Source organism: Sus scrofa, chromosome 6 (assembly GCF_054392235.1).
Source record: "Sus scrofa isolate SSC_HxYL_T2T_F1_AM1 chromosome 6, Sscrofa_HxYL_maternal_Yorkshire_Landrace_v2.0, whole genome shotgun sequence".
NCBI lineage: Eukaryota > Metazoa > Chordata > Mammalia > Artiodactyla > Suidae > Sus > Sus scrofa.
The window spans coordinates 82,438,839-82,691,697 of NC_139388.1; the positions used below are offsets into that span (position 1 = coordinate 82,438,839).

General features: G+C 48.3%; 5 protein-coding genes and 1 pseudogene across 17 annotated transcripts; 4 read left to right on the forward strand and 2 right to left on the reverse strand.

The window, feature by feature from the left end:
• The first annotated feature begins 24,410 nt into the window (after window positions 1–24,410).
• Window positions 24,411–58,746, forward strand: MICOS10 (mitochondrial contact site and cristae organizing system subunit 10). The gene is made up of 4 exons (XM_005656034.3): window positions 24,411–24,500; window positions 54,990–55,037; window positions 56,046–56,155; window positions 58,503–58,746. The coding sequence occupies exons 1-4, from the start codon at window positions 24,437–24,439 to the stop codon at window positions 58,509–58,511; spliced, it is 231 nt and encodes a 76-aa protein (XP_005656091.2). The 5' UTR covers window positions 24,411–24,436; the 3' UTR covers window positions 58,512–58,746.
• Window positions 58,705–84,475, forward strand: NBL1 (NBL1, DAN family BMP antagonist). Of its 5 annotated transcripts, none has more exons than XM_021095465.2 (5): window positions 58,705–59,108; window positions 62,499–62,571; window positions 81,224–81,418; window positions 81,544–81,655; window positions 82,970–84,475. In XM_021095465.2, the coding sequence occupies exons 2-5, from the start codon at window positions 62,564–62,566 to the stop codon at window positions 83,216–83,218; spliced, it is 564 nt and encodes a 187-aa protein (XP_020951124.1). In that variant the 5' UTR covers window positions 58,705–59,108; window positions 62,499–62,563; the 3' UTR covers window positions 83,219–84,475. The 5 variants fall into 5 exon arrangements, with proteins under 5 accessions (XP_020951124.1, XP_020951125.1, XP_084819246.1 ...); XM_084963120.1 differs by lacking the exons at window positions 58,705–59,108; window positions 62,499–62,571 and adding exons at window positions 72,319–72,480; window positions 78,333–78,339; XM_021095466.2 differs by lacking the exon at window positions 62,499–62,571.
• Window positions 70,711–73,315, forward strand: LOC146402591 (uncharacterized; annotated as a pseudogene).
• Window positions 84,476–90,485: 6,010 nt separating the features above from the next.
• Window positions 90,486–106,668, forward strand: HTR6 (5-hydroxytryptamine receptor 6). The gene is made up of 3 exons (XM_003356173.5): window positions 90,486–91,428; window positions 103,753–103,911; window positions 104,047–106,668. Exons 1-3 carry the CDS (start codon window positions 90,715–90,717, stop codon window positions 104,494–104,496), a joined length of 1,323 nt encoding a protein of 440 aa, XP_003356221.3. The 5' UTR covers window positions 90,486–90,714; the 3' UTR covers window positions 104,497–106,668.
• On the reverse strand, window positions 106,624–192,257 carry TMCO4 (transmembrane and coiled-coil domains 4). 9 transcript variants are annotated; one of them, XM_084963124.1, is made up of 16 exons: window positions 192,215–192,257; window positions 186,279–186,383; window positions 184,369–184,463; window positions 178,156–178,330; window positions 171,345–171,519; window positions 169,737–169,764; window positions 161,084–161,216; window positions 151,459–151,556; window positions 151,060–151,203; window positions 150,101–150,220; window positions 146,088–146,252; window positions 145,196–145,332; window positions 143,979–144,063; window positions 117,714–117,831; window positions 115,154–115,268; window positions 106,624–107,751 (listed from the first exon to the last, which is right to left on the reverse strand). In XM_084963124.1, exons 4-16 carry the CDS (start codon window positions 178,320–178,322, stop codon window positions 107,344–107,346), a joined length of 1,893 nt encoding a protein of 630 aa, XP_084819250.1. In that variant the 5' UTR covers window positions 178,323–178,330; window positions 184,369–184,463; window positions 186,279–186,383; window positions 192,215–192,257; the 3' UTR covers window positions 106,624–107,343. The 9 variants fall into 9 exon arrangements, with proteins under 9 accessions (XP_084819250.1, XP_084819248.1, XP_084819249.1 ...); XM_084963122.1 differs by having other exon boundaries at window positions 184,369–184,517; XM_084963123.1 differs by having other exon boundaries at window positions 186,279–186,388.
• Window positions 192,258–208,083: 15,826 nt separating this feature from the next.
• RNF186 (ring finger protein 186) lies at window positions 208,084–212,284 on the reverse strand. The gene is made up of 2 exons (XM_084965745.1): window positions 211,353–212,284; window positions 208,084–210,407 (listed from the first exon to the last, which is right to left on the reverse strand). Exon 1 carries the CDS (start codon window positions 212,101–212,103, stop codon window positions 211,423–211,425), a length of 681 nt encoding a protein of 226 aa, XP_084821871.1. The 5' UTR covers window positions 212,104–212,284; the 3' UTR covers window positions 208,084–210,407; window positions 211,353–211,422.
• Window positions 212,285–252,859: the final 40,575 nt, after the last annotated feature.

Sequence of the window (252,859 nt, forward strand, 5' to 3'; positions counted from 1 at the left end):
GGTGGTGCAGCAGAAAGGAATCTGACTAGGAACCATGAGGTTGCAGGTTCGATCCCTGGCCTCGCTCAGTGGGGTAAGGATCTGGCGTTGCTGTGAGCTGTGGTGTAGGTTGCAGATGCAGCTCAGATCCTGCGTTGTGGTGGCTGTGCCGGCAGCTGTGGCTCCGATTAGACCCCGGGCCCAGGAACTTTCTTAGTAAAAAAAAAAAAAAAAAAAAAATTATTTTTGGATGATGGTATTTAATTATATATAGTTTCCGTCATAATCCTATGCATTTTATTGTTTGTATCTAAATTCATTCTGAGAAAGGCTTCATCAGCTTCCCGAGACTGCTAAAGGGGTCTGTGGCATAAGAGTCAAGACCCCTGATCTAAGTTAAATATCCTGGACAAGATAGGAGCGAATATAAATAAATGGCTAAAATTTTCTTTTTCTTTCTTTCTTTCTTTCTTTCTTTCTTTCTTTCTTTCTTTCTTTCTTTCTTTCCTTTCTTTTCTTTTCTTTTTTTTTTTTCCTTTCTAGGGCCATGCTGCAGCATATGAAGGTCCCCAGGCTAGGGGTCAAAGAGCTACAGCTGCCAGCCACACCAACAACACAACACCAGATCTGAGCCTTGTCTGTGACTTACACAACAGCTCACCCACAGAGTGGGATCCTTAACCCTCTGGGTGAGGTCAGGTACCCGCATCCTCATGGGTATTAGTCGGACTCATCACTTCTGAACCACAACGGGAACTCCTCCAGTGGGCTGATCTTAACCCTACTTCATCCCATACTCCAGGACTGATCTCATGACTAATCCTAGCCAATCAGAGCATTTCATTTTCCTAGCCCTAATGATTGGTTCAGGAATGGGCATGACTCAAGCCTGACCAATGAGATGCAAACCTGGGACTTTTTGTTTCAACTAGTTTAAATTGGCTTTCCGTCCCTTACTATCAAGAGTCCCCTCGGAGTTCCTGTCGTGGCTCAGTGGTTAACGAATCCGACTAGGAACCATGAGATTGTGGGTTCGATCTCTGGCCTTGCTCAGTGGGTTGGGGATCCGGCATTGCCGTGAGCTGTGGTGTAGGTCACAGACACGGCTTGGATCCCGTGTTGCTGTGGCTCTGGCCTAGGCCCTAGGCTGACGACTACAGCTCCAATTAGACCCCTAGCTAATCCCCATCTGCCTCGGGAGCAGCCCTAGAAAATGCAAAAAGACGAAAAAAAAAAAAAAAAAAAAGAGTCCCCTCTAGGACTAGCAATCCCTAACAATCCCTATGTGGATTGTTTTCTGATTTCTCTGTTACCTTCTTTCTCCCTAGACTATGAAATAATCCAGGGTAAAATAGTTTCTTTTTTCTTTTCTTTTTTTTTTTTTTTTTGTTGTTGTGTTGTTGTTGTTGTTGCTATTTCTTGGGCCGCTCCCGCGGCATATGGAGGTTCCCAGGCTAGGGGTCGAATCGGAGCTGTAGCCACCGGCCTACGCCAGAGCCACAGCAACGTGGGATCCGAGCCGCGTCTGCAACCTACACCACAGCTCACGGCAACGCCGGATCCTTAACCCACTGAGCAAGGGCAGGGACCGAACCCGCAACCTCATGGTTCCTAGTCGGATTCGTTAACCACTGCGCCACGACGGGAACTCCTTTTTTTTTTTTTGTCTTTTGTCTTTTTTGTTGTTGTTGTTGTTGTTATTGTTGCTATTTCTTGGGCCGCTCCCTCGGCATATGGAGGTTCCCAGGCTAGGGATTGAATCGGAGCTGTAGCCACCGGCCTACGTCAGAGCCACAGCAACGCTGGATCCGAGCCGCATCTGCAACCTACACCACAGCTCACGGCAATGCCGGATCGTTAACCCACTGAGCAAGGGCAGGGATCGAACCCGCAACCTCATGGTTCCTAGTCGGATTCGTTAACCACTGCGCCACGACGGGAACTCCTTCTTTTCTTTTTCTTTCTTTCTTTCTTTCTTTCTTTCTTTCTTTCTTTCTTTCTTTCTTTCTTTCTTTCTTTCTTTCTTTCTTTCTTTCTTTCTTCCTTCCTTCCTTCCTTCCTTCCTTCCTTCCTTCCTTTCTCTCTCTCTCTCTCTCTCTCTCTCTCTCTCTCTTTCTTTCTTTCTTTCTTTCTTTCCTCTTTGTCTTTATAGGGCCAAACCCATGGCATATGGAGGTTCCCAGGCTAGGGGCCTAATCAGATATAGCTGCGAGCCTACACCACAACCACAGCAACTCGGGATCTGAGCCTGGACTGTGACCTATACCATAGCTCATGGCAATGCCAGTGGATCCTTGACCCACTGAGGGATTGAACCCACAACCTCTTGGCTCCTAGTCAGATTCATTTCTGCTGTGCCACAACGGGAACTCCCAAAATAGATTCTTATTCATGCGATGATCTGGGTCCAGGTCCCTTCAGACAAAAACAGATGTCATTGTCCCAGAACAAGACTGTAAATAGATACTCTTGTCTGTCCCCTGTGAGTGTGAACTGCCTCTGGCCCTTCCAAGAGGAATGGAAAGGAGTGCATTCGCAGATCAGTGACCCCATGGGCTGGAAGCTGTGTTATTCTGCTAGGGCTAAAATACCACATCTGGATTAGCAGCCGCAACGGGTGGTGCTATTGGTGGAGTTTACAGTAGTCCTTAGTCATCTTCCAGGATCTGTCTGGGTTTTATAGGGAACACACTGGCGATTTCACCCTTTATTGGTCATTAATCACTCTCCCCCTTTTTGGTGACTTTCTCCAGTGCATTGGTAATTTCCAGAAATAGCTATCCCATTCGTTTTGTTTTGTTTTGTTTGTTTTTGTTTTTGTTTTGTTTTGCCTTTTCTAGGGCCGCTCCCATGGCATATGAGGTTCCCAGGCCAGGGGTCTAACCAGAGCTGTAGCCACCAGCCAACACCACAGCCACAGCAACATAGGATCCAAGCTGTGTCTGTGACCTACACCACAGCTCCTGGCAACGCCAGATCCTTAACCCACTGAGCAAGGGCAGGGATTGAACCCGCAACCTCATGGTTCCTCGTCGGATTTGTTAACCACTGCGCCACGACGGGAACTCCAAATAGCTATGTCATTCTAAATCCCCTTTTTTAATATAGTGAAGTATAGTTGATTTACAATGTTGTGTCAGTTTCAGGTGTGCAGCACAGTGACTTGTCATACACACACACACGCATATATTTTTCAGATTCCTTTCCCTTCTAAGTTACTACAAAATATCGAGTATATTTCCCTGTGCTAGACAGTAAGTCCTTGCTGGTTATCTATTTTATTTATTTATTTATTTTTATTTTTTATTTTTTTGTCTTTTTGCTATTTCTTGGGCCGCTCCCTCGGCATATGGAGGTTCCCAGGCTAAGGGTCCAATCGGAGCTATAGCCACCGGCCTACGCCAGAGCCATAGCAACTCGGGATCCAGCCGCGTCTGCAACCTACACCACAGCTCACGGCAACGCTGGATCGTTAACCCACTGAGCAAGGGCAGGGATTGAACCCGAAACCTCATGGTTCCTAGTCGGATTCGTTAACCACTGCGCCACGACGGGAACTCCGAGGTTATCTATTTTATATAAAGTAGTATGTATCTGTTAATCCCGAGCTCCAAATGTATTCCTCCCTCCTTCCTCTTTGGTAACCATACGTTTGTTTTCTGTGTCTGTGAGTCTATTTCTGTTTTGTAAATAAGTTCATTTGAATCATTTTGTTTTTAGATTCCATATATAAGTGATAACATAATATTTGTCTTTCTCTGGCTTACTTCACTTAGTATGATAATCTCTAGGTCCGTCCATGTTGATGCCAACTGGCATATATATACAATTGCAAAGCCTCTCATTTCATTCTCTTCCTTTTAAATTCCATTCCAGTTCACAAGCAGTGAAAAATTGAAAACTGCACCATGGGAATTCCCTGGTGGCCTAGTGTTTAAGGATCTGGTGTTGTCACTGCCATGGCTGGGGTTCAATCCATGCTGTGGGCATGGCCAAAAAAAAAAAAAAAATAGAATATGAGTTCCTGTTATGGCACAACAGAAGGGAATCCGACTAGTAATCATGAGGATGCAGGTTTGATCCTTGGCCTCACTCAATGGGTTAAGGATCCGGCGTTGCCATGAGCTGTGGTGTAGGTCAAAGATGTGGCTTGGATCCCGCGTTGCTGTGGCTGTGACGTAGGCCAGCAGCTGTAGCTCCAGCTGAACTCCTATCCTGGGAATTTCCATATGCCTCGGGTGCGGCCCTTAAAAGCAAAAAAAAAAAAAAAAAAAAAGAATTAAGTGCAAAAATGGGTAAAAAGGCTCAGCCCAGATGGCTAATAGGAAAATAAAAGAAACGACACATGGCAAGTGCCTTGTGCTCACAGGTGCTAAACAGAACTGTGAGTTCCCTTTCTGCCTTCCTCCTCGCAGCCCTCTCCTGCATTTGGCTTTGAGCAGGAGTAACTGAGCTCTCAGGTTAAATGGTCCCTGTTAAGAACATCCTGTTTCTAAAAGGAAAAGTCAGACTGAAAGTCTTGTGAGTCTACAAGCACCCCCATGCATTTGTAGAGTAGGTTGAGAAAACGTCAATTGTCTCCTCTTAAGTTAAGAATTTGAAATATCAAATGCCATCCTGAGAGCATCAAATGATCACCTTACAGTTGACCAACAGCTCAGACTCTCGTGAGGGGAGCATATGGTTCAGTATTCAGATGGGCAGTGAAAGAGAAAACGTCTTTCATATGGTCCATCCACTAGGAGCTCATAAACGACCTGGGCAGCACATTCGAGCTGCTGCAGGGATAAGATTTAAAGTCACCACAAGCATCCCCAGCTTGTCTCTGGTATCCATCCAGACCACCTCCTTTTTTTCCACCGTACTCCTCCTTGTTCATAAACGCTCTCTGTTTTGGCTCCAAGCTATGGTTCCCATCCTCCACTCATCTCTTTGCTAGAGGGACTCTGGGCTTGACTCACTCTTCAGGCTCTCAGCAACCACACGGATCCAAGGCATTGCTTTTGGTCTTGGTTCTTCCATCTCCCACACTGCTCCTGTGAATAAGCAGCAGCCTGTCTGTGGGGTCCTCTGGATGCACTCCACCCCTCATCAGGACCGTAAGAGTCATGGTTGCCAGTCAGTTTCAAGATGGCAAAACATTGGAGTTCCAGTTGTGGCACAGTGGAAACGAATCTGATTAGGAACCATGAGGTTACAGGTTCGATTTCTGGCCTTGCTCAGTGGGTTAAGGATCTGGTGTTGCCATGAGCTGTGGTGTATGTCACAGACACAGTTTGGATCTGGTGTGGCTGTGGCTGTGGTTGTGGCCAGCAGCTGTAGCTCTGATTTGATCCCTAGCTTGGAAACCTCTATACGCCGTGGCTGCGGTCCTAAAAAGGAAAAAAGATGGCAGAATAAAGGCATTTCTGCACCATTCATCCCTACTCCCACCATCTTTAAAAATCCTCCAATAAGGGGCGCAAAAGGATCAGTGGCATCTCTGGAGCGCTGGGGTACAAGTTTGATCCCTGGCCTGGCATAGTGGGCACAGTGGGTTAAGGATCGGGCCCTGCCACAGCTGCAGTGTAGGTTGCAATTGCGGCTCAAATCTGATCCCTGGCCCGGGAATTCAATATGCCGCGGGTGGCCAAAAAAGAAAAAAAAAAAGAAATGAAACATAAATATTGTTTATGGGAATTCTTGTGTAGCTCAGGGAATTAACAGTCCGGCTTTGTCACTGCAGTGGCTCAGGTCGCTGCTATGGCTCAGGTTCGATCCCTGGCCCGGAACTCCCAAATGCTGTGGGAGCAGCTCAAGGAAAAGTATTGTTTATGAACCCAGGAGACAATAGCAGCCCCTCATCACACTAGGTGAAGTAGAGAGAAGGGCAACCCCCCCACCCCCCACAGTGGTCCTGATAACAGCAGCCATCAGGGCCTCCTCTGAGAAACACCAGGCTAGATCTTGACCACAGAGGGTTCATCCTCTGCATTCATTTACTCCCAGAGCTTAGCGTTGGATTGGCCAAAGCAAGTCCTCATGAAACACTTGTCAAATGAATTACATCATTTTCTATATATCATATAACAGTTATGAAAGCGTATTTTGCTCTAAAAAGAACTGTTAGAAACGTCGACTACCTTGCAGAGTGGAGCTGCCATTGATTCTATTCGCAGGAGGGCCTTTCGAAACCCGCACGTGGAGGACGAGACCTCCAAGTGATCCCCTTGCTCTGATGCTCGGCCTTTCCTTGCTTCAGATATTTTTAAAAATTCACAAAAATCTGCTCTTTCATCAGCTCAGTTTTAGCTTTTCATTATTTTAACATGAACTTGGTTCCTATGGAGGTCAGGACTTGATAATTACATCCAGTCCTTTGCAATTATTAGTTAGGAACCAGGTAACAGCCCTGACATTTAATATTTAATTGTTTTTGATCAGCATTAATTAGTCACAGATGCACACCAGATTCCCATTTAATGAAATACTCTTGGGAACATATTGTGGGCTCAGGGATTCTAACCACATCAAAAAGTGAATGTTCAAGTTTAAAAGTTGGGCCCTAGAGACCCAGGCATCCATGGAAAGGAAATTCCAGATGTCTAGCAATCTCCCTCTTTCCTCAGAAACAAACCTCCTCCTTCCAGCCCCCTGGAATCTAAACTCTCAGCATTTCTGCTGAGAACGTCCAGGCTGCAGCCATCTCCAGGCTTGCCTCTCTTGGACCATCAGTGTCACCCACTCTCCTAAAGCCTTTGCATCTACACACAGACATGAGTAATTTCCCCCATCCCCCCCAAAAATCCCCTGTCAACTCCAACCCTTCTCAAACTATTTCCTCTCTCCTTTGTCCCTCCTTGGAGAAATATTCCTTGAAAAGATTGTCTAGGAGTTCCCTGGTGGCCTAGCAATTAAGGATCCTGTATTGCTGCTGCTGTGACTCAGGTTCGATTCCTGGCGAGGCAACTTTTTCATGCTGTGGGCCCAGCCAAAAAAAAAAAAAAAATTGCGTATACTTGCTGTCTCCAATCTTTCTCCTTCGGGTCTCTCTCAAGCCCACTGGCTTCAAACTTTGGCTCTGACCCCTCCAAGGAAACTGGCTTTGTCCTTGTAACCAAAACAACCTCCTTGATGCTAAATCCAACAGCCAACTCTTCAACTTCATTCAGTTAATTTCATTCAGTTAATCATGAAACATCTTCATTTGGCTTCCAGAAAACCATTCTTTGTGGTTTTCCTCCCACCCATAGTCCTTCTTTCTCATTCTTTGCTGATTCATCCTGAACTCCCCACCCTCTAAATGGAAGAGTGCCACAAAGCTCTATTCTTGGTTTTCCTGTCTTCTGCAATACTCCTTTTTGTTTGTTTGTTTGTTTGTTTTTTGTTTTTTCTAGGGTCGAACCCATGGCATATGGAAGTTCCCAGGCTAGGGGTCAAATTGGAGCTGCAGCTGTTGGCCTACCCCACAGCTCATGGCAACGCCAGATCCTTAACCCACTGAGTAAGGCCAAGGATCGAACCCGCACCCTCATGGATACTAGTCAGGTTCCTTAACCACTGAGCCTTGACTGGAACTCCTCCAATACTCCTTCTTTAGGTGAACTTAGTGAAGCCTATACATGCATTGAACTCTCCATTTTTTTTTTTTTTCCTTTTTACAGCCACACCTGTGGCATATGGAAGTTCCTAGGACAGGGGTTGAATTAGAGCTGCATCTGCAGACCAACAGCACAGCCACAGCAATGCCAGATCTGGGCCGCATCTGCAACATATGCCGCAGCTTGTGGCAACGCTGGATCCTTAACCCACTGAGCGAGGCCAGGGATCGAACCTACATCCTCATGGACACTATGTCATGTTCTTAACTTGTTATGCCACAGTGGGAATTCCTGAATGCTCCATTTTCATCTCCGGTGCTGACCTGTCCCCAGCCCACTCTGCATTTCCACTTGAATGTTGACTTAGCCAAGGTGTCTTAGAAATTCCAGCCTGATGGAATTCCCGTCGTGGCGCAGTGGTTAACGAATCTGACTAGGAACCATGAGGTTGCGGGTTCAATCCCTGGCCTTGCTCAGTGGGTTAAGGATCCGGAGGTTGCCGTGAGCTGTGGTGCAGGTTGCAGATGCAGCTCGCATCCTGAGTTGCTGCGGCTCTGGCATAGGCTGGTGGCTACAACTCCGATTAGACCCCTAGCCTGGGAATCTCTATATGCCACAAGTGCAGCCCTAAAAAAGACAAAAAGCCCGGAAAAAAAAAAAAAATTCCAGCCTGAGGCAAAGCTCACCCAGGCGCATGCTCTATTGGAAAAGTGCAATCCCAGGGCAGAGAGGGAGGGAAAGTGAAAATGAGGCAGGGAAGGAGGGTAAGCCCACACCAGGGAGTACATTGGAGTTCCCCTTGTGGCTCAGCGGTAACAAATCCAACGAATCCATGAGGACGTGGGTTCGATTCCCTGGCCTCCCTCGATAGGTTAAGGATCCGGCGTTGCTGTGAGCTGTGGTGTAGGTCACAGAGGCAGCTTGGATCCTGAGTTGCTGGGGCTGTGGTGTAGACTGGCAGCTGTAGCTCTGATTTGACCCCTAGCCTGGGAGCCTCCATATGCCAAAGGTGCAGCTCTAAAACGCAAAAAAAGAACAAAGAAAAGAAAACACAGCTAGTGGCGTATCACATGGGAGCATCGCCAGAGAGGCCAAGGGTGGGAAATTGGGGTGGAGATTGGAAGACAATACAGCACTTGGTGCTGTCTCTTGAGAAGACAAAGTTTTCTTTCTTTTCTTTTTCTTTCTTTCTTTCCTTTTTTTTGGTCATTTTAGGGCCACACCTGCAGCATATGGAGGCTCCCAGGCTAGGAGTTGAATTGGAGCTACAGCTGCCGGCCTACACCACAGCCATGGCAACTCGGGATCAAGCCACATCTGTGACCTACACCACAGCTCACGACAACGCTGGATCCTTAACCCACTGAGCATGGCCAGGGATCGAACCTGAGTCCTCATGGATACTAGTTGGGTTGGCTAACCACTGAGCCACAAGGGGAACTCTGTCAAAGATTTATTTCTAGCCGAATGAATTCTATTTAGAATTCGTCTGTAGACTCTTCATCTCGGCTCTCAATGATAATAGTTTATCCCTGCACCTCCTGGTTATAGTCCCTGTTCTTTGGGGGCTCCTTAGATGCCTGTTCCCCCAGCCCGGGTTTAGAACTTACTCTTGGACTTGGAAGTGTTGGGAGGAACCATAGCCACTGTGGTCTGGTCATTTGGGTCTGATGCCTGGAGCTTTTGCAGCTCCTGTTGTAATAGCCGTGGTGGAGGTGACCCTGGGAGACACCGAGACAGCCAGTGGTCTTAGCAGGAGACCCTTAGTTGTGGTGGCCAAGGCTCTTCTTTGAGTAAACAGTCAAGGGGGCCTGGGGAGGAGAGGGAGTTGAGAAAACACAGGGTAGCACATAAACTGGGTCTGCTAGGCAGCTGCAAGCTTCATGGAGCCAAAACTGAAGGCCTGATGCTGCTCCTCCATGCAAGGTTTTTTTCCTCCTAGTTTTTCCCATCCTGGTATCTTTCCATTTGCTCACACCAAAAAATCTTAGAACTATTTTAACTCCTCTCTTTCCCTCAAACCCCACATCCCAGCTACTAGCACATCCCAATAGCTCTACCATTAAAAAGATATCCAGATGCCCATCTCTTCTGACTGCCTCCTTCTCCGCCAATTTTGGATGATTGCCAAGTCTTCTCTCTGGTTCTGTGCTCTTGCCCTCACCTCCAACATTCTATTCTCACCATGATGGTCAGAGTGGTCTTTGTCAAACACAAGTGAGATGGTGTCACTCCTCTCCAAACGCTTTAATGTCTTCTCAGCTCACTTGGAGTAAGACCAAAGTTTTTGCCATGGCCCTCAAGGTTCTGCACCATCTGCTTCCACCACCCCTCTGAACTCAATGCCTGTTTGCCTACGCTGTTCCAGCCATATTGTGCTTCGAAGGGGTCAGAAGGCTCGAACCCCAGGGTCTTGGTACTTGCTCCTCTTTTTGCGTGCCAGCCTGTCTTCCCAATGCCCTTCGTGGTTTGTTTCCTCAGTCTTCCAGAGCCCTTAGCGACTCTGTGTTCCACTGCTTCTCAGCCAGAGAAGGCTCCATGGAGGAAGAAGGGGCTAAAGAATCAGAGAAATTGGGACCATGGGAAAGAAGGGGTGACTTCTTCAAGAGTTTTTGGAAATGCCTAAGCAACTGCAAGAATAATCTGACCAAGAAGGAGAGCTTTTGGAGTTCCCGTGGCTCAGCCAGTTAAGACCTGATGTTGTCTCTGTGAGGATGTGGGTTTGATTTCTGGCCTTGCTCAGTGGGTTAAGGATCCAGCGATGCCACAAGCTGGGGTGTAGGTAGCAGATGCAGCTCAGATCTGGTGCTGTTGTGGCTGTGGCATAGGCCTCAGCTGCAGTTCTGATTCGACCCCTGGCTTGGGAACTTCCATATGCTGCAGGTGAGGCCATAAGAAAAAAAAAGAAAAAAAGGAGAACTTTTGTGGAGACCTTGTTATGGAACTCAGATTTGGCTGCTTGCTGCTCAAAAGCTGATATTCAAGAGACAAGTGTTGTTTGGAAAGGAAAGTTTGCTTTATTCAGGAGGCCGGCAACCTGGGGAGAGGGTGGACTCATGTCCAAAAACCAACACTGAAGGTTCTGCTTCACCATGAGAGTTTTTTCTTTCTTTCTTTCTTTCTTTCTTTCTTTCTTTCTTTCTTTCTTTCTTTCTTTCTTTCTTTCTTTCTTTCTTTCTTTCTTTCTTTCTTTCTTTCTTTCTTTCTTTCTTTTTCTTTCTTTCTTTCTTCCTTCCTTCCTTCCTTCCTTCCTTCCTTCCTTCCTTCCTTCCTTCCTTCCTTTCTTTCTTTCTTTCTTTCTTTCTTTCTTTCTTTCTTTCTTTCTTTCTTTCTTTCTTTCTCTCTTTCTCTCTTTCTCTCTTTCTTTCTTTCTTTTTCTTTCTTTCACTGCACCTACAGCATGTAGAAGTTCCTCGGCCAGGGATCAAACTTGGACCACAGTAACAACTGGAGCCACAGCAGTGACAATATCTGACCCTTAACTCACTGAGCCATCAGGGAACTCTGGAATTCATTTTTTTTTTCTCTACCATGAAAGTTTTTAAAGGAGAATCATTTGGGGGGACAGTCAGAGTCTTCCTTACCATCCACTCTATGCAGACTTTCTTCTAATTGGTTAGTGGTGATATAACAGGGCAATATTCCAGGGATCTTGAGTTCAGCCTGAAGTACCATCTTCCAGCTGGGTAGGGAACTTAGTTCTTACAGAAGAACTCAAAGGTATCATTTAGGTATATTCCTTGAGGAGGAACCAGCACCCTGCCCCTGGCTACACCATTGTTCCTTGATGGCTCTTCCTTTGTTTCTGCATCCCTCTCTACCCTGATTAACAACTGAATCTGCCCTTTGGAACTCAGGAAAGGTCAAGGAGGCTGAATGAAGCCTATTTCCTACAAACAAATAATGGGGTGTGGGGACACTGAAAGGATTTGTACCTAGGAAGGCCCCACAGGATCCTGCTCAAATTTCAACCTCATGTGGGAGAGTTGAAGGGGGAGTGAAACCATTCTTAAAAGACTTACGTAAATCAACTTTAATAAAAAAATTCTTTTTAAAGAATTTGAATGCTAAATTAAGGAGCTAGGCATTTATTCTATAGGCAAAGGTGTCTAGGAAATAATCAAAACTCATTGACGTTTCCATTGAAAAGTGTCTTCCAAGCAGGACCTCTGAATCAGTATTTGTTCAAGTTGTCAAAACATGTCCATGAAGGAAGCAAGAGAAACCAGCATTGACAAAGGAGCAAAAAAGCTTAGAAAATCATGTATCCTTGAGAAGAATCTTCCAGACCCTTTTAGGAAGTTGATGGGAATAGGTGGGCTCCCCTAGAGTCACTGCTTGAGAGCTTGTGTATCCCATGATATGGCACCTGGGGGTTGGAAATGGGATTTCAAAACCAACCGGACAGGAAGAGCAAGGAGAGGTTGCAGTTCTCTCTTGTGCCCTCGGGTCAGCCCTGCCTGGCTCAACCTCATCCGTCTTTTGACAACCAATATTGGGAGGTCAAGAAGGTCAGTGAATATGGGAGCCACTGCCCTCTGCTGGAGGGACGGGCCTCATCCCCAACCCTGTATTTGACTCTGGGTCAATAGTTCTTCACCTTCTTTGAGAATCAGAAGAAAGCTAAAGACTCAAAGAAAAAGATATGCACTCATATATAAGGATCCTCTGAGACCCATCCATCAACCTCCAGGTAAAGTTGTGACTGTAGAAGCAGACAGCCCTACGTGCCAATTCAGGGCTGAAATACCCATTTCTTTTCTTTTCTTATTTTTGGCTTTTTAGGGTCTCACCTAAGGCATATGGAGGTTCCCAGCTTAGGCGTCTAATTGGAGGTACAGCTGCCAGCCCACACCACAGCCCCAGATCTGAGCTGTGTCTGCAACCTACACCACAGCTCACGGCAACGCCAGATCCCTAACCTATTGAGCTAGGTCAGGGATCGAATCTGCATCCTCATGGTTCCTAGTCGGATTCCTTTCCGCTGCACCACAACAGGAACTCCTGAAATACCCATTTCTCTGGCTGTGAGACAGAAGGGAAATTAAGAAGAGGCTAGTCAGCCTATTTTCCTGCCAAGAATGTTGTTTGGTCAGGCCACTCAAGATGGCTATTCTTTCTTTTTTTTCTTTTTCTTTTTGGGGCCGCAACCACAGCACATGGAAGTCCCAGGTGAGAGGCTGAACTGGAGCTGCAACTGCAGGCCTACACCACAGCCACAGCAACACCAGATCCAAGACGCATCTGCAACCTACACCACAGCTTGTAACAACGCCAGCTCCCTAACCCACTGAATGAGGCCAGGGACTGAACCTGCATCCTCATGGATACTCGTCAGGTTCTTAACCCACTGAGCCACAATGGAAACTCCAATATGGCTATTCTCTTGCCCTGTGTACATCCCTTGCTTGACCAGTACCTGCTTCACCTACATGCAACTCACATGACTAACCTTCCTACATCCTTGCCCCAAGCCCCAGCTTTAGACGTGTAAGCTCCCCAAACCAGTGATGTCTCCATCATTGACTCTGGGTGCTTTCTTTGGTCTTGAAGCTGGACAAGCAAAGGGAAGGCCTGTGAGATAGGCCCACCAAATGCCCTTTTCTCTCCTTGGTCCCACATTTAGAAATATTTTCTCTACCAGAGAGATCGCATGGACTAAGAAATCATTTATGCATTTCCTAATGTTTTATTAACCCACAGAGCAGATGAGTGATACCCAGTTACCCCATAATGGCTGAGTTAATATAATTCAGGTCAGAATCAAAGACAACTTGACATTAAGTTAGTCAGGAGTGGCATCCCCCCTCTGGTGCAGTAGGTTACTGATCTGGCTTGTCTCTGTGGCATTGCCAGTTCGATCCCAGGCCCTGCGTAGTGGGTTAAGGATCCAGTGTTGCCGCAGCTGTGGCATAGGTTGCAGAAGTGGCTCAGATTCAGTCTCTGGCCTAGAAACTTCCCTATACTGCAGATGGGGCTAAAAAAAATGAAAAGAAAAAGAAAGAAAAGAAGTCAGGGGAGCTCTGTTGTGGAAAAATGTCTGTATGATCTTACTTAAGCTATGACGATTACAGTTGTACCATCACTCACTCAGTTCACATGCATAAATCCAGACTAATTCAGTGATGCTATTTGTCTCAAACCACACATTCATGTCAAATGCAGGTGATGGCAAAAAATACACCTTCAATTATAACTTTTCAACAGTTCCCTCAGACTCTAAGGGTCAATTTAAACATATAGTTAGGAGTTCCCGTCGTGGCTCAATGGTTAACGAATCCGACTAGGAACCATGAGGTTTCGGGTTCAATCTCTGGCCTTGCTCAGTGGGTTAAGGACCCGGCGTTGCCGTGAGCTGTGGTGTAGGTTGCAGACGTGGCTCGGATCCTGCGTTGCTGTGGCTCTGGTGTAGGCCGGCAGCTACAGCTCCAATTAGACCCCTAGCCTGGGAACCTCCATATGCCGAGAGAGTGGCCCTAGAAGTGGCAAAAAGACAAAAAAATAAAAAATAAACATATAGTTAAAAAAAAAAAACAGTGACCTTAAAACTACGCTTACAACTACTTGTTACTCTTTTTTTTTTTTTTTTTTTTTTTTTTTGGTCTTTTTGCTATTTCTTGCTCTTGGGCCACTTCCACGGCATATGGAGATTCCCAGGCTAGGGGTCCAATCGGAGCTGTAGCCACCGGCCTACACCAGAGCCACAGCAACGCGGGATCTGAGCTGCGTCTGCAACCTACACCACAGCTCACGGCAACGCCGGATCCTTAACCCACTGAGCAAGGGCAGGGACCGAACCCGCAACCTCGTGGTTCCTAGTCGGATTCGTTAACCACTGTGCCACGACGGGAACTCCTGTTACTCTTTTTTAATTGAAGTATAGTTGATTTACAATGTTGTGTTAGTGTCTGGTGAATAGCAAAGTGATTCAGTTTTACAAATATACTTTATTTTTTCATATTCATGATTCAAGTAATTCATATTACTTATACTTTATATATATGTGTGTGTACATAAATGTACATATATTTTTTTAATATTCCTCTCCAATATGGTTTACTACAGGATATTGCATATAGTTCCCTGTGCTACACAATAGGACTTTGTTGTTTATCTATTTTATATATAGTAGTTTGTATTTGCTAATCCCAATCTTTCCCCTTTGGTAACCCTAAGTCTGTTGTCTATGTCTGTGACTCTATTTCTGTTTTGTAGATAAGTATATTTGTGTGATGTACATATTTTTTAATACAAATTTTTTTGTTCGTTCTTGTTTTTTAGGGCCGCCCCTTGGCATGTGGAGGTTCCTAGGCTGGAACTATAGCTGCACCTATAGCTGTAGGCCTACACTACAGCCACAGCTACAGCCACAGGAACAGGGTATCCAAGCATGTCTGTGACCTACACCACAGCTCACGGCAAGCCAGAGTGCCAACCCACTGATCGAGGCCAGGAATTGAACCTGCGTCCTCATGGATACTAGTTGGGTTTGTTAACTACTGAGCCATGACGGGAACTGCCCCCCACTCATTACTCTTGAGGTTGTTCCTCACCCTGGCCTCTGGCCTTAAAGGTAGGTCATGTGAGAACATGGAATATCAGTTGAGCACCACTGAGTACCCGGCATGGATAGTGTCAGAGAGGAAAAAATGAAAAAGACATCATTCCTGCTCCTCCTTCCTGCCTTCATTCAAGATGTATTCTTATGAGTTTCTGTTGTGGCTCATCCAGTTAAGGATCCGATGTTGTCTCTGTGAGAATGTGAGTTTGATCCCTGGCCTCGCTCAGTGGGTTAAGGATCCAGCATTGCAGGTAAGCTGTGGCGTGCTCTGCAGATGCAGCTCAGATCCAGCATTGCTGTGGCTGTAACGTAGGCCTCAGCAGTAGCTCTGATTTGACTCCTAGCCTGGGAATTTCCATATGCTGAAGGTTGGCCATAAAAAGAAAAAAGAAAAAAAAAAAGAAATATTCATTAAATGCAATCAATGTACTTGATACTGTGAGGCACTAGGTTTATAGCGATAATGAGACAAAAAAGTCCCTACTTTTATGGAACTTGCTGTCTGGTAGGAGACATAGGGTTGGGTAAGAGAGGGGGAGAGGAGTAAATAAATAGATAATTGCAAATTTTGATAGGCTCTTGGAAGGAAACTAAGGGGGGTGGGGCAGTGTAGGGAATGGAGGAGGGGCAAAGACCTCTCATAGATTTAGGGTCAGGGTCCTGGCAGGAAGTGCGTGGGCCACTCAAACTGGGAGATGGGAGTTTATAAATTTTCGATTTACAAAACAAGAGGAATGGTGTAATACTTTGGAATCAGTAACAGCAGGAGCCGTTACCGGCATTGGTCCCAATGGTACAAGGGGAAACAAATAGAAGAACCTGAAGAGAGGGAGGCCCCTCTGATGGGAGCTGCTGCACGTACAAGACGGCCAGTGAGTGGCAGGAGTGGCCTGGGGTCCGGCTCTCAGGGTTTCCAACCTAGTGTATACCCCACTAGCTTAGTTTGCTAGGACTGCTGTGACAAAGTACTGCAGATTGGGTGGCTCAAGGCATCAGGACATCTTTTTCTGGCCATGCCTGTGGCATGTGGAAAATCCCTTGCCAGGGATCCAACTCCATTTACAGCAGTGACCAGAGCCACAACAGTGACAATATCAAATCCTTAACCCACTAGGCCACTAGGGAAGTCCATGATGAGAGGAATTTATTCTCCCTCAGTGCTCAAGTCTTGAAGTCCAAAATCATAGTGTCAGCAGGGTTGGTTTCTTCTTGGTGGCTCAGAGGGAGACTGTTCCGTGCCACTCTCTTAGCTTCTGGTGATTCTGGCCAACCTTGACATTCCTTGACTCACAGCCACAGAGCTCTAATCTCTGCCTCCGTCATCACACAATCTTCCTCCTGTGTCTGCCCGTCTCTTTCTATCTCTTCCTCGTCTTACAAGGACTCTAGTCATTTTGGATTTGGGGTTCCTCTTAATCCATTATGATCTTATCTTTTTAAAAAATTAATTTTTTTTATGGCCGCACTTGCAGCAAATGGAAGTTCCCAGGCTAGGGATGGAATCCAAGCCATAGCTGCGACCTACACCACAGCTACAGCAATGCTAGATCCTTAACCACTATGCAAAGGCGGGAACTCCCATTATGATCTGATCTTAACTAATACCCTCTGCAATGATCCTATAAATGTCGTCACATTCTGAAGTTCTGGAAAGGACACGAATTTGGTGGGGGACACTATTCAACCCAGTACACCAACTTCAAGATAGTAAAATATTACAGAGCAAAATATCTCTGTCTTCTTCTCTTTTAGGGACCCTTTCATTCAACTTGAATCCCCCATTCCTGCTATTGTATGTTCAGAACACATAACCTAGCAGCTTAGTCTCTTGAAAGACCAAGGATTATCCCAATGAGATGCCACTATACACCTACCAGATTGACAATAATTTCAGGGTAGGATTTAAAAAAATTTCTACTCTTGGTGAGGATGTGGAGTCATAGGTATGATCATACTCGGCTGTTGATCAGACCCTTTGGGCTAAAGTTGGAAGTGTCAAATAAAGCTGAATCTAAGCATACCCCACTGCTCTCCCCAGTTATATATCATATAAAATGTATGCCAGTGTGCACCAGGATACGTGTATGAGAAGGAGGAGCCTTACTGCTAATAGCACCGAATTGGAAATAACCCAAGCACCCATGGAGAGTAGAATATATAAACAAATTATGAGCCAAGACATGGAAGGAACAAAAATGTTCATTGACAGATGAATGAATAAAGAAGAGGTTTTCTTTTGTTTTTATTTTTGTTGTTTTTTTTTTTTTTTTTAGGAATAAAGAAAAAAGGGGGGAGTTCCCTTCATGGCCCAGTTGTTAATGAACCAGACTGGGATCCATGAGGACACAGGTTCGATCCCTGGCTTCACTCAGTGGGTTAAGGATCTGATGTTGCTCTGAGCTGTGGTGTAGATTGCAGAAACAGCTCGGATTCTGTGTTGCTGTGGCTGTGGTGTGGGCCTGAAGCTGTAGTTCCAATTCGATCCCTATCCAGGGAACTTCCATATGCCGCAGGTGCAGCCCTTAAAAAAAAAAAAAAAAAAAAAAAGCAAAAAGGGGAGTTCATTTGTGGCACAGCGGGTTAAGGATCTGGCATTGTCGCTACAGGAGCTAGGTTTCTCCTGTGGCTCAGGTTCGATCCCTGGCATGGGAACCTCTACAGTCACAGGTAAAAAAAGAGAAGAAAAAAAAAAAAAAGAAAAGATGTGATACACACACACACACACACACACACACACACACACACACACACACGCTGGAATATTACTCAGCCATAAAAAGAATGAAATAATGCCACTGGCAGCAACATGGATGGACCTAGAGATTATCATACAAAGTGAAGTAAGTCAGACAAAGACAAATATTATATGCTATCACTTCTATGTGGAATCTAAAAACAATGATACAGGAGTTCCTATTGTGGCTCAGTGGCTTAAGGACCCAACCTTGCCTCTGTGACGATGTGGGTTCTATCCCTGGCCTCGATCTGGTATTGCTACAGGCTGTGGTGTAGGTCACAGAAGAGGCTCAGATCTGGTGCTGCTGTGGCTGTGGCCTAGGCCTCAGCTGCAGCTCTGATTCGACCCCTGGTCTGGGAATTTCCATGTGCCCCAGATGCGGCCATAAAAAGAACAAAACTAAAAATTAAAAAATTAAGAAAGAGGAGTTCCTGTCGTGGCTCAGAAGTTAACAAATCCAACTAGTATCCACGAGGACTCGGGTTCAATTCCTGGCCTTACTCAGTGGGTTAAGGATGCAACGTTGGTGTGGACCCCTAGTCTGGGAACCTCCACATGCCGTGGGTGCAGCCCCAAAAAGACAGAAAAAAAAATTTAAAAATTAAAAAAGATACAAATGAACTTATTTACAAAGCAGAAATAGACTCACAGGTATAGAAAACAAACTCATGTTTACCAAAGTTTGAAGTGGAAGGAGGGATACATTAGGAATTTGGGATTAACAGTTACACATTACTACATATAAAACAGATTAACAAGGATCTACTGTATAGCATAGGGAACTATATTCGGTATCTTGTAATAACCTATAATGGAAAAGTATCTGAAAAAGAACGTGTGTGTGTGTGTGTGTGTGTGTGTGTGTGTGTGTGTATATATATATATATATATATATATATATATACACACACTGAATCACTTTTGCTATACACCTGAATCATTGTAAATCAATGATACCTCAATAAAAAACAAATACAAATTAGGGAGAGAATACAATGGAATACTATAGAGTAAAGAATCAAGAATGGAGTTCCTGTGGTGGCTCAGTGGTTAACAAATCTGACTAGGAACCATGAGGTTGAGGGTTTGATCCCTGGCCTAGCTCAGTGGGTTAAGGCTCCGGCTGTAGGTCGCAGACATGGCTTGGATCCTGCGTTGCTGTGGCTGTGGAGTAGGCCGGCGGCTACAGCTCCGATTGGACCCCTAGCCTGGGGAACATCCATATGCCTCAGGTACAGCTCTAGAAAAAGACAAAAAAAAAAAAAAAAGAATCAAGAATGGACTATACACACAGAAACGTGGATGAATCGTGAAGCATTATAATAAGCAAAATATGTCAAATAATTTAGGCTACAGATTGTACAATCCCATTCAAAACCAGATAAAATTAAACCCCATTGTTTAATGATGCATAATCAGGCAACAACACTGAAAGAAAAGCAAGGATTTGAATAACATAAAACCAGAATAGTGGTTATGTTGGCAGAAGGCAAGGTATATGATCTGGCAAAGGACACACCAGGGAGTGGGCTTCTGAGGTGCTAGTAGTGTTTGTTTTTTAATAATTTGTTATTTTGCATTTACGTTTTTAGCACTTTTCCTGTATGTTTGTTATAATTCTGCCCCCTACACACACACACACACACACACACACACACACACACACACACACACACACACACACACAAAGAATAAAAAACAGATAATTCTCTGATTGCATGTCGGGTTGAGGCTCCTATGTTCGCACCACAGTGACTCTTGTTGCTCCTGTGTGGCATAGGTTTGATCCCTGGCCCAGGAATTCCCACATACTGCTTGTGTGGCAAAAAAGAAAAAAAAATCAAAAACCCCCACAAAAAAATAACAATTGGACAGCCACCGGGGCTTTGGAACCAAACAAGGAAGCTTCTTAAGTAGCTGTTTGATTCGGCACACATTACTGAAGGGCCAAAACAATGTAAGACCCCCATAGTGAAAGAAGATAGGAAACAAAAAATGTGAATCTCCACTTAAGAATTAGTTTTTAATTGAAGGGAAACTGAAAAAAATTACTGGAATCTAAAAGAGCTTTATTTATGCAGGTGCTGTGCTATAAAATACTCTAATCTGTGCTGTTAATGAAGCTGGATTTACAACCTAGTAAACTAAACAAAGAGCTTATGTTTAGCTGATTAACTAGTTGAGGCTAAAATCCATTCTCTTTGAGTTTTTGTTTTTTCATTTTTCTTCCATCCAGTGTAAAAAGATGCTGGCTCTCTTACCGTGAAATTGCTTTATTACAACTCTGTCTTTACTCACTGGAAATGCAACGTTCTTTGTGAAATTTGCTCCATAGAATTGGGAGAAGTCGTAATGATGATAATAACAACTCAGGCAAAGGTTCCAATTAAGAAACAAGCAATTCTGGTCCCCATGCTGTACAGCGGAAAAAATTTAAAAAATAAAAAAAGAGAAACAAGCAATTCTTTAGACAGTTTGTAGTTAGTGAAACATTTTGATGTGACATTATCATCCTTTGAAGACCTCTTTTTTTTTTTTCTTTTTAGGGCCATACCTGCGACATATGTAAGTTCCCAGGCTAGGGGTCGAATTGGAGCTGCAGTTGCTGGCCTACACCACAGCCAAAGCCCAGAACCCAGCCGCATCTGTGACCAACGCCAGAGCTTGTGGCAACGCTGGATCCTTAACCCACTGAGTGAGGCCAGGGATCAGACCTGTACCCTCATGGATACCAGTTGTGTTCCTAACCTGCTGAGCCACAAAGGGAACTCCCTTTCTTTGTGATATAAGAAGATATTCCAGGGATGGCTCAGCAGGTTAAGGATTTGGGTCTGTCATTGTTGTGGCTCCAGTCACCATTGTGCAGAGGCTTTGACGTCTGCCCAGGGAACTTCTACGTGCCATGGGTACAGCAAAGAAAAAGAAGAAGATGAGGATATTCCAGGATCATCTTGAATTTTCCCTGCTCGAGCCCCCAAGTCTTGGTCTTTTTTCTAGGGAGCCCTGAGTCCTTTTAGAAAAGAATGGTATTTAGAAAACAAGATCGGAGTTCCTGTTGTGGTGCAGTGGAAAGGAATCCAACTAGGAACCATGAGTTTGCAGGTTCAATCCATGGCCTCTCTCAGTGGGTTAAGAATCTGGCATTGTCATGAGCAGTGGTGTAGGTCGGAGACATGGCTTGGATCCTGCATTGCTGTGGCTGAGATGTAGGCCGGCTGCTGCAGCTCCAATTAGACCCCTTGCCTGGGAACCTCCATATGCCTCGGGTGCAGCGCTAAAAAGAAAAAGAAAAAGAAGACGACAAGATCTAGGCTCTAATTGCTACTAGTGTGTCATTGTTTCTAGGCCCTCTCAATAGATAGGATTGGGACACACACACACACACACACACACACACACTATAATGTCTATCTCTATTACATTATATACCGTGAGTTCATACTCAAGGAGTTTGTAACTTCATTCTCCAACACTGAGAAATCTATTTTTAATGATTTTGAATGTAACTAAGTTTACAAAGAGTACACTGCTGGTTTTGTTAGGTTTTTTTTTTTTTTTTTTTGTATTGCTGTTATTTATTTATTTATTTATTTGTTGGTCTTTTTACCTTTTCCGGGGCCACTCCCGCGGCATATGGAGGTTTCCAGGCTGGGGGTCCAATTGGAGCTGTAGCTGTCAGCCTATGCCAGAGCCACAGCAACTCAGGATCCGAGCCGCATCTGTGACCTACACCACAGCTCACGGCAATGCCAGATCCTTAACCCACTAAGCAAGGGCAGGGATGGAACCCGCAACCTCATGATTCCTAGTCGGATTCGTTAATCACTGAGCCATGACGGGAACTCCTATTTATTTACCTGTTTATTTATTTTTTGTTTTTTAAAAAAATATTCTTCAAGAAAATATTTTTCTTGGAGTTCCCTTGTGGCACAGTAGGTTAAGGATCTGGCATTGTCACTGCAGTTGCCCAGGTTATTGCTATGGCACAGGTTTGATCCCTGGCCCAGGAACTTCCACATGCTGAGGGCATGGCCAAAAAAAATTTTTTTCTTGCTTGTATTGGTCTTTGTTCTTCAAGAACTATACAAACTTCAGAGTTTTCATTTATTTTACTCATTCAGCCAAGATATATTTATCAAACACTATGTGTCAGATAATGTTCTACGGCTGCGGAATACAGCAATGAACAAAGCATTGTATTGGGAAAGGAACCATGGAAAGAGAGAATAATAGATACAAACTGTGAAAAAGCTGGGATCTGAACCCAGACAGCCTGGCTCCAGAATGCATGCTATACCATCTGCCTCTGATTGCTTTCATAATGTACTCTCTGCCTTCTATAAAAGTTTACAACTCTCTTGAATCCAATAAAAATGCCTCTGTCAGTTTCTGAATCTATACAATGCAAAGCCTTGTGCATCTTCCATATGACTTAACGTGTGTGAGACTTAGTTTCCAACTCTGAAAATGAAGATACTAATCTCAACCTGCTATGAGGATAAAATTATATGAGATGCCTGGTGGTATTTGTGACACACCACAGATATTTAGTGAAGTTAATTTCCCTTCTCTTTTTCAACACAAATACTACACTATAAACTTCTTCCAGAAAAGAGCCTTTTCCCCTCTAATTCAATTAATCGGTTGGTTAATCATTTATCTATTCATTCTTACATCCATTCAAAAAGCAGTTATCGGGAGTTTCCATTGTGGTGCAGCAGAAACAAATACGACTAGCATTCATGAGGATGAGGGTTCGATCCCTGGACTTGCTTAGTGGGTGGGGGATTTGGGATTGCCCTGAGCTTTGGTGAGGTCTCAGATGCAGCTCAGATGCTACATTGCTGTGGCTGTCTGTAGTGTAGGGCTCTGATTCGAGCCCTAGCCTGGGAACTTCCATGTGCCAATGGTGCAGCCCTAAAAAGGAAAAGAAAAAAGGCAGTTATTGAGGAGTTCCCTGGTGGCCTAGTGGTTAAGGATCTGGCATTGTCACTGCTGTGGCTCAGGTTTGATCCCTGGCCTGGGAATTTCCTTATGCTGTGGGCGTAGCCAAAAAAAAAAAAAAAAAAAAAAAAAGCTGTTATTGAATTGAGAGTCCAATATATACTAGGCTCTATGCTAGTCATCAGGGATATAGAAATGACATAGCCTCCATTCTCAAGGAGATCACAGTCACATCCAAGAGACACACAAACAACTGCAATACAATCTGATTTATAGCTCAGCTAGGAGTTGGATGAAGGGGGGTGGGGTAAGGGACAAAGTCTTCCTGAAAGAAGAGGCTCTAACACAGCAAGGATTAGTATAGCAGCTCTGCTGTTTAAGATGTCAGGAATAAATGAGTAAGTAAATGAATTCAATTCAGTTTAACAAATATTTCACAGAAGATCCTACTGTCCAAGGCACTGTGCTCTGAACTGGGTATGTGCAGATGAAGAAGGGGCAGCTCAGGCCTTTAGTGACCTCCTCGTTTTACAGGCAGATACAAATATCCATAAAAAGATGTCTCAATACAACATAGAAAATCCTATGGGGTAGTTGAGCACCTCTGACAGTAAGAAGATGGAGGTGAGCTCCCAGCTCTATTAGTGGATGAAGGAGAGGCTCTATGTTCTATTAGTACAGGCTTCCTAGAATGAACTCACTGAAGCTTGGATATAACCAGTAGATGAATGGGAGTCACTGACAGCTTCAAATCAGAGGCGTAATATGGTCAAATTTGCATTTGTTGATATGCGGGAGAATGCAAACGGGAAGAGAAAACTACAGTCAAAGATACTAGCAAACAGGCTGCATTATGAATAGGAAGATTTAGGTAGATGCGTGATCTGGAAATAGAATTTGACAATGTTTGCAGTTACTCAGGGAGAGTAATTATAGAGGATTGATGGAACCCAGAGAACTGACACACTCATCAGCTGGCAGAGAAAAAGCAGCCCTGGAAGGACCTCTAAAAAGGCGAGAAGTCAGAGGAGAATTAGCAAAGACTGGTATTCTGGGGGGTCAAAAGAATAAAGAGAAGTCGAAGACAAGCCAGGATGAAGCACGCAAGAACAGCTGTGTCCAAGGCTGTACAGAGGTCAAAACGCGTCCATGTGATTTGGCAATAGATGACATTTGCCAGAGCAATACCTGTGTTAGTGGGGAAGGCGGGAGTTCCACTGCAATAAGTGAGTAAATGACGGCGTAGAAAAAGTCAAGATGAGTAAGTAAATGAATGAATCCAACGCTGTGCCCTCACTTGCCCTGGGAACGTCCAAGGCCAACAATGGGAGCTGGTGTGTTGGAAGGGCCTTCCAGACAAGGGTCTGGATGTCGCCTAGGCAACCTGCTTCGCAACCCTTAGGTAGGCGCGGCCCCAAGGTCAGGGTCACCTCAGGCCTCCCAGCAACCCGTCACCTTGACTACCAACTGAAAAAAAAGCCGGAAAGTACGGAAGCAGTCAGAGCATCTCGCGATATCTGGCCCGCCGGCATCCGCCTTCCGGGCCTGGAAACGGCGGCCGGCTCTCGCGAGATTTGCCTTGGGTCTGAGCGCGGGGCCCGACCGTCCGGAAAGCTGGAGCTGCGGGTGGGGAACATGTCGGATTCAGAGCTCGGCAGGAAGTGGGACCGGTGCTTGGCGGATGCGGTCGTGAAGATAGGTAAGGGGTTCCTCGTCTCCGGTAGCCAAGCAGCCGGCCAAAGGCTCCGCTGACCCGGAGGGTGGAGGGGAAACCCCAAGAGAGGTCAGGCCGTCCGGCCTATTCTAGCCCCTCAGGTCAGGGCGAGCTGCCCAAGCCCGGGCGGGAGGTCACTCGGGCGGCGGGGGACGCGAGCCCGAGGAGCCTGGGCCGCCGCCCGAAGCGGGAGGGTTGGGGTTGCAGTCCCGAGGGAGTGGGGGTCAGATTGGCAGGTGGCAGGAGAATTGCGGAGCTCTGCGAGTTAAGACGGTATGTGGGACACAACCTTGAGCCAGTGGCTGGAAATTCTCCTCCCTGGTGTCACATCTCTCGCACCGGGCGTGCAGCCTGGTCAGGAGGCCACATTCCGGCCCAACTGAATCAAAAGTCGGAAGCATTTTAGAGATACTGCCAAGCCCTAACGTGAGTTGCTGTCATTTCCGATTTATAACCTGATTTATTGGCATCAGAGTAGTTTGGGGCCTGAAATCGGAGACTTAGTGACGGTGATCTGAAATGAGAATTACCTTGAAAGTAAGAGATTGGTCACTTTCCAGTCCTTAGTATGACTCGGGTAGCCTTTTAACACGTGCTCAGTGACGACACAAATTATGAAGTCATTGCATGGAGGGCAGGAGGAAAGAAGGAAAGAAACTCATTTGCTAAGTGCCAGACTGTGCTGGGTGTGCAGCTTAACTCATTATACAGGTCGTGAAAGTGAGAGTCAGCTGAAGGGCTTTGCCCAGGGACTAATCAATGGCAAAGTTGGGAATTTAACCCAGGCTTCCTGGCTTCAAATTCCATGCTCTTTCTTAGATACTGATTTTTATTATTTAAATTTGATATTCTTGTATGGAAATCCTAAGAGTATTTAAGAGAATTTGGAGTTCCTGTCGTGGCTCAGTGGTTAACGAACCTGACTAGTATTTATGAGGACCCCTGTTCGATCCCTGGCCTTGCTCAGTGGGTTAAGGATTCGGCATTGCCTGAGCTGTGATGTAGGTCACAGAGGCTGCTCGGTTCCTGCGTTGCTGTGGCTGTGGTGTAGGCTCGCAGCTACAGCTCCAATTGGACCCCTAGCCTGAGAACTTCCATATGCTACAGGTGTGGGTCTAAAAAGACAAAAAGGGGGGGGTATTTAAGAGAATTTAGGACTGTGCCCTTGAATGAAGAAGGTATTGGAAAAGAAATAAAATGGTAAGGTCCTTGAGAGCAGGGATGTTTGCTGGTTTATTCACTGCTGTATCCCCAGCCCCCCACCCCCCACCGCAAGAGTGCTTGATGAAAATTGTTGAGAATGAGTCAATAAATAAAGTAATTTATCACAGCTACCTCTTCATCCTCTTTACCAGCTGTGTGATTTGGGACAAATTATTTAACCTCTCTGAGCCTGTTTTTTTCATTTATAAATTGGCAATAATAATATTACCATCTTGGAGTTCCTGCTGTGGCACAGTGAGTTAGGAATCTGACTCTAGCATCTTGGGTCACTGCGGAGGGCCAGCTTGATCCCTGGCCCAGTGCAGTGGGTTAAAGGATCCTGCAGTTGCAGTATAGGTCGCTGGCCTGTGAAGAGTGAAGGACAGAAATATATACAAAATATACCATGCCTGGCACTTATATGTATTCAGTAAATGGTGGTAGTGATAATTTATTAATATTGTGCCACTGATGATCACTTGAGGCGGTGAGTAGTGTCACTGTCATTCGTGAGTGGGGCATCGCTGGGGGGGTGTATACAGGTCGAATAATTAAATGAAGATGCTGATCCAGAAGTATAGATAAAAATCAAAATGAATGATTCAGACTGTTTTTGCTGTAGAGCTATTATTATAAATCAGGTAAGTGGTGTTGTGGTTTGAGGTCATCCAGTAAGAGTTTGTGAGGTAAATGGGCCTTCGTCTGGGCTTTGGGTAATGACTTGGATGGTCAGGGAGGGTGGAAGAACCTGAGCATAGGCTGATTGAACCTGTATGGAGGAGGAAATTGAAGCTTGGAGAGGTTAAGTGGCTAGAAGTGGAGGAGCTGGGGTTAGAATCCAGACATTCTAATTTCAGTGCCCCCTACTCCCTAAAGAAGACTGGTTTGGGTGGAGTCACAATTGTGAAATATCTCAGAGAGATTCTACTTTATCTTGAAAGCTTTAGAGTTGTCTTTCTTTGGCTTTTTCACAGGCGGGCTGCATATTCAACAACTCTTTCTGCTCCCAGAGCTCATTAAGTCCAGGCTGGTGGGGAATCATGAGATGGTTTTAAGCAATAAATATGTATTGAGGTCTGGGCAAATAGAGACGCAGGAGGCCTTTCACTGCCCTCAACAGGGAACTGATGTGATGTCAATGGAATTTCGGTGTGATTGTTCTGGCAGTGTTTACAAACAAGGAGGCTAACAGCACTGTGAATGGGAGGTGCTGTCTGAGCTGTTAGACCGGAAGGGAATGGGTATGTTTGAGAAACTTCAGACATTTTCCCCCCCTTTATACAAGGGCGGTAGTAATACCCACCTCCTAGGCCAGCGCAGGCCAAGTACGTCCTAGGAACTCCGTAAATGCTGTTTTCTTGATCTCTCCAACTGGTTAGCTTTGCCTCATTTCATCTCTTTAAAGATGACTCCGAGGTTAGAACTTAGTTAAGGGGTGAGGTCATTGATCAGAATTTGGAAGTAAAGCAGGAGGGGTGTGCGTGTACCTCATTTACACTAAATTACACCTAATCATGCCAGGTGGGAGGAGCAAGACTGTAGTGAGGAAAAAGCTCATAATTTTGGTCGCTTTTCTGCTTACGTGGTTGCATTTGTTTGACAGTGATAATGAAGTTGAGAAGAGGGAGAAGCTGAGTTCAGGTTTTGAGGGTTTGACCCTTACGCAGTGGGCTTAGAGAAAGTGTATGAGAATGAAGTGTGTAAGGGTAGTTTGGGGAGGTTTCCATCTAAGAGGTATTTGAGAGGTATTTGAATGCTCTTTAGTGAGTGTGTCAGTTTTTATTCCTATGGTCAGCGAGCTTCTACACCTCCTTAAACCTCTCTGGCAGCTCGCTTTTCTGGTACTTCAGGATGGAGATGGGGACTCCGGCAATGGCAGCCTGCCATGAGGCAGGTGGAGGTTTTGTAGAAGATGCAGTCAGGGAGGAAGAGCCACCATGGGCCTCCAGCTGCAGGTCGACAGTCTCATATCCTCTGGCCTGAGGGAGACTGAAGGGAGGTCAAGGTGAATGCCTAGCTCCCTTTGTGAGCACTTTTCTGTTTCGTTGCCTTATTCTTAGTGTTTTCATTCTTTTCCCCTTGGTTTGCTGAAAAATGACTATTTTAATTGTTCTGCTTTAGCCTAGATACTGTACAGCTGAGTTAAAGAGGTCTCACAAGTATGTACTTTAGGCAGTAGTTCTTTAAACTATTCTTCAAGAATCTCTTACTCTGAAGCTTGAGTAATGTCTTAATAGAAAGTTTTCATGTGCTTTTGTTCGTAGGAAGAGCTGCATTTATCTGTAAATACCGCTCCTCCTCCCTTTGTTATCATTAAGAAGAGCTGTTTTTATTCCCCCTCAATTATGGTTTTAAAATATCCCTTTATTTGTGTGTGATATTGGGGTAGGTAGGTTCTAATGTGGTTTGACTTGATGGATTGAGCCCTTGAATCAACAAAACAAAACACTTGTCTCCCTGTAGTGGGCACAGTAGGCTGGTGTTCATTATACATCTCTCTCTTCTTTCAGTTCTTATTCTTTTCTTTTCCTTCTCCATTTTTTTACCCTTCTCTTTGGCCTCTATTTTCATTCCCGCCACTGCCTCCCTTTTGCATTGCTTAGTTCATTCCATAAGGTTTGAGTTTAGTGTCTTTTTTCGAAAATAACTCTTGGCATGTAAGAAGTTTTGAGGTGTCTTGGAGTTCCCGTCGTGGCTCAGCAGCAACGAATCTTACCAGTACCCACAAGGAAGCAGGTTCGATCCCTGCAATGGGTTAAGGATCTGGCATTGTTGTGATCTGTGGTATAGGTTGCAGACATGGCTCAGATCCTGCGTTGCTGTGGCTGTGGTGTAGGCCAGCGGCGACAGCTCCAATTGGACCCCTAGCCTGGGAACCTCCATATGCTGCAGATGTGGCCCTAAAAAGACAAAAAAAAAAAAAAAAGTTTTTAGTTGTCCTGTTTATTCCCTATCCCATCACTAGTTTTTCTTAATAGTTCCTATCATCACTTGGAATTTGTAGTTTCTTTCTCTCTCTTTCTCCCTTTCTTTTTTTCTTTCCTTCCTCTCTTCCTCCCTCCCTCCCTTCCTTCCTCTCTCTCTCCTTCTCCCTCCCTCCCTTCCATCCCATGATGTGCAGTGGCTTGATGTGGAATCTCAGTTCCTAGACCAGGGATTGAATCCAGGGCACAGCTGTAAAAGTGCCAGGTCCTAACCAGTAGACCACCAGGGAACTCCCCTGCAATTTATTTACTTCCTTTGTCCTTCCTCCGTAGAATATAATCTTGAGAACCAGAGGCTGTTTTGTTTACTGTTGACCTCCAGCCTCCAGCATAGAGGAGGCATTAATAATTACTGTTAAATGAATGACAGGTATTGCTGAGACTCTCATAGACTCTATTCTCTGCCCATGTTTGCTACTAACTGAGTGAATTAGCATTTAAGTTTGAAAAGTCCAAGTAAGGCAGATTTCATGTGAATTTGATCATATGTCCTTTACTCTTGGAACTTTTACCAACTTTTTATTTCATCTCAGCTTTTAAATTATTTTCAATAATCTTTTTGTTTGTTTGTTTTTTTAGAGCCACAGCATATAGAAGTTCCCAGGCTAGGGGTCAAACTGGAGCTGCAGTCACTGGCCTAAGCCACAGCAACAACACCAGATCTGAGCCACATCTTCGACCTACACCACAGCTCATGGCAACACCAAATCCTTAACCCTCTGAGTGAGACCAGGGATCGAACCTGCTTCCTCATGGATACTAGTTGGGTCTGTGACCACTGAGCTGTGATGGGAACTCCTCAATAATCTTAAAAATAAAGCAGTGTTAGAAATGTTTGGGGGTTGTCAACAAAGAAACATAAACCAGAGAGCACTTTTTTATTTAAACAAGTAGAAGGTGATGTTGGTTTAAGTGGTGGTGCCAAAGCCTTGTTGCAGGAAATTTAAAAGGAGTGAAGAACATTATATTTTATGAAGAGCATGTTCTGTTAGTTTTATGTGAATGCATCATTAATGGTTTTTGCTAATTTTGTGAATTTATTTTTAAGTTTTATCAGATATATCCATTGCTCTGGTTTTCTTTCCCACCCAGTTCAAGGGCTGTGCCATTTATTTTCCTTGTACATACTGAGTAGTTAGTTTTGTGTGTACCTGCATGAATAAGACACATGCTCTTTTCTCATTTTTTTTGGCTCACGCTTGTGGCATGTGGAAGTTCCCAGGCCAGGGATCACACCCGAGCCACAGCAGTGACAATGCTGAGACAGAGCGGGTGCCCTCACCTTGTGTTTGTCTGGACTGGATTGGAGGTTCTATCTATTTTCTGTTTCCCAGGGAAAATAAGATTTTAGGAGATGAGAAAATCACTGAGTTATGAGAATTTTGGAGGTCCTTCCCTGCACCTTGAGAATTTCTATGCCCCACAAGAGTGGGTCATGGAAGCATTGTCATTGCCCTCAGAGTCCTGAATGTAGAAAACCGGTGCTGGCAGGCTGTGACCTAATGGCCAATTTAATGTCTGTGTGGCAGAGGCCAGGGCCCCATATTTGCAGATTTTCTGGAGGAAGCTTCGAGGAAAATCTCATTCCAGTAGTTTGTGGATGTATTTGGAGGCCTTGGGAATCCTTAATGCGACTTGAAAACCTGTAAAGTTGGCTATGCCCCTTTTTTCCCCACATTCCATTCCCACTGCAAGACCAGAGTAAGGAATATCTAGTCTTTTTTTTTTTTTTTTTTTTTTTTGGCTTTTTAGGGCCACATTCTTGGCATATGGAAGTTCCCAGGCTAGGGGATGGATGAATCAGAGCTACAACTGCTGGCCTACGCCACAGCCACAGCCACGCAGGATCCAAGCCGCTTCTGTGACCTACACCACAGCTCACAGCAACTCTGGATCCCTGACCCACTGAGAGAGGCCAGGGATTGAACCCGCGTCGTCATGGATACTAGTTAGATTTATTTCCACAATGGAAACTCCAGGAATATTTGGTCGTAATCCATCTTTTGGCCAGGAAACCTAAAAGAGGGCAAGGAGTTGTTCCCACCATGGTGCAGCAGGTTATGACCCGGCGTTGCCGCCTTTGCCTCAGCTGTGGCGTAGTGACTGTGGCTTGAATTCGATCCCTGGCCCAGGAACTTCCCTAAGCTGTGGGTGCAGTCAAAAAAATAAAAGAGGGGAAGGAGAAATCATGGTTGAGGGGAGGGGTTGCCCAAGGCTGTGATACTTTCCTGAAAAAGGCTGTCCTTGCAAGCCACATGTGTTAAGCACAAGGGAAAATGCAAGCTATGGACATTTGTAAGCAGCCCCTAGAATGTATTCTGCTCAGTGGACTGTGGAAGCATTCACATGCCTTTTCTTTTGACTAATTTTTTGCATTAAAAATAAATGTACCAGGGAGTTCCCGTCGTGGCTCAGTGGTTAACGAATCCGACGAGGAACCATAAGGTGGCGGGTTTGATCCCTGGCCTCGCTCAGTGGGTTAATGATCCAGCATTGCCGTGAGCTGTGGTGTAGGTCACAGATGCAGCTCGGATCCTGCATTACTGTGGCTGTGGCATAGACTGGCAGCTACAGCTCCAATTAGACCCCTAGCCTGGGAACTCCATATGCCGCAGGTGTGGCCCTAGAAAAGGCAAAAAAGACAAAAACAAACAAATAAATAAATGTACTAATAAGTACTTCTCTGTGCCTCAGTTTCCTCAACTATAAAATGGTAGTTGTTAAAAGTAAGGATAGAATGAGATAATCTCTGTAGAGCAGTTAGTACATTACCTGTACTTGATAAATACCGGCCACAGGCATGCGAATGTAGGATGGCAATCATAAGTTAAAATAATTAACACGTTTGTTCTGATTAGGGCCGTCGTGGGGGGTGGAAGTCCAGTTTGCATCTGTAATAGTTGTCCTTACTGTGTGCTTCCCCAAGCAGTTTAACAGCAGGCCTTGTGAAAAAGCCTGGAGAGTGCACAGACGAATGGGGACTGACCCCACCCTTGAGGGGCTTACCTTCTTGAGGAATGTCAAAAGGAGGTGGCGACATTGAAGTTCCATTTTACAGAATATGTAGGTGTTTTAATAGGTGGAAGTCTGCACTTCGGGCCTCAGAAATTGTCAAGGCAGTGTCCTAGAAGAGAGAGACTTGACTTTCTCTGATGGGGAATGATGGTAGTGACTGCTGTTTATTGCGCACTCACCAGGTGCGGGACACTGCTAAGCACGGTACATTATCTCTTTTAATTCTCATAGTCTTGGGGGTATTTTCCCCTCGTTTTTAAAAATTGTTTTAAAATACATATAACAATGGACTTCCTGCTGTGGCACAGTGGGTTAAGGATCCAGTTGTCTCTGCAGTGGCTTGGGTCACTACTGAAATGTGGGTTTGATTCCTGGCCTGGCACAGTGGATTAAGGAACCAACGTTGCTGCAGCTGTGGCATAGGCCACAGTTGCATCTTGGATTCCGTCCCTGACCCAGGAACTTCCATATGCTGTGGGTGTGGCAAATAAATAAATAAATTACATACGGCAAAATTTGCCATCTTGGTTGAGGGGGATAGTTTGGGATTAACATATACACATTACTGTCTATAAAGTAGATTAACAGGGAGCTACTGTATAGCACAGGAATATCTCCTAATAGCCTGTACTGGAAAAGAGTCTGAAACAGAATAAATGTATGTGTGTGTGTAACTGAATCACTTTGCTGTACACCTGAAACTAACACAATGTTGTAAATCAACTGTACATCAATAAAAATTTTTTCGTAAAATTTAAATTTTACCATCTTAACTACCTTTTTAAGTGTACTGTTAAGTGATATTAAATATGTTCATATTGTTTTGCAGTCATTATGAGTCATATCTCCATAACTCATCTTTTAAAACTGAAATTCTGTACCCAGTTAACAGTAGCTCTCCATTCCCTCCCCTCTCCCAGCCCCTGGCAACCACCATTTTACTTTTTGTCTGTGATTTTGACTGCTCTGAAGTACGTCATATAAGTGGAATCATACAGTATTTGTCTTTTTGAGATTGGCTTATCTCACTTTGCATTATGTCTTCAGGGTTTATTCTTGTTGTAGTATATGTCAGAATTTCCTTCCTTTTTGTGGGGTGGGGGGGCTGCACCTGCAACATGAGGAAATTCCCAGGCCAGGGATCAAACCTGTGCCACAGCTGTAACCAGAGCTACATCAGTAACAGTGCTGGATCCTTAACCTGCTGAGCCCCGAGGGAACTCCAGAATTTCCTCCCTTTTTAAAGCTGAATATTCCATAATGTATTTATACATTGAGCAATGTACATAATGTAATTTGTACATTCACCTGTTGATGGACAGTTGGGTTGCTTCTGCATTTTAACTATTGCGAATAATGCTGCGGTGAACATGGTTATACAGCTATCTCTTGGAGACCCTGCTTTCAGTTTTTGGATATACACCTAGAAGTAGTTTTGTTACATAATATGGCAGTTCTATTTTGAACTTTTTTCTTTTTCTTTTTAGGGCTGCGCCTGCAGCGTAGGGAGGTTCCCAGGCTAGGGGTCAAATCACAGCTACAGCTGCCGGCCCACACCACAGCTGCAGCAACATGGAATCCAAGCTGTGTCTTCGACCTACACCACAGCTCACGGCAATGCCAGATCCCTGACACACTGAGCGAGGCCAGGGATCGAACACGCATCCTGCTTATGGATCCTAGTCAGGTTCAGTAACTGCTGGGAAGCCACGATAGGAACTCCCTATTTTGAACTTTTTGAGAATCTGTCATTCTCTTTTCCACAGCGGCCAGACCATTTAACATTCCTAACAATACTGCACAAGAGTCCCAGTTTCTTTATATTTTCACCAACACTTGTTTTCTTTTCTTTTTTTTTAATTTATAGTGGCCATCCTGATCGGTGTAAGGTAGTATCTAGCTGTAGCTTTGATTTCCATTTCTCTAATCATCAGCAATATTGAGCATTTCTTCAAATGCCTATCGGCCATTGATATCTCTTCTTTGGAGAAATGTCTGTTCAAGTCCTTTGTCCACCTTTGAATTGCTTCTGTTGTTGCATTTTAGGATTCTCTATATATTCTTGTTAGTAATCCCTTATAGGTCTATGATTTGCAAGTATTTTCTTTCATGTATGTGGCATGCTTTTTTACCCTGCTGATATTATCTCTTTGGGGGTGGGGTGCCCATGGCATGTGGAAGTTCTCAGGCCTGAGATGGAACCCATGCCAGAGCAGTGACCCAAGCTGATTTAGTGAAAATGCTGGACCCTTAACCCACTGGCACCACAAGAAAATTCCCAATATTTTGATACTTAGAATTTTAAAATTTTCACCAAGTCCAGTTTGTCAAATTTTTGTTTTTGTTGACTATGCCTTTGGTGTCTGAGCTGTGAAAAAACTCCCTGTTTTCTCCTCTCCTCTCATACTCACAGTACTTCTGACATCAGATGTATGGGTTTTCTACCCCAAGCTATTCTCTGAAGCCAGCTAGGTGTTCCATAACTCAGTTCAGTTCCGACACTAACTGGAGATGGCTCAGTCCCCATGGGTTAAGGGCTCAGACCCGTTAGACTCCCACTCCAGATGCCAGTCACAAGTCCAGATAGTTAGTTGTGCTTCTGACTGACTGGCTGTGAATCAGACGTTCCCATGACTTCCTCCCAGGGTTCAATAATTTGTTAGAGTGGCTCACAGAACTCTGGAAAACAGTTTACTTACTAGATTACCAGTTTATTATCAAGGATGCTAAAAAATATGGATGAACAGCCAGGTGAAGAGATATATTTAACAAGGTCCCAAAGGGTTCCAAGTGCAGGAGCTTCCTTTTCTGTGGATTTGGGGTGAACCTCCCTCCCAGCATGGAGGCTCTCAGAACCCCGTACTTTGGGGATTTTTATGAAGCTTCATTACACGGGCATGATTAATCGTTCACTCAATTTCCAGTCCCTCTCCTCTTCTTGGAGGATGGGGAGATGGGGGTGAAAATTCCAAGCATGGTTTGGTCTTTATGGTGACCAGTGCTCCCCCTGAAGCTTTCCAGGAGCCCATCAAGAGTTGCCTCATTAGAGCAAAAGACATGCCTGTCACCCAGGAAATTCTAAGGGACCTAGGAGCTCTGTGCCAGACCTGGAGGCAGAGACCGATGTTTATATTTTTCCTGTGAGTTCATGTGCAAGAGATCATTGGCAAATTCAGTGTTCTGATACTTTTGCCCTGTATTTTCTTTAAGAGTTTTTTTTTTGCCTTTTGTCTTTTGTCCTTTTAGGGCTGCATCCACATGGAGGTTCCCAGGCCAGGGGTCTAATCAGAGCTACAGCTGCTGGCCTGTGCCACAGCCACAGCAACGCCAGATCTGAGCCGTGTCTTTGACCTACACCACAGCTCATGGCAGTGCCAGATCCTTAACCCACTGAGCAAGGCCAGAGATCGAACCCACAACCTCATGGTTCCTAGTCAGATTCGTTTCCGCTGTGCCCCAACAGGAAATACTTCTTTAAGAGTCTTATAGGTTTTTGATTCACATCAAGTTAATTTTTGTATATAGTATCAGATAAGTGCTCAATTTCATTTTTTTTTTGCATGTGGATATCCAATTTTCCTAGGACCATTTGTTGAAAAGATAGGCCTTTCCCCACTGAATGGTCTTGGCACCCTTGTAAAAAACCATTTGACTGTAAATGCAAGGGTTTATTTCTGGGCTCTCTCTTCTATTGATCTATATATCTGTCTTTATGCCAGTACTATACTGTTTTGATAATTGTAGCTTTGTAGTAAGTTTTGAAATCAGGAACTGTGTCTCCACATTTGTTCTTTTTTCAAGATTATTTTTTATGGCTGCACCCATAGCATATGGAAATTCTTGGGCCAGAGATTGAATCTGAGCCGCAGCTGTGGCAACTCTGGATCCTTTAACCCCCTGTGCTGGGCTGGGGATCAAACCTGCGCTTCTGCAGTGACCTGTGCTGTTGCAGTAGGATTCTTAACCCATTGTGCCGCAGCAGGAACTCCTTTTTCAAGATTCTTTTGGCTTTTCAGGGTCTCTTGAGATTCCATATGAATTTTAGAATGGATTTTCTATATCTGCAGAAAACCGTAGGATTTTGATAGGGATTGCATTGAATCTGTAGATTGCTTTGGGTGGTATCTGCTGGTAAATAATATTCTGTGGTATGGATGTACCACATTTTGTTTATCCATTTATCAGTTGATGGACATTTAGGTTGTTTATACCCTTGGGCTATGATGAATAGTGGTGCTGTGACCAAGGATACAAGTTTTCATGTGGACATGTTTTCATTTCTCTTGGATATGTACCTAGAATGACGTGGTTGAAAGATCACTAAAGTAGCATGAATTGGAAAAGGCTGAGGATAGGTTAGTATATTTTGCAAAGTCATGCCAAAGGTGAAATGATCAGCTTAGAGGAAACCAGAACTAAGATGGCAGAGTGAGTGGAGATGGATGGAATGGTGATAGTGCAGTAGTTACATTTACAGAACTTGAAATGCAGGGGTTGTTAGGGTGTTGTCAAGCCTGTGTGATGGAGAGCGGAGTTGGGGTTGACAGGAGAGGCAGGAGGGGGCCCAGGTCACATGATGCAGTTTATTAATTTCTGGTGTGTCCTGAGGTTTGTCACTGGTTATATGCAGTTTCGTCAGCAGAGAGGAAAGTTATTTCTTTACCATACTAGGTTCATCATTATGAAAAGAAAGGGTTTGGCCATGTTCCTTCTTTGTTAAGAAAGTAGGACAGTAAAAAATTTAGCAGCTGACCTACCTTAGAATTAACCAGCAGGTTTTGTGTGTTCATTTGATAATCAAGTGCAGTTAAATTGATTAAGACCATTTTAATGTTTAAAAAAATACTGAAAGAGGCCATTGAATAGTCATGGAAAGGAAAGCAAATTATTGTTTCCCTTTAAGTATCAGTTCATCTGATAAATGTGGGTTACCACAAAGCATTGGTGGCTCACCAAAAATTGCCTTTCGTAGCCTGTGTTTGCAAACTGATACCTCTCCATTTCATGGAGTGATATCAATTAGGCTAAACTAAAATACTTCAAAGGCTTTTGGTTGTTTATAGGTTTGGATTTCAAATTAGTACATGTTAATTGTTGAATTACCAGCCATATTTTGTTTGTTATATGTATTTCTAAACAATGTTTGGGAGCAGAAATACTTTTTCCATTTGCAGCAGCAGTATGAATAATGGAACATTGCGATCTTGCTAGAGGAGCGTTTTCTGTTAGTGTTGTAGAATAATGTAATGAGGCACTCTCTGGAACTTGAAAACATATTTAAATTTTTGTGCTGGCTGTGGTTTTATGCTTTCCTAAAATGTGGCCTGAAACAGTTTATTAGTAAATATGCTGAATTGCTTTTTCTGGCAAGTGTATTTCAGATTTGAATCCAAGTAAAAATACAAATATTTACTTTAAAAAGTTGTTTGGTGTGGTAATATTTTTACCACGGCCATTGACCCACTAGTGAAATGTTAGGGCATTGCTAGATTGAATCCTGTTTATTTAAAGGTCTAAAGAGGGAAAGAGAGAGGAAGCTAACATTACTGAATGTGTGTTATGTGCCACCGTATTTGGCACACTAATACATTATCCCCATTTTTCTCTCCTAGCAATTCAGTGAGGAAGTTTATATTGTCACTGTTTTTCCAGCAAGAAAAATAATGCTCAAAGATACTTGTAGAAATTAAGAAATTAATTAAAAAATCTATATGAAAGTGTAAACAATCCAGAACAGATAGAATTTTTTAAAAGAAAAACTAAGTTGGAAGACTGACATTACCTGATTTCAAGACTTATTGTGAGGCTGCAGTAAACAAGACACTGTGGTGTTGGAAAAGGGAAACACATGTAAATTGGTGAGATTGGCTAGTGTCTAGAAGTAGACCCATAAATATATGGTCAATTCATTTTTGACAGAGATGCCAAGGGAGTTTAATGGAAAAAGGAAAATCTTTTCAACAAATTGTGCTAAAATAACTGGGATCCATATATAGAAAAAAACCTCATTATGACACATAAAAATTAAATTGAAAGGATCACAGACCTACATGTGAAAGCTAAAACTATAGAATATGTAAAAGAAAATGTAGGAGAAAAAAATCTTTGTAACTTTGAGTTCAGAAAGATTTCTTAGGTCACAAAAAAGCAAAATCACAAAGGAAAAAATTGATACACTGGATTTGATGAAAATTTAAAAGTTGCTTTTTGAAAGACACCATTAAGAGAACAAAAAGACAAGCCCCAGAATGGGAGAGAATATTTGCAATTCATATATCTGATAAAGGGCTTGTTTCCAGAATAAAGAGTTCTTAAATTCCATCACAAGAAGATAGTCCATATAAGAAAATTGGTAAAATGTTTGAAAATATTCTTTACAAAAGAAGGTGTACTGATGGCAAATAGGAGCATGAAAAGATGTTCAACATCAATGGATATTGGGGAAGTTAAAATTAAAATCATAACGAGATACCCCTACACACCCATTACACTTATTGAAAAGACTGATGCCACTGAGGTTGACTAGGATGTGGAACAGCTGGAATTCTTATACACTGTTAATAGGAATGTGTAATGGCACATTCATTTCGTAGAACTGTTTGGTAGTTTCTTACAAAGTTAAACATACCATCTACTCATTCTACTCCTAGTTATTTATTTGCCCAAGAGAAATGAAAAAATGTTCACAAAAAGTCTTTATATGAATGTTCATAGCAGCTTTATTCATAAGGCCCCATACTGGGGAAAACCCAGATGTCCGTTAACAGGTGAATGGTAAACAGATGTGTACTATTATCCATAGAAGGGAACAGTCAGTAATAAAAAGTAACAAGTGGAGTTCCTGTGGTGGCCCAGTGGGTAGAGAACCCAACTAGTATCCATGAGGTTTTGGGTTCGATCTTTGGCCTTGCTCAGTAGTTTAATGATCCAGTATTGCCATGATCTGTGGTGTAAGTTGCAGATGCGGCTTGATCTGGTGTGGCTGTGGCATAGGCCGGCAGCTGCAGCTTTGATTTGATCCCAGGAAGTTCCTAGCCTAGGAACTTCCATATGCCACAGTGTGGCCCTGAAAAGCAAAAAAAAAAAACAACATATATATATATATTTCAAAATCATTCTGTTGAAAGAAGCTAGACACAAGAGTACATTCTGTATGATCCCATTTATATATAAATTATAGAAAATGCAAACCAATCTGTAATGACAAAGTAGATAAGTGGTTGCCTGTGGCAAAGAGTGGAGAGAAGGATGGATTGCAGAAGGACATAAGGAAACCTTAGGAAGGTGATAGCCATACTCTTTCTTGATTGTGTGCTGGTAGTTTCCCAGGAGTATACATCTTCCAAACTCATTGAATTATACACTTCAACAGGGTACGGTTTATTCTGCACAAGTTATATCTCAAAAAGTTATTTAAGGAATTCTCATCATGGCACAGCAGGAACGAATCCTAATAGGAACCATGAGGTTGCTGGTTTGATCCCTGGCCTTGCTCACTGGGTTAAGGATCTGGCGTTGTTGTGAGCTGTGGCTTAGGCCGGCAGCTGTAGCTCCAATTCGACCCCTAGCCTGGGAATCTCCTTGTGCTGCAGGTGCAGCCCTAAAAAGCAAAAAAAAAAAAAAAAAGTTATTTAAGGGAGTTCCCTTGTGGTGCAGCAGGTTAAGGATCTGGTATTGTCACTGTGGTTGCTCGGGTAATTGCTCTGGTGTGGCTTTAATCCCTGGCCCAGGAACTTCCACACGCTATGGATATGGCAAAAAAAAAAAAAAAAAAAAAAAAAAGGCTATTTAAATACAAGAAGATGAAACATGAAATGAAAAAAATATGAAATATACCAGTATTGGTGAGGATATAAGCAACCAGAACCCTCAGACTCAATTGAGGGAGCATGAATCAATGTCACCACTTTGGAAAACTAGTAGTATCTACTAACTTTAGGTATACCTTGTGACAAAGCAATTCCATGCCTAGATATATACCCAGCAGACATGCATATGTGTGTTCACCAAATTACTGACACTTGAATGTTGACAGAACCCTATTTATATAGCATTGATTGGAAAGTACCCAATGCCCATCAACAGAATGGATAAGTAGGAGTTTCCATCGTGGAGCAGTGGAAGTGAATCCGATTAGGAACCATGAGGTTGCGGGCTCAATCCCTGGCCTCCCTCAGTGGGTTAAGGATCCAGCATTGTTGTGAGCCATGGTATAGGTCGCAGACACGTCTCGGATCCCGCATTGCTGTGACTGTGGCCTAGGCTGGCAGCTGTAGCTCTGATTTGACCCCTCGCCTGGAAACCTCCATATGCTGTGGGTGCAGCCCTAAAATTAAAAAAAAAAAAAATGAATGATTAAGTAAATAGTAGTGTATTAATGCAGTTGAATACTATACAGCAATGATAATGAACAAACGACAGCTATTCACAACAGTGTTGAGCCAGGGTATATACTGTGTGACTCCATTTATGTAAGTTTAAAAACGGTCAAAACTATGCTATGCTATGAGAAGTCAGAATCCAGTTATCCTTGGATGGCTAATTTTGATTCAGGGAGCACAAAGCAGGCTTCTGGGGATGCTGGTTATCTTTTGTTTCTTGCTCTGGTTGCTGGTAACATGGGTATGTTTAGTCTGTGAAAATTCATTGAGTGGTACACTTAATTGTGCAGCTTTCTGTTTGTATGTTAAGTTCATAAAAAGTTTTAAATAGACATACTGTCACAGAAAGTGTCCATGATAATCATAAAGTCTTGAGAAAAGCAAATTTTAGAACATCGTGTATGATAAATGATCCTATTTTATAAATGTAATGATAAACAATAAACTGGAGTTCCTGTTGATGCTCAGGGGAAATGAATCTGACTGGCATCTCTGAGGACGCAGATTCGATCCCTGGCCTCACTCAGTGGGCTAAAGGATCTGACATTGCTGCAAGCTGTGGGTTGCAGATGTGGCTCGGGTCCAGTGTGGCTGTGGCTGTGGCTGGCAGCTGCAGCTCCATTTGAACCCCTAAACCAGGAACTTCCATATGCTGTAGGTGTGGCCCTTTTAAAAAAAAAAAGGCAAAAAACCAGAATCATAACTTTATGTGTTACAGCAGACAGGGGAGTTCATTATCACCAGTTTACAAAATGTGCTCTGCAGAGCCGTAAAGTTTGTGGGGCCCCTCTGGGACAAGTATGGGGTTCAGGATGTATGGCCTGGCTGCTACTTGGACTCCTCAAATAGCAGCTTAGTTTTATCTTTTGAATGTATGAGACTTTCACAGAAGATGTCTCTGGAAGAAAGAGAAGCCTCTTACTGTAAGGGTGAGGAAACCAAGGGCCTGCAGTATGACGCTTCTTGAGCTGGAGGGGCACTCTGTGGGACGTGGGAAGAACAGGCCTGGAGCCAAGTGAGCTTGGAACAGTTGATGGCCTCTCAGCCTCAGTTTCCTCTTCTGTAAATTTCCCATGCTAATTCCTACATGGTTTTGATGAGGCCCAGGATTAGATAATAATCTAATGGATGTGAAAGCATCTTATAAATTGTAAAAGCGCTAGCTAGACTGGTGGGCCTCAGCTGCGGGTGACTTACCCCCCCACCCCCACCCCCTGGGACATTTGGCGATGTCTGGAGACCTGTATGGTTCCCATATTGCTGGGGGATGGGGGAGTGGGGGTGCTACTGACATCTAGTGGGTAGGGAAACAGGATGCTGCTGAACATCCTACTCTGCACGGGACAGCAACCAAGAATTATCCAGCCCCAGATGTCAGGAGTCGAGGTTTAGAAATCCTGCCCATGACAAGTGCAAGTGCTCCAAACTTCTTACTCTTTATGTCTCTTCACACAACACAGGGTCATATATTCATACATCCATATGCATACACTCTTTCAGCAACAAAAGTGGTGGGAAATGAAGAAAAAAGAAAAAGAAACAAAAAGATTGATTAGAGTGACTTTAAAGAAAGTATAGGGGGAGTTCCCATCGTGGCGCAGTGGTTAACGAATCCGACTAGGAACCATGAGGTTGTGGGTTCGGTCCCTGGCCTTGCTCAGTGGGTTAATGATCCGGCGTTGCCGTGAGCTGTGGTGTAGGTTGCAGACGCGGCTCGGATCCTGTGTTGCTGTGGCTCTGGTGTAGGCCAGTGGCTACAGCTCCGATTGGACCCCTAACCTGGGAACCTCCATATTCCGCGGGAGCGGCCCAAGAAATAGCAAAAAAGAAAAAAAAAAAAAAAGAAAGAAAATATAGGGTTTTTTTTTTTTTTTTTTTTGACTAAATGAATGCCTTTTTTTTTTTAAGACAAATATTAAGTGAAAGCCCATTGGAATCTAGATGATAACTGTTAACAGGTAACAATTTAACTCGTCAATTTTATTTATTTTTTTATAATTTTTATTTTTTTCATTATAGCTGATTTACATAATTTGTCAATTTTAAAAGAAGTGGGGAAAATGAATTTGAAATGCTTTTTAGAAAGCCTGATAGGAAACAAGAAATAAAGGATAAAGGGGTACAGATTAGAAAAAAATTTGAGAAGAATATGGGATATTTATGGATGATGAGGAGGCATGTCTGGGAGAAAGGGCAGGTGGTTGGGCAGATTGCATTGTGGCCCATGTGCTTGTTTAAAATTACAGAGACCCAGGGAGTTCCCGTTGTGGCCCAGTGGAAGCAATTCCGACCAGTATCCGTGAGGTTGCAGGTTTGATCCCTAGCCTCACCCAGTGGGTTGGGAATCCAGCATTGCTGTGAGCTGTGGTGTAGACAGGCAGCTGTAGTTCTGATTCAACCCTTAGCATGGGAACTTCCATATGATGTGGGTGCGGCCCTAAAAAAAAATATGTATATGGAGAGAGACCCATCACCCATCACCAAGTTGCTTCAATTGTGTATCTTCAGGTAGGATTTTAAAGCTATTTGATTAATAGTTAACAGTGTATATGGGAGGAATTGAAATCCGTTGCTTTTACTTCAGTTTTCTTTATCTAGCCTAAACCTGCGTTAGAATGCTTAGAATAGTGTGTAATTGTTGTAACACTCTGACATAATTGTTGACGGATTTGTAGACCCACTTTACTTTGACAAATGTTTGTGAATTAGAACAAATGTTTCTGATTGTTTGTTAGAACCTGAGCATATAAACTCAGAATTCCTGTTTGATAGATTTTAAGTGATTAACTGAAGCAAACGATTTAAGCAGCATAATTCACTTTTTACTAGGAAGGTAGTCCTAAGAAAGCTGCTAGTTTCTTGGCATTATTTCAGATGACTAAATTGAAGTCTGTGAGTTGTAGGAATTTTTTTTTTTAACCATTTCAGAGTAAGCCTGTATGTGAGCTCATAGTATCCTACTCTGACTAGAAGCAAAAATACAGTAAATTACCGCTCTATTCATATGTTGTCTTGACATTAGAATAAATGCTACTAATCTTATGTTTTCCCAGAAAAGGTTGGCTGTGACCAATGAAAAATCACAGCTTATTTTTTTTCCTTGCTCCAACTTGAAATTCATTTTATTTCAGCTCATAACTTATGTTTTGGAAGACTTTTTTTTCTTCACTCAGCATGAAAACTACATTCTTGCTTTCTTAATGTATGCAAGTTCACCAGTTGGGAGAGGTTTATTTATGGGGCTCTGTAGAATACTGATGCTTTTAAGAAAGACGGTGGAATACTGCTGTAACAAAGTCAGCTGGGTGCTGTTTCCTAGCCTCAGAGTCTTGGGCTCCTTGTGAGAGACAGACGTGAACAGCAAAGAAGCTGTTTGCTTAGTTAGGGAAGGCCCCAAGATTCAGGCGAGTCAGTCTAGCTCCATTGTAAATGCTGATCGGGGACAGTCACATTTGCACCAGCCATACCTTAAATGCAAAACCTTTGGTATGTTTTTAAAAATGCTTGTCCGTCTCTTCCATTTCTATTTATCTCTGTCCATGACCATATCCTTACCTTAGGATTGATGTCTTGTCAGTAAGTGTGGTCACTCCCGCTCCTCTGAAGTTCCTAATCCCTGATCACTGTCCTGCTTTAACCTGTCCTGCTTACCTTTAGTATGGTCTCTTTGATTTCTGCAGCATGGAATACCTGGGGGTGGGGAGGGTGGTGTTGAGGAGAGACCAGAGTATGTAAGTTCACATTTTTCAGTCAGACAGCAGAGAAAATCTGAAGATTGGACCTAGCTCCCACCTGGGCCACTGCCAACAGCTTTATCCTTTTTTGTTTATTCATTTATTTTGTTTTTTAGGGCTGCACCCGCAGCATGTGGAGGTTCCTAGGCTAGGGGTCTAATTGCCTACGCCACAGCCACTGCAGATCTGAGCCGTGTCTGCAACCTGCACCACAGCTCACGGCAATGCCGGATCCTTAATTCACTGGGCGAGGGCAGGGATCAAACCTGCAACCTCATGGTTCCTAGTTGGATTCGTCATGTTGCGCTATGATGGGAACTCCTACGGCAGCTTTCTCCTAACTGCTGTCTCCATCTTTGATGGAGCCTTCTGTCCAAATCTGTCATTGTACCTTGTGCTTTGAGTTTCTTATTATCCATTGGCTCCAACAAATGAACTTACTGAGTGCAGGGACTTATTTCCTGGGGCCTCGCCTAGTGCCAGGCAGGGCACTCAGTTTGTATGATGAAGAAAGGCCCACACATAGTGTTGGCTAGGATGAATCTGGAAGGTATTGAGCTTCCTTTGGTGAGTCAGAATGATTACAATAGCTTTGTTTATCTGTGAGGAGGCTGCAGTGGAGGCCTAGGAACAAGGCAACCAAAGACCAGGGCTCTGGAGTCAGACTGCCTGGGTTCAAATCCCAGGTGTGTGACCTGAGGCAAGTTACTTAACTTTTCTGTTCTCAGTTTCTTGGTCTATATATAAAATGGGGCTGATAAGAGAAGTTTATTCTCAGGATTAAATGCAATAATTTAATCCTGATGCATAAGTACATAGTGAATGCACTTTGTTTGATATTGTATGATGTTCCTGAAAATTCTGTAGAGGTTGCATTTTTATAAACCAAGTTATATTTTAGATTGATTAAGGAAATTTAGTATTAAAAGTTTTTTTGATAACTTTCAAATAGCACCAGTGTTTGTATAATTATCCAGGTAGAAATTCTCAGCATCTTCTTTGACAGCCTTCCCCACTGCATCCTCTCAAACCCTAGATACACATACATACACTTGATCAGCTGATAAGTCCTATAAATCCTGCCAGCAAAATGTCTCTTCCTTTCCAAGTAATCCTACACACCTTAGTCAGATGAGTCTTCTTAAAGCATAGCTTCAGTCATGTTATGTCTTTTTAAAAACTCTTCAGGGAAGTTCCCTGCTTACTAAATTAAGTGCTGGGCAGACTCCTTGACCCAACTCCTGGTGCCTTCAGAGTAGTCCCCGTTCCTTTCTAGCCTTATCTCTTGCTCTCTGGGACATGCTTCTTGCTTCACTAGATTGCTATCCCCCCACCCCATTCCCTGGACAAACCCTGCTTTTCTGGGGCCAACCGGGTGGAGTGTGTGCCCATCCCCCTCCCAACTCTGGCTGTTAAAAGTCTACACCTTAAGAAGTTCCCTGGTGGTGGCCTAGCAGTTAAGGTTCTGGTGTTGTCACTGCTGTGGCACAGGTTCAGTCCTTAGTTCCGGAACTTCTTCATGCTGCAGGTGTGGCCAAAAAAATTATTTTTAAAAAGCCTACCCTTTAAAACAACTCAAATGCTACCTATTTCTTGAACATTAAAAAAATTCCTGCTGTGGCCCAATGGGCTAAGAATTGACAGCAGTGGCTCAAGTCACTGCAAAGGTGCAGGTTCAATTCCCATCCTGGCACAGTGGGTTAAAAGATCTGGCATTGCCACAGTTGAGGCTTGGATTCAGCCCTGGCCCAGGCACTCCCATATGCTGTGGGTGCAGCCATAACACTTAAAAACAAAACAAAACAAACTCGGCTAAATGTGTTCCTCTTAACCAGCAGAACATTGTCCCTCTCCTGGCATCAAGGATCTGCTTTTGTTCAGTTTTCTGGATTCCTGAGTTATTATTCCTTCTTGATCCCAAGCTTCCGGTGAAGAGACTGGGTCTTACTTATTTCTGACCCTTGTTGAGCCCAGTGCTCTTGCCCTTCAGTGCTCAGTAAATATTTATTCTTGAAAAGGTTTTCTTTGGGGAGGGGGGGAGAGAAGACAATTACAATTACTGCGTGCAGTGCACCGTTCTTCCAAGCTTCTTACACTTAGACTTTTACGCCGTTTCACCCTTGCCATTCCCCAGCCAGGGACAGTCACTATTAGTATTCCTAGTTTCTGTGTGAAGAAACCAATTGTATATAATTTGTCCAAGCACTGAAACACAACTAGTGAGTGACCTAAGCAGTATCCTCAATCCTGTTTAACCTGTCTTTCCCCCAAGTCCATGTAATGGACATATAACCACGGTGTAACACTTCCCACTTTTTGAAGAATAAACCCTATATACGCTAGTGATGTACTCCAAGAGTAAAAAATATGTATCCCCAGTGCCTTCTACTGAATAAATACTGATAAATATAGATCAAGTGAATGTGTAAGGAAAAGAAACTGTTGGTTCTTGTTTCTTGATTTTTTTTTTCATTTAAATCAGGCATAGGCAACAACGTAATAGCTGTAATGACGTATACCTAGAGTGTAATGAATCCCTGATTCTTACTCTTACTTTCGCAAGGATGAGAATCCAGTTACTGACGAGGAGGAGGATCTAGAGGTGTTAAAGTATTGGGAAGGAAGGGACTTGCTGGAAAATACCTTTTGAACAGTGGATTCATTTTCTCTCCAGCCAGTACACAGAAGTATTTCCCGACTATTTCTCATTTATTCTAAGTAATTTCAGGGTTTTGCTACCCTCTTGATAAGTCAAACATCTGTGGTTTCTGTTGTTTTCTTAAGGGACTGAAGAGTAACCTAGTCATAAATTACCTGTGCAGTCAGTGTACTACAATCCATAAAATCCAGAAAAACACTTTGTCGACATATGTCACAATAGACTCATCTCCCTGCTGCCCACCTGACCGCTCCCTGAGGTTTATCTCTGCAGATAAGAAAGACTCCCTGACTTTGGAGTCAGACAGATTGGGCTGAGTTCCACGTTTTAGTTGTGTGTACTTGGATGGGTCATTTAGCGTCTTTGCATTGTTTCCTCTTCTCTGAGACAGGGTCACAATACACCTCATAAGGTGGTTCCACGGGTCACATGAAATAATGTGTAGAAACGTACAGTGCCTGCCACTCTGTAAATGTTCGTACCTCCAAAGCACCCTCTGATAAAAGTAATGCATTGTCCCTTTTATTGTGTTTATTGAAACAGTAAGTCTGCATTTTTCAATGTCCCTTTAATCATTAGTGTTCAGAGCTTCTCGTTTTCCTACGTGCTGTGCCCACATGTGAAGCAGCTAATTGTATTTTAGTAAAATGTGTTCAGCCATGTTCCTTTTGTGCATTCTTGGAAAGTTGTGTGGCTGTCAAAATTCTGAAAGCTGGATCATGTGCTGTATGTACTTTAAAAGGACGCTTTTTGTGAGTTTGGCTTTTCTTAAAACAGAGCACACCAGTAATGACTTCCACATTGATCTCTCCTGTCTTCACTCTGTTCTGTGCTGACTGCTTTACTTGTTCCGATCAGAATCCTGGTGATTGATGTCCACCCAAGAAATTCATACAGGTGTTTCAACCTCTTTCTAGTCCAGTAGGCACAGGAAGGTTAAGGTCTTGTAAAATAGCCACCCTAGTGTGTTTCCTACATACCCTGCAGCAGTGTTGACGCTTGAGAAGCTGATTAACACCGACCAAATTACCATCTCTGGGCATTTGGTCTGGCACACTTTCTTGGTTAATTCACATGACTTGGCATTTACACAGGGACACCTGGGACAGTCTGTCTTTGCCTCAAAGGATTAAGTAACACAGTTTGGAGCTGACTTAAAACTTTTTTTCCCCTCATGAATTGGGCCCTGAACATCTTTCATAAATCAGGAATGTTTCTTGGAAACGTAATTCTCACTAAACTCCATCCCAGGGATACTTTTCTATAAAAGCATATTCTTGTTTGTCCTGTCATAACACATGCATTTGATGATTGTAATAATGTTGATAGAAACATGATTGAACAGGAAAGCGTGCGCATTATAAATAGGTCAGTTTGCTCTTAGTCCATGTTTAGAGCATACATGTAGCTTTATTAAACACAAGACAGCTCTAGGAAAATTTTTTATTGTATTCTAAGGCAAAATGTTCTCGTTTAGCTGTGCTTCTGAAGGAATCCCCTATTTGAAAAAAAAAATATATGTGTGTGTGTGTGTGTGTATATATATATATATGTTACCCCATGGCTCAGCAGGTTGAAAATCTGGTGTTGTCACAGCCGTGGCTGTAGTTACAGCTGTGGCATGGGTTTGATCACTGGCCTGGGAGCTTGTGCATGCTGCAGGCAGGGCAAAATATATATTTAAACACACACACACACACACACACACACACACTATGAACAGTTGCTAATGCCAGTGAAATAAGTTCAACTATGCAAAGAGTAGGGGAAAAGATTGAGATTTTCAGCTGTGGTTCACTCACAGTGGGATCCTAAGCAAGCCAGGGAGTTGCATTTTCATAGAGGATTGACTGTTACATAAACTTCTGACATCTTTTGAGTTTTATTAGAGAGGTAGCAGAACTTAATAGCATTTATTAAAGTCTTTTTCATACACTGCTAGATAGCTTACATTTTCCTAATACAGCAGCCCTAGAAGATTGTTTTCACACTACAGATGAGCACGTGGAGACTGAGTGAGGTTAAAGAACTGACCTGAGGTCTGAGAGCTGGCTGGCGCAGAGGGAGCCACAGTCTAAACGGGGCCTGTCTCAGTGGGAGACCAAATATCTCATTTTTTGGAAGCCGTATCTTTTCTTTCAGGCATAAAGAATAAAGTTGTTTGGCATGTAGTTTCTAGGATCTTTAAAACTTGCTTGTAATTTCTATAGTCTCGTATTCATAAACTTCTAGTTGAATATGGTACTTAAGTTTTTGCTCCTATGTCTTGCAGTATTATTACACTAGTTAAAATGTAGTTGCTTTGCAATTTTAATTTTTAGATGCAGATCACAATTTAGCATTGATTAAACATTGACCTTAGGAATTTAGGAGCTTTGTTTAAAATGTTAACTACAAGCTGGAGTGAGCTCTTAATTATATAATCAATTATTGATAAATAAAATGGGTCTGTGGTCTTCTTTCCCCATGATTGATCTTTCATAGAAGTGTTTTCTGAGTAACTTGCTGAGGATTTGTGTGTGTGTTTGTACACGTGCATGGCTTGTGAAATTTCCCTGGCTAGGGATTGAACATGCACCACAGCAGCAACCTAAGCCACTGGCAGTGACAACCCTGGATCTTTACCTTGCTGCGCCACGAGAGAACTCCATATTTTTTTTTTAATGCCTTTCTCAACATTGAGTTACTCCTCTTCCACTGAAAATCCATCAGCAATTGGAGCTTCATTGAAGTTAATTCTATAGGAACCTGTATTGCTCCAACTTGTTCTGCTTAGGGATTAATATCCAAAGTACATTTCTATTTCTACTCCAGGACTGCAGTCAGATTATGCAGCCTGCTTCTTAATTCTTGCTGATTATGTTTGCTTTCTAAGTATTTCAGTGAAGTGAAGCTTTATAATATGTGGCGTGGTGAGAGCAAAGATTTTTCTAAAAGTGGCATTGACTAAGCAATATTTTTTATGTAGCTAGTGGAGCGAGTTCTCTGGTGTTTTGCTACTAAAATAACATCAGATGAACTATTAAGGAATTGCTCCTTTCTAAAAATGTGTGTTTATCTACTAGCCAGTTTTATGATGTCCTTTTGGGCACTAAGCATGCATTGAAGTGCACAGTTAGATTGATTTGGAATAATTTCTTTTTGAAAGAATTTGTGCCAATTCTTTTTCCTCTCCAAAAGAAATGGTTTCAGATCAAGGGCTCCTTGCCTAATGTCAATTCCATAAGGCCTCTCTGTTGTGGTGGGTTTTTTTTTTTTTTTTGCCTCGCTCCCCCTCCTTACCCCCCTCATAGCTGGACTTTGCCATGAGGAAGATGTGTACCTATAATCAGGCATTTCTTTACTTTAGGGTTATTTGTCATTCCAGACAGCATGGGCCAAAAGAACAGGCTTGAAGGGGGAGTCAGAGTTTTATAAATTTTATTCATAATTAAATATTTGCTTCCAGGGAAGGTGAAAAATGCTTTGTACTTTTTCCTTTGGCTTTTTTCCTCTAAGAGAGCTTGTCATGCAACAACAACAAAAAGTGGCCAAAGGCAGAGAAAACTCTTCTCTTTTCCATGTTGGTTTGTTTTTATTGTAAGACAAACCTTTCATGTTTTATTGTTATGAAGTTTAAACCTGGCCTAGAGGTGCCAGTCTTTAGTGAAAACAGCTGCAGAGTTGGTGTCCCCTGATCAGGTGGGACTTTCTTTGAAGCAACATGTTGCCTTTTAAAAGAAAATTGAGCATGTGAGAACTTGAATCTGTAAAACTCATCAGCAGTTCCACCATTGTTTATCTCTTAAATAACCGAGATAGCTAATTTTAAGTAAAATGTTGGCATTTAAAAATCATTTTCCATATTATTTTTTTTTCTGTAGAGAATAGACTTGTTATTTTGTGTCTTAAAGATCTAGAAATGGAGAAGAGAAATCAGTCCTAAGAATTGAAGATTTAGTAGCCTAATTTGAGTATACTCCGTCTTTGGTCCCATCTGGACTGTGATTTTGATCTCGTATTTATACTTGCAGATAAATGCCTTTAATAGGAGCAAACCTGGGTGGTTGGGCATACACCGGAACTTGAGTGAAGTCTAGAGACAAAAGATTTTCTACTGTGTACTGGTTGTTGTTGAAACATTTCTCATCTTTGGTTGAGTGATGCTGGTAGCAGCGGGCTTAGCATTGTTCTTGGTCTCCTATGAGGAAAAGTTGAGCATCAGAGAGCTTTCTTTCCTTGGGGGAAAATAGGAGAGACAGGCATGGAATCAGAGGAACAAGAAAAATGCTGAAATATTTTCTTTTTGAGCTTTTGATTTGTTTGCCAAAAAATTGCCTTCCAGATGGAGAAGACCAAAAGCCCTGATTGTAAGCCATTATGTTTTTACTGGCCTACCTCCCCATCCCATTGCCGGGTTTGAAATCTGTAAGCCAGTCCAAATTCTTTACCTCATTTTCTAGTACCAATTTACTGTCTTACTCATCTTCCAGCTGCAAGGGGGTGAGGCAAGTTGCTTTGAAATGGAACCCTGTGCCATTTTATACACCAAGCACAAAGATTCTTGCCAAGGAGTATCAGTCGTGATAGTTGCCATTTCTCTGATGTTCTGGATCATACCCACCAGGTGGACTTATGTCTATGACATGTGCTGTAGGATTAGTCTGGGAATGAATCTGAACAAGCCCGTTTGGCCTTGTGTGGACTTGTTACTACCCTGGTTGCCTAGCATTCTGGGCTGTTGCATGGGAAGCACCACTTGGTTTTTGGCTGTGTCCTACTTCACTGGCATTAGATATCTTGATACTCTAATTTCCCTTGAGGGAGGTTATGATTGTTTAGGGGCTGAAATTGTAGGAAAAAACAATGTCAGGACATAGTGGGTAAAGTGACTTTGAGGTCTGGCAGGCTTGGGGCCCCATTTACTGTTCTTCCACTATCTGTAGAAGATAGCCTTGAGCAAGTTATTTTCTGACTCTGGACTGGGGGATAATACCGTATCAGGGTGTTATTTGGTTTAAAAGATAATTTTTTTATGTGTGGAGTAGGGAGAGAATGTTGGGTACTCCTGGGAAATACTGATATTAGTTCCTTTTTCTTCTCACCATGTCATCCTTGAATAGGTTAATGATTGTGGTCTGTTAACTGACCAGTTTTCTGTCATTTTATTAAATTACATGGAAATTGGGATGACATGAGTGGTCTTCAGATGATGCATTTTATTTTATTTTATTTTATTTTATTTTATTTTATTTTATTTTAGTCTTTTCTAGGGCTGCACCCGCGCATATGGAGGTTCCCAGAGTAGGGGTCGAATTGGAGCTGTAGCCGCCAGCCTATGCCACAGCCACAGCAGTGCCAGATCTGAGCCTCGTCTGCGACATACACCACAGTTCATGGCAAGGTCAGATCCTTAACCAATGGAGCGAGGCCAGGGATTGAACCTGCAACCTCATGGTTCCTAGTCAGATTCATAAACCACTGAGCCACGATGGGAACTCCCAGATGATGCATTTTAAAGTTGGGCACCATACCTAATCCAGGGTCTATTAGACAGGACAAAGTAATGATTTTTTTATTAAAATTCTTATTAGTATAGGACATAGTTATAGGAAAGAAACACATCGTGGACGCATATAGATAGTAAGAGAATTGTCAGAAATCGTTCTGGATAATAGCATAAACACTTCCTTCAGGCCAGCCTCAGCTGGATTATTGCATAGGTGAATCAAAAAAGTGTGGTTTAGCTTGCTTGCTCAAGACCAAGTTCTCTGTGTTTGGAGCACAAAGGTCAGGTTTGTTGGCTAAGGAGTACTTTGAATGTTCACACTGCAGTAACCTAAATTCATGGATTGTCAGGGAAGAAGCTCTTGGAATTTCAGCAGCACATATTTGAAAACCATTAAGGCAAGTGAGAATTGGGACTTTCATGCGGTGCTTATTTGTAAAGAGATTGATCAGGGGCTCCATCAGACCATGGAGCAAACACTTGGTAAAGAGCAGCCAGAATACTCTGAAAAGTTTGAAAACAGTTATCTGTCAAGTCTAGGAGGGAAAAGTCACATTTGGGCTCTCTTCTTTGGCATGTATAACTTAGTTTTTGGTAATGGAAAAGTAAGTTTATCTCAAAGTTTGGGGCATGTATCTCCATAGTGTGTGAAGTGATTTTTTTTTTTTTTTTTTTTTTTTTTGGTAAAGTGGTACCATGGGTACATGTTTTTATTTTAATGGTTCTGCATTCACTTTAATACAGCTCATGGGAAAAATATAGCTATACTCAAATCCATGATTATACCAATATTATTTAAGGTTGAATTTATGTAGTAAAATAATACATTGATTTTTTTTCTAAAGAAAATAAATAAATGTGAAAAATGGAGCTGGAGGAATCAGGCTCCCTGACTTTAGACTATACTGCAAAGCAACAGTCATCAAAACCGTATGGTACTGGCACAATAACAGAAATAAAGATCACTGGAACAGGATAGAAAGCCCAGAATTCAACCCACGCACCTACAGCCAACTAATCTATGACAAAGGAGGCAAGAATATACAATTGAGAAAAGACAGCCTGTTCAGTAAGTGGTGCTGGGAAAACTGGACAGCCACATGGAAAAGAATGAAATTAGAATACTCCCTAATACCATACTCAAAAATAAACTCAAAACGGATTAAAGACCTAGATATAAGACCGGCTACTATAAAACTCTTAGAGGAAAACCTAGGCCAAACACTCTCCAACATAAACGACAGCAACATCTTCTCAGATCCACCTCTTTAGAGTAATGACAGTAAAAACAAAAATAAAAAAATGGGACTTAATTAAACTTAAAAGTTTCTGCACAGTAAAGGAAACCTAAACAAAATGAAAAGACAACCCACAGAATGGGAGAAAATGTTTGCAATTGAAGTGACTGACGAGAGATTAATCTCCAAAACTTATAAACACCTGCGATTCAATACCAAAAAAACAACCTCATCAAAAAATGGGCAGAAGATCTAAACAGACAATTTGCCAGAGAAGACATACCGATGGCCAAAAAACACATGAAAAGATGTTCAGCATCACTCATTATTAGAGAAATCCAAATCAAAACCACTCTGAGGTACCACCTTACACCAGCCAGAATGGCCATCATCAAAAAGTCTACAAACAATAAGTGCCGGAGAGAGTGTGGAGAAACAGGAACCCTGTTACACTGTTGGCGGGATTGTAAATTGGTGCAACCACTGTGGAAAACAGTATGGCGATTCCTCAGATGGAATCCTTAGCAACATGGATGGACCTAGAAATTATGCTAAGCGAAGTCAGTCAGACAACGAGACACCAACATCAAATGCTATCACTGACACCTGGAATCTGAAAAAAGGACACAATGAACTTCTTTGCAGAATAGATACTAACAGACTTTGAAAAACTTATGTTTCCCAAAGGAGACAGTTCGGGGGGTGAGGGGATGCCCTGGGGTTATGGGACGGAAATCATATAAAATTGGATTGTGATGACTGTTGCACAACTGTAAATGTAATAAATTCATTGAGTAATTAAAACAATTAAATACAGGACGGGATAAAAAAATTAAAAAATAAAAAAAAGAAAAAGGAATGTGCAGATGATGTATGGATTAGCAAAAGTTGTTTTCATAGCAATAGAGTGACCAGAGTTTAAGAAATATTAGTCAAGGATCTGGCGTTGCTGTGAGCTGTGGTGAAGATCGAAGACACGGCTCGGATCCTGCGTTGCTGTGGCTCTGGCGTAGGCTGGCAGCTACAGCTCTGATTAGACCCCTAGCCTGGGAACCTCCCTATGCCGCAGGTATAGCTCTAAAAAAGAAAAAAAAAAAAAAAGTCAAAATGAGGATTTTTTTTTTTAAATCCCAAGCTTATTGTTCTCTCTAGTTTGATTTAAAATTTGGTATTTAAAGGTTTTTTTCCTCTCAGAACATTAAAATAGGCTTGCATTTGTCTTTTTATGTTGAAAGATAGTACTTAAAAATGCCCTATGAGTAAAATGAGGGGATTAATCTCCACATTTGAGGAGTGTCCCTCTGTCTGGACACTCTGACTTGTGTCTGACTTGTGACAACTTTTGGAAATTTTTCTGGGTCACTCCTTTCCATCTTCCTCAAAAAGTAGCCATACTCCAAGTGTTGAAATGACAAGGAAAGCTTCCTGCTGACCTGGTTTAACTGCTCTTCTGGCTGTGGTGCCCTGCAGAAGCTGGGGAGAGGAGACCCAGGTGCTGGAGGCTATTCACAGGCAGTTCAGAGAGCATCGACTCAGGAACTGCCTTTCCCCCACTCCAGAGTGGGAAATAAGGTTCTTATCCCCCACTGGGCGAAGGGACCAAAGGCATACCTAAAGCCTCTGACAAGAAGGAAGGTTAGAAATGAAAAATCATCTCTATGCCAATTTATGAAAAAATCCATTTTATAGGTGTTCACATTTATGAAACGTTCATTATATTTTTTTCAAGTCACTGTCATGATATTGACCGTGTTTTTCCTCCTTCTTTGTAGGTACTGGTTTTGGATTAGGACTCGTTTTCTCACTTACCTTCTTTAAAAGTAAGTGTGACTCTTACTACCTTTACAACATAATGTCCTAGTGTATATACACACAGAGCAGGGATGCTTCTGGAAGGCATGACTCCATGGCTGCCAGTCCATCTGTTTATGAGTTTAGGTGGGCCACTGTAAAATGAACTAGACAAAGAACGTGGACTCAAAAGATGTGACAATGGGCTGAGCATTCCAGAACTCCCCCTGGGTGTTGAGTCAGGGTGCCTGATGCCTTAAATATGATATCATTAGAAAAGCCTGTACTTTATGCCATTGAGTCATTTGGCCAAATCCACATGTTCAAATAATTCTAATTAATTGTAATTTTGTCTAAAGACATTTGAACATGAGAGTCCTGCTGGCAGTAACAAGTAGAAAACCAGAAATACACACGCTTTTTGGCCCCAAGTTATCCTAAACGAAGGACAGGCAATGACCCTCTCATTTTGTGGAAGAACTTCTGCAGTTTAGCCATGGCTAGAAGCCAGAGGGGTCACTTCGACCTCTTTTCATGAAGAACTGGTGGGGGATACACAGCTAGAGATTCATAATTAACACATAGTACTGATATGAAATAATCATTTATGGTACTGGTTTAACTAAACTTCATGACTTACAGAATCAAAATATGTAAATATTGGTGAAATTCTTATGTATTTTTAAAATTCAAATGCCTCACCGAAAGGTATTATTTCTGATAAGGATAAGAAATGAGTTAAAATGAGCTACTGATTAGAACTGATGTAGAAAAGTTAAAAGCTTCAACTGTGTCTACTGTTTTCATGTTGTACCACTTACTAATACCTCAAACCCAGCAGTGAAAATGCTTAATAGACACCCCACCCCCACCCCCCACTTTTTGGCCGTTGATTAAAACTGTACGATGTGTTACGGTCATTAGCATGCTGCGTGTTGAATGTTTACTGAGCCCTTAGCAAATGTATTCAAGCCAGACAAAAGCTTTATTTTCTCTCAGTGGTTCCCTATTGGGATTTTCCTTTTTTTGCTCACTAGGAAGAATGTGGCCATTGGCCTTTGGTTCTGGAATGGGATTGGGAATGGCCTACTCCAACTGTCAGCATGATTTCCAGGCTCCATATCTACTACATGGAAAATATGTCAAAGTACGTACAGAATTGGTATTTCTCATTCTTTCAACAGAAAAAGAGTTTTCTCCTGAGTCCCTGAAGAATTTGTTAGCATGCCTAGAACTGTTCCATCATTGTGGCATCACTAGATCCTAAGTGCTCTTTGGACCGAGTGCTGTTGATGCTGCTTTGGGCCCTAAAGTCCCCTCCACTGCCCCCAGACGCCTGGGTGCGTTCAGATGCACACTCATGTTAGCTGATGAGAATGGATGGAGGCGCCTGCCTTATGTTTATCATTGTGGTAAAAGCAGATTTGTGTTAAGGATCTGATGTCAGAGGTGGCACTTTTGTTCAAGATCTTGGGTCCCTGCCCTGTCTCACACACGTTCAGACTAAACCTAAAGACTTCTGCATTCAGCCATTATTCTACTTTCTACTCAAGAGGGCAGGTTCTTAAGTCTCACATGGTTCTGCCAAAGTCTTGTCTACAGATGGATTTGGGGTTTAGGGGGGTTCATCCGCAGCACGTGGAAGTTAGTGGGCCAGGGATAGAACCTGCGCCACAGCTGCAGTAACGCCAGATCCTTAACCTGCTGCACTGCAAGGGAACTTCCTACAGATGGATTTTTAATGATTCAGACAAGATGAAAAATTGTAACCCACGCCTCAAGAGGAAGGAGGCAGCATGTTTCCTAAAGTCTTTATATGTGCGGCAGCCTTTGGACAGAGTGGTATTTATTTTTTGTATCCCCAGGGCCTGGAACAGAGTACATAAATGTAAAAGAAATGAATGAAGTAAATTGTGTATCTTATTAGATGTGCTAATGGCCTCAGGATTATTAAGGCATAGGCTTCATAGCAATGCAAGCTTCATGAAGAACTTCACATTCCCTGGATGTGTAGAACCATCTGCCTTTCTAGATTACCCTTGAGCTAGAATCACTGCGATGGGGCAGCAGCAGGGGCCAGTGGAAAGAGCCCAGAAGCCAGGATACCCAGTTGTGTGTCTTCATCCATCGCTTGCTTCCTATGTGAGCTTGAGTTTTAACTTCCGAGATTGTTTTCTGTCTATGAAATGAGGGAATCATTTCTACCTCACAGGCTTGGGGGGAGGGGATTAAATGTGAAAATGTTTTTAAGCTGCGAGGTGCTGATAGAAGTGTGGGTTATTATAGTTGAGGTCAACCAAGAAAAGGTGATTGGCTCGTCCATTATTCCACCAGAATAACAAGTAGAGGAGAAAATAGGGTATAAATCAGTTGTCCCAGTTCTGGTCCAAAGCTGTAGCCACAGGGCTCACTAGTATCCCTGCAGGGCTCTGAGAACTTGCTCAGACTGTCAGCCGCCCACTGACCACCCTCTGTGTGCCTGGGGGGAGGACTGGGAGCGGGGAGCCGGCCAGCGGAAGGGCCTGGCAGGCCCCTCGTGGGCCCTCTCGTAACGACCCAGCCCTGCGCCAGAGGCAGGGTGAGGTAACCAGAGGGACAGCGCGCAGAGGCGCAGCTGCGTGGCACCGGCGCTGACGACAGACAGGCAGTTTCCACTGCTCCCCGGCCCTTCACTTTTTTGGCACAGCAGCTGAATTTGGAGGAGAACAGAAAGGAACAGGGAGAGGAGCTTCAGGTCTTTTAATTGTTTAAAAATGTTTTCATTGTTCCAAACTGAGTTGTCATGGATAATGGCTCAGGGGGTGATTATATGCGTATATATTTAATGGCTGGGAGTTACTGTGGAAAATATTGTTACATTTTTTACAGCCTTATGTGGACTGCTCCAGAATGGCCTTGTAACTTTATCTGAACTTGAGTCTGTGCCTCAATGTTGTCATCCTCCATTCTCTGAAAAGAGGAACAAAATCCCAACTTGGGGCTTTTTCAGTGTAGTCATATTATGGTAATTGCTTGCTGAGTGCCTGCTATGCCCTGTGGACCATCCTCAGAGCTTTATCTTTATATTCGTTCTCTAGACTTCTCTCCCAGTAGATTTGTGAGCAGGGTTTTATTACCCTCATTCAGCAGATGAGAAAACCGAATTTTACTGAGGTCGAGAACCTTGCCAAAGTTCCCGTCATTAGGAGGCCGTTTGACTCCAGAGCCACAGTCTTTCCGTTCCCCTGGGGTCTGGCCCTTTGATGGGTTTGAGGAACACAGTTACCCAGGTACCGAGTGTGTAGCCCTGTCCTGCTGCTTTCCACTCACCCGCCTCAGAGACTGGAGAGTCACTCTTAAGAACCTGGGCGGGATGGGTACAGCCCTCTTGGAAGGCAGATTTAAAGCAAACCTGGCCGTAAGGTGTGAGGTCCATTGGTCTGACCTGCAGCAGCAAGTTAGGGTTGTCCAGATGCTGTTTGCACAGTTCTAACCTGAGTGTCCTTGCTTTGCAGGAGCAGTGACACCCCCCTGAGAACATCCCGGTGGGAGGGAAAGAGAAATCCCGTTTATTCCTCAGGAATACTGAAGTGCCCTGGAGTAAGCTGACGTTCTTCTGTAACAATGTTATCAGTAATGCTTTCCACTCCAGCACACTGTTTATGTATTTGAAACCAAGTCTGTTTCTTGTTTTGTATTTTCTCTCTGGAAATTGCGAGGAGGTGGTCTTAAAAGAAATAAATTAAACAGAAATAGGCAGCCCAGTGCATTGCCTGTGTTTCTTTGCCTTTGGTCTCTGAGCATGAGGAAAAGTGTATTTGAACTGCCAGCAGCTGTAACCGCCCGGTCGCAGCCTCTCTTGGGAGCCTTCCTGGAACCACAGCCGTTGTGCGTTCTCCCCAGTTGCCCCTTAATGTGAGCTTTCAGAGCTGCTTCCACCCCATAAATTGGAGCTCGGAGAGAGCGTGGCCGTATCTGAGGAAGATGACAAACGTCCTGAGGACCCTCACTTGCTCTGGCCGTTCCTGAAAATCCCTATGTTGTTCTCACCGCTGGACCTGGCCGGGCACGTCCCAGCTGTGTCTCTTGCCCTGCGGTTGGGTGGCTGGCTCTCTTGTCAGGTATGGAACCTTGCTGTGTCTGGGGCTCGCTCCACTGATGTCACAGTTGCCCACAGCTTCATGGAGCTCGATGCCATCCAGGCTTCAGTACTGGGAGCTTTGTCCTGGGGGCTGGGGAGAGCTCGTGCCTTACACAGCCAGCCAGAAGGCTGTGTTTGGGGTTGATTTCATCTTCAGGTAGCAGCTTAAGTCTGAGGACAAAAGGGCCACTGCTCATGCCTCTTTGTGAGTTTATTCCTTTGGTTCCACGTGAACCAGGGAGGCCAGACATGAAGTAGTATCGCAGCAGAATTCTGAAAATGTGCAGAACCATGGAGCTCAACCTTTCAGCTCTTATTTGTCTCTCTCTTTATAATCAAACTAAGACAGGCAGGACTTGATCCCACTTGTCCCTGTATCCTCTAAATGTTGATTGAGCATCTCCTGTGAGCTCAGCAATATGATGTGGTGGAGATAAAGGGATGAGAAAACAAGACACGGGCCTTTCAGGGAGCTAAGAGTCTAATGCGAAGACAGACATGCAGACTCCTGCCGCTGGAGGAGGCAGGGTGTAGGCAGAGTGCAGTGGGAGCAAAGGAGAAGGAGCAGGTCCATCTCCGTAGAGGCCCTAGCAGAGGAGGCGGGAACACAGACTGAGACTTGAGGAGGACCGGACATTCTAGGCAGATGGGAGGAGAGGGAAGGCAGCTTTTGTGGGGACTCGGAATCATTTCGTTGTTGGGAACCTACACGTAAGGTCAGTATAGCTGAGCGTGCAGGGGCACAGCAGAGTGCGAAGGGGTGTCCTGGGCACCAGCGTAGAGGTGGTCCCTCACCCCAGTTCTAGAACACTGATTAGACAGTTCTTGCAAGTTTTCTAATGCGTAGATTCAGAGTGGAAATACCTTCTCCTTTTCTCCTTCCTCATCCTTCACCCAACCCCCCCCTTTCCAGAAAGGTGTGCTGAGCTCTGGACCAGAACAGGCAGCAGTGGCCTCCGGCTCTGCAAACTGGCCAGGTTCCTCTGCTCTCTGGGCTTTTTTTGTTTCTTTGGATCAGTTGAAGCCCAAAGAGGGGCCTGAGCCCATGGTCTTTAAGTCATGGTCCTGGCTTGCCGTGGCCACTCTGCTACTGTTCACTTTGCACATGTAGTGAAAAGAGAATAACCTTACAACCTGTTTCATCTCTTACACATGTCTCCTTCACATTTGCTTTAAAAGTTACTATTTCCCCCAGTTTTTTTCCCGTCTTTATTTAGGGAGAGAAGAGACTAACAGGTCTACTTCTAAAAAAGACAGAGACAGAAAGCACAGCCCATGCTCACTAATTCCCTAGATATGTCAGAAGAATATGGAGTGGAAATGGACACTGGACTTGGACTTCTGTCTCATTAGTTATTAAATTTTGGGCATTCATTTGGATGGATCCCTTTGCCCAGCATCTTTAAACTCCACTTGCGTGTTTTGAGAAACTGAGCCCTGTGCAGTGTAGTTCTGGGCAAAGGCCACCCAAAGGAAGCACTGGCTGTTTGCTTTAACTCCAGTGTACTTTGTATTCCTGGCTTGTAGCTCTTAGCAGAGACTGGCCCAAAGCACAATGCTCAATCTTGTCCCCACTCCCTGCCCCCATCTCAAACCAAACTTCAGAAAGTTCCAGCCTTGTTGGCAAAGGCACACATTCTCTTCTACTTTAAGTTTCATTAGAAATTCAAGTCCTCTGGGGCCCTGCTCCCTTGTGGGGTTGTGAAACTTTGACTTTGCTTCTTGTCTGCCCTTCTGGAACCAAATACAAGTAAATTCATGGGGTTGGGGAGAGAGCGATGGGAACCCAACTGGGCACAGGATACTAGGATAAAGCCGTGGCGCCCCAAAAGTGGCCTGCCCTGCCAACATATATAAATACATACAGTCTGAGTTTGACACTGTATAATTTGGCCCAGAACAATATGTATTTTGAACTCATTTAGGTGAATGACTTTGGCATTCCGAGGTCCCACTGGGGGAGTCTTTATCAGGCTGCATTTGCCTTATGCAGAAGTATGCCTTTGTTCTGAGAAATGGCCTCAGAACACACTCAGGCTGTCTCCTTTATTGAGGGTCATCCTTTCTCATCCATTTCGAAAGGTCCACGGATGCAGTCTTGAAATCCTGCTTGTGGAAAATGCAGAAATTGGGAATGAAGGAGATACCTTTGTAATTTTGCTTTTAGTTTTTCCAAACCTCATTGTTTACTTTTTTTTTTTTCATGTAACCAAGCCATAATTACATTTTACTTGTGGTGGTTCAATCTGATTGTATTGTTGAACGACTATTTTTGAACCTGTCCAAATAAACTCTACACAGTCTCTCCACAAGGATGTACTCCGCGGGGCTGGGACGGCCTTCATCCCAAGCGGTGCTGAGACAAACGATCTCCTGTTGCATGCTTTCTAATTACATAAATGCCAAGGGGTGGAAGGGGAGAAAGTGGAAATTCTCAGTACCGAAAGGAATGTTAAGTTTAGAATCACAGGCTCATCTGGAAGCTATCACTGCTTTTTTCTTTAAGTGTGCTGCAAGCGCCACTTCCCCTCGGACACCAAAGGATGGTGTCGGGGTAAATAGGCCTGGGCGGGAGCAGGGCAGAGGTTCTGATGTTCTCCGAGCAGCCTCGTGCAGATCAAGTGTGAAAGTCAGGGTGCTCTAGTGGTTAAGTGCTTCCAAGGGAGAGCAGGGACAGGGGACACGGGAGAGGCAGGGCGCACACGCAAAGGCCGTGGGGTTCCCGGTCGGCAGACCTGGGTCCAGGTTCCTACTCCAACACTTATTGGCCATGAGGAAATCATCTGTGAAGGGAGAAAAAAGATCCTTTCTACCTTACAGACTTTGAAGGTCAAATATATGTGCTAACACCGGTATTTTAAAAGAGGATGCTGCTATTTAAATCAGAATAGAGTGCATAGTATTAATGGTAGGTAGTCAGGGGGCTGTTCTAGAACAGAAAGGGCCTAATCCTTGGGCTCAAGGGGTTGGTTGGTAGAGTCTAAGTTAGCAAGACCTGAGAGAGGGAATGGGTGTCTCAAATGAGTTTCTGGTAGTAAAAAGTCAAAAAATGGTTGGAAAACACTGTGTATCGTCCTGAATACGTATCAGTGTCATTTGTTTTCACTCTACTCCATCAAGGCACACAGGAGCAAAGCCATGGTGGCCTCTCCCTTCTGAAACTATAGCTGAGCTTTTCAAAGACCAGAGTCATTGAGCACCTGACCTCAGTGCTAGGGCAAGGGGGGGCGGGGTTGCGGGGGCGGGGTGGATGGGGACCCTGAAGAAATGGAACAGGAACCTGAGAACCCCAGGAGCATGGTAGGAAACAGGACTAGGACTGAACATTTGCATTCAGATAACTGGATTTGATTGTGTGATCCTCACTTAGGGAATTCAGAACCAGAAGATGTAAGTGGAGGAAGATGATGTCAGGAATTCTGGAGGAATTCAGGAATGGGCAGGTGAGTCTTTAATAAGGAAGAAGCTGGGTCTAGAAAAGGAGCTTATTATCAAGTGTAGGTCATCTTCCTCTATTCCTGCTCTAGCCAGTTTGAGCCTGGCAGAACTTAATTTGATCAGTACAAATGAATTCATAATATAGTTTGCATTTATTGGGCACCTACTCCCTGCTAGTTACTATTCTTTTTTTTTTTTTTTTTTTTTTTGTCTTTTTGCCTTTTCCAGGTCCACTCCCGCGGCATATGGAGGTTCCCAGGCTAGGGGTCCAATCGGAGCTGAAGCCGCCGGCCTACGCCAGAGTCACAGCAACGTGGGATCCAAGCCGAGTCTGCAACCTACACCACAGCTCATGGCAACACTGGAACTTTAACCCAATGAGCAAGGCCAGGGATTGAACCTGCAACCTCATGGTTCCTAGTTGGATTCATTAACCACTGCACCACAACGGGAACTCCTAGTTACTATTCTAAGGCTTTAGGTCTATTACGACTCTTAATTTTTAAAACAATCCTATGAGAGAAGTCCTATGATCCTCATTTTATGGATGAAGAAACAGATTATTTATATATTTATTTATTTTCTTTTTAGGACTGCATCTGAGGCATATGGAAGTTCCCAGGGTAGGGGATGAATCAGAGCTACACTGCTGGCCTACACCACAACTACAGCCATGCTGGATCCCAGCTGCATCTGCGACCTACAACACAGCTTATGACAACACCGGCTCCTTAACCCACTGAGCGAGGCCAGGGATTGAACCGATATCCTCACAGACATTATGTTGAGTCCTTAACCCACCGAGCTGCAGCAGAAGTCCAAGAGACATATTTTGAAAGGATAAATTAACTTGCTCAAGGATAAATAGCTAAGAGGTGATATAGGCAAAATTTTTACCTGATTCTGGAATCCAGACACTTAACTGCTTTGCTATACTGGTTGAAAGCTGTTTAATCTGGAAAGGATCATTCAAAGTGGTTTAATCCAATATAAACCTGATTTGATACAAACCTGACTGAACTAGTTGAAATTGTTCAGAGTTGGTTTCATTGAGCTTAAATTGATAAGAACAAGTTGATCCAATGTGAAATCAGCTATATTTGTTAAAATAATTCCTGTGTTTATTAATCAGAAATAATAACTGTCAACGAGAGCTTCAGGTCAGGGTTACCGATGAGATTTGCTAAGTTCTTGCAGATGTAATAAAGCATCATGATATTTTATTGACCTATGCATCTTAAAAACTGTGTGTGTGTGTGTGTGTGTGTGTGTGTGTGTGTATATATATATATATATATATACATATATATGCTTTTCAATTCATTTTTTAAAAGACGTAATTTATGGACAGTAAAATGCACCCATAACTTGGTAGAAAATGGAAACCCATTTTATAGTGCATACTGATATTTAGTATCTTTATGTTTGGTTTTGAGGGGTTAAATTTTTTGGTAACTCTTGATTTTGCTACAGTTTTACACTTAGAAAAGTTGTGAAAATATAGAGTTCCCATTGTGGCGCAGTGGTTAACAAATCTGACTGGGAACCATGAGGTTGCAGGTTCGATCCCTGGCCTTGCTCAGTAGGTTAGGGATCCGGCGTTGCCATGAACTATGGTGTAGGTCGTAGACATGGCTCGCAGTCCAGCGTTGCTGTGACTCTGGCGTAGGCCGGCAGCTATAGCTCTGATTGGACCCCTAGCCTGGGAACCTCCATATGCCACGGGAGTGGCCCTAGAAAAAGGCAAAAAAAAAAAAAAAGAAAGAAAAGTTGTGAAAATAATACAAGGAATTCCTTTGTACCCTTTACCCATGTTTACCAGTTGTTCGCATTGTTTCTCATTTATTTATGGTTCTCAGGGTGTGTATATTTGTAATATTTTTGAGCCGTTTGCGTGGAAGCTGGGCTACCATGCCCATTTACCCCTATGTACTTCAATGTATATTTCATAAGAATAAGGATATTCTCATATAAGCACAGTGCAATTATCAAAATTAGGCTATTAACACGGATACAATAGTATCAAATCCACTGTACATGTTCAAATTTTGTGAATCGTTGAAACTATATCATCTAGCTACTTCCCCCAGTTCGGGATCCAGTCCAGGGTCAAGCATTGTATTTGGCTCTCAAGTCTCTTTAATTCAGAACAGTTGATCAGGCTTTTTTCATTTTGAATTTTGACATTTTGAAGAGCGCAAGCAAGTTATTTCGTAGAATGTTTCTCAGTTTAGATTTGTCTGATGTTTCCTTGTGATTCAAGTTTTGCGATTTTGGCAGAGATGATGTGTCCTTTTCAATTCATCCCATCAGGAGGCACATGATGTCTGTTTGTCTCATTAGTGGTGTGAACTTAGGTCAGTTAGTTAAAGTGGTGTTTGCCTGGTTTCTCCACTGTGGATATGTTATTTTCTCTTTGAAATTAATAAATTATGGGAATACTTTTGAGACTGTAAATATCCTGTTTCTTATCAAACCATTCCTAATTTTGGCATCCATTGATGATTTTCTAAATTCATTCTTCCTTATTATTTGACATCCTATGAGGAAGAACTTTCCCTTCTCTCCTGTTTATTTGATCATTAATTGATAGTGGACTTGTAGGTCCTCATTTTATTAAAGTGATTATAATCTATTACTGTCAATATTTACTACTCAAATTGTCTAGTAGGATTTCTTTCAGGCCAGGGCCCATACCCTTTGGTATAGCCACTCCATTCTCTCTTTTTTTTTTTTTTTTTTTTTTTTTTTTTGTCTTTTTGCATTTTCTAGGGCCGCTCCTGCGGCATATGGAGGTTCCAAGGCTGGGGTCTAATCAGAGCTGTAGCCGCCGGCCTCCGCCAGAGCCACAGCAACGCGGGATTCGAGCCGCATCTGCGATGTACACCACAACTTATGGCAATGCTGGATCCTTTACCCACTGAGCAAGGGCAGGGATTGAACCCGAAACCACATGGTTCCTAGTCGGATGCATTAACCCACTGAGCCACGACGGGAACTCCCTAGCCACTCCATTCTTTAAGCATGAGATATTCCAGACTCTTCTTGTATTTGCTTTACTCCAGCTTTGGAGTCAGCCATTTCTCCAAGGAGCCCTAGTTGTTTTTAGTGGAGAATGGTGGTCAGAAACCAAGATCAGGAGTTCCCGTTATGGCTCAGTCGGTAAGGAACCTGACTAGTATCCATGAGGACGTGGGTTCGATCCCTGGCCTCGCTCAGTGGGTAGTAGGCCAGTGGCTGTAGCTCCAGTTTGACCCCTAGCCTGGGAGCTTCCATATGCTTCAGTGCTGCCCTAAAAAGACAAAAAGAAAGAGAGGGAGGAGGGAGGAAGGAAGGAAGAAAAAAGAAAGAAATCAAGATCAGTAGGTGTGGTCGTTACTATTAGTGTGTCTTTGCTCCTAGGCCTCTCAACAGATGGAGCTGGGAAATGGGGGGGGGGGGGTGTGCACACGCGCACGTCTTCTTGAGTTCGTATTGATTTCTCAGTCCAGAACCTAGGGTTTAGTCTGGTCTTCCCTCCATCTATAACTTCCTTATCTAGCAATGCCAAGCCTGGCTCTAAGAGATTAATTTCCGCAGAGCAGTATTTTATAAATTAGGTCTGCTTGTGCAGGAGTGAAGATACACTGTGATTCTTTGAGAGACTCTGTGTGTGTGTATTCTCTGCCCTCTCTTAGTCTTTGTCTGCATGTCTTCCGGTGTTTGTCGTTCCTTGCTTGTCTGTATCTTTGGATGTGATCAAACCCAGAGCACATTTTTATTTTAATATTTATGGAATAGTTTTATCCTTATTATTTTTCACTTTGGAAGTTGGGTTTAATATTTCCTGTATTTTTAAACCCCCTAAATTAACTTACTTTTTAAGTGGGTGGCCCTGACTAGTCATTTCTATGGGTCAGTGACTTTCAATTGGAAGAAAGGCTTCCCCAAATTCTTACTATAGAGCATCCTCTGTTCTCATTTGAGCTGCCTCCCTGGGTCACTGTGTCATCATGAGCAAGTCACTTGATCTCTCTGGGCCTCATTGTAAGACAGTCATAATGAACCCTTCCTGCCACGCAGTACAGATGTGAGGTCAGGCACTCTGTTATTGAGGAGAAACGTAAAATAGCCTGCTACATAAGATTCTTTTATAATATCAGTTGTGTAACAAATTATGATCAAAAGAATCATCCCTCTGTAAGCTGGAAGTGTATCAATCGTGATATTACGTGACACTCTTTTTACACCACAGAAATAAGGCAAAGACCCACCATGTTCCAGACTTTCCTTCCTTTTCTCTCTATGGTGGACTTCATGGATAAAACCCAAGTTCTGCTTGTTCTACCAGGAAAAGTCCTCCTGTCAAAGAGTATGAAGGTAATTCTAAATCTTTCCTTAATCTATGTAGATACCTCTCTTGAAGACCAAGAGACAGAGCCACAGAAAGTGAGGCATAGAAGGTGTCAGTCGGTGATCACATCTAATTGGGTTTCCTGACTCCTCTCCCTTGGCCCCAGAAAGCAGCTGTAAGACTTCTTTTTGGCCTCAAACTGTCATCTGTGAAGCCTAAGTTTAGGTGAGGAAGGGAACCCTTGGGGAGTTGCTCTTACTTTGCCAGAAGTTCTGTAGATCTTTTGGGGGCCTCCCAGCCTTCAGCCTCTTCCTCCTCCTACTGGTCTTAATACAGTTTATGGATGTCATTTCCTGTTCAGAAATTTTCAGGGATTCCCCAATTATGAACAAAATATGAGTCCAAATTTCTTAGCCTAGTATTGAAGGCTCTCCATCACATAGCCCTGTCTTTGTCTCCTACTGCAGGCCCACCACCCCTTCCATGGAGTTAGAGAGGCGAAGAGCAGGGGATCTAGAGCCACACTTTCGGGCTTTGGATCCACTCCGACACTTCCTCTGTGCCATGGGCTTTTGGAAGTTATTTGTTCTGTTCATGTCTCAGTTTCCTCATCTGTAAATGAGAGCAATGATGATAATACCAGAGTTCCCACTGTGGTACAGTGGGTTAAAGATCCGGCGTTGTCTCCATGGCAGCATGGGTTCAGTCCCCAGCTCAGTGCAGTGGGTTAAGGATCTGGTGTTGCCATAGCTGTGACATATGCTGTGGGTGCAGCTGAAAAGGAAAAAAAAAAAAAAAAAAAAGATAACATTCACCTCGAAGTTTATTATGAGAACATATGAAAAGCCTTTTGAACAGGGCCTGGTACATAGTAAAGTTAGATAATTTTATTAGCATTGTTCCCTTAGCATCTGTTCTCCGCACAGCAGCCAGTGTTAAAACATCAACTGGATTGTGGCAGACCTCTGCTCAAAACCTTCCAATGGCTTTTCATCCCATTTGGAGGAAAAGCCAAAGGCAGTAGAGTGAATGCCAAGACTCCACATGATCTGGCCCTCCTGGTGCCAGTCTGACCTCGACAGAGAGCCGGCTCCCTGTTCCTCTGCTTCTCTGCTCTAGTCCTTCTGTCCTTGCCGTATGCTGCCAGGACACCCTTCTCCCAGGGGTCCACACAGCTCACTCCTTCATCTCCTTCAAGTCTTTACTCAGTGTGTCCTCCCTGATGGCTGTGATTTTTATAACCCTTCCCTACCATATGTCTAACCCATTTCTCTACATTTTCTCTCTGGCCTTTATAATGATCTCACAATCTGTTTCTTTACCTACATATTCTGTTGGTTGTCTGTCTCCTCTCCCTAGAATGTAAGCTCCCTGAGGCTAGAGTTTTGTTTTGTTTTAAACTGCCGTAGCCTGGCACATAGCAGGCATTCAATAAATATTTGCTGAGAAACTGAATGTTAGTATGTTACCTCTGTTTCAGTCAAACTAGTTATCTATTCCTAAAACACATTTTCCTAGGAGTGACAAATTCATTCAAACAAATAAGTTTATTTTCAAACCCAAAGAAACCATTTTGGTGACTGTCTAGAGGAGCTGTGTTAAGAAGGATTCTGAGGGAGTTCTCTTGTGGCACAGAGGGTTAAGGATCCAGCATTGTCACTGCAGTGGCTTGGCTTGCTGCTCTCCAGTCTGGGCCAAGGCCATAGCTGCCCAAACCCTCAACAGCCTTCAGGGACAGACCCTATAGCGCCTTGTCACCTCTTTCCCCTTTCTCTAAGCCCAAGTTGGGGCCCAGAGCCTTACTGAGCCCCCAGAGACAGGAGGAAGCAAGAGCCAGCCTAGGGGTTTGGCTTAAGTTAGAAGATTTGATTCTGCTCCTGGATCTGCTACTGACTTGCTGAGTGAACCTGGGCAAATCCTTGGCCTCTGCAGGAAGGACTAATATGACACTAGTAGCTTCCATTTCCTAAGGGCTGAGCTAGTGCCAGGCCCTGTGCTTCACGCATCCCTCCCTTGGTGAATCTTCCCAGTAAGCATGCACCTGTTTCACAGATGAGGAAACTGAGGCTCAGGAGGTGTAGTCCTTGAGTAAGGCGAGAGAAAGCTTTGTGCTAAAGCCTGGGTTTGATCCAGGCACTCCTTGCCTTCTCTCTGCTATACACGAACCTCCCTAAAATAGTTTGCATTTTCTGGAGCACGCACTATTTTCCAGGAACTGTGCCGAGCACTTTGCATCCATTTATCTCCTTGAATCCTGGCTCCTTCGCATCATAATCTTACCTTAAATGTCACCTCTTTGAGATGTCTTCTGAGGCTTGCCCGTCCCATCCCTCACTCTGGCTTGCTTAGTTCCTCCATAACACTTAGATTATGAGAAACCCATTCGTCTGCTTATGCGCACATGCTCTGCCTCCCTGTCACAGAACTGAAGCTTCCCAGGGGTGGGGACTTGTTGGTCTAGTCCATTGTTGTGTCCCCGACCCCTCCGTGCCTGTCTGGCACATAGTAGGCACAATAACTATTTGTTAATTAAATGAATGTGCCCCCACAATGGCTCTGTACAGTGCATACTGTTAGCAGCTGCACTTTACAGAGAAGGAAACCGAAGCCCAGATAGGAAACAACTTCCACAGTGGGTAGATAGGTGATGGAGCCAGGATTCAAACCCAAGCAGGAAGAGTCCAGAACTGTCTCTGATGCGTCCTAATGGCCCCTCCCACTCGCACACGTAGAAGTGTGGACACTCTTGGTCTTTATTTTACGGGAGAGAGGGGGGCTGTGGTCCTCTGAGGCCCCAGTACCAACCGTCTGAGTCAGTGGGCCCGACTAGGAAGGAAGACCTTTGCTTGTTTTCACTCTTTCTCCAGGAGAGTGTAGAGGTTTGGACCCCTGTTGAGACCAGGCTGACGGGATTAGAGGAAACAGCTGGCCCAAGCCCGGGCCCTGCGGGAGGGAGCTCACATTCCCGGGACTCTGGGAGGTTGCAGCTCCCCACAGCCCAGTCACATTCCAGGTCGGTCATTTTCCTGAGCCCAGATGTTTGCTAATGAGCTGGGGAGAGGCTTTCAGCCCTCTACCCCAGCTCTGGGCCCCACGTTACCTCGGCCCCAAGAGGCTGGCCCAGGGCCAGCAGGCTCTGGCTTCAGGCCCGTGCCCTGTGCCAGCCAGGCCTGTCAGGGCAACCTGCACACTGCTGCCAACCAGGTGCATCTCCGTGAGCTTGGAGACTCTGACGTGACAGGTTCTGCCTTTCCCACTGGGGCCCCACCACCTCGGGTCCTAGGAGTGTAGCCTCCCTGCTGGGATGGAGGGGCTCTGAGAAGTCAAGGGGATGTGGTGGGCACAGGCTTTGGAGTGGACGGGCCTGGATTTGAGTCTGGACTTTGTCCATCACTAGTAGTGTGATTCTGGGCAGGTAACTAAGTGTTTGATGCCTTGGTTTTTCTCATCTGTAAGATGGGAATGATAAGAGGCTTGTGGTCAGGTTTCCATACAACAAAGCAGGCCTAGTGCTTAGTATATTGCCTGGCACATGATAGCTGTTGATTGTGTTAACAAGCCACATTCCAGACCTCCTGTTTACCTGGTCATTACCTTCTGTAATGACCAGTCTTCACCAGGTAGATGTGACCCCATCCCAGACCCCATGTCCTTGGTTAGACGGTCAGGTGGCTGAACTGTCAAGGGCTTCTACTCCAGGCTCTCTATGATGATTTGACAGACTCATCAGGCTGCCCAATTCACTTCTTACAATGGGGTGGCTCTTATAAAATGTAGACCAAAAAAAAAAAATGTAGACCATCCAGTCCCCATGCCACCTGGGGTCCACCTTGAGAGTGGCAGTAGTGAGCACAATGGCCAGTGTTTCCTGAGTGCCTACTGTGTACCAGGCTGTGAGGCTAGATCCTGTGGGATGTGTTCCTCAGCCAAACGGGAGTTGACATCCGTTTTACTGTGTGACTTTCCGCCAGTTACTCAACCTCTCCTGGGTCTTGGTTCTTTCACTTAGGACATGGGGGTAACAGTACTGTTTATCTCATAGATTTATTGTGTGGGCGGAAATGGGACCAGGCGCTTACTGTAGTAAGGTGCTCTATTTGCATGAGCAAATAGCCTCATGGAAACATTACTTCGTTCAGCCAAATATATTGTACACCTTGCTTGCCTCCCACACCCAGCACTGGAGACTCTGGCATAGGTGATCTCCGCCCTCAAGGAGCCCACCATCAAGTGGAGGAAAGAACTAATCAACTAGATCTAGAAGGGAATTACCAGGCATAGTGAGAGGTGTGTATCCAATCTGGGGCCTGAAGGATGCCTTTACCAAGGATGAAAGGAGCAAGAGTAGGAGGCATGGAGATGCAGGCTTTGGGGAGGCACTCAGGCCAGAGTACACCATGGAGCTATCAGCAGGCCCCTAGGAGCCCTCCTGATGCTCAGCAACCTGTGACGTCCGTAAGCAGGGCTGCTTCCATCTGGGAGCTTCCAGCCAGGCTGGAGTGAAAGGCACGGACCCTGAGGACTGTGGTAGAACCCCAAAATCCCGCAACCCTGTCTCACGACTGTGTCCTGGGCTACTCCTTTCCAGGAGCAAAGCTATTACTTTACTGGGCACACGGAACAGAGAGGGCACGAACGAAACCCGTCCAAGTGCAGACTGGTGAGTTGGGTGCCCCTCCTCTCCAGCAGCTGAGGCTGGAGGCTGTGCTGGGTGCTCTGCTCTTTCCAAGAGCCCCAGAGGTGAGCTGAGTTTCTGACGCTCTGGGAATAGTCCTCCTTGGGGCTCCCAGACCCTTCTCTGTGCACTTCAGCCAGTGCCTGCAGTTGAGGCGAGGCCGGGCAAAGGTCGAGTGACACTAGGGAACTAAGAGCAAGGACCTGTCGCACGCCCTGGAGCAAACAGGTTGGCAGGACTGCGTCCCTCGTGCGGTGGCTCGGTGGACTGGAACGCCACATTCTCGGAGCAAGACGGCAGCAGCGCCCGGTTCCCACCAAAAGGAACACCTCCATCTTCGTCACCCGGAGGCCCGGGCTCAGGGAAAGTTAGGCGGAGAGAAGTCCCAGCGCAGAGAAAGCCGGCGGAGGGCGCTTTAAACGCACCGGGGTGCCGGCTCTCTTCCCTGTCCCTAGGGCGCCGGCCGGGGCGGCCCCGGCAGCTCCGCCGCGCCGTCGGACCGCGCCGGAGCCCGGCCCGGGGCTCGAGGGCGGGGTGGGGAGAAGGGGCCGGGGCCCCGGGCGGCCGAGGCGCCCCCTCCTGCGCGCCCGGAGGGAGCGGCCCAGCGCGCCCGCCCGCTCTTTCTTTTGCGCGTCCCTCCCTCCGCTGCCCCCGCCCTCGCTCCCTATTTGGAGCGGAGACACCCCTGACGTCGGAGCCGCTCGGCTCGCCGCTCCCCCGCACCGCGCGCCCGCCCGGGGCCGCAGACGGCGCGCAGCGCAGCCCAGCCGAGCCTCGCGGGGCCGCCGCCAGCCCTGCCGGCCGCCTCCTCGAGCCTCCCTGGGGGCGCCGCGCTTGCCCCCTGCGGCCCGCAGACAGCTCCGCAGGAACTGGTGGGCGCACCGCGCTCCCCACCGCCGCCGCCGCGCGCGGTAAGTCCCGCCCGAGCCGGCACGAGGGCGCCCGGCTTCCAGAGGCTTCGGCCGCAGGCGCAGCACCGCGCCCCCGGCCCGCCCGGCGGCCCCGGGCACTGTGCGGAGGCGCCGCCGCCGAGCCCGGGAACCCGGGGGGCTGGGGACGCCGCGGCCGGGGACGTGGGCGCGGCACGGGGTAGCCAGGGAGCAGCCCTGCGCCCGGAGCCGGTCCCCCGACCCGCCGGGGCTTTCTTTTTCTCGGTAGGAGTTGTGCGGCCAAGAGAGAAAGGGAGGGAGATGCGCGGCCGAGAGAAAGCCGGGCGGGTCGAGGGCGGGTCGGGCCGAGCGGGCGCCGGGGCAGCGCCCGGAGCTCGGCTGCGGGGCTCGCGCGTCCCCCCGGCTCTGCCCGGGCCTCGCCGTGCCGCGAGCCTCCCCACTCCGGTACGTTTCTGCCTTTTTGTCTCTCTCTGTGTTTCTGTCTGCCCATCTGTCTGTCTCCGTCTCTCTACTTCCGTTCCTCTCTTTCTCTGCTTCTGTCCCTTTCTTTCTCTTTCTCCCCTTCTGCCTGTTTTCAGTTTTCCTGGGTTTGTGCCTCTGCCTTTATGTTTTCTCTCCGCCTGCAACGCTGTGGGACTCTCTCTCTGTGCCTGTGCGTCTCCCTGGTCCCCCACCCTCAAATTCACACACACACCCCCAACCCCGTGTCGGAGGCACCGGGCCCCCAGTGGGCTTCGCCAGTATTTGCCTAGACCCGGTATAAGAAGCGAGAGACCCCCCCCTACCCGCCGCCACCACCCCACCTTCTGCCTGCCCCCGGGGCCTGGACCGGGTCATCCCCCCGGAATTGAGTCTGGGGCAGAGGAGCCAGCCTTTCCGGGGGCTCAGTTTTCTTGAGTTCCACCCCCGCCAGGCCGCCAGGACAACAGGGCCGTGCTGCCGGCCACCTGCCTGCCCTGCGCCCTGGGCGGGGCGATCCTGATGTTTTATAAGCCGCAGTAAAGGGGGCAGCTGGCTGCTTTGGCGAGGCCAGGGGGTGGGGGGCACCCAGGGAGAAGGGCACATTTTCAGGCTTTCCGAGGTCCTTGCCCAGCTGGAGAACAGCAGCCTGTAACTACGGGAACCCCGGGAAAACAGAGGTCAGGGCTGGAGGCCAAAGGCTGGGCGCTGGCGGGCGTAGGGGGGTGGGGAAGCAATTTGTCAACAGGAGCCCCTCACCCTTTGTTACTGTAGAAACCACCAGCCTCCTGAAACTCCTCCAGATGCTGGGGCTGCTTGGGTGTGGTTTGCCTTTCTTTAGTTGGGGCCAAAGAAGAGGCGAGGCTGGAGCATTTTGTTGGTGACCCCCGCCCCACCTCCGCCCCTGCAAGCTGGACCTCTTTCTCCAGGGCCTGTGTGCTGGAGGGTGGACCCGGAAGGATGTGCTGTGCATTAGCTGCGGATATAGCTTCATCCGTTTAAAGCGAAATTTCCAACTGAGTTAGCTCCTTCTCCCCACCCCCACCCCCACGGGTCCAGGGATGCTGGTGAAGTCGGCTGTGGGACTTCTGCTGAGCAGATGTGCAGGCCGACCCTGCAGCAGCTCATTAGCATAGATTTGTTTTGGAGACAGTTTTTGGTCTGTGGGCAGGAGGGTCTGGGGGCCAGAGGGCTGTGCTCTGGGTTTGGGTTGGGGGCTGCAGCCAGGGAGGTGGAGCTGCCTGGCAGAGGTGGGCGGGCCCTTTGGGCATGGACTTGGCCCTTCGGGTCTGCCCCTGGACAGTTGGTTCATGCTCTGCCAGCGCAGATGGAAGGAAGGAAGCCACCCTGCGGTGACTGGGGTCATGGAATCACAGTGGCCTTAAGCATCGCTCTGGAGCCAGGCTCCTCTTGAGGGAATCTGCTAAGATGGACTTTCCCAGGCCATGCTTCCCACTTTACAGGGGCAAACGCAAGGCTTAGGCCACTGTAGCCATTGTACCCTCCTGCCTCCAGGCACACAGTGAGTCAGCAGATGAGCTTGGGCCTGAACTTGTCCTCAGACCCCAGAGTGGGCCTGCTGAGCCGATCAGGGCTGGGGTCTGACCCTGCCCTGCCCCTCCTGGCTCGACCTTTTCAGTTGCACCATCAAGGAAGTCCCTGCACTCATTCCAAGACCTGCGGTAGTTGCCTCACCCTTGCTGATCCCCAAGCCTAGGGCCGTGGCCACAAACGCCACGCCCTCTGCACCCAGCGGCATGTACAGCCTGGCAGCCAGGCCCAGCCTGTTTTCTCCCAGATAGAACCTAGAAGGGGCTGATCTCTGCGGGACCCTGTCCCTTCAGTCAGTGGCCCAAGAATGAGAGTCTGGCAGGCAAGTATGTTCCTAAAACCCTCTCCCAGCCGTCAACACATTTGCCTGAGTTCCCCCTAAATCCAGATTCTTTGAGGCAGATGCAACCCTGGATTTAGGTATTTTCAGGACCCACTGAGGTTCCAGTGGGAGGACGGGGGAGGGGGAGGGGAGGGTGACGGGGGTGGGGTGGAGTGGGAGGCAGAAGGGTGTGGGCAGAGTTCAGGGAGGACGAGTAGCCCTGAGTGACTCCAAGCTAGCAGTCATAGTGACATCTCCTGAGGACATCCTGTGACAGGCGCCCTCTCCTGAAATTTCCACGCACTCTTCAGTGAAATGCTCACAGCCACCCCAGGAGGTGGGTCCCCCTCACTTTGCAGGTGAGGAAACTGAGGCACAGAAGAGTTCAAGTGGCTGAGCTGGGGTTTGAACTGCCACAGTCGGTTGTGGAGAATGGCCGAGACTCAGACCCTTTGTGTGTGTGGAGTTGGGGGGTGCGGTGAGGGGGGAGAAGGGGGGAGGAGCACACGGGGAGGTGGGGGCTGGGAGCATCTGGTCGGATCGGTTTGAAAAACAACGCGCCACAAATCCCACGTTTGCTGTGGGAATCCAGATGTCACCCAAGCCTCCAGGTAGAAACTTCCATCCTAGTCAGTTGGGCCCCTAAGTGGGAAAGGTTTCCAGAGGAGGTGACGGAAGACAGAAGCTGGAGCTGGGGAGAGGCCTGCCTTCTCCCAAAGGCTTGCCAGCCCTGCCCTCCGCCTCCTCCCACCCCAGGCTGGTTATTGGGAACCGTGGCACCGAAGGCCTGTGTCTGTTTGGGGGGTGGGGAGGGCTCTGGGGGGAGTGGACCAGTGAACCGAGAAAATCCCGGTGTACTTTAGCCTTAAGGACCCCAAATATTCAGATTTACCTCGGGGTTCCCATCGTGGCTCAGCGGTTAATGAACCCGACTAGGATCCATGAGGCTGTGGGTTCGATCCCTGGCCTTGCTCAGTGGGTTAAGGATCTGGTGTTGCTGTGAGCTGTGGTATAGGTCACAGACATGCCTTGGATCCTGAGTTGCTGTGGCTGTGGTGTAGGCCGGCAGCTATAGCTCTGATTCGACCCCTAGCCTGGGAACCTCCCTCCATATGCTGCGGGTATGGCCCTAAAAAGCAAAAAAAAAAAAAAAAAAAAAAAAAAATTCAGATTTACCCAAAAGAGGAAATGGGGCGGTGTGGTTTTATGGCTTGATTCCAGGTACTAGGCCCAGCCAGTGACCCCTGTCAGCAGTGCTGTTATGGGGGGACCCTTCCCTGGGAAGTCGGGGGGCCATACCATATCTCTGGCCTAGCTGGGCCTCAGAATCATGTGGGAGGGGGTACAGATCCCTGGGTCACACCCCAGACCCTGGCAGAGTATCCAGGCCTGGGGCCCAGACATCTGAGTTGTTGGGAAGCATCTCAGGGGAGATGCTAGGGAGGTTCTGGTGGGTGTGAAACCTGGAGAGGACCCCACAAACCCAACCCAGAGGCCTGCATTCTCTCAGCCCCAGTCCGTCCTTCCCCAGCAACCTGCCAAGGGAATAAACCCGAGTTAGTCACTACCTCTTCCCTGTGCAGGAGACACAGCTGTCACTTCAGTTTCCGCCGTGCTGGAAGGAGTCAGCCTGTGTCCTCTCCCCTCCCCCAGGGGACTTCTTTCCATGTTGTCAGCAGCCCCACGATGGGTCTGGTGTAGGCACGAGGCCTCTGAGGATCCGGAGGCCTTGGATTTGGGAGTGAAGGAGTGGGGGCAGAGGTGTAAGAAGGCACCCGCCCTTGGCTGAGGACGCCCTCATGGTGGCCTCCTCACAGCCCTGAGGAAGGATCTTGTCATCCTTTTCCTGAGGCTCCAAGGAGCCAGGGGTCCGCCACCGCCACATGCTCATCTGCAGGTGAGTCCCGGGTAGGATTTGAACTCTGCCCCTTGGGGCGGCCCAAGCTGCTGACCGTGGCAGTGGCTGAACCTGGACTGTTGATGGGGCAGGGGTGGGGAGCCCGGGCCTCTTGCCCACTCCAGAAGTTTCTGGGCCGGGCGTGGAATCCCAGCCACAGCAGCGACCAGAGCAGCTGCAGTGACAATGCAGGGTCCTTAACCCGCTGAGCCACAAGCGAACTCCAGATCTTGGCTTTGGTAAACACTGATCGTATAAGCTTGAGCAAACCTCTTAACCTTCCTGTGCCTAGGTGTCTTCCTCAATGAAAGGGGGAAACACGGTAAGTGTCTCCTGGGATCGCTGTAAGCTGCACAGATGAATATATAAAAGAGTGCTAGAATAGGCCTCGGCCACAGTTAGAAGCAGCTCTGACTACTGGAAGGCAGGGAGCAGTGTGCTGGGCTGAGACCCACAAGCCTGAGAACCTCCTGGCCTTGCCCTTGGAGTTCCCGCAAATCGGAGCTCTCTCCTCTCCCCTAACCGCATGCCCGAGTTTAACTGGAACTGAGCACCCCCCCTCCCCCACCCCCTCCAGCTGTCTGACTGCATCCGTCTGCCCCAAACAACTGGTTCCTCTTAACCCGCCTCCCTCAACCTCCCCTCCAGGCTCTGAAGTCCTGCGTGAGCCCCAGGTCCCCCTGCCCTCTCCTTCACTACCCTCTCCACCCTCCTAGAAGGTGCTTGATCACAAGTGTCCAACTGCAGGGAACTGCATGGTCCCGGGGAAGGGCACTGTGTGGCCTGACTTGCTGGGGGCCTGGGGACAGCCCCTCTGCAAAGCAAGGGGATTGGCTTGGGGAATGTCCTTCCTACTCTGGCATTCTGGGAGTCCCATGACTTGCTGTGTGACCTTTGGGGAGGAAGGGGTGAGAACCTTAGTGAGACTCTCAAGTCTCAGGAAGGAAGATCCGACTCTTGTATCAAAAAAAAAAGAAAAAAGAAAAAAACAAAAACAAAAAAAACAGGGATCAGGGGAGTTGCCGTTGTGGCGCAGCGGAAACGATTCTGATTAGGAACCATGAGGTTGTGGGTTCCATCCCTGGCCTTGCTCAGTGGGTTAAGGATCCGGCGTTGCCATGAGCTGTAGGTCACAGACGTGACTTGGATCTGGCATTGCTGTGGCTGAGGTGTAGGCTGGCAATGTAGCTCCAATTAGACCCCTAGCCTGGGAACCTCCACATGCCCCAGGGGTGCAGCCCTGAAAAGACAAAAGATAAAAAAAAAAAAAAAAAAAAAAAAAGATCAACTGAGCTGCTGCTTGAAAAAACAAAAGCCAAGCCAACAAAAAATAAAACGTGCTAGCAAAGAGCCAACCCCAGTTTGAAGTGGGGGCAGGGGATGTTCTTGGGGGCTGGGCCGGAGGGTGGGAAGCAGAGACCAGCCTGGCGTCCTCTCTGCGTCCTTGCTCCCGCACCTGACTTTGGTTCTGATGCCTGCCCACCCTTCCCAAGATCCCCCGGGGGGAAGAGAACTGGCCTGAGTTCAGGGTGCCTGCTGGGTGCTCGCGCTGCATCCTCCTGGTCGTTCTCAAGGGAAAGGCTCTGCTCCCCATTTTAGGGCTGAGGGAGGCGGGTACTTACTTCCAGAGGTCACACAGCTCCTGGGTGGGAGGCTGGAATTTGAACTTTGGAGGCTCCAGGGGCCACGCTTCTGCTGGAGCTCAGGGCTACTGGCCTGGGGAAGCTGGGTGTGACCCATCCCCTCCTCTGGAGTCCTGGCCAGGAGTGGGGGAGAAGCTGGGCCTGGTGCGTTGAGTTATAGCACCGCCTCTGCAGGCCCAGCTGACCTTCAGCCGTACCCTGTCGAGGGGGGTAGATAGGCGGGTGGCCTTCTGCCTCCGTTGATGACATTTCTCTTCAAGCTCTGCTATAATCCGACCCATAATAACCAGCCCTCACCCTTCAGGCCAGTGATGCCCCTGAAACACCATGATCGCATCTTCCACTAAACCGTCTTATTAACCGCAGCCCCCATCTCAGCTCTGCCCCCCTTTAGCCTGGTCCAGGCTCACAGCCTCAGTCCTAACCTCTCCTAATCCCAATCCCAGGACAGCCCCATGATCCCCTGTGCTTTCATTACAACCCCGGGCTCGACACCGAGTCCTAAGGAAACCTAACCTCACTCCGTGCTCCAGTCACCTTTCTGGGGAATCCTGGTGGGCTCAGGTCTAGGACAAAAGTCCCCGGACCTCTCTGAGGCCTGTAGGGAAGGCCCAGGGAGCTCTGGCCTTAGATGGGCCTCTGCCAGTGTGCTCTGGTCCAAACCTGACACCCAGGCTGATCCCCTCGGGACGGAAGAGGACCCAGGAGGTGAGGAGGCCTGCCGGATGCGAAGCGTGTTGAAAAATTAGGTTGCTGGTTAGGAACAAGTCCGTTCTATTTTCTTAGGATGTGGTTGAACTGAAAACATGGGCTTTGCTGTCGATCTTGTGAGTGAGACCGGAAACGTGTGGGTGAGAGCCTGGGTCAGGACACAGACTCCCTGGGGACGGGCTGACTGTCTGGACTCACCTCCCACTGCTCTCCCCGCCTCACCCCTCCCCGTTGGGCTGGGAGCAGGTCACCCAGGCATTGGGATCCAGTGGGATGAGACTTGTCTCTGCTTCTGGAGACGTCCCGCAGGGAGAAGGGGCAGGACCTGGGCAGAACTTGCCCGGTGGAGAGAGGGGAGCGCTATGGGGGTGGTCGCAGGTAGCCTACAGGGTTGAGCAAGATGCCCCCAACTCCTCCCCCTTCCCAATGCTGCCAAGCACCTGCTGCCTGCTGGGCTGAGGGTGGGATTGTTCTGAATGGCATGTCCGCCCCCAAGCCAGCCTGACTAGCACTGGCCTCAGTGGGGCCAGAGGGGCCATCCTTGGCCCTTGCTCCCAATTCGGCCCCACCTGGTCCTTCTGGGGGCTGTTCCCAGACACAGAATCCCAGGCTGACCAAGCTGGACCAGATTTCAAGCCTGGCCTGCATATCAGAACCACAGTGGAAGCTTGTCGAAAACAAACAAACAAACCCCCCCCAAAGGCAGAATCCCACCCCCACACTAGAAAGTTCACTCCACAAATCCCCAGGGAATTCCCAGGCTCTAACAAGTTTGGGAACCACTGTCCAGAGCACCTCACTCATTTTACAGGTCAGGGGACACGGAGGCCAGAGCATCCAGGGTCCCACAGCATGTGTGGATTCCTGACTCCTGGTCCAGTGCGTTTTCCCCTAAGTCCCCCAGAGGACCACCTTGTGAGCATTGCCCTCCTTTCAGAATCTCTTTGAAGCCTCCCTCCTCCACACTTTCTGCAGTGGCCGAGTGGGTCCTACAGAAGATGAGGCTGGGGGGCATTGGGAAGAGCCCCTCGGAGCCAATCCTTGACACACACTCTGCCCTGCAGCGCCATCTCCTGGCAGATTTTGGTATTGCCTCAGTGCCTTGCTCTATTCGATTCACAGAGGCTCAAGCCCTTGGCTTGGCTTGCCTCCTCTTTGACTCGGGTTAGGACAGAGCTGGAGACAATGATGTGTGTGGCGTCTCAGGGCCTGGGGCTCTGTTGGGGCATCCAAAAGAAACATACAGTCTATTTCAGGGTTAATTGTTATCACCTGAGCTTCAGCCAGCCAAGGGGGCACAAGAATTCACAGTGACACGGGGATGGAAGTGAGCTTTCCTGGCGCTAGAATACTGACAGCTATGACAGCACGTCCGGGAGACATCCTGGCTGCCCAGCCCCGCGAGGACCCGCGCTGCCCAGAGTATCCACAGCATCCCAGTGAGGAGGGAGCTCATGATTGTTCACCTCTGGACGGGTCTGGAAACCCTGTCTGGTTCAGGACTTGCGGCACTCCATGACCACACTCAGCAGCACCATCCCCCTTTATAATGTTTATTTTTTACTTTTTTCTTTTCTAGGCCACCCCTGTGGAATAAGGAAGTTCCCAGGCCGGGGGCAAATTGGTGCTGCCGCCGCCGGCCTACACCACAGCCACAGCAATGCGGGATCCGAGCTGCACCTGCAACCACAGCTTGTGGCAAAGCCAGATCCTTAAGCCACTGAGCGAGGCCAGGGATCGAACCTGCATCCTCACGGACACTATGTTGGATTCTTATCCCACTGAGCCACATCAGGAACTCCCCTCCCCCTTTTAGATGCAGAAACTGAGGCACAGATGTCATAAGCAACTTGCTCAGAGCCACGTAGTAAGTTACAAAAATGATGGACCCGAATGGAGTGTGTGTTATCTGCTAGCCTCTCTGCTGAGGGCTTTTCATGAAATACCTTAGGTGATCTCCCTGATAGCCATCCGGTGCCCGTACTATTAGCAGCCTCATTTTTGAGGTCCATACAGGAGAAATAACTTGTCCAAGGCTGTGCTTGACTAGTAAACGATAGAGGTCGGATTTGAACCCAGGCGGTCAAGTGTCAGAGCCTGCGCTTGTACCACCACCGCCCCCCACCCCTCTGCCCAGACTCCGGCCCTGCCGGTCTCACCTGCAGTCTGTCCTCAGTTCCAGGGCTCCCAAGGCCACGGGCATGATGCTTCGGGTCCTGCTGGGGGCTGTCCTCCCCGCCGTGCTGCTGGCCGCTCCGCCGCCCATCAACAAGCTGGCCCTGTTCCCGGATAAGAGCGCCTGGTGCGAGGCCAAGAACATCACCCAGATCGTGGGCCACAGCGGCTGTGAGGCCAAGTCCATCCAGAACAGGTGGGGTCCCAGGGGGGTGGGTGGCAGGGATGAGGACGTGGGTCCAGGAGGGAGGACAGAGGACGGGGCTGCCCGTCCCTGCCTCCACCGCGGTGACGCGGACACAGTGGCCTCTCCTCCCACAGGGCGTGCCTGGGACAGTGCTTCAGCTACAGCGTCCCCAATACTTTCCCGCAGTCCACAGAGTCCCTGGTGCACTGTGACTCCTGCATGCCAGCCCAGTCCATGTGGGAGATCGTGAGTACTGCCGCCCGCTTGTGCCCGGCCCTGGCCCCAAGTGCTTTGAGAGGTCCCGCTGTGGGTAGGGTTCAAGGCTTGTGCTGGGGAAACAGACACGGTCCTCGCCGCTTGATAGCTCAAGACTCCAATGGATTTGATGGCTCAAGTCTGACTCCAACACGTACGGGACAAGAGTTCTTTCTGAAGTTCTGTCCTGATGTCGGTCACATGTTGAGATCAATGGGTGGCTTCCCACTGTTATAGGATGAGACCAACATCTTTGTCATGCCCCACGAGGCCGGGACTGGCTCACCAGTCTTTCTGGCTTCATCTTGCTTCTCTCTCCTAGCTGCTTTCCTAGCTTGACACTCGACACCAACCCATTTCCTTTCAGCCTCTCCTACCTAAGCGGCTTGCTACCACCCCAGGGCCTTTGCACATGCTCTTTTCCCTGTTTGGAATATCTTTCTCCTCCTCCCCAGCTAATTAACTTCCAGTGGCTCCTCTGCTCTTGGCTCAGGCATCATTTTCTCAGAGCCCCTTTCCTGATTCCCCCAAGCACCAGGTGGCCTCTGCTTTGAGCGTCTGTCACGTGCACAGTTTTTCATTTGCATTTGGGTGATTTTGACTAGTCTGTTTCCCCTCCTGGACTCTTGAAGGCCCGTGCCTGTTCTTGTGTCCCCAGAGCTGGCATGGAGAGGGTGCTCCATGGAAAGAGGGAGGGAGAGCCCAGGAGGAAGGAAAGGAAGGAGGGAGACGCGTGACACTCGGGAAGGAGCATCCACTCTGAGGGCTCATCCTGGCCGCTTCAGCTGGGCAGGGGGGTGGGGTGGGGTGTTGGAGGGGCTTGTTGAGGAAGCGATGTCTGGGCTCAGCTGCAGAGGTTGAGAAGAAGTTAAGTGGGTAAAGTCTGGGGCCGGGAGAGGCTGGGCTAGGCAAGGACCTCCCGGGCCGAGGGAACAGCATGTGCAAAGTCTCAGGCAGATCAGGCAGCCCAGAGGTGGTGAGATGGGCGCGAGGTCAGGGGTGGAGGGGTGGAGTTGGAGTTTTTCTGCCAGTGCAGTGGGACCCCTGGGGTGGGGAGGGGGGAGTTTCAGGCAGGGGCTGGCCACGCTGGGCTTCCCCTCAAGGTGCGCCCTGGGTGCCGTGGGGATGCAGAGGGAGGGGGCTCCTGCAGGACTCACCCCTGCTCCCCCCCTGGGCCCACAGAACTAACTGGGGTGTCCCAGGTGGGCAGGCTTCTGGGGATCTCTGGGTTTCTTGGTCTCATGAGGCGTGTGTCTGCCGCAGGCCCTTGGGAACATCTCTGCCCTTCTCTGCTGCCCTCCCCAGGTGACCTTGGAGTGCCCTGGCCACGAGGAGGTGCCCAGAGTGGACAAGCTGGTGGAAAAGATCTTGCACTGCAGCTGCCAGGCCTGCGGCAAGGAGCCCAGTCACGAGGGGCTGAGCGTCTACGTGCAGGGCGAGGACGCGCAGGGCTCCCCGCCCGGCCTCCACCCCCACCCCCACCCCGGGCAGACCCCCGAGCCCGAGGACCCCCCTGGGGCCGCCCACACCGAGGAAGAGGGGGCTGAGGACTGAGGCCCTCTGCTCTTCCTCCCCTCTCGTTCCCTGTGGCATGCTGGGTCTCGCCCTCCCGGGGAAGGGTTGGGGGAGAGGCCGAAGCCCCCCTTTGGCACTGGATGGACTTGGCTTCAGACTTGGACTTGGAATGCTTCCCGGTTGCCATGGAGATCTGAAGTGGGAGGGGGGCCTGGCACCAAGCTGCACAATTTAATATATTCCAGAGTGGGGGGAAGAAGCAGAGGTCTTCAGGGTTCTTTTGCGTGGGGGGGTGGGTCTCTTCCTTTCTGCCTCCTAGAGATGTGCCTTGGGGAGGGGGTGGAAGTTGGCTAAGCTGCTGCGTTGGGAGGAGGCTGTCCAAGATGGCAGGAGCCAGGCCAAGGCCCGCACGGCCCCTGGTGGGGCCGGACCCTGGGGGTGCAGATGGTGGCCCTGGGCCCTGAGCTGAGGGCGGGCACCTTGCCAGCCACAACCCGGAGGGCAGACTCAGAAGACCACTGGCAGAAGCAGGAAGCTCTAGCTCCACAGGCCTTCCGCCCCATTCCCCCTCCCTGGGGCAGCTTCTTCTGGTGGCGCTGAGGTGGCCCTCCCTCCGTGGCATGGTTGGGAGTCAGGCCTGGGCAGGACCCTGCTGACTCATGGCCCTGGAGCTGGGAGCCAGGCCGCCTGGCTTCCTTGTCTTTCCAGGGGGCAGAGGAGGTGAGGGAGGAGGAGTCCTGCTGGGCCAGCGGGAGGCGGTGACCCCCTGGACCAGACGCACGGCCCTCCTTGCCCTCTCTCGGATCTTTGTCTCCCGCTGCCCCCCCACGTCCCGCGCCCCTCCAAGCTGACGGAGCCGGCCTCACCCCCTTGGGAAGCTCTTTCTGAATATCTGACGGTGGGGAGAGGTCTCCCTGACCCAGAGGTTCCCAGGAGGGACCGGCTGGGAAGGACCCTGGCTGAGCCCCAAGAAACGAGGAAGAGGAGGGGCGCGGGTTCATGGGCCGGCTCTCCAGCTGCCCCGTACCCACCTCCCTCCTCCCAGCTGCACTTTAGCCCCAGAGGCAGTGCGGGGCCCTGGGGGCGGGCAAGCGGGCAGGGAAGGATGCCCTCCAGGACCCACAGCCGCCTGCGTCTGCCCTCTGTCCCCAGGGCTGCTGCCAGCCCCTCCTGCCCCCCAGGCCGAGGGGTGCCCACCCTCACGGCTGTTCCGACAAGAGCTTCTGGAGCTTGTAACCAGTAGATTGTCTCACCCCCAAACCCTCAGTTTTCTCATGAATAAATTCGTTCAATGCCTGTGTCCTCCTCACTGGCTGGTTCAGCTGGGCTCCCCGAGGGGACGGAGTCGGCTGCACATCGAGCCCTGAGCAGACCCACTGGCAGCGGCGCCGCTCACAGCCGCTCCCTGCATCCCAGTGGCCTGCGCTTTCCTGCCCTGTTATGCCCCCCACACCCCCCTGTTCCCACCTCCTAACTTGGGCGTCTATGTCTGGTCTCCAATACACCTGTGGCTGGGCCTCCAGAACCCCTTTTCTGACGTTGGCCCTTCACCCCTCGGGCTTGCCTCATGGCATCTCTTCACCCTCCCAGTGACCCAGCATTAGCCCTTCCCTGTACCCCAGCCTGGCTTGGCTTCTGGAGAAGGGGCAGCAGACCCGAGCAGTGGTCACAAGTCGATATACGAGGTGGGGTGCTGTGCCGAGTAGTTGACATAAAATTAACTCGCTTAATCCCTGCCACCACTCCGTGATGCAGACACTGCCCTCGTTTTACGGAGGAGGCATCTGAGGTACAGAAGGATTGAGTAACTTCCCCGGGGGGGAGAAATGTCTCCAATAGGTCTTGTGCCCAGTTGAGAAATAGTTCCAATAAGACTTGCACGCAGCCATCTGGTTGAATCACTCTTCTCGGTATAACCTTCGTAATTGACATTTGTTGGTCACCTACCACATGCCAGGCTGAGCGGTGGACAACGCTGTAGTGCTTCAGCGGAGCTTGGAGTCCCCCAGATTCTCCATCAAGACTGGGCTGGTGGTGTGGGTAAACGCTATGATTTCTTCATTGCAGGCGTTGCTCTACCCACCAATACCAAGCAGTTTATATATGTTATTTCTAATCCATGGAGGATGTTCGTTTTGTAAATATGAGAGCATTTGTGGGCGATTCGCCCAAGCTGGGAAGCAGCAGCGCCCGGATTCCAATCTAGCGCCCTCTAGCAATAACATGTTGTACTACACACGATTTCCTTTGGATACCAAGCCTTCCTTCCCTTCATGGCTGCTTTGCACCGTTGTGTAGGTTGTGTACTGCCCCACTACAGAATGGTGCTTCTTGCAGTTGTGCAGGACACAACTATCTCGAGTGGCCCTGTGTCCCCTGACATGGAATTGGGTTGGAGAGAAGTATAAATTTCCTGCACGCAGACCTCAGTGACCTCTCAGGCAGAGATAAGCCCTGGCTATTATGTGTCATTCTATATATATTCTATATATGTGTCATTCTACACAGCTGGAGGTGGGCAGAAACTGGAGGGTGCAGAGAAAGTACTGCGGGGCTTCCGAGGACTCAGAGACCAGGTCTACGTGAAGGACTTCCTGGGGGCAGTGTCCTTGGGATTGGGCTTCAGAGATTATCTTTGCAGGATGAGCCTTGGTCAGGAGCTGCCTCCATCCTATGTATGTAAAAAGGTGAGGTATAAATTCATAGATACGTAAATTAATAAGAAACTGGTTGGAAAGGAGGCAGGAAGGTGGATGGGCCTGGCTGGCGCTAGACCTGGAATGCTAGCCAGAGTTCAGACTTCACACTCTTTGCAGTAAGGGCCGTGGAGGTGTCTGCACAGAACAGGGTTTAAGCTAAAAGAAATGAGGTCTCCTGTGAGGAGGTGGAGGGGAAGGCTGGAGATCTGCCAGAGGCTGCAGTAGTCCCAGCAGGAGGGGCTGGAGGCAGGAATCGGGTAGGGATTTTGGAGCGCTAGGGGGTGGGGCCTTGGTAGAGAGGCGGGGTCACATAGGAGAGGCCCTGCTGATTGGATTTGGGAGCAGGAATGGGAAGAGCCAGGTTTGCTGGAGCGGAAAAGCATCGCTAGCTGGGCCAGCCTGCCAATGGGAGTGAGATGTGGAATAGTGATGGCCAGTTTTTCTTTTCCCAATCTCCAACTGAACGATCAAGACAGACCAGAAGAAAAAGCGCAAGCCCCCTTCACCATTCTCCCCCAACTCTCGAAAGGGCAGAAAGATTTAAAATCTTTACGAGGGAGGACTTCCCGTCAGGGCGCAGCGACTAGGAACCATGAAGTTGCAAGTTTGATTCCTGGCTTCGCTCAGTGGGTTAAGGATCTGGCGTTGCCGTGAGCTGTGCTGTAGGTCGCAGACGTGGCTCGGATCCTGCACTGCTGTGGCTGTGGTGTAGGCTGGTGGCTACAGCTCCGATTAGACAGACCCCTACCCTGGGAACCTCCATATGCTGCGGATGCAGCCCTGAAAAGACAAAAAAGACCAAAAAAAAAAAAATCTTTACAAGGGAAAACCTCTGTCTATGCTGGCCCCTCTCTGTATCATACCCACCTCACTCCCAGGGTCGTCGAGAGCTTTGCACGAATCAGTGTACATGCAGAGCTTGAAACGGTGCCTGGCAGGACCCCAGTGAACATCAGCTGTTATAATAATATGTATATTTTTTGCCTACACCTGCAGCATGTGAAAGTTCCCAGGCCAGGTATTGAACCTGCGCCACAGCACTGGATCCTTAACTGCTAGGTCATCAGGGAACTCCTATAATAATCATTATTGAGAATGGGTGATCGGCTCACAACCACTGGTGGTTGGGCTAATAGTTTTGTTCATTCATTCATTGAACATATATTTATTGGCAGCCTAATATTTGCTGAGGATACAGCAGTGAACAAAACTAACCAATCCCTTTTCTCAGTTAATGCCTCCTGTGAGAGAAGCTCTGGGCAAGCTTCACAACCTCCATCTGTATCATTTAGACCTCTCCTTGAGCCCCTCTGTTCTGGCGGACATGGATGTCTAGGACAGAGGACTTCCTAGGACTCAGCTGTCCTATTGCCACACAAGACTTCTCCTCTCGGGAGAGAGCACCCCGTGGCCAGAAAAACTCGGAGCATCCTTGAAGGTCCGTCTCTACCCCAAAATGTTAAGGACATCTAAGACCATATTATTCTATGACTGAAATGACAAACAGGTGCACCCGCAGAACTTCTAAAATGCAAGATAATAACTGTGGCCACAAGGTGGCACCACCACCCAGACCCAATCTTGAAAAATTATTATTTTTTTAATTATAGCAAAGTACAGCTCATAATATAATAGGCATCTGTGAATGTATCACCCAGGATGAACAAATGCCAGCATTTTTGGTCATATTTTCTTTAGACCTTTTCTAAAAGTAAAGGAATCAGCAGATCCTGTTGTGGCTCAGCATGTTAAGAATCTGACTAATATCCATAAGGATGCAGGTTTAATCTCTGGCCTCGCTCAGTGGGTTAAGGATCCAGCGTTGTAGGTCGCAGATGCAGCTCAGATCCCCTGTTTCTGTGGCTGCAGTGTAGGCCGGTGGCTGCAGCTCCAATTCAACCCTTAGCCTGGTAACTTCCATATGCTGCTGGTGTGGCCGTAAAAATAATAAATAAATAAATATAAAGGAATCAAACTGAAAAAAGCTAGAGCAGAAGGACAAATATTCTATTCCACAACACACTACTTATTTTCACAAAGCTAAAATTTATCAGGCAGCTCCTTGTACAAAATGGCTTAATTACTCACCCTGTGTGTATCTCCACTACCTCAGTATCATAGCGGCAGAGAAGTGAAGGGCTTTTCCCAGCTCACAGGGCAAGTTGCAGGATCAGGGTTAAGAACCTGGGTCACTGGGCTCCAAAGTGCATTCTATGCAGTCCTTCTCAGCTTTGTTGGCTCGTGTCAGGAATCCCTGGGCTAAGGGAGGTACCGCAGAACTGAGTGCATTCCTGTTGTACAGATGGGAACACTGAGGCCAACAGCCAGCACTGACACAGCAGTGCAAAGTTTTCAGATTACCCCTGTGCTCTTTCATGCTCTCAGCAACCCTGGAAGGTGGGCGCTGTTTCATTCTGCTGATTACCGCAGAGGAGAAAGCTGCAGCCCCAGGAGGTAGAGCTGCGGGCCCTAAGTCCACGGAGCTCCTTCACAGCGGAGCCAGGGTCCCATGTCTGGTCTTTCTGGGCCTTGGCCCAGTGCTCGGTATCCTGTTCCTTGAGGCACCACAGAAGTTGTCACAGTGGTGCGGGTGGCATTGAAAGGAGGCCAGGCCTCTTTCTCCCGCTGCATAGACTCATCTGCAGGCAAGGCTGGGACTCTGCACCACACAGCAGCTTAGTGGGGGTGTGGTGGGGGGTGCAGGGTTGTGAGGTTTCTCTGCTTTGGGCTTTGGGCAGACCCGAGTTTCAGTTCCACTTGATCACTTGCTGCTGGTGACCTTGGGTGAGGCTCTGGCCTCTCGAGCCCCAGTTTAACAACTACCTCTTAGCATTATTGTATCAGTAGGAATAATATAATAAAGCCCCTGGAGCATAGCAGAAAATGTAACTATGGGAGGTATTATTTTTCTGTTACTGTGGAGGAAAAAGACCCCATCCCACCTTTTTATTTATTTATTTATTTATTTATTTAGGCTTTTTAGGGGCTGCACCCAAGACATATGGAGGTTCCCAGGCTGAAGGTAGAATCAGAGCTACAGCTGCTGGCCTACATCAGGCCACAGCAACGCAGGATCTGAGCCACAACTCACAGCTATACCAGACCCTTAACCCACTGATCAAGGTCAGGGATCGAACTGGCAACCTCACGGTTCCTAGTTGGATTCATTTCCGCTGTGCTACAACAGGAACTCCACCCTGTCCCACTCTAGATTCCCTTTGCATTCTTCCTCATTTCCCTTTTTTCTACAGCAATTATCACTCTACTTTATTATGCTTATTAATATGCATCTCCTTCAGTAGACTGTACACTCAGCGAAGGTGGATATTGGTCTTGGTTACTTACACTGTAGTGTCCGGATTGGGCAGAGCAGTGCCTGACACCTAGTAGGGGCTAAATAGGAATGTCTGTTGAATCCACCTTATCAACCTGGGAAGAATCAGGCAGAGGCTCTTCTGGGGTGGGGGGTGGGGTGGGCAGTGGGCCACGCCTGGACCGTTTACTCCATCCCACCTGGCCTGGGGGAGTCCCAGTCTGTTCACTGGGAGTGCCAGCAGCTGGGGGACTTCACCCCGAGAGCCTGGTGCTGTTAGGGATCCCATGGTTTCTGCTCAGAAAGACCGTGAGAAGGAGATAGCCGTCTGTTTAAACTAAAGGTCTGCAGCAAGTATTATGTAGGTTATTCTATATTATTATATATGTGTACATATGCATAATATTGTATATATGTACATATATATCAAGCAATCTGCCCAGTATCTCCCAGCAGGCTCCTGGTAGCGCAGTAACCCCGCTGCGGTGGGCAGCCGCTCACTGGAGAGCAGTCTTGGATGAGGCCACAGCCCCCTCCTCTGAGTTCCTCCTGCGCCACGTGTGGGTTGGGAGGGGTATGCGGAGGGCGGCGGGGTGGTTTCTACAGCAGGGAGGCGACTTGGCACAGCCGGGGCGCTCCGATCGTCCCTCCGCAGGCCGCGGGGTACCAGGGACCCCGCCCGCCTGCAAGGCCCGGGCTCGGCTCTCCCCGCCCACCGCGGGGCTGGGCGCAGGCTCCGCGGCGTGGGGACCGCGCGCTCCTGGAAGCAGCCACCGCTCCTCAGCGCGCATCGGCCCCTCGCGGCGCTTCCCGGGTTCCTGGGCGCCTGCCCGGGCGGTGGCCGCCTCCTCTTCTCCCGGCCCCGCGGCGCCTGCCGCAGTCGCCAGCGGCGGAGCAGCGCTCCGCGCCCCAGGTACGGAGCGCACGCCGGAGCCGGGCCGGCGACCCTTGGCCGGGTGGGGAGGGGGCGGAGGCGCGGCCGCTGCTCCTTCTCTCCCAACCAGCCGGCCCGCGTCCTCCCGAGCCCGGGGTGCCTCTGCGCTGGCTCTGACATCCCCACCTGGGGTTTTGCTCTGGCCCTTGGGCCCCCACCCTGCGACCTCCCAGCACCACGGCTCCCCACCTGGTGCCCCCCTACTCCCACGGCCTGGAAGCGCCCGTTCGACTCCAGCTCCCACATCCCAGGTCCCTGCCCCCGGCAGCGTCCTTGCCCAGTCTTGCCGCCCATCCTCTCTAGGGAAGTCTGCTCCTCGGGTGGCCCCTCCTGAGCTTCTTAGCCCTTTGGTCCAGGCAACTCTACCTCACACCTGCGACCTCCCAAAGAACCCCTCTCCATCCTCCGCGGGTTGCCGCCCCCTGACCCAGAGCCCCCATCCCTGTCTTCCCATCTGCCGCCCTGGGTGTCTCTTACCGCCGACGCCCAGCCAGCCTCTGCTCCTGCTGACTCCTCACCCTGTCTTGCCGCCCACCCTGACTCGACTTCCAGACCCCTCTTGGGCCTCACGTCCTTGCCCTCTGCCCCCATGGTCCTAGCGCAGGGCCCCGTCAACCACAGCACCCCCGACTGGGAGTCGGGGCCACCGTCGGAACCGGGGGGCAGCGGCTGGGTGGCAGCCGCGCTGTGTGTGGTCATCGCGCTGACGGCGGCTGCCAACTCACTGCTCATCGTGCTCATCTGCACGCAGCCCGCGCTGCGGAACACGTCCAACTTCTTCCTGGTGTCGCTCTTCACGTCGGACCTGATGGTGGGGCTGGTGGTGATGCCGCCGGCCATGCTGAACGCACTGTATGGGCGCTGGGTGCTGGCGCGGGGCCTCTGCCTGCTCTGGGCTGCCTTCGACGTGATGTGCTGCAGCGCCTCCATCCTCAACCTCTGCCTCATCAGCCTGGACCGCTATCTGCTCATCCTCTCGCCGCTGCGCTACAAGCTGCGCATGACGCCCCCGCGCGCCCTGGCCCTGGTCCTGAGCGCCTGGAGCCTGGCCGCGCTCGCCTCCTTCCTGCCCCTGCTGCTGGGCTGGCACGAGCTGGGTCGCGTGCGGGCACCCGCCCCAGGTCAGTGCCGCCTGCTGGCCAGCCTGCCCTTCGTCCTCGTGGCATCTGGCCTCACCTTCTTCCTGCCCTCGGGTGCCATCTGCTTCACCTACTGCAGGATCCTGCTGGCAGCCCGCAAGCAGGCCGTGCAGGTGGCCTCCCTCACCACGGCCATGACCGGCCAGGCCTTGGAGACGCTGCAGGTACTTGGGGCATGCAGGGAGAGCCGGGCTTGTGGGATAGAGAGGAGTGAACAGCCACTGGGTGCTCCCTGGGCATCTATCACAATACACACTTGCTGGCGACCCCCGAGTGGCCATTCCCAGTTGCCACCTTTCTTCTGAACTCCATACTCGATGCCCAACTGTCCACAGGATGCTCCAGGATGTGGGGCAGACTTCTGGAAGGTAGCATGTGCAACAGCAAATTCAGGGTGTCCTAGCTGTTCCCACCTGCTCACCCCTCATCTTCCCCATAATGGCAAATGGCACCATCATGGCATCACAAGCCAGAAACTTACAAATAATTTTCTCCCTCATGTTCATGGGATTCATTAGCAAGGCCTATTGGGGCTGCCTTCTAAACATGCGTCATCTCTAGTGCCACCTTCCTGACCCAAGCCACCATGTCTTTTTTTTTTTTTCCTTTTTTCTTTTTCTTTTTTGGGCCGCACCTGCAGCACATGGAAGTTCCCAGGCTAAGGGTCGAACTGGAGCTACAGCTGCTGGCCTACACCACAGCCACAGCAACGCCAGATCTGAGCCATGATAGCTCACAGCAATGCTGGATCCTTAACCCACTGAGCGAGGCCAGGGATCGAACCTGAAACCTCATGGATACTAGTCGAGTTCATTTCTGCTGTGCCACAATGGGAACTCCCACCACATCTTCTTACCTGGGAGCTTTCGACTGTCTTCTGCTGGCTCCCCCTGCCTCCACTCCAGACACCTTCCTATTCATTTTCTCCACAAACAAAACCAAAAATGTCATCACATGACTCCCTTGCTTCGAACCCTGCAGTGGCTCCCCATTGCTCTCAAGTGAAAGAGAGGCCTCGTGTCAGGATCTGGCCCAGGGTCTTGGGCTGGCCAACCTCCCCAGATGCACCCCGTCGCCTCCCCAACCCCTTCGGACGCCCCTCAGGCTGACCTCAGGTCTTTGCACTGGCTGTGCCCTCTGCCTGGAATGGTCTTCCCCTGGAGCTGCACTTGCCCATCTGACTCTTCTTCAGCTCACAGGTCAGGGCTTCCCAGGGGCCACCCTTAACCACCCTGTCCGCAGACCTCCCCATCCCACCCCACCCTGTTGCTCTCAGACCCCTAGTTCACTGTACCCCCCCCCCGCCCCCAGAGTGTAAACTCCCACGAGTGCAGGTGTATCTGAGTTGGCTTTGATCCCTCCCCTGCACATAGTAGGTGCTTACTGATTACTTGTGTGTATGTAGGTGCTCTTAGGTCACGGCCCTGCAGTGTCCAGAGTGGATGGGGTCACAAGGGGCCCGAGTCCTCTTGTCCCCCCGAGGGATGGAGGTTTAGACTGACCAGGCCTGAGCCCCAGAGAATTAAGTCACAGGTCCCGGGGGGGACGGGGGGTTCGTGGGGGGGTCCTCTCCTGGCTCATCTCAGTGCAGCCTCAGGTAGAGGAGGTACCTGCAGGAGGGGGTTGCCCTTCGGGTCACTGGGTGGATGGGGGCTGAGAGGCTAACACCCTGGTGGGCCATCCCCCAAAGCAGCTTGTCCCTGTCACCCCAGCAGTGAGGCCCATAAACTAGGATGACGAGGGTCTTGGGTAGACAGGAGGTCTTGGCTGCAGCCCTGCTCCCTCCCCCAGCTATACTCACTGGAGAACCTTCTAGAATCCCAGCAGGTGGCCATGACCCTGACTTGGTTCTTCAGCTGGAGGACGGCTGGCCTGGGCCATTGACACTCTCTCTTTGGCTTCACTCTTGCAAAGGAGTGTTTCCCCAAAGTCGGGCATTTGGGAACCACCCTGTGGCATCTGCCTTGCTGCCCCTCCCCCCACCCTCAGGCCTCCACGTGCAGAGAGGCTTAACCTTTCCCTAACACCACCTTACTGACTGCTTTTCCTTCCATGAACTTCTTTAGAAAGGGAACTTCTTATCAGTGTCCTTGTCACAAATAGGAAGTGATCACAAACACGACCTCAGTGAGGCTGCAGGAGCTCCAGCAGCGGGACTGAGGTCCGGCGTGGCTGGCTGGCGAGGCTGAGCCTGAGGCCTGCTTCCTCTGTGTTAGATGTTGGAGGGATGCTAAGGACAGCAGCATGGACACATGACTTTCTCTTGACATAGCCTGGGGCGCTGGGAGGGAGCCGTAAAGGCCTGTGTCCCTGCTCTGTGATTCAGTTATTTGATGGGGTGTCCATCTACCACCCAAGGTCAGCTCCATTGCTCACACTCCGGGAAGCTCTGCCCTGGTGACTGAGGGGAGAGGTTGGCCGGCCTTGGGAGGCTGGGGTGGGCGAGGTCTGGATTTTCAGTTCCAATGGTGCCTGTGACACATGGATTTTCTTTCTATGAAGCTAACTGGCCAGTACCAGGATCGAACCTTACACTGTGACCTTAGCACCTGGGCAGGTGTCCCCCAGGTGCTCAGGGCTGCAGCCCCACAGCCTCTGAGTGCTCACCATATGCCAGGCATATGCGAATCCCCCCAAACACCCCATGAGGCAAGGACTTACTGTCTCTCTTTGACAGCTGGGGACACTGAGGGTCAGTGAGGGGAGGCGACTAGTTTAAGGCCGCATAGCTGGCTAGGGAGGTTCATGCTCATATCTGGCTGATGCCAAGGCCTGTGTCAGCGTCGTTCTGCCTTTGGGTGGTAACACGCTCTTAAAATGCTGACTTTGAGTTCCCACTGTGGTGCACAGGATTAATGATTGGGCTTATCTCCGTGGTGGCGCCAGTTTGACCCCTGGCCTGGTGCAGTGGGTTAAGGATCCAGCCTTGCTGCAGCTGTGGCTTAGGTAGCCGCTGAGGCTCGGATTCAATCCCCGGCCCAGGAATTTGATATGCTGAGGGTGCAGGGAAAAAAGAAAAAAAAATAAAATACAACAAAAAGTCCTGGCTTCAGGAACACCATCCTGGGTCAGAGCCCTGCCACATCCGTGAGCTCCCCCATCTCAGTCCTCGAACCCCCTCGCTCTTTTCTCTGCATCCACTCCCTTCATGAGCTCATCTCATCCCATGACTAAGGGTGCCAGCTACACACTGCTGACTTCCAGCCTGGGTTGAGTACTTACCACGCCTCTGACAGAACTCCAGATTTTTCAGGCTCCAGACAGGGTCCAGCCCTTGCCTTCCTCATGTCATCTAGTTGCGTCTGAGTTGCCCAGGCCAGGAAACTTGGGGGCAGCCAGGACACCCCCCTTTAGTCCTACTGCACATCCTCTCACCGCTACTTGCAAGACACTTGAGGGCTCTGACCACTTGTCCTGTCTCTATTGCTGCCGCACCCCCCCACCCTCGCCACACCCTCGACCCTGAGCTGAGCCCCTTTGTCGGATACCTGGGTTTTTTTTGTTTGTTTGTTTTTACTTAGTGAATTTTATTACATTTATACATTAATACATTATACATTTAAGGCATTTCCATCCTAAACCCTCAGGGTATCCCCCCACCCCCCAAACTGTCTCATTTGGAAACTAAGTTTTTCAGTTTGAGTCAGTATCTGTTCTGAAAAGAAGTTCATTGTGTCCTTTTTTTAGATTCCCCATGGAAATGATAGCATTTGATGTTGGTGTCTCATTGTCTGACTGATTTCACTTAGCATGATCATTTCTAGGTCCATCCACGTTGCTACAATTGCTGTTATTTCTTTCCTTTTAATGGTTGAGTAATATTCCATTGTGTATATGTACCATATCTTCTTTATTCACTCCTCTGCTGATGGACATTTAGGTTGTTTCCATGACTTGGCTATTACAAATAGTGCTGCAATGAACACGATGCCTGGGTCATTGCCGTGATCACCCGCTGACTTCTGGAGCCCATTCTTGCTCCCTTTCAACCCTACCCAGCAGCCAGAGAGATCCCTTTAAGATGCAGGTCCAGTAGTGTCATTACTTCACTCCTTCTCTGGCCTCCTCTCCTTCTGCCACCCTCTTCACTCTCTTTCAGCTGTGCCGGCCCCCTTTGCTGTTCCTGAGCACATGGAGCACACGCCTGCCTCAGGGCCTTTGCACTTGCTGCTTCCTCTGCCTGGAGTGCCCTTTCCCCACTTTCTGCATGGTTCTCCCCCAAACTTCCATCACTTTCTTCTGGCCTCTGCTTAGCTGTCTTCCCGAATCACCTGGTCAAGAATAGCAAGGGCCACGCTTCTCAGATCCCCTCAGTCCTAACGTCCTGAGTTATTTTAGCAGCAAGTCCCACTACCTGACATATTACAGTCTTTCCCCTGTATTGAGTGATTGTTTATTTCCTCCTGTTGAAAAGTAGGTTCTATGATGGTGAGGACTTGTGTCGAGTGCTGTATCCTCAGCCCCTGAAACAGTGCCTGGTGCATCATAAGTGTGTGTTCAGGGCACGGCGCATGGTGCTTCATGGAGCCCTGACGGTCCAGCCCACATTGCTCTCTTTTCTCTCTCCCTCTTCTTTTAGCTGTGGTTCTTGTAGCAGATGGATCCTTCCCTTTTAGGGAAAGTTGTGATTTTTATCTTATTAGTTATTTAAGATAAGTCTTAATGAAGTATATAGTTGGGATTGTGCCCCTTTTATTTATTTATTTATTTTTGTCTTTTTAGGGCCGCATGCAGGGCATAGAGAGGTCCCCAGGCTAGGGGTCGAATCAGAGCTGTAGCCACTGGCCTACGCTACAGCCGCAGCAACACGACCTACACCACAGCTCACGGCAACGCCGGATCCTTAACCCATGGAGTGAGGCCAGGGGTCGAACCTGTGTCCTCATGGATGCTAGTCAGATTCATTTCTGCTGAGCCATGGCGGGAACTCCGGGATCATGCACTTTTTAATCTGTGGTTGCTTCCCTTTCTTGGTAGTGTGTCGAGTGACTCCCTTGCATAGGAGCTGTGCTAGGCTGCGGGCATGGGGCTGAGTGGGTCTGAGAAGGTCCTGCCCTCTTGGGGTCTATGTTCTAGTTGGAGAGAGAGAACTTGCTCATGAAATTTTATCTTGATGAGGGTTACAGAGCCTCCCCTGGTGAACATTCTCAGTCTATCACTCCCTGCACACATTTGCAAACTGAAGCAAGGAAGTCACAGAACCAAAAGCTGGGGAAGTCTTCATGGACCACTTAGCCAGTGCTCTGCCTCAGGCAGAATGACTGGTGGCCTCTCAAGCCAGAACTGTGTCTGTGCGAATACCTCCCACTTTTCTGGAAAGCCCTTTCTCTTGGTCGGAAGGAGGAGGTGTCAGATTCCACCATTACCCTTGCGTCTAAACCCACCAGGATCCCAAGCGAGTTTTATGCAGCCTCATTTCCTCGTTACCCAGAGAATTGCCTGCACTTGGGGAATCTGCTTCTGGGAGGCTGCCTCAGCCTCTGGGGTTGGGGAGGTCTGCCTCGGAGGCCAGCAGCATCCTGCCTAGAGAGGAGGTGCTCTCAAGGCCTGGACCTAAAGGAACTGATGAGAAGGAACAGCGCTTTGGGGTGTGTTAGGACCCTGTCCTGTCTTCTTAGCCCCACCGAACCCTTAGCTCCCTCTCAGATCCAGCCTCTAGCATCCCTGTGGAGGGTTAGGGGCTGGGCACCTGATGTCCTGGCTCCTCTAGGGCGTTAACATGGGGACTGAGCCGGCCGGAGCGTCCTACTCTGCCTCTCCCCACCACATCTGCCTGTTGATGTGCACAGCCTTTTTTTTTTTTTTTTTTTTTTTTTCAGGGCTGCAGGTGTGGCATATGGAGGTTCCCAGGCTAGAGGTCGACTCAAAGTTGTAGCCGCCGGCCTCCGCCACAGCCACAGCAACGTGGGATCCAAGGTACATCTGCGACTTTCACCACAGCTCACGGCAACGCCGGATCCTTTACCCACTGAGCAAGGCCAGGAATTGAACCTGCATCCTCATGGATACTAGTCAGGTTCATTTCCACTGAGCCATGAGGGGAATTCCTGAACAGGCTTTTAAAAAGCCTCTGGTTGGTTTAGCACTTTCGGCCAGGGGTTCCTGTCCCAGGGGCTGGTGAGAAAGGGGTGGTGCTTAGAGGGGAGGCAGGAGCCGTGGGCTGGGATGGAGAGGGGGCATGAGAGGTGGTGGTGGTGTCAGTGAGATGGTGTCAGGGTGTGTGTTTTGTGTGTGTGTGTGTGTGTGAAAAGTGGGTGCCCAGGTGGGGATGGTAGCTCATCCTTGGGGGAATCCAGAGGGACCAGTGTGGGAGCTCAGCCTGATGGGGAGCAGCAGCAGGAGGCCCAGCTGGGAGTGTCTGCTTCTTGGTCTCTTTCTCTTTCTGCCAGGACTCCGGTGTCTCTGTGGTCAGAACCCTCTCCCCATCATCTTCCCCTCCATCTCATCTTTTCCCCCTGCCTCCCTGCTCCCTCGGTGCCATCTCTCCCCACCCTCTTCCTTCCTTCTGTACCCCATCCCCCTCTTCCTTCTCGCCCATCAATTTCTCCTCCTTGTCCTCCTCCCCCAGCTTTTTTTTTCACCCTCCGTCACCCAGCTTTGCATCATGCTGTCCCAGCGATCCATCTTCCCTCCATCTCTGCTTCCTCCTCCTCAGAGGAGGCTGTGATCACAGAAATATCTCGGAGGGGGAGGAGGGGGCTGAGCGGGAGCTGCTGGCAGAGGCGCAGAGCCGAGCATGACAGCCTTGGCTGCTGCTCAGAAAGAGGCGGCCTGGTGCAGCCGGGGCAGGGTGTAGGAGTTTGTGCATATGGCTGCGCATGGGTGCCCATCCTGCCTCTTTCCCATCGCAGCTGGATGACTTTGGACAAGTCATCCACCTCTCTCCACCTGGGGATAATGCTATTTATCATTCCAGGCTGTTCGAAGAATCAATGAGATGATTTATGTAAACCTGGTACACAGTAGCCCCTGGACAAATGATCATTCCTGTCCTGTCTGCTTGGTGGTAAAACGCATGGTTCAGGGGAGCTCACCACCCCTTTGAAGCTTTCTAGGGGTGTAATCACCCTCGCTGCCATCAGCAGCTTCATCATCATTATCAAAGAGCTGAGGTGAACATAAACAAACAGCAATAATACTCATATGGTACTTCCTATGTGGCAGGCACTATTCAAGTAACTTTCATCTATCTATCTATCTATCTATCTATCTATCTATCTATCTATCTATCTATCTATCTATCCATCTTGCTGTGCCCTCAGCACATGGAAGTTCCCAGGCCAGGGATCAAACCTGAGCCACAGCAGTGACAAGCTGGATCCTCAACCTCCTAGGCTACCAGGGCATCCCTATGATCTTATTTAATCCTTACTACAATGCCACACGGTGGATGCCATGATAATGACCATTTTGCAGATGAGAAAGCTGAGGCACAGAGAAGTGAAGCGCCCTGCTTATGGTCACTCAGCTAGTTAATAACAGAACCATGATTTAAACCAGGCAGTTTGGCTTCAGAGTCTATCTTACAGCCCTTATGACTATGATTAGGTGATGGTACACATTTGAAATTACACAAGGGAATACATAAGTACACTTTAAAATGAAAATGTATTGGAGTTCCCGTTGTGGCTCAGCGGAAGCAATCTGACTCGTATCTATGAGGTCGCAGGTTCTATCCCCGGCATTGCTCAGTGGGTTAAGGATCCGACATTGCTGTGAGCTGTGGTGTAGGTCGGCAGCTGCAGCTCCAATTTGACCCCTATCCTGGGAACTGCCATATGCCACAGGTGCGGCCCTAAAAACACAAAAATTTTAAAAAAAATGAAAATGGATCAATAAAGTAAAAGACCCCAGACACCCATCTAATCCACTCCCAGAGACACTCTTCTTAATGCCTCCCCTGTTCTTTTTCTGTGTGTCTTCATGTTTGTTTATGTACCTAAAGAAACTTAGTGCTTTGCTCTTAAACAAAGGGAATTACACCGTATCTCTTGAACTGAAACCTGCTGTTATCACTTGATAATGTGTCATGGCGATCTTTCCATTCGATTAATTCATTCATTCTCTTAAACATCTGTGTTGAATTCTATAGTGGGAACATCCTGGAGTTGATTTAACCACTTTCCTCTTGATGGACTTTTGGGCCATTTCTCTTTTTTCCTGTCACGAATGGTGCTGTGGTGCACATTCTTGTCTGTGCTGAGTATACAGACACAGGTAAGTGTGTTTATGAATACAGGAACCTATAAGGGGAATTGCCTCCTGGGAAGGGCACTGCCCAATTGTCCTCCAGTGACTGCCCTCTGACAGTGGCAAATGCCAAGGACATATATAAGGGACATGAAAAGTACAGAACATGCCATCAGGGGCCATGAGGTGGCTACAGAACCAAGAGAAGTGGGATGGGTGAGGCTGGCTTCAGCCATACCCTGGGGTATGTGCTGGTGGTTGCCATTGGCTTCTGTTCCATGAAGGCCTCTTGGTGACAGTGGTGGGGTTTTACTTGGGGTTGCTATCCTCCAAAATGGAAGCAGCGTAGTGAAGTAAAAAAGTGCAGTTTCTGGGAGCCAGAGATGACTTTGATTCCCTGATATTTATCTGCTGTGTGACTCCTGGCAACTTACTGTGCCTCTCTGAACCTCATCAGCTATATGGGGATCATAATACCTTCCTCCCATAAAGACTGAATGGCAGAATGAATATCAGGTGCAGACGCATAGTAAGTACTCAGTAAGTGATGATGATAAGTTGTGATCACTAGTGCTTTGCTTCAAGGACTTGTACTGGCACAATGATCTTGGGAAGGTCTCATACCCTCTCTGAGCCTCAATTCCTTCTCTCTTCCTTCTTTTCTATGCCCTTGGGTCAAGTCTTTGGGGGAGAAGAGAAAGAAAAATGCGAGTTTGTTCCCAGGAAGACCACAGAGGGATGCTCAGATCATCTTTAACACCTCTGGAGCCCCTTCCCTGATAATTGCCTCCAACATAGCTCCCTGAGGGCCTTGGTGCCCTAGAGCTCTGGCAAGATGGAAGCCATCTCTTACCCCTCCCCAGGTCATTAGGGGCCATGGGGTACTTGTGTGGCTGGGCCCTTCTGGGGACATAATCTCCCTCCTTCCCGTATGTCTATCCCCATTAGTGGCAGCAATTCAAAGTCATGGCAGGAGTTCCCGTCGTGGCGCAGTGGTTAATGAATCCGACTAGGAACCATGAGGTTGCGGGTTCAGTCCCTGCCCTTGCTCAGTGGGTTGAAGATCCGGCGTTGCCGTGAGCTGTGGTGTAGGTTGCAGATGCGGCTCGGATCCCGCATTGCTGTGGCTCTGGCGTAGGCTGGTGGCTACAGCTCCGATTCGACCCCTAGCCTGGGAACCTCCATGTGCCGCGGGAGCGGCCCAAAGAATTAGCAAAAAGACAAAGTCATGGCAGATCTTAGGAGATTCTTTTGGGGAAGCAGGAGTATCTCCCTCCAGGTTGACCATGGTGGGGCCATAGAAACCATATAGAGTCCCCTCTGGAGAAGAGAAAATGAGATAGAAAAACAGATCCTCTTTTTCTCCTTTGCTGCAGCATAGTGAGTCTGAGCATTTGTCCTTCCTGACTCCGTGCTGCTTCAGAAAGCCTGAGCTGAGGCAGAAAGACAGGGCTTTTTTTTTTTTTTTTTTTTTTGGCTGCACCTAAGTCAGGTGGAAGTTTCTGGGCCAGAGATCAACCCCATGCCACAACAGTGACAACACTGGGTTCTTACTGGCTAGGCCATCAGAGAACTCCAGGACAGGGCTTTTGAGGGTGCTGAAAACTTCCCCAACCTCATACACATAACACTGAGTCAATATCACAGCTGCTATATAACTAGCACTTATTCTATGTCGGGCACCGCACATGCATTTATTCTCCACAGCCACAGAGCAATTCCGTAAGCTGAGTATTTTCTCTCATTTTACAGACGTGGAAACAGACTCAAGATCACCGAGTGAGTAAGAGGTCGAGGCATGATGTGAAGCCAGATTACTTGTCTTAAAAGCCTAGCTCTTGCCTCTGCACAATGCTGTCCCACCAAGACAGAGGGGAGACATCAAGGGCCTCTTTTAGGATGCTTGGCATGAATTTGTCCTTGATATTTGTCCAACCAGATTTTACCTGGACATATACATGAAGGATGGGAGTTACAGTGGGCCTCATCTCCCCTCTGTTGCCCACCACCATTCCAGATCCTATAGAAAGATAGTGTGCAGCTGGCATTTCAGCACCATGGACAGGAACCAAGCCTGCTACCTTGAGAAGGCTGGGAGAGAACAGGGCTGGGAGGGGAGTTCCCACGCTTGACAGCAGGGTGGGGGTTTGACTCTAGTGCTCTAGGGCCTGACATATCTTGGTTTTGCTTCCTCCACCCCCTTTCCATCTGCGAGGGTTGCCTGGGCATCTGGTTCCCTTCCTGCCTCCTTCCGACTGTTACATCTTCCCCTGCCCCGTCTACCTCTGGTTGTCTCAAAAGCTAAGCTGAGCTCTCACGCCACTTAGGAAATGTTGGGGTTGGGGGGAGTTCCCACTGTGGCTCAGGGGAAATGAACTGAACTAGTATCCATGAGGTTCGATTCCTGGCCTTGCTCAGTGGGTTAAGGATCCAGCATTGCCATGAGCTGCAGTGTAGGTTGCAGACACAGCTTGGATCTGGCATTGCTGTCGCAACTAGGGCTCCAATTCAACACCTAGCCTGGGAACTTATGTATGTGGACACAGCCATAAAAAGCAAAAAAAAAAAAAAAAAAAAAAAAAAAAAAAAGGAAATATTCGGGGGAAATGCCTGGCTTTCAAAGACTGGGTGTATTCCCCAGGGAACACACACACACACACACACACACACACACACACACACACACATTTCCATAATTCAGTAAATTGTGTGGACTTCTACATACTAGTATTTAAATTGTCAATATAGGTGAATTTTGATTTTGTAAGTCAGATATATGAAAATCCAAATTGATTACAGCACATGGTTTGGGGAAGGCTTCACATTGCAGCTTTCATGGACCCCTAGGGATTTAATGGATGGACTTCACGGTGGTCTCTGAACCCTCTGGACACGTGGAAACGTTGTTCTGTGTGTGTGTGTGTGTATGTATATAAATTTATAAGTTTTTATTTTCTGGAGAGTAGTTCTGTAGATTTCATTAGAGTCTCAACAGGCTCATGACATTGAAAAAGTTAGGAGGAATAGCTGAGCTAACAGACCACCTGGTTTAGAGAGCTTTTTAATATCCTGGGACTCCCTGTCTCTAAGACATTTGCAAAGGCACATCCTAACCCCCAGGCCATGTCTCCCGAGGGGCAGCTCCTTTCTCCTCCTCCTGTCCCCCAGCTCCTGCCTATGGAGTCCACATGTGGGAAAGCAGATGCCTGTCAGTCCATGGCAAAATCTGTTTAAAATGCCAAGGTCAGATGCCTCACTAGCACAATAGGTAGCACTTCAGTCTCATAAAATGTCAAGGTCATTTGCATCCATAGTAATTTATAATATTTTAATTGCAGACATTTGTTTGGGGCACACATTTTTAAAAATGCACTTTATTGGAATTCCCGTTGTGGTTCAACGGAAACGAATCTGACGAGTATCCATGAGGATGCAGGTTTGATCCCTGGCCTTGCTCAGTGGGTTAAGGATCCCATGTTGCCGTGAGCTGTGGTGCAGGTTGCAGACGCAGCTCAGATCCCACGTTGCTGTGGCTCTGGCGTCGGCCGGCAGCTACAGCTTTGATTTGACCCCATGGGAACCTCCATATGCCATGGGTGTGGCCCTAAAGAGACCAAAAAAAAATGCACTTTATTTTGTGGAGCATGAGAGTAGTGGTGCAGGCAAAACCATCACTCCAAAATACGAAGAGAATCTGTAGGCAAAGAGAGTGCCAAGCGCTGCACAACAATTGTCCTCTTGTCCAGTACTGTTCCGTTGCAGCTAGTTTTTGCGGTGCCAAAGTGCAGTGCAGGACAACACTGCCTCACACACAAATCCAAGACCCACACTCCCTGTGAAGGTCAATATCTGATATTGGCCAACACACATGACCGAGTACCAGCACCTAGGACATCTCACCTACTTCCTAGAGCTCCTTGGGAAGTGCTGGGTCAAGGGTCAGGGATCAGTGCAGGATCAGGACCAAAGCTCAGTCTATTTCTGGGATCAGGGCTCAGTCTGGTCCAGGGTTGAGGCTCAATTTGAGACCTTGGCTATGTAGGGCTCAATCTCTGCCAGACATCAGGGCTCAGGGTCACGAGCAAGGCTCAGTATGGAGCCAGGGTCAAGGTTCAGTCTGGTGTTAGGGTCAGGCCTCAGTCTAGGACTGCAATCGGGGCTCATTCAAGGATCGGGGCTCAGTTTATTACTGGTACTAGGGCTCAGTCTAGAATTAAGATTAGGCTCAGTCTGTGGCTGGGGAATAGGATCAGACAGCGATTCTTCCTTCACTGACTCATGCGCCTTCCTTTCAACAGGTGCCCAGGACCCCACGCCCAGGAGTGGAGTCAGCTGACAGCAGGCGTCTGGCCACCAAGCACAGCAGGAAGGCCTTGAAGGCCAGCCTGACGCTGGGCATCCTGCTGGGCATGTTCTTTGTGACCTGGCTGCCCTTCTTCGTGGCCAACATAGCCCAGGTAATGCCACCACAGGGGGCAGGTGAGTCCATGCCTTGCTGGGGAGGCCCTGAACCCCACCCCAGCCCAGAGCCGGGAGGGAGGAGGGCGGGCTGCCTCTCACGGTGTAGGTGCTTATGTGCCTGTCCCATCTAGGCCGTGTGTGACTGCGTCTCCCCAGGCCTCTTCGATGGCCTCACGTGGCTGGGTTACTGTAACAGCACCATGAACCCCATCATCTACCCACTCTTCATGCGGGACTTCAAGCGGGCCCTGGGCAGGTTCATGCCATGTCCCCGCTGCCCCCGGGAGCACCAGGCCAGCCTTGCCTCGCCCTCCATGCGCACCTCTCACAGCGGCCCACGGCCGGGCCTGAGCCTGCAGCACGTGCTGCCACTGCCCCTGCCAACGAACTTGGACTTGGACTCGGACTCAGGCACAGGTGGCTCCTCAGGCCCGCAGTTCACAGCCCAGCTGCTGCTGCCTGGAGAGGCCGCCCGGGACCCCCCACTGCCTGCCAAGGCCACTACCGCAGTCAACGTCTTCAACGTGGACCCCGTGGAGCCTGAGCTGCGGCTACATCCGCGGGGTTCCCCCACGAACTGACCTGGACTGGGAGTTGGTCTGCAGGGAGCTGGACAGGATGGGACCAAGTCCTTGAGGCCTTGGAGCAGCTCTTGGCTAAAGCCAGGAGGCTCCAGGTTTCTCGGGAGCCCCTGAGCTCCGGGGGAATGCCCCAAGCCAGCTCCCCCTGCCCACTGCAGGCCTCCTACCTGGAGGGGTAATAGCGGGCTTGGACACAGGTCTCTCCAGGACGCCCCACTGCTGAGCGTAACTTGTGGAAGCATGTAGAGCTTGGAGGGCTCCCGGGAGTGGAGATGAGGACCTCTTGGTCCAGGTTGGGATGAAGAGGATCAGCTCCTTTGCCCGTTCTGTCAGACTGCATGGGAGGGATGCCTCTGTCCACAGAGGTGGCTTAGTGCTGGGCCAAATCCCTTGCCCCTCAAAGGGGGGTCCATGGGCCACCAGTATCAGCACCAGATCCTGGGAATCTGTTCAAGAAGCATACCTCTGTCCCACCCCAGACCTGCTGAATCCCAAGTGAATCGCGTGCACCTGACAGTTTGAGATGCGTTGGCTCAGGGTGATCTTAACCCTGAGGATGGTTTGCGAGAAGGTCTTTGGACCAGCCAGCCTCCCAGGATCTCTCTGGCTGCACAGAAAACATCTTGGCCTGGGAGTCAGGCAGGCATAAATCTGAACCTCTGCTTCATTACATAGCAGCCCTAAAACAAATTTCTTCACCTCTCTGAGCCTGTTATTCCACGTTCAAAGTGGCTAATGATGCCTGCCTCAAAGGGTGTCAAGAGAATTAGAATAATGGGCACAGAATGCCCAGCACTTGGCAGGTGGTCACTGGGTGGTCCCTGCTTTTAGTTCCTGGCCATCTGGCTCCCTGGCCTCTGGCTGTTCTTTTCCTCCTCTTCAGCCCTGCTCAGATGCCACAACCTGCCTCTGGCTCCCCAGCTCCCTGTTCTAGATGTCTGTGGCTTCCATCCTGGCTCCCAGGCTGCTGCATTGTCTCTCCTGGGGGCAAAGGGGCAGCCGGTGGGTTCTTGCTCAACACCAGGGGTGGGGTTCTCTACCCTAGGCTTCCTTGGGCTTAGAAGAGAACCTGCTGATGGGGAGACCCAACACCTCACCCCCCTCCTTCAGGCCTCCCCTGGGGTCAGTAAGGGAAGCAGGAGTGGTAGCTATTGGGTCAGCAGAGGGTAGAGGAGCTGTCCCTGGTGTGGGCCAGTGTGAACCAGTGCCCTTCGGCAGGCAGGTGGACCCTGGCACTGTTTTTTTTTTTTGTTTTTTTTCCTGAGGCAGGACTCTTGGTTCCCTAGTTTACTTGCCGTAGGTTCCTTTCCAGCCTGAGGTTTTTTTTACCCCGCCCCATCACCCGCCTTCCCCAAGTTCCATCAACCCAAACGCCCAGGGGCTCTACTGGCAGCCCTGCGCTCTCCTTGGTGCTGATTAGACTCCACTCTGACCAGGCCGCTGGCCGTAGAGGGACCACGGTGCTTGATGGGGCTCCCCGCCTATGCCTAGGCCCACCCCAGTGGACTCTCGGTAAACACCAGCTAAGACAGTGACCACTCTGTGGCTTCGGCTTGATGGGTCAGAGCGGGAAGAGACTCAATGCAGGTGTCCTGGTTCTTCTAGTCCAGACTCTGTCCTGGATTTGCTTTGGGACCTTGGTAACATCACTTCCTCTCCCAGGGCCTCAGTTTTCCATGGGTGACATGAGCTGTTTGGAACAGCAGCAGCACGTACTCTGTAAATATTTGTTGAGTGAACACACGTACCCCTGAGAACCATTTTGGCTCCAATGCTCTAATTGCCCTGCCTCCGCCACCACCCCTCCTCACTGCCTCCTCTGGAACTTGTCAATATGTCCCCTGCCTGGGCCTTAGTTTCCCCATTTGCACAATGGGGGGGGGGGGGGAAGACTGCCTCTGGCCCTGTCATTCAGGGACAGTGGGAGGCCCAAAGGGGAAGGTTCCCATGGGTGCAGATGCTGTGATTAAGACCTTGGGCTCTGGAGGTTGACTGACTGGAGTTTGAGACTGATCATCTGTGTGATCTTGAGCAAGTTACCTAACCTCTCTGGGCCTACAAGTGAAAATGAAGATAATAGTACCTACCTCATAGGGTTGTTGTGAAGATCAACTGAGACAATCCATGTAAGCCCTCAATAAATGGTAGCTATTATTATTATTATAATCATCATAACCTCTGTTCCTGCTGCAGGAAATCCTTCCCCTGTATAATTCATTCTCATCACCAGGCTCAGTCTTTGTCCACACTGCATGCTGATTCAGCATTTTCCCACCATGCTCTGAAACAATTATATCCAGGGCCACCAGGTGGCATAACTCTGAGGGGCACCCTTCACATTCCGGCTACCTGATGGATGCCTTGTAGTTGGGCAGTGCACAGCCTGCACAGCTGTACGTGGTAGATCTCACTGGCCTCCTAAGAGCAGGGAATAAGCTGCTCGCTCCCCACCTGTACCTGCTCTTTAGGTGCATCAGTGGGGCCTGTGGGCTGGTGAGCAGCCCTGGAGAGTGGATGGAAGAGCAGACATCTGAGGCTGGGGGGTGTGGCAGGGTGGGGGCCTCAGGCTCCAGAGAGCCCCTGGGCCTCCTTATGGGCAACCAGACCCCACAGCTCTGACCCAAAGTTCAGGAGGCCCGGGGTTTGGTTCTCTGCACAGCTCTGGCCTCGCTTCCTCAGGGAGGGGACAGTGTCTTCTAATAACTCCCCCTCCTTCCAATACCAGTCTCTCCAATTAAGGAAAGGCACTGGCCAACACTGTGCATCTCCAGAGCTCACATGAGGAGCCCGGCAGAGTGGGGTAAGAGAGTGCTGCATGTAGAATCTGGGACAGTGACTCTTCTGGGGTCAGTCCAGCCCTGGACAGGGCTCCTGGGTCTCACTGGCACAGTCAGGGCAGCCCAGGGGGTTGGGGCCCATGCCATGGCTGCAGGTATGGGGGCTCTCAGTGGGGCTGGCAGCAGCAGGAAGGGAGGCCCCTTCAGACTCGTCCAGACCTTCTGGCACTTGAGCTTGGCTGGGGTCAGGGGATGTGGCTGCTTTGGGGGTGTCTCCCGGTGTAGGACCCTGGGTTTGTCCATCCTGGTTGGTGGTCTTATCTGATAAGGAGGTGGCTGCTGCCTGGTGAGGCTTCTCTTGGGACAGGCTGCCTGGGGCCAGCGAGAGTCCCTTCTCGTCCCAGGCTGGCTTGGTGCGGATGCCCACGGCCTTCAGGATGACGTCCATCTGCTTGGCGTAGTCCAAGTGGCCGCTGACCTGCAGGAAGACAGTGGGTGAGGACCACGGTGGGTGGACAGAGCCTAGCTGTCCCTCTCCCTCTCTCGGCACCTTCAGCCCACCAATGACTTCAGCCATGATTCCAACCCTCAATGACTCTCAAGTCTAAGGTGGGTGAGATGCCTCTGGGTTCAAGGCTGCTCTAGAATTTATTATGATTATTATTTTTAAATCATTTTTATTTTTTCCATTATAGCTGGTTTACAGTGTTCTGACAATTTTCTACTGTACTGCAAAGTGAACCAGTCACACATACATAGATACATTCTTTTTCTCACATTATCCTCCATCAGGCTCCATCATAAGTGACTAGATAGAGTTCCCAGTGCTATTCAGCAGGATCTCATGGCTTATCCACTCCAAAGGCAACAGTTTGCACCTATTAACCCCAGACTCCCACTCCATCCCACTCCCCCCTCCCCCTCTCCCTTGGCAACCACAAATCTGTTCTCCGAGTCCATGAGTTTCTTTTTGTGGAAAGGTTCATTTGTGCCCATATATTAGATTCCAGGTATAAGTGATATCATACGGTATTTGTCTTTCTCTTTCACTTAGTATGAGCGTCTCTAGTTCCATCTAGAAATTATTAAATAAAGAAGCTTCTCTACAAAATCTGGCTCCTCTGGGGCAGGAAGAGCTTCCTGATAGAAAGTGGGAGTGGATGTTCCCATTCTCTGCCTGCAGCCTTAGGTTACAGTGGAAGGGCCCTGCGGCTCACCTGCTGTGGGACTTTGGGCCAGCCCCTGTTTCCCTCTGACCTCTACCTGCCTCAGCTATAAAACGGGGACAATAAGAGTAGTTACATCAGAGGGCTGCTGCAAGGGGTCCCCCTGGAAAAGCCCCCAAATTGAAAATAGAGCTACAGCTAGAAAGACTACCAGGTACTTTCTATAATTCACTCCTCCCCTTTCTCCTCAGTCAGAAGAACTCCAATTTATAGCTAGGTCCATTCTCCAGCCCCCTTGCTACCAAGTGCAGTGTTGTGACAAGTTTTGGCCCATGAGATGAAGCGGCAGTGTTATGTGGTGCTCCTTGGAAGTCTTTTAAAAGGGGGAGTGCTTCCCTTTTCACCCCATTTCTTCTTTCCTGCTGGCTGGAATTCAGACAAGATGGCCAGGGCTTTGGCAGCCATCATGAGCCGTGAGTTGGCTCATGAAGGATGGCAGAATAGCAAGATAGGAATTTTGCCCCTGAATGCGGTAGAGCCACCACATCAGGCTTGAACTGCCTCTTCTGGCCACTCCCTATGGGACAGCATCACCTCTTGTGTGTTTAAGCCACTTCATGTTATGGACAGAATCTTCACTAAGACAAAGGTCAAGAACTCAGAAGTGCCGGCCCTCTTCCTGAGAGAAGAGAGACTCCTCTATTTTCATGCTGGGCTATGCGTCAGTGAGTGAAAAATAGGGGTGTGATTAGAATGCCTGATGTCTGACTGTGATAATGGACAATTGTGACACATAGTAGGTCCTCAACACATTGTAGGAAATGAACTTATCGGATAAACTCCTTTGACAGGAGGTGAAGCAATTGAGGCAGAGAGGTAAAGTGACCTGGCCAAGGTCCCACAGGTGTCAGAGCTGGGATCTGAACCCACGCCTGTTCTCCTCAGAGAAAATTGGGTGTGTGGCGAAGGAGACTTTAAAAAATCATTCTTGGAATTTCTACTGTGGCTCAGCAGAAACAAATCTGACTAGTATCCATGAGGATTCAGGTTTGATCCCTGGCCTCACTCAGTGGGTTAAGGATCCATTGTGGTTGTGAGCTGTGGCATAGGTAGCAGATGTGGCTCAGATCCCATGTGGGTGTGGCAGAGGCTAGCACTAGTTCCCTAACCTGGGAACTTCCATATGCTCCTCCACATTATGCAGGTGTGGCCCTAAAAAAAAGAAAAAAAAATCATTCTTATCTTAGAGATGAAGAAAGAGACACCCAGAGAAGGATGCTGGTTTAATGACACACAGCCTGTGAAGAGCAGACTCGGGTGCTGTGCTTGAGATGCTGAGTGTGGAGGCTGTGTCGCCCTAATCTCCTCCCTGAAGTGGAGCCTTGCGCTCTCCAAAGACAGCCTAGGGGGCCTGTTTTAGTGCCAAAGCCAAGCACAAGACAGAACAATCTTCCAAGGCTGAAGAGGAAAGTGGTTGTTCAAAAAGACAGGAAAATGCTGGGGAGGCTTGTGCTTGCAATCTTAGGAAATAACACAAAAGCTCGGCTGGGAACATCTGCATTTCCATTTGAATCACAAATCATACCGGATTATGGGTTATTCCATAGACCTTTCAAGAACACAAAAGGCAATTCCCTGTACAGTTTTGCTATCTTCTCACAACCAGAACCTGCCTCCTTCTTGTTCCTTTCTTTACAAATATTTTTAAACAGGGTTCAGTAAAAACAGACGCATGTATGCACATATACGGGACTTTGCAGCTCCCTGGGCTCAAGGTGGAGGTCAAGGTGGGGCTGCATCCTTCCAAGACGTTAGTGGCCTCCTGGTGCTAGAAAGAACCTAAGTTTGGAATCAGAGACATGGGGGTCCCAGCCTTGGCTCTGTCTCTTATAGTAACTGGGCGAGTCCTTACAAAGTCCTGAACCCCAGCTTCCCCATCTGTAATGTGAGGATTATGACACCTCATACCTCGAGTGTCCACTACAAGAGGTTTGGAGCCTGGGACTTCGTAGGAATGATTCTGTCCACTCTATGACCCAAAACACTTGTATAGGGACATTAGCCAATTAGAATTAGTGATACCCATCTCACTGGCTTGGTGGAAATAATACAACCACAAGCCATGGCACTTGGCACAAAGTAGGTGTTCCATAAATATGAATTCCTTTAGTTTTCTTGGAAGGAGGGATAGAAGGTAGGAAGTTAGCCTGGCTGACCCATTTGTGAACTCAAGATGGCTGCTGAAGCTCTAGCCATCACATCTGAATTCCGGCCAGCAGAAACCTAGAAACACAGGGACAGACAAGGATGGCCTCCCTATACCATTTTAATGTTAGTAGAGGGCTGGTACTGGGGTTGGGTGGAGGCAGACAGGACAGGAAGGAAGGGAGGTGTTTGCGGCCACTGGTTACAGCTGATTCCAGACGGAAATTCCACTGGGCAGCTGCCCTAGACTGCGCTGCTCTGGCCCTTCTTGGCTATGACTTGGTCCAGGTCTTAGCCAACCCCAGCCTCTGAGCTGCCATTCTGCAAAGACCCAGAGGGAGAACTGGCTGGCAGAATTCCAATTTTACAGTTAGCCAGAGAGAGGGGAGAGCCGGACTGAGATGGGTAGGAAAAGAATCTCTTAGCAGTGGAACATTCTGGCGTGGCTGATGTTGGATAACGATTGCAGCCCAAGACCATCTCCCTGGCTTTTTTTTTTGGTTGAAATCTGACACCTGCCCAGATGTGAGCTAGATGTCCCCTGGTGGTGAGAAGCCACTTTGACCTCCCTGTGCTGGCTAGGGACCCTCTGTGGGGATTCTCCTTGGTGGCACTCACTGTTTGTGCTCTGAGTGTGAGCTGAGGAAGAACAGGGGCCACTCCTAACTCACCCTCCTCCCCTTGTCCAGCCCCCACACATTGTGGTCGCTCAGGGTTACTAGATCTGCCCGGGATGAAGGGGCCTCAGCACTTCCCGCTTCCAGCCATGCAGGACACTTCAACTGGCCCAGACCAAGGCTGCTGCCACCCGCCTCTGCCTGCCCAACAATTCCCAAGCTGATCAGGCCCCTTGGGGTGCCTTTATCTCTCAGGCCTCAGTTTCCTCCTCCGTAAAATGGGGCTAGTAAAGATAGGTACACCACGTGGGCTAGTTGTGAGGATGCAATGGGATAACACATGTCACAGCCTCACTGTCCTTGAGCTGGAGGTCCCCGACTGGAAGCCAAAGTGACGTGTAAATGCAGGCAGTGTGAATGCAATGGTTAAGAGCCCAGGCTCGGAGGTAGGTGCCCGGGTTCATCGGGCTTTGCCACTCACCCCTCCTGCAGCCTCCTGCAACACCCCTCCTGCAGCCTCAGTTTCTGTATCTGCACAATGGGGTTATTAACCCTACTTCACAGGATGGCTAAGTGGATCAAGGGACATAAGATCTATAAGCCATGCATCGTGTCTGGCATGTGGGCTCTTGCTGTTATTATTATTGTGCCAAATTTGGTGCTAATTTCTAGACACCAACTGGCATGTTTTTTGGGAGACCAAGATGGTGCCCCCCAAGAAGCCTCATGACTTGGTCCCTGAGGGGGCAGAATTCCCCACCTGTTGCGACCCAGGCCCCACACAGGAGGGACTAAAAGGCAGGCAGGCAGTCTGGCCTTGGCCTGCTTCGTTCACCTGAGATGCCCTCTGCCTGCAACAGGGCCTGCCCCTGGCTCACTCCTGCTCAGGCTTGTCCTGAGGCCAGGAGCCACCGCAGACTACGTTTATGTCAAGTGGCTGCTTCTGAAGCCCAGAGGGCCCCGCTCATGGCGGTCCAGTGGGGAGGGGCAGGCCCTGCAGTCTCCGGTCTGTGCTTCCAGACAGCAGCAATGGGGGCTCTCTTGCCAGCAACCTCTCCTCCCGCAAGAATTTTCAAGGAAAACAGGAGGGCAGCACAAAGGCACTGCTAATTACCTCTAATTACCCAGAAGAGGAAAGCACTGCTTTTTGTGATGTGCTCCTAATATGATAAAGAGCTATGATTAGGCAAATGCTGGGAAGCTGCCAGAAAGGCGGCCTGAGCGGGAGAGGAATCCCTGAAGCTGCGGGCCCTGGATGCGGAACTGAAGGTAGAGACCCGGGCAGGAGAGGCGGCAAGGAGCACTCAACCAGGGCCTACTGCTTACCAAGCACAGCGCTTGTGCAGCCCTGAAGGTAAGGGATTGCCTTTGTTTCTAGGATAAGGAAACTGGGGCACAGAGAAGTTAAGTCACTGGCTTAAGGTCACACAGCCAGTATACCAGCGGCAGAGGCGGGATTTTAAGCCAGGCCTCTCTGGCACCAAAGGCCGTACTCTTTCCACCGTACCCCATTCAGGGCTTCCAGGGTGAAAACTTTCTTTCAAGCTGTTCCTTTTCACCCTTGAGTTCTGTGGTGGAGGGTGATTCTTGTGCTGGTGAGGCATCAAGCCACTTCTCCCCTTCACCCCATCAGGGCACAGGGACCCTCAAATAGGATAGAGACCCCCGGATATGGGCCAGGAGGTGAAGAATCCCGTGGTTTCCTGGTCTTGTTACCAGGCTTTCCTCACCCCCAGGAGGTGGACAGCAAGGCTCTGAACCTGGTTCCAGAGACCGGATCCATGACTCTCTGCCTGGGTGAGTCTATTCTTTTCGGCCTCAGTTTTCCCGTCTGTGACTTGGGGATGCTGCACAGTAGGTGGAGCACGGCTAGGAGGTGTCACCACACGAAGCACATCTATCAGGGACAAGGATGATCTAAAGAGATGGCTCTAGAGGTTGAAGCTCCTTTCTGCCCTGGAAAGACTGCCTGTTTAACTAGGAGTTAAATGGGTGGATGAATCTAGAAACTCTTATTCTTGGACCAACACCAGCCTCCAAAGCTGCCAGTTAGGAAGGCACAGGGCCGCCTCATTTGTGTTCCTCTGGTGGGTTAGGAATTGTGAGCTATGGTCCTGGGAGTCTGGAGGAGCAAAGATATAAGCGAGTACAGGCTGGCCTCAGCCATATGGTGACAAGCAGCATGAGCGGCAGGGGCCCTTGAGGCAAGGTCATGGCCCATGGGCTTCAGTGGTTGCAATGCCTAATAACGTTCAGGTTTTAAGTTTTTATGCTGGAATCCCCCTGTGCTCTCTTCAACCCTCAGTCAAGATTCAATAAACATGCAACCTGGTGTTAGATGTGCTGGTGGGGGTGGGTCAGGGCACCCAGCTCCCCCAGCCCCGCCATAACAAGGTGCAGTGTGTGTGCGTGTGCATGTGTGTGTGTGTGTTTGTGTGTGTAGGGAGGGGTCGTTGGGCTAGGCTGCTCTTGCAGCAGAAGGGAGAAGCTAGGATCCTCAGAGTGCCCCTCCCCAGGGGAGTTTTCAGAAGCCTGGGGGTCCAAGGGAGGGTCCTGGTCTGTTTGCTTTCGGGTTGGATGGTGTGGCTGGCCCAAACTATGGTTATATGGAATCTGGGGAAACTGGGTTACGCTTGGGAAGTGCCTGGCACTTGATAAACGGCCGCCAGTACTGTGATAACCGGAAACCCAAGTTCCTATTCTTGCGGGACCTTGCATCACAAGGACTTACATTGGCTGAGTTTGCCTGAGGACGTAACTGCAGCTCTCACCATCCTCACCCTCCTGGAAGCAGGCACCTGTCCCATTGGTTCTCACAGCTACCCAACCAGGGGCGATGCCCGCTGGCTTCAGGCCGAGTTTGAGTCCTGCTCTGCCGTGTTCCTGCTGTGTGGCTCTGGGCAAGTCCCTCAGTTTCTCAAAGTCTCAGTGTCCTCATCTGTACAGTGGGGACATGGATGCTGCAAAAAGCTTAGGGCAGAGCATGGTATCAGGTGGCTGTCCATACACGAAGCTATTAACTCCCTATGACAGATGTGTGGCAGATGGACCAGATTCCTTCAAGCCTGACAGATGGATCTAGAAACTCAAACTAGGTTTGTTTGTCTGCCTAGGTGGGCCCCCCTTCCACCCCATCCTCAAGAAGAATTCTCTTTAGCATCTGCATCTGCAGCTCTGCCTGGTCTGTGATGTATGAGGATCCTTGACAAGTACGTTTAAAATGCAGACTTGCAGGCTCCACTCCTAGAGTCTGATTTAGGAGGTCTGGGCAAGGGGACCCTGGGATCTGGCTTTTCAACAAACTCTCCAGATGATTCCAAGGCAGGGGACCTTGGAACACACTTTCTCTGCTCTGTATCCCATGGTTTCACAGCCTGGCAATCAGGGGGTTCTGCTCTGGTCCAGCCTGAAAGCCTCCATTTATGTCTGCTGGTTGTTCCGGTTACTTTCAGGAGAATCGGACTGTTCTGACTTGTAATCTGCACTGGGAGAGTTTCGGGGGCGGGGGGGCAGTGGGGAAAGGAGTGGCGGGAGGGCTGTAGCGGAGGGGCAAGGGCAGGGGCTCTGGACGTTCAGATCCAGGCTAGTAGTTGCTAGTTGTGTGATGGAAACTTTTCTAAGCCTCAGTTTCCTAATCTGTGAAATGGGGATAACAGTGCCTGTCCCAGAGGCTGTGTGTAGGTTAGAGATGATGTGTGCAAAGGGCCTGGTGACGATGCCCTGGGTCAAGGATGGTGCCTGTGAATAGGAGTTACCGCTTCCCAAGCAAATTCTACCATCTCCCTCCTCTGGGATGGACTGGGCTGGGGCCACTGTCCCTGGCACCCAGGTCGCTGGGCTGGAGTAACCAAGTGCCACCTCCCCAGCTTCAGTAGGCACAGGCAGTACTCACCACGGAGGACAGGTCCACGTTCTCCACCCTCCTGTCCAGCAGCACGGGCTGCAGGCCGGCCACGCGGAGCTGCACGGAGGACGTGCGGTACACGAAGCTCAGCAGCCAGTCCCCCCTGCGGGTGGAGAAGGGACGGACCTGAGAAGAAGGAAGACGTGGGCCTCGGAAGAGCCCGAATGCCAGGAGGGCCCTGCTGGCCCCGGGAAGCCTGCTGGGGCTGGAGCTTCTGCGGGAAACCGGGGCCTAACTGCACACATGCTCGATGGTGGGAGCCCCGCCTGGGGCCAGGGCAGCCCCAGGGAGGCCGCTTCTTCCCTGCTGCTCTCGGAGCAGAGAACAGTGCTGGGGAGTGATGGATGAATATCCGCTGATGAATGAATGAGGAAACTGAAGTTCTTTTTTTTTTTTAGGGCCGCTCCTACACGGAAGCTCACGGCAATGCTGGATCCTTAACCCTCTGAGAGAGGCCAGGGATCGAACCCACATCCTTGTGGTTACTTGTTGGGTTTGTAACCTGCTGAGCCACAATGGGAACTCCCTGGTGTGTGCTCCTTTTGTGACATTTGCCCCATGTCCCTGTGTGTCCCTTCCCGAGTCTTGGCCTCTTCTAGGCAGAGAGCTTGCTGAGGGCAGGACTGTGCCTCAGTCCTGTATCCTACAGCCTGTGCTGAAGCAGGAACCCCCTGGGGGTGGTGCCCTGCAAGCCAGGCCACCACGGCCCTCCCTCCAGGCTGTGCTGATGCACGAACCACACAACTTGGCCTGTTGAAGGGGTGTCTTGGCTGCTCATGGGCCTGGGGCCACTTGTGGGCAGGAGTTCCCCCCCACGCTGCATGGTACTGGAGCAGAGACCACGGCAGGACCCCATGAGGTCCCCACTGCGGAGGGAGACAGGTGCGCCTGAGTTCACCTCGTGGCTCGGCTGTGTGACCTTGGTGAGGCACTTGACCTTCTCTGAGCTTCGGTTTCCTCAAGGACAACAGGGCACAGCACCGCTCACTGGGGCTGGTTTCCGGGGAATTCGTGAAAGCCCAAGAAAGTGAATGGACTTGCAAAGAGCTTTATTAATGTACATTATAAATTTACAAGTGTCTATAGTTTGGGGGTGTTGGCCTGAAGCTCCCCCACCCCTCACTCCACTTTTTACCTTTAAGTAGGTTCATGGAATGAAACCATATTCTTTGGGGGCCAAGAATATGGATTCCTGGTTGGTGCTTAATTTAACCAAGACATTAAATTATAGTTATTGTTTGGTCTGTACCTCTCTCCCCTCTTCTCTCCTTCCTCCTCCCCCCTTCTCTCCAGAGAGATGGCTCAGGCTCTCACAAAATCATGGCAAACCAAGCTTATTAGCCTTAGGTTCTCAGCAGAACGGATGGGTTTAATAAGATTTCACTGCTTTCACATGACACACATGCAATTTTAATTCCTTCCCTTTGCTGTTTACAATGGCACCAAAAAAATCGTGTGCTGTGAGTGTGCCCAGGAATAATAATTATAATTGCTCTCGTTTATTGGGCACCTACTAAGTGCCAGCCCCGAGCCTCTCTAATCTCATTTCATCTCCCTAGAATCCCTGTGCAGGAGGGAAAATTCCCATTTTATACGTAAGAATACTGAGATTCAGATTTGTTTGTCCAGGAGTTCCCATCATGGTGCAATGGAAACGAATCCCATTAGGAACCATGAGGTTGTGGGTTCGATTCCTGGTCTCACTCAGTGGGTTAAGGATGTGGCCTTGCCATGAGCTGTGGTGTGGGTCGCAGACGCTGCTCAGATCCCGCGTTGCTGTGGCTGTGGCTGTGGCTGGCAGCTACAGCTCTGATTTGATTCCTAGCCTGGGAACCTCCATATGCCGTGGGTGCGCCCCTAAAAAGAAAAAAAAAAAAACAAAAACAAAAACACAAAAACAGATTTGTTTGCCCAAAGACAAACAGAGAGGTAAATGGGGAAGCCAAGATTTTAACCGAGGACCGTGTGATATCAAACTTGTGTCCATTCTTTTTGTTTTTTAAAAATTGTCCTTTAAAAAAAAATTAAGAGTTCCCATCGTGGCTCGGTGGTTAACGAACCCGATTAGTATTCATGTGGGTGCTGGCTCCCCCAAGACTGTCAGCCCCGCCCCGGACATGGCTCTCCGAGCCTGGCCTGGACGTTCCCACCCTCCCTTCCTGTGCTGGTAAATAACGCACAACACGAGCACCTTAGTCAGGGTGCAGAGCTCAATCTTTGCTTTTCAGTCCCATCCCTCTCACCCACGTCCCTCTTCCCCCAGATCGGGGTGGCTAGCCTGGCCTCTCCCGTCATCCTATAAATGGGTCTCGGGCCAGACACGGGGAATCCTGCTCAGGCTCTTTCCCCTGTGGGGACAGATGCTGCCCAGGTCAGAACACCTGGCCCAGGGCTTGCTCCTAACAGAGCCAGTGTCCCACTAGTTCCTGGGCTCCTCCAGGATGAGGGCCAGGCCTCAAAACACCCATGTCCCCAGCATGGGGACTGGGGCACTTTAGGTGCTCAGTGAGGGCTGTCACCTCCCCAGGGGCACGGGGAATGGACAGACCTGCAGTAGCCATTGATGATTCTTCCAGATACCACCTTCCGGAAAGGCTCCCAGTGCTTGGCTTCTCCTTCCACGGGCGCACCGAGCAGGACGACATCCTCGATGATCCCGTGACAATCTGGAGAGAGACCCGGAAGAGACCATCAGCGGCCCTGGCCACCGTGGGCTCCGAGAGGGATTCTGCAGTAGCAGCAGGGGACATGGATGTCACGCAGACGGGCACACACTCAGGCATGGGCACAAACGTGTACATATGCAAACACATACTCATGCACACATAGTCACAACGGCTTCCATTTACTGAGCTCCAGGCCCCAGGTCCAGCTCTCTGGCACCTGATCTATTTCTACAAAGCACCATTATTCCCATTTTAATTCATTCATTCATTACGGCTGCGTCTGCAGCATAAGGAAGTTCTGGGACCAGGGATTGAACCTGAACCACAACCGTGTCATGGTAGTGACGATGCTGGATCCTTAACTGGCTGTGCCATCGTTATTCCCATTTTATTTTGTTTTATTTTAATTTATTTTTTGCTTTTCAGGGCCACACCTGTGGCGTATGGAAGTTCCCAGGCTAGGAGTCGAATCGGAGCTGTAGCTGTTGGCCTACAGCACAGCCATAGCAACGCCAGATCTGAGCCATGTCAGTGACCTGCACTGCAGCTCATGGAAACATCAGATCCTAAATCTACTGAGCAAGGCCAGGGATGGAACCTGTGTCCTCATGGATGCTAGTCAGATTTCTTTCTGCTGAGCCTGACGGAAACTCCATTACTCCCATTTTAGAGTTAAGGAAAACCCAAGACATTTGCAAGATCACATGGCTAGTAAGTGACACAGCCCAAAGTGGAAACCAGGTCTATTTCCAACAACCATGAAGCTCACAACTGGCCGTGAACTCAGATGGGGTGTCTCCCTTCAGAAGGAACTGAAGGTCCCTGGCTCACTGCATGTGCCAGGCAGGAGACACCAGAGCCTTCTTCTGCAATGGGTTTCCTGGGGTCTGCACAGCCTGGCAGGAAGGGGGGCGTGGAGAGGAGAAGGGGGAGAAAGGGGATGAGGGCTGGTCCATGGGCTGTCTGTCCTGTAAGGACAGAAACAGAGAACCAGCGTTTCTCTGATCTCCTTGCAGACTGGTAACTGACAGTTCACGGACAGCTGGGAGCACCACACTCTGAGAAGCACTGTTCTAGACCCACAGAATAGTGGGGCACAAGCACTGCATCCTCTTCCTCCATCACTCTGTCCCCCTGACCCGGCTGTATTTTTCTTCTGGTCACCTCTCACTTGGTTTTTTTTGGCATATAGAAGTCTCCTGGCTGGGGGTCAAATCTGAGCTGAAGCTGCTGGGCTACGCTACAGCCACCGAAATGTGGGAGCTGAACCGCATCTGGGAGCTATGCTACATCTTGTGGCAACACCAGATCCTTAACCCACTGAGCGAGGCCAGGGATCAAACCTGCACCCTCAAGGATACTAGTCGGGTTCTTAACCTGCTGAGCCACAGCAAGAAGTCCCACATGCCACTTGTTTGTCTGTCTCTTCTTCTGACATCTGGGTTCAGTGAGGGCAGGGCCAGAGGCTCATGGAGACATCTGCTAAGAAGCATCTGACATCAGCTGCAGTAACAGAATCCCTTGGGTTTGGCTTACATAGCAGGAGGCTCGATGCTTCACGGGGCAGCTCAGGGTGTGCCACCTCTGGGGGCAAAGATCCAGAGCGACTCTGAGGGTCTCAGAAATTGCACGAGTATAAACCACTGTCAGCCAATTAAATGCCTCCTGTCTCACACAGCTGGTGTCATGATTCTAAGACTGTATCAGGTGCTGTTGCAACTCCCAGGTTTCCTGCATTCAGGTAGCTTTTGTTCATTATCTACTCTCTCAACCAGGAGGCACTGAGAGTGTGACTACCATTTGCAAGGCTGTGACATGTTCACCATTAGAAAGGACCTGTGTGGGAGTTCCCTTGCACAGAGGGTTAAGCATCCTGTGTAGGAGTTCCTGTGGTGGCTCAGCGGAAAGGAACCCAACTAGCATCCATGAGGACGAGGGTTCAATCCCTGGCCTTGCTCAGTGGGTTAAGGATCCGGTGTTGCCATGAGCTGTAGTGTAGGTCACAGATGCGGCTTGAATCTGGCATTGCTGTGCTGGTATAGGCTGGCAGCTGCAGCTCCGATTTAACCCCTAGCCCGGGAACTTCCATATGCCTTGGGTGTGGTCCTAAAAAGCAAAAAAAAAAAAAGGTTCTGGTGTAGTCTGCATTAGTTTGGGTCATTGCCGTGGCACAGGTTCAATCCCTGGCCCAGGAACTTCCACCAGCTTGGGTGTGGCCAAAAAAGATGATGACGACGACAACAACAACAGAAAGGGCCCATTGCACAAAAGGTTGGGAATTGGCAATCCAGGAGAAGTGGCTTGACCTTTGGCACAAGAGAAATCTGTGTTCAAATCCTGCTTTTGCCATTGGGTGAACTGAAGTAAGCTATTTAATAACTTGGAACCTCAGCTTCCTCATCTGTATAATGGGGACAGGAATACGATTTCCCAGGGCTGGAGTGAGGTTGTATGTTCAGGGTGGGGTTTGGCCCACGGCTTGGCCAGTGGTGCCCACTGTTATGACCAGGCAGATGATCGGTTTGGCGACGGGGTAGAAATGGTAGCATGAAGCACTGTCTTTGGCGGTGGCGCGGCCGTTATAGTCACTGTGCCCACTGCTAGCCGGCCACTAACTGTAGCCACTATTGCAGGAGTTAGTGCTGAAAAGTGGTGATGCCAGGCACGTGGTGGTGGTAGGCAGTAGCACTGGTCCCCTTCAGAGCAGAGCCTCTGGAGAGAAGCAGCTGCAGAGCTGTGAACGATGGCTAAACATTTTCCGCACTCAACTTAAAAATGTTTCAACTTGTGATAAAATACACATAGTGGAGGACTCTCCATCATAGCTACTTCGAAGCGTACAGTTCAGTAGCATTAAGTATATCCACGCTGTTGTGCAACCATCCTCACTTTTATCAGTCAGAATTTAGATAAATCAGTTTCTATCTTGTCAACTGCTCTTATCATGCCTTCAGTACTTCATGCCAGATTTCTGACAAGACACTTTCACCACCTGCACTTCTTGCAGTCTGGAGACTGTCTAGGCTTTTTAAAAACAAATAAACAGGGAGTTCCCGTCATGGCTCGGCAGAAATGAATCTGGCTAGTATCCATGAGGATGTGAGTTCGATCCCTGGCCTCGCTCAGTAGGTTAAGGATCTGGCATTGCTGTGAGCTGTGGTACATACAGGTCCTTGGCTCGGATCCTGCATTGCTGTGGCTGTGGTATAGGAGGGCAGCTGTGGCTCCGATTCGACCCTACCCTGGGAATTTCCATACGCCTCGGGCATAGCCCTAAAAGCAAAAACAAACAAAAATCCCTACATGGGCTGAGAACGGGCCGTTCTTCACGACAGCAAGCATCCCTTTTATACAACAGCCTTGGTCTTGAAAACTATATACAAATTGAGCTTTCGTCAAATTTCACATTCTTAAAATATACCAAGTATGGCCGGTGCTTTCAGAGTCCCACAGAGAATCCCTGTGTACAAGGAGGGGGGACCCTTTGTCACGGGGAATAAACACCACCCCCGCCCCCTGGCCCTGCTTCACTTTGTCTGTTCCATTTGGTGAGCTTTCTGAGAGTGAGGCAGACCCAGGCAGCACTTCCCAGGTACTTCCGAACAGCCTCTTCTGGGAGTTACACAAAAATCTCCTTCAACGGCTGGAAAGGCAGCATCACACACTCCCGCAGGCCTATCGCACTGTCAATAATGAGATGCTCCTGGGCTGCAAGGACCAAAGTTTGAGAGGCAAAAAAGAAGGAGGATTTTCCCCCTCCTGGCGGGGGGTCGTGTGTGCAGCGAGTGATAAGGTGGGAAACGAAGGTGGAAATTATCTCCTGACTACGGGTCCAGAAAACAGACCTTGAAGAAAATGATATGACCTGCATCTAAGCAAAATCCACTCCAAAGATACACATACGCACGCATGATAAGCACCCAGAAGCAGCCGGGGTGGGGGGAGAGGAGGGGTGGGAGGACCAGGAGGAAAGGAAGATGGAAAAAGAAAAGCTTTGACTGTCCCCCACCCCCTGGTCCCCCAGTGCAATGAGGTTTACACTGGAAAGAATCGTTTAAGGGAACCTGTTTATATTATAAGGAGTTGGGATGAATTCTTTAGGGAAGGCAGAAGCCTTCATCTTTTCCTTTTGATTCTGTGGCTTTCATTTGGCCAAGTGGTAAGGCTCTTACTAGCATCCCAGGACCCTGGAAATTAATCTGCATGCCTGACCTCTCTTCGCCTTCCACCCCTCTCTCTGGTGTGGGGGCTAAAGCCGGGTCTGTCTGAGGACAAAGCATGTAGAAGCGATTCCATGGAAGGAAAAGAAATCACATCAAATGGGGTGCCTGCAATGACAGAGATGAAAGAGCCAGTTGACCGGATGACAATCTGTTCTGCATTTCAGCCGACATCTAGTGACAGCCCAGAAATAGTTTTCAGCCAAGTGGGAGTTTAGAAATTCAAGGGTCAGGATGTCCAAACATATCTGAGCTTATGGACAACCTTTTTTTTTTTTTTTTTTTTTTTTTGGTCTTTTTAGCGCTGCACCTGTGGCACATGGAAACTCCCAGGCCAGGGTTCAAATTAGAGCTGTGGATGCCAGCCTCTGCCACAGCCACAGCAACGAAGGATCCTTAACCCACTGAGAGAGGCCAGGGATCGAACCTGTGTCCTCATGGATACTAGTCGGGTTCCCTACTGCTGAACCACAATGGGAGCTCCCTTGACAAACTCTTCTGCCTTGGTTTTATTCTTCAAATGTCATGGGCAGTCATGTTGGTCTAACTTCAAAGGGGCTGGAAATGAAACTGGAGAGAGAGATCCTGCTGCAAAAGTGGTTTTTGCTTTTGTTTTTAAACGCCGAGTTCTGGTATTCTATTTCTTAATCCCCCTCCTTTTCTTTAGCAGCAGCAGCATCACTGCGGCTTACCCCAGGATAGGCTAAGTGCTTTATGCATATCTCATTTCATTTACCTTTTTTTTTTTTTTTGGCCATGCCTGTGGCATGAGGAAGTTCCCGGGCCCCGGGTCAAATCTGGGCCACAGCAGCCCCCTGAGCCACTGCAGTGGCAATGCTGGATCCTTAACCTGCTGCATCACAAGGGGCTTCATTTCATTTACTTTGCAGGATGCTCCTAGGAGGGGAGCATGACTGCTCCCATTTTATGATGGGAAGGCATTATGTAATTTGCCCAAGGTTACACATAGTTAAAGGGCAGAGTGGAGTTCAGTTACTCCTACATTTTCTCTCCTCCTCTTCTGTCCCACTTCCTTTTGTGATCAAATATAATCTTGAGTCAAAACCCCTGATAACGGTGACATCTTCTAAAATGGTATATCAAAATCAGAACAATACAACTTGCCAAGATGAAATAGTTCCAATTTGGTTGATCCAAGAGACACCTAAAATAGATTAATATTCTGACGTGTGCACTGGGCCACAGGCGCATGGCTTTCTGCTTTGGTAATCTTGGGACCATCTACCAAACCAAGTGCATGAAATGATACTGCAAAGAAAAGGAAAGAGGGGTCCCCGTGAAACATGCCGCTCTTCTTTTTTGATGGAGAGTTGTGGCAATCAGCCCACATCCCAGCACATAACCTCAGCTTCCCAATCTGAGGGTAAATGCCACAGCTGCAGTAACACCAGATCCTTTTAACCCACCATGCTGGATTGGGGCCAGAACCTGAGTCCTGGTGCTGCAGAGAAGCTGCTGGTCCCATTGCGCCACAGTGGGAACTCCAAACCTTATTTTTTGAGGGGGCTGCTTCTCCAGGCTGCTCTTTTAGACTGAGGGACTAATCCTGATGTTTGTCTGTAACTTTCCTACATGGTGGGTTTCCCCCGCTGTGTTCCCCCACCCCGTGTCTTTTAAGTCTAGAATTTGAGCTCATCGTTCAAGCTGCTCTTCAGTGGGAATCTGTGTGGTTTGGATTAAGGATCTATTTTTCTCTGGAGTAGTCTGGTGTCAATATTTTGATGGTGGGAATTCTTAGATCATGCAGGTAGTATACATTTGAGGAGTTCCCGCTGTGGCGGAACAGGATTGGCGGCGACTCTTCAGCGCTAGGATGCAGGTTCAGTCTCCAGCCCAGCAAAGGGGGTTAAAGGATATGGTGTTGCCATAGCTCTGGTGTAGGTGGCAACTGCCACTCGGATCTGATCCCTGGCTTAGGCTCCACATGCCGCGGGGTGGTTGAGAATTAAAACAAACAAACAAACAAAAAAAACCTGAACCCTAAGCCCAAGTGAGGTATGGCTCCATGTCTGGGAACCCCCCAAGGAGACATACTCCCCCTCCAGTCAGGGCAACATGCTCATTACTCCGCCCTTCTGCTCTCTCCTGGTTCCTCTGATTTCCTCTACTTTTCGGGAGCTCAGCTAAGCATTTAAAGAGGTATTTGCTATATAGTTTATTTAGCATTTCTGGAGTATTTGTAGTGGAAGAATTTTCAGGCTAGTTCACACTATGACTGCTCCAGAAATTGCTAGTATAATTCTAATGTTTCTCCATTGTATGTGAGTCATCTCCCTCTTAAAAGAAAAAAGGACAGGCTTTTAAAAAGAAAAGCCTGTTCTTACAACTCGGACTGATACTCCCTTGACAAAAAGATGTCACTGGCTCCTGTCCTTGATGTAAACCTTGACCTCTGTTGTATGAGATACAGATAAGTCCTGAGCACTTCTCCGGGCTCATCTATCAACTGATACTCATCTTGCACACATTCTTCTAACCATATCAGTTCTTTTAATCATATCAATTCTTCTAATCATATCCAACTTCCTGCAGTTCCTCATGACCTAGGATCCCTAACGCCGAGGCACTTATACACGTCTTGGCACTCAGTTTTCTTTTCTTCCTATCACCTTGGAGTGGTGGAGTGAAGACTCATTTGAAGGTTCTTCTGGATGGCTCTACACTTTATTTTCATTGAACTCTGTGGAAGCTTCTATTGTTAATTTACTTGTCTATGTCACCCACTGGGGAGTGTCTTTCAGCTTATTCACAGAAAATAACTAAGAGTAAGAGGTAATAAGTGCCGAATAATTATGAATAAATGGCTTTTAAAGAGTGGGGGAAAAAAAAAAGAAAAGCCTGTTCCCAGGCTTAGAATATCATCATGTTAGATCTTAATTGCATTATTTTATTTATTTATTTTTTGTCTTTTTATGGCCACACCTGTGGCACATGGAAGTTCCCAGGCTAGGGGGTGAATCAGAGGCTGCAGCTGCCGGCCTACACCACAGCCACAGCAACACCAGATCTGAGCCACATCTGTGACCTACGCTACAGCTCAAGGCAATGCTGGATCCTCAACCCACTGAGAGAGGCCGGGGATTGAACCTGAGTCTTCATGAATACCAGGCAGGTTCATTATCACTGAGCCATGATGGAACTCCCTGCACTGTTTTATGTTTTATTTTACTTTTTCCTTTTTAGGGCCATACCTGCATCATATGGAAGTTCCTGGGCCAGGGGTTGAATTAGAGCTGCAGCCGCCAGTCTATATCATAGCCACAGTAATGCCGATCCTAGCCGTATCGACACCCAATGTTGCGGCAATGCCAGATACTTAACTCACTGAGCGAGGCAAAGGATCAAACTTGCATCTGGATGGGCACGATGTCAGGTTCTTAACCCACCGAGCCACAATGGGAACTCTTATTTTAATTTTTTAATGATTCCTTTCATGTATGACAATACTGAGTTTCCAGTTGAGGTAATAGTTCCTTATAAAATAAATTTAAGTAACGACATGAAATTGGAATCCCCACGCTACATGGAAATGACCCGACCAACAAACCTGTGTGATGATGCCTATGGTCGGGAACCTGACCATCAATCCACAGGGGTCATTATCATCCTCCTAAGGGTCACAACGTGCCGGTGTCCACGGCACTGGCTATAGTTTAGCAAGTCTGAGTCCAGTGTGCTTTTGATGGTCTCTGGACTGCAACGTCAGGCTTGCTTCTGGACAGCAGTTCTTTGAAAAGGTGGTCCTGTTTCGCCTGGGTAATTAATGTGACTGGGTCTAGGTGTAAAATAAAATTTCCCTGTGGTTGCTTCCTCTTACCTCCTCCCAAGCTTTACAACTCCTCATTCCATTCCTGAAACAGATGGCACAGCGATTGCAGGTGAGGCACAGGCCGGGCAAAGCTCACTGATAAAGCTGCAGGTGGTAGTCAGCCTCGATGACAAACTCCGCCATCTCCCTGCATGAAGAGCCCCGTCAAAGGTGGAGCCCCAGACTGTGAAGCAGCCCGGATCTGGCAGCAGCCTGCATCTCTGAATGTCCCTCTGAGCATGAATGTGCGTCCATGGAGCTCCTGAGCCCAGGTTCCCGGTGGGATAACTGGAGACACATCACAGATGTGGTCACTGCTCTTCCTCTTCTCTGCCAATGACACTCTCCACATGGGTTTGCTACACGGCAGGGGCCTCCCAGGGACCTCTGGGAGGCGGTGGCATTTTCAAGGACAATCCCATCCAAGTTCCCTTCCATCTTTTAGAAAATTGTGCCATAGGAGCCTGATCTTTTCAGTTTGGGTCATTAAGAAAAAAGGTGACATCACTAATGGGATCCAATTTTTCTTTCTTTTCTTACAAGAAATTCTTTTTCAGACCATTTCCTCCTGATTTTCATCTGGGAAAAGCAAGTTCACTGAAATAACCGCACACTCTAGGCAGCTGCTACCAGAAAGTCCAGCCATGCTTCGGAGGGCAGAGCTTCTGCTCTGATGCGAACAGGGGTCGGAAGGGGCCCTGCATTACCTGGCCATGGGAGCCGGGCCAGACCATGCCTCTCCATTTCCTCATCTGGAAAATGGCCCAAGAATTGCTGACCTGCAGGGCTGCTGAGAAGGTTCCATGGGATGATGCCTGGAAACACCCCGTTCCAGCAGGTAATTGGTAAATATTTCTTCCTCCCCCTCTTTGTGTCTTTGACGCATAATAAATGCAAACAAAAAGGATGTAGCTGGTGATGTGGAAATTTCTCAGGAAGCGGGAGCAGCTGCTCAGTTCTGATAAGTCCTCAATGAAAGGCAGCAAAGGCAGCAGGTGGAAGCACTTGCTGGAAACCCACTCCATGCTGGGCTTGCGAAATGTGCGCCCAGAAAGTCACCGCAAGGTGGTGCTGTGGCGACCCCAAATGCTCCAGGGCCTTCCTGGAAGGCCACCTTCCAGGAAGGGGTGGGCTCACCACACCTCCGAGCACCCGCTGCTCCCTGGGGTCCCTGAGGGAAGCCCTGACCCTGCCTTTTACTAGCCATACAGCCTGGACAAGCCGGGGAAACACTCGCTGTAAAATTAATGGGTCCAGGACTCCTTGTGGGGCAGGGAGGCCTCAGGCCCATGCAGGTTGGCTGTGATGATCAAAGAGACACTTCCTGGGAAGGGCCTGGCAGGAAGGGCACTCCATCAACTGGCTTCACTGGGTGCAGTTCAACCAACCCTGTCGTCTGGCGTCCAAGGCTGGGCTGAACTGGGGACTGGAGACCCTGGCCTCTGGGAAGCGAATGAGAGCTAAGACAGACCTCCAGGACCAGCAGAGGTGGTGAGGGGGGGGTTGCACAGCTGCAGGCAGGGTGCTGGGGGTGGAGCAGGGAACATGCTCAGAAGGGCGTCCCTTTCCATCCTAGATCCTGGCAGGTGCCGATGGGGTCTGGCTGACCTCTGCCCCCTCTGTGCCCTGCACAGGTCCTGGCACATGGCAGGTCCTCAGCAGACATCTGAGCGATGGCTAGATGGTCAGATCGATGGATAAATAAATACCCCAAGTGAAAACACTGACACGAAAGACTCAAGTCAGAGCCAAGTCTCTGCTTTCTGCTCGGCAGGTCAAGCCCTGAGTTCTGTCTGGACCCTGTCCCATTTCTCCCATCTTACTTCTCCCGAGTTCCCAGCAGAAACCTCGGCTCAGGTTGCCTGCATGCTCCCCCCCCGCACCCGACAGTTCACCTTCCTCTTTGGATCTTTGTTGTTGCCGGCTCCTGGCTCTAAGGCCTCCTGTTTTCCTCACAGCCTCTCAAGGCTTATCTGTTCCTTAACGCCCGCTGCCTCTTCCTTGAAGCCTGCCCTGCCCCCTGGAGGGAAAAGCTCCCTCCTCTGAACTGCTTAATGTCTAGGCCCTTGCAGTGAAGCATTTGACACTGTTCTCTACCTGTATTAAGGTTGGTAGCCATTCTCTTACCTAGATTATAGGCAATTCGAGGGCAGCAAGCTTATCATAAGAGGCAGCATAAAAGAAGGGTCAGTGGGAAGTGGTTCAGAGTCAGACGCACCTGGACAAGAATCCCAGATTTGCTCATTCCTGGCTATGTGTGCCCTTGAACAAATCATATAATCTCCCTGAGCATCTGGTTCTCCCTCTGTAAACGTGGAAAATGCAGCACCTGCTTCCAGGTGTCATAATGCCACACCTCCCAAGGTGACTGGGAAGACTGAGGTGGATTCTGGTCCAAACTGGCACATAGGAGGTGCTCAATAAACAGCTCCACCCCCCCCACCCCCATTGCCACCTTGGAAGGATGGCTTCTTATTCTGGAGATGAGCAGCTATTCTCCCTTAAACTTCTGCAGAGAAATATGGCAGGATGAATTAAAACCACGTTTTCCACCACTCTCTAAGGCATGAGCCAGGTTCGACAACAGTCCCCTGGAGCCTCAATCTCCAGCAACTGCTAAATGAGAGAATGTAAAATCACCCAAATGAAAACCCAACTTGGGACTTGTCGCCCAATTAACATTCTTCCAAGTCCCAGGTGCTCAAAGCCAAAGAAATCATTATCTCCAGCCTGGGTGTCCTGCTGACACCCCTGCCACCACCTTCCTGACAATTAGGCAGCACCCTGGAAAGGTCATTCCCAGCCACGAGGCCGTGCCCACGGCTCCTGGTAGGTAACTTGTCTAGCTGAGCAAAGGCTGAGCTGTTTGAGGCTCGGATGGCTAATTAAGCCTGAGCTTGAGCACTTAACTCCTGAAAGGAGAGGGCACAACCCTCAGAAAGTGAGTCAGGCTCAAATGGAAGGCCTCGTTACCTGTGGTGCTGGCATCTCCAGGTCCCCTCAGGGAAGTGAGAGGCTGTTTTTGTTTTGATTGCTAGGACGTGGGTGGCTAAATTCACGGCTCAGTTATAGCAACTGGGTAATAAGGGAAAATACGATAATGACAGTGACAGTGACAAAGACAGCGGTTGATAAATGCCTACTATTCACCAGCCTTCTGCTAAGTGCCTTCCACACAGTTCCCTACTTAATGCTTTCAATCATCCACTGAAGAAGGTATTACTAGACCCATTTCGCACATGAGGAGACTGAGGCACAGGGACTTCGGTACATGTGCTCAGCTAGTAAGTGACAGAGCTGGGATTCAGGTCCAGGCCTGGCTGCAGGGTCCACTCCCCTTCACTGGGGCTTCCCAAATGGTTCATGCCTTCTGTGTGGTCCTGATGTTTGATATTTATCTGTATTTCCTGAGAAGTCCTGCAAACGGGCTTTGCCTAAATAAATAAATGCATGTCTGGGTAAATGAGTGAACCAAAGAAGGAAGAAATAAAGGATAAAGAACCATTGGAGTTCCTGTTGTGGCTCAGTGGTTAACGAACCCTAGTAGCATCCATGAGGACGTGGGTTCGATCCCTGGCCTTGCTTAGTGGGTTAAGGATCCAGTGTTGCTGTGCCTCTGGTGTAGGCCAGTGGCTATAGCTATGAACCTCCATATGCCAAGGGTGTGGCCCTAAAAAGCAAAAAAAAAAAAAAAAAAAAAAAAAAAGAATGTATTAAAGACCTGAAAGGTCAGAGTTCACAAGGGCACATTTGTGCTGGGTTGGCAAGGACCGGGGGCCTCCAACTCAGATGCTGTCACTGAAACACATAGTGGGGGAACACAGGACCCACAGGGCAGGAATGTTCTAATCTTCTGTTCTGCCAACCAGGCCTGGCAATGTTCTAAAAGACAACGGTTTTGGTCACATTGGCCAAGCAGGCATGATGGTCACAGACATCTGAGATACAAGGAAAAAACCCCAACAGTTTCCATCACAAGAAGGCTGTGAACTGAGAAGGCTTATTAATACGTAAATTAAGGAGAGCTGGGGTGCTTTCTCCCCCTGCTGGAATCCCCAAACCCCACAGGGGTGTGCCCTCCCTGCAGAGGGTCTAGATTTCTCTAGCACAGGACCTGTGTTTTTTGTTTGTTTGTTTGCTTTTTAGGGCCACACCTGCAGCATATGGAGGTTCCCAGGCCAGGGGTCGAATTGGAGTGGAGCTGCCCACCTAGGCCACAGCCACACCCCAGCTCACGGCAACGTCAGATCCTTGACCCACTGAGAGAGGCCAGGGACCAAACCCCCATCCTCATGGATACCAGTCGGGTTGGTAACTTGCTGAGCCACAAGGGGAACTCCTGACAGGACCTGTTTATACAAAATTCTGAGGGAGGGGGAGGTCAAGGGGGCGGGGGCTGAGAGGGGTTCTGGAGAGGGGATCTGTCCGTGAGACTGGGAGGGACTCCCATGGCCATCAGGGCTCACGTGGCCAGGGAAAGAAGGATGCCCTCCCCTCTCTGTGGAGAGAAGCTTAGGCAGATACTTTACTTCCCCACAAGCTCTTGACAGTGAGCAGGGACAGCAACTGCATCTCCTTGAAAGTGACAATTACTGATGGCCTGAAATCAGCATTCCGTTCCCAACACCATCTCTTGTGAATCTGCTTCATGGGACTCTGATCGGCTCTGGCTTCAAAATGGGTAAAATCATGTTTCTGAAAAGCCTAGGAGCAGACCTGGGCCACCCAGGCACTGAAGCCCTGGGGGCTCTGCTGAGGGGCTAGGGGCCTCCCTGGAAATATGTGAACATAAGCATCCTTAACTGACTCTCTGAGCAGGGCCTGATGTCGCACAGCCCATGAGCCACCGACTCTCAGATCAAATCCATCCGTTCCTAAGTCCCTAACCACCCTGGGCAGAGTAGTAAGTCTCCTGTCCCTGGAAGCAAGTAAGCAGGTGCCAGGAGAGGCGGCTAATGGAGGATGTCAAGGCGATGCTGGGTGTGTAAAGGTCTGCACCAGGTGATTCCACGTGTCCATCGGAACCCTCAGTCTAGGAATCCACAATGTCCCGTGTTTATGGGACAAAAGATGAACTTTCTGATCCCAAGGTGATGTCTCAGGAGCGCCTCTGATCATCACACTGGGATTATACTGAGTGTTAATACCCTTTACAACTGTCTCATGTTTTCAAGACTGTAAGCCACTGCCGAACAATGATCTTAGCCAGTCAGACACCAAGCACGTCTTAACCCGGTGTGCCACACAGGAACCCCCAAACCAAACCCTATTAGTTTAGATTAAAGCAGCAAATGAATCCCATGTTTTGCTCCATTCCTCTCCTGGGAGCTGCCGATCTGAAGATGTTAGTCTTAGTAAGCTCAAAGGCAGTGAACACCACAGCCCTGGAAAATCCATCCAGAAAAGCTGACGGAGAGAGGGAGAAAGGGCCTCCCATGTCATGCCAAGCACCGTGTGGTCACCTGCACTGGACTGAGAGGCCAGCTGTGCGGCCAGACCGGCTGGAGTTGGGTGCCGGGCCCTCCATACATACATCTTCTCTGCCAAGTCCCAGGCCAGGTGCTGCTGACACAAGGGAGGAGAAAATAGACACAGTCCCTGCTCTCAACCTCTTCCCTGGCAAAAGAGGAACCTCCATACCAACCTCTTAGGGGTGTCTGCATATTAGAGGAGAGAAAATACACAAACCATGTAGCAGCGTGCTTGGTGCACAGCAAGCATTTAATAAGTGGTAATGATTAAGTCCAGAGCCAGCCCAAGGGGTCTCAGTCCCCATTTTATTAATCGGCCTGAAGCTCAGAGGTGAAGTGGTCTGCCTGAGGGCACCTAGACAGTAACTAGCAGAGCCTGGATCTGAACTCAGGTCACAATCCATTGCATCTTGAAGACACAAGGAGAAGTAACCAGATGGAGCCTGCTTATAGATGGAGAGGGAACGGGGGAGCCGGGACTGATGTAATGAGTGGGCCCCGGGGCTCAGAGCATGGCAGGCTCTGCAGGCTTTTAGCAGCTGAGTGAAAACGCAAACAGGTCAGCTGCCTTCTCTCGTGATGTCTCGCCAACAGCATGGACAGGGCCACCAGCCAGAGACCATAGGTGATGTCACTAATTAATTCCCCTCACATCTTCTGGGAATGAAGAGGAGAATCGATGCACACATAACTGAAGCAGAACTGATTTCTCAGTTCGTGTGGCCATTTCCTGGCTCTGCTACTAAGAGTCAGTTGGAATTAAGCTCTCTGTCCAACGACTCAATTTTGGAAACCTTTTCAAGGAAACACATGGACAAATGAACACTGCACTGTGGGCCCAGAGTCTCTCAGTGAGTACTTGGCATCAGGCATGGTCCCCTCCTCTCCTGCCACCTCCTGGGGCCAGAAACGCCCTTGGTCAGAGGACCGGTCACTCCCAAAGCAAATGCATCTGGTCGGCTGGCAGGTGGACCATTGCTGGAAGTGGATGGTTCATCGCTGGTAGTTCTGGCCACGTTCATTTCCTGCCCAAAAGCCCCAGCGTTTGGCAGGTGTAGATTTTGTCTTGGTTTTGGGTGGGCAGGGCCACTGCATGGCTGTGCATACACTGCTGACCACGCCTGCCAGAAGTCTGGGAGTGGAGGGTCCTGGGGTACCAGAAGGTCTGGTAACAGGATGCCCAGCTGGCCCAGGTCTTAGGGGCTGTGGGATCCACAGTGCTGAGGTGGCTCAAGCCTTTCTCCACCCAAAAGCCTCGGCGTTGGTCTCTGCAGGTGGCACTTGGAGCTAACTTCCCGGCTTTCATGTCCCTTGCTAATGAATCAACTACTGATGTTCATCAGGTACCTCATCTGTGCCAAGTCCTGGGAGCTGGTGACATGGAGGTGAGCAAAAGAGACAGTGCCTGAGCCAAAGCCATGAGTACAGAGACAGACAGCTGGGTAAAGGGTGGGGAAGGAGCAGGGGGTGGCCGAATGTAGCAGAGGGACCCAGACTGAGGGTCAGGCTGGGTGCAAATTTCAGCTCTGCCACCTCCCAGCTGACTTTGGGAAAATCCTTTCTACTCTCTGGGTCTCAGTGTCCTTGTCCACTCTGTCAAATGTGGCGAATCGAATGCCTGCCTCATGAGGATGTTGTGAGGATCAGAGTTAATAAAACTGTCACCATCAGACATCAGCAGGGACATCCCATCTGTGGTGACCGACACTCATGCCAAACCCAAACTCATGCTCAACCCTGTGAGATAAAGCAAGAAGGGGGTCACCTTGTCCAGCACTAGTTCCTTCCGTGAAGGAGTGTTTCCCATAAGCTGCTGACTCCCTCCTGAGATGCCTTTCCCAGTGTTTGGAGTCCTGATGTCTGGAGATGCTGCGTCCCTGTGGCTTCATGAGAAATAATAACCTCAGGACGGAATCAGGCTCCCTGACTTCAGACTATACTACAAAGCTACAGTCATCAAAACTGCATGGTATTGGTACAAAAACAGAACTATAGATCACTGGAACAGGATAGAAAGCCCAGAATTAAATCCATGCACCTATAGTCAACTAATCTATGACAAAGAAGGCAAGAATATACAATGGAGGAAATACAGTCCCTTCAATAAGTGGTCCAGGGAAAACTGGACAGCTACATGTAGAAGAACGAAATCAGAACACTTCCTAACACCATACATGAAAATAAACTCAAAATGGATTAAAGACCTAAATATAAGACCTGACACTATAAACTCTTAGAGGAAAACATAGACTCAACACCTAGAAAACATAGACATCAACCACAGCAACACCTTCTTAGATCTACCTCCTAGAGTAATGACGACAACAACAAAAATAAACAAATGGGACTTAATTAAACTTAAAAGTTTCTTCAGAGCAAAGGAAACCCTAAACAAAACAAAAAGACAGCCCACAGGAGTTCCCGTCGTAGCGCAGTGGTCAACGAATTTGACTAGGAACCATGAGGTCTCGGATGCAATCCCTGGCCTTGCTCAGTGGGTTGAGGATCCAGCATTGTGGTGAGCTGTGGTGTAGGTCACAGATGCAGCTCGGATCCCACGTTACTGTGGTTCTGGCGTAGGCCAGCAGCTACAGCTCTGATTAGATCCCTAGCCTGGGAACCTCCACATGCCTAGGGAAGCAGCCCTAGAAAAAAGGCAAAAAGACAAAAAAAAAAAAAAAAAAAAAAAAAAAAAAAAAAAGGACAGCCTATAGAATGTGAGAAAATATTTGCAAATGAAGCAACTGACAAGGGATTAATCTCCAAAATTTATAAACACCTTCTTCAGCTCAATACCAAAAAAACAAACAACCCCATAGAAAAATGGGCAGAAGGTCTAAACAGACAATTCTCCAAAGAAGACATACAGATGGCAAAAAGAACACATGAAAAGATGTTCAACATCGCTAATTATTAGAGAAATGCAAATCAAAACTACTGTGAGGTACTACATTATACCAGCCAGAATGGCCATCATCAAAAAATCTACAAACAATAAATGCTGGAGAGGGTGTGGAGAAAAGGGAACTCTCTTGCAGTGTTGGTGGGAATGTAAACTGGTGCAACCACTATGGAAAACAGTATGGAGATTCCTCAGAAAACTAAAAATAGAATTACCATTTGATCCAGCAATCCCACTCCTGGGCATCTATCCAGAGAAAAACCATGACTCGAAAAGACACATGTATTCCAATGTTCACTGCAGCACTATATACAATAGCCAAGACATGGAGGCAATCTAAATGTCCACTGACAGATGAGTGGATAAGGAAGATATGGCACATATACACAATGGAATATTACTGAGCCATAAAAAGTAAAGAAATAATGGCATTCGCAGCAAATGGATGGACCTAGAAGTTATCATGCTAAGTGAAGTTAGACAGTGAGACACCAATATCATATGCTATCACTTACATGTGGAATCTAAAAAAAGGATACAATGAACTTCTTTGCAGAGCAGATACTGACTCACGGACTTTGAAAAACTTATGGTTTCCAAAGGAGACAGGTTGGGAGGTGGAGGTGGGGGGAGTGTGGGCTGGGGGTTTGGGATGGAAATGCTAGGAAATTGGTTATGATGATTGTTGTACAACTATAAATGTAATAAAATTCATTGAGTTTAAAAAAAAAAGGAAATAATAACCCCAGGAGAAAAATGGCTGCTTTTCCATCAAGAACAGACTGATGAAGTGATGAAAACTCAGTAACCTTGGTGATACTGAGTGTGTTTCCCTTTAAGAACTCCGTGTGTGTTTGTGTGTGTGCACGTGTGTGTATGTGTGTGTAGTTTGGCAAGCTAGGCCTTCTGAAGTCCTAGTCTACACACCTTTTTGTAAGAAACAGCTTTTCTTTCCTAAAGGCTCCTGAGTGTGAGTCTCCCTTCTGTGCGGAGTGCGGAGGAGGAGGGAACTTTCGAGCCACAAGGTGAGGGACGGATCTGAGCTGGCTCCACGCCTGGGGGCGGGAGTGGGGGAGCACTCTGGACAGTGAGAAGAGGGGTAAAGGCACAGGATGCCGGACCTAAGTGGACAGGAGTCACCCTGAACCCCCCGTCTTCCTTCCTGGGCAGAGAGCAGCTCTGGCTGAAGGAAGAGCAGTTGGTGGAAATCTCAGGACCTGCAACCAAAAAATCCTAATGGGGGTTCCCGTTATGGTGTAGTGCAAACGAATCTGACTAGTATCCATGAGGATGCAGGTTCAGTCCTTGGCCTCACTCAGTGGGTTAAGGATCTGGCATTCCCGTGAGCTGTGGTGTAAGATGCAGATGTGGCTGGGATCCTGAGTTGCTGTGGCTGTGGCACAGGCCGGCAGCTGCAGCTCCAACTTGAGCCCTAGCCTGGGAACTTCCAAAAAGAAAAAAAAAAAAAAAAATCCGAATGGACCCCTTGGGCCACTGCTTTGCTTTACGCTGAGCCTTGGCTGTAAAATGGAGATCATTGTCCCATCCTGGGGCATATGTAATAATGAGAACATGCCATGAAAAAGAGCATGGGTGAGGCATTGTGGATCCAAATTCCAGTTGCACCATTACTAATCCTATAACCATGGGCTAATTACTTCCCCTTCGTAAGCCTCAGTTTCCTTATCTGCAAAATGGATTAGGATTATTGTGAGGATTAAATAAAATGAGGCGTGTAAGGTGTTTAGCTGTGCCTGGTACATAACGTGCCTAGTGATTGTTAGCTGGAAAGATGACTGAAGATAAGCCTGATGATTAGACTGCATCAATCACATGAGCAGCAGGGAGGAGGGAGTCTCAGCAAACCCCAGTTGAATCTGAGTCTATTTCTGCATGAAGAGAAGATTCTTCAGCCATGCAAAGCATTCAAATACTCAGCCAGAAGGCGAGGGATTCCCACTGGAAGTCAGTCCTTCCCACCCAGCCTGGGCACCTCTGAACATGTCGCAAGACTGCTCTGAGAATCTGATGACTGATGGAGAAAGCTCGGCAGATGCCGTGACGATATCTGGGAAGATGCACACACACGCATGCACAGGTATACACACACACACGCATGTACGCATTTCAGGTAGAACTAGGTCCAGCCCTCTGCCCCCCCCCCCCCCCACAGGTGCCCCTGCAAACGCAAACCACCTGCCTGGGCTGTGGGAGGAGCAGAGCAGGCATGGAAGCTTTGCTGAGCATCTGACTGTGTCCTGGGGGGCTGGCTTCCTGGGACTCTTTCTGTTTCCTCAGCCAAGTACTTATGGGCAGGATGCTCAGATTAAGGATGACGGCCTCAACCGGGCAGCTGCCCTAGAACTTGGCATGAAAGAACAGTAAGAGGTCCTTTTACTGAGCCTCTACTCTGTGCGACCTCCATCCCCGCCGACACTCACAGCCATTCTGCAAGACCCCAACTCATGTCAGATTATTTAACAAACAGCTCCATGAGGTCAGGGGCTGTACCAGAGGCTAGTCTGTTTCCATCTCCCCAAAGCCCAGCATTGTGCCTGGCACACAGTAGGTACTCCGTGAAGACAAATTAATGGAGTGAATTTGATTTTGAATTGGGAAAGTTCGATCTGAAAAACATGCAGCCAGGAGGGGCCCAAAATAATATAAATAGGACTTCTGGAGTCAGAGAAAGCTATCAAAATCCTAGCTCTAGGGAAACCGACTCAACCTTTCTCTAAATTTCACTCTTATCTGAGAAATGGGAGCAGGATCACCTGTCTCATGGGATTGTTGTGAGGGCTGAGGAGAATGAATGTAAATCCCTAAGCAAGAAACAGGCAGAGAGCTGGGCTTTCGCTGGGGGTGGCTGTTGCTACCACTGCCATCTCTGTGACAGTCACTCGCATTTGTGGACAGCTCTATGCTTTCAAGGCATTTTCACCAGGTCATCTCCCCTGATTCTCTGGGCCCTGGACACGGTCTGGAGCCAATCGCCATCAACACGGCTCAGAGCGTTGTCTGCCTGGCGCCTGCTCCTGCCAGACTGGACCCAGCTCTAAACTGCCCTCCGCTCTGGTCCTCTGCAGGTTAGTGCTTTCCTGGGTAGCGTTCCTGCTTCTGTCTGTGTGGGGCCCCTTGGCCGAGCTCCTGGGCATTATCCATCACTGGGGCCCTCACCCCAGCATCCTCAGGGCCTGCCCCACCCTGGCTTTCCCTCAAGGTGTACTTCTGGCCTCCAGGCTGAGAGGCAAGGTAGGGAGAAGACTGGAAGGTCCCTATTTTGTGGAAAAAGAACCTGAGGCTTTAGCTGAGAACTAATCACAGAGGCCAGAATCCAAGTAAGGTCTCCTGTCTGCGAACCGAGTGTGCTTGGGGAATGAAGCCTGCTACTCAGGGTTACTTTTATGGATACATGAAGCCCCTGCGGTGGACATAAGGTGCATATGGCAGTCGCGGGGGCTATTCCCTACCAAGTTTGGCGCTCTGCCTTCCGAGCACGTGGTAGGAATACATTCACTGGCCTTCCAGGATGATGGTCAGCTCCATGTGCTTTGCTTTTGGCCAATAAATTGAAAAGGAGGTGTTACTTCCAGGTGAAAGTGTTTTAAGACCAGTGTGCAACTCACCACAATCTCTATCTTCTACTGAGAGAGCTTCCATCGGGCTGGATCTCTGAGGGACTACAGACATCAGAGCCCCCTGCGCACCCACAGTGGACAGGCAGCATGAGTGAGAAATGAACCTTTGCTGCATTATACTGCTAAGATTTGGGGGGTTGTTTTGTCACTGCAGCATAACCTAGCCTGTCCTGACTGCTACTGTGTATAACGTCAGACAATTCACTTATAGCGCATGCACTCTCTGTTGGCTTTATCTCAGGCACAGGAGGCACAAGGCTGGTCAGGTACGATCCCTGCCCTCGAGGGGCTTGCAGTCTAGACACCTATTAAAAGGGAAGCTGCCTACACTGAGCCCGAGGGAAGGCCGGCCTGGATGGGGGGCAGCTTGTGAAAGGTGGCACATCCCTCAAGCAGGAACCTTCTGCTGTTTGCGACACCACCCAAAAAGGAAGATGAAGAACAGTACATGCTACAGGCAGTTTTTCTTGGGGGGCGGGGATAAAGGAAGGTTGCAGCTAGGAGGGAGTGGGGGATGGGGGTGGGGTGGGGAGGCTGGCTGGAGGCTTCTATGCCCTGGGTAACTCTGCTACATTTCATTACTCCATCTCAAGGGAAGCCAGAAAACAATTGGTGGATTCATCCACCTTGGAGTAATTCCTCTTTTCCATTCCCCTACCTCAGATAATGACAGCTTTTCTGCAATGAGGAGAGGGTCTCCTCCTCTTGCAGATTAATTAGTTGTTAAGCAAGCAGGGCTGCCTGAAACCAGAGAGCCGAGCTGGAGTGAATTAGATGTCAAACAGCAGTTCCGGGCAAAGGGTGAGTAATTCATTTATGACCACAGCCAGCTGGAGACCTGATGGTGCCCTGTCAGTAACACAAGGCCAGGACTTGGGAGGGGGCTGTCACAGAAGGGGTGGGGAGCAGGTGCAGGAATGGAAAGGAACAGAAACTGTGGGCCCCGACTCTGGTGGGAGGCTGATTTTTCCTCCACTAGGTCCAGCTCCCTTTTATAAAGCTTGAGGCAGAGCTTAGCACAGTACACATGCACAGCAAGAATTACCAGGCTCTTACATGCCAGCATTTATATGCGCTATTGCATTTAAGTCTTAAAACCCTGATGGCAATACTATCACCATTTGCTGTGGTTCACACGAGTCACCTGAGTTCAGAGAGGTTCGGTGACTCCCCTAGCAGTGGCTGTGGGATTCAAACCAGATGCCCTGACTTCAGAGCCTGCATATCTGCAGCATCCGAGCTGGGATCATCTTGGGTGGGGGAAGAGCGGTGTGGGCCCATCCCCTGGTGACCGCAAAGGCCTGCATCTGTGACGTCCTTCCAGCTGTGTCTGGCTCCCACCTGTTGATGGGTAGGGCCTGGGTGGTAAGTTGTAAAGCTCTGGAGGCCAGAGGCTCACTGCGTGGCTGGAAAGAGGACATGGGAACAGATGAGGGCCGTGCTGGAGGGTGAATGTGCCAACACGCAGGCGTGTGAGTGTGTATCTGTGTTTCTATTTGTTTTACTCGGTCCGGGTGGTCTTGGGCCCAGGCCCCCAGGGATCATCAGGGAGGCCTGCCCCAGGGCCCAGCTCTCTGGGTTCAGGACCTCTCAGTTCCCTCTTTGGGTCAGTGTTTTGTTTCCAGCTTCTCATTTCTATGAACCACCAGGAGGTCCCTCTCTCTCTCTGGAAAGGAAAAGGGAAACGGGGGGATACAAACGGCTCTGAGGCCTGGTGCCAGGGGTTCCCCTTCCAGCTGGAGGTGGCCGGCGGGGTGGAGAGGGTTAAATGGCTTGGCCTGTGCTGTGTTTTTATTTTATTTATTTTAGTTTTTGTCTTTTTAGGGCTGCATCCATGGCAAATGTAAGTTCCCAGGCGAGGGGGTGAATTGGAACTGTAGCCACCGGCCTACGCCACAGACACAGCAATGTGGGATCCAAACACATCTGTGATCCACGTCTCAGCTCATGGCAACACCAGATCCTGAACCCACTGAGCAAGGACAGGGATTGAATGCACGTCCTCATGGATACCAGTCAGGTTTGTTACTGCTGAGCCACAATAGGAACTTCTTTTTTTAAAATTTATTTTATTAAAAAAATTTTTTTAATGGCTGCACCTGCAGCATATGGAAGTTCCTGGGCTAGGGCCAATTCTGAGCTGCAGCCGGGGCCTATACCATAGCCACAGCAATACCAACTCCAAGCCACATCTGTGTCCTATGCCACAACTTTCGGCATCCCTGGATCCCTAACTTACTGAGTGAAGTTCAACCTACTGATTGAACCTGCATCCTCACAGACACTATGTCAGGTTCTTAACCCACTGAGCCACAGCAGGGACTCCTCTCGAAGTATCTCGAAGAAAGCCAAGGCAAAGGGTTATGAGAGTCCTCTCTCACCTACTGTGCAGACGCTGGTGGGACAGAATGTCATTAAGCAGGAAAACTATCAGGCTGATCAGGAAGAGAGACTCTTGTTCAGAATCTTCTGGCCTCCTCTGGAAGGTGAACGCATGGGTAGAAAACCAACTGTGTCTTTGACTGCTGGACTTCTATTCAGATTCCTACCAAATTCTTACTATTTGGGAATTTTCCCATTCTAGTTTCTTTTATTCTATTTTCAAAATCTGCACTTGATCTAGAAAACAAGGTGGGGGGTGTCAGAGGCCCTTGAGGTTGGCTGAGCTGCTGTCGTGTGTGCTAGTGTGTATGTGTGTGAGTGTGTATGTGTGTGTGGGGGGTATCTCGGTGTGCACGTGTGTGCACTCAGGCAGACCCAGTGCTGACCTCACCCCAGCGGCTCCCTCGGCAGGACCTGCTCAACTGTTCATTTGCTGCACAATTCAGAGGGCAAGCGTTTAGCTAGTTGGTTCCAACACCCCAGCCTGGCATTAGAGACCTGTGCCAGGCTCCTGCCCTAATCATTTCCCACATTCCACCTTGGCCCCCTTTCATGGGCTGCAGAAACACTAGAGGCAACGTTTCCAGGCACCCCGAGAGCCCTCCCTTTGCCCTCCCCCCGAGAACCCTCTGGAATGCCCTCCCCTCGAGGTCCTCTAGATGATCCTGCCCATTGTTCAAGGTCTGCATCCTGTGCCCAAAGTATAGCACAGCGGTCAGGGCCCTAGAGCCTCGACACCCTGGGGAGAATCCCAGCTCTGCTCCTTGGACCCAGGTGGCTGCCTCTCGAAGCCTCAGCTTTCTCACCCCTGAAACAGGGAGAATAACAGCCTCCTGGGGTCGCTGGGAGACCTAAATATGCGGTTGGGGTGCCAGGGAGATGGGGGGAGGAGGGGACAGGCAGACCCCACCCACCTGGAGTTTATGGTCTAATGTGTGGGCCAGAAAGCAGACAAGTGCCTCTCTCGAAACAACTCTCACCATAGTTCCCTGTGCATAGTAGGTCTTCAGATTATAGAGTTTAGAGGAAGAAGCGTTTACTGGTGAACCCAAACTGTGGCAGGTACTTTCATATTTATTGCCTTATTTTATTTTATTTTTGCTTTTTAGGGCCACCCCTGTGGCCTATGGAGGTTCCAAGGCTAGGGGTCAAATTGGGGCTGTAGCTCCCAGCCTACACCACAGCCACAGCAACGTCAGATCCGAGCTGCATCTGTGACCTACACCACATCTCACGGCAACACAAAATCCTTAACCCACTGAGCGAGGGTTCGAACCTACATCCTCATGGATACTAGTCAGATTCGTTTCTGCTGAGCCATGATGGGAACTCTTCATTGCCTCATTTTAATCTCTCGAAAAGCCTTCCAGGTAAGTGTACGAAGCCCAATGTTCAGGTGGGCAGCTGAGGCTCAGAGAGGTTAAGTGACTTGCCTAAGGTCCCACAACTTATCAGCGACAAAGCTGGGACCCAGATTCAGGTCTGCCTGATACCAAAGCCCCAGCTCTTGTCAGTGGGCCCTAAAGATCCAGGGCAGGGAGCAGTAACCAGGAAAGAGGCGGGAAGGGCGCTGCTGTGGGAACCATCCCCCCAAAGGCCATGATGCAGGAGCATCTCCGTGTCTCCACAACCACCTGCCTCCCTCGCACCAGTTTCCAGCCTCACATTCTGGAGGCAGCTGATGGGCGACCTCACTTGCGATTGTCATGTCCACATGGTCGATGGTAATTAGTTCGATTTGTTCATGAGGGGAACTGAAGCCTTGGCTTGTATTAATGACCTGAGGTTAACATGTAATTTATGCTAATTAGAGCCAAAGACACGCCTTCCTCCTCTGAATTGAGAGCTGGTCGGGTGAATAAGACCCCGCCATTCAGGTAAGGAGGATCCTGGCAGGTGGTCTGCTGCCTGGGTGGTGGTGGAGGCGGGAGGATGACGAGCGAAGGAGCACAATGATGACAGCACGAAGGATGACAACTTCCCAGGGGCCTCCTAAAGGAGCAGCTTGAGAGAGCAGGGGTGTGGGCAGCCCCCCCAGAACCAGCAGAGATACCCCAGCCTGAAGTCCACCAGAGGATGCGTTGACTGGGCCCCAGCACTGAGCCGCTGCAACCTCCCCGCTCTCTGGCCTTTGCTACTGCCCAGAGGTGCCGTGAACCTCTTGTTGCAAGTGAGAGACAGATGCCCAGGGAGGCTGCGTCCCTGCTCAACCCAGGCTGCCCATCTGACCAGAGGCAGGACTCAGACCCAGGTCTCTACTGACGGCAAAGCCCATGCCCTCCTTTACCCCAGAGTCAGAGTCTGGATCACCATTTGGCAAGTACTTGCTCCCCTCCTCCTCCACTGTGGACGGGATGCACTGCCCCACCCATGGACCCAGGGCTTGGCTGTCACCTGCTTTGGCTAGTGGAATGTGAGGAAGATTAAAGACCATTGAAATTCTTTGTCACTCCTCCCATCCAGAGAAGGGCTGCTCTGTGCTCCAGCAGGAGAGGGGTGAGCCTCTACCACCCCAAATGCTCCCAGCTCTGCCCCTCCCCGCCTCCTATGGGTGGTACCCCCTGCTGACACATCTGTCCCAAACTGGCATTCTGAACCAGAGGCTCACCCACCTGAGCCCAGGGCAGGGGCATCAAGCCTGCTGCTGCCTCCACATTGAAAGTGTACACTCAAATGGCACACACTCCCCGAGGTGTCTATAGTCGGTTGAATGCTGGCTCCCCCCAGAGATGGGTCCACTGGGAACCTGTGAGTGAGACCTTACAAAGACCTTAACAGGCATCTTTGCAGATGGAGTTAAATTATGCAAATGTAATTAGTGAGGGATTCTGAGATGAGGTCATCCTGGACACTGTCCTTAGGGTGACAAGATACCAAGGCGAAGGTGACCTGAAGATGAAGGTGGAAACTGGGGTGTTGCATCTGTAGGCAAAGGAACACGGGGGATGCCGGTTGCTGCCAGAAGCTGGAAGAGGCCCTTTACCCAGCTAGAACCTCAGAGGGAACGTGCCCAGCCAACACCCCAATCTCAGACTCCTCCATTCCCTCACCCCCCCACCCAAGAACTCATGTTGGAACACAAAGGCCATTGTCATTATTGTGGGACTGTCTCACATCCACTCCCATTTAGGCATAGAAGAAATAAACAATTTCCCAAATTACTTAACTATTGTGTATTCTTCAAACTTTTTTTTCTTTTTATGAACGCACCTACAGCATATGGACATTCTCAAGCCAGGGGTGGAACTGGAGCTGCAGCCACAGCAACACCAGATCCAAGCCCAAGCCCCATCTGTGACTTATGCTACAGCTTGCAGCAAGGCTGGATCCTTAACCCACGGAGCAAGGCCAGGAATCAAACCCACATCCTTACAGAGACAACACTGGGTCCTTAACCCACTGAGCCACAGTGAGAACTCCCTCTCTCTTTAAAAAAAAATTTTTTTTTCAGCCGCACCTGTGGCACATGGAAGTTCAAGGGCCAGGGATCAAACTCACGCCACAACAATGACCTCAGCCACAGCAGTGACAACGCTGGATCCTTAACCTGCTGGGCCACAACAGGAACTCCTTTTTTCAAACTATTTTAAACTTTTAACTAAGAGCTGGGAACAGTCACAAGCCTCAAGACATCTGGTGCAGAACCTCTGGCCCAGGGGACAGACTTGGGAGGGGTTTTCAGCTGTGACAATAAGCCAGCCTTACCTTTCTCTTGAGCCATCTCCTGCAGACAGAAGTAGATGACTCTGGCTCCCAGGCTGAAGCCGATCAAGGTGACAGGCCGCTGGCCCTGTGGGAGAAAGGACACAAGTATTGGGGGCTGGGTACGAGCCAATTCTAGAAAAACATCTCAGTCGCGAGAGTCAGGGCCCTCATTTATGCAGGAGGGCACCTGCCTCGGGAACTGGCTGCTTCCAAGGTCTCGGGCAGCATCTGGCTGGGTTAATTCCCTTTCGTGTCCAACTATTACCTGGCCGTCGTCTCTCCTTCCCCATCTACCTGTGGCAAATGACCGCAGTGAAGTGGGGCCCTTCGGGAGCCAGGAGGTACCCCCAGGTGTGCTACAGAAGAAGGCAAGGAGTGACATGGGGGTGAGAGGGGAGACAACTGTTCTGTTCCTAGACAGGAAGGGGGGACATAAATATTGGCCTTAAACTATAAGAGGAGGAGGCCAGTTTGAAGTAAAGACGGACGTCCTGGCTAAGGAACTTATAGAGAAAGTCACGTGGGGTCTTTGGGTACAAGTTCTACGTGGAGGGAGAGGGCAGGGGCAGGTGGGTTCCAAAGCTCCCGGCGGTCTCCACGCTCTAGTCCTTTTCCTTGTTTTTGTGCCAATGCCTGTACCATTACTCCGGGGGGAAACCCTCCACTCCGCAGCCTCCCAGTTCTGCAGAAACTCTGTGGCAAACGCTGTCAGGCATCACGCAACACCCATTCTCCCTTTGTTTGTGGTAACAGATCTGAGTTTTGCTGGGCCCACAGCTACCCCGCCAGAGACGGAGTCTCCCCACCTGCCCTGCAGCCAAGTCTGGCCACCAGGCTGAGTCTTGGCCAAGGGATCTGAAAGGCCCTTGACTTCTACTTTCCCACCACTGACTGTCTGGAATGTGGATGGACCCCTAGCCATTTTATAGGGTGTTTGGACCACGGGAGATCTGCTCAGAGGGGAGCCCTAACGCCTGGCTTCATCCACACCTGTGGATACTCTGCTATTCCATCCCCGTATGCACATAGCCTCTAATTCCTACTGGTCCATCCTAGGACACTTGCAACTTGAACTGGAGGAGCAGTGAAGAGCATGCACTCCCCCAAAGCCCCTGGGCCACCTCCATGTGGGTCAGTCTTAGGTATGACGTCTGTGCACAGGTCAGTCCCCTCGCTTCCCTGCTTCCTCGTGCCCAGCCCCCGCTATTCCCAGGTACCTGCTGCCGGGAGAGCAGGATGTGGGCAAGGTGTTTGCCGACCTCTGCTGACCGATGGAGACACACGCCCCAGGGGTTGTCAATGACACTGGCGACAGAGAGGAGTGAGGCTGGCCAGGTCAGGGCAGCCACAATGCCTGGGGAGAAGAGCATCAGTGATGAAGGCAATGGTAGCGGGGAGTGGGGAGGGCGTTCTAGGGAAGTGATTGGCTGCTTAATGGATGCCCCAGCGAACGCAGGCAGAGTCTCTAAGAATCTGTAGGACTTCCAAGTGTTATCAAATTGCTAAATAGTAATGGCCCCAATGTGTCATTCCATCCTGCATCCTTCTACTTGGCCTCCTAACTCTGCAGTGCCCCTGCCCCGGCCCATCCATGCAAGGCTCAGCCATGTGACTCGCTTTGGCCAGGAAGATGTTACTGGATGCGAGGCTTGAAATGGCCTTGTGTCTCCTATGCACGTCTACCATGGGTGTGGGCTAGCCTGCCTTCCCCACAGGAGGAGAGGCAGATGGAGCAGAGCTGAGTCGTCCTCGTTGCTCCAGGCAAGGCTGGCCTGGATCAGTGGATAGTCAGCTGACCCACAGATGCGTGAGCAGGCCCAGCAAAGATTAGCCAAGTGAAGCCTCAACACTCCCGAGCTACTCTGATGAATGCTATTTTAAGTCACTGGATGATGGGGTGGCTTGTTATGCAGCAATTGCTGACCCATACACTAGGTGATCCTGCGAGTGGCTGTTTATCTGTCTCCTCCCTACAAAGACCATGGACTTTCCACATGCAGCCTTCACCTGTGTTCCTAGGGACCAGCACAGTGCCTGGCTCACTGGGGCCCTCGGGCATGTGAAGGAGCCGTGGGGATGCTGCCGGGGGGGGGGAGAGGGGAGGCTTACCGGACAATACCGTGTACTTTAGGGCCTCCTGGGCCACCATGTTGGCAAGACCACTGAGGATGGTCTCCAGGGCATTGCCGAGCTCCATCAGGTACTTGGCCTCCCAGGCCAGGCAGTACTGCTCGCGGCTGCGGGCCAGGGCAGCCCACGGGGCGCTGAAGGTGCCTGCGGAGAACACAGGGAGCTGGGGTCTCTCCTGTCTGCGATAGAGGAGGCTCCACCCCATCTTCCCAGACAGCGACGGGGCCCACTCACCCTGGGGGAGACAAGAAGCCCATCCATCCCCTGCCATGAGTGGCAGCTGACAGCAGGGCAGATGGGCTCCCAGACGGAGAACAGGGCTGCCCTGTGAGTCAGCAGGCTGGGGTTTGAGACCCAACTCCTGTATTTATTAGCAGCTGGGCGACCTTGGGCACCATTGGTCACTATCCCATGCTAAGCTCCACTCTGTGTCACTATGCAGTGGGGAGACTAATATTTATCATTCGTTCATGTGATCTACAAATACTAAATGGGCACTAGACTATGTCAGGCCTGGAGCTTGACCCTGAGGACACAGACAATGATCACTGCAGGAAATGTTTGGTGAGGAGCTTCTAAGGGCTGAGCAGCTCATGCCAAGGGCTTTCCCACAGAGTCTCTGATTCAGCCTCTGAAATGGGCTCCCAATTAGCCCCCATTTTATAGCAGAAAAGACTAAGCCACACAGATAGAGCTCTCAGGCCGGGGAAGGCTGGGTAAACACCATGGAGCCCTTTGTTTTTGGGCCGTGGGAGCACGGAGGGGCCCCGTGCACTTCTGCCTGTGGCCCCCCTGACCTTCCACCCTGACCTGTCTCTGAGCTTCTAGCTCACGGGCCTCAGCCATGGGGAAGCTTCCTGGTCCTTCCGATGGGTCAGATGCACCCTGCACTTTTCACCGCGAGTCCTCACCAGTCTGCAATTATCCTTTTATTTCTGCACTGTCTGTTTAGCGCATGTCTCTCCCAAAGTCTGTCTTGCCAAGTGCTCGATTCCCAAAGCCTCGTGAAAACAGGATGAATGAATGAAGAGTGGAATCCACTTCCAGGGCCTTGGGGCTCTGGCTCAGCCAGATGCCTTGACCTGCCCGACCCAGAGGCTTCACCCCACCTGAGGGTGCGCTGCTGATGCCAGAGGACCAGGGACTGCTCTCCCTTCTGCCGGGCCTGTCACTGCTCTGCGGCAGCTCAGGGATTAACTGTCTCTAGGGATGGGGGAGGAGGCGTCCAGCCCCAGGAGAGGATGTGGGCACAGATTGTATGTGTGTATGTGCCCAGGAGAGGATGTGGGCACGGATTGTGTGTGTGTGTGTGTGTGTGTGCACGTGTGTGCATGTGCCTGGGAGAGGATGTGGGCACAGTGTGTGTGTGCATATGTGTCCAGGAGAGGATGCCGGCCGGCACAGACTCTGTGTGTGTGTGTTGTTTGTGTGTGTGTGTGTGTGTGTGTGTGTGTCTGTGATGCTGGCCCAGGCTCTGGACCCAGCTCTGCAGCTTCTTGGTTGCAAGACTCACAGCAAAGCATGCTGCCCTTTGGAGTCTCTGTTTCTCCAATTTTTAGAAAGGAACAGTGGCATGTGACTCACAGGTGCCGTGGGGATCACATGAGAGGCTGCACGAAAAGCATTCTATACACTGTAAAGTGCTGTACTGCATTCTATCACCCTGTGGCCAGGAACATGGGCAATAGAGCCAGAGAGAAGGGGGCTGAGTCGTGCCCCAGTCCCTGACAAGCCAGCCGCCTGACTCTTGGCAGCCCTCATCAGCCTCAGTTTTCTCCTCTGTAAAATGGGGGTGATCACCCACCTGGCAGCTTGGAGTGAGGGACCAAGTGAGCTGATGCCTGCAAAGTGCCTGGGTTAGTGGTGCGCTTCAAAGTCATTATCATTATTACACACAATCCTATTTAATAAAAGGGTGGACCGAAGAAAGTCCAATTATTCCTGTCACATGAGAAGCTGGCCTGGGATGATACAAGGCTTCTTTCCTGGATGTCAAGGAGGCAGGACGGGTGACTCACTTCCCTCCTGAACTTCACCTAGCTGGGTTACATTCCTCGTAACCACCCCTTCCACCTGGGGAGTGAATCCTGAAGACAATTTCCTCTCCCCCAAAATGAACTTGACTTTGACCTGAGGCCAACCCAGGAATGGGGCTTAAACACTGGTTTTCCATACTGGTCAGGACTGCGCATGCCTTCAATTAGACTCCCCTCCTTCTGTCTTGGTTGTTCCACACTGTGGACAGTGTCATGAAACAAATGAAGAGACCCATGAACTTTGAGTCAGGAGACCTCGGTTCGAATCTTATACCTGCCACTTGTCAGGCCACGTGACCCTCTAGGTTTCCTTTTCTGCCAGATCAGGACAGCCCCCATCTCAGGGGAGGATGTGAGGGTCATAGGGGGCGAACGTACATCAAGTTCCTAGTGTGGGGGGAAATGCCTGACGTGGGGTGGCCATGTGTTCGGTGCTCAGTCAATGGTGGGGACCGCTGCACAGGGAAGCCATGGCGGGCACATGCCAGTAAGACTCTGGCCTCTAAACTGAGCCTGGGCATTCTCTTTTCTTTCTTTTCTTTTCTTTTCTTTTCTTTTTGTCTTTTCAGGGCTGCACCTGTGGCAATGGAGATTCCCAGGCTAGGGAACAAGTTGGAGCTGTAGCTGCCTGCCTACACCACAGCCACTGCAATGCAGGATCCAAGTCGCATCTGCAACCTATACCGGAGCTCATGACAGCACCGAATCCTTAACCCACGGAGCAGGGCCAGGGATCAAACCCACATCCTCATGGATACCAGTCAGGTTCCTTACCACTAAGCCATGACGGGAACTTTTTTTTTTTTTTGTCGAGCCTGGGCATTTTCTCACTTGCTTCCTTCTGAGTCATTTAGAACCACCCTGCCCTCTCTCTGAGTGATGACCTGATTGCTGAGCCTCACACTGGGCACTTGCAAAAGTGAGCTGGCAGGAAGCAGACATGACCTTAGTCCTCGATGCCATCCTGGCTAGAATCCCCCCAAAGAACACACATTCAAATTAGAGCAGCAAAGGGAACTGATGTCTGTGCAATGCCCCTCAAAACCAGGTGCCTCCGACACACTACCTGAAGCACCCTGAAAGGCAAGAATAATTTGTTCTACTTTACAGATGAAGCAGCCGAGGCACAGAGAGGTGAATCAGATTGCTTTGAGGTTACACAGCCAAGAGGTATTAATTTCTCATTTTCGTGTTGAAAGGCCTTTGCCATCGTCAACTAGTGCTGAGGATAAATCTAAACTTCTTTGCTCACGTGTACCTGTGTGATCTGGCCCTGCCCACTCCTGCCTTCCAGCTCTTTGCTGTGCTTCTTTTGCAACAGAAGGCTTTTCTAGGAACTGCTCTTTGGCTTCGTATTCACTGCTTTCTCCTTTAGCTGGCTAATCCCCAGGCAGTCCTTAGCCTAAATGTTTCTTCCTCTAGAACTTTTCCCTCGATCCCCAAACGCTCTGGGCTTCCCCTACTGTGCCATCCACAAAGCTCCCCTGTGATTACGTGCTCAATGATCTGTCTTCTGCCTGGACCATATGTTCCATGGGAGCAGAGGCCGTGACTGTGCTGCTCACCACTGAATTCCCAGGGCCTGGTTCAGTATCTGGCACTCGCTATGCACAGTACCCTGTAAATACTGATGAAAGGATGGACTGATTGATGAGTGGATGGGTGGGTGGACTGATGGATGGATAGACAGGTGGATGTGGATGGGTGGGTGACTGGATGGATGGAGGGATAGATGGGCGGGTGGGTGGATAGACAGGTGGATGGAGAGACGATGGATGGCAAGACGGATGTGGGATGAAGTTGTCTCACCTCTCTGAGCCTCAGTTTCCTCCTCTGAAAAATGGGGCTCTCCTCCCAGCCCATAAAGACATACACAGGCAAAAGCCTAGGCCAGGATCTGACCCAGCTTGGCCAACACCCACCCCCTCCTCATCCTTTTCTGCCCCTGGTCCTCACGGTATTTGCCGGATGCCAGCCACCCCGTGATGGCAATGGTGATATGGAGCTGCCTGCCTTCCGTCAGAGGCAGAAATGTGAACTCTTCAATGGCCCCGACGCGCTTCTTCATCTTGTAGCCTAAAGACCCAGGTACAAAAATGAGAACGGGGGTGACTGGGGACCCTGGGTTAGTCAGCGTGGCTCTGTGCACTCACACACTGTCAATGCCAACCACACACCCTGTCCCTCGACAAACTTGGTTGGTGCCATTACTGTCCCTGGTTACAGATGAAGATAAGAGGCTTCCAAGGGCTGGCAAGTCCCCGAGGGGCAGGGCTGGGGCTGGAACTCAGAGCCCAAGTTCATAACCACTGCTCTGTCCTGGTGCAGTGGGCACTATCTCTTTTTCAGGCCCATAAACTTCCTGAGTATAACACACCCCTCTTGGTTAAAGTGGTTTGAACTGACCAAGATTCTCACTGTGGGAAACAACCTGCCACTTGGGGAGCAGAACAGGAAACTCTGTGTGTGACTGGGGGGGGCTACCGACACATATGATTTGGAAAAGCTCCCCCAGGTGACACTGGTAAAGCCAGGGTAGCCATGTGTTCTCTCACATGAGGAAGCTCAAGTGTCTCTGAGGTGGCCTGCCTGGAAACTTCCGAGATGGTGGCAATGAGTTGGATCAGACCCTTCTTAAGAAGTCTACACCAGGTGCAGATGGATGGGAAGATGGATGTGGGATGAAGTCATCTCAAACTCGGCCTTCCCTCACCCACGCCAGGCTATCCACCCAGTTCTCTAGAAAGCCGGCTATAAGTGCTGGCAGTGCTGGGACTTGGAGCGAGAAAAGCCTTCGTCTTCCTCCTCCATCCCCTGGGGCGTCATCACTGTTGAGAATCTGGGCTTGTCCCTTAAGGAGCCGGGCTACCCAGGCTGAAAGCCCCTCACAGCCCACCCCTCCTTTGCAGCCGTACCTGTCAGGCCAGCTCCAGCTGCACCGAACAGCGAGGTCATGACCGCGATGCCAGCCGCTGAGCCCAGAGCCGCTGCCCCGGCGCTGCCAATGATTGTCGCGGCTCCAGCAGCCACAAGAGGGGCAGCCAGACCCCCGGTCACGCCTGTAAGGAAAGCAGCCCGTGGTGGGTAGAGGAGGGAGTGGGGACGTGGCCTGCTCGGGTTCTTCCTTCACCAGCCGCCCACTGCCTTCCACGGAGCCTCCTGATGACACGAGTGAACACGCCTACCATGTGCCTGCTGGGGGCCCCAACCCACTGAGGCCCCTACTCTCCCCACTGTCCCTCTCAGCCTGGCAATCAGCCCTCCCTCCCCCTGCCCTGGCCGTGTGCCACCAGCTCATCTCAAGTGGGCCTTACCGATCACTGTCCCGCCTCCCACGGTGGCCAGGCCTATCAGGAGGTAGCGCTTCCACTTCCGCCTGTTTTCTCTCTTCTTCCGGGAGGCCTCGGCCGTTCTGGGGGAGGAGAGGTTGTTGACCTTGAGGGCTGGCTGGGCCAGGGGTCTCCCGACACCTCCTTTCCTCACCAACCCCCAAGCTGCGCTCAGGGCTGGGTTCTCTGTCACAAGGTACCAGGGTTACCCTGGGGCCATCGACGGTCTTAAAAAGCTGAAAACATTCTAAAACCCGGCTGGGGAATCCCAGTAGGTGGGATGTGCTACTTACCCAACGGATCCATCCTAACAGGGTTGCAATTTGAATAATGAAAAGACAAAAAAAAAATAATAATAATAATGGCAAAAGAAGCACAAAAGTATCTTTACGTAGATGGACCCAGAATGAGTAGCAGATAAGAGTCACAGGCTCTATCCTCTCACGCCTTCCTTTCCTTTCCCTCCCCCACCAGAGCTCATCTCCTTCCCCCCCTCCCCCGGGACATTTGGAAACCAGCTTCCTTCAGAATAATCCATTCAAAGATGGACTAGAGAAATGTCCATACTGTGAGGCAACAGCCAGAATTGTTTAGACTTGAAGTTTAAAAGTGATAAAGTGGAGCAGAAGGGAAGCAGAGTGAACTGAGGTAAGGAGAGTCCTGAGAACGGCCCAGGGGAGTTAGCCCAGTTTTCCGATCTGTCGATGATTGGGCCCTCAAATGCATTGGGGCAATCAGGAGCGGGACAGATGAGGGCGGGACGGTGGGGTGATCAACACTGCGAACTCTGAACTGAACTTGGAGTTTGGACAACGGCTCGATGTAGAGAGTGATGCCAGATGACGATGATAATAAAAGTTAATATTTATTGCGGACTTCCAACATCCCTGCCACTGTGCATTGCGCTTCATATGGGTTATCTTATCCTAGAAGCAGTTTTATTCCTTGCTGCATATCACAGACGAGGTCAGTACTGTGCACTGAAGTTTGGCACTTGCCATCCGCCTCTACATGGAGTAAAACACAAGCCACTGCGGTTCCGACCTGGGGGGACCCACAGAAACCCCTGAGCGGAGCTCAAGGCGGAGACCAGCAAGGAGGTACTCTGTGCTCCTGGAAAACGGGCAGAACAGGTCTTCAGATAGTCAGATATTTTTAGGAGATTTTATGAGCCCAATTTGTGCATCTCCTCATATCTAGAAAAACACTAAAATCCGTCAATGATGACTAGTGTCTGTGACTAGCAGTAACCTTCACGAAACCAGCAGCAAACTTCTGCAAAGTGTGTACATGGCTGCAGGCACCTCCCCTCACCATCATCACTTACAGCGTCAGATTCCCCCTTTCCTCTCTGGGGCGGTATTTCAGAGCCATCTAAATACTGCCTCCCGGGCTGTAGTTAGTGGGCAAAACAATAGATGTCACGGTTTTCTGTGAAAACAGCCGCTCCCAAGGGTGGGCCGGTGAGCCCTGAGGGAACTCAGGGAAGAAACAAAGAAAACTGGCCCACAGCTGAGGTGCCTGTCAAAGGAGTGATTCTGGTAAGCCCCCCAGCCTTTACCTCTTCCCCTAGAAACGGGTTTTCTGTAAATCTTCTTCGGTAAATCCAGTTCTGTGTAAATCTTTTGGTCCTACTACCTTCCCTTTGTTGCAAAAACTCTTATATCCTAACTTCCCCCCTTGCCTCCTCGGAGCAGATTCTCGGGATGACCTGAGATGCTGTCTCCCGAGCTTAATTCTAATTTCACCCGAAATAAAACTTAACTCTCAACTTTCAGGTTGTATTTTTTTAGTTGACAGTACCCCCCACCCCGAGTGGTTGTGGGGATCAGCAAGGAGTGGGTTAAGCTGGATCCTTAACCCACTGAGCGAGGCCAGGGATCAAACCTGCGTCCTCAGGGATACTAGTCAGCTATGAGCACAGAGCATGACAGCTGGCTCTTTGAGAGGGGACCAAAACAGTGGCTGATACCATGAAACTCAGTTTCCTGGAAACTCAATTCCCCCTTTTGTAAAATGGAGATAATAACATCTCCCTCAGAAGGCTGCTGGTTGGTAAAGATTACATTCAGGAGTTTCTGTTGTGGTGCAGCAGAAATGAATCCAACTAGGAACCATGAGGTTTCGGGTTGGATCCCTGCCCTCGCTCAGTGGGTTAAGGATCTGGCATTGTCATGAGCTGCGGTATAGGTCACAGACGTGGCTTGGACCTGGTGTGGCTGTGGCTGTGGTGTAGGCTGGCAGTTGTAGCTCCAATTCGACCCCTAGCCTGGGAACCTCCAAATGCCGTGGGTGTGGCCTACAGAAGCCAAAAAAAAAAAAAAAAAAAAAAAAAAGATTAAATTCATTCCTTCTTCATCCACGCAATCCACAAACTTTTATGGAGCACGAATAGCAGTGGGTGCTGTGTGTCAGTGGGCAGAAAAGGCAGTATTCAACCAGAATTGTTTCCTTCCTATTTCCCCTCCTGAGCCACATGTGACAGTGAAACATTCATCCTCCAGGTACTGAAAAGCAAGGGAATTTAAGATGGGCATTCGGGGACCATTTTTGCTTTTTGGTTGTCTGCCTATTCCCCTCAACCAACTTTTCCTTAAGCGCGTCTTGGGGGTACCCCTCAGCCCTTCTCAGTGGCTTCACTGCAGAGAAGCGGAAGCCAGTGGTCCAGGATCACAGGTGCTGCTCCCATGCTGGAAACCCACGCCATCAGATGTGTGGGATGAGGCCGAATCACATGCATCTAGCAAGGCGGAAGGCAGGATGGTGGTGAGGGTGAGGGTTCTGACGATACCAACCCTGTAAACAAGGCTTGAATCCTCCCTCGGCTGTGGCGGTGTGTCACCATCCACTGGATCAACGTCCGGTTATCCCTCCTGCACTGGGCCTCCCTATGGAAAGGTTCTCCAGCTCTGTCCTACTGAACTGAGTGGCCCCACGGCTGCCTTTAGCCAGTAGGTGGAAGGTACACCTGTCACTTCCAGCAAAATATTTTTTTTGTTTGTCTTTTTAGGGCCGTGTCTGTGGCATATGTAGGTTCCCAGGCTAGGAGTTAAATCGGAGCTACAGCTGCAGCCTATGCCACAGCCCCAGCAACATGGGATCTGAGCCATGTCTGCAATCTACACCACAGCTCACGGCGACGCTGGATCCTTAACCCACTGAGTGGACTGAACCTACGTCCTTGTGGATACTAGTCAGATTTGTTTCCGCTGAGCCACGACGGGAACGCCTCCTCAGCAAAATTTTGAAAAGAGTTGGTACAGGGGCCTGATAAGCCTCTTTTTGCTCTGCCCTGAGACCAGCAACGCTCCTGATAGCAGTCACTCTGTCAACCTGGGACCCAGAACGAAGACAGCATGGTCTAAAGCACAGCCAATCTGCAAGAAATTGTGCCTTTGTTGTTGCAAGCCACTGAGACATGGAGGTCACTTGCTATTGCAGTGAAACTTAGCTTGTCCTGTTGGACAGAGCCACTTACTAACCTTGGGATTTTGCACAAATTACTTGCCCCGTCTGTGAGTTTCCTCATCCATGAAGTGGAGATAATAATAGCCCTGGGAATTCCCACTGTGGCACAGTGGTTAAGGATCCAGTGTTGCTACAGCTGTGGTGTAGGTTGCAGCTGTGGCTTGTATTCAGTCCCTGGCCTGGGAACGTCCATATGGTGTGGGTGCAGCCATTAAAAAAAAAAAAAAAAAAAAAAAAATAGCCCTGAATTTCCATGGTTATCGGAAGGGCGAAGTGAGATAGTCCACACGTGATGACTGGCGTATTGTAATCATTCAGTCTGTTTGTTGCTTTTATCATTCCTTCCATGGTTACGATAATTTCCTCCTAAGTACGGGCTGGAGACATACTTTGGCCCTTAATTGCTAGCACCATGCAGGGCAAATAGGAAAGCTGGAAATCAGTTGCTTTCAGCAGAGTTCAAGGCCTGAGGGAAAAATTCCAGCTGAGGGCTATACCCGAGAGGAACACGCGGCCCCACGAGCAGCTGGCTCCGTGAAGCAACAGCGTCTCACGCAACAAGCACTGCCTGGGAAGGAGTCTGCACATCTGGGGTAGAGGTGTCTGAGCCCAGCTCTGCCATGAGCTTGCTGGCTCACCTGATTTTTCCAAGCCTCAATTTTCTCATTTGGACACCAGAAAAGGGAGGATGACGACAGCACCACCGTGTGACCAGTGTCAAGCAGGAAAATATAACTGCCTGCCTGCCTCCCTCTCTCCCTCGCTTCTGGCCCTCCCTCGCTTGAAGACAGGGTCACCTCTCCAGCAGGACGCTCAGGCCCCCTGGGAGCCGGCCCCTTCACGGTCTCATCGTGACACAACAATTCGTGACACATCACCCTCCAGAAACACTGAACAGCGACAGGCACATTGTCTGCACCTCAGTCCTGTGTTCCTGCTGACCCTTGGCTGCCAAGTACCTTCTCGCCTTCCTTTATCCGGCTAAATATTACTCATTGTTCCCAAGTCACCTCCGGAGCTCTCTTCTCCAGGAAGCCTGCTTGAGCCCCAAGCCTGCCTAAGGGCCCTGAATCCAGGAGTCTCTAACCCTCTGTACTGTTATTAGCCTGGAATTCTAGACCACTGATTTTCAAAGTTGATCTCTCAGTCTTTTTTGTTTGTTCGCTTGTTTGTTTTTGTCTTTTGCTTTTTAGGGCCATGCCTGCAGAAATTCCCAGGCTGGGGGTCATCGAATCAGGTCTGTAGCCACTGGATCTTTAACCCACTGAGTGAGGCCAGGAGTCGAACCCACATCCTTACGGATACTAGTCAGTTTTGTTACCACTGAGCCATGAGGGGAACTTGATCTTTGGATCAAGTGCATCAGAATCCCCAGGGAGATGGCTGTTAAAAGCACTATTTCCTGGGCCTGAGGCTCTGGGCATAAGAGTAAGGAAACTACCTTAACAAGCTCTCCAGTTTATCTCAACTTTGAGAATGGCAGGGGCGAAGCTTCAGGACAGAGATCAAGCCTTTCCTGCACGCCACCTGCAGCAGGTGGCCCTAGGATTGGCACCTGGATGCGGCTCAGAAGACATTTCTTGAAAAGACTCACCTGGACTTCCTGGTGGCCTAGTGATTAAGGATCTGGTGTTGTCATTGCTGTGGCTTGGGTTCCATCTCTGGCCCAGGAACTTCTGCATGCCATGGGTGTGATCCCCCCACCACCAAAAAAAATCTACTATTCCAATAAGGATTGGAAGTGAACATCTAGCTGCAGTGATCTAGTCTCCCACTCACTGTCCATTTCTATGTAGAAACAGAGGATGAAATAGATATCTTGGCGAAATAAAATATTAGCAAGGGTCAAGGTCAATCACCACCAAGAATGAAACTTCCGGGATATTAGAACAAATCTAGAATATCATAAAATTTTCATGATTAGTAGAAACTTATTACTAAGAACATAGTCAAATTCTTGGGTTGGTATCCTTGATGTTTATTAGCATTGTCGGCTTCTAGATTGTTCCTGCAGTGACACCTGCACATCTGTGATGCCAGACATCACTTTTCGCTGTGTTCATGGAAGGGGAAACTCATAACCTAAAGGAAATAAAATAACTAAAGAGTAAATTTAGCTGTTTTATTGAAAGGGATGAATGCCAGTATATCAGATCAATTTTACAAAGCTTGGATGATATACTCTAGCATTGTTTTTTGGTTTGTTTGTTTTTGTTTTTTGCTTTTTTGGCTGCACCCATGGCATGCAAAAGTTCCAGGACTGGAACTGAATCCACGACGCAGCTGTGACCTGAGCCACAGCAGTGACAACGCAGGTCCTTAACCTGCTGCGCCAACAGGGGAACTCTGGGTGATATACTCTAATCTCTAGTATTCTGCTTTGTGTCATTATTTATGTTTATAAACACTTGCTGAATCAAAAACAATACAATAGTTTCCCTAGAGCATTTAGCTAAGGTGCTTTCTCTTAATGTATATCTGAACTGCCAATCACTCTCCTTATTTATTTAAGTACTTGAATGCTCTTAATCACTGCTTTGTACATAAAATGAATAGCTTTCTCATTAATCATTAATTATCACAACATTTCATTCCTGCAATAACTTCAATTGTCTGACTGAATTTTAACATCTAAAGCATAAGAGGAGAGGCTGGTTCTGAGTGACATCTACGATGCCACTTCTTCCTATGTCTGGAAGGGAGAATTCTGAGCATGACAGTAAATTCAGATGAAGCCCCGATCCTGTTACTGACTTTGCCTGCTGACCCAGCACCACCCTCATGACCTAGGATGCCAGAAGTGACCTTGAGCTGGCATTCCGTGTCAACCTTCCAAAGCAGAGGCTGAAGCCAGGAATGTGGATGTGGCCAAATCCCAGGCTGCAGTCACAGATACCCCGTGAAGAGCAAAGACACCCACACTGCCCAGCTCATGGTTCCATGAAGGAATTTCCATCACTGTCACCAGATCTCCCGTGAGAGGGTGTTCCTTGCCCTTACGTCATCACCACCACCCTTATCTTTTTTTTTTTTTTTTTTAAATTGCCTTCTCCAGTGGTAGAGAGGGCACTCTTATCTCTGAGGAGTTTAGAGATACATCTTGAAGAAAAGTTCAGAAAGCCCCATAAAAGAATTATCTTTACTGCTTTCTTCAGAATTAAGGAGGGGACCTGGGATGGCCAACCATGCCTGTGGGCTGCGGTAAGTGACGTTCAGACTGGGTAAGATGGTTGAATCAGACGGTGCCATGGACCGGCTGGGTGACCCTGGGCGAGTTACGTCACCCTCCTGAGGTTCTGTTTCTTCCTCCACAAAAGCCTCAGGGGACTGTAACGAGCACCAAATGAGATGACATCTTGTGCCTGAATCTAGAAAGCACTCAATGAAGGCGAGATGCTGACCGTGTTATTACGACAGGATTGGTATCCACCTCCAACACCACATTCGCTAGTGTTTATGACGTACCAGGAGCTTTTTTTTTTTTTTTTTTGTCTTTTTAGGGCCACTCCCGTAGCATATGGAGGTTCCCAGGCTGGGGGTCCCATCGGAGATGTAGCCACTGGCCTATGCCACAGCCACAGCCATGCCAGATCTGAGCTATGTCTGTGACCTGCGCCACAGCCCACGGCAACACTGGATTCTTAACCCACTGAGTGAGGCCAGGGATCAAACCTGCGTCCTACATGGATACTAGTCAGATTCGTTTCCCCTGAGCCACAAAGGGAACTCCTGTTCCAAGCTTTTGATATGTATTGATTAATTTAATCTTCTCGGCGGCCCTCTGATGGAGATACCACCACTCTCCCTGGGTTAGAGATGAAGAAGCTGAGGCTCGGAGAAGTGAAGTCACCCAAGACATAGGAGATGCTCAGGTGGCCTCCGGGCTCATGTGGGGACCCGAGAACAGAAAGGTGGTACATCACACCCAGAATCCCAGGTGCAAAGGATCACCCTGGGGTGCTGAGTGAGAAGCTCACCTTGCAGAAATATAAAACCCGAGTGAAAAGAAACCTATGTATAATTTGATCCTCTACTTGCACAGGTGAAAAACCTGACGCAGGTGCCCAGAGAGGGAAAGCAACGTGCCCAGGACCACATGGAGACTTAGGAGCACATGGGCAGAGCTGGGTCAGCGGCAGAGCTGGGCTGTTCTGCATCTTCCCTGATCTGGCATTACTGGTGACAGCAGAACACAGCCTCTGGGAAACGTGTTTCTTCCTGACAATCGATTTCCAAACAATACTCTCCTTCATTTCAAGGCATACCTGAAATACCACACACGTCCAGTAGAGACCAAGGTCCTGGGCAGTCCCTGTGACTGTGTTAACTGGCCTGGACCCAGGTGTCTCTTTATTGACACAGCTCTGGGAGTCAAAACAAGACTATTTTCAGGTTATTTCAACAGATCAAGTTTCCTCCTTTCTCAAGGAAACCACCCCCTCCCTTTGTCCTACAAACCCTGGTGCGAGGGCGGCTCCAGGTCTGGCTTCAGAGCTAAATTCCCAGCTGGGCTGAACTGGCCCAGCCTGGCTGCTCAAAGACAGCCTGTGTGGCCGGAACAAAACCCAAGGCCGGGAGATGCAATTAGGCAGTGACTGGGATCGATTTATTACCCAGGGATTAGATGCTGTGTGAAGTGTTCTGCAAAGAGCTGAGCTCTGACCAAGTTACCCAGACAATTTCCCTCACATACACCGACAGCAAAGCTGCTGGCCAACTGGCAGGTGCGGGGGCCCATGGGGGAAGGGAAGGGCTCACTCGTACGGCGCGCTTGCTACGTGCCAGCCCTGGGCCAAGTGCCTGTTAATATGACGGCATTTGTCTTCCACAATGATCTTAGGAGGAAGCCATTCTTTTTTTACCACTATAGGGTGCAGTGGCTTAATGTGGGATCTCAGTTACCAGAACAGGCAGTGAACCTGGGCCACAGTGGTGAAAGCACTGAGTCCTAACCACTAGATTGCCAGAGAGCTTTCCAAGGATGCTCTTCTCATTTTCTCTCTCTCTTCTTTTTTCTTTGTTTTTTGTTTTTAGTCTTCTTAGGGCAGCACTTGAGGCCTATGGAGGTTCCCAGGCCAGGGGTTGGATTGGACGGAGCAGTAGCCGCTGGCCTACACCACAGCTCATGGCAATGCCAGATTCTTAACCCATTGAGTGAGGCCAGGGATAGAACCTGCGTCCTCATGGTCAGGTTCATTTCCACTGAGCAAGGAAAGGAACTCCTCCCTCTTCTTTTTTCTTTATATAGCCGCACCTGCAGCTTATGTAATTTCTCAGGCTAGGGATCGAATTGGAGCTATAGCTGTGGCCTACACCACAGTCATAGCAACACCAGATCCCAGCTGCATCTGCAGCCTGCACTGAAGCTTGTAGCAATGCCAGATCCTTAACTCACTGAGCAAGGCCAGGGGTTGAACCTGCATCCTTATGTAGACTATCTTAACCTGCTGAGACACAATGGGAACTCCTCTTATTCCTATTTTACAGATGAGAATATTGTAGCTTAGAGAAGAGGGGGAACACCTGCCCAAGGTCAAAAAGGTCAGAGGTGGGATTTGAACCCAGGCCACTCTGGCCCATGGACAAGGTGTCACAGGAGCTAAAGAGGAGTGAGGCGTTGGGGCCACAAAATGTTAAAGTTACAGACTCATGGCCATTAGCAATCATCCAATCTCTTCCTACAAATAAAGAGGAGACCCAGAGAGGGGAAGTGACTAGCTAAGGCCACACAGCGAATCAGGGCTGCACTGGGACTCTCCGTGCAGCGCTCATATCATCTCAATGCACCATTTCTCTCTCTCTCTTTTTTTTCTTTCTTTCTAGGGCTGCACATTCGGCTTACAGACATTCTCAGGCTGGGGGCTAAACTGGAATTGCAACTGCAGGCCTACACCATAGCTATAGCAATACGGGATCTGAGCTGCATCTGCAAACACTGCAGCTCACGGCAATGCCGGATCCTTAACCCGCTGAGCAAGGCTGGGGATCGAACCTGTATCTTCATGGGTACTAGTCAGGTTCTTAACTTGCTGAGCCACAAGGGCACTGCGCTGTCTCTAAATGGGGGGTGGGGTGGGGGCATCTGAAAAGTGGAAATCCTCCATTCCAGATGGGCGGGGCCGGGGTCACAGGGCTCCCTTACTCAGATTCCTTCTCTTTGGTTTCCTTCAGGCTCTCAAGGAACGTCTCTTCCAGGAGATCCAGCTCCTCCAGGGGCACGCGGAGGAGGGAGGTTACGCGGCAAATGAGGACACGGGCCCGTGCGTCATAGCGCCCTCGAAAGAGAGAGAGAGAGAGAATGAGCAGGGAATCAGTTCAGGGTCGAAAGACAGATGTTAACAGCAGGGCAACAGATGTAACCCAAACCCTAGGAAGCATAACCATAACCCATACCCTCGATGCACAAGCCCCTGAGCACAGTCAGCTGAACAAGAGCACAGCTTCCCAGACAGAACAGTGTGCAACCATTAAAAAGATGAATCAGAAGCAAGGCGGCGTCTGTCACCAGCCACATCAGCAAGATCAGTTTTTCACATCCCAAAGCTGTTAAGGAGGTGATGTCCTGATCAGAACCAAATCCAACTCCAACACGACCTTCAAAGGGCCCCTGGCCAACGCTGTGACCTTGCCTTCTAGAATGTTCCTTCTCTGGAGCCTTTGCCCTTGCTGTTCCCACTACCAGGAAGACTCGTTCCCCAGATCTTCCTGTGGGACCCTTCCTCTTCATGCAAGTCTCCACACAAATGCCTCCTGCCCAGGGAGGCCTCCCTGACCCCACCCCCCTGCCCCAGCACTTGACCCCTTCACCCTGCCTTTCATTCCACATTGCCCTGCTCTGATATCGTATCTATTGACTTTTGTTTGTCTCTTCCCCTGAAGTATAAACACCAGTCCTTAGAAGAGCACGCGGCACAAAGAATAAATGTTCAATCAATAACCCAGCATACCTGGGTATGAATTCTATTTGTGTGTTTAACTTTGGGCAGAGCTCATCCTTGCTTGGGTGGAAGTGGAAATCGTAAGAGCCACCTTTCGAAGTTTCAAGGAGAAAGGAGTTCCCCAGCTGCCTAGGGGTTAAGGACTCAGTATTGTCACTGCTGTGGCTGGGGTTCGATCCCTGGTCTGGGAACTTTTGTACACTGTGGGTGTAGCCAAAAAAAAAAAAAAAAAAAAAAAAAAAAAAACCCCAAAAAACAAAAAAAAGCAGAGGGCTCTGGGCCCACGACAGGCCTTTAATGGACACTGCAGAATTGGCCTCCTTTGGTGGGTGTCTGCAAAGCTGTACAATAATTTTATACTAAAGTTGTACTGGCTTCAACTACCTCAGCTTCTGCAAAATAAATCAATTCCTTTCTTGAACTAGGGGCTCAGAGTGAGCCGCGATAGGGCAGCTTTTGCCCGGCTGCCCTCGCTGCGTCCTGAGATGAAGCACTGTCTACGTGCCAGGGAAACAGACAGCGTGTCGTGTCTTGGGACACGTGGAGCTAAAGGGCCATGAACAAAGGCACCTGCTTTCTCTCAGGATCATTCTACGGCATGCAGGTCATAACAGAGCTGTAGAAATTAATAAGCCTTGGCCATGGTGATTAATTGGTGGCAATTCTAATCAGCCACTAATTCATACTCCATTGGTCAAGGCTGCAGTGATTCAGTTTCGGGAAAAAGACTGCCAGGTACACAGGTGATTAAGCTTCCAACGTACTCGCAGGCACAGGACTCTGGAACGTTAGCCTCATTTAAGGGTCATTTCAAGGACCTTGACAGCCGGCTGTTGCACTTGGAGCTGCGGTGCTATGTGAGGCAGGCAGGGCTCAGGCCCAAAGTCCGGGCATCTTTCCTGTTTCCTGCCACCCCTTCCCAGACATCCAATTCACCAGCTCACGCTGACAGCCACACCTCCAACATGAACCCCGAGTCAGGCCATGGTTCTCCATCTTTGCTGCCATCGCCGGCCACAGCCACCACGACTGCCATTGCCCTTCAAGGACCAGCCACCTCCCTGGCTTCTCATCTTTCGCTCTTGCCTCCACACTATATTTGCCACATAGCAGCTTGAAGGATAAAGTCACACATCTGACTGGGGTTCTCTCCCCCATCGTAAAACCCCTCAGTGCCCTTAGAATTCATTCCACATTTCTTCCCCTGGTCTGCAAGGCTGTTCATTATCTGACCCCTTCCTGCCACTCTTTCCCATCTCACTTTCTGTTGGTCCCTGTTTCATGCACGAGTATCTGTCTCATTAAGAAGCTAAGCTCATTCTTGCCCCAGGGCCTTTGCACTTGTTGTTCTAACCAGCTAGGTCCTGGTCTGAGTAGGTCTGGGTGCACTCATGCCTGGAGTGATGTGATTACAATGACTCCTCCTCATATCACCTCTGCATGGAAGGAAACCAGCACCCACAGTGCTCTTACCAGTCACTGGGCATCACTCCAGAAGTTGGCATTCGAGACTGCTAATTCTCCCAATAGTCCTGGGAAGCTGGTATTATACTCCCCGACCCCGCTCCGCTTTGTTTTTGGCCACATCTGCAGCTTATGGAAGTTTCTGGGCCAGGGATCGAATCTGAGCTGCAGCTGCCAATGCCAGACCTTTGACACACTGTGCTATAGTGCGAACTCCGTATGATGCCTCATTTTGCACGAGAGGGAAAAATGGGTGTAGGCAGAGTAAGAAACTTTCAAAGCAGAGGGCTTGGCACATATGGTGGGCTCCATTCTTATTTGCTGAATGGAGGAATGAGCCAATTTCAATACTGAGAACAGGCTTTATGAATCTTGAGGATTCTGATGGAGAACTAGGAAGCTGGTGACAATGTTTGCATTTCACTGCGGCCAAAGACCAACTTCTCAGAACTTCCTGATTCATTGGGGTGGTAGGGTTTGCAATTCAGTAATAAAGACCAGGTCAGAGAGTGGAGCCAAGTTTGCGGTGGAGATTGCTGTGCCTCACGCGGCCTGTGCCTCCTCGGGCTCCGAGGCCTGGAGTTGATGCTATCTTTGGATTCAGAGTACAGAGGGCAAGAACCATGATTCTGTTTAAGCCTCCTGGGCACCAATGCAGAGTTCACCCTGAGACTCGCTGCCTTAAATGGAGTTTCGAAACTCTGAAGTGTAACCTTGGGATACTTACATAACCTCCTCAGCCTAATTTCCTATCAGTGGGGATAACAGTATCTATTCCAGCAGTTGCTCTGAGGATTTATATATGATGCAATAATCAACAGTCTCTGTATAAGACCTAGAAAAGCAACGAGGTAACTTAGAAAGATTACCAACTACGAATAAACCGGCCTCCCCTGCCATGCCCAAATCTGGGGTCCTAGATCAATGGTTCTTAACCAGGGACGTTTTCCCCCCGGAGGATACTTGGCAATGTCATCTGGAGACATTTCTGTTTTGTGTGTGTGTGTTTGCCTTTTCTAGGGCTGCTTGCCATGGCACACGGAGGTTCCCAGGCTAGGGGTCAAATCGGAGCTGTAGATGTCAGCCTACGCCAGAGCCACAGCAACGTGGGATCTGAGCTGAGTCTGCAACATACACCATAGCTCACGGCAACGCTGGATCCTTAACCCACTGAGTGAGGCCAGGAATCGAACCTGCAACCTCAAGGTTCCTAGTCAGATTCGTTAACCACTGAGCTACAATGGGAACTCCCTGGAGACATTTCTGGTCGTCTCAACTCAGGAAGTGCTACTGAAATCTCGTGAGTAGAGGCTGGGGATATGACTAAACCTCCTATAAGGCCCCAGGTGGCCCCACAACAAAGAATCAGGCAATTCTAAATGTCAATAGTGCCCTGGTTGAGAAACCTGGTTTATTTAAAAAAAATTTTTTTTAAATGGCATTGTCTGGTGTATTTTTATTTTATTTTATTTTTTACATATTTTTGGCCATACCTGCATCAGGTGGAAGTTCGTGGGCCTAGGATCAAACCCGTGCCACAGCAGTGACACCAGATCCTTAACCTACCCTGCCATCAGGGAACTCGGAGAAAGCTGGTTTAGAGTCAGCTCAGATTCAGTTTAAGCTTCAACATATCAAAGGCTTATTTTTCCAGCTGCGTGGGCAAGAAGCTTGATGGGTTGTTATTGGACGAGAAGAAAATGATTAGCACGCAGAAAAAATTCCACCCAGCTGGCATCGTTTTGTGACTAAGATCCCAATGCTGTCAGTAAAGGTCAGCCTTCCAGGAAGTTCTGCGAAATGCAGCTTTTCATGTTGATTTCTCAGGCTGATTCTGTGACTAATTAATCACCCTCACACCCAGAGAGAAATCCAGCAGCGCAGACAGAACCGCCTCCGCTGCTGTGCCCTACTCCATTGGTCTCTGTGGACGAGGAGAGTCTAAACCTCAAGTTCGGACAGACCACTCTGCTAGTATCTGGCTCGTGCTCCACCCTTCCTTCTATCTGTCCCTCCCTCCCTCCCTCCATCCACCACCCAACACATACCATATGCCCACCACGTGTCCACCGGTGTTCTAGACGCTGGGATGTGGTGGGTCAACAAGCCAGACAAGGGCCCTACCCTCATAGAGCTTCTGGAAAAGGACTTGAAAAATTGGCCCAACTATGACACTGACTTTCTCCTTACAAGATCCTGAACTGTGTTCTTAGAACCAGAGACAGTTCTGTTTTGCTTCGCTTTCAAGCAGCATCTGGCTCTTGCCTCTCTCAGGTGTATCTGAAATTGCAGTTCAGCGAAGTGAAGTGACGCGATCGAGGTCACACAACTGAGAGCCTCAGGGATTGGATGAGAATCTGGTTACCTGGTTCCCAGAGTGTTCCCATTTCACCACCACCAACATGGCCTGGGGCACTCACGGCCTGCTTCCTGCGGGCCAGCTCTGTTCTGAGCACTTTATCGGGAGTTGTTTAATCCTCACCACTGGCCTAAGACATGGAGTACTGTTGTTCCCATTTGATACCCTAGAAAACCGAGGCCCAGAGACATTCGGCAACTTGCCAAGTAGAGCTTGAATTGTATCACCAGGCAAGCTGATCTCCCAACGCCCCCAGTCCTTGGTCTCTGGTTCTTCATTAATAAGGATAAGGTTGGACATGACAACTGGTAGCAAGCCACACCCACTCTAGGCCTCATTTTCTCATCTACAGGCAGATCTTGTTTTATTGCACTTTGCAGAGACAGACTTCAACAACAACAACAGGAGTTCCCGTCGTGGTGTAGTGGTTAACGAATCCGACTAGGAACCATGAGGTTGTGGGTTCAATCCCTGCCCTTGCTCAGTGGGTAGAGGATCTGGCGTTGCCGTGAGCTGTGGTGTAGGTCGCAGATGCGGCTTGGATCCTGCGTTGCTGTGGCTCTGGAGTAGGCTGGTGGCTACAGCTCCAACTAGACCCCTAGCCTGGGAACCTCCATATGCTGCGGGAGCAGCCCAAGAAATGGCAGAAAGACAAACAACAACAACAACAAAAAAAAAACTGAAGGTCTGTGGCAACACTGCATCTGGCAAATCTACTGGCACCATTTTCCCACCAGCATTCTTTCATTTTTTAACATTTTTAAAATTTATTTTTTTTATTAAAGGATAGTTGATTTCCAATGTTGTGCCAATTTCTGCCGTACAGCAAATTGACTCGGTCATACACATATATATACACATTCTTTTTCTTATCTTCCATCACGGTCTAGTCCAACCAACAGCATTATTTGAAAATTAAGGTATGCATATATTTTTATTTTAATTAATTAATTAATTTGCTTTTTAGGGCCACACCCACAGCATATGGAGGTTGCCAAACTAGGGGTCGAATCGGAGCTGTAGCCGCTGGCCTACTTCGCAGCCACAGCAATGCTAGATCTGAGCTGCATCTGTGACCTACACCACAGCTCCTGGCAACACCGGTTCCTTAACTCGCTGAGCAAGGCCAGGGGTTGAACCCGCGTCCTCATGGATACTAGTCAGATTCGTTTCCACTGAGCCACGATGGGAATGCCTGTATATATTTTTAGACATAGTGTTACTGTACACTTAATAGATTCTAGTATGGTATAAATATAAATTTATATGCACTGAGAAACCAAAAACATTCGTGTTACTCACCTCATCGTGATTTGCTTTACTGTGGTGCTTGGGAACTGAACCTACAATATCTCTGAGCTCTGCTTGTGTCTGCTGAGAGGGTGGCCTAGATGGTTTGAGGGGCTACCCACCTCTGACCCTCTGGGGAACACTGGAGACCTAACATCTGCTCCCATTAGGTCCTGGTCTGCCCCTGAAACTGTTCCTGTTTGTAGATGCTGGCACCTGGTGGGGCTTTCAGAAAAACCAGAGCCAACCCTCAGATGTTCGCAGAGACCGGTATTCACAGAAACGAGGTATTATCATTCCCATGGGGATGCTTCTACATCCCCAACCCTCGTAGGTAAAGTCTACTAAGGTTTTCATCAACAGCACTTGTTTTAGGATGTCTAGGAGTTCCCTTATGGTTCAGCAGGTTAAGGATCTGGTGTTGTCACTGCAGCAGCTTGGGTTGCTGCTATGGCGTGGGTTCGATCCCTGGCCCAGGAATTTCCACATACTGCAGGAGGGTGAAAGAAAAAAAAAAAAAAAAAGAATGTGGCTCTACCACTTACCAGCTTAGGTCAGCTATTTCAACTCCCTGAGTCTCAGTTTGCTCATCTGTCAAGTGGGAGCACCTATATTAAAGGATGGCTGTGAGGGTGACAAGGGCTGGGTACAGTAACCAGCATTAACAGGTGCTTAATAAGTGGTGGCTATTCTCAAGAGAAATTGAAAAGGCAATGCTGGCTTAGAGGCTGTTCATGAGAATGCCCCAGGAGGGCGTGAAGGCTCAGGAGATGACATTAGGCTGTTTCAAACCCACTCTATTCTGCGAGAGCCAGGCCAACGTCGCCCACAGCAAAGGGGGGTAAGTTAAGGTGTCCTGGGTGTTCATGGGAACTCAGGAGGGCTTGTGATTGGCAGGTGGGGGCAGGAAGCAGGCTGGGATGAATTATACCCTCTAGATGAGGAAAGGGAGAGTCAGGCAGACACAGAAGCACTGTGGTAACTTCTTCTCCCCAGTGGTAAGGCAGCAGGACAGAGCTGGCCTGGGAGGCTGGAGACCTGGTTCTGAGTCCCAGGCTGCCTCTGCCGCTGTGTGCTTCCAGGAAAGCCCCTTCCCCTCTCTGGGCCTCATTTGCTCCACCTGGAAATATGAGAAGCTCATCCAAGGTGATCATGGCTATGTGAGTCTCAAGTCTGCAAAATGGGAACGATGGCCTCTAGCACCCTTCAGGGGGCCAAGAGGGCTCTATGCCTGTGCAGGCCTTGGCATCAGGCTGGGCACACAGCAAGCACTCAAGAACCAGCACTCAGACCTTCTAATGATTATAAGGTGATAGTGTCAGTGCCGACAGGCTGCCCTGTTCTCCAGCAACCTGAGCCTTAGACCTCTGTGTGAATGCTGCCCCTCACTCCAAGGGCACCCAGGAGGACTGGCTATTGTTATACTTACCTTACTTTTGTTTGAATAATAAAAGTGATGCAACTGGGAGTTCCCATTGTGGCTCGGGGGTCACAAATCCAACTAGTATCCATGAGGACTCGGATTCGATCCCTGGACTCGCTCAGTGGGTTAAGGATCCGGCACTGCCATGAGCTATGGCGTAGGTCGCAGATATGGCTCGGATCTTGCATTGCTGTGGCTGTGGCTGTGGCCAGCAGCTGCAGCTCCAATTTGACCCCTAACCTGGGAACCTCCATATTCTGCGCATGTGGCCTTAAAAAGCGGGGGGCAGGGGGGAGCGATGCAACTGAGCATTATCAGACCAGCCCCACCGCATCCTCAGACCGCAACTCAGCCATGTCAGTGAAACAGAAATGTGAGTTCAGGCCACATCTGCCTGAAAGCAGGTGCTGGGCCATCACCCCTGGACTCCCATTCAGCTCTGAGATAGTTAAAATGTTTTGTTTGGATAGAGTTTGGCCAAAAACACATGTTGGGGTTTGGGCCTTAGAGCTGCACTTCTCTGACGATAAACTACACGGAACCGCCTGGGATCTTGTGAACGCGTTGAGCCCTCTAGGCTCCTGCCCCAGTGACCTTCCTCCAAGAGCTCTTTCCTGCCACATCTCCTTCACATGCTGTTCCTGCTCTTAAAATTCAGTTCTTCCACCTCTTCCTAGCCCTCCCATTCCCCACGAGCCAGGGCTCTGGTGGGGAGTTGGCGAGACCTCCCTTATCACACGGTGTGGAGGCTGCTGGGATTTCATTTTCAGTTTCGTGTTCCTCCTCTCTGCTTGCCATCAGCACACATGTCAGAGGGCAAGAGCCGATTCAGAGCTACTCCGAAGGTGAAACCACAGGGCATTGTGAGGAATGAGTAAAACCACTAAGAAGCACCAAGCATGCTCTTGGCATGAACGGAGAGCTCCCCGGCTCCCCAGCTCTACTGGGTTCCCTTCCCTTTCTTACGTTTTTTTAGGGCCTCACCCGTGGCATATGGAAGTTCCTTGGCTAGGGATCCAACTGGAGCTACAGCTGCTGGCCTACGCCACAGCCACAGCCAAAGCCACACCAGATCAAAGTCGCATCTGCAACCCACACTGCAGCTCACAGCAGCACCGGTTTTTAACCTACTGAGCGAGGCCAGCGATAAAACCCACGTCTTCTTGGATACTAGTTGGGTTCTTAACTCACTGAGCCACAATAGGAACTCCTCCCTTTCCTTTCTTCCAAAAAGGTCACGGGGGATGGGATCACAGGGGTAACACCGACCACTGGTGCAGATGTGTGGCCATAATTTACAGAACATAGAAAATCAACTCACCATCCTTGAGTGAGAAGCTCAGAAGGTCCTGAGGGAAAAGCAATAGAAATTAGCAATAGGTTGATATGTAACCGGCCCACTCACTTGACAAATATTTATTGACTCTTAATAAGTGGGAGAACGAGGCAGACAAAATACCTCTGCCCTACATTCTGGTGGTGAGCCAGACAAACAAGGAAGCAGATAACTAAATAAACGTGTGAGAGTGTCAGGGAGTCAGAGGAAGGAGGGGAAGGGCTGTTTTAAATCTGCTCACTTGACCCAACAAGAGGCTGTGTCAAGCTTCTGTCTGCTTTAAATGCACACAGAGCAGGTGAGTGACACACCCAGGGACACACGGCAAAGTTGCCACTTCCAAAAGGAGGCACCAGGAGTTCCCGTCGTGGCACAGTGGTTAACGAATCCGACTAGGAACCATGAGGTCGCGGGTTCGGTCCCTGCCCTTGCTCAGTGGGTTAACGATCCGGCGTTGCCGTGAGCTGTGGTGTAGGTTGCAGACGCGGCTCGGATCCCGCGTTGCTGTGGCTCTGGCGTGGGCCGGTGGCTACAGCTCCAATTCAACCCCTAGCCTGGGAACCTCCATATGCCGCGGAAGCGGCCCAAGAGATAGCAACAACAACAAAAGACAAAAAAAAAAAAACCAAAAAAACAAAAGGAGGCACCACAGCTTAGCAGGCCGGAGCACGGGCTCTGGAGTCAGACCGCCAAGGTTCGAATCAGCTGTGTGACCTTGAGCAAGTACGCTAACCTTTCTGTGCCTCAGTTTTCTCATCTATAAAATGGGGGTAGGAGTTCCTGTCATGGTGCAACAGAAATGAATCCAACTAGTATTCATGAGGATGCCAGTTCGATCCCTGGCCTTGCTCAGTGGGTTAAGGATTTGGTGCTGCCATAAGCTGTGGTGTAGGTCACAGACGTGGCTTAGATCACGTGTTGCTGTGGCTGTGGTGCAAGCCGGCAACTGTAGCTCCGATTAGACCCCTAGCCTGGGAACCTCCACAAGCCTCGGGTGTGGCCCTAAAAAGACAAAGAAAGGGGGGGAGGTGATCACCCTACTTACCTAATAAAGTTGCTTTGAGAATTGAGTCCACATTTATTTATTTATTTAATTTATTTTTTATTTTTTTATCTTTTGTCTTTTTAGGGCTGCACCCACAGCACGTGGAGGTTCCCAGGCTAAGGGTTGAATCGGAGTTGTAGCTGCCGGCCTACGCCATAGCCACAGCAACACAGGATCTGAGCCACGTCTTTGACCTACACCCCAGTTCACGGCAATGCTGGATCCTTAACCCACTGAGCAAGTCCAGGGATCAAACCCACAACCTCATGGTTCCTAGTCGGGTTCGTTAACCACTGAACCACGACAGGGACTCCTGAGTCCACATTTAAAAAAGGTACTAGCATATAATAAGCACTGTTTAAGTAATAAATTAAATCAAAACTAGTCAATAATGATAATTCAATATTAGCTAGGATCATCACCATCATGTGACGTTATGGGGAAATATTTAATCTTTCAGCCGATCCCCCTAGAAGCCATTGTCAGGGTGACTTGGAAAGGAAATCTTGTTCTCCTTCCTCTGCAGCTACCCCGGGGCATGGGTGTACCTGAGTGATCAGCAGTGGGCTGTCCTCCAGGATGGGGTCCTTCAATAAAATCTGAGCAAACATGTCTGCTCCTTCGCCTCCCAGGCCGCTGGCAAAAGCAGTCATGGTTGGCAAGACGGCTTCAGACAACTTCAGCCACTTCACCAAACCGGCCACGAACTCCGAGCAGAAGGATCTGAAAGACAGACACAGCTGAGAACCCGCACCGTGCATCTCACAAGGCTGTTGGGAAATTGAGATGGGTTGTGTTCAAGGATGCGAAGAGCTGGCACTTAGAAAGAACCACAGTGATTGCGGCCATGGCACAGAAGGAGCCCAAACCTGATGGCAGGTGTGTGGATTTGAGCTTCTTCCTCCATCAAAACTGACCACAGGGGCTGATAAACCACAGGAACGAGAGCAACCAGAAGTTACTGACCATATGCCCTGAGCCCAGGCTACACCCAGGGCTGTGCTGGGGGGTGGAAATCAAAAATGAACAAGGGGGTTCCTGTTGTGGCTCAGCCAGTTAAGAACCTGACATAGTATCCATGAGGATGTGGGTTCAATCCCTGGCCTCGCTCAGTGGGTTAAGGATCTGGCATAGCCACCAGGTGGGGCATAGGTTGCAGACACAGCTCGGATCCTTCATTGCTGTGGCCATGGCATAGGCTGGCAGCTCCAGCTCTAATTCGACTCCTAGCCTGGGAACTTCCACATACCGCAGGTGTGGCCATAAAATAAATAAATAAATAAAATGAGCACGACACGGCCTCCTTCAAGGAGCTCACAGTGGGACAGAGACTCGGAGGGCCCTAGTGCTGAGGGATATCCTAGGTCAGAGGCAGGAACTGAACCCTGATGAGTCCAGAGAAGGAGCCCCCAAACTGGACTGTGAGGGGAGGGGCAGCAACTAGAAAGTTCTTCCCACAGAAGGAGATTTGCTGTTGGAAATGGCCAAGTACCTGCTCTCTGGAAACACGTCAGCTGCTGTGGAAAGAGATAAAGTGCAAAAGGAAGTCTGTCCTCCAGCCGTGCTTACCACTACCAAGGGGTCTCTATCCACAGTAGGCCTTTGGGTTAAGTCCCATGGGAGTGGGAGTCCCTAGGTGGAAGAGGACTGGGGCTCTCCAGGGGAGAGGGGACCCCAGGAGCCACAGAGAGCACATGGCATCTTGGGGACTCTGACAGAGTCCCTACCAGGCTTTGATTCAAAGCCACCATTGGTGACAGCAAGTGGTGGCTGGGGGATACAGAGGAGGGAGTCAGATTGGGGGTGATTAGACCAGTGAAGAGAATAGGCTTCCCAGAAACAAGCAGAGCTCCCTGGCGGCAGGGGTGACCTCAGGAGGCTCCCTGCTTGCACCAGCTGCTCCAGTCCCCATGGATTCCAGGCAGCTCACCCAACCCTTTCCTTAGAGCTGCTGTGGACAAAGGCCAAGGGGAGAGATCTCTGTAGGCCGGGGCCCTGACGGCAGCGGTGGACCCAGATTTGAATCCTATCCCCACTGCTGTTTTGGTCCAGGTCCCCAGGAGCAGCTCCAATATAATTACTGGGGATTCCTCTGGGGCCAAAGCCTGTGAAAAGGCAGAGGGGAGGCGGGACTTTGTGGGGGAGCAGTGGAGCTGTGATGCTGACCCTGTAGGAAGAGTGAGGGTGGGAGACCCTTGAGAGCTGCCTCTTCAGCAGAGCCAAGTTGGCAGCCCTCTCGGCAGCTGAGGGAACGTCCTTCATTCCTGAAGGACATCTGAGGGAGGCAGAGAAAGTCACTTGATCGCTCTGTGCCTTAGTGTCCTGATCTGCAAATGCATCAAAGAGGCCAATTTCATCAAACTGTTTGAGGAAGAAATGGGATGATGCCTGTAGAGTGCCCTGAGCTGGGCTTGGCATGTAGTAGACACTCCACTCATGTTAGGGAGCATCACTGTTTTCTCTGCAAGGAGACCAAGGGAGGCCGTGGAGAAGGGGGCTGAGTCGGGCTCCACCGTCTGACCCCCTGGGGGAGTCTTGGCCGCCTCCCAGACTGGCTTCCTGCCCTTATTTTACCTCCCTGAGCTTCCTTTCCCTCTGCTGTAAAATGAGGATGATAATAGGCCCTGCTTCACAGATTGGCTGGAAAGATTAAATGACATGGTAATAGCGCCTGGCACACGATAACCCACAATAAATGTTAGCTACTGCTATTACAATTATTGTTAACTTACCCCACTGTCACTATTGGCATCACCTGGATGACACGTGGGCGTGTACAGGGGACAGGGATGACTAAGGGAACGGAGCGCTCCTTAGGGGTAAACGGAGATGCAGAAAGGGCTCAGGGCCAAGGGCAGCAGCATGGCCGGGCCCTGTGTCCCTGAGGAAGGCCTTAGGTGCAGAGAAGCATCTCATACCCGGAGTGGAGGGGTAGAGAGCATGAACTCTGGTTCACATCCCAGCTCTGCCACTAGCTGTGGGATCTCAGGCTAGTTACGGGGCCTCTCTGGGCCTCAGTTGCTTTATGTGTGAAACGGTGGCGATAATGATGACACCTACTTCACGGGGCTGCAGAAGGATTAACTAAATGAACAGCTGTCATGTACTTAGAACCAAACCTGGCACATATAAAGCCCTATATGGGTGTTTCTTTGAATGAACAAATGAATTCACAAGTGTATATGTAACGTGCCAGAAGGTCCATCTGTTAAATAAGGAATAGCTTTGTAAAGTGGCAGGGGCGTGGCGAGCGCTTCAAAGGCGGTTGGTGGTCTAGTTGAAATATATGACCATGAACAGCAACAATGACAATAAATGGCAATTACAAAGTGACCATCTGTCAGCCCCTGTGCTTAATACTTTACACACACAGACTCATTCACTTCCCACTAGAGCCCCACGGGGGAGGGAGGTACCATTTTCACCTTCATTCTACACAGACCCTGAGAGGTTCAGTGACAGCGCCAGGGTTCAAGCCCACATCTGTGACTCCAGAGGCTGTGCTTAACCACTGCAGAGCCAGCCTCTCTCCCATGATGAGGTTCCTTGGCGCCCACCGAGCGCTGGGCAACAGCGAAGCCACTGCGTCAATATCCCCTCTCATCCTTGCTGCGCCTTGAGATGGAGCCCCTGGGCCTCGGCCATTAAATATCTCACCGGGGTCTCCTCTCTGGGAAAGCACAAAGTTTCACCAGGAGTCCGGGGCTCCTGACTCCCATTCCAAAGTTCCTCCTACTCACCAGAGGTCAGGAAACTACGCCAGGGGGTTGCAGCCCTTTTGAGGGGAAATCAAGTTTTACTGGGACACAGCGCAGCCCACCCCTTACATTCGGGCCCCTGGTGGCTCTGAGGCTGTGACAGCTAAGTTGAGTGACTGCAACAGAGACCACAGGGTCCGCAAGACTAAAACATCGGGTCCTTTACAGGAAGTTTGCGGACTCCTATTCCACACCATGAATACCTCAACGTTTAATAAAGACTTAACTGTAAGCACCAGCACCTGTGACAGTACCGCATAGAAAAGAAAGAAATATTTTTTCTGTCCCTTTGCCTTTTCTAGGGCCACTCCCATGGCATATGGAGGTTCCCAGGCTAGGGGTCTAATCGGAGCTGCAGCTGCCGGCCCACGCCAGAGTCACAGCAACGCAGGATCCGAGCTGCATCTGCGACCTACACCACAGTTCACGGCAACACCAGATCCTTAACCCACTGAGCAGGGCCAGGGATAGAACCTGCAACCCCATGGTTCCTAGTCGGATTTGTCAACCACTGCACCACGACAGGAACTCCGAAAGAAATATATTAAAGGCTTGCCTTTATGCCCCATATAGACAAACCATTGCAGTTTTCTAAAGATTTCTGAAACCAAGAGTATACGTGGGACAGAAAAAGAGGTTGGGGTTAGGGTTAGGATTAGGGTTGGTTTTAAAACGTGTTTGGGGTCTAAGAGGATGGAGAGCAACCGTGTGGAAGGAGGTAGCATACACCGCACGCACGGGAGCTTCAGGGAGGAAACGGCCCCAGGGTAAATGCTTCTGGCTAAGCCGCAGCCAGGAGTGCCAGGGACCAGGCTTGGATTTTGGGGGGAAAACTGAACAACTGTCCTATGTGCCCGCCCAGGAGGTGTCCGGCACAGACCTGGCACCAAGTCCAAATCGTTAACATTTGTTTATGAACAAAGTACACAAAGCTCTTCCCTCTTCTATCAATCAGCTTATCAAGTAGGGATTTATCAGGAAGCTTCTGGAAAGATAGAGGCTTCCTAAGTAAGGCACAGGTATGGGACAGAGCAGGGAGAGAGGAAAGGGGACCTGGCTGGCTCAGGAACAGAAGAGCCAACGAGATATATTCTAGCCTCTAGACAGAGAACGTGGTTCATTATTAACAACGAGAACATCTCATGTTCATTTGGCGTAGCTCTGTGCCAGGCTCTGTGGGGCCATCAACATGGTCCTACCTCGGGCCCACCCTCTCTGATGGATGGCCGTTTCCCAGCAACGGTGATTCCCCAGTCCCTTCTTCATGGCCAGCAGAAACCTCCTCCCATGATGGAGACAGAAAACAGCAAGTGCCTCTATTTTTCCCCCTGCCTCCCTTGTAGGCAAGGCTACAGCACTTGACTGAATCTGGTCAATGACACAAAAGGGGAAGCCTTCTGTATTCTGGGAAAGAGCTTCTCCCTGATGAGATGTGAAGAGAAGATGAGAATCCCTGTCCTCTTCTTTCCAGCCTCAGGCCTTGTTCTATAAGGGTGTGATGTATGGTGCTGCGGCAGCCCTTTTGTGATTAGGTGGGAGAAGGCCAAGAGAACTCCACAGAAACCAATCCAAAGGCTTTTTGAGGTACTGTTTCAACTCTGGAACTCTCTTCCTTTTAATTTCTTAAGTGAGAAAAACAAATATCTTAGTGTTTAAATATCTTTTAGTATGATGTCCTGCTACTTGAAGCCCAAAAGTAGCCTAACTGGTAGAGGTAAGTTCCAGAATTGTCTCTACAAATAAGGAAATTGAGACAAATAAAATAAGTCATGGAGTTAGCAAGTACCGCCATTTACAGAGTACCTACCATAGGCCAAACACTATGCAATGTGGTTTACCTACACTTATCTCGTTTAATTCTTGTAATCACCCTGCAGGGTAGGTATCATAGCCCCATTCTATAAGTGAAGACACCGACACTTAGGGAAGTTAAATAACCTGCCCAAGGTAATATGTAACTAGAAAGGAGCAGGGGTAGGATTTGAACCCAAATCCAAGCTCAAAGCCTTGGAGTTTAATGTCTCGTCTGCTAATAAAGCCAGCATTTATCCACCCCCTTCTTTTGACAAAACTTTACTGAGTGTGTTTGCTATGCCAAGCTGTGTGCAAGGCACTGGGAATTCAGAGATGAACAAGGCAGCTCCTGCCCCACAGGAGCTCAAACTGGAGGGGTAGCAGGTGTGAGAAGAGTTACAGTGTAGTGTGGTGGTCGTGGTGACAGGCCACCGGACAGACAGAAGGAGAAGCCCCCTGTCTGGGTGGCGAGTAGGATCTGGGCAAGGCTCCCTGGAGGTGACCTCCAGGGAGATGAATGCTCTCAAGTGTTCAGTCCAGAAAGAGAGACAAAGATAAAAAAAGAAACAAATTAAAAAACAAACAAACAAAAAACCCAGCTAAGGAGTTCCTGCTGTGGCTCAGTGGGTTAAGAGTCTGACTGCAGAAGCTCAGGTCCACTGCAGAGGTGAGGGTTTGATCCCTGGCCTGGTGCAGTGGGTTAAAGGATCTGGTGTTGCCATAGCTGTGGCTTGGATTCAATCCCTAGCCTGGGAATTTCCATATGCCACAGGGGCAGCCATAGAACAAACAAACAAACAAGTCTAAAAAACACCAAGAAACAGCTAAGACCCAGGCACGGGAAGTTTACTCATTAGAGACCATTGCAGGTGGTTGATGGCAGTTCTTGCAAACACTGCAGATGCAAAAACTTTTTGTCACTTCCTGCCCCCCAACCCTTGCATCTCATCTCGGTCCCCCTCAGACTCCTCCCCACCTAGACTTGGGGGCCAAAGTCAATCCCTCCCTGTTCTGTCCAAAGCCTCCAACCTGTCCCCAAGTCAAGTGCACTCTCCCTGAGAATGCCTGTGTCCCTCTATCTCTTGGTCACTGTCCTGGTTTCTCCAAACAACTCCACCAGCCTCCTAACTGGCCTCTAAACTCTCTCTCCCAGAATCCTTGAAGGCCTTGAAGGCCAAGCCCAAGCTCTTAGCAACTCCACTATTCCAACTCCAAAGATGTGATTGAAATGCCCATGCGAGGTCTCAGCAGCGGCAGATATTAACGCTGTCACCAAACCTGCCACCCATCATGGAACGTGGCCCATCCAATCACCACTAAAACCAGTCATCTGAGCGACCTGCCCTTCCTGTCCCCTGCTCCAGATTGTAAACACCAGGAGGGCAGGAGCCAGGCCATGTGCCTCTTTATTTTCTCCACAGTGCCTTGCACCACACTCAGCACACAGTAGGTGCTCACTAAATGCATGTTGTCTGAATGCATAGTATTTTACCCCCCATTAGGAGGTGTCATATTCCAGGGCAGGGATAGGGTCTGCCTGTTTGTCTTGCTCATGAACACGTTCCATGTACTTCAAATGGTGCCTGGTGAAACAGGAGGTGTTCCTTAAATGCTTAGTGAAGGTACAAATGAGGGGCACTACATGAGGGATGTCCCATCCCCATACCAGGCTGTATGCTCCGTTAAGGTGAGGACAATGGCTTTCTCCTCATTGAGGTGTCTGGTGATACCTGGCAGGCTGCTTGGCTGCCAAGAACTGTTTCCCTGAAGAAGCCTGACTTTCCTTCTGTGAAATAAAGGCACTCACCTTTGCTCAGGTTCTGGAAATAGCTGGGACAGGGAGATGCCACAGAGGGCGGCATAAGCGAAACGGTTGGCCTCGGTCAGCTCCTGGCCTGTGGGCAGATGTGGCTCCCCCTCCACACCTGGCTCGGCCACCTGCAGCCTCCGGCTCAGTCGGTCCTGTGTGCCCATCTCCAGCGCTGCAGGAAAAAAATCCCTGTGAAAAATGCTTTCAAGGGGTACGCAAAGCTTACTTGAATGGGACACAAAAACTACCAATCATGAAAGCAAAAACTGATAAATTAGCCCTCATTAAAATTAAGAATGTCTAGGAGTTCCTGTGGTGGCTCAGAGGGTTAAGAACCCAATATAGTGTCTGTGAGGATGTGGGTTCCATTCCTGGCCTCGCTCAGCTGTGGTGTAGATCACAGATGCTGCTCAGAACTGGTGTTGCCATGGCTGTGGCACAGGCGGGCAGTGACAGCTCCAACTCGACTCTTCGATTTGGAACATCCGTGTGCCATGGGTGCGGCCGTTTAAAAAAAAAAATTAAGAATGTCTATTGATCACCTTTAAGAGACTAGGGAGAGATATTCTCAATGTGTATATCAACAAAGGATTTATATCCATAGTATAAAAGTAACTCCTACAAGTCACTAACAAAGAGAAAAAAAGAAAATTTACTCGAACAGGTACTTCGCAAAAGAGATCCCAAGGCCAACGAGCACAGGCAGAGGTGTTCAACATCATTAGTCATCAAAGAAGCAGAAATTAAAACCCAATGAGGGGCGTGCAGGGAGGTACTGAGGGTTTGGGATGGACAGGCTGTAGGGTTTGGTTGTGATGATTGTTGTACATAATGTAAATAAATGTAATAAAATTTATTAAGTAAAAAAAAAAAAAAAACCCAATGAGACATAGCTACTTACCCATCAGACAGCTAAAAATAAAAGACTAACAGGGAGTTCCCATTGTGGCTCAGCAGGTTACGAACCCATGAGGAGGAGGGTTTGATCTCTGGCCTCGCTCAGTAGGTTAAGGATCTGGCATTGCTGTGAGCTGTGGACTAGGTTGCAGATACGGCTTGGATCCTGTGTGGCTGTGGCTGTGGCATAGGGTGAGGGCTGCAGCTCCCTAGCCTGGGAACTTCTATATACCACAGATACAGCCCTGAAAAGCAAAAAAAAAAAAAAAAAAAAAAAAAAAAAAAAGACTAACAATGCCAAGTGTTGTTGAAGATAAGGGACAAAAAGACCTTCCATGTACTACTGGTGCAAGTGTAAATTAGTTATCAGGAAATGGAAATTAAAAATCCAATGAGATACTACCATTCACCTATCAGAGCGGTTAAAACAAAAAAGACTCACAGTACTAAGAGAATAGGGAGCAAATAGAACTTTCAGACACTGCTGCTGGGAGGGTAAATTGGTACAACCAGGTGGAAAATGGTTTGACTTGATCCACTAAAGTTAAACAGAGGTTTTTCCCTAGGCCCTAGCAATCCTACTCCTGAGAAATGAGGGTTTATGTCCACCCAAAGACCTGTACACGAATGCTCACGGAAGCTGCATTCAGAATAGCCCCAACCAGGAAACAACCCACATGTTCACACATAGTCGAATGGACAAACGATGCCCTTGTCACATTATGGAATATTAAACAGCAATGAAAAAGAATGAAGTTTGGCCAACGACCACAACAGGAGTGAATCTCGATGGTAAGCAGCTGGTCATTCATGAGAGAGTATATACTGCAGGATTAAATGTATCTCAACTTGAAGAACAGGTCAAACCAAGCTATAGAGATAAAAATCAGAGGAAAGGTGGCTGGTTGGAGGGAATATTGGCTCAGAAGGGGTATAGAGCAGCTTCCGGGAGATGGAAATGTTCTATACCTTGACGCAGGTGGTGATCACGTGGGTATAAATATATTTAAAAATTCATGAGTTATGTACTTAAGATTTGCGTGCTCGCTGTCAGTTAGATTTCGGTGAAAGGAAGGAGTCAAAGAGGGCCTTGCTCCCTCCTCTCTTCCCGTCCTCCCTCCCTTTTATAGCATGAGGAGGGGACAAGCCTAGCCAGGCATCCAAGGGCCCTAGGAGCAGGCACTGGGAAGGGTTCCAGCCGTGGCCAAGGACACTGTGGGTATCAGTGCAGACTCAGGACCAGACAGACAGGGTGTGAATCCATGTGCCTCCATCTAACAGATGTGCGACCTCAGGCAGCTCACTGTCTCTGCACTGAGATTCCTTCACCTACAAATGGGACTATGTCTGGAAGATCTGTGTTAGCAACAAACAACACGACCGTGCAGGTTAGCGTTTCTGAAGTACTTAGAACAAGCCTGGCATAGGGCTCATGTTATACAAATGTTTACTTAAAAAAATAAATGCATAAAAAAATCAGCAAACAAATAACACGCTCAGCACAGTGCTTGGCCTACAACAAAGGTGTATAAATAATATTATAAGAGGGAACATTATTGGGGCTCCCACAACGGCTCAATGGTTAACGAATCCGACTAGGAACCATGAGGTTGTAGGTTTGTTCCCTGGTCTTGCTCAGTGGGTTAAGGATCTGGCATTGCCAGAGCTGCAGCTGCTGGCCTACGCTACAGCCACAGCAACACGGGATCTGAGCTACGTCTGCGCCCTACATCACAGCTCACGGCCACGCTGGATCCTTAACCCCCTGAGCGCAGCCAGGGTTCGAACCCACATCCACATGGACCCTAGTCGAGTTTGTGAACTGCTGAGTCATGAAGGGAACTCCACCCCTCTGTTTTAAACACTTGTCTTATGGCCAACAGATTTCTCCTCGAGTATCCATATTCCACACTTTGGCCTATAAATTTGTTCTTTCCCAGCTGAGCAATGAAAATTTTTGTTCTCAAAATATTACTTCTATGGAGAAGTAATTTATTTATTTATTTTTGTCTTTTGTCCTTTTAGGGCTGCACACGTGGCATATGGAGGTTCCCAGGCTAGGGGTCTAATCAGAACTACAGCTGCCAGCCTACTTCAGAGCCACAGCAACGCCAGATCCGAGCCGCATCTGTGACCTACACCAAGCTCATGGCAACACCAGATCCTTAACCCATTGAGGGAGGCCAGGGATCGAACCCACAATCTCATGGTTCCTACTCAGATTCATTTCCACTGCACCAAGACAGGAAGTCCCTATGGAGGAATAATTTAAAAGTTTGTTCATAACTAACTGCATCAGCTTCTCAAAGTAACCCCAAGGTTGTTAAAAGCAACAAACCGACATCTGTACAGCATGTGGCAGTTTATAGACATTTTAAATCCATTTAATTCTCACTACCATGTAAGGTTAAGTAGGATGTGAGGTGTTATGATTCTTTCCTAGAACTATAAGCATGGGAAAGCTAGAGAGGCCAAGCGATTTCCCCAGTGACACAGTCAGACTTTGGTTTGACTCCAAACCTCATGCTCTCTCCTCTACACCAACCCAGGGAGTCTCCTCCTCTTGTTTCACATGAAGAAACTGAGGCCCAGAGAGGTTAAGACCTTGCCCAATGTCACCCAGCAAGACTGGGTTCCAATAGTTGCTCCAGGAACCCAAGCTGGAGATCTGTTTGTAGTAGATTCCCCTGGCTCAGAGGATCAGTGTAGACCTGGGAAGTGGACAAAAGGGACAGCAACAAGCCACAAACTGAGGACATCATTGCGGGCAGCCCCTAGCCTTGATGTCAGCAGCCTTTGCAAGCTTCACTATCTCTAATCAGCTCCGTGCCATTTGGCAGCTGGGGTAATTGCTCCTATTACCCAGAAAAGCCCAAGATGGTATTTCATTGGGCTGGTATCTAGAGAGACCCCTGGCAGTTCTCAGGTCAAGAGTAAACAGCCTCCTAATCAGAGAAGCACAAGCTGGCCTGTCTCTAACCACAGGGGAGGGGGGTGGGTGTGCTGAGTGCATAAAGAGCTCAGCTCAGGCCAAAGTCATTCACTCATTCATTCAACAAAATATATATATATATATATATATATTTTTTTTTTTTTTTTTTGCTTTTTAGGGCTGCACTCGCAGCATATGGAAGTTCCCAGGCTAGGGGTAAAATTGGAGCTGCAACGGCTGGCCTACACCACAGCCACAGCAACATGGGATCTGAGACTCGTCCGGGACCTACATCACAGCTCATGGCAACACCGGATCCTTAACCCAGAGAGCAAGGCTAGGGATTGAACCTTCGTCCTCATGGATCCTAGTCGGGTTTGTTAACCACTAAGCCACGATGGGAACTCCCAACAAAATATACTCTTGATGCCCTATAATTCATTCTCTACACAGTAGCCCAAGTGGCCTTGTTGTCATATACAGCAATCATGTCACTCACCTACTTAGAGGCCTCTGAAGGCCTCCCACGGCCCCAGGAGGAATACCAATCCCTTTATGATCGTCTACAGAGTCCTGATCTGGCTCCTGCCTGCCTCTAAACTGCAGCTCATACCACCCCCCCCCGCCCCCGCTGGACTTGTCATTGCACTATAATCATGCTGGCTGCATTTCTGCCTTTCAAATAAACAAGATGATCTTCCTTCTGGGCCTTTGCACCTACTCTTCCCCTGGCTTGGGACACTCTTCTCCTGAGCTTCACATCGTACTAGCCTCAGCCTCAGAGTCACCTCTTCGGAAAGGCCTTCCCTGATCCTCCAGGCCAAGCTATACTGCATCTTTATCCCAGCGCCCTGTTCCATAATACTTACTCCTGTCTTAAAAAATATAGTTTAAAGTTACTTGTTCACTTGTGTAAACAAGTAGAATGTGAGCTTCCCGAGGCAGGCTTCTGGTTGTTTTGTCACTGCTGTAGCCTAGCTTTCTGAGTAGGCCCTGGAGCGTCGCAGGCATTCCATAACTACTGGCTGGATGAATGAAGAGGGTAGATGATGTGCGATGTCCTGTTTTGGGCCTTGGGGCAGATCTGGGGACAATACCGACAAATGCCCTGCTCTCAAGGGGCTTACATTCTGGTGGGAGACAGGCAAGAACACACAATTACATCGTGATGATAATAATTTAAGTAACTTGGCCAAGATCACAGCGCTATTAAGTGGCAGAACTTAGGCAGTCAGGATGTAGGAGCCATGCTCTTAACGGGCCACTAAATAAATAAATACACATTGGGCTGGGAAGTGATCGATGGGGAAGGACAATCAGGGTGAAGAGGATATGAGGTGATCACGTAGGAGACGGGAGACAGCGGTATGCAGGTGAAAGGTCCATTCCAGCAGAGGCCTGCAGGAAGCAAGGGGACAGGAGGATGGGAGAGGGTATTCCAAGGCTGTGGCAGAGACAGACACGTAAACAGACAAAGACAAGCCAGCAGGATGAATGCTGTGACGGAGGAGATGTAGATAGGGGGATACAAAGAGGGGAGCCTGGAACCCAGAATTGGCTTCCTGGAAGAGACATTGGACCAAGGTGGGGGATTGGGAAGAGAATGTTCTCAGTAGAGGGGATGGCATGTGTCAAGTCCCAGAGAGGGAAGGGAGCAGATGCTTCTGAAGAACCAAAGGGATGCTCCGTGCAGCCAGGGCTTGGGAAATGGGTGGGTGCGGAGGGTGGGAGAGAAGAAATGAGGCTAAAGGGGAAGCTTCCAGGGGCTACACCCTGTAGGACCAAGTCCTTGAAGCTAAGGAGCCAGACTTAACCAGGAAGGCAATGGCCATGCAGGGAGCTCAATGAGGGTACCCTGGACCTCTCGGTATGATTTCAGCAACTGCCTGTGAAGCTATAATTATTGTAATTAATTAAGTAATTTTTTGGCCATGGCTGTGGCATGCAGACGTTCCCAGGCCAGAAGACCCACGCCACGGCAGTGACAATGTCAGATCCTTAGCCACTAGGCCACCAGGGAACTCGGAATCTATAATTATTTTTAAATAAAAAGTTAAAAAGAAAAAAGCAGTGGGATGTCTCTACAGAATTTGAAAACCTTAAGTTCTAAGTAAACTCAAAGTAACTATTTGCCTTCACCCCAAACTAAGCAGTTCATTAATTTAATAAACATGTACCAGATTTGTACAATAACTATGTACCTGGTGCTGTCTCACGGGCTGGAGGCAGCAGTGACTAAGACAGATAGACCACCACCTGCCACCAGGAGATATATTCTATCGGGGGAGACAGACAATCCATAAACTCACAATGTTTAAATGAAGACCATTTACTATAATGACGAGGGTGCTGAAGAGAAAGAAATCATAAATAATACTTACCCAGATTTCAAGAAACAACCATGGACCTCCCCTCTAAGTCTGAAAACAGGCTGTTCAGCTTCTTGAAGGTTCTTCAGAAAATTACGCAAATTGCCCTGGAGGAGCAAACCAGAAAAACCAACCCCGTGGGTCCATAGGGGTCTGGAGGCCTGTTGGGGAGAAGGATGGGTCAGCCTGGGGCATCAGAGGCATCAAGCTCCTACTTCCACTCTTCTGGGCCTTTGCCCCGGCAGGTTTGCAAGAAGCTACCACTCACTGGGTGCAGCTCTGGTGCTTTGCATGGTTTGACCAAAGCTCTCGTACCCTGAGCTGTGGGTGCTGCAACCGCTCCTCGGTTAACCTGGCAGTAAAGGGCAGGCACCCGACTGCCTCCCTATCTGTATGCTGGGGCCCAGCCCCTTACCTGCCACAGAGGGAGTGCTTGTGACATGAACAAATGGATGAACTAGTTTTCAGGCTTAAGTAAGCACTAGATTTTCCTGGTTATTCTCTCCCGAAAGGCACTCCTATGCTTACACTCTCATCAAGCATCAGATGGGGAAGCAAGATGGAACAAGGGCCAAGTGTCTGGAATTACCCAGGGAATCCCAAACTTCAAATAATCTGAGCTCCATTTTAAAGCGTCATTTTCCATGTTCAAGGAACTAGAATAGCTCCTGCTTCTTCAAGCTTCTGTGCCATTTTAATGTTAGCAGTGATAACGCCCTCCCCCGGGTGTTATCTACTGACGAGGCCTGAGAATGTGCTCTGACTACAAACCAGGTGACTCAAGCCACGAGTCCAACCATGTTAAAAAGATGCAGAGAAGGAAAATGTCTGGAAGAATAGCCTCAACAATGACCTCTGAAAGGGGAGACAGGAGGGACTTTTCTGGATTTCCCCAATTTTATGCTACAGGTATGTATTGCTTTTGTTTTTTGTTTTTTGCTTTTGTTTTTTGTCTTTTTGCCATTTCTTGGGCCGCTCCCTCGGCATATGGAGGTTCCCAGGCTAGGGGTCGAATCAGAGGTTCCCAGGCTAGGGGTCGAATTGGAGCTGTAGCCACCGGCCTACGCCAGAGCCACAGCAACGTGGGATCCAAGCCATGTCTGTGACCTACACCACAGCTCACGGCAACGCCGGATCCTTAACCCACTGAGCAAGGCCAGGGATTGAACCCGCAACCTCATGGTTCCTAGTCGTTAACCACTGAGCCACGATGGGAACCCCTGCATTGCTTTTGAACATAAATGACACAATGGGATTTCTTCTTGGGGACATGAAAGTTCCAAGGTCAGCACCAAGGAGAAAATTAAATGTCATCCTTGAAAATCTTTTCACTCCTCCTTAAAACTCCATGACCTGGGTCTTTAGAAGGTCACGGGTAATAATGAGCTTCTTTTGTTTTGCTTACACACCAGCCTGCTGTGGCTTTTTTTTTTTTTTTTTTTTTTTTTTTTTTTTTTTAACTTGGAGTAGTCAGTAAAGGCCAGGGTCAAATTTGGGGTGTGTGTGTGTGTGTGTTGGTCGGGGGCGGGGGGAGTGAGACGTTGGTAGTGGTGAATGATGCTCTTTTTCTCACTCTCTTCCTCTTCTTCTCAGTTAACTGGCCACTGCTGAACATTTCAATGCGTCTGCAGTACAGTGAAAGAGACATTACTAGAGAGATAGCTGCAGTGTCAAAGGCAGGCGGAGGACTAATTATTCTGGGACCGAGAAGGAAAAGCATCTGGCTGAAGAACTCTTTTATCACAAATAGAGCTACAGCACTGTTCTTGAGCCAGAAACTCTGAAGATCGTGGCCCAAAGTTAACACCCACAGGATAAGACAATCCTGACATGGTCCTAGAAAGGGGGATTCTAGGCCGGCCCAGCTTACTCCCCTCCCTCCACTCTCAGCATTTTAGGAGACAAACCCATTCATTCTGTACCTCTATCTGGAAGTTAAACTGGAGGCCAGTGGTAAATGCAGCATCTCAGGAGGTCTCCATGGCAGCAGTTCCAACACAGAAGAACCCACAGGGTTTTGAACAATCCTACTCTAGACCAGAAGGAAAAAAGGGATGTTGGCACAGAGGGCAAGTTCCCATCCCAACCTCACTTCAGCAGCCTGGAGGATGGGCGGGGTGGTGGGGCAGGTGACAGTGTGCTATCAGGTGGATACCCAGGCCGAGTGACATTTTGCCCACATTTGCCATTGCACTTTTCTTCTCCCACTCGCATCCCAGTGCACGCTGCCCTCACCCCTCCCGCTTCCTCCTGCCTTTGCCCCTAGCAATCTATCCGCCGCACAGCATCTAAGGGTCCACTTCCACCTACAGTCAGATCATGTCCCTTCCCTGCTCCAAACCTTCAGCCACTCCCTTCTCACTCACAGTCACTGTCCTTACAATGGTGACTGGGCCATGTGCAACCCGCCCTCCTCTTTCTCTTCTCCCCTTCATTCATTCTGCTCCAGACACATCATCCTCCTTGCTGCTCCTGGACCCCACCAGGCACGCTCCCACCTCAAGGCCTTTGCATTGGCTGTTCCCTCTGCTGGGAATGCTGTTCCCTCAGATAACCATACGGCCAACTCCCTTACCTCCTTCTGGTCTTTACTCAAATTTTACAGCTCAGGGAAGCCAGGCTGCCTCCAGCCTCTCATCATGAACCCTCTTATTTTATTTTATTTTATTTTATTTTATTTTATTTTATTTTTGGCCATGTCTGTGACACTTGGAAATTCCTGAGCCAGGTATCAAAAATCTGAGCCACGACAGTGACAATGCCAAGTCCTTAACCACTATGCCACCAGGGAACTCCCTGATCCCTTTTAACTGGCTTTCTGCTTGGTCCACAGCACGCATCACTGGTTGACATACTATATCTTTTACTTGTTTGTGTTTATTGCTTATTGTCTATCTTCCTCTCCCCACATGTAAGCATAGGAGGCACTTACAAACACTTGGTGAATGAATGGTGGTTTCCACTAGGGATAATTAAAAAATAATTCAAGAGGGTTTCCATTGTGTCTCAGCAGTAATGAACCCAACTAGTATCCAAGAGGATGTGGGTTTGATCCCTGGCCTTGCTTAGTGGGTTAAGGATCTGGCATTGCCATGAGCTGTGGTGTAGGTCACAGATGCAGCTAGGATTCTATGTTACTATGGCTGTGGTGTAGGCCAGCAGCTGCAGGTCTGATTCAACCCCTAGCCTGGAAACTTCCATATACTGCATGTGTGGCCTTAAAAAAACACACACACACAAAAAATCAAGAGGCAAATCTGTCTGAGAAAGAAAGGGGGAGAAATAGCAACGTCATTGATGGTTCATTTGACACCCACCAGCTGTAAACTGCTCCACAGGGCCCCAGGGACCTCCCTCACTCTCCTGGACCAGAGGAGACACTATGGGGAGCCACCAATGCCATACCTCCAAATTTCCACCATAAATGCCACTTCTGACTACATATCCATAAGAATCAAAAGCAGGGTTTCAAAAAGATATTTGTATGCCCAAGTTCATAGCAGCATTATTCAAAATAGCTAAAATGTGAAGGCAACCCCAGTGTCCATCCATGGATGAATGGACAAATGAAATGTGTTATGTATACAATGGAATATTATTCAGCCTTTAAAAAGGAAGAGGATTCTGACCCATGACAACATGAATGAAACTTCAGGACATTAGGCTAAGTGAAATCAATCAGTCACAGAAGACTCTACTTCTATGAGGTACTTAAGAGTTGTCAACATCATAGAGACAGAAAGTTGAGTCGGGGTTGCCAGGGGCTGGGGGTTGGGGGGAATGGGGAGTCATTATGTAGTAGGCACCGAGTTTCAGATTTGCAAGTTAAAATGGTTCAGAGATGGCCTGCAAAACAGTGTGATTATATCTAACACTAGTGAACTGCACACTTAAAAGTGGTTAAGACGATAAATTTTGGAGTTCCCATCATGGTGCAGGGGAAACAAATCCAACTAGGAACCATGAGGTTGCAGGTTCCATCCCTGGCCTCGCTCAATGGGTTAAGGATCTGGCGTTGCCATGAGCTGTGGCGTAGGTCGCAGATGCAGCTCAGATCCTGTGTTGCTGTGGCTGTGGTGTAGGCCAGCAGCTACAGCTCCAATGGGACCCCTAGCCTGGGAACTTCCACATGCTGGAGGTGTGGCCCCAAAAAGACAAAAAGACAAAAAAAAAAAAATTTCCTGAAACTCATCAGGGAGTTTGGGTTTTTTTGAGCATTGGCTGTCCTGGACTCCCTGTCTGGAGCCTCACAATGAGTGCTGTGCTTTCCTTTACCACAAGCCAGTGTCAGGAGATTGGCTTGGATGTAGATTGTCAGTAGATTCGGCTTGGATCCCGCATTGCTGTGGCTGTGGGATGGGCCTGCAGCTGAAGCTCAGATTTTGACCCCTAGCCCGGGACCTTCCATGTGCTGAAAGTGCGGCTATAAAAATAAAAATTAATTAAAAAAACACAGAAGCCACTTCTTAGTTGTAGGGGGAGGTGTTCATTCATTCTCTCACATACTCTGCCTGGCAGAGTTCTAGGAGACAGCAGAGAACATGAGAAAAGCCACTGCCATCAGGGAGCTTTCTCTACTGAGAGAGACAGACCATAAACAAACAAATCTGTAATCCATTGTCACGTGGTGGCAAATGGACCCAAGTTTGGTTCTGGAACGACCCCAGCCCCAATTACCTCTGGGATGGGTCCAACCTGCCTCTAACCTTACTTCCTCCACTTCCCGTCTTCCAGCCAGCCTTCCCCCAAACTAACCATCGGCTGCCTCTAGCCCACGCTGGCTTTCCCGCCTTGGGCCTCAGCTCATGCTGGTTTTTTCTCGGGGTAGGTCCTCATATCCAAGAGGTGCCCCTCCTCAAAAGCACAGTTTAAAAAACAAAAATCTGTAAAGCTCTCCTGGGGGCTTTCTCTCCTGATCCCATTTCAGCCTCACACCAACCTTTCGAAGAAGAGACTGACACTGTCCCCATCTCACAGATGAGAAAACTGAGGTTCACGGAGGTGAGGGCCATACAGCTGGCAAATGGCAGGATCAGAACAGACCTGCGTAGGCACATGTGACTTCAAACCCAAGTTCTAATCCACTTTACTAAAGGGCCTCAGGGGCTGCCATGAGGCTTCCTGGCTTTGTCCAGCCTGGCACCTCTGAAGCCCCCACTTTCTCTGGGATGCCTCATCTCCTCTCAGGTATAAGGGCTGGTTGCTTATGTGCCCATCTCCCCGACTAGGAAGGTCAGGGTGGGAGTGGCTGATGCTCCAGTGATCTGTGCTTCCCCCACCTCCCCAGCAGAACTGTCTTATTCATTCAGGTCCAAGATAGCAGGTGCCATCACCGCCTCCTTCCACCAGACCCTGCGTGACTTTTCTTTCTTTTTTCTTTTTTTTTTTTTTTTTTTTTTAGGGCCGTGCTTGCTGCATATGGAAGTTCCCAGGCTAGGGGTCCAATTGGAGCTACAGCTGCCAGCCTATACCACAACCAGAGCAACAAAGGATCAGAGCTGTTGTCTGTGACCTACACCACAGCTCAGAGCAACACCGGATCCTTAACCCACTGAACAAGGCCAGGGATTGAACCCCCATCCTCATGGATACTAGTTGGGTTTGTTACCACTGAGCCATGATGGGCACTTCCCTGCATGACTTTTCTTGATCGAATTTGTCACCACGTGATAATGGATTACAGATTTGTTTGTGGTCTGTCTCCCTCAATAGAGAAAGCTCCATGATGGCAGTGGCTTTTCTCTTGTTCTCTGCTGTCTCCTAGAACAGTGCCTGGCAGAGTAGGTGAGAGAATGAATGAACACCTCCCCCCACAACTAAGAAGTGGCTTCCACATTTTTTTAATTAATTAATTTTTATTTTTATAGCTGCACTTTCAGCACATGGAAGTTCCCGGGCCCACCCCCAGCCACAGCAACGTGGGATCCAAACTGCATCTGCAACCTACACTGCAGCTTGCAGTAACGCTGGATCCTCAACCCACTGAGCAAGGCCAGATACTGAACCCCCATGCTCATGGGTACTAGTCAGGTTCTTAACCTGCTGAGCCACAATGGGAACCCCTCACAGTTTTTTTCAATGAAAGACAACACAGTTTTACATAAAGCAAGATCTGTCTGATGCAGTACATGCACGTGATGGCAGGTGTTGCAAAAGCTGAAATGCTGACTGTGATGCCAGCACTCTTCAGGCTCCTTGCCCCGAACTCAGCCACCCTCCCTCTGCCTCTTACATTTCCTCTTTTTTTGGCCACACCTGCAGCATGTGAAAGTTCCCGGGGCCAGGGATCAAACCCATGGCACGACAGCGACCCAGGCTGCTGCAGTGACAATGCTGGATCGTTAACCTGCTGTGCCACAAGAGAAGTCCCTTGCACATTTTCTTACTGAGAGCCGTCACAGGCTTTCAACAGGCTTACTAGAGCCTCTAAATAAATACGCTCTGAATAAATACTGCACCCTTGCTTATGCTGGATTTGGCAAGGCCTCTGACTTGGGCCGCACGCTGGATCCTGCTTTACCATTCACAAAGCATGGTGGCATCATCAATGCCATGAAGTATTACAACCCCCATTGTATGATAAGAAAACAGGCCTGGAGAGGCAGAATGACATGTCCAAGATCACACAGCTAGGTTTCCAGGCTCTGAGATCAGTTTAGGGCTTTCTTTGGTCTACTCTCTACCCACCTAGCCCAGGAGTGAAGGTGGGGGAAGCTCAGGCTGACAGAACATCTCAAACAAGGCCCATGAGGGCCCAAGGCTCAGAGGGATTGAGGCTGCGAGGTTTACTCTCTCTGCCCTCTGCTCATGCTCCGCCAGTTGGGAAGATTTCAATGGTCTCCCTCTTGGCCCAGCCCTCCCCACTCCCTCTCAGACAGAAGGGCAGTGTTTCATTCCACTCTCTGCAATGTACCTCCTCCACCCCCTCACCCTCCCAGGGCAGCGCTGGTCTTGTTGACTGCTGTACCCTCAGAGCCTAAACAGTGTACATACTGACATGCAGTAGGCATTCAATAAATATTTATAGAATGAATGAATGGATGGATGCCCCCAAAGCTTAAAGGGGTTTCACTTTTCTGCCTGAAATGAACACTGAGTTACAGAGAGGAGAAGTACTGACTCCATGTTATGCAGCAGTCTCTGGACCAAGGTCCCACGTGCAGCCCAGCTGTGCTGCTGACTCCCTACGCCACTCTGTGCAGAGAACATGGTGAAGGCCTACTCTGAACCAGGCACTGGGTCAGACTCTGGAGGCCACTCACCCACGGTCTGAGGCTGATCTCCTTCTTAGCTGCGTGGTCTAGGGGAAATACTTTCAGCTCTCTGAACCTCTGCTTACCTGAGTGTAAAATCCACCCCAACAGTTAGTACTTCCTCCTCTGACACCAGGGGTCAGGATGAGGGGGCAGACCCTGTAATCTTGGGGCCTGGGCTTTTCTCCAGAGGTTATCCCCCCAGCTCCCTTGGAATTCTCAGTTTCTGCTATGAGCTCAGGGAGCTGTATGGGCAGGGAGGGGGGTTAAGAGACACTGGAGGGGCTGCGTGGGCCAAGGGGAAGCCCAGGCCTGTGACCTTGGGCAAGTCCCTTCCCTCCCTGGTCCGGAACAGCGTCCTCCCTTCTCGAGGGAGGCAGGAGACGCTGGTCTCAGTTTCCCCATGTGCCGCCCGGCGCGCGGGATTCCTCAGGGCACTTCCGGCTCGCAAGGAAAATAAGCAACCACCGGGCGGCCTCGACTCCGGGACCGTCAGCGCGGAGGGCGGGGTGGGGGCAAAGGGCCAGCGGCCCGGGCGGGGGCTGCCCGCGCGGAGACGGCGCGTTGGCGGCGGGGAGCGGCCCGGGCCGGAGCGGGCCCCTTACCTGGAGGTGGCGGCGGAGGTGAAGGCGAAGGCGAAGGCGGATCGAATGCCCGCCCCGCCCCGCCCCCGGCCCCGCCCCTCGCTCACCCCCTCCCTCCGCCCGGGTGCAGGCCGGTCCCGCCGCCGCGCTGCCCGCCCCACGCGCGCCTGGTCCTTCCGGGCTCCGGACTCCTCTCTTCGAGCTGCGAGTTCCAACCCGCTCACCCCGCCACCACCCCGCCGCAGGGGCGCCGGCCGCAGGAAGTGCCGGGCCAGCCCGGAGCGAAACTCAGTTTACGAGTCTGTTCGCCCTCCCGGAAGGCGCCGGGACGCCAGCACCCTGGCAGGTTCGGCTCTGCGGAAACTGCTCGCCACCGGTCACCCGGCTGCAATTCGTCAAAAGTAAATTATGTGAAAGAACCAGCTTTCCCGCATGTGCAGACAGCACTGTGAAGTTTACAGGGTGTTGAGATATCCATGTTCTCCCTGAGTTTTCTTTCTTTAACGCCGAGGTAGCGCCTTTGCGTTTGACATGCCTGGCGCTGTGCCCCAGCTCTGCGCCCTGGGACTCACTCAAGGTGGCATCTAGGAGTCTTCCCTGACCCCCGGGGAACGTTCAGTCATAGAAAAATACTCCCTGAGCACCTACTATGTGCCAACTACTGTTCTAAATGCCAGGGAATTCCACACCAGGCCTCCAGTTCGGTTCTATTTCAACGGTAGTACTTCTCACTCTGAGGAATTCTTTTCTTTTTTTTTTTTGTCTTTTTGTTGCTATTTCTTGGGCCGCTCCCCGCGGCGGCATGTGGAGGTTCCCAGGCTAGGGGTTGAATCGGAGCTGTAGCCACCGGCCTACACCAGAGCCACAGCAACGCGGGATCCGAGCCGCGTCTGCAACCTACACCACAGCTCACGGCAACGCCGGATCGTTAACCCACTGAGCAAGGCCAGGGATTGAACCCGCAACCTCATGGTTCCTAGTCGGATTCGTTAACCACTGCGCCACGATGGGAACTCCGGAATTATTTTCTTGATCATCCTGTTTGCAGTTTAAAAACCTGGAGACGGCTTTGCTGTGTGCCCAACCCCAGGGACTGTGCCTGGCACTTGGTAGGTGCTCAGGATCACACAATGAATGCACGAATGGATGTAACTTCTCTAGTAATCTTTTGAATTTTATCACACCTCTTCTTAAAAAAAAAAAAAAGACTTTTTTTCTTTTCTTTCTTTTTTTCTTTTTTAAATAGCCGCACCTGTGGCATATAGAAGTTCCCAGGCTAGGGGTTGAATCAGAGCTGCTGCTGCAGGCCGACGCCACAGCAACAGCCAGATCCCAGCTCCACAACTTGCAGCAACTGCCAATTCCTTCCCACTGAATGAGGCCAGGGATAGACCCCGCATCTTCATGGACACTATGTCTGAATCTAAACCTGCTGAGCCACAACGGGAACTCCTCCATCATACCTGTTCTACAGGAGAAGGAAACTGAGGCTCAGGTCACGGCTGCAGAAGCCACAGAGCGAATAATGATAAGCGCCAGAGCCAGAGCTTGGATCATTGTGGCCTAAAGGTTATTACTCTTCCTCCAGGTGAAGACAACCCAGTACCATGAACGGACAAGGCCGGGGTCAGAGACCAGCTTCCAGTGCAAAGCTCGTAACTCATACTCCTCATGGAATGCTCTAGGCCACAGTGTCCTCATCTCCCCACTGGCCACTCAGGACCAAGAAGTGCAGTTCCACCTACCGACTGGGCATTGTGAGGGGCAAATGAGTTAATAGAGTTCATCCTTCAGGGGCATAGGGTGTTATATCTGAGCACGTGAGCCTTGTCAAGACATAGTCTTAATAACCGCATGAAAGTGGATGCCCACAGAAAACCTCCAGGCAGTCCTCCTTTGCTCAGTGTCTGATGGCCCTTTCCAGCCAGGTAGGCTTTGTGGGACCAGGCACCACTCTCTACAACAGCCTTACCCTATCTCTAGTTCTGTGAAAGACCCTGTGTTACACCCTCTTGACTCTGGACAGTGGATCAGTTACAGCCATGCTCAGTGCCCAAACTTCGCCCCATTGCCCCCTCACTGAACAGCACCCAGGACCCAATCTGTAAGCAAAGCTACGGGAAGGAGAGGTGGAGGAAGTGTATTACCCTCTGGGTGTAGGCCTTCGAGATTTGGTGTTGGAGAATAGGGGATTAGAGTGGACACAGGCAACCAATTAGGAAGCTGTCCCAGTAGCCCAGGCTGGGGAAGGGACCTGTATTTATGGAGCGTCTGCTATGGGCTAAGCACAATAAAAGTGTTTCGTGAGGACGTAAGTTCTTGTATCCTGCCCCAGACCACCCAATTTAGAATTTCTCAGGGGGGTGGAAGCCTAGGAATTTAAATTTTAAGAAGTTCCCCTATGATTCTGATGATCAATCAGGTTTTTTTTTGTTTTTGTTTTGTTTTTTGCCATTTCTTGGGCCGCTCCCGTGGCATATGGAGGTTCCCAGGCTAGGGGTCTAATCAGAGTTGTAGCTGCCGGCCTACGCCAGAGCCACAGCAACGTGGGATCCGAGCCGCATCTGCAACCTACACCACAGCTCATGGCAACGCCAGATGGTTAACCCACTGAGCAAGGGCAGGGATCAAACCCACAACCTCATGGTTCCTAGTCGGATTTGTTAACCACTGCGCGCCACGACGGGAACTCCCTCAATCAGGTTTGGAACAACTAAATGATTGGATTTGATTCTCCCAGAAATTAGAGAAATAACCATAAATATTGTTCAAGGACTATTATCCTTGAGGCTGGCTCTTCATGTCCCATATCTGTTGTATACCATTTAATCCTTTTTAATCCTATGCATTATATATATATGTGTGTGTATATATATATATATATTTTTTTCTTTTTTGCTTGTGCCTGAGGCATGTGGAAGTTCCCAGGCCAGGGATTAAATCCATACCACAGCAGCAACCCAAGCCACTGCAGTGACAACGACAGATCCTGAACCTATTGCACCACAAGAGAGCTCCCAGTTTATATTATTATTGGCCCCACTTCCCAGAGGAAGGGACTCAGGTTCAGGAGGTGTTAAAAAACTTGGCCAAGATCACTGAGGTACAAGATGGCAGAGCCTGGATTTAACCCCAGATCTCGATGATTCTGCTATCCTCCCATCCCACAGGCTCAACCATCAATACAGGTTCAAAGATATTGAGATGAGTTTGGATGATGGCTCCCCAGCAAAAGAAACTCCTTCTCTATGTCACACAATGTCAGTTCTCCCAGAATGTGAGTTGGGGCTGGCCTGGCATGGGTGTTTGTTGAATGGTACTGAGTTCTGGGGATGGTGTCACATCCCTTCCTGTAGAGTATCCTTGTGATGCCGTTGTTCTGAACTTGAGACCGAATGACCCAGAAGATCGTTTATGGTCACTTCTTTCCTAACAACGCTCAGAAATAAACAGGGCTACCATGGGGACAGACCGGACACACCTGCAGAGGAAGGCCAGGGTGGAGAGTGCTGTGGATGGTTTCTGGTTGCCATGGATATTGTTACATTGCTGAGCAATTTCTTGTTTGTGTTTCCAAGGCAGTCTTTGACCCAAAGAACTGAACATCTAATGGGACCATCAACTAGGATTGGGTTAGCAACAGCCATTTAGGGTCAAAGCCACTTGGGTTAATATTTTCCCTCATTGTTCTTGTGTGTTAGGTAATCACTTTGTAGTTCTCTGCCTTATCTCTTATGAGACTTGAGTGACGACCCCTATCTGCTTCTCATCTGAGAAGGCTTGGCACTTGCCCCTGATCTGATATTTTCTAGTTGGGGTTCCCTGGTGCTACATCAGGTTAAGGATCTGGCATTGTCACTGCTAGGGCTCTGGTGGGTACTGTGGCATGGGTCCCATCCCTGGCCCAGGAATGCTGTGGGAATGGCCAAAAACTAAGATATGGATATGCATGAAATCCATATCACTGGTGGTTCGTGATATCTTTTTAGTTGGTACATGAACTTACATTAAATCACCTTGAATCATACATGAGAAAGTTACCCCCTTCCATCTTCATTCTACTGAGAACACAGGTCGATGCCCTGAATCTTTTTTTTTATGAGGTACAATTTTTTTGGTTTTTTTGGCTGTGCCCACAGCATGTAGAAATTCCCAGGCCAGGGACTGAGCCTGAGCCACAGCAGTGATCTGAGCCACAGCCATGACAACACCAAGTCCTTAACTGCTAGGCCACCAGAAAACTCCTTTTTTTGAGGTACAGTTTTTATTGGTTTCTTATAAACTAAAAATCAAGGCCGTTAATTAAACTCCCCAGTGTTAACATCTTACATAATAACCATTGTACTTTTTTTCAAGACTGAGAAACCAACACTGGTATATACTATTAACTAAGTTACAGACTTTATTCATTGATTTTTCTTCTAATGTCCTTTTACAGTCCCAGAATCCAGTCTGGGATACCACTCTGCACTTAGTGTTATTTATTTTTTGTTTTCATTTTAAAAATCTTTTAGCAGTTCCTGTCATGGTTCAGCGGAAACAAATCTGTTTAGTCTCCTTGAGGATGCAGTTTCGATCCCTGGCCTCACTCAGTGGGTTAAGGATCAGGCGTTGCCATGAGCTGTGGTGTAGACTGCAGACTCAGCTTGGATCCCACATTTCTGTAGCTGTGGTGTAGGCCGGCTACAGCTCTGATTCGACCCCTAGCCTGGGAACTTTCAGACACCACAGGTGTGGCCGTTAAAAAAAAAAGAAATTATATATATATATGTGTGTATATATATATATATATATATATATATATATCTTTTACTACCTTTTTTTTTTTTTTAAGCCACACCTGCAGCATGTAGAAATTCTTGGACCAGGGATAGAACCTGCGCCACAGCAGCAACCCTAGCTGCTCCAATGACAATGCTGGATCCTTAACCCACGGTGCCATGAGAGAACTCTTTTATTACTTTCTATGATGGCAAATGATCCTTTTAAAAAATTTATGACAGTGATATGGTTCCTTTTATTTTATTTTTTATTATTTTTTTCTTTTTATGGTCACACCTGTGGCATATGGAAGTTCCTGGGCCAGGGGTCGAATAAGAGCCGCAGCTGCAGCCTACACCACAGCCATGGCAACACTGGATCCAAGCTGCATCTGTGATCTACACTGCAGCTTGAGGCAACGCCACATCCTTAACCCACTGAGCAAGGCCAGGTTTGGACCTGCATCATCACAGAGACGATGTTGGGTCATTAATCTGCTGAGCCACAAAAGGAACTCCTGATACAATATTAAAAACACGAAGCAAAATGAGATTACTTCAAAAAAACAGTGATAGTAAAAATGGTATGTAAATACAGCAAAAATGGTATGTAAATACAGCAAAAAATTTTCCCCTGGGTTAACTTCATCTGTGGAAAAATTCTCCCCCTGGCTGGCAAGATGGTCACCAGCCAAACTGGTTTCCCCCACTAGTCATTAGAAGGCACATTTCCTTTAGGATGACTGCTCACTGCTGTGTCAAATGTGTGGCCCAAATCGGAATGACAATGATGATTTATGGCACATAAAATCCAGTCGGCCCCAAAGCGCAAGGTCTAAGCCCCTTCCATCTTTCATCATCACCAGCATGTTGGCTGTCGTCTTTCACCGTATTATCCTATGGCCCAAGGATGGCTCCCTCAGTGGCAAGCATCCATTAGCACTCGTGCTCAAGAGCAGAAAAAAGGGGAGCTCTCCTCATGAGCCTTGCCTCCTGGGTTCCTCTCCCATGGTCAAGGTGCAAATGATTTCCCAGAAATGTGGACCACACGTTGGGATCACATGACCACCCCTGACTGCAAGGAATCTGGGAAAGCCAGGAATTTGGCAGAGGGGACTGGCTCAGATCCCCACGGGCAGGAACAGTCCAGGTCTTTGCAGAGATAGGGGCAAGAACACAAAGTGGTAAATAAAACATAATCTGATCTTCCAGCCTGACAGACACACCTTTAAAAGCTTGTGGTAGATCAGGTGTGAATGTAGAATCCTTCAGCTTTTGGGACTTCCACGCCAGCATGTGGCTCGTGGATCCTGGCTCCCTGGCCATCTTCCTTCCTTTCCCATCTCCAGTTCCATCCTGTGCCACTTAAGGTCTTACACGCAGGTGTGTGGATACTCCAGCCCACGCATCCAGGTTCTGCCTACCCCTCTTGCAAACAGCTGCCCCTGGGCCACTCCTTAGGGATGTGGGTCAAGGAAGTTGCTCCCTCCTATAGGCTGGAAGTGGGCTTGGGGCTGTTTGGACAGGGAATATTGGGGTACTAGGCATGCAGAGGCCTTAGGTGGGCCCATCCTCTTGGCCTTGTAGACTCCTCTATCCATCAGGATGGGCATGGCTGCAGGAGGCCACAGGGCCCTCTAAAGGGTGGGACCCAGAACAGAGTCTACTCTCACCAGTATTGACTGGACACATTGCTGCACAGACAAAACCAGGTTTCTCTGAGGGCAGAGGTGGAAAGGCCATTGAGCAGGTGTTTGCTCCAGGGTAAGCTCCGTAGGGCCAGGGGTCTTAGATCTTAGTGACCCTCATCTCCCTGGGGCCTGACCCAATGGCTAGTGAATATAGGGCCCCATAGGGTTAGGTGTTCAATAAATAGTTATTGAATGAGTGAGTGAGTGAATGAATGAATGCATATCTCTATTAGTATTGTTTGAAACTCCTGCATCCCCTCACACAGGGATGCGAGCTGTTTGAGGCCAAGTCCCAAGGAAATTTTGTTCAAGGTCCATCATAGGGCAAAGCCCGTAACTCTTGACACCATTCCCGCTGTACCCCACTCCCCGCCATGCCCACCCCCAGTGGACACATCTTTTCCTGTCCACAGCCACAGGCTTCCCCCTCGGGATCAGCCGGCAAGTCTGCTATGGCTATTTTAGAATATGAGGGCTGCTAGGTAACTGAACATTTCCAAGCGAAGCCTTTCACACATGCAGGAGGGAGTCCACAGCCTGGCGTATAAGACCCCTCCACCATCAGGCCCAGCCTTCTTCCCTGTTCCTGACATATTCCTGATCTTTTTTTTTTTTTTGCTTTTTAGGGCCGCACCTGTAGCGTATGGAGGTTCCCAGGCTAGGGGTCGAATCAGAACTACAGCTGCCGGCCTACGCCACAGCCACAGCCACGCCAGATCTGAGTCACGTTTGCAACCTACACCACAGCTCATGGCAACGCCGGATCCTTAACCCACTGAAGAGACCAGGATAGAACCTGCATCCTTGGGGTTCCCAGTCAGATCCGTTTCTGCTGCGCCACAATGGGAACTCGCTATTCCTGATCTTGACAGGCCCACTCTCTTCCCCGGAACCTGCTATGCATTTTCCAACTTCCATGCTTTTTCCCCACTCTTCTGGCAATGCTCTCATTCATCCTGTTCTTTCCGGTTATTCAAATCAAACCTTTGCTTCAGAACCCAGCCTGTATCCTTCCTGAGGCTTGCCCTGGCTCCCCAAACCCCCTTCCTGGAGTCTTCCCTAGGAATTCACAGAGGCCATGTCCTTCCCTGGGGCACTCTTCCATTTAACATTCAATGGAGGTTGTAAGCCCCATGGAGCACTAGGTCTTAGGGGAAGGGATGCGGAGCTCTCAGCATCCTCTGGGTAGCTAGCTTATTTAAGGGAGGGATATTGAAGGAAGTGACAGGCAGCGTCATGGACAGGTGGGACAGGCAAAGAGCCAGACCTCACTGAGATTGGTGAGTTGGGGAGTCAGGACCTGGGAGACTTCTCTCTTTGCCTCTCAGAGGCCACAAGGCCACCCTCTTGTCTGCCTCTGTGAGTATCAGCTCACACCCAGCTTCCTGCTTTGACATGCAGCTGGCTCCATAATGGCTATCTTAGCTTTCACTCTATGTGACCTTGGGACTCAAGCATCCACAAATGGTTCAGGGCTCCTTTGCCTACAAATGAAACAGCACAGTCAAAATTGTTTAAGCAAAGAAAGGAACTTTGTTAAGTCATGGAACTGTTGAAAAGTCCAGAAGAAATCAGGTTTCAGGCATGGCCAGATCTAGGTACTCAAAGTATACGATTAGGAAACTCTTATCACTGGGTTGGCTTCACCCATAGGAAAAGACTTCCTTTGGTTGGCAAGATGGTCACTGGAAAGTCCAGCGAAACAGTCTACCAGTTTAGCAGCTCTGGCAGAGAAAACACTTCCTCCAGGTAGCTTCAGTAATATTCCTGGGTAGAGCTCTCATTGGTTTAGCTTTGAACCAGACTCTGTGGCCAGGGGACATGATGCTTTGATCAGCAGGTTTGGGATACATACTCTACCCACAAAAGGCAAAAATAGTATAATTACTATCAGAACCCACTTGGACTGAGATTGGGTGGGGAGGAGGCAAGCCCCTCAAAGAGGGCCCCAATCAAGTTGGAGTTCACCTCTAATTAGCTGTGGTGGGCTGGAGATTGGTTCACACACCTGCTTCTCACCTAGCCTCTCTGCAGGGTGATCAACTACTCTCTGTCTGCTCATCGCCCCTCATTCTTCTGTGAATTGCATCCTCTTTTGTGTGAGGTCCTTCTGCCCAATCATAAGATTCTCCTGGGGCTGCCAATCACAGCCCTGCTGGTCACAGAGGAGGGCATGTGACCCAAGGTGATCAGAGTCCTTCCTTGGTATTTTTTTTTTTTTTAATCATTTAACAAAAGGAAGAAAGTCTGTTCCTTTCTTTCTGGAGGTGAAGCTAGGAAGACATGAGTAGGAGCTGGTCAACTTTCCAAAGTCGTGGAAGAAGCTGGTTGGAGAGAACGAGACCAAATACAGAGAGAGGAAATGGAAATGGAGAGAAAACGTCTTAACGAAGGCACATGCCTTCGTTTCATCATTGCCAAGGCCCAACAGGAACCTGCTTTGGCCACCATTTGGTTGAACAAGCCAATATATTCATCTTTTTGCCTAACTTGGACAGGGGGTGTTTCTTGCGCATGTCGTGTGCTGGTTACACTGTGCTAAAGGGTCTCTACAAGTGGTCTCTTTCGATGCCCATAACTCCATGACTATTTCTCCATTTTATAGATGCAGAAATGAGGATCAGAGAGGTTGGCCTACGTAGCAGCCAGTAAGTAGCAGAGTCAAGATTCAAAACAGACAGACTGCCTCCAGAGCAACCCACAAAGCTCCAAAACCCTGAGTTTGGTGTGGACTGGGCAGGCATCCCAGTGTGAGATTAGCACTGGGGACCAGTCTGATGCCCAGCCTTTACCCTCAAGCTACTTAGACTTTAGAGCATTGTTAGGTGAGGCTTAAAGTGATATTTTTTTTCACTATGAAATACGTACAGAAAGGCACATGTAAGATGTGGACAATGTTGATAAATAATTAGAAAATACACACTCACCTATGTAACTGCCACCTAAATTAAGAAATAGAACATGGGAGTTCCCGTCGTGGCGCAGGGGTTAACGAATCCGACTAGGAACTATGAGGTTGCGGGTTCGATCCCTGCCCTTGCTCAGTGGGTCAAGGTTCCGGCGTTTGCCGTGAGTTGTGGTGTAGGTCACAGACGCGGCTCGGATCCTGCGTTGCTGTGGCTCTGGCGTAGGCTGGCAGCTACAGCTCCGATTCGACCTCTAGCCCGGGAACCTCCATATGCCGCAGGAGCGGCCCAAGAAATGGCAAAAAGACAAAAAAAAAAAAAAAAAAAAAAAAAAAAAAAAAAAAAAAAAAAAAAAAAGAAATAGAACATGGAGTTCCCGCCAAGGCACAGCAGGTTAAGAATCCGACTGCAGCAGCTCAGATTTGATCCCCAGCCTGGCATGGTGGATTAAAGGATCCAGCATTTGCTGAAGCAGCTCAGATTCAATTCCTGGCTTGGGAACTTCCATAGCTGTGGGTGTGGCCATTAAAAAAAAAAGAAAAAGAAAGGAGGGGGCAAGAAAAAAGAAACAAGAAATGACCAGCATTCCAGAAGCCCCACTGGGTGCCTCTTTCCAGTCAGAACCTCTTTCTCCTCTAGAGCTCCCCCTGTCTGATATTGTGTGAGCCCACCCGCTGGGGTCGTTCTAGTGTATATGTGTATATCTTGTTTCCCTAGCTAGGCAGAGGCTGATGGAGGGGGTAGTGGTAAGGACCATTTCTTCCACTGTATTTCTTTGCCTCCCCCATTTGCCAGGTGAATAATAGGTGCTGAAACACACCTGTTGATGGGTGTTGTTGACAGGTTGACTGGGATGAGTGAGAATCTACCATGGGTTGGAAATTATGCCAGGCGTTTTGCACATTATCTCATCAAATTTTCACAAAAACCTCTATCTGTAGGCTTGATTAACCTGCCTTTCCAAACAAGGACCCTAAGGTTCAAGGAAGACAGATAGCACCCCCAAGGTCACGCAGAGAATAAATGGTAAGACTTGGCCCTGTTTTTTTCCTGGTTTGTTTCAGTGGGTGCAGGTAAGGTGAGGAAGGAAGGGAGAGAGGAGGGCGGAGGAGGGGCTGAGAAGAGCAGTGACTGAGAAGGCTCAGAGCTTGGTTGCTCTGCCTGCTTTCAAACCCCAGCTCTGCCACTCAAGCAAATGACTTACCTTCTTTATGCCTCAGCAAATGACTTACCTTCTTTATGCCTCCGCTTCCTACCTGAATAGGGGCTTTGGGTTGATGCATTGAGATGACGTGTCAAATGCCTCGCTAAATGAATCATAAACGTGTTGTGAGGAACAAAAGGGTTAAGTTGGCACCGGGAGCTCTTCTGAACCGTAGCCTGAACGTAGTAAGCAACTTGACAAACATTAGCCAACGTGATTGCTGTAGCTCTTTTGGAACTGCTGCACCCACAGCCACTTTGGGGGCTGTTGTCTGGTGCAGGGCCTCTGGCTGGATGTCTTTGCAAAATCAGAATTCGTTTCTTCTGGGGATTATGAAGTCAATAGACAGGAGCCTAGCCTCCTCCAACAGTGGCTGGCCTGAGATCCAGTGCCATGTTTTCCTGTCTGACCCCCCTATCTGAGCAGAACTGACCCAGGTACCACCCTCCGGGGTCTGACATCAGGGCAGCCTCACTGCAAAGTCAGGGTGGCTCTCAGGAGCACTGGGGGCAGGGGTGCAAGAGGGCTCCCATTCCCTGGGCTGCGGCATTGCAGCTTTCCTTTCCCAGGCTTCGGAGGGGCTGAGATTCATCATGGGAATTTTTAGCAACCAGAAACTTGGACAGCTTCTGTATTCCTGATACAGCTGTATCAGGAATATGGGCTGCAAGCAACAGAAACTGATTTTGGCTGGCTAAAGAAAAACAATAATAATTGTAGGGAAGGGACCTGAGGGTTCACTCAATGAATAAATGGCTCAAGGACTAGAGCTTTGGGGACAATCTGCTCTGTTGCTGCCACTTTAAAACATTCATCTCTGGGAGTTCCCGTCGTGGCACAGTGGAAACGCATCCGACTAAGAACCATGAGGTATCGGGTTCGATCCCTGGCCTCACTCAGCAGGTTAAGGATCTGGCGTTGCCATGATCTATGGTGTAGGTTGTAGACGCTGCTCAGATCTGGTGTTGCTGTGGCTGTGGTGTAGACTGGCGGCAACAGCTCCGATTGGACCCTTAGCCTTGGAACCTCCATATGCTGCGGGTGCGGCCCTAGAAAGACACACACACACAAAAACCCAAAAAACCTAGTGATAAAGGTGAGATAAACCTTTCATCTCACCTTTATCACTAGCCCCAGATTCCAGTTTTTGCAAAGATCATATAATCCATAGCATGTGATATGTATGCCTCTGAAGAGGTGATATGTATGAGATAGAGATGCCTCTGAAGAAGTGGGTAGAAGAAGGACCACGTTTCCCAGCTGGAGTAGTGGTCGGTGGTGGAAGTCTCCCCTCGAAAAGATTAGCCACAGGGCCGTTTCCTCAGTAAGGGGGATGGAGGTAGGGGGCATGGGGGGACAGCTAAATATAAGACAGTCAAAAGAAAGAAGACGAATGTTCACTATTGTCCCGTTGACTTTGAGCAAACACGCTCTTATGGTGGGTTCCTCAAGACATGCCTTCCTGCTTCTCAATGCAGACAGGCTGCCAGAGAGCAGCGTAGGGCAGTAGGAAATGCAGACACCGCTTTAGAGTCAAAAAGTAGGTTCAAATTCTGGTACGTTACTCAATTGCTTCTAACCTTAAGGCCAGGGATCTCAATGACTTGGGTTTTGACTCTTTAATCTGTGAAATGGGAATAATGATTCAGTAATTCTCACATGGTTGTTGCAAAGACTAAGGATAATTTCGGAACTGTGGACTCTGATTCCAACTCTACATTGGGCACTGTTTGGGGGGAAATCATAGGGTTTTTCTGAGCCTCGATTTCACATCTACCAAATGGGAGTAGGACTTGATCTTGGGAATCAATCAGACTTGACTTTGAGCTTGACATTGCTACATATATGCTACAAGACTCTGGTCAAGTTTATTACCTGAACTCGAAGTAGCCCTGCCAAGGGACCTGGGGCAAGCACCGGCATAGGATAAATGCTGTATTGGTTCCTAGGACTGCAGATGCAGGTGTCACAATCCCTTGTCCCTTAGGCAACAAAAACTTCTTTTCTCACACAGTTCTGGAGGCTACAAATCCAAGATCAAGGTGTCAGCCAGGTTGCTTCCTGCTGAGAGCCCTGAGGGAGAATCTATTCTGGGACTCTCTCCTCCATCCTGGTTGTTTTCTGGTCATCGTTGGCATTCCTTGGTTTATAGAAACATAACCCTGGTTGCTGCCTTCACCTTCATGTGGCTGTGTTCTTGCTGTGTACCTTCTGCTGTCTTTCTTCACATGTGTTTGTCTATACGTCTAAACTTACCCTTTTTATAAGGACACCAGTCCTATTGGATTAGGACCCACTCCCAATGACCTCATTTTAATTATCTTCGTAAAACCCTATTTCCAAATAAGGTCACATTCTGAGATAGTGTGGGTTAGGCTTTGACATAGCTTTTGCGACATATAACAGTGCTTTGCACTTATTAATTTTCCTTCTTTATCAAGGTTCTTTATCAAATAAGATTAAATACCTTGTCTAGTACCTGGCACAGAGCAGAACCTCAATAAATATTTGTTGAATAAATTCATGGCTAGATTTTAGATTCCATGGGGTCCTGAATTTTTCAGAGTTCTCTCCTGACCCAAGAAATATTCTCCCTTAAAAAAAGTGACTGCAGGGAGTTCCCATCATGGCTCAGTGGTTAACGAATCCGACTAGGAACCATGAGGTTGTGGGTTCGATCCCTGGCCTTGCTCAGTGGGTTAAGGATCTGGCGTTGCCATGAGCTGTGGTGTAGGTTGCAGACACGGCTTGGATCTGGCGTTGCTGGGGCTCTGGCATAGGCCAGAGGCTACAGCTCCAATTTGACCGCTCGCCTAGGAACCTCCATATGCCGCAGGAGTGGCCCTAGAAAAGGTGAAAAGACAAAAAAAAATTTAAAGATAAAAAAATAAAGTGACTTCAGGAGTTCCCACTGTGGCTCAACAGAAACAAATCTGACTAGTATCCATGAGGCCTCTCTCAGTGGGTTAAGGATCTGGCATTGCCGTGAGCTGTGGTGCAGGTGGCAGATGAGGCTTGGATCCCTCGTTGCTGTGGCTGTGGTGTAGGCCAGCAGCTGTAACTCCAATTTGACCGCTAGACTGGGAACTTCCATATGGCTTGGATTCGTGCCTAAAAAGAAAACAAAAGTGACTTCAGGTTTCTCAGACCATAATTTATTTATTTATTTATTTATTTTGGTTTTTTTTTTGTTTGTTTTTTTTTTGTCTTTTTGTCTTTTTTGTCTTTTTTTTTTTGTTGTTGTTGTTGTTGTTGCTATCTTGGGCCGCTCCTGCAGCATATGGAGGTTCCCAGGCCAGGGGTTGAATTGGAGCTGTAGCCACCGGCCTATGCCAGAGCCACAGCAACGCGGGATCCGAGCCGCGTCTGCAACCTACACCACAGCTCACGGCAACGCCGGATCGTTAACCCACTGAGCAAGGGCAGGGACCGAACCCGCAACCCCATGGTTCCTAGTCGGATTCGTTAACCACTGCGCCACGACGGGAACTCCTCAGACCATAATTTAAAATTCGTAAGAATAGCTCCAGGCAGATTCAAGAGCCCAGATCTCATTTCTCTTTGAATGTGCGCTTGGCCTTTCCCAGAGCCTGAGAGATTGCAAGAAGGTCCCTTATTCCTGGAAATGTTTTCCATTGCCACAAAGAATTAATTGTTCCAGCAAAAACTGGAAAACTTCCTCCAGTCATTTGAAAAGAAGTCCCAAAGATGAACAGGTGCTGGAGGGTGAGCTGAGAACAGGGCTGTGGGTCATGGGACAGGTGAACTCCCACGACCTTCTGCCATAGGCACTCTCTGAGTTCCCACCCAAAGTGGGGGGATCCCATCTCTTCTTCATTCTGCACCCTCAGGCCAGGAGGCCCACATACCGTGAGCACTTGCAATGTGCTGGGACTGTTTCATCTGACACTGCAACATGCCTCAAAGTCTCAACTCTGCAGTTGGACTTCTGCAGTCTGCTCTTGGCGCCAGCGCTGCCTCGCTGAGCCAGTTACTTAACCTCTCTGTGCCTCAGCATCGCTGCTGGTAATTTGGAGGTAATCATAACCTACTTTATAACTTATGTGTTAACTATGTAATGCACTTCACACTGTGCATTCAAATCATGTTAGCCACTATTGTTTTCTCATATTACTGAAGACATTGCGGATGTGGAAGCTGATGATGGAACAGGTAAATTCTAGCATCCAGGTTTTAATGTTTCCTTATTAATAAGATTGAATAGGGGCTCCTATTGCGGCTCAGTGGGTTAAGAACCCGACGTAGCATCTATGAGGAGGTGGGTTCCATCCCTGGCCTCGATCAGTGGGTTGAGGATCCGATGTGGCTGCAAGCTGGGGCCTTGATCACAGATGCAGCTCGGATCTGGTGTTGCTGTGGCTGTGGTGTAGGCCTGCAGCTACAGTTCTGATTAGACCCCTTTCCATTACGCCACAGGTGCTAGCCCTAAAAAGAAAAAAAGAAAAAAAGAAAAAAAAAGATTGAATAAAATAGGGTGGGTCTGTCTGTTCTCATTATTCCTAGAAGGGCTTTCTAAAACCCAGCCTATCTCTCTGTCCTTGTCCTCTCCCTTCCTTCTTTACCTCCTTAGCATCCCAAGTGCTCTTCCAGGGATTATTTCACTAATTCCCCCACAGCCCTATGAGATACGTCTTCTAACCTGTTTCATGGCCAAGGAATCTGAGACGCAGAGAGGCACGGTGACTTCTAAGCGGTGAGAATAGAATTCAAGCCAACTCAGTCCGACTCCAAGGCCACGACTAGTGAGATGAGGCTGATGGGGATGAAACTTGGGCTCTCCTCACACTTCCTCTCCCTCCTTAGGACCTAAGCACAGAGTTCTCCACCACGTTGGCCCACCCTGGACAAGGGTCCCACTCTCACTGGCTTCTCCATCCCATCCCCAGGCTGGCCCCCTGCTCTCTGTCAAACCCTGCAGGCCCTGGGGAACCTGCTCACCCAAGGGGGTTAAGGACTGATGGTAAAGGCAGCCTGTTGGGACCTGGGAGTCTCGTCCGGTAGCATTATGAATCCTTGTGGAGGCCCGGGAGGGGCGTGGCATCCTCCCCCACTTTACTGGGGAGCGAATTAAGGCTCAGAGAAATTCTATGGCTTCTACTGGTCACATACTGAGTCAGAACCTTGGCCTGCCTCTCTTCTTCCTTCCTTCCTCCCTGCTTCCCTCCCTCTCTCTCTCTCTCTCTCCTTTCTTCTCTCTTCCGCTCTTTCTTTCCTTTTTTCTTTCCTTCTTTCTTCCTTCCTTCCTTTCCTTCTCTTTCTTTCCTTCCTTTTTCTTTCTTTCCTTTTTCTTTCCTTCCTTCCTTCCTTCTTTCGTTTCCTTCCTTCCTTCCTTCCTTTCTTTCTTTTCTTCCTTCCTTCCTTCCTTTCTCTTTCTCTCTTTCCCTCTCTCTCTCTCTCTCTCTCTCTCTCTCTCTCTCTCTCTCTCTCTCTCTCCCCCTCCCTCCCTCTCTCTCTCTCTTTCTTCGCCACCCCACAGCATAAGGAGTTCAGGGATCAGATTCAAGCTGCAGTTGCAACTATGCCGCAGCTGTGGCAAGGCCGTATCCTTAACCCACTGTGCTGGGCTGGGGAGCAAACTTGGCATTGATTTAACTCCCAAGATGCTGCCGCCAATCCCATTTTGCCACAGCGAGAACTCCCTGCCTCTCTAGTTTCTTCCACTCGCACCTGTTTGCAGCAGTGCCTATTTCCTCTGCTCCTCTCCAGGGCAGCCCTGGCCCAAACTGGCCTCTGGTGCTCTCTGTCCCAGCACTGGCAGGAGCCAGAAGGTACCCAGGGACTGGATGGGCTTTAAGATAATGGGACAGAAGTGTCAGAACATCTTGGCCCCATGGGGACAAAGGGCACACTTCAAGGAGGCTGGGAAGGGGTGGTAAAAATCAGGAAAGCCATTTCATTTCATCACTCTCTTTTCTTTCTCTTAGCATAGACAACAGATTCTAGAATTCTTTGGCCTCTCTGAGCCCCTGACTACTGATATTTGCAGGCTTCTCAGGTTAGTCTCCTATTCTCCCACACAAGCCCCCAAGCAGTGACCAGCTTCCGGGTTGTTCTGGAATGGCAGACAAAGGAGGCAGCATGTTGGAGCAGAAAGAACCCTGAATTGATTTCCTGGGGGCTCTGGCTGTGGCTGGCTGTGTAACCTTAGGCAGATGAATTCATCTCTCTGATCCTATCTCTTCATTGGCAAGATGGTCTCTATGTCATAAGGTTGTTATGAAGACTTGGCTAGACAATGGACATAAAGAAGGAGTTCCCGTCATGGCTCAGTGGTTAATGAATCCGACTAGGAACCATGAGGTTGCAGGTTCAATCCCTGGCCTTGCTCAGTGGGTTAAGGGTCCAGTGTTGCTGTGAGCTGTGGTGTAGGTCGCAGACGCGGCTCGGATGCTGAATTGCTGTGGCTGTGGTGTAGGCTGGCGGCTGTAGCTCCAATCTGACCCCTAGCCTGGGAACCTCCATATGCCACGGGTGCGGCCCTAGAAAAGACAAAAAAATAAAAAATAAATTAAAAAAAGTGGTTAATGCAATGCTTGGCACATAGTGAGCACTCAGGAAACATGAATCCACCATTGCTTTGGTAGAATGGGTGTTGTCATTTGTAACTGAAACCTCGGTGGAAGTTATCTGCTTGCTGGAGGGTCCAAGAACTAGATGGGTGGGAGTGGAGGGGAACGAGGAGAGAAGGTTCATTCCCTGTCATGCTGGCAACCATCCCAAACTGCACATGCCTGAGGCCAGGTCTGGAAATGCCAAATAATTCTCATCATTTATTCATCCCAGGGAGACAGGGTGTTCTCCAGGCCCCCTTGGCCTTGGCTTGAGAGTGTCAGCACAGGTAAGCCCACACGCATTCGGCCACTCGCCCTTCCAGCACCAGGAATTAGTAAGGCCAATAGCGTGGATGTCACAAAGTTGCCCTGGAAGTACCTTATAGGAAAAAGAAAGGAGTTCCCTTTCGGCTCAGCGGGTTAAGGATCTGGTGTGGTCACTGCTGTGGCTCTGGTTACAGCTGTGGCATGGGCAGGGGACTTTTGCATGGCATAGGTGCAGCCCCCATCCCCAAAAAAGTAAGACCTTTTTCCTTTTTTTTTTTCAGATTGCAAGAACAGCTAATGGCATATTTTGACTTTTCTTTGTGGGACTCCACAGGGGATGTGACTCATGCTCATTGTGTAGGGACCCAGCAGTGCCCTCAGCTTCTTTGCTTCAGGGGACTTAGGAATAATCCAGTCCTACTAGCTCATTTTGGGGAAATGAGGCGCAGAGAGCTGAAAGGCATTGCTCAGCAACACATACCCAACCACTGGGCCAGGGCCAATGATCCCTCCCTCCCCGTGATGTGGTGGTGGTATTCTCCCATCCTTTCCTGGCAAAGGTACCATCGCCCTGAACAAGCATCCAGCCTGCACCTGTCATTCCACCAGAAAGAAAGGGGGGCGGGAGGGACAATGGAGTGTGCCCAGCGAGCCTGTCCGAGGTTTCCGGTCTGCTTCCCAATTATGGGGTCTTTGGAAGAAAAAAACGTGACATTTCTCACCTTTCACTCCCCTGCACTCCATGGGTCCCCCATGGCTGATGCCTGACCTTGGCAGCCATAGAAGGTCAATCCCTCTTGCAGAAGCTTCCTCTCTATTATGGAGCAGAAATGGTGGAGAGAAGACATATAAGCCTTTCAGATGACCAGGACTCTCAGGGGGAGGCAGGAAAGGTGGGGTTATTGGAGAGGACCGTTGCATTTATGGAGCCTCTTATCTTTATGGCAAAAGCTCAGATGGGCACTGAGATGCAATAATGAAGAAATCAACACCCATAAAGTTTTGGTTCAAGAGTGTGGGGCTGTATGCATCAGATGGGCAGCTGGACCCCTGGTGGGCGGGGGTGGGGGGATTCCTTGTAACCCTGAGATTTTCTGATGACATGGAGCTGAGAAATCCTGGTGGAGCTGCTGGGAATAAATTCCCAGATCCACTTGTGTCCTCTCCAGTCCTCCCCAGCTTGCCAACCAAAGGTGGTCACCCACCCCGCCGCAGCAGAGGTACCAGTCCTGCACACAATTCTCTCCCTTCATCCTTGGGGGCAGTCTAAAGAGAGATCTGAACCACCAGGACCTTTGGGGAGGTGGGATGGGCATGAGACAGGCAGAATCGGGGGACTCGGGAGGACTTCCTGTGGGCTCTGGCTTTCCAGGAGGGAAATGCGCACCAGCCAGAAATATAACAAACTGCACCCCCCCCAACCAAACCAAAGCAAACCAAGAAAAGGCCAGATACATAAATTGCAAAAAAAAAAAAAAGTTCTGTTCTATTTGTTCTGCAATAACATCAATATTTGCAATACTTTCATCAAGGTGCAAACCAGGAGCATTGGAAGAAGAGGAAGAGGATCCTCCCCCCTTGAGGCATTCAAGTCCCTTGTGTCCCCTCCTTCATCCCCAGCTAGCTGTGCTGTAGCCTGGGCCGGCAAAAGTCTGTCGTCCAAGCACACAGTTCTTGACCCAAGACAGCCATTCTGGCTTTTGCTTGCAAGTCCTGCTTTCATCTCCCAAGGGAGCCGGTCAGAGGTGTAGCCCCTTACCCTGTTCCCTGTGCCAGTAAGCGGGCCGCAGAGGCAGAAGGTGGTGCAGGGACCACCCGTCAGAGCGTGCTCAGGCAATGGAGGCGATCTCGCTGTGTTTCCGCTCTCTGCAGAAGAGGGTCCTGGCGGAGGGCCAGCAGCAGTTGCCCTGGCTGTTGGGGTGACAGCAAAAAATCATAGACAGCAGCAGGGCCAGGGCGACGAGGAAGCTGAGCACCCATCGGATGACGCCTGGGTAGATGAAGGGCAGGATGAGGGCGATGAGCAAGACCAGGAGGAGCAGGTGTGCCGCCAGGCGCCGGGCTGCCATGCTGTTGGCACTCGCCACGTCCTGCTCATCTTCTGCTAAGCTGGGGTGTCCTGCAGTCAAGGTGGCCCCATTTGCCAGCCCCTGAGGACAGAGCCGCACCTCGGGGCCTGGCCGGGCCAGCCGCCCCAGCACGGCCTCCTGGTCACGCAGGGTACAGACGAGGCCCCCGGGGACGGCAGTGGCCTGGCGGCACAGTGGGCAGGTGATGGACCAGGTGTCATCCTGCACGTACAGCAGCAGCTTCAGGCAGACAGCACAGAAAGCATGCTGGCAGCCCAGGAGCTTTGGTGGCCGGGCACTGCTGTAGGGCTCCCGGCACACCAGGCACTCCAGGTCGCAATCTGTGGAGCCACGATGACCCCCAGCGGGGCCCTCGGTGTTGGAGGTGGTGGCTTCTTTGGAGAGAAGCTGGGGCTGCTGCAGAAACCCAGTGCTGGCCATTCTGGGTACGGTGGCCACTGGGACGCAGCAGCTCAGGGCCTGAACATTGACAGGGAGTGTCCGCTGCTGTCCGTGGGACGTGGATGTGGTCTGACCTCAGGCTGGGCGTCTCAAGTCTTCTTTTCCTTCTCGTCATCAGCCGTCTGGCTCCACTCTCCCAGGGCTGCTCAGCTTGTTTCTTGGCTCACGTTGTCCCTTCAGTTATTATTATTTCTTTCCTTGAAACCCAGGGTTAATCAGTAACTTGCGGGCCTGGAGACTTTGAATTGCCTGATAGAAGGGCCAAGGGGGCAGGGCCAGGGCATGAATCAGGATTTTCCTGTTGGGGCCCGTGCCTCATGAGTGCCCTGGGGACCAGGGCTTGTGAGCTTTGGGATGTTTAGAATCCCGCCCCTCTCCCACCCCACCCAGGAGCCTTTTAAGATGCAGATTTCTAGGTCTCAGCCCCAGCGATGGAGATTCAGCAAGGTCTGGATGGGATCTCAGAACGTGCACAGTTGGCAAACATCATCACGATTTGAACACAGGTGGACCTGCCCTGGTGGGTTTCAGACAAAACCAGCTGGATGTCGGGATTGGCAGAAAACATTTCATTTGGGCTTTGAACACATTTGCAAGCAGGTGGCCTCGTGAAGAAGAGAGAAGTGATGGGAAAAGTATCCTGAGTAGCTGGGGGAGAAAGTCCAGCCACACATAGTAAAACCCAAACCACCCACAGGTGTTTAGCATCTGCTACTGCCATCCGTTCCTTTAGAGTCATAAGACTTGTATTAACCGTTATCGAGTCCCAAGCATCTCATTGCCCTCCTGCTGTGCACTTCACATACCTAATAATAGTGTGCCAGGCACACTGCATACCCAACTGTAATAAAAACAGCTGCTGTTTATTTGGGCCTGCTAGGAGCTAAGCCACATGACAGAGTCCTTACCTGCCATCTCCCTGCATCCTGGTACAGCCCTGCAAGGAATGTGCTGCCGAGGCATGGAAGCAAAGGCAGGGTGTGGTCCGGGCAGGCCTGCTGGTGGCCGCCAACGGGCCTTCTGTAGGACCAAGACCCCATGGAATCTGCTAGCGTCCAAGGTCAGGTTCCTGGCCTCCTGGGCCCAGGAACTCAGTCTCATCCACTGGTGTGGAGGTGATTGGCCTTCAGGCAGCTGACATGCCAGGTAACAGGACTCATGTGGGACTGAGAGATATACGTGGTGGGGTGGTTAGGAAAGTGTGCTTCCCCTAGTGGAAAAGAATCTGAAAAAGAATACATATAAATGAATCACTTTGCTGTGCACCAGAAACAAACATGACATTGTATATCAACTATACTTTAATAAAAAAATAAACATTAGTGTTCCCACTGTGGTGCAATGGGATCGGTGGCATCTTGGGAGCGCTGGACACAGATTCGATCCCCAGCCGGGCATAGTGGGTTAAGGATCTGGCGTTGCCGCAGATCAAACTACTGCTTAGATCGAAACTACAGCTTGGATCTGATTCCTGGTCCAGGAACTCCATATGCTGCAGGGTGGTCAAAAAAGAAAAAAAAAAAAAAGTTTCTTAATTAAAAAAAAAAGAAAAGAAAAGAAAGAAAAGGAGATTCCCTTACCTTGCCCTGAATGTCTAGGGGGGATGACACAGTCGATTTCTTCAAAATAATGCCTCACTGGGGCCACACTGAATCCCGAAGGATGATCTGCACCATCCTTTGCTGCTCCTGTCACCTGCTGAGGTCCACAGAGCCTAGCTCTCCTGACTCAGCACTTTCCCCCACTCCAAGGGGTAGGCTCTGCTCTTTTGCTTTACCCTTCCCTGGACCCCCCATCTCTGAACTCCAATTCCCCATCCTCTGTCCCCACCATCACTTCTCTTCTCTTCCTCAGCCTTCAGCTTACCAATCAGGTGTTTCTTTCCATTCTGTTTTCCCCCGATCAAGCTGAAGGGCATCCCAGGTCTATCCCTGGGCATCCGTCTTCCCCCCCTGCCCAGCATCCATCTCTCCTTCTACAGTGGCCTGTTCTCCTTTCAGAACCACTGGCTCCCCACTCTCATTCTGTACGGTTCCCAGGTTCCCAGCTCTGTGAAAGAGGTGAGACGATGTGATTCAGTGCAGACCAATCAGCGTCTTCCACCCCCCCCCAGCTATGAAAATTGATTTCGACATAGGTATGTGATCAAAGTCAAACTAATGAAATTTAATTCTGGGTCTTCTGTTGGAAGGACTGACAAGTTTCTCTTACTGCTGGGTTTCCAAGATAGACGATGGAACCTTGGAGCTGTTAGGATCCACAGCATGCAGCACAAAAGAAAAATAAAGTAAGTATCTGAAAAAGGCCTCATGACATTGAATGCCTGGATCCAACCATACCTGAAGCCAGAGCTCTTTGGACTTTTAAAGTTATAATAACATATAAAATCCACCCCAATTTTTATTCTTTTTTTGGCTACCTCATGGCCTATGGAGTTCTCAGGCCAGAGATCAGATCTGAGCTGCTGTTGCAACCTCTGCCACAGCTGGGGCAACACCAGATCATTTAACCCACTTTGCTGGGCCAGGGATCAAGCCTGCATCCTGGCACTGCAGAGATGCTGCCAATCCCTTGTGCCACTGCAGGAACTCCAGCTACTTTGTTTCTTAAAGATGACTTGATTTAACTATCTCCTGCACTGGCTTTTAGTTAGACATTCCACTCCTGTCCCTTCACTGAGTCACCTTAGGCGAGTCTTTGCAACTTCACTGAAGCTTGGTTTTTCGTTTGATAAAACGGAAACAATTACACTGTAGGAAATTGTGGGAGATTACCTAAGACACTGCTCAGGGGAGACTTAGTAATTTATACACCTTGCTATGTAACTGACCTCAATGTAATTGATCTTAGCTGGGAACACAGAGATAAGACACTGGTGATGTGTTTAGCCAGTGCCTCTGAAAGAGAAGTGAAAGTGGGCAGGATCTGGAGCATAGCCTGAGGCAGATCTATGGGGGGGGGGGTAGGAAATGTGTCTGGAGCTTAAAAAATGTTGCCTTCATCTAGGTTATTCATTCTTCTGTCATATTTGTGCTTGTGATGCTAGAATTCAAAAATTTAGAGTTTTTCCAAATCTTCAAAAATGTATTCATTACTGTACAAATATGAACTCATTAATATTCAGTAGAACTTTTTATTTTTTCCCTTTGAAAAGCAGTTTCTTCCATCCTGTGGCTTCGCCCAGCCCCAGGGGTGTAAGGAGTTTGAGAAACATAGCCTCAGGGAGGTTAGAATTTCGTAGCCTGCTGCCAGCGGGGAAACCAGAGCCTGGTCTCCTGATGGACCACCTTGGGAATCCCACGGTGCAGGTAACCTATGTCCTACAAAGACGTTTCTTTTTCTTTTTTTCTTTTTTTTTTTAGGGCCATGCCCAAGGCATACAGAGGTTCCCAGGCTAGGGGTCCAATCGGAGCTACAGCTGCCAGCCTACACTACAGCAGCAGCAATGCCAGATCCAAGCCACGTCTACAGCCTACACCATAGCTCACGGCAAAGCCAGATCCTTAATCCACTGAGCAAGGCTGGGGATCGAACCTGCAGCTTCATGGATACTAGTCAGATTTGTTTCCGCTGGGCCATGATAAGAACTCCCAAAGACATTTCCTATGTGAGCTTTAGGCTGTGTATCAACCTCAGAGGCGAAGGTGTAAGAGAGCAGTGATGTCATGAGGTCAAACTGCCTGATCCTTGCCTGGCCTCTGATCTTGGCCAACTCACCCTCGTTCCACACTCCAGTGGCCCCAGAGGGCCATGTCCCAGCCAAATACCCTATCACCACCCAGCTCCCCTCCTTGTCCCAGGTAGCTGATGTCTTAGCTCACACTCTCACTCCAGAATTCCTGCCTCTGGGCTCCCTAGAACCAAAGTGGCTATGTCTCCATCCTTCTTAAAGTGTCTGTGTGTCTGAGGGTGGACTGACTGGTCAAGCAGAGGGAGGAAACAGGACTTGGAACCAAAATGACAATAACAGGATGATGTAGATATGGACAGAGGGGCAGAGATGGTGCAAGGGAAAAAGTGAGGGCTTCAGGCACCAACCACAGGAGGTTGAAAATAGCTCTTTTCCCCACTGCTTTAAAAAAAATAATTATGGGGAGTTCTCTGGTGACTCAGTGGGCTAAGGACCTAGGGTCGTCACTGCAGTGGTTCTGGTTACTGGTGTGGTGTAAGTCTGTTCCCTGGTCAGGGAAATTCCGCATGCCACAGATGCAGCCAAAAAACTTATGTAAAAAAAAGCCATGCTTTGCATAACAGATACTGACTCGCAGACTTTGAAAAACTTCTGGTTTCCAAAGGAGACAGGTTGGAGGTGGGGGCGGGGGTGGGCTGGGGGTTTGGAATGGAAATGCTATAAAATTGGGTTGGGATGATCATTGTACAACTAAAAATGTAATAAAATCCATTGAATTTAAAAAAAATCCATGCTTATTGTGAAAAAAAAAAAAAAGGGAAATCACTGCTGAGCATAAAGAAAAAGACATCAGTTGTCCACAATCTCTCAGCCCATAGAAAATCTGTTTTCTGTTTTTGCTTTGTTTGTTTGCTTTTTAGGGCCACACATGCAGTTCCCAGGCTAGGGGTCGAATTGGAACTGTAGCTGCTGGCCACAGCCACAGCCACAGCCATGTCAGATCCAAGCTGCGTCTGTGACTTACACCACAGCTCACAGTAACACCAGATCCTTAACCCACTGAGAGAGGACAGGTTTCAAACCTGCGTCCTTGTGGATGCTAGCCAGATTCGTTTCCACTGAGCCATGACAGGAACGCCTAAGAATCTGTTTTAATTTTGGATATCTCTCTTTAGACTTCTTTCTGTGCACACTTAGGCAAAACTGTTCCCCCCGCCCCATTAAAATGGGACCCTGCTCTTTATATTTTGGTAATCTTCATTTTTAAAGAATGGTTTTCCATACATCTTTTTCCAGATGAATAAGCATACTTCAAATCCTTCATGAAGGTCGTATGGTATTCTGTTATGTATTATATTTTTGTTAATCAGTTTCTATGAATGGCATATTTAAGGTTTTTTTTCCCATTTGGCACCATTACTCACAGTCCTATGACCAGCATCCTTGCACATGCACTTTTTATAGCCGGTCCTTTCGAAGTTGCAGTATATATGACATCTTCTCAAGCTACCTTTTTGGCTAAGGAGCGCCTACCGGTTCAGGTCCCAAACTTGGATCTATGCTGAGTTGTTTATGAACCTGATTTAAGCCATGAAATTTGGACCTATCAGCAGATGAGCAATAGATGAGACCACTTCTGTCTGACTCAGGATTATCCCAATGTGATTATGCCTGGGATTATAGAAATCAGATAATGAGCCCTGAAGACCACACTGTCTTTGAATTTGGAATGATTCTAGAGTCTAGACCCGTTTTTCACTGCCGCGTTTAAACTTCCTTTCCTGTCCCTCTCCCCCAGCCATCTGGCTAGCTCTAGGTAACCCTTCAACTTGGAATTCTCCATTGACCCCCTTCTGACTCTCTGCTGGGACCCATCTGGTGTGTCTTTGAGACTGCATTCCCTCAAAAGCTCCCTCGATTCCAGGTGGCTGAGCTGGTGGGCACAGGGAACCCGACCTTTGCTGCTGGTCCAGGCCCCCGGGGAGCCCATGCCTGGTCCCCTCGGAGGAGATGGAACAGCTCACAGGTTGTGAAAGGGTCTCATCTTCATCCTCTTAAGCTCTTTCCTGGCCTCTAGTTGTTGGGACTAAGAATATGAGCCCTGGAAAAGAGGAGTCGAAGGAAGAGGCATTCTTATCTCACCACGAGCGTATACGGAGACTTGAAGTCTGGGCCATGTCAGTTACCATTGGCTTCAGCCTCTCAGATGGTGAACTTTGTCAAATGCCTGGCTGAGAGCTGTTTGATTTGGAGGAATTTAGCTCATCCATGCCACCAGATCAACATTTCTCAAATTGTCCCGCTTTCTGTGAGTTTCTAAAAGGTTCTCCTGAGAAAACTGGGGGTAGGCAGAGAGGCGACTTCCATAGATGAATTTAGGAAATAACGCATCCTTCACCTGAAACCAGAGATTCTCATAGACGTGTGAGTATTACATGCTGCTAGAAAAACTTGCTTGATTTTGGTTAATCCTGATTTTATCTCCAATTTATGTGGAACTCTTTTCTTACAGAACACTTATTTAAATTTTTTTTTTCTTTTTTATGGCTGCACCTGGGCATATGGAGGTTCCTGGGCAAGGGGTCGGATTGGAGCAGCACCTGCAGGCCTACGCCACGGCCATAGCAACACCAGATCTGAGCTACATCTGCAAACTCTGCTGCAGCTTGTGGCAATGCTGGATCCTTAATCCACTGAGCGAGGCCAGGGATCGAACCTGCATCCTCACAGAGACTACTGCAGGTTCTTAACCCACTGGGCCACAGTGGGAACTCCAGAACACTTACTAATGCTATGCATAAGTCTAGGGGTCTAAGGAACACAGTTTGGGAAATGCTACTGGATCAAGCTAAGCCATTAGAACGTTGTAATTTTTTTGCTGCACCTATAGCGGAATTTCCTGGGCCAGGGATTGAAACCGTGCCACAGCAGCAATCTGGGCTGCAGCAGTGACAACGCTAGATCCTTAATTTCCTGTGCCACAAGGGAACTCCCTAGAAAGCTGTATCTGACTCTGCTTTCTAAAGGCTTTCACTGAGTTGTATTTTGGGGTTGTTTTGTTGGCTTCTTCAAAGGATACTCCAAGAAATAGACTTAAGAAACCTCTTACTGCATGTACATTCAAGGATGTAGCCAGGATGTAGCCAGGGACACCTATGCATGACACTAGTCAGTGTCACTTGTATACATGTATGAAAATTTTCTTTTGGGCCTAAGTGCTAGGAAAAGCTTTGTCTCCTCATTTGCCTGTCCACATGACTCAGATATTTTGAACTACATAATTACAGTTTCCCATTTTGCTTTGGCCACCAGGGATCTCAACCATGGCAACTGTGGAATATCACGTTTGGCATGTGGTGCTGCAGACCATCCTCTCCCCTACGTCTAGTTAACAGTTTACCTAGTCCTGAAGTCTGCTGTTTTATCTTTGTATTTATACTTCACTTTTATATATTTTCTGTAAATGATTCCAAAATGTTTGTGGAAAGAGGAGAAGTAGAAAGAAAAAAGGAAAAGAAATGAAGATAGAATAATAAAGGAAGAATTGGAGATATTGGGGGTTCAGTTCCAGACCACTGTAATAAAACCAATATGATAATAGAGTGAGTCACATGAACTTTTGGTTCCCTAGTGGGTATAAAAGTTATGTTTACACTCTGCTGTGGTCTATTAAGCACAATGCAATAGCATTATGTCTAAGAAAAACAATGCACATAACTTAATTAAAAAATAACACGGTTGGGGTGTTCCCATTGTGGCTCAGCCGTAATGAAACCAACTAGTATCCGTGAAGACTCAGGCTCGATCCCTGGCCTTGCTCAGTGGGTTAAGGATCCAGTACTCTCGTGAGCTATGATGTAAGTCACAGATGGGGCTCGGACCCCATGTTGCTGTGGCTGTAGTGTAGGCCAGCAGCTATAGCTCTGCTTTGACCCCTAGCCTGGGAACTTCCATATGCCACGAGTTCGGCTGTAAAAAGCGAAAACGAAACAAAGGATTTCCCGTGGTGGCTCAGTGGTTAACGAATCCGACTAGGAACCATGAGATTGTGGGTTCGATCCCTGGCCTTGCTCAGTGGGTTAAGGATACGGTGTTACTGTGAACTGTGGTGTAGGTTGCAGACGCGGCTTGGATCCCGAGTTGCTGTGGCTCTGGCGTAGGTCGGTGGCTACAGCTCCAATTCGACCCCTAGCCTGGGAACCTCCATATGCCGCGGGAGCAGCCCAAGAAAATGGCAAAAAGACAAAAAAAAAAAAAAAAAAAGAAAAGAAAACGAAACAAAAAACACTGTTGGGGAGGTCCCGTCATGATGCAGAGGAAACGAATCTGACTAGGAACCAGGAGGTTGCTGGTTCAATCCCTGGCCTCACTCAGTGGGTTAAGGATCCAGTGTTGCTGTGAGCTGTGGTGTAGGTCGCAGACACAGCTCAGATTCTGCGTTGCTGTGGCTGTGGCCTAGGCTGGCAGCTGTAGCTCTGATTTGACCCCTAGCCTGGGAACCTCCATATTGCTGTGGGTGCGGCCCTAAATAGACCAAAAAAAAAAAAAAAAAAAAAAAAAAAACCCCAGAAAAACCACTGTTGGAAAAATGGTGCGGATAGAATTGCTTGACCCAGGGTTGCCGCAAACCTTCCATTTTTAAGAAATGAATTATCTGCGAAGCACATAACCAAAGTGCAATATCATGTGTTACACCTGCAGAGGATGGAGGTCGTAGGTGGTGGGGAGAGTATGGGCATGTAACTTGGCATCCCTTTCTTGAGATTAAATCCTGGGGCTCTTGCCTCCTTTGCCTCATGCTGTCCTGGCTACTGGAGTCTTGTTAACAACGTGTGCCTATTAAAATCCCTCTCTACTTGTCCTCTGCTCGCCACATTCCAGCATGATCCTGGGATCTGGACCACTGGGCCGTGTGAAAATTAAACCTCCTGGGCATGGCCTGTGACTCATTAAACTGCTCTCTAGGGAGCTCTGCCGAAAGGTAAGGTGTGGCCAAACCAGCCCTAAATGTCCAGTCCTAGCTTTGCAGGGTCCCCCCGGGGGGAAGACACTCCATTAGAAATAATGGAGAGTCCTGGGCACTTGGGCTTTGAGTCAGTGGGGGTCTGGGTGTTTTTGAGCAGACTGCAGGTCAGACTGATCCGTGTTCAACTCTTTGTTGTGTGTCTCTGAGCAACCAACTTAACCTCTCTGATTCTTAGTTTCCTTATCTGCCTAGTGGAGATCAAATGTTACTAAGTTCAGTGATTGGTAAATACAAGCTTGCCCCATGATTGGCCTATGAAAGGAAACACAAGATATTGGGGTAAGAAGTAGAGACTTTAGGAGTTCCCGTCGTGGCGCAGTAGAAACGAATCCGACTGGGAACCAGGAGGTTGCAGGTTCGATCCCTGGCCTCGCTCAGTGGGTTAAGGATTTGGCATTGCCGTGAGCTGTGGTGTTGGTTGCAGACGCAGCTCGGATCTGGTGTTGCTATGGCTCCGGTATAGACCGGCAGCAACAATTCCGATTAGACCCCTAGCCTGTGAACCTCCATATGCCGCGGGTGCGGCCCTAAAAGGACAAAAGCCAAAAAATAAAAGAAATATAGAGACTTTATTCAGAAAGCCAGTAGACCAAGAAGATGGTGGACTTGTGTCTGAAAGAACCATCTTCCCTGAGTTAGAATTCAGGCTTCTTTTATACTAAAAGGGGAGGGAGAGGAGTTCCCATTGTGGCAAAACAGAAACGAATCTGACTAGTATCCGTGAAGATGCAGGTTCAATCCCTCGTCTCACTCAGTTGGTCAGGGATCAGGTGTTGCTGTGGCTGTGGTGTAGGCCGGTAGCTGCAGCTCTGATTCGATCCCTAGCCAGGAAAATTCCATATGCCGTAGGTGTGGCCTTAAAAAGCACAAGATAAGGGGGGATGGGGGGTAGGTGGGAGGGAGTAAAGCCAAACATTTCCTGGTTCCAGTCAGCCTCCAGAGGGGATGTGTTAATTTTTTAGTTCCTATAGCCATTCACAGGTGAGCCTGGTCGGGATATTTCCAGTGAGCTAAACAAAGGTATTTTTGCTTGATGCTCATTATCTGGGGGGCAGAATTCGCAGACATGAGCCACTCTGTAGAATTTAGGCCCATTGGCAACATCCCTTTCGTGATTACCTTGTAAAGTAAAAAGAAATAGATCCAATATGGAGTCAGCTTTGTTCCTCCTTTTTACAAAAATAGTGTCGTGCCAGAATCTTTTGGTCATAAGAGTCAGAAAGTGGAACTTAAGCTAGCACAGCCCGCAAAGAAAGAGTATTTCTTGATTTGATTTCAGTCCAGGGGTGGCCTGGCTTTATGGGAGCTGGAGCACGTGGCTCTCATAAGAGCTACCTTTTTTCAGCAGGTTTGTGTGGGTTAGTCACTCACTCCTCACCACACGCCTAGGAGATAAGTATCATTTCTACCCTGTGAGTGGGAAGCTAGGGCACAGAGAGGTGAAGTGACATTACAAGGCTGGCGAGGGGGCGGCAAGGAGGCAATCTGAGGGAATCTGGCTCCTGAAGCAGGACTCTAACCACTACACCATGCTGAATTAGAGTCCTCCTTTGCTGACATCTGGCCCTCTCAGAAAGAGGGAGCCCCAGACACCTGGCCTGCCCCTCTCTCGACTTTCCTACCTGGCCTCCGTGATCTGCCTTGAGCCCCAGGACTTATCCCCCAAGGCCCTTTATCCTGGTGTTTGTCGATAACCACTGGGACCCCAGACTCCCAGGTTCCCCCCGCCCCCCATCTTGGGCTCATCAGTCTCCAAAAGACTTTCTCATGCCCAAGTCTGTCTCCTTTTCTACCCTCCCCAACTCCCCAAACCTCCCACTGTGCCTTCTGGAATTCATGGTTGAATCCCGCTATCTTGGAATTCCCACTGTGACACAGTGGGTTAAGAATCCAGCTACAGTGGCTTGGGTTGCTGTGGAGGCATGGGTTTGAACCCTGGTTCACTGCAGTGGGTTAAGGATCCAGTATTGCCATAGTTGCGGCATAGGTGGCAGCTGTGGCTTGGATTCAACCCCTGGCCCAAGAACTTCCACGTGTCTCGGGTGCAGCCATTAAAAAAAAATCCCTGTATCTTGACTTCTTCCATGAAGCTCCCATCACACGTGCTCTCACAGGACCCTCACTCCCCCTTGGGACACTGTTGCCCCTGCTGCCCGCCCTCTGGACCTGTGGTTACTTTTCCTCCCATCATCCTTATGCTGCCAGGCCTGGAAGGGAGCCACCGTCTTCCAGCTTTCCTCTGAATCCTGACTGCCACGTGCAGACCCTTCTCCCGCCCCTCATCCTAAGACCTCTTTGCTTTTTTTTTTTTTTTTCTCTTTTTTTAGAGCTGTACCCAAGGCACCTGGGAGTTGCCAGGGTAGGGGTCGAATGGGAGCTGTAGCTGTCAGCCTACACCACAGCCACAGCAACAAGATCCCAGCCACCTCTGTGACCTACAGCACAGCTTATTGCAATGTCAGATCCTGGCAATGCCAGATCTTTAACCCACTGAGTGAGGCCAGGGATCGAACCTATGTCCTCATGGATCCTAGTCAGGTTCCTTACTGCTGAGCCACAATGGGAACTCCAAGACCCCTTTGCTTGTGACCTCGTGTCATCACAGTCTGCATTCTACTGCTCCTCATGGCCACTGTCTCCCACTAACTTCTGGCTTATGGCCCCGCATTTCCCAGCGATCTGGGCTCCTGGCTCACTGCTGCTTGTTCCGACTCAGTCCGAGTTCATATGATGGCAACGTATGTGTGGATGATATTTCCAAGCCCCAGGGCTCTTGGTTTCCTGACCACACCTCCTCCCATGATCTTGACTTCCACCCAATCTCAGCCCTTACTCACCTGACCACATTTTGTCTTTACCAATGAACCACGGTATCAATTTCATGCATACAACTCTCTAGCTGCCATTTCTTGTTCTCTAGCTCACTCCCTTTTGGATCCAACTGGGACATTCCTTAGAAGTTAGAACCACCCGTGGTCTTACCAACATTTCATGGCCCCTAATGTCCTATCCTTACCCCTCTCCTTCCCCAGCTCCAATTCCATGATCAGTTATTACCATCATTTGACTCCTTGATAATATCCAATTCTCTACCTATTCTCTGCCTGCTTCAGTGAAGCTGAACATGGCTGGAGAAAAACATATCACCATGCTGACCATGATCTTCCAATGGGGCTCTAATGCTGCCAGGCAAGGACCTGCAATGTCCTTAGTCCATCATTCTCCCCCTCCAGAATGGCTAGTTCACACCTTCTGCTCTCTCCTTAAACCACCATCTCCTCCCTATCCTTACTGTCAACTGTGCCCCTTGTTGCTCATTCATTGAGATACTGAATCAATCAGAGGAGAACTTCCCTTGTCTCCTGCTACCCCTCTTCCCACCCACCGGGATCTACCCCCACATTTTCTGCCTCCCATCTTGTTTCCATGGATGAACTTCTGTGTTTCTGCCAACCCTTCCCCTTGTGGACAAGAGCCCATCCCCTTGGGTCTGGTCAGGGACATTGCACAGGTGATTCTCTTTTTTTCTATAGCATCACTCCTTTTGCTGTCTTCTGGATCATTCCCAGGAGCATCTTTAAAAAAAAATCTGGAGTTCCCGCTGCGGCTCAGTGGTTACCGAATCCAACTAGGAACCATGAGGTTGTGGGTTCAATCCCTGGCCTCGATCAGTGGGTTAAGGATCTGGCACTGCTGTGAGGTGTGGTGTAGGTCCCAGATGTGGCTCGGATCTCGCGTTGCTGTGGCTGTGGTGTAGGCCGGTGGCTATAGCTCCGATTAGACGCCTAGCCTGGGAACCTCCATATGCCTCTGGTTCCACCCTAGAAAAGATAAAAAGACTAAAAAAGAAAAAAAGAAAAAAGAAGTTATATTAAACTGGCATAATAGAATACCACAGACTGAGGGGCTCAAATTGCAGAAATTTATTTTCTCAGAATTCTGGAGGCTAGGAGGCTAGAATCAAGGCGTCATTAAAATTGGTTTCTGGGAGTTCCCGTCATGACTCAGTGGTAATGAACCCGACATGAGGTCTCTCGCTCAGTGGGTTAAGGATACAGTGTTGCTGCAAGCTGCAGTGTAGGTTGCAGATGTGGTTCAGATGCAGTGTTGTTATGGCTGTAGCTTAGGACAGAAGCTGCAGCTCCAATTTGACCCCTAGCCTGGGAACTTACATATGTCATAGGTGTGGTCCTAAATTTTTTTTTTTAAAAGAAAATGACTAAATCTTGGTAAGAACAATAAGCTTTATGGTGTTTTAATATGTACTATCCTCATCTCTCTCTCTCCAGCTGTGGTAGCCTTGAAAATTAACAGCTCACAGTCTCAGTGAAAACCAGCAGCTAGGCAGCCAGTAAGGCTGGAGCGCCTTCAGAGTATACCTCTCTCAACGACACCTCACAAAAGTGAAAAGACAACCCACAGAAGAGGAAAAATAATCTGCAAATTCTACATCTGATAAGGGTCTAGTACCTAGAACAGACAAAACACTTGTAATTCAACAGTAAAAAGACAAATAACTTAGTCGAAAAAATGGGAAAAGGATTTAAATAGACATTTTCCCAAAGATAGATAACTGCCCAATAAGCACATGAAAAGATATTTAATAGCATTAGCTGTTAGCAAAACATAAACCAGAATGACAGAGATACCACTTCACAGCCACTATTGTAGTCATTCTGACTGTAATTAAAAAAAAAAACAAAAAAAACAGACAATAACTGTTTGGGGAAGATGTGGAGAAACTGAAGCCCTGCTGCTACCTTGCTGGTGAGAAAGGAAAATTATGCAGATAGTTCGGAAAACATTTTGGCAGTTCTTCAAAAAATAAAATACAGAATTATCCGATGATGCAGAAATTGCATACCTAGGTAGTACTCAAGAAAATAAAAAAACATGTTTACCTAAAAACCTATAAATGGATGATCGTTGCAGCATTTTATTCATAATAGCCAAAAAAGTGAAAACAGCCAACTGTCCATTAACAGGTCAATAGTTAGACAAAAGGCGGAATATCCACACAATGGCAAATCGTTCAACTATAACAATGAATAAAATCATGACACACGCTGCACCATGGATACACCTTGAAAACACTATTCTAAATTAAAGAACGCTGAGTTCCTGTCGCGGCTCGGTGGAAACAAATCTGCATAGTATCCATGAAGACACAGGTTCGATCCCTGGCCTCACTCAGTGGGTTAAGGATCCCACGTTGTCGTGAGCTGTGGTGTGGGTCGCAGACGCGGCTCAGGTACTACGTGGCTGTGGCTGTGGCGTGTAGACCTGCAGCTACAGCTCCAATTCGACCCCTTGCCTGGGAACCTCCGTATGCCATGGGTGCGGCCTTGAAAAAGAAAACAAAATAAAATCAAATGGGAAACTATGCGTCCATATAGATCTCAGTCAACATCAGAATAATTTGAAAATGTCATGAGAAGCATCGTGTTAAAGTACCTCTCTACATCATACTTAACCAGTGACCAAAGGAAAAAGAATAAAACCCTGGCAGACACCACCTTAATCAAGAGATTAAAGTGAACATCATCAATAAAGGGATAGAACTCAATGATGCTCCACCTGATAGGATGCAATGAGAACTCAGCACTGCTTCATTAGTATTCCTGCCAATGAGGCAAAGCCTGGATAGAATCACAAGGAGGGAGTTCCCGTCTTGGCTCAATGGAAACGAATCTGACTAGTATCCATGAGGACGCAGGTTCGATCCCTGGCCTTGCTCAGTGGGTTAAGGATCTGGCATTACTGTGCGCTGTGGTGTAGGTTGCAGACGCAGCTGGGATCTGATGTGGCTGTGGCTATGGCATAGGCAGGTGGCTGCAGCTCTGATTCGACCCCTAGGCTGGGTACCTCCATATGCTGAGGGTTGGGCCCTAAAAAGACCAAAAAAAAAAAAAAAAAAAAAGAATCAGGAGGAAATATCAGTCAAATCCATATCGAGGGAGGACAGTCTATAAAATAAATGGCCTGTAATCTTTAAAAAAATGTCAAGATCATTAAAGGCAAGGAAAAACCAGAGTTCCCATGGTGGCACAGCGCAAACAAACCCAACTCTTATCCACAAGGATTCAAGTTTGATCCCTGGCCTCCCTTAGTGGATGGGGGATCTGCTGTTGTCGTGAGCTGTGGTATAGGTTGCCGACGTGGCTGGGATCTGGCATTGCTGTGGTTGTGGTGTAGCCTGGCAGCTGTAGTTCCAATTTGATCCCCTAGCCTAGGAACTTCCATATGCCATGTGTGAAGCCCTAAAAAGCAAAAAAAAAAAAAAAAAAAAAGGAAAAAGAAAAATCAAAGAAGTGTCCCAGCTTTAAGGTATCTAATAAGACTTGACATCTAAGTAGAGGATATGATTCTGAGCTGGATCCTGTTTGGTATAAAGGACAATTGGTGAAACTCGCATGGGGGTCTCTGGAGTAGTGGTATTCATTTTCCATTTTACAGTTTTAATGTGGTTGCATGAGGAAATGTCTGTGTTTGGGGGAAACACATACCATAGACTCTGAGGGCGAAGGTATCGGCATTCTTTGCAGCTCCTTTCCAACTTCTTTATTAAATTTTTTATTGTTTCAAAAATTATTCAATTAAAAAAGAGAAAAGTTTTTATTTTTCTTTTTTGTTCCATATCCCCTAGGCCTATGGAGTTCCTTAGTCCTCTGTGCCCGGCTGGGGACTCAAACCTGCATTTCAGGAGTTCAAAGACACCACCAATCCAGTTGCACCACAGCGGGAACTCCAAAAAAAAAGAAAAGATGTAATCATAAAGTACGGTCTCAAACCTTCCTTTTTTTTTTTAGGATCACATCCTTGGCATATGGAAACTCCCAGGCTAACGGGTTGAATCGGAGCTGCAGCTGCTGACCTACACCACAGCCACAGCAAAGCATGATCCAAGCCAAATCTGCGACCTACACCAAAGCTCACGGCAACACCGGATCCTTAACCCACTGATCAAGGCCAGGGATTGAACCCATGACCTCATGGATACTAGTCAGGTTCATTACCACTGAGCCATAATGGGAACTCCACAAACCCTCCTTTGAACAAGGACTGCAGTAAATCTATAGAAAACATTTGTGGGGGTCCCCGGTGGCTCAGCAAGTTAAGGATCTGGTGTTGTCACTGCTGTGACTCAGGTTGCTGCTGTGGCACGGGTTGGATCCCTGGTCTGGGAACTTTCACAAACTGCGGGTGCAGCCAATTAAAAAAAAAAAAGCATTTCTGTAGTGTTTTATAGTTAACAGAAGTATATTTCCATACTTTCATTTAATATTCTTGACAACCCTTTGAAGGAGAAATTATCATACCCATTTTAGAGTTAAGTAAATTGAGATCTACATAAGTCATGTTCTTAGACTTTAGGACAATGACTCTTTTTCTTCATCTTTGTACATTCAGTGCCTGGCATATTCCTTGGCATACAATGGTTTCTCAAAAAAAAAAAAAAGAAAAAAAAAAGATGGCAGAACATCTCTAAGTAGAAAAGATAAGTCTCAAATCCAAAATTTACAACTCCAGGAGTTCCCGTTGTGGCACAGTGGAAACGAATCCGACTAGGAACCATGAGGTTTCAGGTGTGATCCCTGGCCTTGCTCAGTAGGTTAAGGACCCAGCGTTGCTGTGAGCTGTGATATAGGTGGCAGATGCGACTTGGATCTGGCGTTGTTGTGGCTGTGGTGTAGGCCAGCAGCTGTAGCTCAGATTTGATTCCTAGCCTGGGAACCTCCAGATGCCAGGGGTGTGGCCCTAAAAAAAAAAAAAAAAAAAAAAAAGCCAAAGTTTACAACTCCAAGTCTCACAGAGTTTTTTCTGTTAAATCAAACTTTGAAACATTAATTTTAATTACACAAGGATCGCATGAATATAATCATCCTGAACCTTAAGGTAATATAGATAAGCCTAACTTCTCCTTGACAACCTTTACGGCCCCTTCCATGGCTCCCACGCCATCCCTTCTAAAGGGGTAGCCTCTTGTATCAATTCGTTTTCCTCCCGAAGACCTGTTTCAGTGTATCTGTGTTTCCCTCTGGATGGCGATTCGTGGCCAGCTCTGACAAGCCTGAAGCATTCATGTTTTTCCAGTCGGGAACGCCACTCACCTTCTCCTGCTCTTCTCTCGGTCAAGTTTGATTTTCCTCCTTTCTTTCATAAAAAAAGGCATAAAGTCATCTCCTGAGCAATCAAGACACCCTCCTCTGTACAGAGGCCTCCAGAAAACATCTTTCCATCTCAGAGTAAAGTCCTGGTTTGTAGCCTTGGCCCCAGCCTTGGCCCCACGTCACAGGAAAAATCACCAGGGTTGTTCCGCTGTTCCTTGACAGTGACCTTGTGCTCTAAAATAAACAGCTGTGACCCAAAACGAGGAGGAAGGAGAGAAAGGATATTTTCCAAGTGTAAGAAAGACTGTGAGGGGCAAAGCATGGGCTTTGGAGTATTTTCCTTTCTTTGTGGACCTTCTGCGGGAATGTCTTCACACTATGGGGCCAGTGTTGCCGATTCATCTTCGAGGAATTTAAATGACTCCTAAAACAACCAAGCCAGCAGCTAGGGAGACCTTAGTCCTTTGGGGGTTGGGACCGAGATCAGAGCATACCGTCGGCAGTATACGTTGTCTGCCGGTGGCCCAATTTGCTGGCCGAACAAATGGGATCTCTTAATTAAAAGGAAAATGAAACTCAGTCACCTTAAAGCTTTGTCTAAGGCGTGTGAAGGGTGTGTGTATTAGTGATCATTTGGTGAGATATTAATTTTGTGGTTTTGTTCTCGTCGTTGTGAAGTTTCCCCTTCTTCATTCTGTGAGGGTGCCCAGAGCAGAAGTTTCCACGCCCCCTTAAATCAGAGCCACCCCTGCCCCAAGGACTTGGGTTCTCCTGGGTGATCAGAGTGGGATGGTCGAAGAAGGAAAGGTTTCCTGGGGCTGGGAGGGGCAGCCCTTAGCAGGAAGGGGAGAGGAGGACCTGAGAGCTTGCTCAGAGGTTAGGATTGGTAGGACCGAGAGATGTTATGTGTTCCAGATAAATGGACTGGCAAGGCCTCGGATGGGCTGAGCAGAGAGAGTTCTGGCCCCACAGGTACAGAGACGTTCCACCTGGGCCATGACCCCCTGTGCTTAAGCTTGGCTCCAAGGCAATATAAATGCCACCATCAAGACAGGCTGGGGCAGTGGACCTGGCGGAGACCAGTGTGAGCTCATAATCAGAGAGTCTCTCCCCAAATGTTCTTGATTGCACAAGGTCCCAAAGACTTTTGCAAAACCTGGAGAGAGGAGGGCCTCCCCAAACATGACTGAGATGGAATTGCTGGGTAGCCAGGCAGGTCGGGGTTCATTAGTAGAACTAGAGAGTCAGCATTTTGGAGTTCTCTGGCAGCCTAATGGTTAAGGACCCGGCGTTGTCACTGCTGTGGTGAGGGTTTGATCTCTGGCCTAGGAATTTCCTCATGCTGCAAGCATGAAAGAGTAAGAAGAGAGAATGAGCATTTTCTTTCTCCAGATTTTCAGATTGCTAGGGAGTGCAATGCACACACATTATATAAACACAGACTTTGATTCATATGACAATCTTTATATTTCTTTTACTTAAAAAAGTAAACTCCTTAATTTTTTTTTCTAATGGCCACATTTAAAAAGTAAAAAGAGGGGGAGTTCCTGTCGTGGAGCAGTGGTTAATGAATCCGACTGGGAACCATGAGGTTGCGGGTTCGGTCCCTGCCCTTGCTCAGTGGGTTAACGATCTGGCGTTGCCGTGAGCTGTGGTGTAGGTTGCAGACGCGGCTCAGATCCTGCGTTGCTGTGGCTCTGGCATAGGCTGGTGGCTACAGCTCCGATTTGACCCCTAGCCTGGGAACTTCCATATGCCGCAGGAGCGGCCCAAGAAATAGCAAAAAAAAAAAAGTAAAAAGAGGGAGTTCCCGTCATGGCTCAGTGGAAACGAATCTGACTAGTAACTATGAGGATGCAGGTTCGATCCCTGGTCTTGCTCACTGGGTTAAGGATCCGGCATTGCCATGAGCTGTGGTGTAGGTCACAGATGCAGCTTGGATCCTGCATTGCTGTGGCTGTAGCATAGGCCAGCAGCTGTAGCTTCAATTCAATCCCTAGCCTGGGAATACCCATGTGCCACAGGTGCAGCCCTAAAAAGACAAACAAACAACAGGAACAACAGCAAAGTAAAAAGAAAGGCATTCCTGTCATGGCTCAGTGGTATCAAAACCAACTAGTATCCATGAGGATGCAAGTTTGATCCCTGACCTCCCTCAGTGGGTTAAGGATCTGGCGTTGCCATGAGCTGTGGTGTAGGTCACAGACATGGCTTGGATCTGGCGTTTCTGTGGCTGTGGCATAGGCTGGTGGCTACAGCTCCAACTGGACCCTAGCCTGGGAACCTCCATATGCTGAGGGTGGTGTGGCCCTAAAAAGACTGGAAAAAAAAAGTTTCAAATGGAGACAGCATATAAAAAAAGAGGAGCTTCATGCACTACTTGTAGCAGTGTAGACTAGCAGAGCTGGTTCTGAGCAACTCTAGGTGACTCATGAACCCATGTTTGTGGATATGTGAGGCAGATATTCAGTTTGTGGGCACCAATATGGCTCACAGGCTATGTTTGTTCTGAGAGGTTAGTGCTTGCATCTTGGTGACTGATTGTTAAATACTTTGAATATCATACAGGTTTATCCCCTACAAACCAGCTGGTTCATTCCTAAGAATGCCCCCCAGAGAAGCTCTTTCATGCATGAATGTAAGATAACCAGAAAAATGCAAATACACACAACATCGTTGATTGACATCTATCAAATGTGCACACAGTTTGACCCAGAATTTTGTGGAACCAGGAGGTAGAAGCTACCTAGGTGTTAACTACTGGGGTACTATTAGGTAAAACCTGGTCTAAGCATTCTGTGACATATCACATAGAATCCAGAACTAATGAACTAATAATCTAGATGTATATGTAGTAATATGGATAGATCTCAAGAAGAAAGCATTGGAGTTCCTGCTGTGGCTCAGTGGGGTAAGAACCCGAGTTGTAGTATGATAGTATCCAGGTAGTATCATAGTATCTATGAGGATGAGGGCTCGATCCTTGGCCACTCTCGGTGGGTTAAGGATCAGGCGATGCCGCAAGTTGTGGCATAAGTTGCACATGTGGCTTCAGTCTGGCATTTCTGTGGCTACAGGCTGGCAGTTGCCACTCCAATTTGATGCCTAGCCTGGGGAACCTCCATATGCTGCAGGTACAGCCCCAAAAAGAAACAAAACAAAACAAAACAAACAAAAAGAAAGTGTTGAGGAAACAAGTAGGAACCCAGTGAGATTGACAGTACAATTCCATTTATGTGAATAAAAAAATCAGTAGGATTCTGTTTCAAATTTACGCGTATATCAAAATAAATGGATGGTAAATTAGATGGACTTAAATAACATCAATTTGGGTGCTTAGAGTGGGGAAGAATAGAAAAGGAAATATAAGATGAAGGGGAAAGGAAAAAGTAAAGTCAAAATTAAAAAGGGAGCTTTTTCGTATTTGACATATTTTACAGATAAAAATACAGAACACCCAGTTAAATTAAAAATTCAGAAAATGATAATTTTTAGTAAAACTTTGTCCAAATATGGCCAGGTAAATTTCAATTGCAGACTAAGAACAAATAATATTTTAAAATTATCAATCTCCATAATTAGACATATGAGTATATCTATAATTTTTTTTTTTTGGTCTTTTTGTCTTTTCTAGAGCCGTACCTGCGTCACGCAGAGATTTCCCAGGCTAGGGGTCCAATCGGAGCTGTAGCTGCCAGCCTATACCACAGCCACAGCAACACAGGATCCAAGCCATGTCTGCGACCTACACCACAGCTCATGGCAACAATGGATCCTTAACCCACTGAGCAAGTCCAGGGAGCGAACCCGCAACCTCATGGTTCCCAGTTGGATTCGTTAACCACTGAGCCACGACGGGAACTCCGAGTATATCTATAATGTTGACAGTAGTTAAAAATGGCTAAATTCAAGTTCAACTGGACATCCTGGATTTTTATCTGGCAATTCTAGACTCAGGATGCTGGTAAGTTCTCTCCTCTACCTGGCCAAACTGTCATAAAACTATGTTGATCAGACTAGAATTCTTGATAACGTGGTCTCTGCTTCCCACAGTGGAGGCCCTGGATGGACTCTGGCACTGCCCACACCTCTCTGGTTGGATACCTGGATATGTCACAAGGCTATCTCTTTGGCAGAAAGACAGTATGAATCAAGGGTCTTTTCTGCCATTTACAACAATAAACACACCTTACATGTATTTAACCCTTGTACCACTGTATTAGAGACCTGTGTTTAGAACCCTCTGGAAACATTCAGCCCATCACTGTTCATTTCACATCCTATAGTGAAGAAAATCTGGGAATGTGAAAGAGAGAGAGGATGGATGAAATCATAGGCATTACTCAGTCCAACCTGGTTCAAATCCCACTTATTAGCTCTGTGACCTTAGGCAACTTACCTCCTGAGCTTCAGTGATTCCATCTCTAAAATGAGAGAAAAAACAAAACAAAACAACAACAACAAAAAAACGGATACCGCACAAGTTTGTTGTGAGGATTATAAGAAATGGTAGTGGGAAGAATGCTAATAAGAAAATAGATGTGAAGGGCTTAGCACAACTGTTGGAAATATTTATGTATCATGATAGAAAAAAAAACTTGGAAGGAAATCAGAAATATTGAAAGTGGTTACGTTAAAACAAAAAGAAAAGAAAGCAGTTAAGTAAATGACTAAATGAGGCAGATCCTGTAATGTCCTTAACACATGATGATCAAAGAAATTTAGTTATCATTTTCTATTACTATTTCTTGGTGGTAGGCTCATGAGCAATGCGTATTTTTTTCCCCTTCGCACTCTGGGTCTTTTTCTATATTTTCTAAAGTGAAAGCGTAATAATGTTGGAAACAACAAATGTTTACGGGGCTCTCACCATGTCCTGGACACTGTGTTCATTGCTTGGCATAAATTCAGAACGGACAAGGTCTTCATGGGACATCCAGGCTGAGATGACAGAATATGGTATTGTTCCTGTTGCTGTTCCCCCTCCCGCTCTTTGTGTTGCACCAATTCATAGACTAGACACATTACATGAGATAAACAACATAGCCCTCGTGGGCTTGGATTTTACTTTAAGCTTTTTGTGATAGATCACTCCTCACCATTACATACCCTCTTCCTTCTCCTTTTATTTTTTTTCCTTCTTAAAAAACTACCATCCCATCATAGAGTACAGAAAGGGGCATTAAAAATCATCTAGCATTGCCCATCAACCTTCTAGGTGGAGCATCAACCTGCAGCTTCTCGCCTTTCCTACCATCCTTTCCACTTCTTCTGATCTCTTTTCCTTTCTTTCCCTGCCACTCCACCCCTACTTTCTTCCTAGCTGTGCACACTCTTGATGACCCTGGAGTGGTGAGAGAAGGTTCTGGTTGGTGCTGTTCTTCTTGCTGGGTTTCCGTGTGCTCTGGGCGCCCAGGCTGCAGGGAATCTTGCGTGGAGGTGTTTACTATCCCCTGCATCAGTGTTCTTGCTCTTTCATAGACAGAGTTGGGCAGTGCTAAAATACTTTAATGTTAAGAGTCTCCATGGGAGTTCCCGTCGTGGTGCAGTGGTTAACAAATCCGACCAGGAACCATGAGGTTGCGGGTTCGGTCCCTGACCTTGCTCAGTGGGTTGATGATCCGGTGTTGCTGTGAGCTGTGGTGTAGGTCGCAGACCTGGCTTGGATCCCACCTTGCTGTGGCTCTGGCGCTGCAGCTCCGATTTGACCCCTAGCCTGGGAACATCCAAGAAATAGCAAAAAGACAAAATAAATAAATAAATAAATAAATAAATAAATAAAAAGAGTCTCCAAGTTCAAGTCCCCAAATATCAATAATACCGGTTGCAAAATAGTCTGTGCTTACTGTGTGCCAGCCTCTGTGTTCAGCCCTTTTTTTCTTTTTCTTTTTTTTTTTTTTTTTGTCTTTTCTAGGGCCACTTCCCAAGGCATATGGAGGTTCCCAGGCTAGGGGTCTAATCGGAGCTTTAGCCGCCAGCCTACGCCACAGCCACAGCAATGCAGGATCCGAGCCATGTCTGTGACCTACACCACAGCTCATGGCAACACCAGATCCTTAACCCACTGAGCAAGGGCAGGGATCGAACCCGTAACCTCATGTTTTCTAGTCGGATTTGTTAACCACTGGGCCACGACGGGAACTCCTGTTCAGCCCTTTTGATATGCTTTCTTGTTGATGCTGAGACACCCTGAAAGGTGTTTGAGGAAAGACAGCTTCACAAAATAGTTTAATCTACAGAAAGGATGAATGCTAGCAGGGATAATGCCTGAATCCAGTGATTTAAAACATTGTTCAGGTGCAAAAGCACCGTCAGTCTATGACTTTTTGTGGAGCATTATGCTTTTTGTGGAGCATTATACAATGTTTATATACCCTGCCCCCAAAGAACAAATTAGTGTAGCTATGCTATCTGCTCAACTCTGTTTTTAAAAAGAGAGAGAGAGTGAGAGACTGGATAAAACATAGCTTTCTTCAAGATTCCCCTCTAATTTTAGGTTGCTACTTATTTGTTTAGCCTTTTTGAGCACTCATCAGATAGTAAACAGATGCTATACTTATTAGGGGCTTTTTATGGGTCAGATTTTCAGTAGACAAACGGTGGTAAGTTCTAAAATTCTGAGGAAAGAATATTTTTGTGAGAAAAAAATTAAAATTAACAAAAATTTAGAACCTTCTGAAAATGTTTACATATATATGTTTACATATATGTGTATATATATATATATATATATATATATATACACATTTTTTCCCTTTTTTACTTTTTAGGGCTGCACCCATGGCATATGGAAGTTCCCAGGCTAGGGGTCTAACCGGAGCTACAGCTGCTGGCCTACACCACAGCCACAGCAACGTCAGATCGGAGCGGTGTCTGCAGCCTACACCAAAGCTCATGGCAATGCTGGCTCCTCAACCCACTGAGCAAGGCCAGGGATCTAACCTGCAACCTCATGTTTTCTAGTCGGATTCATTTCTGCTGCCCCATGACGGACACTCCTGGAAATGTTTATGTTTTGAAAGAAGTTTCATTTCCTTTTACCCAAAAAGGGCAGCTCTAATTGTAGAATTTAAGTCATTGGGACATGACAAGATAAGAAATCTGTTTGGAGGCAGGTCCACCTTCCAAAGCCACTCAGCTCGTGCAATTGAGGCAACATTTACCTGTTCCTGGAGAGGCCTTTCCAATGCATGGGCCTCAGTGTGAAAACATTCTCCAAGCTTCATCCTAAGATAAGATGGCAATAGACATCCTTGGGAGCCCCCTTGATGGGACTTGACCTTTGAACAACTCTAGAGAAATGAGAAGAGAATAACAACTGAAAGAGCATGACCCAAGTGGAGCAGGTGTTTCCAGGTGTGTCCAGGTTGCCATGTCGGCAAGCACGTCAGTTGGCACCTACCCTGCTGTCTTCAGAGAAACCCTCTCCTCTTCCTGGTGTCATTTGCTGTGGGTTTTAGCTTCCTCAGCCATGACTCTGAGTAAGCCTTGGGCCCAGGGAAGCCCTCTGTTCATACTTGTCTTTCGATATCTAGAAACACATCTGTAGGTGGGGAAGGGAAGGCAGTGGAAGATCACTGACTTCAGTCTGTTGAAGCCAAGGCCTGTTGCTTCCTAGCTAGATGGCTCTGGCAAATGTCTTAATCTCGCCAGATCTCAGTTTTCTAATCTGAAAGTGAAGATCATGATAGAAGCTTCATTACAGGGTGTGTGAGAATTAAGTAAAATAATGCACAAAGGCACTTTAACACAGTGGTAAATGCTCAGTTAATATAACTCAGATGGGAGTTCCTGTTGTGGTGCCATGGAAACAAATCTGACTAGGAACCATGAGGTTGCAGGTTTGATCCCGGCCTTGCTCAGTGGGTTAAGGATTTGGCATTGCTGTGAGCTGTGGTGTTGTAGCTCTGATTCGACTCCTAGCCTGGGAATCTCCATATGCCGTGGATGCAGCCCTGAAAAGCAAAAAAAAAAAAAAAAAAAAAAAAAAGCAAGTTGGATGGTTATTAATGTCCTGAAAATTCAAGATATGGGATCGCCCAATCTTTAGGTGACACCCACGGACCTGGCATGCATCTGTCTCCCATTGCTCTCTCCCGGGCGGTCCAGAGTCTACTTTGCATATTTCTCAGAAGAGTGGCTTTCTCTCTGGGGTAAAGTCCCCCACTGCAGGAGGGAATTCAGGAGGTGGAATGGAATGGGTGTTGTATTCTGATCTCTGTGTGTGACTCACTTGCTCTGGCTTGAAACCTGCTTTTGCAAAATGGGAACAATAAAACATTTTCCCCTTTATTGCTCCACCCTTGTGTCCCAATTTAAGAGGCCAGCAGGAGCACTGATTAGCCTGTAAACTCTTCTGATCTCCCTTGGAGAATAACATCTAACGAAAGTGATGAAGATGGTTGCAGTTTACAGAACTGAAGATTAGGTTTCAGCAGAACACTTCCTGATACCTGGAATTGAAGGCTTTGTTCTAAATAGACTGTCAGGTGGAGGTTGAAACAGTATGGAGCTCAGTCTCGGAGAACCAGTTGGGCTAGGATTGATATTTGTGCCTGAGTCCACGTAGTAGAATAAATGATTCTCAGTCCCTTGGCAGCAGGAAAGTTTTGTTTAAAACTTTGTGGTTAGGGGCACAGACTCTGGAGTTGGACTCTCAGGTTTGAATCACAGCTCAGCCCTTGCTAGCTGGGTGGCTTTGGGCTAATGTACTTAATATCCCTCTGCCTCAGTTTCTTCACCTGTAAATTAGGAAAAATGGTAGTACCTAACTCATAGATTTATGACCATTGAATGAGTTAAAAAATCTAAAGCTTTTAGAACAGAGTAGGGTCTTGATATGTGTTAGTTTCTATCTCTCTGTCTGTCTATCTACCTATCTATCTATCATCTGCCTATCAATATCATTATCTTTTAAACTGAGCAGTGCAGTGTATGGAAGGAAAAATCTAGGATTTGAAACAGGTATACCTCTTGTTCCAATCTGACACAACCCAGAAGTTTTGTGATCTCTGGGCACCTTCTGTCCTTCAGTTTTTAAATTCAGTAATGGCTGAAGGCTAGAGATACTTAAGTGAGCTGTATTAAATATAAAAGCATTTTAAAAGCATCAAATGGCTGGTGTTCCTGTTGTGGCTCAGTGGAAACAAATCTGACTAGCATCCACAAGGATGCAGGTTCGATCCCTGGCCTCGCTCAGCAGGCTAAGTATCCGGCATTGCCGTGAGCTGTGGTGTAGCTTGCAGATGTGGCTTGGATTCTGCATTGTTGTGGCTGTGGCCAGCGGCTACAGCTCTGATTCGACCCCTAGCCTGGGAACCTCCATATGCCGTGGGTGTGTCCCTTAAAAAAAAAGAAAGAAATAAAGAAATTTTAGAACTGAAAAATATAAGAACCAGAACTAAGAATGCAATGGATCATTTTAACATCAGATTAGACCCAGCTAAAGAAAATTAACATCATGGGATGTTCATCAAGGGATGAAGTGCCACATGGAGGTAAGTGACACAGAATGTCTAAGTTAGGATTAATGTCTAAGTTAGAATTGGATGTTTCAGGAAAATAATATTTTCCCAGAAGGAAAAACAGAACAGAGCACAGGTTATATTTGAAGAAAATGATTGGAAAATTTCCAGAGATGAGGATACATTTTTCTAAAGACACAAGAAGCCCCCAAATCCCTGGGCAGAATAAATAGAAATTCACATCTGAACACCTAATGATAAAGCTGCTCTAGGGGTTCTCTATTTCTGGAACACTCTTGCACAGAGCCCATTCTAGCTAAATCCTACCTACAAGTTACATCTTATTTTATGTCTATGTAAATTAGAACATGGTCCTTCTCCTCTCTCTACTCCTGAGTTAGGCGGCCCCTCTTTGCTCCCATAGCATCCTCAGCTTACTCAGATTTTTTAACTTACCATGCCTGAAATTGCCTCTTTCTCTGGCTATTTCTTACACCAGATTGTGAGGTCTATGAGCGTGAGAAATGTGTGTGCAATGCTCATTGTTGACCCCCACGTCCCAGCACAGAGCCCGGCACACACATAAGTACAAACAAAAGTGTGTGTCAAACACTGCTGTATATAAAATAGATAAGCAACAAAGACCTCCTGTATAGCATAGGGAAATCTACTCAGTATTCTATAATAACCTATATGGGAAAAGAACTGGGAAGGAATAGTTATATGTATATATATAACCACTTCACTTTGCTGTAAACCTGAAACTATCCCAACATTGTAAGTCACCTCTATTCCATTAAAATTTAAATAAGAAAATAAATAAAACACCTGTTTTGAAGTGCTCTGGACAGTTCAGCGAGGCTGATTTCAACAATTAAAACATGTGTGTTGGAGTTCCCGTCGTGGCTCAATGGAAACGAATCTGACTGGCATCCATGAGGATGCAGGTTCGATCCCTGGCCTCACTCAGTGGGTTAAGGATCTGGTGTTACCGTGAGCTGTGGTATAGGTCACAGACGCAGCTTGGATCCCGTGTTGCTGTGGCTCTGGTGTAGGCTAACAGCTATAGCTCTGATTCGACCCCCAGCCTGGGAACCTCCATATGTCATAGGTGTGGCCCTAAAAAGACAAAAAAAAAATGTGTGTCAAAGAATGAAATTCATCTAAACTCTTTGAGCCTCAATTTTCTCACCTGGAAAATGGGTATAATAGTACCAATTTCATGCATCCTGTATATAGTTCTCAGAATTAAGTTAGATAACAATGTGTACTAGACCTGTATTGACACAATAACACCATATATTCAAACTCCTTGAGCCTCTGTTGTTGTCTTGGTCCAGTGGAGAAAATAATACCTATTGGATTATTTTAAGTATAAACTGAGACAAACTACCAGTCATATCATAGTTGATAGTGAGCCAATAGGAGTTAAATGAGCTAAAGAGAGGCCAGGCCATTCGTTGAATTCCTACCATGTACCATTTGCTGTGCCTGGAGCATTATATTTATTATCTTGTTTTAAGGTGGAGGGAAACCTGAGGCATGTAGTTCTCTTTTCCGTCATGGGGAACTTACTGAGAACTAAAATTTTGCCAGGGATCTCAGCAGAACTGCCCTGGAGGAAGTGACAGGAGAAAGAGAAAAGGTGTTTAAGATCTTAGATTTTCAAGTTCCATTGCAAATTCTGAGCTCAAGGAGGAAAGACATTACTTTGTTGAGCAAGATTCCCTCCTCCTGGAGTTCCCCTTGTGACTTGCTGGGTTAAGAACCTGATGTAGTATCTGTGAGGATGCACATTCCCTGGCCTTGCTTAGTGGGTTAAGGATCTGGCATTGTCTCAAGGTGTGGCATAGGTCATAGATGAAGCTCAGATGCACCTCGGATGTTGCTGTGGCTATGACTGTGGCCTCAACTGCAGCTCCAATTTGACCTCTGGCCTGAGAAGTTCCATATGCCACAAGGGCAGCCATGTTTAAAAAAAAAAAAAAAGATTTTCTCCTCCCATAACCCCAGGCAATTAAAAAAATTTTTTTTAATAACATAAGTCAGGGGAGTTCCAGCTGTGGCTCAGCGGTAATGAATCTGACTAGTATCCATGAGGATGGAGGTTTGATCCCTGGCCTCATTCAGTGGGTTAAAGATCTGGCATTATGGTGAGCTGTGGTGTAGACCAGCAGCTGCAGCTCTGATTTGGCCCCTAGCCTGGGAATTTGGGAATTTCCATATGCCATGGGTGTGACCCTAAAAAGACCAACCAACCAACCAACAAACAAACTCACAAGTCAGCAGAGACCAAGCGCCCCAATATTTCTCATCCTATCATCGTCACTAAGCTTCTCAGAAATAACTATCCAGTATAGTAAAAACCATCTCCTGGAAAAGTGATAAAGGCAGGGGGTCAAAATCTCACGCAGCTGATTTAAAAAGGATTCAAAGTCCTGTACTTAGTTATGTTCACACAGCAACCACTTTGAGGAGGCATTGCATGGGACACTCATTCAATTTTCATGACACCTTACGCTTATTAGTTAATGTTATAATACTAGATGCTTTAACAAATACAACCTAAAATTTCAGAGGTTTAACACAATCAAAGTTTGTTTTTCCCTCACTTAACAGCCCAGTGCGGGAGTTCCTGATCAATGGATGGTCTTCCTCTTTATGGGGACTCAGGGACCCAGGCCTGGAAGAGACACATGTCACTTGTATTTATATCTCCGTTGCAAAAATTTGTCTTTGGCTGCATCTGGGTGCAAAAGGGACTGGAAAATGGAATCTGTAGTTGGATGGTGGTTGTACTTGTTAAACAAATTCACTCCGTGAAAGAAAAGCATGGATTTTTGATGGACAGCTAGTCATCTCTTTTGTAAAAGTATCATCATTATTATCCATTTTTGGCTGGGAAAATTGAGGATCTGGTACTTAAATAATTTAGCCAAAGTCCATAACTGGTAAGTGGTAGAGGCTGGTTTTGAACCTGGGTGGTCCAGTTGCAAAGCCCCTGTGCCTGCCATTGTAAACGGATAAAAAGTGTGTAGTTCCCACTCCAAGAAGAAGACAATGTCAGGCATGCCCTTGAAAATTTATTTTTCAAGAAGAAAGCACTTGAATTTAGCTAAAGGTGTACTTGAAACAAGTGCTCTCACAGTCATTCAAAATCAGGGCTGGCGTTCCCACGGTGGCATAGTGGGTTAAGAATCGGTGCTGTCTCTGTGGAGATGTGTGTTCAATCCCCAGCCCAGTGCTGTGGGTTAAGGATCCAGCATTGCCAAAGTTGTGACTTGAATTTGATTCCTGACCTGGGAACTTCCATATGCCTTGGGTGTGGCTGTAAAAACAACAGGGAGTTCCCACTGTGGTGCAGTGGAAACAAATCTGTTGGTATCCATAAGGGTGCAGGTTCAATCCCTGGCCTCGCTCAGTGAGTTGGGCATCTGATGTTACAGTGAGCTGTGGTGTAAGTCGCAGCTCCGATCATGCATGGCTGTGGCTGTGGTGTAGGGTGGCAGCTGTAAATCCAATTCGATTCCTAGTCTGGGAATTCCCTGTGCTGCAGGTGTGGCCCTAAAAAGCAAACAACAACAACGACGAAACAGGGGTTAAATGCTCTTCTTAGAGAGGTCTTTCCTGCTCCCTTTATCTACAATCACCCTTCACACGCAGACACTCTTATTTCGTGTAACCTTGTCTATTTTCTCCATAGCCTTCTCACTGTCTGAAATTAAACCCATATCTGTTTGCTGTGGATTGACAATGTCCCTGACTAGACTATATGCTCTCTGGAAGTAGGGAACTGGCTTGTTTATCTTGCTAACTTTTTATCCCAATGCCCATTACAGAGCCTGGCACACAGTAAGTCGTCAATAAATTCTTTCATGAAATGGATGAACAGGCATAACTACAAAGTGCAGATGCATTTATTTGTTTCATTCTCACATTCATTCACTCATGTATTAGTCATTCATTCATCCATTCATTCACTCTTTCTTAAGTGCCAGGGTCTAATCTGAGGATAGAGAGATGATAGTCATTGATCTAAAGGCAACTTTTGAAACCCTGGAAGGCTTCCCGTAGGTGGTAATCTTGGAGCTGCAGGGACTATTAACTGAAAGTTGGGGCATAGGGTGTTGTACTACTTTTCTAGACGTTTTTACATCTTCTCTGATTCTGTAACAAAATACATTATTGCCCTGGGCTTTGTAAACTACCATTGTTCAGTGAGGAGACCAGCCTGGTGACCACTTTGTGATGGCAAAGCTCCTGAATGCTGTAATATAAAGAGTTGAGAATGGACTCACGAAAGGACAAGGTGGGCTTGTCCTTCTTGTCTCACATAGACAGGGCCAAGGGCAGAATCTAGATTCATAGCAAATGGCTCGTAGCTTTCTTTAGCCTATAAATAAAATGGCCCAACCATCCAGGTGATGGTCAGCCCATCTAAATTCCTGATGTCACAGCAATGCCAATGTCACAGCTGTAAGCATGAATGTCTCCAAGGAGAGGTACTCCATGTTTTTCTTAAAAATCTAAGGTTCTGGAATTCCTGTTGTGGCATAGCAGAAACGAATCCGACAAGTATCCATGAGGACGTGGGTTTGATCCCTGGCCTCGCTCAGTGGGTTGGGGACTCAGCGTTGCCATGAGCTGTGGTGTAGGTCACAGACTCGGCTCAGATCTGGCATTGCTGTGGCTGTGGCATAGGCCAGCAGCTAAAGTTCTGATTAGACCCCTAGCCTGGGAACCTCCATATGCCGCAGGTGCAGCCCTACAAAAAAGGAAAAAACAAAAATAAATAAGCTTCTACTCTCCAATTTACTTCTTGGCTAAACCAAGCCAGTAGGTATGGCAGCTACTGCATTTCTGATACACTGAATATGTTTCAATAATGTCACAGATGACATGTCTGTCATGAATCAAAGTTAGGGTCAGCTGCTGGAGGATGAAGTATTTGACCTTTGCCTGTAAGAGGCTGCCCAGTCCTGCCATTGTGAGTTCTGATGTCAGCAGGAAGCTTTAGGGAAGAGGATAAAAGCAGAGAACCAGGTTTTCCAAGGACTGTTCACATCTTTTGGGGCATGTTTTTCTTATTACCTTTGTAATAAAGTCTCAATATCTGAGATCCAAAAAGATACAAACATGCAAACCAAACCAATACAATACAAGCCAAAGAGAGATTAAAAATCACCTCCACTTTCAAGAGCCCAGAGATAATCAACTTAGCATTTTGACATTACTCTTCCCTTCTTTCTGTGTGTATGCGTGTGTCATTATTATTAATATTATTAATTATTATTATTACAGAAAAGGGATCCTTATCACTTTTCAAACTGCTTTTTTCCACCTAATAACACATTGTATAAATTATTCCATTGCATTTCATTTGCTCAATCTTCTTCGATGACACAATTTGGAATGGCTGCAGGTATTCTACGGTAGATGACCTCCTAGTTTATTTGAAAAATCCACTATGGGTGGAAATTTAGGTTGTTTACAATTTAGGTTGTTTACCACATTTCCCATGATAACAGAGCTGTAATAATTATTTGGGGGCGTTCCCTGGTGGCTCAAAGGGTTAAAGATTGTCACTGCTGTGGCTCAGGTCACTTCTGTGGCACAGGTTCAATCCCTGGCCCAGGAACTTCTGCATGCTGTGGGCATGACCAAAAATTTTTAATTTTGAGGCTAGGCATTGAGTCAAATGGTATGCACATTTGAAAGTCTGACTTGGGCTTCCCTTGTGGTGTAGTGGGTTAAGGATCCAGTGTTGTCACTGCAGTGGCTTGGTGTGACATCCCTGGCCCAGGAACATGCAGCAGGTGTGGCAAAAAAAATAATAAAGCATGTCTTGTTCTTCACCAGCAAAGTAGAGAAGTCCCAGTGGCTCTAGCTGAACAAATTAAAATAAAGGTTAGTTTAAATAAAGGGTGTGTATGTGTGGTTAATTGTAAATACAAAAATTAAATGCTCATTTCTTTGAATAGATCTACTCCATGGGAGTCATTTTGACCCTGATCCCCCGCCCCCCTTTTTTTTTCTTTTGAGGGCTGCACTTGCAGGATATGGAAGTTCCCAGGCTAGGGGTTGAATCAGAGCTATAACTGCCAGCCTACACCACATCCACAGCAACACAGGATCTGAGCTGTGTCTGTGCCCTACACCACAGCTCATAGCAACGCCGGATACTCAACCCACTGAGCAAGGCCAGGGATCAAACCTGTGTCCTCATGGATACCAGTCAGGTTCATTAACCACTGAGCCACAGCGGGAACTCCCACCGCAATCCCTTTTCTATCTCACTGAACAAAGGAAAGAGGGTAGCAGGTGGAACCACCAGGTTTTACCTCCTATCAGGATGCTTTTGAGTTGGTACTTTTGCACCTGGAGATATCACCGGGGCTTCTTAGGTAAGCTTGGCAACATTTGGCCCTTTTGTGAGTCTCTCACTAGGTCAGGGTGTCTCCTGAACTGGTATATTCCCTTTTATTAAAACAAACCCTTTTATTCCCTTCATCTTCTCCAAGAAGAGAAACAGACACAGAAACAAAGGCAGCTTTCTGGGATGTCAGAGGGGCACCATCTTCAAGGGACAGATAGACAGGTTCTGGAGAAGGGCTGAGGACGTGCTTTCCAGGACCAGTAGCTGGTAGCAGTTGTCACCATGAGATTCTGTATTTTTGTAACTGCAAAAAGTTTCCTTTCTCAATGACTATGTCCAGCTTCAAGGGTCAAAAGCACTTCTCTGCCAGATCGGCCTGCCGGTAAAAGCTGCCCCCGTTTATAAGATGCTCAGTATAGACCAGGCATTTTACACCCATCAGCTGAAAAGTGGGCCTTAGAATCTCTATTTTGCAGATGAAGAGACAGAAATTGAATGATGAGCTAACTCACCCAGCGTCTCACATTTACGAAGTGGAAGAATCAGGGTTCTAACTCTGCTCTGCCTGATTCCAGAGCCCCTAAACTCCTGCTGCTCTGTCTCATTGCTCCTCTGGTTTATTGTCATCCTTGTGTTTTTCAGTTCATTTTATAAGTAAACTTTCAACTCATCAGGGTTAGGAAGATTTTGGCTCCTAAAGGAACTCTTTTTTCTTTTTTCTTTTTCTTTTTTTTGGTTGTGTGTGCTTTAAGGCTTCAGCAATGCCATTTCCTACAAATCATACATCTTAATTGTCCAAAAAATTGCAAATATATTCTCAGAGCATCCTGAGAACACAACAATGTCTCTATCTAAAACCAGGGGCTTTTGGAGTTCCTGTTGTGGTGCAATGGGATCAGCGGCACCTCTGGAGCCCTGGGACACAGGTTTGATTCCTGGTCTGGCACAGTGGGTTAGGGATCTGGTATGGCCACACTGTGGTGTAGGTCGAAACTGTAGCTCAGGTATGATCCCTGGCCTGGGAACTCCATATGCTGTGGGGTGGCAAAAAGAAAAAAGAAAAAAGAAAACCAAAAAACTCTGGGCATTTTGGTTTCCGTGGTGGAAGGGCACTCAATACCTATTAATGGAGCCTCTAAGGCCATAGATAACTACGACAGGGTTCCAATATGGAGAAGCCCGGGCTAGTGGAGAGAGGCACACAGCAATTCTGAACATTTAATAGTGAGAAATTGAAAGTGAATCAACAAAAGCTATATGTATCTACATAGATAAACTAAAATATATAATGTTCATACGATGGCTTAAACATGTGAAAAGATGTACAGCATTGCTAATTATTTGAGAAATGCAAATCAAAACTACAATGAGGTACCACCTCACACCAGTCAAAATGACTATCTTTTAAAATTCTACAAATAACAAATGCTGGAGAGCGTATGAAGTAAAGGGAACCCTCCTGCACTGCTGGTGGGAATGTAAATTGGTACAGCCACTACGGACAATGGTACAGAGATTCCTTAAAAACTAAAAATAGGAGTCCCTGTTGTGGCGCAGCAGATTATGAATATCCATGAGGATTCGGGTTCAATCCCTGGCCTTGCTCAATGGGTTAAGGATCTGGTGTTGCCATGAGCTGTGGTGTAGGTCACAGAATCGGCTTGGATGCAGCATCGCTATGGCTGTGGCGTAGGCTGGCAGCTGCAGCTCTGATTTGGCTCCTAGCCTGGGATCTTCCATATGCCACAGGTGCAGCCCTAAAAAGCAAAAACAAACAAACAAACAAAAAACCCCTAAAAATAGAGTTGCCGTATGATCTAGAAATCCCAATTCTGGGAAGATATCCAGATGAGATGAAAATTCTAATTTAAAATGATACATGCATCCCCCCCCCGCCCCGTGTTCATAGCAGCGCTATTCACAATAGCCAAGACATGTCCATCGACTGATGAATGGATAAAGAAGATGTGATTATATTTATGTGTATATATATATGTATATGTATATATACATATATATATATATATAGCCACAAAAAGAATGAAATTATGCCATTCGCAGCAATATGGATGGACTTAGAGATTATCATGCTAAGTGAAGTTAATCAGAAAGACAAATATATATAGTATCACTTGTATGTGGAATCTAAAATATGTTACAGATGAACTTGTTTCCAAAAGAGAAGCAGACTCAAAGACATAGAAAACAAACTTATAGTTGCCAAAGGGGAAAGGGGGAGACGGAGGGATTAATTAGAAGTTGGGGATTAGCAGATACAAACTACTATACATAAAATAGATAAACAATAAGGTCCTACTATATGGCACAGGGGATTATATTCAATATTCTACAATAAACCATAATGGAAAAGGATATGAAAAAGAATACCTATAGATATGTACAACTGAATAACTTTGCTATACACCAGACTCTAACACAACATTTTAAATCAATTATACTTCAATTAAAAGATAATATATATAGGAGTTCCTGTCGTGGCTCAGCAGTAACAGACCAGACTAGTACCCATGAGGATGCAGGTTCCATCCCTGGCGCCACTCGGTGGGTTAAGGATCTGGTGTTGCCGTGAGCTGTGGTGTGGGTCACAGACGCGGCTCAGATCTGGCAGTGCTCGGGCTGTGGCGAAGGCCGGCAGCTACAGCTCTGATTTGACCCCTAGCCTGGGAATTTCTGCAGGTGCAGCTCTAAAAAAAAAAAAAGCAAAAAAGATAATATATATATATATAAACATAATGCTCAGTAAAGTCATAAAATGATACATTCACTTTGGTGTCATTTATACTGCATATTGTATAGTGATATAAACCTGTGTATGGTAAACACCAAATTTATGGTGTGGTTACCCCAAGGAGCTAGGGAGGGGCTGCTGTTGGGGAGCAGTGTGGGTGGGGCTTTTGCTGTATATGCGACATTTTATTTCCCAAGGGAGAAGTATTAGGCATGTTAGTATACATTGTCTTATTCTTTATCCATATTTGTAATTGGTAGTATTTTATTTCAAAAGGCAGGTTTTAAAAATGGGCGCACACAGACACACACAGACACACAGACACACAGACACACAGACACACAGACACACACACACACACACACACGGAGTTCCTGGTGGTCTAGGGGTTAGAATTTAGTGCTTTCATCACTGTGGCCGGGGTTCCATCTCTGGTCTGGCCCACATCAAGCGGCTGCGTGCTGTGCCTCCCCTCCCCCGAAAGGGGAACATGTGCAAGTATCGTCCCATCTCCACTTTGTATTTAAAAATGCATTTATGGGGGAATTCCCGTCGTGGCGCAGTGGTTAACGAATCCGAGTAGGAACCATGAGGTTGCGGGTTCGATCCCTGCCCTTGCTCAGTGGGTTAACGGTCCGGCGTTGCCGTGAGTTGTGGTGTAGGTTGCAGACACGGCTCGGATCCTGCGTTGCTGTGGCTCTGGCGTAGGCTGGCGGCCACAGCTCCGATTAGACCCCTAGCCTGGGAACCTCCATATGCCGCAGGAGCGGCCCAAGAAATAGCAAAAAAAAAAAAAAAAAAAGACAAAAAAAAAAAAAAAAAAGAAAAATGCATTTATGGAATTCCTGTCGTGGTACAGGGGAAATGGATCCAACTAGGAACCATGAGGTTGCAGGTTCGATCCCTGGCCTCCATCAGTGGGTTAAGCATTTGGCGTTGCCCTGAGCTGTGGTGTAGGTCACAGATGTGGCTCAGCTCCTGTGTTGCTGTGGCTGTGGTGTAGGCCAGGGGCTACAGCTCCAAATCGACCCCTAGCATGGGACCCTCCATATGCTGTGGGTGTGGACCTAAAAAGCAAAAAGTAAAAAAAAAAAAAAAATGCATTTATGTTCATCATAGAGAAAAGTTGGGAGGAAATAGTAGGTTAAACCACATGAAATTGTCATTTTTGCAAATTAAATAATGGTCGATTATCAGCAGTTTTATATGGGTCTACCTAATACACTAAAATGGCAACAATTATTATCTCCGAGAGTGTGATTATGGACAATTTAAAAAAATTCTTTAATGTATTTTCAGGTTTCTCCCATGAACATGTTTTATATATATATATATATATATATATATATACATTTTTTTTGGGGTGGGGGAGCACGCCAGTGGCATATGGAAGTTCCCGGGCTAGGGACTGAATTGGAGCTGCAACTGCCAGCCTATGGCCTAGGCCACAGCCACAGCAACTCAATATCTGAGCCCCGTCTGCGACCTAGGCCACAGGTCATCGCAACGTGGGATCCCTAACTCACTGAGCGAGGCCAGGGATTGAACCGACATCCTCGTGGATACTGGTCGGATTAGTTTCCGCTGCACCACAGTGGGAACTCCTGTTATATTTTTCATATCAGAAAAATTTCCATGTGGCGAGTTTGAGAAGACAGAGAAAGCTGTCTTTCTACTGCCCCCTTGTGGGCCCAACAGCACAGGGCACCCCTTCCCTTCCCTTGCAGGGTTAGTCAATCTGCACAGCAGGGTGAGGTCCCTGGCACACGTGCTGATGGAGCAGTTGCAGGTGGTTTATGCAGGAAGATGACAACAGACACTGTGGGCAATTAGGATCTTTGGCACAGAAACACCAAACAAAGAAATTGTTATGGAGCTGTAAAGATAAGCCCTGCAGCTCAAGGACTATCAAAGTCATCTTGAATGGGTATGAACATCTAGCTCAGGATAGGAGGCTTGTGCCCACACCCATCACCTCTTTCTCCCTTCAAGGGCCATTGATGAAATGGAGAAATCAATTAAGATTATAAGAAAACAGGGAGTTCCCGTCGTGGCTCAGTGGTTAATGAATCTGACTAGGAACCATGAGGTTGCAGGTTCGATCCCTGGCCTCGCTCAGTGGGTTAAGGATCTGGCGTTGCCATGAGCTGTGGTGTAGGTTGCAGATATAGCTTGGATCTGGCATTGCTGTGGCTCTGGTGTAGACTGGCAGCAATAGCTCCAACTGGACCCCTAGCCTGGGAACCTTCATATGCCACCGGTATGGCCCTAGAAAAGACAAAAAGAAAAAAAAAAAGATTATATGAAAACAAAAACTGATGTCTTTGACTTCCCTAGAGAGCAGAATAAAATGTTTTATTTAGTTGCCAGAAGAAGTAATAATTGGAGGATATAAAAAGATGCACTTTACATATAAAGATAATTTGGTATCTATAATATTTCAGTTTTATAGCCATTTAAGGGAAAGTGGAGAAAGTGGACAGTGGTGAGGTAGAAAATAGAAATGGAGGAGTTCCCTTTGTGGCTCAGCGGGTTAAGACTCCAACTAGCATCCATGAGGATGCGGGTTCAGTCCCTGGCCTTGCTCAGGGGGTTAAGGGTCTGATGTTGCCTGCAAGCTGCAGCGTGAGCTGCAGATGCAGCTTGGATCTTGCATTGCTGTGGTTGTGGAGTAGGCCAGCAGCTGCAGCTCTCATTCGACCCCTAGCCCGGAAATTCCATATGCTGCAGGTGCAGCTTTAAAAAAAAAAAAAGAAAGAAACATAAACAAAGAAAAAGAAAAAAAATAAAGGAAATTAAAGAAAAAAGAGGTGAGGGAGTGACAAATCTTTATGTGTGTGCACTTATGCCTGCATGTGTGTGCACATACACACCACCACCACCACCACCAGACGCAGAAACAGAGAATGACTGAGAGAGAGAGAGAAAAAGGAAAAAAGAACTTTTGTTGAATAACATTCTTCCCGTGGCCTGCCAGGGAGAAGCCCAGAAGAGACTCACACTGTGTTGTGTTTTCATGACATTACTCACAAATTTTGAAATTGAAGACCTGGGCTTGGTATTCCCTGCCCTGAACTTCTCAGACTGCCAGCTGATCAAGTGCACCGAGTAAATAGGCAGAGTGGTCCTGGGTGCTGGGATGAGGTGAGGCTTTTTGCCTTGGGTATTTGGTGTCTACCCGGTGCCTTATGCCCATCAAACAGGGTGACGTGCCATGAGCTCGCCTTTAGTCCTATAGAATCTGTGGCAGTTTGGACATGGCTGAGTGGGTATTTAATTTTGCTTAGAAAGCCCTATCTCCCCAGGAAGAGCAAATTAATAGGAAAATGAGATTGATCCAGGGGTGATATGGTGAGAGAGGCAAGAAAGCAAGGTGCCAAGAGCTCCTTATTTTCTTTTTCCAGTAGGATCTGTGGCATATGGAAATTCCCAGGCTAGGGATTGAATCAGAGCTGCCGCTGCTGGCCTACACCACAGCCACAGCAATGCCAGATCTGAGCCACGCCTGCGACCTATTCGGCAGCTTAATTCACTGAGCGAAGCCAGGGATTGAACCCACATCCTCGTGGATACTAGTCAGGATCTTAACCCGCTGAGCCACAATGGGAACTCTCCCAAGAGTTCTTAAAGATTCAGGAAATACCCACTCCTTAGGAGAAGCTTATTATAAACTCGTCTTAGTGACAAAACAGGTCCCCCAAAGCTCTCTATGGGCTTCAACTTGAAGGAAAGAACAGATTTTTTTTAAGTCTAGTAAAAATAATTTTTATTAATTTTGTTATATGCGTAATATGCAAATATGCATTCATTAAAAACTACATATAAAGATAAGTTCTCTTTCCATCTTTCCTCTCTCCTTGTTCTCATCAGTTTGGTATTTATCTTTCCAGACTATTTTCCATATGTTTAAGAACAGTCAGCCTTCCGTATCTATGGGCTCCACACTCATGGATTCAACCCATGGTGGATCCAAGGAACCCATGGATAACGAGGGCCAGCTGTCCTAGAGCCATTTAAAGAAAGTATTTATTTAAATTGAAGTATAGTTGATTTACAGTGTTGTTAGTTTCTGGTATACAGCAGTGATTCAGCTATACATATACATACATTCTTTTTCATTGCGCGTTATTTGCAAGATACTGAATATTGTTCCCTGTGCCATACAGTAGAAACTTGTCGCTCTGTATCTGCTAATCCCAACCTCCTCATTTGTTCCTCTTGGCCCCCTCATCCCTTCCCCCTTTGGTAACCATAAGTTTGTTTTCTATGTCTGTGAGTCTATTTCCCTTTTGGAAGTGAGTTCATTTGTGTCATACATTTGGGTGGGCCATGTCCACCACATGGGGAAAGTTCCTGGGCCAGGGATCAAACCCACACCACAGCAGTAACCCAAGCCGTTGCAGTGACAACACTGGATCCTTAACCTGCTGTGCCATAAGAGAACTTCAATTTGTGTCGTATTTAGATTCTTCATATAAGTTATATCATATGATATTTGTCTTTATCTGACTTAATTTAGTATGATAATCTCTAGGTTGATCCCTGTTGTTGCAAATGGCATTATTTTGCTATTTTTTTGTGGCTGAGTAGTATATATATATGTGTGTGTGTGTGTGTGTATATATATCTCACATGTCATCACCTGCATATATCACATCTTTATTCATTCATTGTTGATGGACATTTAGGTTGTTTCCATGTCTTGGCTACTGTAAATGGTGCTCTGATATGAACATTGGGGTGCATGTATCTTTTTGAATTAGAGTTTTCTCCAGATATATGCCCAGGAGTGGACTTGTATAGCCAAGATATATATATATATTTTAATCTTTTGTCTTTTTGAGGGCTGCACCCATGGCATATGGAGATTCCCAGGCTAGGGGTCTAATTGGATCTACAGCCGCTGGCCTATGCCAGAGCCACAGCAATGCCAGATCTGAGCCACATCTGCAACCTACACCACAGCTCATGGCAACGCCAGATCCTTAACCCACTGAGCGAGGCCAGGGATTGAACCCGAAACCTCATGGTTCCTAGTCAGATTCGTTTCTGCTGAGCCACGACGGGAACTCCAAGCCAATTAATATAAAGGACTTGAGGATCCATGGATTTTGGTCCTGGAACCAGTCTTCTATGGATACCGAGAAGTGACTGTCTACAGGTACACCTGCAGAAAACATACAGTCTTCTGTTTTGTTTTATGTTGCTGTTGTTCTGTTTTATGTAAATAAAGGCTACTTGGAATGGATCACTTTGCCAGGTGCTTTGCCATTCCACCAGGCACCCTGGAGAGCTATCCACGTGACTTCATCTAGACCTACCTCATTTCTCCCTCATCATTTTTTTTTTTTTTCTCTTTTGGCCGCCCTGCAGTGTAT

Bases quoted from the DNA above. Each gene is read 5' to 3' on its own strand.
- MICOS10 (XM_005656034.3), top strand. From the start codon at position 24,437: ATGTCGGATTCAGAGCTCGGCAGGAAGTGGGACCGGTGCTTGGCGGAT. The intron at 24,501-54,989 runs GTAAGGGGTTCC...CCTTCTTTGTAG, and splicing joins GGATGCGGTCGTGAAGATAG to GTACTGGTTTTGGATTAGGA. The intron at 55,038-56,045 runs GTAAGTGTGACT...TTTGCTCACTAG, and splicing joins CTCACTTACCTTCTTTAAAA to GAAGAATGTGGCCATTGGCC.
- NBL1 (XM_084963119.1), top strand. The intron at 81,419-81,543 runs GTGGGGTCCCAG...CTCCTCCCACAG, and splicing joins GCCAAGTCCATCCAGAACAG to GGCGTGCCTGGGACAGTGCT. The intron at 81,656-82,969 runs GTGAGTACTGCC...TGCCCTCCCCAG, and splicing joins CCCAGTCCATGTGGGAGATC to GTGACCTTGGAGTGCCCTGG.
- HTR6 (XM_003356173.5), top strand. From the start codon at position 90,715: ATGGTCCTAGCGCAGGGCCCCGTCAACCACAGCACCCCCGACTGGGAG. The intron at 91,429-103,752 runs GTACTTGGGGCA...TCCTTTCAACAG, and splicing joins AGGCCTTGGAGACGCTGCAG to GTGCCCAGGACCCCACGCCC. The intron at 103,912-104,046 runs GTAATGCCACCA...TGTCCCATCTAG, and splicing joins TCGTGGCCAACATAGCCCAG to GCCGTGTGTGACTGCGTCTC.
- TMCO4 (XM_084963124.1), bottom strand. From the start codon at position 178,322: ATGGGCACACAGGACCGACTGAGCCGGAGGCTGCAGGTGGCCGAGCCA. The intron at 171,520-178,155 runs GTGAGTGCCTTT...TCTGTCTTTCAG, and splicing joins TTTCCAGAACCTGAGCAAAG to ATCCTTCTGCTCGGAGTTCG. The intron at 145,333-146,087 runs GTAAGCCTCCCC...TCTTCTCCCCAG, and splicing joins AAAGTACACGGTATTGTCCG to GCATTGTGGCTGCCCTGACC.
- RNF186 (XM_084965745.1), bottom strand. From the start codon at position 212,103: ATGGCCAGCACTGGGTTTCTGCAGCAGCCCCAGCTTCTCTCCAAAGAA.